Genomic DNA, 202,191 nt, shown 5'->3' on the forward strand with positions numbered 1-202,191 from the left:
ACTTCTTTTTGACGAAGAGCACGGGCGCAGACACTGGCGAGGACGAGGGCCGGATGAAACCACGAGCCAAATTCTTTGTCAAGAAGTCCCGCAATGCAGCCAACTCGGGCTCCGACATGGAATACAAACGCCCCACTGGGAGAGGCGCATCAGGAACTAGATCAATGGAACAGTCATAGGGCCTGTGCGGGGGTAATTGGTCCGCCTCTGACTCGCTGAACACATCAGCAAAGTCGGACAGTTCGGGAGGCAAAGAAACTCCTGAGGAGCCCTCCACCTGGCCGGCACAGATATGGCAGGTGTGGTCCACGCACTGCAAACTTGGGAAGGTGACCAAGTTCTGAGACCAATAGATCTGTGGATCATGCGCCCGGAGCCACGCCAGTCCCAGGACCACGGGGAAGTGCAGATCCGAAGTGATGTAGAACTGAATGGCCTCCACATGGGAACTGATAGCCATACTCACTGGTTGCGTGGCGGCCGTAATAGGCCCGGACAGGAGCACTCGACCATCAATAGTCTCCACTAGCATGGGCGGATCCACCGGACACTGAGGAACAGCCCATTTGGCCACGAAGGCCGAGTCCATAAAGTTAGTGGTAGCCCCAGAGTCAATTAAAGCATGGACCGGAATCCCCTCTGGCTTGCCAGGAAGGATCAGTCGTGCCTCCAAAATCAAATGCCGTGGAGGTTCACAGGCACCATCGGAATGGCGTCGCTCGGCGTGGTCGTGGTGGGTCGTCCGATCTATCACACCGTCTAGATCGGGCTCGGGCTGTTTCCCGACAGCAAAGCAGGGGACTTTCTCGGGGCCGGCTTGGTCACTGATGCCCGCTGACGCTTCTTTGGACAAGAAGCAGCCAAATGTCCAGGGTCCCCACAGTAAAAACACAACCCCTCCGATCGTCGTCTGTCCATTTCCGTCACCGATAGACGGGACCTGGCGGCACCCAGCTCCATTGGCTCCTCCCTCTGGACTGGGGGCTCACGCACAACAGGGGCGGCAGGGGTCTGTGGGGTGGCACGGCGACTCTTTCGCTGCTGCAGCCGGGCATCGATCCGCAGACAAAGATGGATCAGCCCATTCAGATCTGAGGGAATGTCCACGCGGGCCAGCTCATCCAACATCTCCTCTGACAAGCCATCCTGAAAGGCATCCACGAGCGCAGCCTCATTCCAGGCGGAATCCTGGCTAAGCAGCCGGAAATCGCTGATATAGGCCTGTAGAGGGCGCTGACCCTGCCTCAAAGCTTTCAGGCGTCGGGTGGCAGTCTGCGCCTTAATCGGGTCCTCGTACATGAGGCGCATATGGTCACAAAACCCCCCAAAGTTATCCAACAAAGGGCTAGGCTGTGCCAACAGAGGCGTGCCCCAACGAGCTGCATCTCCCGACAGAAGGCTCAACACGAATCCCACCTTATCTCGGTCAGTGGGGAAATCAGCTGCTCTCACGCTGATAAAAAGCTGGCATTGTCCCAGGAAGGCAGGAAACAGTTCTGGATTACCAGCAAATTTATCCGGCATAGCTATCTGACATTTCCTCCTGGGTGGGGGTGCAGCATGTACCTGAGCTTGCAGTTGAGCCACCTGAGCTGCCAGCAAAGTGAGTTGCTGGGTGAGCTGGGCATTCTCGGCAAGAAGCTGCTCCATCGTAGTAATAAGGGGTGGGTGGCTGAAAGCAAACTGTTCTGAACCAGCCCTCTTCTGGCCTTGTAATAAGGCAAACCCCTATTCAGAAAGAAGAGACTGGAGAGCGTCCAAGGCTAAAAGGCATCTGCCAAGATTTATTACGCAGTTAACAAAAACACTAGAGCTTGTCTTCTCAAGCGGAAAAGTTGCTTTCAGCAACCAGCCCCTCCCCAAACACTCCTTTTATAGAGAGCTCAGGGCGTGGTCTCCCTGTGCCTCCTCCCGAGGAGTCCCGCAGCCTTTCTTTGTTTGTTCCTGCTCGACTGCCTCCTGCGTCGGGCGTCCTTGAACAGGGCCAGCTGTGGGTCATCTTCCTCCGCACTCTCGGGCTCACGCAGCTGAGAAGAGGTCCCCGGCTGAGGGCTCTGCAAAGTCTCCAAACCATCATCAGCCGGTTCGTTTCCCTCCTCCCCCTCATCTGAGTCATCCGATACATCGGAGCCGGCTGTCGGACCCACAGGCTGGCCCTGAGTCACAACAATTCCTCCTTCTTTGGGCTCAAATTTGATTTACTAGACCAGGGGTCGGCAACCTGAAAAAGCAAAAGAGCCACTGGGAACCGGTTCCATCACACATAAAAAAAGTGGGAGCCGCGTGCGTGCATCCACGAATGCGCATGCACATAAAACATGAGCGCGCATGGATACACGCGCACGGTTCCACTTTTTTTATGTGGACGCACCTGCACGCCAGCGGCGACGGGTCTCCGTGGTGACGGGCGCTGGGTTGCGGCACCGCCTTCAGCCCGGGCGTCGCCGGAGCCACCCGCGGGACCTCCAAACTGCCGCCCGACCTCCGCCCGAACACCAGCAGGTCTCGACACGGGTGTTCGGGCAGAGCTGCGCGCGCACCTCTCCAAAGGTTTGGAGAGGTGCGCGCGCAGCTCCGCCCGAGGAGCGGTTTGGAGACCTGCTGGTGCCGGTGGACGCACCTGCACGCCAGCGGCGATGGGTCTCCGTGGTGAGGGGTGCTGGGTTGCGGCGCCGCCTTTAGCCCGGGCGTCGCCGGAGCCACCCCCGGGACCTCCAAACTGCCGCCCGACCTCCGCCCGAACACCAGCAGGTCTCGACACGGGTGTTCGGGCAGAGGTGCGCGCGCAGCTCCGCCCGAACAGCGGTTTGGAGACCTGCTGGTGCCGGTTTAGAAAGCTGCATGCCAGCGGCGACGGGTCTCCGTGGTGACGGGCGCCGGGTTGCGGCGCCGCCTTCAGCCCGGGCGTCGCCGGAGCCACCCCCGGGACCTCCAAACTGCCGCCCGACCTCCGCCCGACACCAGCAGGTCTCGACACGGGTGTTCGGGCGGAGGTGCGCGCGCAGCTCCACCCGAACAGCGGTTTGGAGACCTGCTGGTGCCGGTTTAGAAAGCTGTTGCGGGCCGCGGCAGCTTTCTAAACCGGCACCAGCAGGTCTCCAAACCGCACCTCCGCCCGAACACCAGCAGGTCTCGACACGGGTGTTCGGGCGGAGCTGCGCGCGCACCTCCGCCCGAACAGCGGTTTGGAGACCTGCTGGTGCCGGTTTAGAAAGCTGCTGTGGGCCGTGACAGCTTTCTAAACCGGCACCAGCAGGTCTCCAAACTGCACCTCCACCCGAACACCAGCAGGTCTTGACACGGGTGTTCGGGCGGAGCTGCGCGCGCACCTCTCCAAACCTTTGGAGTGGTGCGCGCGCACCTCCTCCCGTTCAGAGTGGTGCACGCGCACCTCCTCCCGTTCGAAGAGGTGCGCGCTCCGGAGCCGCGGGTTGCCGACCTGTGTACTAGACCATTGTCTAGGGCAGGGGTAGGCAACCTCGGCTCTTTTATGACTCATGGACTTCAACTCCCAGAATTCCTGAGTCAGCTGACAGGAATTCTGGGAGTTGAAGTCCATGAGTCATAAAAGAGCTGAGGTTGCCTACCCCTGGTCTAGGGCCTAGGCTGCAGCTCTTCCTCGTGTCTCTCAAAGTCATTTCTACGCTCCATTACATTGTCTTTCTCACATGACATTTACATATGGCCAGTGGCTACATAATGCTAGGTAACTTACAACATGACACAGAAAGAGAAAGTAACAATACCAATACTAATATTCAATATGTTTAAAAAGCGCAGTTGTATAACAACACAGCAAAATTATGCACTGCTAGCCCTAATGTAACTTTTACCAATGTCCAGAAGGCTGTGAAAAGACACCAAAATAAGCTGGGGGGAAAAATGAAAGCATCTATGAATATTACATAGAAATAAGAAATTTTCAGGTAGCAATACAGTCCACTCAGAAAAAAATATATCAGAAATTCATTGGTCTGGCTCTCAAGTAAGTACAGTAATTGAAGCCTTAGCTCAATTTAGCGCTTGGCAAGAGATAAGGAAGAAAGGTTTTCTCCCAACACAGTACAATTTGACAAATCTTGCCCTTTGGTCCAAGCAGATTCTGCATTACTTTTCCCAAACTATTTGCTTAAAGTAGATCATACATGTATGGCCAAGCACTCTAAAACAAAGAGCATTTTAATGGGAATATTTACTTTGTAGTTTTCTTTAGCACCCAGTATTTTCTCTATAAAGCTGCAGTGTTGAAAACAAATAATGCTGCTGGTGAAGCATAGCCTGAGCCTGTATATATTTGTTCCCTAAGGGACTTATTCTTTCCTTCTCACATAAAAAATCAAGGTAATGCTTCCCAAAGCAGAATCCTCTCCAAATTGCCTACTGGAAATTTTCTCTTTGACCCCAAAGACAGTATTGATTTATTCATCCAACGATCAGCACAGATGCGTATATAATAGATTACTGGTACAGAAACAAGTATTAGTAATAACTTGTAAATATCTTTAAGCTGCTTTGAATAGTAGCATCATTTCATTTTCTAAAAAGCTTTACAAAACTGCTTGATTTCTTGTTCACTATTGCAGTAAAGTCTTTTTTTGAAATTCCTGAATCATCAGCTAATAATAGTGGCAGATATCACAGGCTCTAAGTACATTATACAAAATAATTAAACCATGTTCTTTAATCCTTAGGATGTTTGATTTTTGTCTATCTTGGTATTGTCCCAAGAACCTGGATGTTTTGCTATATTTCTAAATATTAATTCTACTGAGAAAGCTGTAATCTGAATGCTTCAACTTCTCATGTCTTTTTGCTGCATTATTTCCAATAACTTGATTACAGCCATAAGATCAGAAAACAGTGATATAAAACGTAAGGGAGTGTGAATATACACATATGTTGATTTACAAGTAGTAAGTATAAATAAACACAAATATAAGTATAAAGATATAACAATGAATAAGGATGAAATATAGAATGTAATAATATAAGGATAAAAGTACAATAATGATAGGATAGAATAAACTAATTCAAAACATAAACAAGTAAATGAGAATCAGAATCTTCAGTTATTTGAAGCATTATTAATGGAAAAGTTAGATCCATTCTTCAGTGTCATATAAAAACATCTAGTTGCTTTTTATTAAATTTAAGCTTCAATTACAATTATTTTTAAGAGAAGAATTGTGATGCTTAACATATATTCTAAGTGGCTTAAGCACTAATAATGTCAGGAAGGTTATCAATTCTCAGAAATGCTTTGAAAATGGCTGCAGCAAAATCATTTACATAGCTCTCAAAATCTGATTGTGACTGATAGCCCAGCCATGTCTTCATTTAGTTTCTTTCAGGCAGTCGGAAGAAGTGAGGGCATGAAAACTGGTGGCCTCCTTTTCATTATGTATACAGTCTGTCCATTTATCTCTTCAGATCCAATCATTCTCATATTGAGCATGGAAATCTGAAAAAAAAATTCAACTTCATTTCAACGTGTTCAACCGTGCAGACAGGAACCCTGCTCTGTTCTTGAGAATGTATTTATTTGTTGTATATGCATAGACACTTACCAGGCCCAAATTATCAAACAGCTTCATGTTGACTGAGGACTTAAATATGGGACACCAAGAAATTGTAGTCCAAGGCATAGAGGGTCCAAGATAGGGAGAAAGCTACCCTAGATAAATATACCAACAAATGCAACATGTGCTCTTCAACTGAGAGCATCACACGTAACTTAAATTATTGCATTAATTGGAATGCTATTTTTGATGGGGTGAACTTTATGTTACATTCTTAAATTAGTTTCAGATATAGGAATATAGCCAGCCATACCAACAGGCTGAAAAATAGCTTTTATTCGTGGGCTGTTAGGCTTTTAAATGGGACATAATCTTATGCAGAATTGACTTGGGAGGCCGGTGTGTGGTGTAGTTGGTTCACATAGTGTGGTGGGATGGAGGGTTTGTTGTCACTGTGTGTTGGGGGGAGAGAGCACGGGGGGGAGGCTCAGCTAATCTCAATGTACACATGTTGTACTTTGACAATAAAGGTTTATTATTATTATTATTTATTTAGTACTATCTTCTTTAGCTAAACTGTGATAATAGATTCCCATTTTAGTTGCTTAGAAAGATTTTTTATAGTTACAAATCCTTACAAATAAAAAGAATTATAATTTTAAGAAACTATAAAAAAGAATGTGATAGAAAGTACAGAAAACATTTCATAGTATAACACTATTGGCAATTTGCAATAAATACAGAAATCACCACCACTGATTTTTGTAGACCTTTTGTACAGTGCGACTCAATTTCATCCAATATTCTTCGCATAACACAAGGGAGTAGTGCACGCTAGTTGAATAATGCTAAATTAGATCATATGAAAAACACTGGTGAGAATAAAGGGATTGTAAAAATATATAACTGCCAGTGAATTTGCATATAAATGTACCATTAAAACAATCTTAAAAATAAGCACTTACTAGCAACAACCCTTATTGCAACATACTTTTGAGCAAGCATGAATAAGTAGCACAATCAAAAGTCCTAAGGGTCTAATCTTGATGAAAAGTTGCAAGCTGATACAAATCTATTGATCTGTGGAGTCCCACTGAGTTCAGAGGGTTTCTTTTTACATAAGTGGTTTCATGAATGCAGCCTATGCTGCTCACCAAGATGAGCGCTAATGGCAGACTTGGTCAGTGCTACAGAGTTTTGGGTGTGACCAGAGAGCCACGAGTTACCCATCCCTGATGTGGTAAATTAAGTATATTTTTTTCTCATTAAAATTGGGGATGTACTTCATGATTCTGTTGTGATTCAGGATCAGCCTGTGGGTTCAGCAGTTGGGTCGGACGATTCAGAGGAGGAGGAGGGGGGTGTTGGAGAGGTTGATGAGGGTGTTGGAGAGCTTGCTGATGAGAGCCCTCAGCCAGGCCCCTCCCACCTGGTTACGACGCAGACCCAGCTGTGTGAGCCTGACTGCGTGGATGAAGATGACCCACAGCTGGCCCTGTTCAAGGATGCCCGACGCAGGAGGCAGTCAATCAGGAGTAAACAGAGGAAGGCAATGGGGCACCTCGGAAGGAGGCAGAGAGAAGCCACGCCCTGAACTGTTTAAAAAGGGAATGCGTGGGAGGGCTGGTTTGCTGAAGGCAACCGTTTGTATAGCTCCTGTTTCATGGTTCGTGTCTTGTTTTTGCTCTGTTTGCTTTTGTGTCCATAAATTTGGCAGGCTTAGTTCCAGCCTCTTGCCTTCTTGTAAAGGGGTTTTCCTTGCCTTATCTGCAGGGCCGGTAGTAGGCTGGTACAGAACAGATTCTGCAGATAGTCCTCAACTTGCGACCATTCATTCAGCAACCATTCAAAATTGCAATGGCGCTGAACAAAGGGACTTATGACTAGCACTTGAAGTTACAGCCGTTACGGCACCCCTGCGGTCATGTGATGAAAATGTGGGCACTTGGCATCTGCCCACATTTGCGACTACAAGTGTACTACAACTCCCCCATGTGCCTATCTCTCCCTACATCTCAGCTGTCCACCTGTCCCATCAACATACAGTATATAAAACTGCTGTGGTCCTGGAGGCCTCAGCATGCTCCCCACCTCACCACACCTGGAAGGCCTGCCTACTCCACCAGGCTCAGGAGGCCTCAGCTGATTATAGGATGCACCGGCATGTGCAAATTGTGCCCTTACGTCTGTGGGGGGAGTGGGGGTTTGCAGCTGTTGACAGGTGTGCCCAAGGCACAGCCTTCCTACTAGAGCCACTTTACACTGTTCTGCAAGTAGTGCATTCTTGTTGATTGTTCAAAAGACTCTTTTTAGGCTTTTTCTAGCCTTCATAATGATTACAAGACTAATGCCCACTCTCGTGGTGCTTTGGAAGCCTTCTTCTGAGGCTGATGCAATTTGGAGAAGGAGCCTTTCTAACAATTGCAAGAATGGCACTGGCTTGCAGATGCCTCAGTAGGAAGGCTGCACCTCACAATATGCTGGGTGCACCTATCAATAATTGCAGAAAAACTGCAAAGGTAAGGGGGAAAATTTGCATGCATGGTCAAGCCCTGTAACCAGCTGAGGCCCTCCAGGCCTTATGGGGTGGGGAGGAGGCCCAGGCAAGAAGCAGGTCCAGGCCTCCTGGATATGGTGGAGTGGGGAGGCACCCCAGCCATTACAGATTTCTTCTGCATCAGTGGGCCTTGTGGTCACCTGAGGCCTTCCAGCTGTAGTATGTTTCTATGTTCCAGTGGGCCCTGAAACATGTGCTTACATCCCACTCCTCTGAAGCACCCCCACACTCCCTATCTTGGACTCCATCTTCTTAACAACTCATGAGATTGATTAACAACCACAATGGGAAATGCCAGGTTGTGGTCGTGATGTAACATCACACTTACTGACCTCTTTGCTCAATGACCAGTTGTGGTCAAAAGTCAAGGACCACCTGCATTGTGTGTTTTTTTCTTTTCTTTTTCTTTCATTCAATTTTGTCTGATATTTGACAAGTCCCTGCAGTTTTCTCAGCAAAGATTTTCAGAAGTAATTTGCCATTGCTTCTTTCCTAGGATTGAGAGAAAGTGACTGGCCTAAGGTCATCCAGCTTCCTTCATGCCCAGGGTAGGACTAAAACTCATGATCTCACAGTTTCTAGCCTGATGCCTTAACCACTACATCAAACTGACTCTCCATGCCTATATTTAAAAAGATATAAAATCATTATTTTGAACAAAGACTGGAAAGTAGAAAACCACATTTTCTTGCCGTTCCTCAATTTTCTTGCCATAACATTTAATTTATTGGTATATTTTCCCCAGTATCATCCCTTTTGCACTCATGGCAATATAAAATACATTCTAAAGCTTGTTTTCAGTGGATTTTAAATTATTGTTTACACTGCCCACTGGTGCACTTTAATTCCTAAATACTAAATATTAAATTTTCTTTATAGTATTTACTATAAAGGCTAATTGTAAAAGCATTTAGAACTCTGAAAAAATTAATAATTTCTAGATATTCAAATAATAATAATAACGTAACATTCTTCTAGTAAAAGAGAAAGGAAACAAAAGGAAAAGCAGAGATACAAAAGGTCAACCTTTGATTGATAAAATGGTTTTAGAGAATTGCAAAAACAAAAAACAAAATCAATTTACAAATGGTCTTGATTGATTATAAAAAGGTGTTTGATTTACTGTTACATAGTTAGACCATCAAACGTTTGGAAACAATTGGGATAAGTAAAACCATTAGAAACTTTATAGGAAAAATAATGTAGGTACAGTGTTCTGGTCCCACTTTAGACACAAAACCAACTGGGTGATCTTGAGTCAGTCACTCTCTATCAATCCTAGGAAGGAGACAAGGGCAAACCATTTCTGAAAACTTGCCAAGAAAACTTCAGCAATCACCAGCAGTCGAAAACTGACTTGAAAATGCATACACAAAAATTGGAGGAGATAGACAAAGCTATCCGCAGAGTCACTGAGCAAAAAGCTCTTTGCCTGTTTATCTTGGGAACAAAGACAAAAAGAAGATCAGGCGGATTGTCTTTGTGTCGCTTTTAACATAATCAGCCCGTATATTGGGTTGGTGAATGCATCTGACTGCAAGGTGCTTTTGACCAGATTCTTGCAAATCTGGCTGTTCCCATCATGGAATGAAAGCCAATGGTGATGTCTGATCTTTTTGCCTGTCGTTAAGTTTGATAGTTTAAAAGATTATGAAAAGCAATATAGCCCAGCTCAGTACAACAACGTTCAATAGATCTCCCTAGCCAGTAGGGTTGAGATTTACCTGGCTAGAGAGATTTATTGAACATTGTTGTACTGAGCTGAGCTGTATTGCTTTTCATAATCTTTTAAACAATCAAAACTCATGAGCAAATTCTCAAACAGAGTTTGAGTGTGTAATTACTATAAACCTGGAAGATGGATTATGTCAGTAGATGCATATTTTACGGCCTTGGAAAGCTGCAATGAATCTTTGCTTCAATGGTTTGAGCAAAGCATCCCTTTGAAATTGTTGTGTGGAACAATACCCCTTCCCACAGACTTCTAACCATAAAGCAGTCACTGGATCCAATTCCAAGATCTTCCTAGCAATCCCACTCATTGGCTCAATGATATGAATTGCAAAACTAAATTGCTTTGCAGAGATCTAAGGCAGGTACATGAGGATACAATACCACAGCTAAAATTGTACTTGTAGCAGCCATGAAATTACTTTACCCAGCAATACCACTTTGAGAGGACATCACAGGATTGATCAAACTATTGCAGTGTATTGACTGCCAGTCTCAAATTCCAAAACAATATGTAGTGGTTGAGGTTTGTGTGTGTGTGTGTGTTTCTGTTACTATATAATAATTTTACTATGGCACTATGGAAGTTATTAGAAAAGGAAATGAAAAATTTGGAACATATAAAGATGTTTGCTATTTTTACATAATAGTGCATGATGTAATTTCATTGCTTTGCAATATCCCTAAGTGCATTTTGGTAGCAGTGAACATATTTTATACTGCACAGTAGCCCACATGAAGATGAATCATATATTGATTTTTCAGAGAGCCTATGGATAAGTAAATCATATTGTGAGAAACCCAAGCTCCTTTCAAAAAAAGGTTTTGAAATATAGAATACATTTTGAGGATTTCTAGAGGGACAGGGGAAGAAAAAGGGAAGAATGTTTTGGGAAAAAGTGGGAATTATGTTTTTTGAACATTAATCTGATCCTAATATTTACTTTTGTCTGTGTATGTATGTTTGTATGTGTGCAGGCCTGCCTTTCAGTTAATCTTGACTACAGGTGGCAGCATGCAAAGCCTCTGCAGTTTTCTTGGCAAGATTTCAGAATGATTTACCATGTCTGCTTCCTAGGGCTGAGAGAGAATGACTGGTCCAAGGTCACCCAGTTGGAATCATTCCGAAGGTGGGACTGGCTTAACCACCACCCCAAACTAGTTCCTGTTAGGTGATACATCAAATTATTCAAGGAGATAAAAATAATTTTTCATAAAATTGGTTGTTTTCTTGGTGTCTAGAATCAATATATTCTGCTCTGATACAAACCTACTGTAGTATGGTCACCAAACATAAGGAATAAAATACATCCAGCCTTATGTTCAATGCATGCAAAGTGTACAAAAGATAAGTTTGTAACAATGCAAGATAATTTCCTGTGTACAAAATATTTAATAGTCAAGACACTCACAACCCAGTATTTATGACTCCAAAATGCTGAAGACTTAATGCAAGCTATTTCAAACTTGCTGTTTTGTTTGATGGAAATAGGCCACCAAGTAGGGCATGAGGGACTAGGAATCATAGAATTGAAAGGGGACATAGAAGTCATATAGTCAAACTCTTCCGTGCTGGAGCCATTAGAATATCTTTAGCTTCAGTTTGAAGATCCATAGAGAAGGAGAACTCATGTTATGCAGTAATCTGTTGCACTGGCTGGCAGATAGTATGCAAAAAATTATTCCTGAACCCTAACCTGAACCTATTTTCTTATAGTTTTAACCTGTTGGTTCTAATCTTGTCTTCTGGGGCAAAAAAATAACTCCACACTTTCTGTGTAATACTTCTTCAGACAACTGAACACTGCCTACTCATCTGTTCCGTAGACTAAACATATCCAGATTCTTTAACCATTCCTTATTCAGCTTGATTTCCAGACTCTTCATCATCATCTTGGCAGTCTTCTTCTGAACTTGCTTCAGATTGTCACATGATCTAAATGGGATCGCACCACAACAAAGTATTTCATGTCATCTTGCTTCTATATTTCTGTTAATATACCCTAAGTTGGCATTTGCATTTTTAGCAACTGTATTACACTGTTGAGTCATGTTTAATTTGTAGTCAGCAAGGATACCCAGATACCTTTCACACCTACTACTGCCAAGACAAGTCTTCCCAGTCCTATACTCGTGCCACACATTTTTCCTACCCAGATGCAAAACTTGTTTTTCCTTGGTGAATTCTACCCACTGCTCATGCCTGACTAGATCTTTTGAATCTTCTTTTTCATTTTACTGGGATACCTCTCCAAGTTTTGTATAATCTGCAAACTTTATAAGTGTCTCCTCAACTCTTTCATCCAAGTCTTTGATAAAATATGTTGAACAACACAGAGCTGAGGACATAGACCAATGGTGTTCTGTTACTTACAGTACTTCTCTCCAAGCTGAAGGGACACCATTATTAAGCCCTATTTGGATACAGTCATTCATCAGCTGTGAACCGGGACCTAAGATATCATCAGTTTCAACCCCCTGTACACTGCAGGATTCAGTACATGATTTCTGATAATTGTCTATGCAGCTTCTATTTGAAAACCTTCAGTGAAGGGGAAGAAACCACTCCATGCAGTAACCTATTTTACTGCTTGACAGCTCTTACTGTCATGTTCTTCCAAATATTGAATCTGTATCTTCATCTTTGGAGTTTCATCCCATTAGCTTTAGTCTTGGCCTCTGGAGCAAGTGAGAATAAGTCCAATCCCTCTGCTATGTGACAGCCCTTCAGGTGTTTGAAGACAGCTATCATGTGTCCTATTGTAACGGTATGTGAGAAAATCTTGGGAGATGAGGCAAAGAGACACTGGCTAAGGCAGGGATCCCTAACCCCTGGTCCGTGGACTGGCACCGGGCTGCAGCATGCCAGCAACCAGGCCACACAAACAAGCAAAGCCCCATCCGCTGGATGCAGGCAGCACACAAAAACATGCCCCCCCGGTCCACGGAAAAATCTTTCTCCATAGAACTGGTCCCTGGTGCCCAAAAGGTTGGGGGCCTCTGGTCTAAGGAATAGTCATATATGAAATAGCATAGCCCATAGTTGGCTAGTGGGTGAAGCAAGAACTCAGAAGGGACCATACCTAGCTTCTTGGGTTGTAAAGGAAACAGTGGAGGTACGAGCTTTCAGACTTATACAATTTTGTTATTGTAGCCTTACAGTAAACTTAGAACTATCTCACCTGGTTGTATTTCCTGTCTGGTCTACTTGGGAAGGTTGACTCTCCTCAGCCTTTTCTTCTGCAAGTTAAACTTATCTAGGATTTTTTTTTACTACTCCTCATAGGACCATTTCCAGCCCCTTCTTCATCTTGGTAACCCTTCTCTTGATTTGCTCCGGTTTAACAATGCCCTTTTTAAACTGGAGCACACACAACTGAATATAATACTCCAAGTGAGGTCTGACTAAGGTAGACTAGAACTGATAAATTACTTCCCACAATCTGAACTTTATGACACTCTTGATACTCTTCTAGATGCTGCTGGCCTACTTTATAGCTGCAATACACTCTAGTCCAGGGGTCAGCAACCTGAAACAGTGAAAGAGCCACTCAGAACCAGCTCCCTCACAAAAGGAAAAACTGGGAGCCGCAAAAAAATGTGTGCGCATGCGCGTACATGCGCACATGTGCAGAACAGGGTTTGACTGAAGACTGCAGCCAAGGCGAGATATGCACCTACCCTGCATATTTGAATTGATTGGTTGAACTTTTTTAGTCCCACTTTTTTGGGGGGACTGCACGTGGCAGAAGACTGGGAGCCACAGGAGACGGCTGAAAGAGCCGCATGCGGCTCTGGAGCCGTGGGTTGCAGACCTGTGCTCTAGTCCATGAAAATGGCTTTGTCCTTATCTCACCAACAACTCTCTTCCATTTTGAGAGATACACGAGTGGAACTCTTTTGGTGAAGCCAGTTAGCAGTGGAATGCTTTCCACAGTGTTCTTATATATTTGCAATAGGAGTCACATCTTCAGTCCCCAAAGCAATGAAAGTTCCATAGTTTAGGGACCCTCCTTTTAAAGAGTAAGGGGTGCTGTTCTGCACCCTAAGGTCACTTTCTCATATGTTAAGAAATATGCACTGCACTACGTGTGCCCCTGGACTTCTCAAATAAAGTGTGAAACATTAAAATTTTGCATCAGTTCAGAACAGGAAACTACTGAGGATGTTCAGATGTAGTGCTGTGCAGGTTTTGAGGTTTTGCTTGATAAAAAATACAGGAAACCAGAAGTTGCCTTTAAGCTTTATGTTTTTATTCAGCTGAACAAAGACGGGCTCCTCTAAAAGAGAGAAGCCCTGAATGACAAGAAATCCTTGTATTTATTCTTTCTGATTACATAAGCAATCCACCCAGCAAAGCTGACACACATAAGATTTCACCCAGTAAGTCTGGCACACTGTAGATAAGAAGGGAGAAGGCAGAAGTAGCTAAAATGTTCCTTTTGGGGTGTTTCCCTAAAGACATCATATGTTCCCGAGTGGGTTAGGGTGTTTTCCTTGCTGTCCTTTCGTGACCCTGCATCCATGACCCTGCAAGTGCCCAAAGATAGCAGGGCCATCTGCACATATTCACAATTGATACTTCCTATGCTGTCTCCTAATTCCAGGTCAACATAATGCCCCCTTTCATACTTTGAGTAGTGCGCAGAAATACGATCATCAAACTGGAGAGACACAGGATAAACATCTGCAGTATGTGGGCCACATTGTTGAGGATAGGCAGAGGTGAGTAGGGGCAAGTAGTGAAAGATACAGCAGAAAAAGATAACAAGGAACACCACAAAGTGAAGACCAATAAACAGTTTCCTAAACCAGGGCTTTTCAACATTTCCACCCATTGTACCACTTTTAGGATATGGCAACATCCGAGTACCACCAGTCACTTAGCAAGGTGTCAAAAACTTAATGACACCCCCCCCCCGAAAAAAGGAAAAAAGTGATGAAGTACAGGTAGTCCTCAACTTACAACAGTTCACTTAGTGACTGTTTGAAGTTAAAATGGCACTGAAAAAAGTGCCCCCCAAGCCACAGCCGAGCAAGACACCTGCCTGCCCGCCCGGTGGCACTCTTCCTCCTGTCTGAGGTTTTCATTGTTGTGAGCATTTCTGTTGAGGATTGGCAGTGGGGGTGGGGTGGGGGGGGTGTTTGGTTTTTATTCCCCCCATCTGCTGGGTGGTTGCAGCAGGTTTTAGTCACTTCACAAGACCCTGAGACACTGTGACCGTCATAAATATGAATCAGTTGCCAAGCATCTGAATGTAAATCACAAGACCCTGGAGATGCTGCAACATTCCAGCTGATCGGTGCTTCTTCTGGGCTCAGAAGCACCAGGATTAGTGCCGAGCTCCAGCTGGAGTCTGGCGCTGATCCTGGCATTTCCACTGAGCCCTGACAGCCCCAAAGAAGCGCTGATCTTGGTGTTTCCGCTGAGCCCTGACAGCCCTGCAGCTCCAGCCATCTCTCACTCAGGCTTGTGTGGTGCTGCCACCGGTTCAGCTCATTCCCCTCCCCCCCCACTACTTTTCTAGGGTGGTCGCGTACCACCTGCCAGGTGCCAATGTACCACAGGTGGTACCCATACCACTGGTTGAAAAGCCCTGCCCTAAACCATCCCCATCCCGGGAGCCAGCCGGTAAGGAACGAGAATTTACTACTGAAGACTCCCCATACAGCATCAGTGAAAATCTCCAGATCCTCAGGACAATTCTTGATTCCTCCTTCCATGAGATGGATGGTGTGACTAATATTAACTTGATAATCAGTGAAAAAAATCTGACTGGACCAAAGTACACACCGCTCCTTTGCTACTAGTACCCAATGCTGAGGACCACTGAATTGTTTGGACTGTTGCCCCTGGTGTTGAGGATGACCTTGGGCTGGAGCATTGGTTTCACAGACTACGTTGACCTGGATGCCTGGGCATTTTGGTTGCTGCGATCCCTGTGCTTTCAGGGCTTCTTCTCCAGCTATTTTCTCTCACCAGCTCCATTTACTTATGTTGCGGATGTTGCTCCTGTCTGCCTTGGTTTCCATCTTGTACTTTACTTGAATTGTTCATTTCTTTTCTGTTGCTCTATGTTATTTTCCTCTTTATACTCTGGGTTTCTCTTTCTTCCTTCTTTCTTCTGTGGAGCTTGCTCTGCACTTGGCCTTAATTGTAACACCACGTGGTAAGCTGGAGCTAGCTAACAGCTCCCAGCAACTCAGACACCCTGTCCCCAGTGCTGCTATTGGCTGCCCCTAGGCGGCAATGGGTTGCTTTAAACCTATTGGCTGCCGCCTAGGGGCCAGGCTATAAATTGCTGCAGGCTGCAGCTCAGTTCCTCAGTTCAGATCCTGCAAGCAAATAAACGTGACCATTGCTGAACTCACTTGCCCGTCTCCATTCCTGCGCAACGAACTCACTACACAACAGGAAGGGTGGTCAACAGTAGTATTTTACAGCTCTTCTTTTTGTCACTTTTTTTTAGACTTTCAAGGAACAAGATATTGGAGCCCACATGAAGATAAATAGATACAGTAGTATGGAAGCAAAATTACAGGACAGTAATCTTCCTTCAATTGGGTTTTTCCCCCTTTACATTAGTACTGTTGGTACACAACTGCATAGCATTCACTGATTAAGAGGTAACATCCAGATATCAATTTATATGGTAACTTGCCAATCATAAGCAAGAATACAGCAAGGAATTAACGATAACTTCTGCAATAGATATTTGTCTGAGCTTAGGAAGGACAGTAGTGTTTCATACCCTAAACCACAGGTCTGCAACCCGTGGCTCCAGAGCCGCATGCGGCTCTTTCAGCCGTCTCCTGCGGCTCCCAGTCCTCTGCCATGTGCAGTCCAAAAAAAAAAAGTGGGACTAAAAAAGTTCAACCAATCAATTCAAATATGCCGGGTAGGTGCATATCTCGCCTTGGCTCCACTCTTCACACTCTTCAGTCAAACCCTGTTCTGCGCATGCGCCCATGTATGCGCATGTGCACACATTTTTTTGCGGCTCCCAGTTTTTCCTTTTGTGAGGGAACCGGTTCCGAGTGGCTCTTTCACTGTTTCAGGTTGCTGACCCCTGCCCTAAACCTTCCAAACTCACCACAAGGATACCTTATAAACAGTAGCTAAACAATTTTGCCAATAAATGAATGTCTTTGCTCCTCGACATAAATAATGTCCAGGTGGGATTAGTCAAATCGATTTCATTCCATTTCACTATTTACTATTCTGGGCTAAAACACAAAATCCAATCTCAATCTTGAAACTTCTTGTCCTACTGAAAATTATATGCAGCGCGATTGCCGGTACCACTGGATAAGCTGCAGCATGACCTACATTTACCTCAGTGCTGCGCTGTGGGAAGATGCAGAACACGAGCTTCAAATCAGTTCTGATCCTCCCGCCCTCCTCCGTCACTTTTTTTTTTAATTTTGGAAACCCCGTCTCCAGGCTCTTGCTCTTAGGTCGGGAAATATTGTTTCGGGATACGGCCGTGTACGGTCTCCCTTTGCCGGAGCTATCCAAAGGTGGGGGTGGGGTGGAAACCTCCCAAAGTGAAGCGTCGCGCAAGCCCTGGAGACGCTGAAGGAAAACAAGAGCACGTTTACCCTCCAAGAGCACGCCCCTCCCCCCTTCGGCTCCTCAGCCAATAGGGTGCAAGAGAAGGCCGCGGGAGAGCCAGTAGCATGCCGAGATCGAGCCGCCCTTGTGAAGAAGCCGCCGGTATCTTGACCGGCCCCGCTTCCCTTTGCTTTGCTGGTGTCGTTTCCAGCAGCCGATCAATCTCGAGCCGCTGCGGGCTCCTTTCCCTCCCGCCAATCCTTCCATTCCTCTTTGTTTCTCCCCTCTTCTCCTCCCCGTGATTGCAGCCTCTCCGCTGGGGGCACATGGCATGTCTGATGGCTGCTTTCTCCATGGGCGCCGTTCTGGTAAGTTAGATGCTTTGGGCGTCTCTTTCTTTCTTTCTTTCTCTCTCTCTCTCTCTCTCTTTCTTTCCCCCTCCCTTCCTTGATCAGGTGCCACATCGGAGCATCTCCAAGCTGGAACCGTACCTCTACTGATCCTAGCAGGATCTTACCTTGCCTACCTTTGCGGTAGGCGTTTTGCATACGCCCCCCCCATTCTCTCTTCCCCCCCACCCCCCACCCCCGCCAGAGTCAGCCAGGAGCTCGAAAGTTGTGGGAGGAATTGAGCAAGCAAAAAAAAGGGTGCAATTTGGGGACCCGACAGAAAGCGTGGCTTGAGTTTGAAGGCGTGGAGAACTCCTGCTGCCTATCAGCCCCTCCCCGCCCTCGTCTGGATCCTTTGATCTCGTATTTGCCCCTCTGGCTTGTCGGAGCCGGAGGCTTGTTCATCTTTTCCGAAAGGGAAGCCGGGGCTCTTAGCTGGATCTCTATTTTTAAGCCCAGCGCTTAGGAGCTCCAGAGAGGGGAGGCCGAGTTCAAAGCGCGGAGTTCCTTCATGTAGAGACCGAGGCGGGGTGGGGGGGGGGGAAGGACGCCGCTCTCCCCTCTCCTCTCCAGAAGGTACCTGGAGAGCCTGCTCGGAGGTGGGATAGCGGCGTCTTCCTGGATCTGACTCCCCTTGCCACGGGTCAGTCCTCGCTCTTGTTGGAGGGGCAGAAGAAGAGTCCTTCGCCTCTTCTCTTGCCTTATTTCCCAGCGCGCAAATTGCTGTGGTAAGCGAATGTCTTCCTTCCTTCCTTCCTTCCTTCCTTCCTTCCTTCCTTCCTTCCTTCCTTCCTTCCTTCCTTCCTTCCTTCCTTCCTTCCTTTCCTTCCTTCCTTCCTTCCTTCCTTCCTTCCTTCCTTCCTTCCTTCCTTCCTTCCTTCCTTCCTTCCTTCCTTCCTTCCTTTTTTGCCGGGTGTTTTCTGGCTGTGGCTTGTTTTGCTTTTCCAAGGTATCCTTGACACGGAAATGGCTTTCAATGTCAGGCGCGGGAAGGTGTAATGTCATTTTCACAAGGCAAATCCCCTAATGTAATTTATAGGAATGCATTTATTTGCTCGTTGGCTCGGCGGCAGATGCCCTCACTTGAAAGCCTCCAAAGTTATTCAAGGTCTAATTTATTGTAACAAAAGAGACTAGTTAAAATCAGAAAGGTTGTTTATTTTCTTCGGCGCGGGATAAGGGGTGTGTGTGTGTGTGTGTGTGTGTGGAGGGCGACATTTACAGCATCCTGTATTTGAAGTCAGCTGCCTATAGCAGGGTTTGACCGAAAGTTACCTTAGTGTTGCGCTCATTAAAAAGAAAGGGAGGGGGGGAAGAGGATGTTGTTCTGAGCATGCTCAGACTGTCACGGACGCATCCTGTGATTCGAGAACACTTCTCCTTTCCAGCTCATTATATAATGGATTTGGTGTAAAAGGAACAAGAAAGTGGATTTTCTTAAAATTAATTAATCTTAGTTGGAAGATAAACTTTTTTTTTTAAAAAAAAATCAAAGATATCTGCTGGCTAAGGAATGGATTTACAGGTCTGTTGTGTAACAGCATTTAAATCCCCCTCCCAAGGGATGAAATCTGGATTTTAAAAAGTCACAGGAAAGTGAAATAAGCATTGAATTAGGTTTTAGGGTACCTAAATTGAGATGGAGAACACATCATGTAATGCATGAAGTTAGACACACATCATTAAAAGTTAGATATACATACTATTTAAAGTCTTTTCATTATAGTTTGGAATGGTGGGCTCTTTCTACATGATCCAATTGCAGGATCCAATCTGGGTCGGTCAAGGGGATCAGAGGTTTAGTCTTCCAAACATTCAATTCGTGCCAGAGCCCGTCCTCGGGGAACTTCTCTCTACCAGAATGTGTTAGCTTTTTCTATGTATTCTCATTTCCCCAAATAATAAGCATCTTAACATGACCATGATGCCTGAATTTACTATTACTAAAAGAAATTCAGTGCCTCATGCTCAATAAAACTCTTACATGTGGTAGGTAGAGACGGAAGATTTTAAAGGGGAAATAATTTATTAAATTTATATGTTGCCTGACTCCCAGTGCTTTACAATGGTTAAAAACATTTAAGAAGAAAACAAAACAAAAAATCTCACAAAAATGGCACAAGACAAAAGAACAGTGATAGCAAATAAAAGTGGGAAAGGAAAAAGAAGAAAGGGGCATCAGTTATCCTCACCAAAGGCCTGGGTGAAGAACCACGTCTTTAAGGCTCTTTGAAATACCAGTAGGGTAGGAGTTATTCCAATTTGGTGGGGACCTCATTCCAGGAAGCAGATGCTGCTGTAGAGAAGCCTGTCTCTGCAGTCCAGGGAGATGGCATTGTTTAATGAGTAAAACCCACAGCGTGGCAAATCTGTAGGATTAAACCAGCCAGTCAAATACAATGGGAGACAGGTGGTCCCTCAAATAACCAGGCCATATGTCATGCAGGGTTTTATATGTGGCGACCAGCATCTTGAAGCACAACCAGAAGAAAATTAGAATTAATTATTTCTGAAATCTCATTTTATCATCTGAGGTTTTAAATTAAATTCCTGAATTCTTGTCCAAATTGCATGTTACTCTTTCCCTCTGCACTGCAAAAGAACTGTCTAAATAAGACAACAGAAGCAAACATCAAAACAATGCGCTTTGAGTTAAGCCCAAGTTACCTTTTTTTGGAATCTGAGGTGCTTCTGCAAGAGAATTGTACAAATGGTTAGAAACCGGTTTTCCAACTTTGTGGTCTCATAAGATCACAATACTTTTATTTCAAGCAAGGGCATAGAACACGAAGTAGAGGGTGTATGTGCAGCCATCATTTCCCCTTTTTTGGAGTGGAATGAGAGATTTTTTTGTACTGCAGGACCTGATTTTTTTTGTACTGCAGGACCTGTAGCAGCTAAAGACAGGGTGATCATTCTTTTCTCTTTGTTCTCAATGTTGCAAGATCAGCAGAAAAGACAGTGAAAGCTTATCTTCACATTTCTTTTGAGGGACTAGAGGTGGAAGTTGTGGAATGGAAGTAGTCTAAAATAATCCAATAGCTTGAAGATTTGTCTGAAGTAGACAAATTGATCCTTAGTTCCTGCAATGTGAAATCTGGGTTTATGGTCTTAAATATAACTTTATGTTGGGGCTAATACTGATATAGTCCTGAGAATACTATGGATAACTTAAGAAAGCAAATGGATCAAATAATCAGATCAGTTTACTCATTTAGGGCACAAATGACCAGGATCATATTTTGGGCACATTATGTGAAGACCTAGCTTTCTTGACAAGTCTGCAATACTGGGAAAGGTGGAAGGAAAGAAAAAAAAGATGACTAGCAGCAAGGAGGAAGGACTCAATGGGTACACCATTAGAAGATCCAAAGGACTTCCTTGGGGGATACATCGTTCTCAAGAAAATCTATGTGGTCACTAAAAACTAGACACCAACCTGATGCACGTAAACAAATACAGATGTTCTCATATCTGAAATTGGCGTAAAGTGTATATATCAATGGCACAAATATTACGCATACCAAGAATAACTACAAACCTGCAAATCATTAGTATCCGGCAGCAATGCTTGGAGTTCAAGTTATAAGTTCTCTCATAGCTCTACCAATCCCAAATTGTAGAGAACCAGGAGAGAGAGAGCCTGGAAGCAAATATTCAGAAACAGTTATGTAAACAAAGAAAACAGTCCTGAAGCACAATCAGGTTTGCAAAATTCTGTTTTTATACCCTATCTCAGGAAAATGTAGTTCTGTGGGTCTGTTTCCTGATCTGGCCCACCTCAAAGGGCCCACATTAATTCATATCAAAGCATTTCACTTGGCTTCTTAATTACTTCTCTATGTTGTAAAAGGTGACATAAATGGGAAACAATGAACAACCTGTTTCTGCCTGGTTGTCTGGAGAGGTTATTGATCTAATAGCTACTTAGACATTTTCAAATGTTCTGCCAATTGGCGGAAAAGCAAAGGACAGTTAAGTATCATTCTGCACATAACATACGTGCATGTTTGGTCAATTTTTTTGCCCCAACAGTCCCCTTGTTGGCACAGTACTAATTGAATGACTCGGGAAGGTCCGCTAAACCAGTAATGCAGAAATGGCCTTAGAGTACTTTTATCCCCAAATAGTTCATCAGTTAAAAAATATAAAACAAAACATTTCAATGGCATATAGAAGTTCTCCTCTGAAAGTATAATGTTCATGTGTATTGGACTACAACTCACACAATCCCTGAAAAATGCAGTATTAAACATAACATGGTTGCTGGCTGACATATAATATTTACTACTGTAAAGTCAACCTTTAAGAACAGCAACCACTTTTTAGCTCTGAAGATGGTTTAGTAATTTGTACCAAATGTTCAATCGATTGGTGAATTTTTTGATGTCTTGTTCTGATGCTTGATCAGTACATTGTAGCCTACCTGGTTGTTATGGTTTTTACCCAGCAGGTGATCCTTGGAAACTAAGAGCATCATTTATATAACTGGCAGGATTCACATATTGGTCTAGATGAGTTCCGGCATGGAGAATAAATAATACTTTTTAAAATGGCTCATTGGATCTGATGAAGGAAAGTTATTCTTCAGAAAACAAGTCTGCCAGTACACAAACTAAGGAAGTAGTCTGTAACCAAAGGAAGGAAAATGAAGCATTTTCCACTTGGTTTTTCTTCAAAAAACCCTTGCAATGTGTAGTAAAGTGATATTTTGTGAAATCAATGTGTGTTCAGGGCTCCAGATTTTATTTTAACATAGAATTGGCTGATCAAATTATGTTTGGAGATTTGCAAATGGGCTCCATGCAAAGTTGGCAGTCTCCCCATAGTGGGAAAGACACTCTAGTTGCATTGAGCTGGCTGAAACAGTGAGTAAATTGACACAACAAATAAAAATAGCTAATACAAAGGGAGGAGGAGGAGATAAAGATATGTTGATTTCTTATTTGGGTGTTCTGCAGGTGGAATAAAAAAAGCTATGGAAAACAAGACATCAGTTTGAATCACTTGAAAGGTGCTGCTGAGCAGTGCAGAAAATTGTGAGGAATATGGATGAATAGTTTTCAGTATTCCTGAATATTGGATGTTCATCCAATTAGTCTTGCCAACTATACTGCAAGTACTGTCTTTGCAAGTTGATGTCACACATCCTAAAAGATGTGTGCCTGACTTGCCTAATCTAAACAAATTTAGGATCTAATCCTAAACAAGGATTTTACATAAACTTTCATACACAAAGTTAAGATCCAGAATCAGAAGGAAGAGTTGAGCGAACATAAATGCTGCATGGCTCTTGAAAATGTTAAATGATCACATATTGTGACCTAAAATGAGAATAATAATTTTAGCTGACGTTACTGATAATTTTTCCATGGTTAGATGAATAATCATTGGGGCAAATATTAATTCTGTAGCTTTCCTACATTATAAGCACGTTGAGAATTAATTTTGTTTGGGTATTGGCCTTCTTTGTTAAAGTACAACCAGGACTCAAATTTATCTATAGTGTAACCTAGCCTTAGCAATAGAGTATTTGTTATAAGCTTTCCATATTGACCGTACTGTACTAATGAAATTGTTACTCGCTATTGCCTGGGATTACACTGCACCTGTGGATATTCATTCAGTTATGAGCTGGCATACAGTATTAGAACAAACATTAACAAACATTGGGTCACATATTACCATCTTCTCCCCTAGCATAGCCTCAAAGAAAAATAGAAAGCTTTTACTTATGGTATTTGGGTCAGACAATGTGCAGTTGGTTTTAGCTATGGTTAATGGAAGCATGCCCTTAATGGTAGATTATCCAAATGATAATTAGAGTTAAAATTAACTTTACTGTACAATTTAGTACAATACTAAACTGTGGCTAATATAAAGTATGAACATTCTGTGGACCTGATGGAGGTAAAAAAGGAGGGGTACACAAAACCTGAAGTATTATGAGTGTACTGGATTCTTGCTTATTTATACAAATGGAAGATCTCAGGTGTTTTATGAAAAAGAAACATGTAAGCATCCATTTACAGGCAAAGAAACCAATGTAATACATTTAAGATTGGCAAAAATGAACGCTGGAGTTGGAGTAGTCCTTTCAGTAACACAGTTTACAATTCTTGAATTTACACATTAAGTGAAATGCAGTTATGAGGCAATATATTGTGGTGCAGAGTGCTGTTTAAATGGGGGGTGGGGGAAACATGCACAAAAGTCTTCAATAGGATAAACAACAAAATAATTGTCATGTAAGTTTTAATAAAAAAAGAACGATGCATAAAGAAAGAACAAATTGAAAATTGAAAAATGAGAAAGTGGGCCGCACTTTCATTGCCTGATTTGCCTATTTCCAAACAGTCATATTTTCCTGTAAAATAACAATGTCAGCAGAACATCATAGAGTTAGCTTTTTTTCTGTAGTAGTATGAGACTTGTTCTGGGACAAATATACAATAATTGCATTTGTAGCGTGTGTGTGTGTGTGTGAGAGAGAGAGAGAGAGATTATGTTTTATTTCTTTTTTCCTCTTGTGTTCTAGAATGCCAGTAATTCTTCATCTACTATGCCTGAGCCAAAGTCAATATGTGTTTCAGTAGATGAGGTGGTCTATGGTGGTACAGAAACACAAGAGGTTCATTTGCTCAACGGCCATTTAAAGAAGATGGACAATGTTTTGACTGAAGCCCATCATTTCTCCTACCTTCCTCGAAGACCAGCTGTGAATATTGAATTTAAAGACCTCTCCTATGCTATACCAGAAGGACCCTGGTGGAACAAGAAGGGTAAGTAGGATGAATATATTCGTTCAGAACCCCGCTGGTTCTGGTTTACTACTAATTTGTGGTTGCCAGGGTAGCAATATTCCATTTTGAAGAGCAGACCTGCAACTTACGGGCCCACGTGGACTTGGAGCTCTTGCTGGAACAGTGGCTGGAAGCCATGGCCAAGAGGGGCCTGGCTAGTACACCACTTGTGGCCTTTATTAGAGCAGGAAATACTGAAGACTATCATTTATAACTTGTCCCCTAGAACTCCCCCCCCCCTTGGCCACCAGTCTCAGAAAAGGAGATACAGTCCATCATTAAAAGCTTAAAGAGCAATAAAGCCACAGGTGAGGATTTTTTACCAGCAGAATTATTCAAGAAATTTCCCAAATAGTGGGGCCCTGTATTGGCAGGTCTTTTTACACACATTTATAACTTGACATCTTGTACCTCAGTTACTGTAATTTTCTTTACATGTGACAATTGCATCGGCTGCTGATACATTTCTGAGTGCAATTCAGGATGTTGATTCTTACCTGTAAAGTTGGGCCTGTATACCTTTCTTAGATAGATTCTGCCTGACCATCTTTCTGACCAGAGAATGCCTGCCGAAGATATGGGAGTGGGCATTCCCTATGGGAGCTCCAGTCTCTTGGAACAACTTGCAATGCCTATTTGTCAAATTGAACTTTTAAAATGGCAAATTTATAGAAAACTAAGGAAGGGCTAAAGCTTCCGTCAACACAGTTTACAGTTTGTGTTTCAAAAGAAAATTGTTGTAAAAGACTATAAGCATCATCTACATGATTAAGAATTGTAACATGTGTTCTGATAAAAACTGTTCAAAGCTATCTTTGGGATTTCTGAAATGTTTGCTAAAAAGAATGGGTACTCATCCATACAGTTCTTCAACTTCAGATAGTGAAAATCAGTGCTTTCCATTTAGAACCCAATTTCAAACCTATATCATACTGATAATTTGCAATGACATTAAGGGTATGATAGCAATTAGTCAAAACTGAGTGGAACATGCTGACAGAATTATAGCGTTTAATAGGAATGATTCTGGACTACTAAAGTTATACATTCTATTTTAATTTTTATTATGTGTATTCTGCCAGGAAGGAAGAAGCCACACATGATATTTCCATTAGTCAATACATCTATTGAGTTAATTACTCTAGAGAAAAACAAATGAAGCTCTTGAGGCTAATGTCCCATATTTATTATGAAGCAATTAGATTTTCACCTGAGTCTTTGGGCTTGGCTGTATGATATCACCTGTTTGTTTTACCCTTTCGGAACATAGTGATGCACAGAATTTTAGCATGGCTTGTTTCTGATGTGTAAGTCCCTATAATTTTTCCCCACATAGTCTAGTAAAATGCTGATTCCCTTCTCCTTTAATCAAAATCCTTGATTAATTCAAAGACTCAGCATAGAGACTGAAGTCCATTTTGCACAGAAGTAATGAGCGAACAAAGAATGATTTGTGATCTAAATGGTTAGTGTTGAGGATATAATAGCTTTAGGAGAAAGCTATGTTTTATGAATCTTCAAGCTTATTCAGTAGAGGGAGTTTTATTGATGGTCCTTGTAGCAGAGAGATGCCCTTGTAGAGAGCCAAACCTAGCTCAGGTTCCAGACTGTCCACTTACCTTGGAAACCTGGAATGAGGATTCAGCAAGAAACGCACAACTCCCAACTCTTGAAACTTCATTCTTTAAATCAAAGCCTATTTCCAAGTTTCTTTGTAGAATCAGTAGATTATAGGAAGAGAAATGTTATCATTTTTGTCCTCTTCAATTCTGGTTATAAAATAGATTAAGCAGCATATGAGAGCAAGTAGCTATGATTGAAAAACCCAAAGGTCAAGACTTGGTTAATACTTGAATGGGAGACCACCAAAAATTCAGTGGAATAGGATGATGGACAGCTGAAAAAACAGATCAGAAGAATGCAGGAGCAATCTGCTTCTGGCCTGTTGCTAAGAAAACTGCATGGAAGTGCCAAGATATTAATGAAAAAAAAGTAAAACATATTTTTTTACCATGCTATAGTATTGAAGATTACTGTTTTCAAACAGATATTTTGATTATTGCCCATAGGATAGTTTAAGAATTTAACAGGTTCTGGCTGTTTCCTGTGAAATAGATGAATCCTTCCATATGACAATACATTAGGTGGCACTTTTTGCCACCATAACATCCATACATAATATTCAGAAAATTAACTCTGAGACCATTGAATATCTTAGATCAGGGGTGTCAAACTGCCGGCCTGTGGGTCGGTTTCATCATACCAAAGCGGCGCCCACCCCATTGCCAGCAATGCAAAAAGACTCCTGATACGTCGCGACACATCACGTGATGAGTTTGTCACCCGTGTCTTAGATCATTGAGGGCTGATATTGTATACTGTACTGCTTTAGCTGTTTTACCTCGAGCTGATTTGAATTCTATTTTCCATTTTCCCATACGCAACAAGAAGTACAATTTCCCTTTAACTTCTGTGCACGTAGTCTACTATATTCGTTGTGTTACTTGTACAAGAGGAGCAAAATCTGGACTGTAAAAATACTGATGACCACTAAAGGGCAGCAAAGAATTATTGGTTTTTGAATATCTCTGCTGCCATCTAGTGATCATCTTAAATTTTTACAGCCCAAATTTGTGTTTGGTCTGTAAATATTGTATTTATGCTGAATATAGATTCTTAAGATTAATTATAGCAATAATAATAAAATTCACTCCATGCCTGTGGGAAGTCAGCTCCCTATATTACACACTTTATACTCATAACAAGAAGCTATTTGGAGTATTTTGAGTAAAGGCATGCTATGGATACCAAAGAGGAGCACTCTAAGATCATCAGAAAACCTAAAACCAAAACAAAATGGAAATATATAGAGCTCTCATCTCATACTGCTACTCTGCTGCCATTTTAGCTCCTCTGTTTTTTAGTGAAGACAGAGTTACCTATATTCAGCAAGTTAATGCGTTGGAGCATCGCTTATTTCATCCATTGTCAGCTGGTCTAAACAAGATAAAGGTTGCAAAATATTGAAATAGTATTTTAATGAAATATTAAATAATTATAGAGGTTGTTTGTCAGTTTTAGCTGTAAATCAATACTGTGTTTCTGAGAAATATATCAATTTGAACTTCATGTTCTTATTTATCTTATATTTTTAGAGTTGATAATTTGGCTTTAAAGGACTATGTTGCAATTTGATGAACACTTGGGAATAATCACCTTTAAACATTGTGAGACTTGCATGCTAGTACACACATGCTACAATCATGCTATTAAATATTCTCCTAAAATAGAAAATGTGAAGGACTCTTACAACATTTCTGGTACAATCTACTGATTAATTCCTATGCAGTCCTCAATAAAAGTTAGATTTATAGTAAATACGGTAAATGCAATAACTAATTGTTGCAAATAAAGCTGTAGGATATTTGCATAAATCCCATTTTTTTCTGTATTCATTAGTGAACTGCTTGCATGCTCTTAAATGTTTTGCTTTTTCATTTTGTAGCAAATGTCTGAAACATTCTCAACTTTTTCAGGTTATTAAGAAAGGCAGCTGTTTTTTTATATGTTTATCTTTGCTATGCAAATTAATGTATTTTGTTTAGCTGCATATATCTTAGGGTTTTTTTCAACTATCAGAATTAAAGATAAAGTTGATCCAGTAATAAATTTTATTTGTTAAGTATTCTGCAAACCACTATTTAAAAACTATTAAAGTAGAATATACCCATTGCTGGCAAATGAAATAATGTGGTATAAATATCCTATTGTTTCACCTTTTAAAATTTTTTAGGTGTCATAAATTCTACTCTGACACACTCATATAATAAGTGTACATCTTGTACTGGGTTGGCAAGATTCCACCCCCTACCTTTTGAAATGCAAATGGTGAAAAATAGGATTTATTGTATATGAGTTGCTGTTTCTAATCAGAGAATTCAGGAAAAGCCTGTTCTTGTGTGGCAGGTGCATTGCAGTTGAGGTGCCGCATGAAGCAGCTCTCTCTCATTCATGCTCGGTTACTATCAGTCATTGCACTATAGTAACCTCAGCCTGTGATGCTGGATCAGTGACGAAGCGGTGGTTGATTGGTTGCATTACGTCTGTTGCTAAGATGAGTGAGGAAAGGAAGGAAGGAAGGATTGCCGGAGAAAAATGCACATTCTTCTTAACATTCAAAAGGACTGAATGTTATAGTTAGGATTTTGCTTACATTTTTGGACAGTAGGTATGCTTACATCTTAGTTAAGATTTAGCCCCTTTTCAAAAAAAAGAAGGAAATACCTGGTTAGACTGAATGAAATTCAGGATGCAGCAGCTCAGTGCAAAGACAGTGTTAAAGGCACCTTTAAAAATAATGTCTAAACTAGATGTGATCCATTTAACTGTCTTTATTCTAAACCAACAAATATAATGTAATTCTTTTTTGTTGCTGCAGCACTTGCACATTTTAGCATTGGACTTCATAGACCTAAATCTTTGAATCAATGAATAATTTAGAATATAATGTTGGGAAAGCAGAAATTAGCAAATCCCTTTTCCTAGCAAACCAAAGGCAGCAGAAGAAAACCCTTTCTCCTTTTAAAAATGATTTTTTTAATAAATAGCCTGATCTTACACTGCTTTAAATAATTTTAATTGATTGCAGTGCATTCCTGCAATACCAATAACTAGGTGATCCTTCTCATTGCCTGGTGAATTGAATCTAGTCACCTACTTTGGGAAGAAAAGAGAAATGCTTGTGTTGTGAACAAAGTACAGCCTGGAATAACTTACACAAATTCACAGATTTTGTTGCCGGTGAAGAAGGAGAGTGCAAAAGTTGGGTTGAAACTTAACATTAAGAAAACCAAGATCATGGCATCCGGCCCTCTCAATTCCTGGCAAATAGATGGGGAAGAAATGGAGGTAGTGACAGATTTTATTTTCCTGGGCTCCAAGATCACTGCAGATGGGGACTGTAGCCAAGAAATTAAAAGACGCTTGCTCCTCAGGAGGAAAGCCATGGCAAATCTAGACAGCACACTAAAAAGCAGAGACATCACCCTGTCAACAAAAGTGTGTATAGTCAAGGCTATGGTCTTCCCAGTTACAATGTTTGGCAGTGAAAGTTGGACCATAAGAAAGGCTGAGCGCCAAAGAATTGAGGCCTTTGAACTATTGTGCTGGAGAAGACTCCTGCGAGTCCCTTGGACTGCAAGGCGATCAAACCGGTCAGTCCTAGAGGAGATCAACCCTGACTGCTCTTTAGAAGGCCAGATCCTGAAGCTAAAACTCAAATACTTTGGCCACCTAATGAGAAGGAAGGACTCACTGGAGAAGAGCCTAATGCTGGGGAAGATTGAGGGCAATAGAAGAAGGGGACGACAGAGAATGAGGTGGCTGGATGGAGTCACTGAAGCAGTAGGCGTGAGCTTAAATGGACTCCAGAAGATGGTAGAGGACAGGAAGGCCTGGAGGAATGTTGTCCATAGGGTCGCGATGGGTCGGACACGACTTTGCAGCTAACAACAACAACAAATAATTCAGGGCTAAATGGCTCTGGACTTGATCATTGTGGCTCTATTAAAATAAACACAAGCAAATTATAACTATTTTTAATCTCATTATTTCACTGGATTTACTTTAAAGATGACTATTATTTTTTACTTATTTATTTTATGTGTTTATTAATTAATTAAATTTATAAATTTATACCCAAGTCACTCATGGTGACTCAAAGTGGCTTACAGAAATCAAATTCCAATGCAAAAGTCATAGTCAGCCACCTCTGACTATGTTTGTATCCACCTCTGTATCTTTATGGATGTGTCTTGAACCAGTTTTTAAATACAGTACTTTGTATTATTGAGGCTTCAAAAGAATCAGCACAGGTATTAAAATATTAAGTGTGCCTGGAAATGGCAATAACTCTCTTACCAGTCAAAGATAATATTTGGCTACTTGGATTTCTATTGTCAGTAAGGCCCAATATGCACCCCAACTTTCATTCTGATCCCTCAGAGGAGGGCAGTTCCATCTAGGACAGATCCCACCTTTTGCAATCCTGGGAGCCATCTAATCTGAAATTCTGTTCAGATTGGGATGTTTCAGTAGGAACTTGCAAGTGTTTATTCTGTCCAACTACTGTAGTCCCGAGGGAACAATTATTCTCTGGCTGTGCCCTCCCAATGACCAATCAATTTCCTTTCTAGAAGCAATCCATAAAAAGGCTGATATATTGTGTGTATGTGTACATAATATGTGTACACAGAGTTAAAATAATATATTCAAAGTTATATATGGATGGTATATGTATTATGTATTATATGGATGTATATGTATGTGTTATATATATGCATTTTATAGCTTGTATGTATATGCAGATACAACAATAAGCTTTAAGCCTAAATGGCTTGGGTCCGGGATATTTGAGGGAACACCTACTGCCGGCATCAAGTTCCCTTTGTCCTGTGCGCTCCCACTTGGAGGGCCTTCTCAGGGTGCCGCCTGTAAAAGTCTGCCAGTGGATAACACCCAGGGGGAGGGCCTTCTCAGTGGGTGCGCCTGCCCTGTGGAACCAGCTGCCCGTGGAGCTTAGGACTGCCCCCGACCTTCGGTCATTCCACCAGGACCTGAAGACCTGGCTCTTTGAGCTTTCCGGCCTAGGCTGAGAGGTTTTTGTCCCCCCCCCCTCAGGGATCAAATTTAATTATTTTAACTGTTTTTAACTCTTGTATTGTATTGATGTTTTTAAATACTTTGTAAACCGCCCTGAGTCTTACGGGAAAAGGGCGGTATATAAATTCAATAAACTTAAACTTAAACTTAAACAACATCAAAATCCCTTTTTTGCATTATCCTAAGTTCAGCTCAATAAAATCTGCTTTTGTTATAGGGATCTTTCAGTGGTGGTGGGATAAATAATGATCCACATGAGAGGGAGTAGCCAATCAAGATGGAAGGCTTTGCCTAAAAGAAAGTAAAATGCATAGGGTAACAATAGCAAAGCTTATGCTGGCATAAGCTGCGAAGCAGCAGTCCCCAACCTTTTTGGCACCAGGGACTGGTCTCGTGGAAGACAATTTTTACACAGATAGTGGGTGGAGTGCACAACATAAATCCCACAAATGTGCAGTTTCACTCACCCACTGCTCACCTCCAGTTGTGCGGCCCGGTTCCTAACAAGCCACGGACTGGTACTGATCAATGTCCCAGGGGTTGAGGACCCTTGCTGTAAAGTATTATAGTATTTTCAACTCAAAGTTAAGCACAAGGGCATTCACAATGAGCTGCGGATAAGTGATGGATGACAGTGTTCAGTGTCCAGTTTTGCACAAATGGTTGGTAACCTATATTTGCAGTAGGGCAACTTAGCAATATGGATACAGCTTTAAGATTCAAGACTCCCTTAAGTCTAAGTGTCTTACCACACTCAAAGGCTTAGATTGGGTCTATGATGCTGCGTACACATTCTTTTTTGTAGAATAGAACATATTCTTTATGTTATTAAAATATTTTAAAACTTAAGTATTTAAATATTTTAAAACAGTACTTTCCTCTGCTTATTCTCTTCAGTGTTTAGGTTTCTAACCCTTAAAAGAGAAATATATATGGATGCGACAGAGAATTTTAAAAACTGCATAGAGTATGCAGTATTTATTTTAGAGACAGATTTAAGAATCATTACCTAAGTACGTACAATTGTATGTTCCAAGTGTGGAAAATAACTGGAAGTAGCGAGGAAATTTAAAAATAAAAATATATATGTTTTTAGTATTATCATGTAATCATATCTTATATTTTATAATAATCATTTTATAATCAATTGCCTGAGTAGATGCTTTGAGTATATGGGGGAAAATATAAGCTTCAAATGGAGGGAGGGGGAGAACAGGAGTTACCATGGGGCCCAGTGTGAGTCACCGTCTAGGAATTGTTTTTAAGTACCTTCTGGTGCCTGGTACCCCTGGCAGGTGTAGAAGATGGGAGACATCTCTCCTCTAGAATTGATAAGCATGTACATATATGGTCTGAGTAAACAGGATAGTAGGGGAGGGATCTTATTAGTATAATGCAGGGGTGTCAAACCTGCGACGTCACGTGACGTCGTGCAACGTATTGGAGCTTTTTCCTCATTGCCGGCAATGGGGTGGACGCATCCGGCCCGTGGGCCGGCAGTTTGACACCCCTGGTATAATGTAAGCAAACGGGCGGAGATAATGTATTCTGTTTAGGTGCTTCTGATAGATTGTAACCTCCAAAGCCTAAGCCAATGGGGCCATGGGGGAGGGAATGGGGCGCCGCAATAGGATGTATAATAATGTGATTTTGGAATTTGGGGGTGTGGTTCAGTGCTTGGCTACATTGCATTGTTTGCCTTCCTGAATCCACCACGCTTTGCAAACCATTACTTTTTAGACTTTGTTGTGAAGTCTAATAAACTTCTTTTCTATTTGCAACTCAAACAGAGTGGATTTCAATTTGTGTCTATTTTTGTGTCTAACACAAGGTTGTCTGCATATTGTGCTGTAATTACACACACACACACACACACACACACACACACACACATATATATATATATATATATATATATATATATGTATATCAGTCTCCCTTTAATTCTTTGTTAGCAATCTAAAATTTACACAAATATGAGCTGTCACTGTTGTGACTACTGCCTGTCGATGGCCTTCGGTTAGGCTGAAACAGGAAATAAAGATTTGTCCCATGTTTGGGGCCTAGCAAGGTAGTCGGAGTTCCGGCACCTTTTTTGGATGGAACCTTGTATGGTAGGCAAGGCGGATTGTATGACATGTGTGAGTTCCGGCACCTTTTTCTTTTACAAAAAAAGCACTGTAGATAGATAGATAGATAGATAGATAGATAGATAGATAGATAGATAGATAGATAGATAGATAGATGTTAAGTATTTGTCAAGGCTTTTTGAATGCACCTTGCTAATCTCAGATAAAGGGTATGACTGACTGATGAGAACATAAGAAGTTCGAAATGATCATCTCAGCCTACCAAATTCTTTATTAGCAATTTGAATAATTTACATATATACACACACACACACACACACACACACACACACGCACACACACATATATTGGCTTGATAAAGAATAAAGGGAGACAGATATGATCATTTCAAACTTATTTGTTCTCATCAGTCAGCCGTACCCTTCTGAGATTCGAACCTGGGCCAACTGCATCTTAAGCAGTTGTTTTAACCCCTAAGCCACAGGCTCTCTCTCTCTTAGTTAGCTGAGAAGCAAGGGAGATATGTGTTAAATGTTTGTTAAGTATTTAGACTGCACTTGCTTAGGTCCCAAACACGGGACAAATCTTATTTCCTGTTTCAGCCTAACCCAAGGCCATCTACAGGCAGTAGCCACAGCAGTGGCAGCTCATATTTGTGTAAATTTTTTGGCTTGCTAACAAAGAATAACAAAGAATACCAAAAAAAAATTGCATAAGAAATTAAATATATAGAACTAAATACAGGTAGTCCTCAGCTTAGGGCTACAGTTGAGCCCAAACTTTATGTTGCTGAGAAATTTATTAAGAGAGTTTTGCCCCATTTTATGACTTTTCTTGCCATATTTGTTATGTGAATCACTGTAGTTGTCAAATCAGTAACACAATTGTTAGGTGAATCTGGCTTCTCCATTGACTTTGCTTGTCAGAAGGTTGCAAAAGGTGATCATATGACCCTGGGACTCTCCAACCGTCATACATTTGAGTCAGTTGTCAAGCATCCAAATGTAAATCACACGATTAAGGGGATGCTGCAATGGTCATAAGTGTGAAAAATGGTGATGTCACTTTTTTCAGTGCCATCGCAACATTGAACAATCACCAAGTGAACTGTTGTAAATTGAGGACTACCTGTACAGTTGTTCTATTTTAAAATTGAAATAATTTTTTTAATTGGATATTTTATCTTAATATAAGGGTTTATATGTAAATATGGTATGCTGTAAATGTGCTTCTCTCCCACGCCATGTTTATTTTCAGCACGTGTATTTCCCTGTTGTGTCTTTCTTAGATATACATTTAGGTATTTGGCAATCCATAAGTAGATACTGTACATCATACTCTGAAAAAAACAACCCATCCTTCTAGATTCTACTCAATGGAATTTAGAAAAAAAAATCCATAATGTTTGTATAAATTGTCAATCAGTCAAAATATTAAAATAATGAATCATGCAAGCATTCTCTTATGGTTTCTCCCTTTATCTGAAAAAAAGGCAGATGGGCAGATAGTGGTTTCTGAGCAAAGTATAATTCTTTTTCCTTCAAGCAGATGGCATGAAGATTGCCTCATGCAATATGTATCACTGAAACACTTGCATGCAATCTGGTATCTGCAGGGTCATCATCATTTATTGACCTATTTAAAAGACTCCCCCTGTTCTGAGCTGCAACAGTGCTATATACAGTACCTCTCTGCATTTGCCTTAATCTTTCTCACATAATCCTAGTGTCTGCTATTGAGAAGCAGGTTCTGACATGTTCAACCATCTGCAAGTCTACCGGATTTTACTTTATCCAACTTTTCAAGTAGGCTAGCACTAGAGACTTTGACAGATGCTTTCTTGACATCAAGAAACATTACAGCCACTACATTTTCTCGGCCTCCTATGTTACCTGATTATTTATCTGATGTGGAAAAAATAAGATTGACCTGATTGTTCCTTTGAATTCAAACTAACTTCTGGAAATGGCAGTGTTTGTCCTACATGCTACAGACATGGTGCTTGACAATCTGTTCTGATACTCTGTGTATCCACACCATTAGAATACCTGAAGGGCAGGTTAGGGAGAGATGGTCATGGACAAAATGGGTCTGAAAAGGATTATGAACGAAACTGTTGACAATTGCTGCTGCCAATAGTTGTTATTTTGGATATGTTTGCCACCTTGAGTTGTTCTTAAAAATAATAAAGATAGGAAACAAACAAACAAAATTATGCTATATTCAGTTAGATGTATTTTCAAACTTTTTCAGGCCATAGAATCTGTAAGTTAAAAATAGCAACAACAATGTTTTCCAGAATCCCTGATCAAGTGATTAAGCTTCAGGGATAGAAAATTGGCTGTGTTTGAGAGAATTATTTTTTTCATCCTTAGCTTCTCATGGAATTGAATAGATTTCTCATAGACCCAAGAGTTATTTCCATGGAGCACAATTTTAAAAAAACCTGGACCGATTCATTATAATATAACTCCTATGACTACATTTTATGCCTTGCTATTTGACAAGTATATCAGTAGGGCATATTAAAATAAAGACTTCACATGAGGGCAAGAGATATTTATTTATTTATTTATTTGATTTTTATCGCTGCCCATCTCAACAAGTGACTCTTTTTCAAACATAAAAACAAAACAGTACAAAATAAATATCTATGGCACTAAGTAAAAATGATAATATGGTTGTTAACACAGCCAGGAAATGGAGCTCTTAACACAGGTGGAGCTCTAGGCCTAAGCACCAGAACCAAGATTCAAAGTCCTGAGAAGTGCCAACAGTTTCAGGGTCATCCTGATATCTGAAGGGAGAATATTCCAGACAGGGCGACAGCAGAGAAAGTATGTCTCCTGATTCCTGCCAGCTGACATTCCTTGGCTGAAGGGACCCACAAATGCCAGCCTGCCTGGCTGAGTTGTACGGGTAGAAATAACTGGAAGAAAATGGCCTTTAAGGGAACCTGGCTCCAAGACATGAAGAGCTTTAAACATGATAACCAGCGCCTTGAATTGCACCTGGAAACACACTGGCAATCAAACGCAGGCCACAGAGCAGTGGTATTATATGTGTTGAATATCTGACATCTTCAACTATCCAGGCAGCTGCATTCTGCAGCAGTTGAAGCTTCCAAATGCTCTTCAAGGGCAGCCCCCTCTATAGCACATTGCAGTAATCCATATAAGAGGTCATGAGAGTGTGAGTGACTCTGAACAAAACCTTATGCTCAAGATCCAGGAATGATGCTCAACAAGTTGTTTTAAATACTGTGAGAGTCCATGGGACTAGGAACTAACAATGTGAGTAGAGTAGAGTAGAACAGAACAGAACAGAACAGAGCTGGAAGGAACCTTGGAGGTCTAGTCCAGCCCCCTGCTCAAGCAGGAGAGCTTATATCATTTGAGACAAGTGGTTGTGCAGTCTCTTCATCAACCTCCAGTGATGAAACACACCCCAACCTCTGAAAGCAAGCCATTCCACCAGTTAATTGTTCAACCTGTTAGGTTTCTCCTTCATTCCAGGTTGCTTCTCTCCTTGATTAATTTCCACTCAAGGTTTCTTGACCTGCCCTGTGGTGTTTTGGAAAATAAGTTGACCCCCTCTTCTTGTGGCAGCCCCTCAAATACTGGAATACTGCTTTCACGTCACCCCTAGTCCTTCTTTTCTCTAGACTAGCCTGCAACCATTCTTCATATCTTTTAGTCTCCGGGTTTTTTATCATCTTAGTTGCTCTTTTTCGTTACATTCTACGCAATTTAGAAGATTATTTTCAAGTTTCTATACATGGATTAAAGGGTATATCAATATAATAACAGTATAATAACAGTATAATAACATGATTTATAGCTAAAAAAAGAAATAAAGACAAGCTTGATTTCTGGTGATTTTGTTTCCATAATGTTTTCATTATATATTCAAAGAGCATAAATGCTTTGACAATTATTATTTTCAAGTTGAGGTCAATTAATTATTGTGGGTTGACTGTGCTTGGGAAGTATTAGAAGAGGCTGTTGTGGGGATAGCTTCCATCAGAATTTTTTCTCTCCCAATTTTGCCTTTTTCATTAGCACTTGGTTTCTTGAATTCATGTTGTACCCATTACCTCCTGTTATCTTTCCTATTTTTGATGTGAGCTGCTCTACAGACAATGGATATGAGTAGTGTTCCACTATTTCATTTGGAGAAGAAGAGAATTGTAATAAGGCTATTCATATCAATAGTATTCACATCAATAGTATTGAAATGACCAGACACCTACTATGCTGTTTAAGGTAGAAAAGTTTTAATAGTACTGTATTCTGAAATATCTTTAGATAATATAGCCCCATTGTTTCTCATTGCAGTATACAGTTGAATAGTTTTATTTTCTTATTTGTCAATTCTCCTATATCTGTGTCAACCTTATGAAGTAGTCCGGACAAGTAGCTCACCCAGGAGAAGTAACTCTATATTTGTTTACAGAATCTTGGAAGTCTGAAAGTAGCGTACATCTCTCCCCACCTCCCAACTCAACTTTACAGTCTAAGAAACCAAGAAAGACTCTTAAGATGTTTTCCGTGCCCTCATTCCTTCTGCCAGCTCAGCTGCCTAATGGCGCCTAATTTGTGGCTCTTGTATTTCAGGATCAATTCCATATATCATGACAGTTTATCAGGATCGGTACTTTTTTCACTCTGCCCCTGTGAAGTGAGCTTGCTTGTAATATGTAATATATAGTTGCCCAGCAGGGTGATAGTTTCAGTTAGGATTAGGTTAGTTTAGTTTCTATACAGGACCAAACTAATTACATAATTGTGCCCTGATGTCTTGCTACACGTTTCTTTTTATATCAATATATCCCGCATTTTCTTTCACTTGGGAAATGTCCAAGGAGAATTTGGGGGCATTCAAATCAGCCTAGAGAAAACAAGCAGAGCCTAGCAATTGAGTCGTAGCCAGTCTTATTACATTCCTCTAATCCAGACATGTCAAACACAAGGCCCAGGGGCCGGATGCGGCCCGCGAAGTGGTTTCATGCGGCCCGCGAAGCCATCCTGGAAACAGTGAGGGAACGGCCCCCACTGCCCTGGCCCTGAGACCCTTTTTCTGCCAGAGACCCTCAGATCTGTCCCACTCCTGCCCAGGCCCCCATAGGCACCCTTGATGCGAACCATGTAGAGCTGGCCACGCCCACCCAGTAGGCCATACACACTCTAACCACGCCCACCCAGTAGGCCACACCCACCCAGGCCACGCCCACCTGGCCCCCTGAGGGCAACCGCAATGCTGATGCGGCCCTCAATGAAATTGAGTTTGACACCCCTGCTCTAATCGATGGATGTTTACTCTAGTAGATGGTGACAAATGAAAAGAAATGGAAATAAAGGCAAAGGAGAAAAACAATCAATGGATAATGAGTTTGACAGTCAAAAACAGGACAGCTGTTTTACTTTTTTCAAATAATGTTTTTTTTTCTCTTTTGAGGAGCATTTGTTATGTTTATATTTCACATTAAGCATCTGCAATCCATATTCATGCTAAACATTTAGAAAAAAATTATCCATGAATACTTACTTCAGTATTATTTCTTTCAGTTTCCTTTTACACTGGTTGGATTTTTTTGAACCTAATACCTCCATTTGACTCTTCTATAAATTTTCTTTGAATTTTTCAAGAAATTATCTCACCTTCTGGACAGAATTGAATCAAAACTTCTGCTGTTTAAAAGTAAAAATAACTCCTTCCTGTTTGTCCAATTGAAATGGAATCTTCTTCTGCTTTAATATTTCAGTAAAAAAAGAACCCCTCTTTTCTCTTTCATAAAATTCTGATAGATAGGAAATTTTTAATGACAGTTATATCTGTATTATCAATATTCAATCTTGTATTAAAATGCTGCTGCAATATTTGAACCCTTGTTTTATTTCTGATGAACTGCACAAAAACTTGCCTTGGGGTATTTCTTGCAGTTTCTGCTTCTATATCTTCTTCCTAATCCAAATAATTGCCAAGACTTTAATAATCCTTTTTCTAATATCTTCATCAGAAACCTCTGGGATTGCTCTAGGTCTTTAAACAAAATTCCTTCTCTCTCAGTTCTAGTGGAGCCAGATTATCTAGTTCTCTTTCACCTTTCTGTCTATAACTTCTATCTTACTTGCTAAAATTCCATTTTGTCATAATGTGGAATATTAGATTTTAGATTTTATTAGATTTATATACCGCCCTTTCCCGAAGGACTCAGGGCGGTTTACAGGGCATTTTAACATCACATCAATATAAAATACAAAGTTAAAAGAGAATTAAAAGATTAAATTATCCCTGAAAATAAAACCCCAGTTAAAATTCTCAGCCTGGGTCAGAGAGCTCAAAGAGCCAAGTCTTCAAGTCCCGGCGGAATGAGCGTAGGTCAGGGGCAGTCCTGAGCTCCACGGGCAGCTGGTTCCAGAGGGCAGGCACACCCACAGAAAAGGCCCTCTCCCTGGGTGTTATCCGCCGGCAATCTTTTACCGGCGGCACCCTGAGAAGACCCTCCCTCTGCGAGCGCACTGGACGAAGGGAACTTGATGCTGGCAGCAGGTGTTCCCTCAAATATAGTAATAAAGACTTCAAGAACCAGTGTTTTCAATCGTACTCTAATTTTCTGTCTTATCACTACAATCTTATAGCAGTTGTAGCCTAGGTTAGATAATTAAATTAAACAAATTAAGAATTTATTTTATACCTAAACTAATTTTGATGTGTTTGTGGAAGTTTCCCCCCCCCCGAGACATTAATTCTTTGATTTTTAGTGTCCATGTCTTCAAAGGCTGATTCACATATAGCCTTTGCTGTATGTGTGCTTAAAAATGCCATTTTGACAAGAAGAAAAATGAGAATTTGAAATATATACTGCTCAAAAAAATAAAGGGAACACAAGATAAGACATCCTACTATTAAATACAGTACATTGTGTTGTTTAAGTGTTCCCTTTATTTTTTTGAGCAGTATATATTCACAAATAAATGCTGCAGAGGATGACAGTAATTTTTTAGTTGTCAGTTTAGCTAATAAATTGTAAATTGGCTCACAAAGGTTGAAACTGGTTAATTAGATATAGCCATATAGTTTCCACCAATTTCTTAGTTTAGCAGGTGTTGAAGATGTTGCTGTGTCTTCCAATTTGTCTTGTATGACACCCATGACTAACATTTAGCACTGAATACCTAACTGGCTGAACACAATACAAACCATTGTTGCAAAATGATGGCGCTTATCAAGGTTTGCCATCAATTTTATTTATAGTGACTGCAATTTAACTTCTGTTTTGAAATGGCTGTATACTGTATTTTCTCTTCTCAGAGACATGGTGATATATCACTTATTACCTGTGTTGGCAACTTAGCACAAGAGACAACCACAGATGTAAGAAATATTCAGGAAGCATCTGGTATTTTGTACACTGATTAATGGTAGATATGTTATATATAGCTTTTTGTCTTTGTCAGCTGTGCAAGTAAATAATCAAAATGGCATTTTTTTTCTTATTTGTTCACTATACAGAACAATAGTGATATTGCAATTTACTTTAATCTAATGCCTTCTAGCTTTGTTTGGAGTCCAGTTACCAGAATTCCCAGCCAGCAAATTAGGTAAAGGTTTTACCGGTGGTACTGATGGTAGAGAAAAGGCTTTGGTATTTTTTTTTCCAGGTTTCATATAGCCCTCATGTGAGTTTTGTCCTGTATTAATTAGTTTATTTTCTCAGACAACAGCTCTTTAGTGGAATCCTCAGCCATTTCTAAACTCTTTGATTCTTGGTAAATCCATGGCAAGCAATAAAGATCTGAAAGGATCAGATATTGCCAAATATACTTGTGATGCCAATATAAAATATAAGGGTTGACACATTCTAACGACTATTCAGTTTGTTATAGCAAAGAGTCCAGTTATTTGAAATATATGTTCACTAATAAGTACTACAGAGGATAACAGCACCTGAGCCATGGTGGTGCAGTGCTTAGAATGCAGCATTGTAGGCTAACTCTGCCCACTGCCAGGAGTTTGATCCTGACCGGCTCAAGGTTGACTCAGACTTCCAACTTTCTGAGGTCAGTAAAATGAGGACCCAGATTGTTGGGGACAATACGCTAACTCTGTAAACTGCTTAGAGAGTGCTGTAAAGCACCACGAAGTGGTATATAAGTCTAAGTGCTATTGCTATTTGTGTCTGAGTATTTTATTAGTTGAAAAAAGAGTACAAAGAGCAGTGCTGGTATTATCTATCAACTTGCCACTGCATGATAGACTTTCATAAGACCTTTCAACCATTTCCAGAGGAATAACCTATGTCATAGGGTTTTAAATCCCTCTGGCCTGCAATACTAATTAAGAAAATACAATTTGATATTTTTTTATACCCTCTCCTTTTAAAATGGAAGTGCAAATATACTTAGATGGTACATTACAAGGCATGAAGCTTAATACAGCAGCATTGTGTAAGATGCTTCATACTGTTAGACCAGTTCTGCAATGCCACCAAATGAAATAATGTATTTATAAGGACAAGTACGGACTTCTAAAATCATTTCAGTTACATTGTGAAAGTTATATTGGAAGTACATCAAGAAACTTTTCATAAAAGTAATCAAAGTGTGGAGGTTTCCCAGGCTGCGTTTGTACAGCCAAAACTTGTACTGAGGCCAAACCAAGACATGGTGCATGTAGGTGTGTACAAGAGCCTGGGAAAACCTTGGAGCAGCCACATGGGACTTCCTGGAGGTTGTAGTTGCTCCAGTCCTTTGGGGAAAGGCTCTTGGCCTGTATCCAGTGGTCGGATTCAGCCAGTTCACACCAGTTCGGCAGAACTGGTAGCTAATTTTTTGTTGCCCAGGCCCGGAATGGACTTCCAGAAGCGGCATCCACACAGAGAACCGGTTGTTCACATATTTGAATCCCACCACTGCCTGTATCCACAAGCTATCCACAAGAGCAATCCAAACATAACTTGGGTTGAACAAGTACTGTGAGAATTGTTTTCATTCTGAAATGAATACCTCTTCCCCTTCAGGTAGTTAGTCATGTAAAGAATAGCGTACGTTTTAACTCTGTAATTAAAAAGTGATTGAAAAACTAGACAGCCTTCATGAAAAAGGGCAAACACATGGGAAAAAACAGGCAGATAAAGCATTTTTCCCCCAAATCTTTGTATCAAATATCATAAAAGAAAAGAGAGATACAGAAAGGGAAGCAAAAGGCATGTTTTATTCATCTTTTTATCTCCACTTAAATCAGAGCAGCTCCATTCTGTTTTAGGAATTTTTTAAGGCATGGATGGCTATAAGTCAGGCATTGACTTATAGGGCAATACATGTATTGCCCTGTTCACCGCCCTGAGTCCTTCGGGAGAAGGGCGGTATACAAATAAAATTAATAAATAAATAAATAAAATAAATTAAGTAGAGCTCATGAGATTGCTGTAAAATGTTTGCAGTTTATCCATTATAGTGTTAATGAATAATGAAGATAGGGAAACCCAAAGAATAAATTTTGCTGAAGGTTTGTCCAGTCACTGGCTGAGAAAAGGAGCCTTAAGAAATCACGCTATCCGTACTGCAGTGATAAAATCTTGTCCAAACATTCTAACTCAGAATTCATATCTGAGTTCTGCCTATACACATATAAACTTCAAATCATCAATAGACACTAGGTATATTTTGTGGAACTGAGATCAGATTTTTTTAAAATGCAATTTGGATGGGATTCAAAGATAATCCTCCTGTTCACAAAGTGGGCAAAATAAAGGCGAACAGACTTTGGATGGCTGAGGGTTGCCTTGGATGAGGTTGTGACACCAAAGAGTGGGTTGAGGTTTTTTCTCCCTTTTACAAGTAGTCCTCGACTTATGACCACAATTGAGCCCAAAATTTCGGTTTTTAAGCAAGACATTTGTTAAGTGAACTTTTAGGACTTTTTTGCCACAGTTGTTAAGTGAATCACTACAGTTGTTAAATTAGTAACAAGGTTGTTAAGTGAATCTGGCTTCCCATTGACATTGCTTGTCAAAAAGTGACCACATGACCCTGGGACACTGCAACCGTCATACATGTGAGTCAGTTGTCAAGCATCCAAATGTAAATCACATGATCATGGGGATGCTGCAACAATTGTCAGTGTGAAAAACGGTCATAAGTTACTTTTTTCAGTGCCGTTGTAACTTTGATCAGTCACCAAACTAACTGTTGAAAGTTGAGGGCTAACTGTATTGGGGGTTTGGGAAGATATCTTGAAATCATTCTTTGTTCCTGCTTTTAGATTTGAAGTATGGATTTTGCTACAATAGAGAATTCAGTTTTAAAAAGAATTCACCAAAAATTGATCTATAAGCTGAAATTCCAAAGTAGCAATTTGTCTGTTTTTATTTTGGAAAAACAGCACTTTATAAACTTTAAACTCAACATGGGTCATTCCAGCATGCTTTCAAGACAGAGAAAGATTGGTCTCTTGAATTAGCGTTCTAGTCCTTACTAATGACAGCTTGGACATAGAGATGTCACAAAACAAATTTGGCCTTTATTTGTGCCCTGACATCAGATGTAAGTATATCAGTCACAGTGGGTTTGTTTCCTCCACTGCTTGGATGCCTGTGCAATTAGCCCTGAATTGTAAGAGATCCATAGATATAAAACTAAAATATAAGTTTTGAGTTATGGGTTGTAACAAAGCAGTAGATGTGTAGAAAATGGAAACCTAGATGTCTTGAATGAATTACAGTGGTTACTACAAAGAAATATTACTTTATGCCTTTTCAAGATCTAGATTCCTTATTGCATTCATTACATGAATCTATTCGCCAAATTAAAATGCGGCTTTTGCTGAACTTTTCAAGGAAACTTCTATATAATCATCATCCAAGTAAGTTTGCTGGTGTTGAAGTTAATATCTTTGTGGTAGTAGGAATATTTATATGCATATGTTTTGTACCTCCCAAACTATTTTGATTGCTGAAAGAAATAAAGAAAGCAGGCACTAGATCCGTCTCAGAAATTTAAAATATTAGGAAAAAAAAACATGGACAAAGACCTTTGTCACAGTGGTAAAGGAGTTTCCAAAGCCACTACAAAGATGACTGATTGCAGTTAATGACATACAGGTAATCAAATTTCCAGGATATCTGGATCAGATTCATTCATTCACATTCTACAGCCCCTCTCTCAGATAAGTGGCTCTGGGTGGCAAATAATCATAAAACCAAATTAAAACCAAGCGTAAGGATAATAAAAATATATGCCTCTGCCTCTATATCTTTATCTATATCTGCCAAGAAAAATTATAACCAATATTATTTACAGTTGCTACTGTCTGATCAATGTCATTTTATTTATCTTAACATGGCTAAGATTGCATTTCTGTTAAACTAACTAACTTTTGACCACACCAATTTTGTAATTAGTGGGTTTCACTGTGGTATTTTACTTGCTTTCTTACTCTGTTTTTTATTTGTTTGTTGGTTTTGTTGGTTTTTAAGCTGGCCAGTGGCTGCCATAAGGTCTTACCTATTTTAGAAAAACATGTTTTCTAAATTTTATCTCTCTCTCTCTCCCCACCCCCCTTCCCTTTTTACAGGTTTCAAGACTTTGTTGAAAGGAATTTCTGGAAAGTTTAGTAGTGGTGAACTGGTTGCAATTATGGGTCCTTCTGGAGCTGGGAAATCGACCCTTATGAATCTTCTGGCAGGATACAGGTCAGTAAGAGTAAGAAAACACCCGCGTGCCTTTTTTATGACCAATGTCTAAGATGTTAAGTGTATTGCCAAGATGCACCGTATGTATGTATGTATAAATTTGAAAATATAGGTAATATATGTTTATGTGATAGGCTGCATCTCTTGGTCAACTTTAAATATTAACAATGGCTTCTGTAAAAAAGAGATGGAATAGCTGGAATCAGGGTGAAAGATTGGCGGTCTCATGCCCTTCCTCCCAGAAGCCGCCAGCAACTTTACATTTTGGCTCCACCACCTGCTTTAAATAAGCAGTTTGGTCATTTCTTCTGCTATCATCTATTTTCCAAGGGCACTTGGTTTGGCATCTTGTCCACAGCTCTGATAAGTGGGACAGCCTTGACAACATGTACTGCCATTCTAGCAATTATAAGAAAAAGTTATTATCCATTTTTGGCCATGTAGCTTAATGCAGGGGTCCCCAACCTGTGGGCCCTGGGCCACTAGTGAGCTGTGAGCTGTTTGCAACTGGGCCATGGAAATGGGTGAACGCGCATGTGTGCATCCCCACTTGCACGAGCAGCAGGTGAGTGTGTGCATGTGCGCTCCGTTTACTGTGAGCAGTGCGCACACGTGCATGCCTCTTGCACAAATGGAGCTGTGCTTGCAGGCTGCTCGGGCCGAACCATCCCCTCTTCCCCCCCCCCCACCATTCTGGAAAGCCGGAAAGGTTGGGGAACTCTGACTTAATGCACTTACCTTTTCATTATGAAGATATTTTCAGCCTACCGGTAAATGTATTAGTTTTTCAGGAACTTCAGAGATGTAAATCCCACACTGTGTGCTATTAGGAGAGTTACAGTAGTTTGCATATGATAGTTGCATATGGAGAAACTTGATAAATAAATAACAATTTGTGAATGGGAGGTTTTTCTATAATAGCCCTTAAACTGTTTGTGTATCATATCAGACTCTGATAATAATTATTTCACACTTCATGCTTACTTGCATATACTAGAAAAGAACTGACTCCTGTACTGTGAAAAACCTGAATGTACAGGCTTACCTGTTTAATCTGCCCTAGAGGCATGGGAAAAAAAATAGGCTGTTTCTTCTCTTGCTTTCAGAGAGACTGGAATGAAAGGAGAAATTCTCATAAATGGGCAAAATCGTGATTTGCGTTCTTTCCGCAAAGTGTCCTGTTACATTATGCAAGATGACATGCTGCTTCCACATCTTACTGTCCAGGAAGCTATGATGGTAAGGTTATTAATAATAGCAACCACATCTATATAACATACAGGTGTTGTTTTTCCTGAATTAGCTTCTTCCTGGGTTACGCAGTAATTATTGTGCATCAAAGAACATGAAAAGAAATAAGGTGCATTCATGAAAAAGATCAATTCACAGGGAGGAAAATCTTCCATTAAATCTGCTTTGCTGAAGAACTAATGGACAGATTGTATCCTTTGTCTAGCAATTGGGTAAATTTCAAAGAAAGAAAGAAAGAAAGAAAGAAAGAAAGAAAGAAAGAAAGAAAGAAAGAAAGAAAGAAAGAAAGAAAGAAAGAAAGAAAGAAAGGGAAGGAAGGAAGGAAGGAAGGAAGGAAGGAAGGAAGGAAAGAAAGAAAGAAAGAAAGAAAGAAAGAAAGAAAGAAAGAAAGAAAGAAAGAAAGAAAGAAAGAAAGAAGCAAGCTTTGCTGGAAGAAAGGAATGTGTAAGGTAGAAACTGGTGATTTTTAAAGAAAACTATATGAAGCTATATTATAAATCACAAAATCTGCACGTTCACAGAGATTAAATACAGAAGCAGCTGGAATACTGCTATTTACTTACATATTTTAAAGCTTTTATATGCTGTCCCAAATCAGTATGTTCTAGGCAAATTACCATTATCTGTATTACTCTATTTCACTGTATTCTAGCATGCTATTTCTCCCATAGTTACAGCACTAAAGATCAGTTTATGCATCATGTTTATATTTTAAAGACAAGAGAAAGGGTGTTGCTTTCATTGCATGTGGCTATTAAATAGCCATTGTATTTTAAATATTCTGCCCTCATTGTATCTAATGCATCCATGGTGGCACAGTGGTTAGAATGCAGTATTGCAGGCTAATTCTGCTGACTGCCAGCAGTTAGATTCTCACCGGCTCAGGGTTGACTCAACCTTCCAGCCTTCCAAGGTCAGTAAAACGAAGACCCAGATAACTCTGTAAACCACTTAGAGAGGAAATAAACATAAATACACAGTCCCATAATAAAATTAAAGCTTCTATGGGGGTATGACAGTAGCCTTATAACTGGATGTCCAATTCAGCTATCAAGGAGATTGCCTCTGGCATTGCTTCATGCAGATCTTCTAGGGAACCAGAGATGAATGTCATGGGCAAAACCTGCACAATATGTTTAATAGCTTGCATTTCAGCACCACAATCACAACATCCTTGACCATAGCCGAATGAGAGTGTGTTGTCTTCTAATGTGGGATGGCATGATATTGCTAAATACTAGTAACCAGTGCACAGGAGTGGGATGCAATGTGCCAGAGATGATACACATTGTCTGGTGGAATTGACCATTGGCCATTGGACACCGTTAAGCCATACCCTGGCACAATATTCAACTGTGGAATAAACCAAAGCCAAGGCTGTTGTTCGTAGAGTGTTAGCATCAGCACCCTCGGGATGTTCCAGCCAATCTGTTCAGTAAATTGTTGTGGTGTTTCAATTTTACAGGAACTACAAAATAGATACTGCTTGACAATCAATTTAATAAAAGTTGGGGAAAAAGAAATGACATTGGACTTTTCAGCCAGCCTATTTTAATGATATTCTATTCATATGTGTATTTCCAATTCTTTGTCACCATTATGTTGGGAGTCTCAGAAATAATCAAAATTACTTGACTCTATATTGTTGATCAAGTATGTCCTTTCTAAGCAAGCATTCAATTTGAAATTAAAATGTGGTCTTTTTGAGCATTGTGTTACAGATGCTGAACTGAACAGACAAATCTTACAAAGATATGCGTATCTCAACCTCAAAAATATATCAAAACGTGCAAGTCTTGAACTATGTGGCTGGCTCTCTTGAACTGCAACAGAATAAAATCAAATATTTTGGGGGATAGTATACCTAAATGCATTCACAGCTTTGGAAAATATTATTTTTCTAAGCAGAATTATTATAATAAAAGTATAATTTTCAGATAAAATGTTTCTAAGTAGTTTCTTGAAGAAATGGTTCAGTCAAAGATGTTGTTTTTTTCTTCATGAATGCCTGCAACCTTCTCACATTACTCTAACAAATATTTATCCTAATTGAAACAATTGATAATATTTAATCTCTTAAGGATTTGTTTCCTGGCTTCTATACAATAATAGCTATGTGTTTTAAATGAGCAGCCACAGTAGTTGCAAAAGACCTATACTGTATTATAGGAACCACATAAATGCATGAGTAACCCCCTCCCACAAATAAATTGAATTAATAAGTATAATATTCTACTATTTCAGGTATCTGCCCACCTGAAACTTCAAGAAAAAGATGAAGGCAGGAGAGAAATGGTATGTGTATTATTTAATTCTGACTTTAAAATGTGGTACTTACTTTCTTTTAGAAGAAAACACAGTGTATTTTTTATATCTAAAAGTATTATTTTTATATCTAAAAGTAGTATATGTAGAAGATTTTATAGAATGTTTTCTCTCTTTTTCATCAGATTTATGAAATGTTGAAAGCAAAGAATATCCCATTTGCATATTAACTTATAAACTGGATCACTAGCAGAGTGTACAATACATGGATAACACTAGAGTAGGATCATAGTTTTCATCCAAAATGACTATTTAGTCCTGTTTCCTTACAACCTTAACAATAACTAGAAATAGCAAACTCCAAAGAGTTGGAACTATATTAAAATAAATATTAAACAATATGCTTCCTAATACCTCAGAACTGGCACATTAGAAATTTTTTTAAAAATTTACCTGTGGGTTGGGACACTGAGCTTGTCAATCAGAAGGTCGGCAGTTTGGCGGGTCGAATCCCGAGTGCTGCGTAGCAGAGTGAGCACCTGTTACTCGTCCCAGCTTCTGCCAACCTAGCAGTTCGAAAGCACGTAAAAATGCGAGTAGAAAAATAGGGACCACTACGGTGGGAAGGTAACAGTGTTCCGTGCGCCTTTGGCATCTAGTTATGCTGGCCACATGACCACGGAGACATCCTCAGACAAGCGCTGGCTCTTCGGCTTTGAAACGGAGATGAACACCAGCCCCTAGAGTTGGAAACGACTAGCACGCATGTGCGGGGGAACCTTTACCTTTACCTTTACATTTCCCTATTCTTTTTTAGCAAATCTCAAGAAGCCAGATATGTTTCAGAGATCACTATTGTGATATGAATACAATTACAGAAATTGTTACCAAAGTTTCCCTTATGTTGTTCCTCTTTACAGGTGAATGAGATCCTGACGGCTTTGGGTTTGCTATCATGTGCCAGTACTCGTACTGGAAGCCTTTCAGGAGGTCAGAGAAAACGTCTTGCAATTGCTTTGGAACTGGTGAACAACCCACCGGTTATGTTTTTTGATGAACCTACCAGGTAATTTGTGTTCTGGAGTAAAGGCTGACAATAATGACAAATATGCTTTAAAACATATGTTATTTTTAGTATCTAAAGTATTAAAAAGTGAAAAGTATCCTCTTGATGTTTTAATTTAAAATGTTAATGGAAATTGACTTTGTGCGTTTATGTCTGATATCAATTTGAATATAATCCTGAATTTAAGATGTTCTTTCCCTCCAAAGGGAGGATAAGAAAAATGTATTAAAACACAGATAAAAATTTAGTGTAACGTTCAGCTTCTTCACCTTGTCAATCTAGGATTGCCAACTCCAGATGAGACCAATGCTGGAAAGTTGCCTAAATAACTCCAATAAGTGTGCATGCAAACCAGGATCAAATAAAAAAAAATACTTTGATGCTAAAAACAAGCTCCAAATTGACATACTTAAGATAAAAAACTATATAAATTTAATTAATCATTAGTTGTTCAATTATCTGTAAAACAAGGTACTTGAGTTATAAAATTCATGGGTCCCCATCTTCATATGTTAGCATTCATTCTATCAAACTTAAATAAAACTCTCATACACAGAAATAGATACTTCCACATAGGTGTCAAAAACAAAAACAGGATGGAGACGGGACAAAGGGTAGCTGCAGCAGGAAAGGAAGGGAGAAAAGGAGAAAGAGTGAGAAAGTAAGGAGAAGAGGTAGCTGGATGGTTAAAGAAAAAAAGAAAAGAAACTAGATTTCATTTTTAAAAGGTTAGATTTACAGGGTAGCTGGTCCTCCCAAGCAACAGATAGGCTAATTTTTAGAGGCATCCATATATTTCAGAGTACACTCTGCAATTGTTTGCATCTCTATTCACTTATAGTGATTATTTGAAAAGAAATCTTGCCTTTCTATCAGGTAAATAAAGTGTCAGTATGAATTCCTGTGTTAATACATCATTTATCTCTTCACTGAGTGTAGTGTATGCGGGTTGCGAAATCCTGCATTTAACCGGAGTTGCCTACTGCTATGTGTATTGCTTTGAGTTCCGTAAGAAAAACAAAATGTATAGCATATGTCTATATCCATTGATCACCATGACTTCATGAGTTGGTCTCAAGATTTTTTTTATAACTCTAATAATACCTACTGCCTGCGTCAACTTCCCTCCGTGCTGTACGCTCCCACAGAGAGGGCCTCCTCAGGGTACCACCGGTCAGAGAATGTCGACTGGTGACCCCCAGGGGGAGAGCGTTCTCGGTGGGCGCACCAGTCCTTTGGAACCACTTACCGGCTGAAATACGGATGGCCCCCGACCTTCGCTCCTTCCGGAGTGATCTAAAAACTTATCTATTCGAACAAGCCGGCCTGGTCTGATGGGTTTGGGGTTTTAACATTGTTTTTAACTAACTTACTACATTGGGCACAATCATTTAACTTTAAATCTTGTATCCTGTATTCTTATTTTTATTGCCCTGTACACCGCCCTGAGTCCTTCGGGAGAAGGACGGTATATAAATCAAATCAAATAAATAAATAAATAAATAAATAAATAGCAGCAGCAGCAGCAACAACCAATTATTTGGTATTGAGAATACCAGGAGGTTCAGTGACATATTCTTGTCACAGGCCAATCTCCCTATTTTTAAATAGAAAAAAAATCACAGTACAACATACTGTAAAGCAAAGGGGCAGCTTCCTACATTTTCAAGAATCTCTCAGGGCCCTCAATAAATGTGTGGGGGGGAAAGGAAAATAAAAATGTTGGGTAGTTACAGTCCAAGCTTTGTTTTCCCTCTAAAGAAAGGACCAGCATAAGCAAAGATAGTAGGTAGCATCTAGTATAGTGTGAACTAGAGGTTGCTGGTAGCACTGTAATAATTACATGCTTTGCATTTGTTTATATCATCTGTAACCGCCATTGTGGATTGGCAAATCACCGGCCCAAAAAGAATTTTTGCTTTACAAAATGAATCACGTGAGTTTTCTGTTTTTTCAGTATCTCACTTGTATTCAGTATCATGAGCTCTTTGACAAAAGTGCTCTCCTGTCAAATCACTTTAATTAACTGAATGTAGGCCAGCCCTTTCAAAAGCTCCCAAAATGAGAGAGATTAATTTACTCTGGGTTCATGACACTCGAGCATTGAATGTACTGTACTGAGTTATATGAAAATGTAACACATATATTATTATGTGTGAATAATATATAAGAAGTGTACACATGAACAGCACTGGTTGTCAAGGGTACATTTTGATGCACAGAATATGGCGTTAGCAACGTTATAAATGATAGGCTAAAATGTATGTGTGTGTGGGAAATAAGTAACGATTACCAGTGGGAGTCTCTTGCTCAACTTTCGTTCAAACTCTTCATTCCAAGTTCAATTTTGGATATTAAAAAAACAAACTGTGTTTTCTTTATTTTTTTCCCATAGTGGCCTGGACAGTGCATCTTGCTTTCAAGTTGTCTCTCTGATGAAGGCTTTAGCCCAGGGTGGCCGGTCCATCATCTGCACTATCCATCAGCCCAGTGCCAAACTCTTTGAACTCTTTGATCAGGTAGAATCATAGGGCTGGAAGACATGCATATGTGCACACTGTATCAGAGCCATTTTGATCCTGGTCTTGAAAAGGCCTTTCCTCATCATTAAAAGATTCTTTGTTAGCGTCATATTAACAATCCTTCACAGAGAAAACCTGTGTATTAGTGGCACCCTCCCATAGGTAATACATCACCTGAAGAAAAGGATGAGTCAACGCAGTTGAATTACTTTGGGAATCAGTTAGAACAGAGTGTTATAAGGAAGTTATCTCCTGCTATCTGTTCCTTCAAACTGCTTACATTTTAGTAAATGCATTCATTAGGAGTGCACAAATCATTCCTAAATATTAAAGTAATTTGCTTTAATAAGGTAATTTTCCCTCTAGAATTCCACTGTAGCACTTTGATGTCATAATGTTCTGCCTTTGCAAAAAATCTAGGCAGGGCCAATCTGCCTCGCTCATTAGATCTCAGAATCATAGCAGCTGAGTGAAAGTAGCCATCTTTGATGAACATAAGTGAGGATGTTTTATTTCATAAAGGAGAGGAGATTTCAAAGGGGTGCTTTGCTTAAATATCATGAAAGAGAAGTGCTCCCTTGAAGATCTACCAGTCCTGGTGTTTAGCACAGGAATAAGACATGAGGTGTTGCTGAGTTCACACACATTTCCATTCACACAGCTTTTTAACTCTCACTCAAGCTTTCTCAGACATTTTGGACTTTTATTATATTCCACATACGATATGTAGTAGGTTTATGCAAATGTACTTAAGACATCCTTTATTTTGCTGGATGTCTAAGGAAATGTTTCTTCAAACTGCCTCTGTGAAGTGGTGCCCTGTTTTTCTTCAAACAAGCAGAATGACTGCTTTGCTTGATGGCAATAGCTGCTGTTCATTTAATCTGTTCACTGAGATAGATCAGCCTTATCATAACTCTTCATGAAGGTGGCTGAATGTAATTCTGTGAAGATAGGGCAAAACATATTTGTGAGGTGAAGCAACTCTTTGGGTAGATTGCCAATAATTTGTATGGTTTAACAATTCATATCAAAATAAAATTAGTAATCTGTGTGTAATTAGATAAAAGTATTTAACATATTGAAATTTGTCAGCCGTTAAAATAGAATAAAATAGAATTAGGAAATTGTTGAGAAATTGAAGACATTGAGATTGTGTATTTAGGAAAATTATGATGAGAGAAATGGGATTAGAGATTACCTTAGATCTGAATTAGCCCTAGTGTGCATACATGCTAACATATGTAACAAATAATTTTGTTAATTAAAATTTAGGGCTAATTTAAAGCTACACCTGAGAAAATTGTTGATATGAAAATGTTGTACAATAAGACTAGACATTAGAAAAATAGATGCTTTTTACGTATATGAGGAGAGAGTTCAATAAATTAAAATGCAAGAAATATCTTCCAGTAGTTAAACCTAGAAACACATATCATATACTGTAAAATCCTATTACTTCTTAGTAAGTTTGTTAACATCCTGCAGATTTAACTATGTCAGTGTTTCTCCTTTCACTTAGATATTTTTTAATAAGATTGCACACCATAATTCTGAAGCTAGACAGGAAGATTCTTTATAATTTCTTGTTTTTCTTTATTTCAGCTCTATGTCTTGAGCCAAGGGCAATGCATTTACCGTGGGGAAGTATTAAACCTAGTCACTTATTTGAGAGATTTGGGTTTAAATTGTCCAACATATCACAATCCAGCAGATTTTGGTGAGCAAAATGATAGAGGTTCTCACTTTCTTTCACAAGTTTTTGGGAATGATACTGAATTTCTGTGTGTGCTGCTTGTCTGTGCTTGTGTCTGTATCCAGGGGTAGGCAACCTTGGCTCTTTTATGACTCGTGGACTTCAACTCCCAGAGTTCCTGAGCCAGCATGGCTCAGCTTGGAAACCTCTTCCTTTCCCCTCAGCATGGCTGGCTCAGGAATTCTGGGAGTTGAAGTCCACAAGTCATAAAAGAGCCAAGGTTGCCTACCCCTATAGGTTACCTATACCATATATACCTGTTGTTGTTAGCTGCGAAGTCGAAGCTGTTCAATGCATGCAAAGTGTGCAAAAGGTAAGTTTGTAACAATGCAAGATAATTTCCTGTGTGTTGTTGTTAGTTGCGAAGTCGTGTCCGACCCATCGCAACCCTATGGATAACGTTCCTCCAGACCTTCCTGTCCTCTACCATCTTCTGGAGTCCATTTAAGCTCACGCCTACTGCTTCAGTGACTCCATCCAGCCACCTCATTCTCTGTCGTCCCCTTCTTCTATTGCCCTCAATCTTTCCCAGCATTAGGCTCTTCTTCAGTGCATGGTAATTATATGGTATATATTTCTTGATATCTTATACCCCCTAGTGGTAGATACAATTGCCAGATCTAGTTCATTAAAAAAAACAACCTCTTTGAAATAAAACTAAGAGCAAGTAAAATACAACAAAGCTGTATTTGCTGATTTTCCCCTCTTCTCTTTTATGATTAAAAATGCAGAAGCTCAAGACATGCTTTATTTGGGGGATAAATTCATATTCCTATTGGAAATAAACATAAATTCAAGAGGATATGGCAGTCACAATCAATTTACATTAATTGATGGTATACTTTACATATTGAAAATAGAATTTAATTAGGAAGGTGAAATATTCATGACAATGTTTTTGAAATATTTTCCTTTAGAGGTGTTCTTCTCACCTGGAGTAAAGAATAGCATACTGAAGTGTGCTTTAAAAAATAATAATTTGTAGTAATGTTGATTATTAAAGCTATCTGCAGGGATATTGAAATAAAGTTCACATTTAAATTGGTTGATTGATCAGCCATAATTTTTTTAATCATTTTAAACAATTTCAGAAATTCTGAAGTTTCTTAAACTTTGTTTCCTCTCCATAGTTACCTGTTTTTCACAAACTGTCCAATAATATGCCTGTAAATTGGCAGCTCTAACCCTAAACCTTCATGTTAATTATATCATCTGAACTATCTACATTCATTCAAGGTCAGTTTGTGACCCCTAGAAATATGTTTATGACATATTTCTCTATTTATAGCCAGGCAGGAAGTATTTTCTAATTCCTGATGTGATTCTCAGATCTTTTGTAATTGCTGTGTTTTCCTTAATTTTCAATGGCTGCCATGTATCCAAACTATTGCTTCTAATTCCAGGATACTGTTTGTGCTTAAGTGGCTGACTTAAATGTTGAAATAATAGACAGTATAGTTTTATCAGATAAGCTGGAACTCAGTTTCCTATCTTTAAAATTCCAATGGACATTAGCCTTAATTAAAATTGTGAACTGTATGTCATAAAAAATTGTGGTTACAGTATTGTTTTCAAATGCATGCCAAATGCTTTCGAGTGGCAATAGCCTTTTTGATATGGGGGGGGGGTGTCAGTCAGGGCATTATGATGCAAGTCCTGTCCCTTTTCCAATGTCACCCATGTCACAGCATCACAATGCAATCTGCCACAGGTGTGGCCCAAATAGCTGAGGTTAGTGGCAGAACTTTGCAATGCGTTAGCATGCTGATGAAAATGGCAAGTTCCGTAGTAGACGCTTCTGTACTTTGTCTTGACGGTTGGCAAACTCCACAAATTCATGCATGCCTGACAACTAGGAATAATGCTTTTGATAAGGTATTATTCTAATAAAGTATCTGGCTTTTACTCTTCTACGTAGCAGGATTAAATAGTTTTTTCTACCTGTTTAGTGATGGAGGTTGCCTCTGGTGAATATGGAGATCAGAACAGCAGGCTTGTAAGAGCCGTGCAAGAGGGAATGTGTGATGCAGATTACAAGAGAAACTCTGGAGGAGAAAATGAACTTAACCCCTTTTTGTGGCACAAACCATCAGAGGAGGTAATTCAAAGTAAAGGGGATCAAGTCAGGCACTGTAGCTCTTTGAGTTCTTTAGTTTTCAGCCCTTCCTTCGGCTGGGAGTCAGGTGACATATAAATTTATTATTATTATGGTTCATCACATAGCAAGACACATATTTAGAGTGGATTTGGTATTTTTACCCACTTATTGAATATTATTACTATTGAATTATTTCTAAATTGTAATAAAAAGTGACTCAGCAATTAGTTCTACAATTAAACAACCCCCCCATCATACAGGGCTGCATCTCAGGTAATTTTTGTCCCAAAGGTTTTATATGCCAACACGAACAGTTGAACTGGGCCCAGAAAACAGCCAGCAACAAGCATGGCTTTTTTCTTTGTAGAAATAAACTCCCCAAATTTTAGTGCCAAATTCTGGCCCCTCTGCAGTTTAAGACTATCGTCAAGGATGATCTCACAACGAATGATTTGTAATAATCTAGTTTTGTGACTACTAGGATATGTGTTACTAATTTGAGGTCTTTCTTCTCCTGATAGAAGCAAAATTGGTTTAACAGTTGATATGGTAAAAAGACTCCCATGCTACAGATGACATGTCGCTGTTCAGCATGAAAGCTAGATCCAGGAGCACCCATAGACTGCCACCCTGTTCTTAAAGTGGGAATTCCAGTCCATCCAGAATAGGTTTATGTCTGAAATTCAATCCCTGTAATTAGTAACACTGAGTTTAATTTCAGTTCTTTTTCCTGTCCATTCAAGTTTGGTGAAACACAAAGGAAGTGACAGATTAAAATTATAGCTGATGTAAACGTCTAAATTATTTTTAAGTGTAAAATTCTAACATGCCGAATCTTGATATCATGTGAAGTATTTTATTCAAAGTATTTACAGTCTTTCACTGAAACATCTTTCTCACCTGGAACAGAAGAGAAATCAAGTCTGTGACAGACTAGGAAAGAACTTCTCATGCATGGATAAATAGATCACTAGTTGTTAGTGGTAACAACTTTAATGTTGTTTAATGTTGTTGAGAAGGAGCGATATCTCAAAAAAAGAATTGTTTTAAATTCAAGTGGTTGAGTTCTGTTTAGAAAGTTAAAGATTAGTCGGCTAGGTCTTAAATCTAAATCAACAACTCTTTTTCTAAAAATTGTAAATTTGAGCCAACCTGTCATACATTATTTCAATTTAAGTTCCATTAAAATCTAGTCTGATATTAAGCAATGGATTCTAATGGCCAACGATTCACTGAACTAAATTATTTGACTGTGTGCTGAATCCAGGTCAAACATCATTGCTGCAGCCCAGAAGTGGGGGAGCTTCAGTTAAATTCAGTATGTTGGAAATGATATACATTAGTGTTCCGCCTTCTGAGAAGTCTGCTGACACAAATGTAGGTCTAGTGCAGTCTGACCTGATTTTGTGCCAGCATTGTGGATGTTTCTCTGATAAGGCTGTGCTTGGTTATTTTCCTGGCTCATCTTGGCATTTTTGCCCTTATATTTTGTTATTTCACAACATTGTCTTTCTGCTAGAATATCTTAAAAATCAGTGGATATGATTTCAACCCAAAAATAACCCAGCCAGTGTATTTTTTTAAAAAAAAAATATTTTGCCCTTCAATAGGAACCAACTGCAACAAACCAAGTTTGAATTCAATATCATGCTTACTTAAACGCTAGACAGCAAATTTGTAGAATCAAAGTTATGTTCATTGATATTGCTGTTGAAACCCGAGAAACAATACAAACCAAAGATTTCTTTTCCACTTGTGTTTTGCACCAGGATTCTTCATCCATGGAAGGCTGTCATAGCTTCTCAGCCAGCTGTCTTACTCAGTTTTGCATACTGTTCAAAAGAACTTTTCTCACCATAATGAGGGATTCGGTAAGGCTCAGAGTTTAAGTAAAAGAAAGAAAAGTGCATTGTAAACAATCAGTTTTGGCCTATGAAGCCATATTACTGATATCAAGTGCCTAAAATAAAATAAAATAAAAAAGATAGGTTCTTTTAGTGTTGCATAATTGAATCATTGCATCTCAAAAGTCAGGAGATGTAAATGGAACTATGGATATTAAGCTTTATATGGATGTATAATGTGCTTTAAATAATACTAAGAACATTATTAGCATTTAAGCCTCTGTTTCTTTCCCCGTCTCTTTTGAGCTACGACCTCTGTAACATCATCCATGCTCTAAAAGGACTTCAGTTTTGCTCCCTTCTAGTGCAACCCTATTGACCTTAATGAATGAGTACAAAATACTGGGAAATGTATGGAATTAAAATTATAAAATGAACTGTAGCAAAATCTTTGTCCAGCCCTGTATTTTCTTCCCAAGTATATTTTCTTCTTTTTTTTTAATCTTCCCATCGCTCCCTCACTTTTGACTCACATCTGATAGTTATTGCAAATCTATTCCTACTTTTTTCACCCTGGAAAATTTAGGAAGATACTTTAATTTTTTCACTAACTGAAAACATTAACTGGAAGCATTACGTACAAGAAGCCTCTTAGGCTAGACTAGTACAAAAATCACATTGTTTTAGAAAATCGTTTGCATTCTCTCTTCCATGCTATACGGAGAACATCGTCTTGTCTGTCATTCAGCATGTGTGTATGCTGTATAGAGCACGGGTAGGCAACCTCGGCTCTTTTATGACTCATGGACTTCAACTCCCAGAATTCCTGAGTCAGTCCATAAGTCATAAAAGAGCCGAGGTTGCCTACCCCTGGTATAGACATTAGCATGCTATGGGATTTGCTAACTCAAAAATATTCTTAGCTCAAAGATACTTTTCCCTCCTAACAGGTCCTGACACATCTGCGGGTAACATCCCACATTGGAATTGGACTTCTGATAGGCTTGCTGTATTTGGGGATTGGAAATGAAGCAAAGAAAGTCCTCAGCAATTCTGGCTTCCTCTTTTTTTCCATGTTGTTTCTTATGTTTGCTGCTCTCATGCCAACGGTCCTTACATGTGAGTAACCAGTGTCAGATAGCTGACTAAGCTTCTTTAGCCAGTTGCTCCCCAAATACCCTGAACTTCAATTCCCCCAAATTCCTAGTCTTTGGTTACATTGGCAGGGAATCACAACAGATGATGTAAATGTTCATATGGCACCAGTGGTGGAAGCTTGGCAATATGCTAATAATTTGATAAGCCGCCTATTAAATAGTTTCAATAATACTAGCAAAATTCCATGTAGTTGTTTTATGCGTACATGCGCATGCACGCACACACACGCACGGGCTGAGCCGCACTTTTGAGTTCATAGGAAAAAAAAGACTGTACAGGCCTTACAGTGGTGCATACATTATCATCACCATTATCATCATTTTCTGCCTTCTTATATGTGTTTCAAGGCAGTGAAGATGCCTAATACTCCTGCCATCTATTTCCCCCAAAATAATTACCCAACGAGGTGAGTTAGTCTGAAAATGACTGGCCTCATGTCCCGCAGTCAGCTTTCTGTCTGCATTTGCCGAACCCAATGTGTCTTTTTTGTGGCGTAGGTGGCAGGTGATCCCAAGAAAAGACATATAGTTCATCCACACATCCACTTTTCTCCCATCCTGACAGTTAGAACAATTAACCAGTGGAACAACCTGCCTCCAGAGGTGGTGAATGCTCCAACACTGGAGGTTTTTAAGAAGAGACTGGACAGCCATTTTCCTGAAATGGTATAAGGTTTCCTGCCTGAGCAGGGGGTTGGACTAGATGACCTCCAAGGTCCCTTCCAACTTTATTATTATTATTATTATTATTATTATTATTATTATTATTATTATTATTATTATTATTATTATTATTATTATTATTATTATTATTATTATTATTATTATTATTATCTATAAGTTGGCAGGAAAAAAATGCGTATAAATTGCAGTAGTCCCAGAGCTGAGTTTTACAGGTTTTCAGCAATGAGACTGAGCAGCATTTACAGTGTTTGCAATGTGGTGTAAGTTCAGGAGAGTGATAGGTACCTGAAACGTGCATTTGTTTAAATCTTGCTGAACCTAGGATTACCAGTTGATCATTCAAGCGCTCCTTCCTATTTCCCATATGTGTTTCCTTGTTCTTCCACTGGGGGGTATTGTCAGATAACTTCCCATTTTCATACAATCCAGCTACTCTCACTTAGCTTAGTTAATGAAAGATAGCTCTATCTACAAAACAATTTTAAAAAACCAACAGAAGAACTTGGGTTGGAGCAGATTAGAGTGTTTTAAAATACTACCACTTTCACCAACAAACATGAGAACAATGAAAGCAAGCTTGTTTACCAGCTAAAACTCTTCCCCTTCTCTGACCATTTATTCCCCTTCCCTCTGGTTAATCAGCTAGTCTGGTTTTAGCAGCCTTTCATCCTAATCCTTTTTGCTTACTATAAGGTAAGTGAATTCAGCAGCCAAAAGAGAGATCTAGTCTTCCAAGCTAATCCTTGTCTTTCATTGCTAAATCTGTGCAACTAAGAGGGAAATTGTCTTTTCACTTTAGGGTTTTAAAGTGCCAACAGCTGCTCCAAAATGGAGGCTGGGATTGCTGCAAAGGGATTGCTTATCAAACAATCCCTTTGATCAACAAACAATGTACAATCATGTATAAAGGGTTACTAAAACTTATTATTTAACAGAACATAATCTTCCAGTAGTCAATGGGTTGTGAAACTCTTAAGGTTTCTGGTTCATGTCTAGCATCAATTGTCCATCTGTATTTACTATTACTTTTGCCAAAAACAACTGTCTTTGTTTTATTATAATTTATCTTCCATTTCCCCCCTTTTTCCCATAGTAATTTGCTAAAGCCAATTTCAACACAGGAAATAAGAGCCATGTCATCAGCATACATTAATAGTGGCATTTTCTATCCATTAAATAAAAGGGAGAAAATACACTGTGACTTCATGACCATTGTAATATCATTAATGTAGAAATTAAATAAGAAGGGAGCAAGTAAACAGCCCTGTTTAACTCCTCTTTTAAATATGGCATTAATTTCTAGAATTGCTTTGGATTTTCTGTATTTCAAGTGCTATTTTTATTTTTCTGTATAGTTCCTCTTGAGATGGGAGTATTTCTTAGAGAACATCTGAATTATTGGTACAGTCTGAAGGCTTATTACTTGGCTAAAACTATGGCTGATGTCCCTTTTCAGGTAAATCTCTCTCTGTGCCTCATGTTTAATTTAGGACAGGAAGATAGATAGCAATAGTAATCAAATGAAATTTTCTTACGTGGCTTGCAAAATGCAATATGTCATTTCATCAGGAGTATGAATTAATACTGCTACAAATCATTTTATAGTACATAAATATATGCTGTATGGCAGTGATGGTGAACCTTTTAGAGATCAAGTGCCCCAAAACCGCCCCACCCCATCCCTCCGCCCCACCCCGTCCCCTGCAGGGCCACACACTGTCTCCACGGCCCGCTGCAGCAGATCACCCAGGCAGCTCAGCAGCGCCATGATGGCCACGCCCTCTGCCCATGCCCTGCAGCATCATCTGCATGTGACAGGGTGCGAGGGCAGAGTCTTGTCCCCATTGCCTGGCTGCCATGTCCTTGGCTACACTGCTTGCTTGTGCTGCGCCGAGGGGTGACTCTCCTCTAGGGGGGCTGCTGGTGAGGAGGGGGCTGTGGAGGGAAGTGGGGCTGGGGCAACGGTGCGCATGCCCACAGAGAGGGCTCTGAGTGCCCTCCCTGGCACGCATGCCATAGGTTTGCCAACAGTTGTAAATATTTTCTTTTTATTATACACTGGAAAACGAGATAACCAAATCGCATTTTAGAATTATGCCAAGAAATGAAATTTAAATAACAGATGGATGGTTTCACGAATCACTTTCCAGTAACTGCCAAATTTTGAGGAAAAGATAAACCAGCTATATTTGAGTTGCAATTAGGTTAAATCTGTAAGCTGCCTAGAGTTGCCTTATCAGGGGGATGAGCTACATCTAAATTAAATTTATATATTTATATTATATTTATATTTATTAGATTTTTATACCGCCCTTCTCCCAAAGGACTCAGGGTGGTGTACAGGGCAATAAATATCAAAATACGAAATACAAAAGTTAAAAACATTAAATAATTATGCCTGATGTAGTACATTGGTTAAAATCCATGTTAAAACCCCAGACCCCAAACCCATCAGACCAGGCCGGCTTGTTCAAATAAATAAGTTTTTAGATCACGTCGGAAGGAGCGAAGGTCGGGGGTCATCCGGAGCAAAACCGGTAAGCGGTTCCACAGGTCTGGCCAACCGCAGGAGATGATGATCGGTCCATGACAGGGGCATAACAATTGGGGAACCCCCACCCAGATCATCTAACCACCGTCCAGATAGAAAAACCAAATCGAGTGTGTGACCCCCCCCATGAGTTGGACCCTGAATAACTTGCATCAGGTCCATGGCCATCATGGAAGCCATGAACTCCTGAGCTAACTCAGATGATCCCCCCAGGGATGGTAGATTGAAGTCACCCAAAATCATAAATTTGGGGAACTCAATCACCAACCCCGAGAGGATGTCGAGAAGCTCAGGCAGGGCTGCTGCTACGCGACTAGGTGAAAAGTACACCAGCAGCAAGCCCAACTGAGCCCTAGGGCCACATCTCAGGAGGAGAGACTCACACCTGGCTATTTGGACAACGGTGGCCTCCCGCAGACATAAGGTCTCCCTCACGACTACCGCCACTCCTCCGCCCCTACCTTGAGCCCGAGGCCGGTGCAGCACCCGGAAACCTGATGGGCAAAGATCAACCAGAGGGACACCACCCTCTGGGCCCAACCAGGTCTCCATAAGTAAATAATAAAACTTTAGGCACGTGCAGAGCACTTAACGTAATATGTTTCATTCTATGTGCCTGGGCAAACAAAACACTCTCTTCAAATTATCAAAGTAGCTGTATTTTTCACAAGGCTGGTGTCTGCTCCTGAAGCTACTCCAGTGGTCTCCATCTATATGTACATGCCAACTATTTCATAAACTAGAGTTCTACTCCGGAAAAATCCCGATAGTACGTGACTCATCTGATAAGAAGTAGGAAAAGTACTATAGTGTCTGACTTCTCATGTGCATTGGTAGATACAGGAACTAATAATACCATTCATCTCATAAAGACAATGAGATAGGACACCCATCTCTCTCTCTCTTGTCTTCTTGATGTTAAATAGGGATATATTTCCTCCCTTTACTTTTGACTTAACAGAGCACCATATTCTGTTATTTGTCTACTACAGATTATGTTTCCTGTGGCTTACTGCAGCATTGTGTACTGGATGACAGCGCAGCCCTCTGATGCTCTGCGATTTCTCCTGTTTGCAGCACTGGGGACCATGACATCACTGGTGGCTCAGTCCCTGGGACTTCTGATTGGAGCAGCATCCACCTCACTTCAGGTCTCTTCTGCTTTATGTGATCTTCTGTATCTCTTTCTTTGGTGAGCCTGGCTCAACCTGATGCCCTCCAGTGGGCTTGGGATTTCCAGTTCCATTCTTCCCAGCCAGCATAGCCAAAGCTTGGGGAATTATGTATTGGTAGCTGGAATTGAACTGTACTCATTATGTTTTTGCAGTCCGTGCCATATGTCACTGAAACAGTTTTTTAGCCAGTATGATTCTCATAAAAGTTTGATCCGAAGTTTGATTTGTTAATTTAAAAAAATATTTGTTTTTGTTTTTTTAAAGGTGGCAACATTTGTTGGTCCTGTTACAGCAATCCCAGTTCTTCTCTTCTCAGGCTTCTTTGTCAGTTTTGATACCATTCCTGCTTATCTCCAGTGGATGTCCTACATGTCTTATGTCAGGTACGTTTGAAGGGCGTTTCTTGTTTTTTTCAAGCTAACTCTGCAAAGGCTCTATCTTTTTAGACCAGAGGTCGCCAACTTTTGGGGCACCATGGACCGGTTCCGTGGAGAAAGGTTTTCCACAGACCAGTGATTGCATGGTTTTGTGCCTGCATGCTTGCATCCCGTGGAGGGGAGCTTTGCTTGTTTGTGCGGACCGACTGCTGGCATGCCACGGACCGGTACCGGTCCATGGACTGGGGGTTGGGGACCCCTATTTTAGACCATTCTTTGGAATTTTATTTTCACAGAGCTAGCTATTTTCACCTTTAAGTATTATTGGTATGTGTATTTGTCTATATGCACAGGTATATGTGCTGTGCAAACCTGCATTCATGTGCTTCTAAAAAAAAAAGATGAACGTGCACGAAAGCTGTATATAATTTCACTTTCTGGAGTCCAGATATGAGTAAGCCAGTTTGATCTGCTGGATATCTGAAATTGGACCTGAGTTGTACAGTCCGAGTTCAAAGCTTGCCTTAGCACAAACCCTCTGAGCTGCTTTGGTTCAAGTTTTCAGCCTAATAATCCAATACAACTCTCCTGACCATGAGGGGTAAAAAAAAAACTCTGTTGAGAGACAACACCTTTATTTTCAGTTGGAGAGGTGTTTTTTTAAAAAAAACTAAACATTTTTTGCATTAATTCAAATGTATGTTTTTTAATATATATAGTCTTTATTTCATTTCTTATTAACCCCCTTGAGTGATCAGCAGAACCAAAATATAAAGATTAATCAAATAATAATTCTGTTGTTATATACAGTATTTCTGGCATTTCTTCGCCAGTATGGTGTAGATCTGGGCTTGCTTTAAGTTTGACCTTGCAAATGATTCCTCCCCATAGGTATGGATTTGAAGGTGTCATTCTTTCCATCTATGGTTTGGATCGAGAAGATCTTCATTGTGACAAAGATGACACTTGTCATTTTCAGAAGTCAAAGGCTATCCTCAAAGAGCTGGATGTAGAAAATGCTAAACTTTATTTGGACTTCATTGTGCTTGGAATTTTCTTCATCTCCTTACGTCTCATTGCCTATTTTGTTCTCAGATACAAAATTCGAGCAGAGAGATAAGAGGACAAATGTGACAACGTGCAGTTCTAGAATGTGGCTCTTTGGTTGTGGCCAATGAGTTTTCAAAGCTCAGTTGCAAATCATGTTGTCGTCTGACCCTTAGAAGAACTAAAATGGAAACTTGTTTCAGTTTTGAAAAATGTCACTGCTGATCCCAAGAGTTTCCTCTCCTGGAAAGTATATTTCTTCTAAGGTAGCTGTAGTTCTGGCAACTAGACTGAGAATGTCTATCTTTTATTATAAGTGGAAAAACAGAAAATGTTCTGTCAACACTTCTTGCTGCATCTTATAAGTGTTTTCCCACAAGAAATTCCACAGTAGTCTACGCATTTTTCCAGTTGTATGAAAAGGTGCTCTTTAAACCGAATGCTTAAAAATAAAGAAGGTGAGAAATCTGATATTGGTTCTCCTTAATACCCATCTTTGGAGCTTTAATCATATGAGCTGGTCTCATGAACCAAATTTTTAATATTATATTATATTACAGTGAATAATGTAGAAGAATTTGAAAATCAAGATGAATACCCAGCTTCTTTCTCCCAGCATTCTTTTTTTGTAGTGTCTGTTCAGTCTCATTTTCTTGGTGGAATTTCAAGTAGTCATTGTCTGTTTTATCTATTTTCTGTGAACGCAAAACCCGAAAGAGAGCAAATTGGAAACCAGTCTCAAAGCCTATTTGAATACTGTAGCATGTTTTTAATAATACATATTCTAAAACAGGAGTCTTCAAACTCGGCCCTTTTATGACTCATGGACTTCAACTCCCAGAATTCCTCAGCCAGCATGCCTGGCTGAGGAATTCTGGGATTGAAGTCCATGAATCATAAAAGGGCCGAGTTTGAAGACCCTTGTTCTAAAAAGAGAAAGGACTACCAGTAGTTTGGTGTTTGGTATATAATGAATGCTTAAGGACTTAGTTCAAAAGGTCATAGTCAAATGTATGTGCCCCTACCTAGCAATATACACAAACCTATTATTTTTGTTTTCACCAATTCTGAATGTCTCAAAAAGGAATTCAAATCATGCTACCTTCACATTCCAGCAAAGCTAGGTGATTTCAAACCCATTCATAGGCAGTTTTTTTTCCCCTCACTCAACCTTTTGCTAGATTCCAACCAAATTAATCTAAACCGTTTTTGTTACTAGTTTGACATCTAATTTGATAAGTGAGATGTGTAAACTGATGCCGATTATTAGAAGTGCCTACATCCTGATTTCAAATACTAGCTGTACATATAGCACTTTGTCTCAGAACATTATTTGATAAAATTAACATTATAGGGAAAAAGACTAGCACTCCAGGCCAGTCTTATCTACCTCAGTGCAATGGACAGGTTGGTTTATTAGGGAAACCAATTAAGCTCTTTTCAATCCAAAACCGATTTCAAGTTGTCTGTTCAGAAACCAGATCAAATTGCTGTTTCCAACAGAGGCTGTTGTTGAATGGATGCTAAATCACTAAAGCCAGATCTGTAGAGTTAAGCTAGAGCATCAAAGCAAAAGAAATAGAAATTGAAACAAAAACAAGGCTATAAGTTTGAAGATAAATTAGTTTTATCCATATTATAAGATTTGCCTCTTCCACAGTTCTTCTAAACTAGTACATGTTTCTGAAGTGCATAGTTTACATTGCTGAAAAACAATCGAGTAATTGGGATTGTTTTTATTGGCAAAGCCAACGTCCTTCTTTCCCTGTAACCCTGGTCTTAACTTTAGAGTAAAAAATAAAATAAAAACAGACCCTGTTCTTTAAATTAGCATGCAATTTTATCCATACCTATCAGAGGATTCAAATCTCCACCGCTAATTAGGTACTTGTAGGTCTGTATCCAGAAACCATGAAGAACGTACTTTGTAAATCAGCAGCTGATATGTAACAACATTTGTGATTAGCACAGACCATCTCCAAGAATGTGATTACATACCTTCAACAAGAGAACTTTTCTCATACCCTTTGGAGGATCATTGGCCTCAAAACCAGTCAATGGGTTGTGATGGACTACCACCAGATTTGGAAGAGTCACACAAGAAGTGCTTTCCTAGAAAGTCCTCAGGTGCTATCTGCTAATTGACAAGGCATTCACAGGCACTGAACAGCCTTTCACGGAATACTGCAGATACTGCTGTACTGCAAGTGTAGGGATAAATCATTTATGGATTATATCTCTAAATATAACATTATTTTGTTACAGGAAACATGGGCCACAGAGGATTTGGGGCTTGATAATTTTTCAGTGCAATAGATTAAGAAAAGGGGGGGGAGGCCAAGTGGTGGATCTTTTGAATAAGTGAGTAATCTAAAACCCTGTAATCAATTTGTAATGGTTGTAAGCCTTTGAGTTGGCCATCTTATTGTTAGAAACACCTTTCTCCCATCACAACTGTTACAAAACAGGTGAAAGAAAAGTGGCTTATGTTGGGAAAATTTGTGACATCCTTAATGATTTTTTTTAATTTCCAGTGTGATGTATTCATTTTGGATAACATGGAATCCTTTCCATATTCTGATACTATATTGGATCAAGTCACTAATAAATTCCTAATTCTTTTGAAAAAGAAAGAACACAATCCACATTAAGTCTCTTTAAGTTCTGTTAGTTTGTAGATTACTTAAACTTGGCCACTTTAACTTGATTGTGTTGTTTCTAAGAGATTACCAGAGAATTTGTTAACATGCCAGGATTGTCTAGAATATCAAGTTTAAAAATACTGCGGTCCTAGATATTGCAGTCCCATTCTTAAGCCAAAACTATAATTGGCATATTTTCACATCTGAATAAAATTCTGTTACAAGTTGTAAATCTACATGAATTATTTTCAGCAATGGAAACTGGATGTCATTACTGTGTGAAATTACTAAACACAAATGATTTCACACATGGCAAATGTAATATATATAAAAAAGCAAAACTTTCTTTTCTTGTTGACATCCCTAAAAATACCTTAAATATATTATGCAGTGAGAATCTAGAACAGACAAACATTATTAGGAAGTCACATACAGATATTACAACTAAGGTTTGTTCAGGACCTCCCTTGCTTTTCATTTGGAGTAGTGGGCATGTCTGTTTCACACACTTTGGGAGTGCATTGCAGGAGGGAAGGATTCAGGATTGCTCTGTCTTAGTGGCTTTTGTGTTTCAATCTGAAAACAAAAGACACTCATGGTATATAGCTACAGACAAGCAGGAATCTTGTCCCTCGCCCCCATGAATAAAACTTATTGATTGCATATATATTTGCATATATCTGAGCTTGGCTTGGAAACCCAACTAAATATGTGGGGAACACCCTGGTTGAGTTCATACAACACACTAAACTACAAAGCAGCTAATCACAATTTAGCTCAATGCATGGTGAAACTCCAGCCTGTGAAGCTAATTTATGATTCACTGTGTTTGTTATACGAATCCAGAAAATTGGATCAGTGGGGTCAACTATGATTCCAATAAACAAGCTTAAGCATGTCATGCAAATATAGCCATTTGGTTTATTGTATTTTTACGTGAAACTTGCTATTTTCAGAAATACCAGAACAAGAATATAGAGAGATCACGAAACTTTTCAGTTAATGTGCATGTTATTAGTTGCACGCTATTCATATCCTGCTTTTCTTTTAGGAAGTATATTCTACTGAGCAACTTGTCTAAGCATTGCTGAAATTTTGCTAAACCCCCTACTCCAAAAACAGCCCAACAAAAATTCTTATCTGTCATTTTAAAACAAATAATGAATTATTATTATTACTATTATTATTACTATTATTATTACTATTATTATTACTATTATTATTACTATTATTATTATTATTATTATTATTATTATTATTATTATTATTATTATTATCTGAGGCATCTTTAATGGTGAGAGAGGAATTGTCAGCCGTATGTGAGTATCAACGTGACAGTATTTTTGATACCCTTTGTTTTTAAATTATACCTTCTGTGCAATGTAGATTCTTAGTTGTGGTGAGTTGCTGCTCTAAAAACCTACTTACTTATTTAAGACATTTGTGTGTATGTGTGGTTTTCCTTTCTTTTCTTCTTTTTTAAGAAAAGCAAAAGTCAATGCAAGTAATTTCAAAACCTCAGCGTGCTAAAGAGTGCATTTACTGTATAATAACTGTTCTTCTGTCTTGGTTGTGTAATGCACACTGCATTACTTTGGATTCCAGTTGGTTTTGCTATTCTAAAGACTGCTGCTGCTTGCACGCTGTGATACATTTGCACTGTTGTAGATACATGTAAACATTGTCTTTTTTCCAGGTGGCTTGTTTATCTTTTATAGTTCTGATGATAATAACTAACTGAACGATGAGTACTTTGATTCATGTATTAGAAGATTTAGGATGTTGGGCATTCTAATTCTGTATTTTGCATAAACTTAACAAGATGCTTTGTATATTTCTGTATAGTTGATTTCCTGTAGAATATTTGTATGTGCATTATTTTCCAGGTTAGAGCTCATTTTCTGAAAATGGAGAAAGAATCCTTATGATAATGCAACAAAGGAATAATTAAATAAAAGCACTGATATTTTCAAACTGCTGTCTTTGTCCTGTTTCACTGAGCCTTCAGTTTTCAGCTTTTGAAGCTTTCCTTATCCCAGTATTACATAAGGATCCCTTTTAAACATTTCTTTTACCTCTTCTTTGTCTTTCTCTCTGTGCTTCCTGTTGCTCTCCTTAAAATTCATGAGGCATAAGCCAACGAAAACAAATTATGAGTTCTAAACAGTGGTGGGATTCAGATATGTGAACCACCGCTTCTCTGTGTGGATGTCGCTTCCGGAAGTCCATTCTGGGCCTGGGCAACAAAAAAAATTAGCTACCGGTTCTGCCAAACTGGTGCGAACTGGCTGAATCCCACCACTGGTTCTAAACAGGAAGCAGGATCATAATTAGATGATCCAATAAATATAAGTTGGCCTGTAAGCAAAAAGCAGCTTTCTCTTTATGCTGTTTTTTTAGAATATAGCCAAAGATTGTACACTAGAGGGTGCTGCATTCTTCAATAAGCAATGAAATTAAGTCTTGCTTACATTTTTCTCAAAACATTTCTCTATAGCAGTGGTAGCGAACCTAAGGCATGCGTGCCAGAGGTGGCACTCAGAGCCCTCTCTGTAGGCAAGTGCACCGTCACTCCAGCCCCGCCTCCCCTTGTGGCCCCCTCCTCACCAGCAGCTCCTCCGGAGGAGAGTTGCGGAGCAGTGCAGCCAAGGACATGGCAGCCGGGCAGCAGGGACAAGACTCCACCCTCGCGCCCCATCATGCACAGATGATACGGGGCACAGGCATGGCCACCATGGGCGATCTGCTGCGGGTCATGGAAGCGGTGGGTGGCCCTGTGGGCGGGGGCAGTTTTTAGACACTCGGTCTCTAAAAGGTTCACCATCACCACTCTATAGAGTATTCTGCTCCCATGTTTTGGTATTTTCAGGGGAGAAAAGAGAATAAAACTGTATATTTTTTATTTTTTAAAAAATATTTTTTTAAAAAAGTAAAATATATAAAAATGTATACATTTTTATTTACATTACACTGTGTTTACTTCCAGGGAAACTTCCAGGAAAGCTTTTTAAATGAAAATATTGTAGCTAAAGTGAAGATGGAGTTCAGAACAAAAAAAAAATTGAGATGCCTGAAGTTTTCCTCTCCATGACTATTTCTCTTTAACAACATTCCCTTTATCTAGCCACCACTACACCTTAACACATTGGGAATATGGAACAGGCTTCTGCTACAAAAGTCTCAAAAAGTTTTCATAGATCCTCCTAGCATTTCTGATATGGCAGAGGGTTGAGGAAAGCTTTCCCTTGTGTTGAGTTCAATTTCTGATGATTACATAGGCTAGCATGGTGTTTGTTCCAAGTTGCGATGATAGCAAATGTGTCAGTACATCGTAGCTCAAAGGATACAACTCTGTACTCAAGTCACATCTGATGCTATCGTTTGCCCACCCCATCCCATACCAATACTTGCAAAATTCCAAATTATGAAGAAACCACATATTACTTGTGTACAAGCCCAATTATGGATAAACCAACCTTTGAATTTTTAACTAAAATATAGAGAAATATGTTCCACCCACAAACAGGCCAATCCTCCAGATGTTTATGTCTTAATTTTCATAGATGGTTTATTCGTGATTATCTATTTTTCATGGTATTTTGGTTAAAAATTCCAGGGTCTGCTTATCTATGGATGGGTTTATATGCAATTACATACAGAGCATATGAGGATTAAGTCTTATAGTATATGCTCACAGATAGGTCCATCTCCAGATAAGTCAAACCCAATTTTTGGAGTGTATTTTGGCACCTAAAATTCTCCACTTATTCACAAGTATATATATATGTTCTGGGTGGCATGTGAACAATTTTGCCTGGGTTTGGAACCCAACCAGGTTATAATAACTTTGGTGAGAAAATTCTAGTGGCTACTAATACTGTAGGCCCTTTTTCTTAATCACATTACACTGTGCCAGTTTTTTTGAAGTTATTGACTATGCTTAGCAATTCCTACCTCTTCATAAAACTATAATTCCTAGGATTTCATAGAGAAAATAATAGCTCATGTCAATTTCATTAGTCTTATTCATAGTATTCTCAAACTAGACAAATTCCAGATGTGTGAATTTCATTTCCCCAAATCTACTGGCTGGGAATTCTGGGAATTGTAATCCATACAACTAAAAGTTGCCACGGTTTCTTGATATGATTCCTGCCACGCTAATGGATTCCTCTGAGTATTTCTGGAAAAGGAAAGAGGCTGGAAAAGAATGTCTTCCTATAGCTTCTCTAACATGCTACTCTGCCAAAGCTCAGAGTTTGGGCCAACTGAGTGTAATCCCCACCAAATAATGCACTAGATTTGAGGAACAAATATAATTAACTTAAAGTATTTGCAATTAATACAACACTGCTGTGTTAACTATGGACTCTGATTTGAAGTGTCAATATACATTTACTATGAGGGAAAACCAACAGGATTTGTAGAACAAAACAGTGCAAAGTAATATGAAAAATGACATAGTTTTAAAAGCTAGGAAAGTTCACGGCTTGTATTTGACAGAACAATAGACTAGAAAAAAATCACACTTGTGTTTAAGTATTCTGTTTAATTTTTAAGATAAGGTTGACATGTTCTCATAGGCCAATATTTATTTTAACAGAAGAGAGTATACAGTATGTAAGTCTACAGATTGAAAAGTAGCTTTGTTTTAATTCCTTGGGAACTCTAGAAAAAGGAGACAGATTCTGGGATCCCATTTACTTTAGTTGGAGCATCCTGGAAACAAAATACAATTAAAAACAATTAGTACTGTCCTCAAATTATAGTGCCAAATATTAACTTCAACGAGATACCTGAAATGGGAACAGTAAATTACTATTTATTCTTTGTATTTCATGTTTCTAGACTTCCCATCCAGGGAAGTAGTCATTGATGAAGTAGAATATTTACTAAACTAGTATTTAAGATGGGAAAACAGTAAGAGAAATAATTAGCAGTGGGCTAATGCCTCCTTAAGTAACACCAGCTGCCTGCAATTAGTGCAGGTTCGAGTCCCACCAGGCTCAAGGTTGACTCAGCCTTCCATCCTTCCGAGGTAGGTAAAATGAGGACCCAGATTGTTGGGGGCAATTAAGCTGACTTTGTAATAATGCCGCTTGGGGGTGGTGGTGTGAAAGCCCTAATAAGCAGGCATATACATAGAATGAAGGCTACTTCTAAGCTTGTAAGCCGCCCTGAGTCTTCGGAGAAGGGCGGGATATAAATGGAATTAAAATAAAATAAAAATAAATCATGGAAATGTTGTAAGTAATATGCTGCCTATTACAAAGAATGAATGTCTATCAAAACAAGCACAAATAGCTATGTATAAAATCTGGGCAAAGCAAGGGCACTCTCAAGGGGAGTGAAAAGCATCTCTTTAATGTGCATTGCATGTGGCAAAACAAAAAGAAACAGGGTCAAGAATAAATAGGTACCGAGTGAAGATAAACTAGTACAGAACTGAGTGACCATTACAAAATAAATTCTTTGGGACAGCTTGATCAGATAAAGAAAAGTTAATTGTCACACAGATTTTTAAAAGAATAAGTAATAGGTGGACATGCAGGGGGAGACCAAGAGAATCATGATTAAATGGAGCTGAAATTCTGAAAAAAGGTGAAAGTTTAAAAAACAAAAGTCAATGTTTAAAGTGGTTCAAGGATGTGACTGAGACAAAGTTGGTTTGTATAGTAGATGGGGTTGCTGTAAATTAGTTTTGCTATCTTTTTTTTCCTCCTTTTTAAAATTTCTCCTTTCTGCAGTTTCTTTGGCTTCTTATTTCTTCATCCTTTTTTGCACACTGTATGATGATATCTATCCCCAAAGTGAATGAGTTGGCGAATGTGTTTTGTTGCTGACTCTGCTGCTGCATCTTGTTATTGGTGTTGCTATAGAGAGATAAAGCTGAAATCTGTAGATCTTTCTATAAAGTGTGTAGGATGGGTTTATGCAGAAAAAGTGCAGTTGGTTCACATACATATTTTGGGGTTTATTTGAAAACAAAATGTTTGGCCCCAAATTCCAGAGGTAGGAAGCTTTATGGGCAACAAAAGTGAGGCTTGGGACTCTGCAACTTGTAGATCATGGGATCTTTGCTCCCTTAATTTTAGCTTAGTTAACAATTAATTTCAGCCATTCCATATGTTTTCTGCGTAACAGAGTGAGCGCCTGTTACTCGTCCCAGCTTCTGCCAACCTAGCAGTTCGAAAGCACGTAAAAATGCAAGTAGAAAAATAGGGACCGCTATGGTGGGAAGGTAACGGCGTTCCGTGCGCCTTTGGCGTCTAGTCATGCCGGCCACATGACCACGGAGACGTCCTCGGTCAAGCGCTGGCTCTTCAGCTTTGAAACGGAGATGAGCAACGGCCCCTAGAGTTGGAAACGACTAGCACACGTGTGCGGGGGAACCTTTACCTTTACCTTTACCTATATGTTTTCTCTAGATTACAGAATGATGTTTCTTCCCGAGAATTAGAATTGGTTAAAGGATGGAGAAGTATTTATATTTCCAGAGAATTAGTATTAGGTCACCAGTTTGCAAATTATGCTGATGTTGTTTGCACTTAAGTGTTTAAGGACATTAGTACTCTAAGCTACTCTGTAAGGGAGATGGGCCATTCCTAAATATGATAAATAAAAATAAATAAAGTTAGTTCAGAGATGAGTCAGACAAAAAAGACAGAAGTGATGCAGGATAGCAGGTTAAAAGACAGAGAGAGAGATACAAACTGCATCTAGACTGCATAACATGAGTGACAAATACTCATGAAACTGCTAATCCATCCGTTTCGATCAGTTTCAGCATTTTTGTCTTTTGTTGGTTGGTTAAAAGATCATTTGGTTTGGCTTAATTTTCTCCTACTTAGACTTGGTTCTCAAATCATTAGAAGTTTGGTCAGAGTTAAGTCTCTAAACTATACTTTCATTAAAAGATAAGAATAGCTGTGTGTCTCCCATTTCCTTCTCATGAGCTTTTTCAATGAATTGCATTCAATGGATTGCATTCACATGTACCCAGTGCTTTTTTTGTAAAAGAAAAAGGTGCCGGAACTCACACATGTCATACAACCCACCTTGCCTACCCTACAAGGTTCTATCCAAAAAAGGTGCCGGAACTCCGTTCTGAGCGTTCTATGAGAAAAAAAAACCTGCACGTGCACACACCCTACAAGCGTACACCAAAATCCAGAATGGGGATCAGGCTGTGGTTGTTAAATGCTTGTGGTGAATAGCTGACCATGAACAGAATCTGCAGTTGTCCTTGACACCATATACAGGTCACCATGTTCAAGTTCATCTAAGCACATACTTATTAGGTTGATCCCTGAAGATCAATAAACGCTGACAGTGGTTTGCAAAATAATATGGATTCTGCTTGCAGGAACACTTGGTTTTATTAAGAGCAAGATTTGCTGCTGTTTTAAATGGTTAATTGTATTAAATGGTTTAATGTTTGCTGCTGTAAGAGCTGGATTTATAGAATTTTTCAGAATGTACAAATGATCCCTATTAAAATTTTCAGTTTGTTTTTCTGGTTAATTAATCTCTCACTAAGTGAATTGTCAAGTGGAATTGCCCCTATCTGGAGACTTGAGAAGATCAGTAGAGATAACTGATTTTATCATTTTGATATAAGAGCAAAGCCTCAGTTTCTTATTCCACTGAACATATAGTGCTGATAGTACAATAGCTGTGTTAGGTTGGATAAACCAGATTAGATGGGTGAATTGCTTTTGTTTTTGCTGCAATTCTCTGGCTGTAAACTATTTTAGTTCTCTGTGAAAGTGAACAACCTATAAATTATGTAGATACATATCTACATATTGCCTCAGCACCATTCATGTCAATTTATATCACTTCATAACTGTGCCAAATGACATATTTAGATGAAAATTAAATAGGCAAATTCAGATTGAATGGACATTTGGCTTTAACAGACACTCCTTTCTCCCAACAATCCATTAAATCATGGGTTGATTCCATTACATTTACTATTATTACTTTTATTTCTATCAGATTATAATGTTTTCTAATTATGGGTTTTTGACTTTGAGGGGAGTTAATAGAGGTGTATGACAACCTGCCCCAGCTAACTTGACACGGGACAACTTGCCATGGGACAAGAGCTACCCTAATATCAAAGAAATGGTGGAAGGGAGTCATTAAAGAAAGAATGCAAAAGGAGGGACAAAAATGAAATGTGAATGAGAAAAATTATAATAATATTTAAATTATTTTAAATAATAAAATTGAATTGTTGAATTTTCCCATGGCAAATTGTCCTTTGGTGAGTTGGTCACAGTAAGTTGGTCATGGCAAATTGGCCATGGCAAATTGGCTGTGGTAAGGTGTCCCATTCCAGATGGTAGATATTTAGTATTAGTAATTTAAACTAGTTGCATCTATATGGTTATGAGAATCACTTTGTGAAGACTTTTCCCTAACCAGTAGCTTCAATCACTGAATCAGTACCTGTATTATCTTTTGGGAAGAAACACCAGATGACTCCAGTAATACTTGAATCATAACAGCATCCTCTATTGTTGCATTCCATAGCACTGATGTAGGGGTATCCACAGTTCACTCTGGCATCCGGTTCCACTTGGCATTGTCCTGGAACTGTTAAATACAGTCTAAATTAATCTAGTATAATAATGTATTTGGGGAAGGGTAAAACCATTAGGGTATTTGATTTGTAAAACAAAAAAATTCTCTGCTCAAATTTGAATGCGAAATATTCTGAAAAACAGATGTTAATCAAGTCTAAAATTGTCTTTAGATATGTTGATGCTCTAGACAGCGGAGCAAATGCAACCCCTTCTCTCAGATTCAAAGCGCTATAAATCAGTCAAGAAGTTTGGCCACCTGAGGATGAACATCTGTAAAAATATTGTAACAAAGAATAAGTACTAGGAATGCCAGGAAGATTCTGCCTCCTCTTCAGACGTGTTATCAAATGCTGACAAAATTAATATTGATGACAAAAGGCTGCTGCAGAAAGTGTAGAATAGGCAGCTTTTATATAAACTGAATCCATAATTCCCAGTAAACATTTTTTTAAAAGTTCCACTCACGTAATTTCAGGAAAAACCCATTAGCCAGGGTGCTGAATCCCAAGAAAAGGACCATCGCCAGTAACCAGAACTTCTTCTGTTCCATGGCAGCTTGCTTTCTTCTGTCAGGAACTTTTAATGCTCCACAAGAAATTAACTATGCAGGGTCTAGGCAAAAAATTTGCAGAAAACAATTTTTATACTAGCCTGTTTGTTCATTCTTTTTAGGTAATATTTATCTTTGGAGGGCTTTTTATGTTATAAGGACATAAAACTCCACCTTTGTTTTGATACAAAGATTTCTATGTACACCCAGATAAAGTATCAAAATGTGGTAATGATGGATTAACTATTAGTAGAAAGATTGCGTAGCAAGAGAGATCAGCCTCTTTGATATCTAGTGCAAATGAATAAATTTTTGGCTAGAGGCCAAAAATCCCACTTATTCACTCAAAATATTGCACAGCCCAGCTATTTTGTCTTGGTCCTATCTATTTTCCTTGTCAATGTCTTGAATTTAGTCTGGACTGTATTTCTGGCCTCCCCCTCCCCATGTAAGCTATCTTTCATTACATTTCTTCTTCGCCACTGTAGCAGGAAGCACACTGCAACTAACAACAAAAAGGTGCTAAACTATGCTGTGAAAAAGATTGTGGAGAAGATTTGGGAAGACTATATTAGCCTTTCACGTAGGGGGCCATAAATGAAAAAAACAGAAAGAAGAACCAGAAGGAAAAATTAGATCAAGTTTATTAGGGCCTTTATTCAGCAGAACTCAAAAGAAAAGCTTACCCTAAAGATATAAAGCTAATTATTAGTACTTATCTCTCTCTGTGTATAATTAAACTAAAGCAAGTCCAGTTTTGTTCTATCTGGCAGAATATACATTTGGGATTATCTGATGAGATAGTAATGAACGCAGTCTAAATTATATACATTTCTACTCAGTGGAAACACATATTTAAGATGGCGTAATAAGTGGAACATATGTTTGGTGTGTTTAGTACAAACAAAATGGCAGTTGATGGTTTATTATGATTAATTAATTGGCCAAAGGTGGAGCTGAAATTATTGCAGGGTTCTTCCTGGACATTATTTGAAGGGGGACACTCCCTTGGTAACCAGGACTGTAGTCTGAACTATGAAATAATATTTTTAAAAAAATTCTAGAAGAAAGCAGTAGTAAATTGCTTCTCTCACACGACCAAGAAAATGGCCTCAATCCAGACACCAGGAGGTGGGCTTTACTGGAGAGCGTCTTGTTTTTTCCCTTATGTTTTATATTTTAAATTTTACTTCTGATTTAGTCATGCTAAATAAAAAAAACCCAAATCCTAAATGAACTCATATTTGTGAATCTTTTGCGTCTCTTTCAGGCTACAATAATATTTTTGAGATATAGCACACTTCCAGCTTTTTAAACCAAATCAAATTCAGCAAGACCAAATGTTATATCCAATAGTGGTCATTCAGGAAGTGCCCAGAACTCTGTCCTTCATTTCCCAGAATAGTTTCTACAATATTTTAATATTTGTTGAAAATATCTTCTTTAGAATTTGAATTGTGTTTTCATTCTAACCATTCTAATTTGAATCATTGATTTAATTTCATTATAGGTTTTCTCTACAAGCCTATACCGCCACCAAATTTCCTGATCTATTAAGAAGCAATAAATTACATTATTCAAGATAGTGATCCAATTGTGAAAGTCCGTTTGATTTAGATTTCATTTAATCTTCTCACAAATCTGAACTCAGTTTTTGAACAATGTTATTTATTAGTACTTAAATCATGACTGATCTTTTCTTCATCTTTTGGTAAGGTGAATGAGTAAATTTCTGAAATTATTCTGATTCAAGTTAGTTCTTCAATTTATAGTTGTACTGATTACAAAGATCTTGATGCTTGAAAAAAAACAAAGGCACTTGAAAAAGGACTCCAGTCTTGGAGGGTTTGGAGTAGAAGGACTCCCAGCTCCCTTCCACCCTACGATTCCATGATTCAGATAAGAAAGAAAATTGGAAAAAAATATAGGTAGTTCCTGCTAGCTGCATCTTTAAAACAATATATGGGATGATGCCTAAATGGCAGTAAGAACCAAGAGTAGAACAACCATTAGGAATATCAAGCAAAGACAAATGCAACCAGTCATAGCAAAGCTTAACTGAAGATAGGAAACAGAAACTACAGGGTAATTTTTTACTTGTGAAAAATGACCATATCCCAATCATGGGTAATACTGTTGGGTGATGTTAGAATGCATCTTATTGTCCCAGAATCTGGGAAATTCCAGCTGATCCAAAAGGTAACAGAAGAAAAAGCATAACTGATTTAACAACACAATATAATATCAAAATAATCAAAATATCTGTATGAAAGATCTATTCTTTTAATTATAATTTTGTATTCTTATTGTTATAGTTTTACTGCTTTTAATATTGTAAGCTGCCCAGAGTTGCCTTGTGGTGAGATGGGCAGCAAATAAATTTAATAGATAAACAAGCAATAAATAAATAAATATTACAGAAACTGAGGAAGGAAAACAGAGAAATGAAAGTGTCTTGGAAAAATTGTAGTCTAAACAGAATGGCTCAAAAGTCTTCTTCCTTGTGCTTTTTTTAACCAAATAAGTAAAAATAAGCTTATTTTTAATGTGGGCACAAAACATATATGAACAATCAATTGCTGAAAATCAGGCACAGATTTTTACTTTGAGGGTTGTTATTAGAATTATTTCAGCCAATCTCCATCCTTGAAAAGTGCACAATTCTTGATGCCTTAGGTCAGGGTTCAGCAACCTGAAACAGTGAAAGAGCCACTCGAAACCGGTTCCCTCACAAAAGGAAAAACTGGGAGCTGCAAAAAAATGTGTGCACATGCGTGTACATGCGCGCATGCACAGAACAGGGTTTGACTGAAGAGTGGAGCCAAGGCGAGATATGCACCTACCCTGCATATTTGAATTGATTGGGTGAACTTTTTTAGTCCCACTTTTTTTTTTGGGACTGCACATGGCAGAGGACTGGGAGCCGCAGGAGAAGGCTGAAAGAGCCGCATGTGCCTCCGGAGCCGTGGGTTGCAGATCTGTGCCTTAGGTTAATTCCATGTACAAAGGATGTGGTGGGAAAAAAGCACATGCAATTATGGTCTGCAAGTTAAGAAAGGCTCAGTGAATTCTATTTCGTTTAATACCTTACAAGAAAAAGACCAAAGCTGACATTCCGTAGCTCTGGATGGGTCTAGCACCACTTCACCTTTCAAGTTCTTCTTGTGGTAATTATCTTCCACAATCATATATATTCTAAATATTTCATTTACAAAATGAATATTTACAATAAGTAAATACAAGTATAAGTAAGTAAATAGTTAATCAAATCTTGGAGCTTTATCTGTTCAACCTCCCAGTGAGAACAAAAAGTTGGGTTTATGGAAGGGGTCTGTGGGAAAAAGGGCCTTAGTGGAGTAAAATGACTTTACTAAACAAAAGAGGATGAAAATGTTCCTGATCAATGTATGTTCTCCTTCATTTAAGCAAACATAAACAAGAGAGAACACGAGTGGTAGATTTTTGCACATTATGTATAGAATGCGTGTCATCTTCAAATAACTTTCTTTTTATTTAGGTTTAGAGGGCTTTATTGACATATATTTTTTGAAAATGTGGAAGTTTGTTTTTACGGAATGAAAGACACTTTGGGATATACACTGCTGGAAACGAGTCTTGCAAAACTCTATTGGCCATTGCCTCTCCGGAACTGAAGTATTTTCCAACTATCCATGAGCTTGGGGGGGAAAAATCACACTAGAAAGTTTGTTGCACAGATTGCTGATCCTTGTTCTGCTTCTATTGCATCTCTTCCCATCACCTTATGCTCCAGGACAGCAAAGAACAACTAAACATCCCGTCACCCATGATATTTGCAAAGCCTGCTGTTCCAGGAACAGAGTGCTTCAGAGAATTCTGGAATGTTCGGTTCTTCATCTGGGCCATGCCCAGCTCATTGATTCTGGGGGTAGAAATTAATCCTTCTCAAGTGGTTCATAGTTTGCCAGGTCTGTTTTGGAATACCACAAATTCACTTCTGGTTTGGAGGAGTAATGTCAGGAAAACTGCCAGACGTCCTCAGGAATGTCTGGATTGGAATCGTCAGAGGGGAAGTAGATTGTTCTAGAGTTCTCTGCAAGTTTCCATTCTTAGAATGTTAACTTCGGCTTGTAAATGTTTGTTGAACTTCCAAAGGGCCACAAAAATACCATCTGGTGTCATTCCTGGATACAGCTAGATTAACATTTTGAGAGGGAACTTCAAGATGGGAGTGGGAGGTCCCTCCATTATGACTCTTACCCTCCCTTAAACCTATAAGATAGTCCAAACTCACACTATCAGGTGTTAAATCCCAAAATGGCCAAATTTGCCATTTGTCACTGATTGCAAGTACTCCAATGAGCAAAGAAGTGCTGGGGGATACTCAGGTTGCCCCCCCTATATCTATTATAACAGCTAGAGAAGTACAAGGATCAGAAGATACCATGTTTTCCCCAAAATAAGACTTACCCTGAAAATAATTGCTAGCCTGATTTGTGGGGGTGGGCCTAGTATAAGCCCTACCCCAAAAATAAGCCCCGGGAGTTGGCCAGAACCAGGGGTGGTGAACATGCAGGGGATGACAATGTTCGGCAGCAGCCACAGCCACTGGCTCCTTGGAGCAGCGCAGGTAAATCCAGTGCGGAGGCAGGTGGGAGGCAGGTGATCTGGACATGCCACGCACATTTTGCCCAGAGGGAGATGCAACCTTCGTCTCCTTGCAAATGGGGCGGTTGGAAACCAAGGTATTCACTTTGTTTCCAACCGCCCTGTTTGCAAGTAGACACAAGCTTCCAGTCTCCATCATTTCTCCATCTGGGTGAAAAGTGTTTGGGCACCCCATAGGCATCCAAACACTTTTCGGCCAGAGGGAGACTGGAACCGTCATCTGTTTGCAAATGGGGTGGTCGGAAATGGAGTGAATGTCTCGGTTTCCAACCACCCCATTTGCAAGCAGACGAAGGTTCCAGTCTCCCTCTGGGCGAAAAGGTAACTCTACCCCCTCCCCCATTTGCCTCACCTCGTGGCAGCAACATAGCATGGTGGGCCATGTGGCTTCCTGCCACGAGAGGCCATGAGTGGCCACAGAAACAGGCTAGCAGCTGTGCGGGCTCCTGATGGATGGGGCTGTTGGTGCCGCCACCGTGAGGCGAGGAAGGTGTCAGGAAAAAAATAAGACATTCTGCGAAAGTAAGACCTACTGCCTCTTTTGGAGGCAAATATATATATAAGACCAGGTCTTATTTTTGGAGAAACTCGGTAGGAATTCTGCTGACCCATAGGCCAGGATCTGAATGACTCTTCTGCTTAGCTAAGTTACATTTTTACAGTTATTTATAATTTTAAAAGCTAAATTGGGGCAGAACGAGAGGAAAATGGAGAATTAGTCGTATGTTGAAAATAACATGCAACCTGTGACGTTTTTTCAATCATGTTTTAATGTCTTTCGCATGTATGTTCCATACATATATTGCTGAAAAGACGAGATCTTAGAGTGATAGCAAAGCTTAACAATAAAGGCGTGGAGCTGAGAGGGTCAGAAATGCTTAGTCAGGCTGCAGTAAGCAAATATGTCTTTAGAATACTATAAATGTGGAAAATTACTGAAGTCATATGAAAGTATCCATACTTCTTTAATATGTCCCCATCCAAATATTTTGGCAGGAGAACTGAATTTTCTGCTAGATGATTTATTAAATAGGAGATGCCTATTGTATCTCACCTCCTGCAAGAAAAGCTACAAGACATTAGATAAAGAGCAGATAACATGTCACGCCATTGTTATGTGACGTCCATCTTTCTTTCATTTTGCGAATTCCATTCAAATTATTCTTGATTCCAGCTTCCATTTTGTTGTAATTATCTGAAGGAGAAGAGCAAACAAGAAATCAGTTAAATTGTCACATATTTATTCACTTGTTAAATTTATCTGGTGCCTATCTCATTTCGGAGTGGCTCTGGGTGGCCTATCCTGACTCTTTAAAAGAAGCATGAAGCTACTTCTGTGTGTCCCCTTCTTCCATCTGCTTAAACATTTCAAGAGAGACAAAGGGGATCCATGTTTAGTCAGCCACATCAGCTCACTCAGCCTCATGAAAACCAGGTGGCAGTAGTAGGAAATCACGCTAACAAATTCCTTAATTACACCCAGTTTCATTCTTCTTTTTGCAAATACTTTTTTTTTTGCAAGAAGGCTACAAAGGAAAAAGCAAATGTCCCACAGAAATGTATTACTCACCTGGGATAAAAACACCATTTCGCATTCCGGGGCCTGGTACGAAAACAACAGTTTTTGTTTATACATGTTTTTCTTGATATTCCAGGATATCCACAATCTCTTCTTCTGTTTGGAGCTACGTTGCAATTCTTACCTAAGAGAAGTATAGAATTCAAGTCTATAGAAATGGTTTAATTTGTATTTAGTACAACATGATGCGGAACTATAAGGTGTTTTTTTTTTAAAAGTATAGGCTGGCAGTCATACCACTAAAATATTTCTTTGGCTTCCAGGTGAAAATTCTTCATAGGCGTATTCTAGAACTTGTGCGTCCCAAGCCTAGAGCAGTCGCCTCAAACCTGATGCCACATCTGAATTGACACACCTCAAGGGCATCAGGTTGGAGAAGGAATACTTAGACTTAAATTTCAAATTAAACAATAATACAGCTAATGCCACCAAATTCTAATGTTTGGTCTTATCACTCTTAATTTTTACCAAATTAAGCACCAAAGAAATATATCTAAGCCATCTAATTGACTGATTTGACTTTTCTTCTTGGAACCTCAATGTTGAATGTAAAATAGATGTCAGCATCTGGTTTGCTTCCTCCAGGGCCTATCCAGAGTGGGTGAAGTGAAAAGTTTAGTTTTTCACTGCTATAAGAAGCTTGAAGCACAAGGACCCAGATTGTTGGGGGCAATTAAGCTGACTTTGTAATAATGCCGCTTGGGGGTGTGTGTGTGAAAGCCCTAATAAGCAGGCATATACATAGAATGAAGGCTACTGCTAAGCTTGTAAGCCGCCCTGAGTCTTCGGAGAAGGGCGGGATATAAATAGAATTTAAAAAAAAAAAAGGACCACACCCCCTCTACACATTTTTGGAGTTCGTCTTCAACATCTGCTGTGTGAGACAGCTGTCACTCAAATAAAGTCACGCTCTTCTACCTTTGAACTCCAAAGGAACTAATTCCCAAGTTGGCCTTCAGGAATGTTGAAATAACTAGTCAGCAATTAGGATGCTCAGTGGGCCAAATGCTGAGTCCTCTGAATTCCAGAAGTACCAATGTCACATGGGCAAATGTGATATAACTGCTCTGCTTTCTTATTCTTATATAAAGAATGACATTCGATCCTGTCACTACTGCATTCCAGGCTTATTTTTTCCTCTGACTAAGTAACAAAATGTTCATATAGGCATATGGCTTTGAAATGCTATGGAAAAGGAACATAATTGCAGAATGAACTGTTGGGGTCACCTTAATAGTCTAAAAGTTATAAAAACATTTAGAATTGGTGGCTGGCTTATGTGTTGGTCTAGGGCTGTGCAATGGCCCAGGGGTTAAGATACTGGTTCAAGATCTGAGCGTCATGCAATGGGGTGAGCTCCTGTCCTTGCTGTAGTTCCTACCAATCTAGCCATTTGAAAGTATGTAAACGCAAGCACATAAATAGGTACCACTTCAGTGGAGAGGTAGCAGCGCTCTGTGATGTCATGCTGGCCACGTGACCACAGAAACGTCTTCGGACAGCACTGGTTCATGGGCCCTTGAAACAGAGATGAGCACCGCCCCTTAGAGTCAGCAACGACTAGTGGGGTAAAATCTGCAAGGACTCCTTTACCTTTATGTGGTCTACGTGGTGGTCTAGGTCTAAAGGGTATTCTAGCATCTGTCAGAGAGCTGAATCCCAATATCAGAGCAATGGTCAGGAACCAGAGCCATTTGCAGTTCATTTTGAATGTCAATCTTCACCAAGAGTCAGATTTATTGAAGAATTCCAGAGCATTGGTCTCTCTGTGTGTGATCTGATTCCTGCAAAGCAAGTTGCAAAGTATTCAAACACTTTTTCTACTGCTGGAACTCCAGGGGGAGAGAAGTGGTCTAATGCCTAAGTGCTTAGTCTCAACAACACCTTAAACATCTTAGAGTTAAAAGATTCCTGCATGTGTCCTCTAAATATGCAAAGGAAACCATATGAAAATGTGCATCTAAATAGTCTTTGTGGTAATATGGAAGGTGTGGTACATGGTGTGATTGCAATGAAAGAAAAGAGAGGGAGGGAGGGAAGAGCTGAGGGAGGACATAAGAACATTATGGTGTACTGTATCTTCTGTGATTTAAAAACTAAACATAGTAATTGCAGATACGCATTTGCAAAGTAAGTTTTGATTCAAGCTCAGCTGTGTTAATAAAGTATTAATTTTGCAATGCTTCACACTTTCCTAACTGTAACTCTTGTAAGATTTCTATAAAAAAGACTCCGTTACATTATTCTCTGTGTGGTTGATGGAGGAAAGAAGAAAGACATGACCATTGGTGCAGAGATCGGAGTTAAACACTGGACCTCCTAATTCACCAAGGAGAAGAAGATGAACAAGAAGAAGAACATAGGATAACTGCATAAGCACCCAGAGCAAACCAATTTCTGAGTTATCCCCAGGAAAATTACTAGCACAAAAATAGTGAATTTATATTCTTTTGATTTAATCCAGCAAGGCCAAAGAATAAAGACAGAAAAGGCATTTTTTTCTTGGGAGTTGCGCTTTCTTAATGGCAAAAATAAAAACTGGAAATTGAATAAAGTTCATAATGATATAGTCTTTTAGGAATTCAAGACAAAAATAATATCTGAAAGGAAGAACCAGTTTGTGTTACAAATATCTGAAAAATTATGCCACATATACATTAAATATTTGAACAACAACATCAGGTCCTCACAAATGTCATAGCATATTTAAGATAGACCTATTTCTTGATATAAAACTGATCCAATTGGATTAAACTGATTCTGTCAATGCAAATCAAATGTCTTATAAAATGCTCACCTAATTCATTGTGGATTGTATATAACTTACCACTCTTGATGTGGGTGTTCAGAAATCCACACCACAGAATGAAGGTAGACATGCTCATTTATACGGTTCAGAAAGCCCTCCTTCTTCCTGTTCTAGTTCCACTAATTGGCCAAAAAAAGAGAGACATAGATTACCAAAAAGACAACCATATGTAATAGATTATTGCAGCAACATTTCTTACACCTTGTTTAACGTCTTAGATAATTATCAAACACGTTTGTGGTCACAAGAACCCATTGTTTCCCTTATTCTGTTCCTCCATGTTTGAGCCATGAGGAACAATGCCTGAAAACTGCTCTTGACTTGAAGTTTCCTCAGGTGAGGAAGAACCAGCTAAAGAAATACGTTTGCATTGCTCTCTCATATTAGCTTTGCTTGTTGTAGTTCACCTGACAAATATTTTGAGTGCTTCCTGAGAAGGACTTGAAAGCTTCATAATGAGGTCTTTATTCACCTCATCTTTTAAAACAATGCTCTCTCTGACAGCAAGCGGCAGGTTTCTGGAAATTCTGTACTTCATTCTTACATTACTGTGAAATGTTCAAACATGTTACATAAATTGCCATTTTATCATTCATCCATTGGTTTTCCGTAGCTCTGGATGTGTCTAGCACCACTTCACCTTTCAAGTTCTTCTTGTGGTAATTATCTTCCACAATCGTGTATATTCTAAGAATTTCATTTACAAAATGAAAGGATCTTACTGTGATTTGATTGCAGACTCCTCTAGGAGATTCAGGGAGCTCATTGCTCAGCCAGCCAAAGGCAAAGCCTCCTCTAACCATTCTGCTGTCCCCCTTCATCAGACAGGCCACCCAATCACTTTTGGAGATCATATTTGGCTTTCTACCAGGTTTCTCCCTTTTATATGACCCTCTAGGAATTGAAATTGAAGGGTTTTTGGGGGGGGGGGTTTGGACCATTCTCATGAGAGCAAAATCAATCCTTTATCTTTTAAACTGTAGTGTCTGAAGAGAGACCTAGCTTTTCACCATTCATTCCTATTGAAAGAGCATTATACAGTCTCCCTAACTTACCCTCCCTTCTTGGTAGAAGGTGGAAAAAAAATTGAGGTAGAACATATCCAGACTGTCAGTGCTGGAGGAATTAGCTTGAGAATTTGATTCTTTGGAAAGAATATTCACACACCAAAGATTCCAGGCAAAAAAACACCAGGAGCCTGGTGGTACCTCTTCGAATCACTTTTATTAAAAGGTTCCTGGTGGTACTTTTTCTAATATCACTTATAAAATGTTTATTATTAGTGGCAGGCTACTTCATAGAGTGGCAGGACTGATGTAGGATTTAAATTGGGTGGGATGGAGGGGAAGAGAGGAGGAGATAAGATGGTTCTGTAAATGCTGTTTACATGTGAGACAGATTGCAAGCGTGCATCAATTAAAATTCATAGCATGTTAAAAAAATCGTGTTGGGAGTTCAGATTGTGTGAACTCTTTTGATGTATATGAGTTCAACAATTTTTCACTCTGTGCTTAAAGCCATAACTTGGAGGTTTGCTATAGAACAGGGGTGTCAAACTCAATTTCATTGAGGGCCACATCAGCATTGTGGTTGCCCTCAAGGGGCCAGGTGGGTAGGGCCAGAGTGGGCGTGGCCTGCTGGGTGGGTGTGGCTAGAGTGCATATGGCCTACTGGGTGGGCATGGCCAGCTCTACATTGTTCGCATCAAGGGTGCCTATGGGGGCCTGGGCAGGAGTGGGACAGATCTGAGGGTCTCTGGCAGAAGTAGGGTCTCTGGGCCAGAGCCAAGGCAGTGGGGGCCGTTCCCTCCCTGTTTCCAGGATGGCTTCGCGGGCCACAAGAAACCACTTCACGGGCCGGATCTGGCCACCAGGCCTTGGGTTTGACATGTCTGCTATAGAACATCCTGGGAGATTAGAAGGCTCTGATATTATTTTTTTATGTGTGAGTCTTGATGTCAAACTTGTGTTTATTACCGGTAGTTTTTTGTGTGCAAATGTTGCCCATTTGTTCTATGTAGAATACAGAATGGCACTCCTGGCAGCTGATGACAGATATCATATTGAAGGAAAAGCTTGTAACAGTACTTGTAGTCTTGAATATATATATTATTGGGCTTGTGATAGTGCTGTTGTGGTGTAGATTTGGGGACAAAGGATCTGTTGCAGAATCTGGTTTCCATCTTGGCAACATGGTTGTGTTCTTTTTTTTGTTGCTTGTGAGAAACTGCTTGAGTTTGGATGGTTGTCTATACAGTATGTAAGTATGGGCCTGCTACTCAGTGTGTATTCAATACAGCTGCACAATACGTTTTCTGCAGATGGTAACTAACACTGAGAAAGAGAGGAACTTGGTAGGTGGGGAAGACGTTGCAGGTTGGGTAATTGAAGAAGTACAGGAGAAACTTCCTGCTTGCCTCTTGATTTCCAAATTGGGTGAAACTGCTGCCCCAAAGGAGAGGGAGTTCTGAAATTCATTCATTCATTCATTCATTCATTCATTCATTCATTCATTCATTCATTCATTCATTCATTCATTCAATATCTGCTGTTACTTAATATGTCAGAAGCTTTTTATCATTGACAAGGATTTATAGTAAACTTCATAAAGCATACTAGATGGTCTATTAGGACAAACAGTCATGGTCAATTTGTTTTGCATGATTTAATAGCATATTATTTAAGTGGTATATTTCTAATCATAGAAGGAGGTCACAAATGAAATTTTCAGTTACAAAAAGTTAATGTCTCGTGTATAGGCTACTACCTGGATATCAACACAAGAGGCAAATTTGTAATGCATTCATAAACATAAAAGATATTGCTTTCTTATCATCATGATTGCCTTTAGCATATGTAAAGAAGTGACAAAATCTGTAATTAAGTGTCTACAATTAAGGTGCAATAATGTATCGTGGAAACCAAAGTTACTACAGTACATGGGATAACATTGTGCTTGAATAGTTCTGTTGAAAGCACGCTCTTTGTGAAAGCTCCTTCCTGAAGCATCATTTTAACACTCTGAAAAGAAAGAAAAAGGGAAAAAAAGTCAAGCTTTTTTCAGCTTTTCTCTCTTATTTCTATTTCTATCAACCCTCCCCCCCAAAAAAGTAACAACACATATTTTACTAGAACCATAACTGCATGTTTTTGTCTCTGAAATATTTATCACACTAATTTCCTTCTTCCTCTGGTGCTGGTTTCAGAGCCTCTTTTGTCTGCATCATTCAGAATTGGCTTATATCAAATCTGTTAACATCACAACAACTTAACAAGGGTCCCTTCCAATTGGCTTTACATTACTCAGTGTTTTCCAGTGTTGTGTCAGGCACTTACATGGGAAGTCATGAATATGAATATGAATCCTGACATCATAACCCAAAGTCCATGATTTGCAGCTAGTCCTCAACTTAAGCCATTTGTTTAGCGACTCTTTGAAGTTACAGCAGCATGGGGAAAGTGACTTATGATTGGTTTTCACACTGGCAACCATTGCAGCATCCCCACAGTCACGTGGTCAAAATTTGGGCACTTAGCAATTGGCATGTATTTAGCACACGGTTATTGCATATATTTAGCACATGGTGATTACATGACCCCCGAGACAGTTGCACTGTCCCGGGCTCATGTGTTCACTATTTGCTTCCAAGGAGCAGTCAATGGAGGAAGCCACATTCACTTAAGGATCACATGATTCACTTAATAACAGTGGCCAAGGTCATAAAATGGGGAAAATTCATTTAACAACTGCCTTGCTTAGCAATGGAAATGTTGGGCTCAATTGTGGTCATAAGTCGAGGACAACCTGTACACACTAGCATATAAAGTTAAGATGCAAGTACAAAAAGTTGGGGTTCAGAACCTCCCATTGCAGTACACCTTGCATCACAATTTGCCCTAGACTAGAGGTAGGCAACCTCGGCTCTTTTATGACTCATAAAAGTCAGCATAGCTGACTCAGGAATTCTGGGAGTTGAAGTCCATGAGTCATAAAAGTTGCCTACTCCTGCCCCAGGCATACATGCCACTCATTGGTAATGGGCTGTAGCATTCAGAAGACCAAAAGCATAATCAAAAATATTGGTTTCATTGATATTTATCACTATGATCCTTAGCCCAGTATCATTTTCTCCCTTCAATCTCATCTCTAATTCCACCTTAGTGAGACATACATAAAGGTAAAAAGGTAAAGGTTCCCCCGCACATGCGTGCTAGTCGTTTCCAACTCTAGGGGCCGGTGCTCATCTCTGTTTCGAAGCCGAAGAGCCAGTGCTTGTCCAAGGACGTCTCCGTGGTCATGTGGCCGGCATGACTAGACACCAAAGGTTCATGGAATGCTGTTACCTTCCCACCGTAGTGGTCCCTATTTTTCTACTTGCATTTTTACGTGCTTTCGAACTGCTAGGTTGGCAGAAGCTGGGACGAGTAACAGGCGCTCACTCTGTTACGTGGCACTCGGGATACAACCCGCCAAACATACATCACTGCCTGCAATGCTGGAGCTGTTCTCAAAATGTAGATATAAAGCTTGAGGGTCTTAAGTGAATCTAGCTGCATTCAGAATCAGAACCATGGCTTTTTGATGAAAGCAACCAGTCCTCTGTGTCAGGGGTCTCCAAATGTAGCAACTTTAAGATTTGTGGACTTCAATTCCTAGAATTCCCCAACCAGCCAATCTTGAAGTTGACATTCACCAATCTTGAAGTTGCCAAGTTCGGAGACCCTTGGTCTATGTCTTAAGAAAATGGCTCATAGATTGCAGAGTTTGTAGCAGTTTCTGAATAAAGTGAAAATTAAACAAAATGTTTTCTCTTTCTCTCTTTTTTTTTACTTCTAGAATAATTTGAAACCTGAGGTTTTGAGAAGACAAAGTGCCTGGGAAACCCATGCAGACCCTTTTTTTTATGATGTACAATTCCCAGGCTATAATAATTGAAATTGGTGACATTGTGTCCTGTCATTTTGAGATGGGAATCTCTACCCAAACTGTAGCATAAGCCCTAAAACAGACTTAAGTTAGTATAAAAATAAATAATAATAATTTCCCCTTCCACGAAGGTAAGACAAAACACACACCCCAAAAAACTCCTGCTAGCAGATTATAAACTAGGAAACAGGGGAAAACACTGATATAAAAATTAAATGTGCATACATCATTTTAATTCTAAGGTACTGTAAGCAAATGCAATTAAATGAGGAGTTCTGCTCACAATGGAAAACTATACTGTACTATATGCCAGAAAGTATCTTAGCATGTGTCTCCTATAAAAGGTTGTTGCATTCATCAAAACTGATACTTGTTCCTTACCGTCTTCCACACTGACATGAAAAAAGCACCATGGGACACCAGGTGGTTTGCTCTCAAAGCAGCACTTTCTCTTTGCACATTCATGAGCCGGGATTCCTGGATAGCCACAGTTCTTCCGGAGTTTTACATCTGTAGGACACACCTTTTTATCTGTTAGGAAAATAAATTAACTCAAGATTAGTGGGCCATGCATGCATTTACCGTGGATTTCTCTGACTGTAATGGAGACTGATTTAAAATCTCAGTTTAATGAACCATTCAGAAGGAGAAGCCTTTATTAGTTCTGAATGTCCATTAAATCTGAAAAAATACATAATTTACATTTACATAAGTCATTTTGCAAATGATGAAAATTATATTTTGTCTCAATGTGTATTATTTGCACAATGATGTCATAACTAAAATGAGATAGAATGACAGAAATTGAGTAAAAATTTAACAAAATATATGCAAATATCACTGCCTTATCTAGACTATCCAGATACAATGGACTATCCATTATTTCAGAGAGATATCTGGAATCTGCTCATTCAAAATCCACTAAGGGCAGGAATATTAAACTTATATTTTATTATGTTCCATTATAATAATTCTCAATTCATCTGAGCAGATGGAATAAGAACTAAAAATATTGTAGCAGTTAGAAGTAATAGGTTTAATAAAACATGTATCAAATCACTGAGAAATGCAAAACAAAACCCTATATTCTTCATAACATGTGTTGCAAACTATGCTGTGTTGTTTAGGAAATCATTTCAGAACTATATTGAAGTATTTAAATATCTCACCTTAAGGAACCTCTGAATAATAACTCATCTAAGTGGGCTTGGGTTGTAATGATTGTCAAAAGCAGTTTGGGTTCTGTTATTTCCCAAAAAAGACTTTATCATATAGTTGTGTTACTTCTAAGCAATGTTCTCTTATCCAGAAATTACTAGCAGCCAAGAGAATTATTTATTTAGCAGACTTCAACCTCTAACTATGTACATGAAATAATAGGGTAAGAAGACATACTATTTTCAGACAAAATTTAGTAAGCAGTGTATAGTTATAATTAAAATTGTAATCAAAATTACAATGGCCTGACATAATAAAGAATGCCTACAGTTCAAAATGCATTACAATACTTTTTAGATGCTGACTCATATTTAAGAATTAAAACTGCCCATGGCCTAAGGCATAATATAAATTAATCTCACAGATCTCCTGCCTCATTTCTCTTTCAAAAGGTAAAATCAGGTGTGCATGTGTCAGTAGAACTCAAAATCTAATGGATAGCTTTGAAGAGTTCTCTTGATGGACCCTGATTGTAACAATTCAGTTTTAACTAAATCTGATTGTCCTGTACAGTGGTTGAGATTTGTTCCAAACGAGAAGTTTGAAAATGAAGGTGTGGGAATGTAACACCTGTCTATAACTCTTTAAAGCAGATGTGTGGCAGCCACAGCTGTATGATCCCAGAAAAGATGTGGCTACATTAAAGAGATACAAACAGGTGTTACATTAGCAGTCTTCCACTGAAACTCCTGGAGTTGAAGTAGTACTACACAGACCAAATTTTTTGCTTAGAGTTTTTGCTCATGCAGGCAGCATCTTTAATTATCACAAATTTGCTTAGATACTTTATCTAGAACATCTTTAGATCTATTTATTTTCCTGAACTTCAGCTATCTCTATTCGTGACCTCAATAATTAACAAACTATCAACTAGGGGTAGTTTGGAAAATGGATTTACATACACTGTATAATTTTGATAATATTTCAATACTCTTCAACTAACTTTCAAGCTTGCCTCTATCATTGAAGCTATATATTATTTTAGAGAATAGATTTCTATATATAAAACATGAATTTGGGGGTTTGGGCCACGAGGAGAAAAACTTTCTGTTTGTTTTGATAAAATGAAACATCTCTCCAACTCTTAGAGTAAGATATAAAGAAACCATCTGTCCAAGGTCCAGTACTTCTCTGTTTCTCTTGAGTCTGGGTCACTCTAATGTACAATTAAAAAAACTAAAGAACCTGTGATATGGTCTCACTGCTACCGCCAGCAAGATAGCTGTTTCAAAGTTCTTATGTATTCCACTAATTTGGATATCATTTAAGAGCTGGAAAAGTCTGATTTAGTATCACATAGATCAATTACATTTTGGGGGGGTTGGTTTAAAGCACCAAGGGACTCCTGGCACTGTTGAATTGAAGCAACATCCTTTATTTTCGCATTGCTGGCGAGTGATCCCGGGAGGTCCACAGTTGGTTCGTTTGTGGGGATCAACGTCACATCGGCATTTTGCTGTCAAAAGACAAAACTCATGGTTAGCCCATGTTACCATGTATGGCAAGTGATTTTTTTTTAGCTATCACCATGGAAGCCAGCATCATGTGTATCAGTGATATTGTCTCACTGCTACTGCCAGCAAGATAGCTATTTCAAAGTTCTTATCTATTCCACCAATTTGGATATCATTTTAGAACTGGAAAAGTCTGATTTATTATCACATAGATCGATTACATTTTGGGGGGGTTGGTTTAAAGCACCAAGGGACTCCTGGCACTGTTGAATTGAAGCAACATCCTTTATTTTCGCATTGCTGGCGAGTGATCCCGGGAGGTCCACAGTTGGTTCGTTTGTGGGGATCAACGTGACATCGGCATTTTGCTGTCAAAAGACAAAACTCATGGTTATCCCATGTTACCAATGTATGGCAAATGATTTTTTTAGCTATCACCGTGGAAGCCAGCATCGTGCGTATCGCAAAAAGAATGTTGGAGTACTATTTTTATAAAAATGCAGAACTTCAGAAATGCAGAAAAAGTGTCTCCCCACTTAAACTTTTAACAAGTGAGTTAATATGCTGCCCTACTGTCCACAATTCCTATTTTTAAACATTGCTGTGAAAGATTAATATAATAATTGGCTGTTTCATGGTTATTTTCTTTTAAAAGACACCTTTTAAATGGCACATTGTTCCAGTCTGTTAGTAAAATCAATCCAAGCCAAGGGATCTTGTTACTGAGCTAATCCATGTTTCCTCTTAAGCTTCAACTTTCTGGATTCAGTCATGCTGGAAAACCCTTAAACCTGCAATATTATACCAAACCACATGGCTGTTAACTTTTAATGCAGCCTTCCTAACCTACTGTCATCTGCATGTACTGAGCCTTCATGCTGTCCAACCGGCATGGTCTTTCAGACCAACCTATGAGACCAAACCTATGAGTCCAAATCAGTAGAAGATGTTGGATTATAAGAAGTTCTCTGTGGAGGAAGCAACAACTCAAAGAATCAAGTGCTGGAATCTCTCTGCCTCAGCACAAGAGAGAGATGCTGGGGTTCCTTTGTGATTTTTCCCTAATCTTCTGTTGTATAATTCCTGTAGAGAAAGAATAACTAGATACAATTGGCATTGTTCATGGGACTTTGGATTTCACTGAGAAACTATTACCTATTTCCCTATGTCTACAATTCACATTCCCAGCACTGTATTTTTCTTTATCTGCTTGTAATGCTAATAAATAAACGTGTCTTTGCTCTTTACCTAGAAAATGTAGTTTTCTTCTATATAGCTGTTTCCCAATAAGCAGAGAAGCAAGACATGGAATAATAGTTGTTACAATAAGAGCAATTTTACACTGGAATAATGTTATCACCTGCAGAAATGATAAGCTCCTTTTCACTGGATACGTTCAATGACAGGCTAGAGACTCATCAATTGGGGATGCTTTAATATGAATTCCTGGACTAAGAAAGCTGTACAGCCCTTTGTAACTTCTGTTTTAAAATGTTATACTGTAAAGCATGCATGCATAGTTTAATCCTTAATTCAGCGGTCCCCAACTTTTCTGGCTTTACAGACCAGAAGCAGCAGAGGTGGTGGGAGGAAGGGCGGGGATGGTTTCACATAGGCAAGCAAGCTCCTGTGCCTGCACAAATGAAGCTTCACACACTCGCCTTTCTCTTGCTCAGCCTGATTCCCAACAGACCGCGGAGTGGCAGTGGTCTACAGCCCAGGGGTTTGGGACTGCTGCCTAACTGATGAATGACTGTCAAACCGATAAAGCTTAGCGAGCAGAAATAAGATTGTGTAGAAGATTCAAAATATTGACAATGAGTTAAAACTGTCTAAATATTAGGTGAGTTAAATATCATATTTAGTGTCTTCCATGTACTAAAACATTGCAGTAAAATGCTAGTTTAAAGTACTTACGTGGAGGTCTTACTCCTTCGAGCAGTACGCTGCAACCTAGAATTAAAATAATTAGACATAACCAGACCCTTTTCTGATTCTCCATAGCACACAACTCTTGGAAAGTAGGGATTTGGATCAAAGAGAGTATAATATGGCATAAATGGAGCTTATTTTATACCACAATGTTTATACTTCATTCAGATAACAAATACCCTGTTTAGCTCCACCTTAAGTAATTAGAAAATGTTATTTAGATTGTTATTAGATATGTGGTAGAGCTATCCGGATAATATTTGCAAGGGAAAAATAATAAATGTCAGTCAGGTGTTTATATTAGCCAAGATGGTCATTAGCCAGCTGTCAAATATTGAACAGTTTCAGATGAAACAAATTTTAGAAAACTAAGAAGGCAAACCTTTAAAAAAAACAAAAAACCTCAATCCAGATACTTCTTTAAAAAACTTTCTACTCTCTTCTTTCTGGTACTTTCTGCTAGCTAGTACAAACTCCCCCCCCCATTGTTAGCAATATGGAAATTAATGTCTCAGATATGAGTAACATCCCATTTTGCATTTAATCAAAATACATTTTCCTTCTGAAATGCACTCACAGAATATAGGAAACATGTCTTCGAAAGTTCATTTAAATCTAAGAGGAAAGAGGGAAAATATACAGTATACCCTTAAACACTAATCCCAATGTGAGAAACAATTAAAATTCAATTAAATAAAAGCAACAAAAGCCATGGGAAAAGTCCAGTTTCTTTAAGTCTGGATAACTGAAAGAATTGGGATATGACAAGTCTCAGATGGTATGAAGTTCCCAAGAAGACTTGCTTTTATGTTTATACTAATCTGGAAGAAAACCAGTTTTGCTCATTTTAAAAGCATTCTGAAGTGGTTGACCTTTACAATACTTAGAATTCAAGCTAATTACAGGTAGTCCTCATTTAGTGACCACAATTGGGACCAGCAACTCAGTTGTTAAACAAAATGGTTGTTAAGTGAAAACATGACTGTGCTTATGATCTTAATTCAGCTTTCCTTTGCTTTAGAAATTTGGAAGTATCATAAATGTGAGGATTGGTCACAAAGTTACTTTTTTATCACTGTCATAACTGCAAACAGTCATTGTATGAAGCTAAATAAGGGATACTTGTATTGCTTTAAAGCAGGGGTCCCCAACCCACGCTCCTTGGACCGGCACCAGTCCATGACATGCCAGAAACCGGGCCGCGCAGACAAGCAAAGCCCCATCCACGGGATGCAGGCAGTACATGAAACCATGCCCCCTCCTGTACGCAGAGAAACCTCTCTCCATGGAACAAGTCTCTGGTGCCCAAAAGGTTGGGGACCTCTGCTTTAATTGCACCTAGAATTGGAAAGGTGTTCAAATGAAGTAAGTATGGTTGTATTTGCTCTGTTCCTATTTAAAAATCTAGTTCCCCTATTTTGGACCACCTATATGGCTAACATATCAAGGGTATATTTGTGTACGTGCCTTTACAGCTCTCTATCCAAGAAGTGGTAAGACTCTATCCAACAACCGAAGCTTTGAATCTGTTCATTGAGTACAAATCTTAATGTACTTTCAAATTGTTTAAATTTTGAATGTTTAGTCCAGACACAGTTGCATTACATTCAGTGAATTGGATATTATTTATCATTCAGGAATTGTGTAAAAATATGAATTTGCTGTTGATTTATTCTTCGAAAACTTTAGTAACGATGCTATAATTCTTCCTTCTGAAAAAGTGAGAAGTAAAGCAAAATACCCTCAAAATATTCAACACTAAACATTTACTACAATAATACAAAGAATATGAGCAAATCTCCATACGAATGTTATGTCTTTTGCCCTTCACTTTGCAAGCATCTTCAAACAAATCACATTTCTTTCCATTTTGTTCTTCAGAAAGAATAATTACTTTTGTTTTCATATGTCTGGAAACACCAGGGGACCGTTTTGGCATATTGGTAATGTTCATAGCAGCATCCTTTCGCCATGCATTCATCAGCAGAGATGCCAGGAGCTCCACACGACACTCGTCTCTTGGGTGCCATTCCACATAGCCTCTCAGGTACTTAAAACAAAATTACAGTAAAGAAGTTGAGTCTTGGTGTCTTTGAATATTTTCTCTTGGTAATAAAGCAGCATCATTGTACTTCTTTCAGTGATGCTCGTACTTCTGTTATAGCCAGTGCTTTTTTTGTAAAAGAAAAAGGTGCCAGAACTCACACATGTCATACAACCCGCCTTGCCTACCCTACAAGGTTCCATCCAAAAAAGGTGCCGGAACTCCGTTCTGAGCGTTCTATGAGAAAAAAAGCCCTGGTTATAGCATTGTGAGAATTCTCAGAAATAATAGCATGTATATTTTAGTTAATATAGCCACAAGCAGGGCTTTTTTGTCATAGAATGCCCAGAACGGAGTTCTGGCACCTTTTTTGGATGGAACCTTGTAGGGTAGGCAAGGCAGGTTGTATGATGTGTGTGAGTTCCGGCACCTTTTTTCTTTTTTTTCTTTTTTTACAAAAAAAGCACTGGCCACAAGTATGGCGCCATGGTTAAGGAAGAGGCTGAAAAAAGGGAGAACAAACAAATCTTACTCCCTCTTTCTGTTTCCTGTATCTTCAAGCTTCCCAAATTTTGAAAATGTTAAGGAGGATTGTTTTTCAAGCATTGTGATGATTTACACAGCACAAATTGATATAAGAGTGCTGGAACAATAGCAAAGACACCCAAATAAAATGGCATTATGAGAGAAAATGCTGATGTTAATATATATATATGCTGATATATATATATAGAAATATATATATATGCTGATATACATATATAGAAATTTCAAATCTAGAAATTGTTATAACAATGGATGTAGAAAAACAATATGATTCATCTTGGTGGAAAGATCTCCCATCTCAAGCAAAGACTTACTTCTTATTGGTATCATTATGATTATGATTATTATCACTCTGTTACTTTGCATGTTCACTGGGAGATGCACCAGAGACAAATTCCTTGTGTGTCTAATCACACTTGGCCAAATAAAGTATTCTATAAAATATTCTATTATGAATTAATTTATACATTTATTTACAATATTTCTTTGCTCCCTTTAAGACAGAAGTCTGCTATGGCAACTTTCAGAGATAAAAACATTGTACTACAGAGTCATATTCTAATAAAAAGCAAGCAATGCTGATAAGATAACAATTAAAATCATTACACTTATCGGGGATGCATGGCAAGCACTACAACAATAATTCTTCCTCAGGAACTCAGCATACTTCCAGGAAAGTCAAGACTCAGTTTGATTAGATAAGATGTTTTATTGCAAATATGAGTGATGCTAGCACAACAAAAATCCACTTCTACAGAGCCTAAAAAACTAGAACGTTTTTCTCTCTTCCCCCACCCCCCACATCTACATCTATGTCAAAGTATAACTGCTGAATTTATGTCACTCCTAGGTTGGAGCAGGCTGCTTGCAGTCCTTTTATCATGCTCACCTGTTGATGGCATCTAGTTTTTGTTTACAAAATGGGTCCTCTCTGGTCCCAAGTGGTTTGTTCTCCACCTTCCCAACTCCATCCCTCACACCTTCTAGCCACCCCGAAGTTATTCTCACCTCAGATTGATTTTCTCTCCTTTGGTTTCAGGTAAATGTGGTTCCCATGAACAAATCGTTGGATACTTACCTGTGTCCGACAGAGGATGAAAGCACCACCGGGTATTAATGTCATATGAATTGAAGCAACATCCCTTTGCTTGGCATTCCTCTGCAGTGATGCCTGGGTAACCACATTCTAGCCTTGCGCTCCCTTCCATTACACAGTGTTGAGAAGCTATTCAGAAAAATGAGTCACGTTACATGAATAAAATCATCCTTCTTTATATTTTTCATTTTTTTTAAAAAAAGGGTTAGTGTAGAGTGGACGATCTCTAAAAACATGGTATGGATAAATACTTAGCAAGAAAACTTAAGCTAAACATAAACAAAAACAAAAAACAAACCAGAGCTTTCAAGTAACAGAAGTCCTCTCCTGGATGGACTGTAAATTCTGGTTTCTGTTCAGCCAACACAGCAAACAAAAGAGATGGTTGGTTTGGTTTTTGCAGGGAAGCTCTTATATACGTGCAACTTCTTTTGAGGTATCAGCATACTTTTACCAGAAGTTGAAGTAGTAGACTTGTAAGCTGGTTTTGCTTCTTTTTTCGCTTTGTATTGTGTTAATATAAATCTTGATGCCTTATTTTATTTCAGTGCAATGATATTTATAAAATATGCTAATCATCTTACCCCTTCATGGATTACTGCCTTGTCGTGGCGAAGGGGCTTGCGTAATTCAATGAAGCTATGAGCTATGCCGTGCAGGGCCACCCAAGACGGACAGGTCATAGCAGAGAGTTCTGACAAAACGTGATCCACTGGAGAAGGAAATGGCAACCCACTCCAGTATCTTTGCCATGAAAACCCTATGGACAGTACCAAAAGGCAAAACGATATGACGCTGGAAGATGAGCCCCTCAGGTTGGAAGGCGTCCAATATGCTACTGGGGAAGAGCAGAGGGCTAGTACTAGTAGCGCCAGAAAGAATGAAGCGACTGGGCCAAAGCCGAAAGGACGCTCAGCTGTGGATATGTCTGGTGGTGAAAGGAAAGTCTGATGCTGTAAAGATTTTTTCTCCATAGGAACCTGGAATGTAAGATCCATGAATCAAGGAAAGCTGGACGTGGTCAAACAAGAGATGACAAGACTAAACATTGACATCTTAGGTATCAGCGAACTAAAATGGACAGGAATGGGTGAATTTAATTCAGATGACCATCAGGTATACTACTGCGGGCAAGAATCCCTCAGAAGAAATGGAGTAGCCTTCATAGTCAATAAAAAAAATAGGAAAAGCAATACTGGGATACAATCCTCAAAATGACAGAATGATCTCAGTTCGAATCCAAGGCAAACCATTCAATATCACAGTAGTCCAAGTCTATGCCCCAACCACCGGTGCTGAAGAGGATGAAATTGACCGGTTCTATGAAGCCCTACAGCACCTTATAGAACTAACACCCAGAAATGATGTCCTTATCATCATGGGGGATTGGAATGCTAAAGTAGGAAGCCAAAAGATAACCGGAATAACAGGCAAGTTTGGCCTTGGAGTACAAAATGAAGCAGGGCACAGGCTGATAGAATTTTGTCAAGAGAATACAATGGTCATAGCAAACACTCTTTTCCAACAACCCAAGAGACGGCTTTACACATGGACATCACCAGACGGTCAACACAGAAATCAGATTGACTATATGCTCTGCAGCCAAAGATGGAGAAGCTCTATACAGTCAGTAAAAACAAGACCAGGAGCTGACTGTGGCTCAGACCATGAGCTTCTTGTTGCAAAGTTTAGGCTTAAATTAAAGAAAGTAGGGAAAAGCACTAGGCCACTCAGGTATGAATTAAATCATATCCCTGTTGAATATACAGTAGAGGTGACAAATAGATTTAAGGAATTAGATCTGATAGACAGAGTGCCTGAAGAACTATGGACAGAGGTTCGCAACATTGTACAACAGGTAGCAACCAAAACCATCCCAAAGAAAAAGAAATGCAAGAAAGCAAAATGGCTGTCTGAGGAAGCTTTGCAAATAGCTGAGGAAAGGAGGGAAGCGAAAGGCAAGGGAGAAAAAGAAAGATATGCCCAATTAAATGCAGAATTCCAAAGAATAGCTAGAAGAGATAAGAATGCCTTCTTAAATGAACAATGCAAAGAAATAGAAGAAAACAATAGAATAGGGAGGACCAGAGATCTTTTCAAGAAAATTGGAGAGATGAAAGGAACGTTTCATGCAAAAATGGGCATGATAAAGGACCAAAATGGCAGGGACCTAACAGAGGCAGAAGAGATTAAGAAGAGGTGGCAAAATTACACAGAAGAACTATACAAGAATGAGCTTAACATCCCTGATAATCACAGTGAGGTGGTCACTGACCTTGAGCCAGACATCCTAGAATGTGAAGTGAAGTGGGCCTTAGAAAAGCTGAGCAACAACAAAGCTAGTGGAGGTGACAGTATTCCAGCTGAGCTATTCAAAATCTTAAAAGACGATGCAGTAAAAGTGCTACACTCAATTTGCCAGCAAATTTGGAAAACTCAACAGTGGCCACAGGATTGGAAAAGATCAGTTTACATTCCAATTCCAAAGAAAGGCAGTGCCAAAGAATGTTCAAACTATCGCACCATTGCACTCATTTCTCATGCTAGTAAAGTTATGCTTAAAATCCTACAAGCTAGACTCCAGCAGTATGTGGATCGAGAACTACCAGAAGTACAGGCAGGATTTCGAAGAGGCAGAGGAACCAGAGATCAAATTGCCAACATACGCTGGATCATGGAGAAAGCTAGGGAGTTCCAGAAAAACATCTACTTCTGCTTCATTGACTATGCTAAAGCCTTTGATTGTGTGGATCATAACAAACTCTGGCAAGTCCTTAAAGAGATGGGCATACCAGACCATCTTATTTGTCTCTTGAGAAATCTATATGCGGGCCAAGAAGCAACAGTGAGAACTGGACACGGAACCACTGATTGGTTCAAAATTGGGAAAGGAGTCCGGCAAGGCTGTATACTGTCGCCTTGCCTATTTAACTTATATGCAGAGCACATCATGAGAAAGGCAGGGCTAGATGAATCAAAAGTTGGAATTAAGATTGCTGGAAGAAACATCAACAACCTAAGATATGCAGATGATACCACTCTAATGGCAGAAAGTGAAGAAGAACTAAAGAGCCTCTTGTTGCGGGTGAAGAAGGAGAGTGCAAAACTTGGGTTGAAACTTAACATTAAGAAAACCAAGATCATGGCATCTGGCCCTCTCAATTCCTGGCAAATAGATGGGGAAGAAATGGAGGTAGTGACAGATTTTATTTTCCTGGGCTCCAAGATCGCTGCAGATGGGGACTGTAGCCAAGAAATTAAAAGACGCTTGCTCCTGGGGAGGAAAGCCATGGCAAATCTAGACAGCACACTAAAAAGCAGAGATATCACCCTGTCAACAAAAGTGCATATAGTCAAAGCTATGGTCTTCCCAGTTGCAATGTATGGCAGTGAAAGCTGGACCATAAGAAAGGCTGAGCGCCAAAGAATTGAAGCCTTTGAACTATGGTGCTGGAGAAGACTCCTGCGAGTCCCTTGGACTGCAAGGCGATCAAACCAGTCAGTCCTAGAGGAGATCAACCCTGACTGCTCTTTAGAAGGCCAGATCCTGAAGCTAAAACTCAAATACTTTGGCCACCTAATGAGAAGGAAGGACTCACTGGAGAAGAGCCTAATGGTAGGAAAGATTGAGGGCAAGAGAAGAACGGGACGACAGAGAATGAGGTGGCTGGATGGAGTCACTGAAGCAGTTGGCGTGAGCTTAGATGGACTCCAGAAGATGGTAGAGGACAGGAAGGCCTGGAGGAACATTGTCCATAGGGTCGCGATGGGTCGGACACGACTTCGCAACTAACAACAACAAAAATCATCTTAATGTTATATTATTTAGACACTTTAGAGAAGGGGGGGGTCCAACCCTGGCAATTTTAAGACCCATGGACTTCAACTCCCAGAATTTCCCAGCCAACCATGCGGGCTACAAGTCTTGAAGTTGCCAAGGTTAGATGTATCTGCTTTAGTATATTGAATAAAAAAAGGGATGGGGTGGGAGAGATGGGTTTTAAAGAAAATGGGGGAAAGTGGATATACATTTTATTGCTTTTCTTTCTTTGTTTAGCTCTTAAAGAACTCAAAAAATTGCCTACCATCATTTACTGGAGGATGAAAACAAGTTGGTGCTCCAGATGCCTTTAGATCAAAGCAGCATCCAATTCGTTTGCACCTTTTGCGGGTGATCCCTTGATAGCCACACTCCTTTCTTTCTTGTGGTGGAATCATTTTCCTTGCATAGGTTACTGAAGCTGTTGTTGTAAATAATATGCAGGTCACTGTATTTTCCAGATAATAAGCTTGGCTGTGGCTTAAAAAATAAAAGTTGCGTTCTGCCTGAAGGGGTACTGTAGTGTTCGCGGCGGGTTCCCGGTAAGAAGGAGGACAGCAGGCTTCAACTCAAACAGCTATTTGCTTCACAGGAATGAACAAGCAAGTGACATTTCCCCCCTTATATAGGGATGCCAGCGGGCCTCTAGCCAATCCCCGTCCTAGGATACTTCCCGCCATTTCGGGTCCTTCCAATCCATGCGGACCATGTGCGCAGCTGTCAAACTCAGCTGTCAACTATAGCCTCGTGTGGAGCTGTCATCGGAAACTGCGTGTGCGGCTGTCAGCTGTCAAAGGGAGCTGTCACGCGTTTCTTATATTGAACAGTGTTAACATTCACATACACTACAGGTACAATCTCCCTTTCTCCCAAAGGGGTTTTTTCAAAAGGCCACTTGACTTTCTTGGTTTTTTCCCCTGAAGACATTTTGCTTCTCATCCAAGAAGCTTTTTCAGTTCTGAAGAAGTGAAGAAGAACCAAAGAAGCTTCTTGGATGAAAAGTGAAACGTCTACAAAGGGGGGGGGGGAAGACTGTCCAGCTGCCTTTCGAAAAGCCCTTTAGGGACAACCATGACCTGAATGACTGAGAATCTCCATAGACAATCTCCCTTTCTGCTGCCCACTTCTCATTACCTCTTTCACCTGATGGTTTGAAGCACCAGGGGACATCAGGCACCGATGCATCAAAGCAACATCCATTTGCCGTGCACTGCTCTGCAGTAATGTTTTCTGAAGAAAATTCACATTCATCTCTTTCACTGACTTCCATTAGACATTGGCAGGCATCTGTTTGGGAGAAAGAAATTGGGCAGTTGCCTGCGATCTTTTCTTCCCTGTGAATGCATTTTTTTTTCAAATTCAACAGTCAGTGTTTCTGACTAGATACAGTATGTTAAGCAGTGCTCCTTTTCTGATATGCTCTTCCCTTAGTCGTTTCCATTTTTTCCAATGGAAGATACAAGACACAATTCTGAAGATAACAACCGATGATTTAGAGGTAGGAATCATTCTGTACTAATATTTATTAATAATACATTTGGAACAATCACAGTTATTACTTCTCTGGGTATTGTATGGTTTACTGGTTTATGGTTTATTAAATTTATATGTCGCCCTTCTCCCTGAGGACTCAGGGTGGCTCACAACAATAAAAAGTTAAAAGATATAAATACAAAAATTAAAAGAGGATTAAACAATATAAGAAATAAGAACAGTTTAGTAGAACTTTAGTTATGAGTAGTGTTTAAACCATCCCATGATCATTAATCCGCAGATAACTGCCCAGCTGCCCTGTTTAGGGTGACCCGCTCCCTCCTTAATCAGGAGGTGAGGGAGGAACCCTTGCAGGGTCGTGCCGAGGAGTTTAGTCAACATCTGTCGGACAAAATCGCTCGGATTCGGACCGGTCTGGACTCCAACTGGGCAGAGTCTGACAATCAGGACACGGGCGGTCTTGTCAATGTTATCTGGGAGGAGTTTGATTCTGTGACTCCGGAGGAAGTGGACAGGATTATGGGGAGGTTGAGCTCCACCACATGTTTATTGGACCCGTGCCCTTCCTGGCTGGTTTATGCGGCTCGGGAGGGGACACGAGGCTGGTTCCAGGCGGTTATATCTGCCTCTCTGAGTGAGGGTAGTTTCCCCGCCGTCTTGAAGGAGGCGGTGGTGAGACCTCTCCTCAAGAAGCCTGTCTTGGACCCAGCTGTGTTAAATAACTTTCGTCCGGTCTCCAACCTTCACTTCCTTGTGAAGGTTGTTGAGAGTGTGGTGGCGCATCAGCTCCCTCTGGCCCTGGATGAAGCGGATTATCTAGACCCGTACCAATCGGGTTTCAGGCCCGGGTACAGCACGGAGACGGCATTGGTCGCTCTGGTGAATGATCTCTGGAGGGCCCGGGACAGGGGATATTCCTCTGTCCTAGTCCTATTAGACCTCTCAGCGGCTTTCGATACCATCGACCATGGTATCCTGCTGTGGCATCTCAGGGGATTGGGAGTGGGAGGCACAGTTTTTCAGTGGTTCTCCTCCTATCTCCTGGGACGTTCGCAGTCGGTGTTGGCAGGGGGGCAGAGGTCGACCTCGAGGTCTCTCATTTGTGGAGTTCCTCAGGGGTCGGTCCTCTCGCCTCTCCTGTTCAACATCTACATGAAACCGCTGGGTGAGATCATTCGTGGTTTTGGAGTTGGGTATCATCAGTATGCTGATGATACCCAGCTTTTCATTTCGACCCCAAACCACCCCAGTGATGCCCTCGACGTGATGTCCCGTTGCCTGGAAGCGGTTCGGGTCTGGATGGGGAGGAACAGACTTCAACTCAACCCCGACAAGACTGAGTGGCTGTGCATACCGGCATACCGGGATATTCAGAATATTCCATCTCTTTCCATGGGGGGTGAGCTATTAACCCCCGTAGATAGGGCTCACAACTTGGGAGTCCTCCTAGATTCGCGGCTTACTTTGGAAGACCATATAGTGGCTATGACTAGGGGGGCCTTCGCCCAGGTTCGCCTGGTGCGCCAGTTGCGGCCCTATCTCGACCGGGATGCCTTATGTACGGTCACTCATGCGCTCGTGACCTCTCGTTTGGACTACTGCAACGCTCTCTACATGGGGCTTCCCTTGAGGACCACTCGGAGGCTCCAACTGGTACAGAATGCAGCTGCGAGAGTTGTGTTGGGAGTCTCCCGATACTCCCATGTTACACCTCTGCTCCGCGAGCTGCATTGGCTGCCAGTTGTCTTCTGAGTGAGATTCAAGGTTTTGGTAATGGTTTTCAAGGCCCTACATGGCATGGGTCCAGAGTACCTCGGGGATCACCTGCTGCCGGCGTCAACTTCCCTCCGCCCTGTGCGTTCCCACAGAGAGGGCCTCCTCAGGGTGCCACCGGTCAGAGAATGTTGTCTGGTGGCCCCCAGGGGGAGGGCCTTCTCTGTGGGCACCCCAGACTTATGGAATCGGTTGCCGGTTGAGCTCCGGACGGCGCCCGACCTTCGCTCCTTCCGACGCGATCTGAAGACCTATTTATTTGAACAAGCCGGCCTGGCCTGATGGGGGATGTGTTGGGGTTTTTTATTGTGGTTTTTTACATTATTATTTATTGTTTTAGCTTGGGCTTTGTATTTAATGCTCTTTTTAACATTTGTACCTTGTATTTTATATGTGCCCTGTTCACCGCCCTGAGTCCTTCGGGAGAAGGGCGGTATACAAATATAATAAACTATAAACTATAAACTATTAATAACATCCCCTTCTCTGTATGATTTTACACTTTCTTAACATACTGTATGTAGAAGGCTGATTTAACTATTCTCTTTCATATTAACTGCTGGTGCTTTGAGCAAGAATATAAATAAATAAATCCAGTCTATTAAACCTACCACACAGACATAGATCATTTAATATACTAAGAAGTAAAAAGTTCTATCCTACAGCCATAATTTCAATACATGTTGGCAGGCTCCCTACACAGATATGCAGGGTCTGAACACCTGAATACCACATTGATTCCCTTAGATTTTTAACAGAATGTATTAAATTTAGATTCAAGAAACATTTTTCTTGTTCTAGGAAATACACAAGGATTTTTTTAAATGGTCTAGAATTCTGATGGTCTGTTTTCTGGGATAGCTCATTCTAAATCTTCTCAACATTCTAATTTGCAATAGCCTCTCATTGAGAAAATGTGGCAACACCAAAAATAATATACACCCAATGAAGTATTCACACAAAGGCTGTGACTTACACAGTTGCACTAGATATCCTGACAAAAATACAATCACAACACTCAGGTGACTACACATATGTCACCATTTGCCATTTTTCTCCTCCCCTCTCCTGCCAATATCCCTGCTTGTAATTGGCTATGAGTACCACTGGGACAAATCCTTGTAGCTATTTGCCTGGCTACTTCAGTTCAGCAATCAAAAGTTTTCCAGTTCAAATACTTTGGATAGGGTTACCAGATGATGATGATGATGATGATGATGATGATGATGATGATGATGATAATAATAATAATAATAATAATAATAATAATAATAATAATAATAATAATAATAATAATAATAATAAAGTTGGAAGGGACCTTGGAGGTCATCTAGTCCAACGCCCTGCTCAGGCAGGAAACCCTATACCATTTCAGGCAAATGGCTGTCCAGTCTCTTGTTAAAAACCTCCAGTGTTGGAGCATTCACCACCTCTGGAGGCAGGTTGTTCCACTGGTTAATTGTTCTAACTGTCAGGAAGTTTCTCCTTAGTTCTAGGTTGCTTCTCTCCTTCATTAGTTTCCATCCACTGCTTCTTGTCCTGCCTTCGGGTGCTTTGGGGAATAGCTTGACTCCCTCTTCTTTGTGACAGCCCCTGAGATATTGGAACACTGCTATCATGTCACCCCTCACTCTTCTCTTCATTAAACTACACATACCCAATTCCAGCAACCGTTCCCTATATGTTTTAGCCTCCAGCCCCCTAATCATCTTTGTTGGTCTTCTCTGTACCCTTTCTAGAGTCTCGACATCTTTTTTACATCGTGGTGACCAAAACTGGATGCAGTATTCCAGGTGTGGCCTCACCAAAGCATTGTAAAGTGGTGTTAGTACTTCACTTGTTCTTGATTCTATCCCTCTGTTAATGCAGCCTAGCACTGTGTTGGCTTTTTTGGCAGCTGCAGCACACTGCTGGCTCATATTGAAGTGATTGTCTACTAGGACTCTGAGATCCCTCTCACAGTTACTACTACTGAGCAAGGTACCACCTATACTATACCTGTGCATATGATTTTTCCTGCCTAAATGTAGAACCTTACTTTTTTCACCATTGAATTTCATTTTGTTAGATAGCGCCCAGTGTTCGAGTCTGTCCAGATCCTCCTGTATTTTAAGCCTATCTTCTGGAGTATTGGCTATTCCTGCCAGCTTGGTGTCGTCTGCAAATTTGATGAGTTCCCCATCTATCCCCTCATCCAAATCGTTAATGAAGATATTGAAGAGCACTGGGCCCAGAACAGAGCCCTGAGGCACCCCACTACACACTTCCTTCCATGTAGATGCAGTTCCATTGAGGACCACAGGCTGAGTATGGCCTGTCAGCCAGCTATGAATCCATCTGGTGGTGATGCTATCTAACCCACATTTTTCTATCTTATCTAGTAGTAGGTTGTGATCTACTTTATCAAATGCCTTACTGAAGTCCAAGTAAATTATATCTACAGCATTCCTCTGGTCCACTAATTTTGTCACTTGGTCAAAGAATGTGATAAGATTTGTCTGGCATGATCTGTTTTTGACAAACCCATGTTGACTTTTAGTGATGACTTTGTTTGTATCTAGGTGTTCGCTGATTTGTTGTTTTATTATCTTTTCCAGAATCTTCCCAGGTATTGAGGTCAGGTTGATAGGTCTGTAGTTTCCAGGATCTATTTTTTTCTCTTTTTTGAAGATGGGAACTACATCAGCTCTCTTCCAGTCCTCTGGTAGTTCCCCAGTGCTCCAGGATCTTTGAAAAATATAGTTCAGTGGTTCTGAGATCACGTCTGCCAGTTCCTTGAGAACTTTGGGGTGTAATCCATCTGGTCCTGGTGATTTGAACTCGTCTAGGCTGGACAGGTGTTCACTTACCATTTTTTTGCCTATCTTAACTTGCGTTTCTATTCTGTTTTTTATGGCACTGGTTTTGGTAGGTTGGATTGTTTTTTCCCTTTGTGTAAAGACAGATGCAAAAAATGAGTTAAATAGTTCTGCTTTCTCCCTGTTGCTTGACACCTTCTTGCCACTTTCCCCCACTAATGGACCAATCATTTCCTTAACTTTTTTCTTGTTTTTTATATGTTGAAAGAAGCTTTTTTTGTTATTGTTGACTTTGGTCGCAAGCCTTAGTTCATTTTGAGCCTTAGCTTTCCTCACTTCATCTTTGCAGGCACAGGCTATTTGCTGATATTCTGCCTTAGTTATGTGCCCCTCTTTCTACTTCTTATACTTGTCCTTTTTATCTTTCAATTTATCAGAGAGTTCTTTATGCAGCCATGCTGGTTTCTTTTGAGAGCTGTTATTTTTCTTCTTTGTTGGTATTGTACTAGACTGGGCCTTTATTATCTCACTTTTCAAAATTTCCCAAGCTTCTTGAGTTGTTTTCCCCTTTAGGATTCTCATCCATGGAATTCTTCCCATGGTCTCTCTATCAAAAGGAGATACGTCCTCCATTTTGTCATCATGTCCTCTGTCCAGCAGATGTAGCCTTAAAAATCAAGTACCGTCTGGATGCTTAAGTATCTACAAGCAATCTCTTTCTCAGCAGCTTTTCTCCCAGAGACAGTGCTTCCCTAATAAGTACTAATGACAAGTTAACAAGCTCAGCTTTGTGGTCTAGGTTGACCAGTACCCTCCAGGCTGCCTTCTGCCTGAAACTGATAAGACCTTAATCACTTACTACATGATGCAGTCTTTTGCGTCCTCTCTTGCTCTGGTACATTCCTGTCATTGAAAAGCTAGTCTTTTTGATGCTGGGAAAAGTAATTTCATATAAATGTAGGTCTAAACATGTTTTTTCTGTCACTTTTTACTGAATTTTTTACTTTGAAGCCAAAAAGGTTACACACTTCATTCTTCTCCCATTTGATCTTCCCAATCTCCCATGTCCTTCTTATCTGTTCAGATACCTGGTAATGCACCTAGTACTCCAATGCTTTTGGATGGTTCCATAATACCTGCACATATTTCACAAGAGAGCCAGACATAGACCCCAAAGAGAGAATGGTGTCCTGGAGAACAATCATATATATGTCCACTCAAAATATCTACTAATGAGATCAATGGACTTTAGAATTCCCACATTATTTAACTGGAGCAAATACAGTACATGTTTAGGTTATGAACTATATCACATAAAATCATATACCGTAGGTAAAGATAAAGATTTCCCCTTTCCAGCTGTTTTCGACTCTAGGGGTTGGTGCTCATCTCATCTGTTTTTTTAGCCAAGAGAGAACAACATTATGCAGACATTTCCATGGTCTTGTGGCCAGCATGAGTATATGCCAAGGCACACAGAATACTTTTACCTTCCCACCAAATTGGTACCTATTTATATACTTGCATTTGCACGATTTTGAACTGCTAGGTTGACAGGAGCTGGAGCAAGTAATGGAAGCTCACTCCATCATGCAGCACTCAGGTTTCAAACCTGAATGCTTTCCAGCTAACAAGTTCAGTGTCTTTAACTGCTGAGCCATCACACACCCCTCTAAAGTCATATATATTCATATAATTATAATGTATTCATATAAAGTATATATATATATATATATATATATATATATATATATATATATATATATATATATATATATATAGTCATATATATAGTATTCATATGCATGCACTATAATTAGCAAATAAAATGAGTTTTTTTATCCATTTTTGCTTGATTATTAACCAATTAATAACTAACCCATGACTTTATCATCAATTTACCTTGCTTAAGTTATTAATAAATATTATATACTTACATGGTGGGTGACTACTCTTTTGGGGGCCTACAAATCCTAAACACAAAGCAGTAGCTAGTACTAAGCAGGTCTTAAACTCCATTCCTTTATCCAGCCTGTCCTCTTCAGTGTTCCTTAAATATACAAATACAAATACACATGAACATAATTCATAATTTATATATAATTTATATACCGCCCCTCGGGAGAGGGGCGGTATATAAATCCAAATAAAATAATTAAGTTACTATCATATAAATATTAAATCAGCTTTTCTCCTTCAAAAATGTTGCGGCAAAGTTCTGCTTCTTCTGAAGATTAATTCTAAATACTTACTTGTGGTTGTGATTCTGTAACAACTACCTAACTGTACAAACCAGAAAATACTTCTCTTCTTAAATAATGTGTTTTTAATCACATGGTAAAATAACTTGCACTAGATTTTTCACAACAGGAAAATTTTTGCAGCCAAAAGTTTCACTTCTCCTGCCAGCGTTCTTTGCCCTTTCCCTACTCTGGTGAGTGTGATAGTGACAGTATTCCCATTGAACGCTCTGGGCTGTTCTGAGATTTCAAAACAATTTTGATGAGCATTAGAGAGTTTAGGATTGTATTTTATTCACATTAAAGTTGCATTTTTTAAGCTGCTTTCAGGGCAAGATCTTGTATTTTATAGACCACAACCTGACCCTTAAAAGGAAATTGGAACCATTCAATTTTGTCTACCTTGTTCTTGAATTGGTTCATTATGAATTGAATATATTTCCATTTTATTCCACCCTAATCAATTTTATTTGATGATCTGACTAGTGCAGCATAAAATGAAACTATTGTTTCTGTAGCAAGTGATTTATGAAATTGTATCACTACAGATTTCCATCTTGAGGGTTAATACCTGTGGGAAAATCTTTATATTTCCATATCCAAATATATGCTCACTGCACCTGCCCCCACCCTTTCCAAACAAATTCATCTGACCCCAGTGTATCCCACAGTTTAAAAACATATTTAAAGGCTTAATTATTTTAACGATCATTTGATTTTCCATGGCACTTACAAAACAGAAAACAAAGAATAAGACAAAGAAACACATGAAGATTTTAATCTTACTTGAACTTTTGAGAAGCTAGAAATATCTGACTTGACTGTAGTGCCTGCAGATATGGATCCTGGAGTAATACTGCATTTCCTGTTTACTTGGGGCCCAAGTATTAATTTGGCATAATGCCCCTTAGTCTGTGGAATCATATTTTAATGACTGTGAAGTTACATCATGCATTAACGGAGCCTGCAGTGCTCTATTTTTGAAAGAGCATAGAACAAAGGGCTTGTTCATACATGATAGTTTAGGCCTTGGGAAACAGGCTGCACTTTCCTAATTATTTGTAAGATGTTCACCTAGTTCACTGTCTTAGCACTGGATCTTCTGAGCTCTTACTGCAACATATTGGCAGTATGTTGGATGTTTTCCATATTTGGATAGATAAACCATAACCCCTGGCATTATTCTGACATCAAGGATGTGCCCTGGAATTCAGACAGATTTGCTTGGAAATCTTTATCTTCAGCATGCACTGTTTGGGGACCACCCTCATTTTTAAGCCTTCCTGAAAGTAATGCAAACTGCATTGTACATCTACACTTTTTAATAAGAAATGTTGATAAAACAAGATAAATGGCAAGGTAACATTTCCCTATTTTTTCCGCATAGCTGATTACGATACAGACTGCAAGAAAACTCATTCTATGGTTCTATACTCTATAGTATGAACAGAATGCATTTTTCATCAGTAATAACTCCCCTCTTTTTATCAAATTCTTTGATTGGTAATGATCACAGACAACAGAGGTAAATGGGGAGATGTCAACACTGCATGAATACATTGTGAAAATTTATATATAGTATCCTCTGAAGCCTTTAAAATACAAAATGTCAAATAAATTGTATCTTCGGTAACTAGTTCTACAAATGAGGAATAAGCTTTTCAGCTAGAGAGAAATTGGTCCTGTACAAGGCTGATTCTTGTGGTATCACTATACCCAGATCTGACACAGCTAGAATAGAGAGCGTTTTCATATATGAAGTTAAAACCTGCTTTTAAATATTTCTTCTGCTACTTATAGAGGTTGATGAAGAGTGTCCAGAGGAAGGTGACAAAGAAAGTACAGAGATCATTTAATTAATGTCCGTTTTAATTACGATTAAGAGGGAGTATGTTAATCATCTAATCATCCTCAGGTACCTGAAGGGCTGTCATTGTAACAAAACCATTATCTTTTTCTCCAGGCGGTTAAATCCAAAGCAACAAATATAAAAAAGGCATTAATTTTGATTCAGTGTTAGTTGGATTTGATGTCCAGATTGCATGCTGGCTGGGGAATTCTGGGAGTTGAATTCCTTGCATCTTAAAATTGCCAAGGTTGAGAAACACTGGTTTAAAGTAATAGTCATCAATCAAGGATGCTATAGCCATAGATTTCCTTCATTACCTGAAGGCTAGGCAAGAAGATTTTTGAAGTAACAATTCTGATTTGATTATGCTATCAAGCCCCTAATATCTTACGTAGTCTATACTGTATAAACAAGTTCACTTTGTTATGGGAACCGTCTGCTTCAAATCCACACCTGTTCTGGTGTCCTTGAAAAGGTTTCAGGCTCTCACAGTCTTCAGCAGAATCATAGAAGTTCCATTTCTCCATCTAACCCACTTGAAAGTAACATCTCCCCCCTTAAACTCTAAAGGCAAGTTGAAACATAGAGGCGTGTAGCTGCTAAAGTTTCACCATTGACTATTAGGCTATTATATTCAGAGTCAATTGAGTTGAAGTCTCATATGTGAATGTCCACATATTTTTTCAGATATATTTTGTTTTAGAAAGATATGGCTGAATCAGTTGTCCTTAGAAGAATTCATGATTTTTTCTTCTTCTTTATGTTTCTGGAAAACAGAGAGAGGCCCTCTAATTTTGTCCCTATCTGAACTTTTGCCATCTTCAATTCCTCTTACAAATGTGTATTAGATGTACGTATGTGGAATGGAATCTAGATATATTTTAGGAGGACAGAAGCACTACATGCATACCCTAGACCAGGGGTCTTCAAACTCGGCCCTTTTATGACTCATGGACTTCAATTCCCAGAATTCCTCAGCCAGCGTGCCTGGCTGAGGAATTCTGGGAGTTGAAGTCCATGAGTCATAAAAGGGCCGAGTTTGAAGACCTCTGCCCTAGACAATTATACTCATCTAATGGATATTCATCAGGGACACAGCACTTGATATTAATGGTGGGCACTGCTATTTAGGTGGTCTCACAAATCCCTTCAAGCATTTGTTGAAGGTGTAAAAAATGAACTATTAGAGGAATACCTATTCTATAGGTTCACAAATGGAATTCAAATGATGTACTACATAGTTAAATATTGGTTAGGTAGGAATTCTGACACTATTAAATAGAAGTAACCATTGGAAAGAATTTTAATACCTTTAAATATTTAATATATTAAATTCCCTTGGGAGTAGTTTGAATTCTGTAGCCTTTTTCAATTGGCGGAATCATGGTTATCCTGGAGGGCTTAGTTGTACTGTACCTGCAGAATCCCCAACTGGTTAATCTTCCAGATGCATGAACCTGGTTTTTTTTCCAATTCTGTGGAATTCAAACTCCCAAAATTCTGGAGATTGTCCAGAATTCCCCAGCCTGCAACACCACTGTTGAGAATTTTGAGAGTTTTAACTTCACACAGTTGGAAAAAGCCTGGGGTTAAGTAGGAACATTTTAAAGGTATAACTGCACTAATAATCTGGGTCCTGACAATAGGCCTCCTGAATATGAGACTGAAATAGAGCAGAATTATTGAATTAACATCTCTTTGAATTGCTGGAGAAACAAAACAATCACAAAGATTCAGGCAGGATTAAATAAAGGGAGCTTTCCCCCCCCACACACACACACAAACACACACCCCACCACAAACTTGGATGGGATGTATCCAAATAAATACTTTGCATTGCCTGGGGCTGTACTTGTTATCCATTAGGTGGCAGTGACAGAATTTGTTGATTTCCAGGGAGAAAAAGGGAGAGACATACTTAAGATGAAGTTAAACACATCACATAGTTTGCTTTGCTTTATTTTTTAGAGAGTGCAAATATTGTTGGGCACCAGGATTCAGAAAAGTAGCATTTCACAATCATAATTAGTTAATTCTTCCCCTTAGATCAGGGGAAGTGGATTTGATTAGTTTATTCAGCTGTATTTTTTCTGCAGGATTTCATAAGGTATGAAGAAATAATGAAAAGCACAGTCATGAAAGAAGTTAGATGAACAGCTCTTCATGCAGAAATGTACGGTACTTCCTATTAAGAGTGTCGGTTTGGTGGAAAACATTTTATAAGGCACACGCTACAATAAAAACAAAAATGGATAATGCTGAATGGAATGAAAAACAGTAAAACTACAATTTAGTAGATTCATCATAACACTTCTCACCACAAATTGTGAAAAAAATCTGACTTTAAATAGGCTGATGCAATTTGCAGTACATGTTACTTGCCTCATAAGAGACCGTCTCCAGTAATTCACCATCTGTCTTGTGATGTTATTGAAGTGTCTTCCTTTGCTGTTGCTTATTGTAAAATTGTCATTATAATAATATTGCCTTACCCATTTGGTTTTTCTAATTAATACAGGGATATGGTGTTTTCCCGCTCAAATTTTTTAAGGATGTTGGGTCGGTGGGATATTAGATAGGATTGTACAGTGAGGAAAATTTAACTTCTCCATCAGTGTTTTATCACATTTCCAAACTGATAGTGGAAGTGTTATTTTGTTTTTAAAAAGAAATACAGGACAAACTGCCATTTTAGAAACAACATAAATGCATTAAATATATTTTTGAATAAACTTTTGAGTTAATAACATGTTTTTATGTATATAAAGAGCAGCAATTGAAACAGATCCTGAAAAACAAGATTGGGGAAAACTCGTCATATATGAAACAATGCCTAGTTTCTGTCCACACAGTACTAGAAACAAAGGCCTATTTTAAAGAGTGGGAAGAGATAATATGAGAGCACAACACTTTTTTTTTACTGCTTCTTCTATTGTGCGATGCATAAAAGCCGCAGTCCTAATGGGGAAATATAATAGGTAATAAAGGAGGTACCACTTCCATTGAAGTTTGGCAAAGAACAAAAGGGGAGCAGCTTGCCTCCCAGAGTGGTTGGGTGCTCCATCCCCATCGTTGGAGGTTTTCAAGAAAAGGTTGGACATCTATTTGTCTTTGATGATATAAGGATTCCTGCCTTGGGGAGGGGGTTGGATTAGAAGACACACACAACCCAAGTCCCTTCCAGCCCTATGATTCTATGTAAATTTTAAAAAGTGAAATTCCTCCATTCCCTATATTCTCTTCTTTGCCATTCCTAGCTAATGCTAGGACTACCATTAGGCAGAGTAAGTTAAGTGGTTCCGATAGCAGGTGCTGTGACATTCCTGTTGGAGTATAAAATGGATTTATACATGGTCATTACTAGACTATTGAAAATGGAAAAGAAGGATGACTGATATATATATATACATATATATACATATACATATACATATACATATACATATACATATACATATACATATACATATACATATACATATACATATACATATACATATACATATACATATACATATACATATACATATACATATACATATACATATACATATACATATACATATACATATACATATACATATACATATACATATACATATACATATATGGTATTCTCCGGGTCAAAAGGTCACTGAATAACATGCAGAATTCATGGCACCTCAAACTGACACACAGAATATATAAAACCATTTAGGCTGCAATTTATCAAGATCCAGAAATTGTTCATTTTCACACTCATGCAGTCACAGTGATGAAACTGAAAGAAACTCACAGCCCAGTAATGACTTTGAGGGAAAGATACAAACCGTCTACTGAAGCTGGCTTGAAACACCACGGGACATTATGTACATTTGAATCAAAACAGCATTTTTTAGCTTTGCACTGATGTTCAGTGATGCCGGGAGGGGAGCAATTTTCTCTTGCCGTTGCTGGAACATTGCATTGCTCCATAGCTATTTGAAAGATAGCACAATATTACCAGCTCTTTTATTTTATCTGATGTCATTGTCATTACAAATAACAAATACATAATTATTTAACATTGTGGCAATAACTCCATTAATTATAATTAGCTGCAATACAAAAAAAAACCCTAAAAGAATTGTTGTCTGGTGAAATATTTTCTACATATTCCAATATTTCTTCTCCAATTCGATTTTGATTTTCCAAATTCTCATTACATCCTTTTGAGCTTTCTACTGAGCAATTTTGCCTATGCTTTCACTATTCATATATGTTAATCTCTCACTATTTGATCTTTCACATTACACATACCATAGAAACATAATGAAAACGTGTACACTTACAAGAATAGGCATTGCTGAACCCTATGGTTAGGCAAATAGCCAAAAGCCAGATCATTTTAATTTCTGTTGAAGTTTCTATGCTCTCTCTCTCTCCCAAAAAGGTGGTTCTGTTGGTGAAAACTGCTAAGGAGAATGACCCAAAAGTGCTTTTTTTTTCCCCAAACAGCGACTAGCCTTTCTTGCTTTTTTCTTGAAGATCTTTCACTTCTCATCCAAGAATCTGCTTCAGTTCTAACTGGTGGAGAATGGAGAGGATTCCTACTCTTTGCATCAGCTGGTCGTTAACATTTCAAGAGTCATTGAAATCACCTGAGAGTTAATCTATATCCTCAAAGTCACCTGAATGAGTGCAAACAGGTGTGGAACTGTCTTGGGATTGCTGAGAGGACTGCATTGTAAACAGGGTATAAGTGATGCTGAATCCCGCTCCCTTCATTGTGAGAGGGCTGTTCAATTTGAACGCAGTTTTATATATATCTGCCAACCTAGCAGTTCGAAAGCACGTAAAAATGCAAGTAGAAAAATAGGGACCACTGCAGTGGGAAGGTAACAGCGTTCCGTGCGACTTTGTCGTCTAGTCATGCCGGCCACATGACCACGAAGACATCCTCGGACAAGCGCTGGCTCTTCGGCTTTGAAACGGAGATGAGCACCGGCCCCTAGAGTCGGAAACGACTAGCACACATGTGTGGGTATATATATATATATATATATATATATATATATATATATATATGTGTGTGTGTGTGTGTGTGTGTGTGTGTGTGTGTGTGTGTGTGTAAATTACTAACAAAGAATTAAGGGAGACTTTGTTAGTAATTTACACAAATATATGAGCTGTCCGGTGTGACTACTGCCTGTTCGATGGCCTTCAAGATAGGCTGAAAACAGGAAATAAAGATTTGCCCCATATTTGGGGCCTAGCAAGGTAATCTAAATAGTTAATATTTGACACACACACACACACACACACACACACACACACACACACACACACACATATATATATATATATATATATATATATATATATATATATATATATATATATATATATATATATATATATATATATATATATCTCCAGCCATGCAGAAAGGAAGAATCAAGTGGGGAGTTAACTTTGAATTGTCAAGAGATCTAGGACTGATACCCACACCCACCACGCCCCAAACTCTACGGAACCTTATCTGTTTGTTCCCAAGGGAAGGCCAGCTGTCTGGAGACGATTCCTATATTATAGGTAGAATTTCAGTAGTCAAATTGCAGCTCTTCAGGTCAACTGTTGACCTGTTGCTTGGGCCTGACATATAACAACAGAATCGTCTGAGTGTGCTGTTCCTCTCCCTCACTGTATTTTCATATGAATGACAGAGGGACCTGTCTGAGGTGTTTGCTCAAATTTCTCGGAAAGTACCGGTACTCGAACTATGCTTCTCTAATCATTGCTTTGGTAGGAACATTTCCTCCTGTCCTTCAAGACTATTTCCTGTGCCCTTTATATGGTATTCTACCTTATAAGGGCACAGATATGCTACATCCACCACATTTCCATGGTCAGCTAAGCTGAAGGGTCTTAATTACTTTGGCATTCTCTTTGAAGATAAAAACATTTGACCTTTTCCAATTTTCTAGCACTGTGGGTGTTCATTGCGATTCCGCAAGGAATAGAGAAAAGGACTTTATAATGACATCTGCAAGCTCATTTAAAATCCAGAGATCTAATTGGGCTGACCCTGGAGACATGTACACCAAATACTTTATTGCAGAGTCCCTCTTAGTTCTCCACAGAATTTCTTGTCTTTTATTTTTGCTTTTATTTTCTTTTACAGTTCTTTTATAGTTTTGAGAAGTTGACTGGTCCCAATTTAGTATATTGTCCAATTCAAAGTATTCATTTTGAGTTTTAAAAAACTTCACAGCCCAGGACCTGATGATCTGTTTTGAATGATCAGCTAGATCCATTATGTTCCTAACCATGCATATGCTTTCAATGGAGTGTCCTTCTGATGCCTACAGTAGAGTAGTTACCAGAGACAAAGTTATTTCTCTATTGCCAGGGCAGTGGAAGATCACTTCCTGACACTTATGACCTTATGTTCTTAATAGCAAACATTTGTCACCATCTTTTACGTCTTTTAAGATACACTTTTTTTTGTCTCTTCAAGTCATGCAGACCCCAGTGTGATCATACCATGAGAAAGGACTAACTGCAACATTCTGTGTTTTCAAATCACATTGAAACTGTTCCAGGAAAAGAAAAAGACCTTGTGTGTGACACCTGTGTAAGTTATGTTCGGGTCTACAGTTGCCGTTTTGGCTGTGAATTCTCAAGCCACCTCCAGTTCAGTGCCCCAGGACTGTAGATTGAAGTCACACAGACCCAACAGTCTAGGACAGTGGTTCTTAACCTGTGGTCCATGGATTCCTGGGGAGTTGTGGTGTTGTCATGGGGGAGGTCTGCAAATGCTTGAAGAAATGTTATGATTTAAATCTTAAGTCTTGGGGGTATGTGGTCATAGTCCATAGCTACAAAAGGTATTTAAAGGGTTCCTTGGTGAAGAAAAGGTTGAGAACTACTGGTCTAGGAGATTCTACTATCAACTCCACAACAGAGTAAGACAGCTCAAGTAAGAAGGCTGGTATAGCAGCATCAAATCCAACTGTTTCCTAGGGCCCGATTTCAATCATGATACTTTTTTTTTGCTAATATATTGCACAGTGTCCCTAAAAATCACTAGATCACCTTCTCAGAACACAGTCCCACCCTCCCTGGTACAGGAGTGTAATTGATGTCAGACTCAAATCCCAGGTAGGCATACTTCAAAGATGGAAACATCCCCTTCTGGATCCAACCTGGTTATACATGCCAGATTAGTTGCCTCATCCACTATCAAAAGGTAAAGGGACGCGGTGGCTCAGTGAGTTAGAACGCTGAGCTTGTCGATCAGAAGGTCGGCAGTTTGGCGGGTCGAATCCCGAGTGCCGCTTAACAGAGTGAGCGCCTTTTACTCGTCCCAGCTTCTGCCAACCTAGCAGTTCGAAAGTACGTAAAAATGCATGTAGAAAAATAGGGACCACTACGGTGGGAAGGTAACAGTGTTCCATGCACCTTTGGCATCTAGTCATGCCGGCCACATGACAACGGAGAAGTCCTCGGACAAGCGCTGGCTCTTCGGCTTTGAAACAGAGAGGAGCACTGGCCCCTAGAGTCAGAAACGACTAGCACACATGTGCAGGGGAACCTTTACCTTTACCTTTTACCACTATCAAATCATGGATGGGGGCAGCCCTTTTATACACCAAACTAGCATTTAGAAACAACAACCAGAATCAGGGCTATTGAGGATCTAGTCAATATTGAGGACCAGAAGGTGAGATCATCCCAGAGATTGATATTTCCTTTCCCAGGAGAGTCTTACTTCAGATTCCCTATTGTAGGACAGAATAAACTTTCTCTTTATAAGCTGTTTTTAAAGGATTATTTGCTTTTTTCCACAAAAAATTTATTTTGCAGCTTTCTCTACTTTCCCTTGAATGTAGATCTTAATTAATTAAATGTATTCCACTGATTTGAACTCAACTTGACTCTGGTGCTTCCTAGCAGGGACCACACAATCTGTGTTCTCTGACCAATTATGGGCTACCCTGATACCCACTGAGGCACTGTCTTGACATGGTTGTGGAGCTTGTGTGCTCTGAGGAAGATGAGAGCTATACCAGAGGTTCAACCATACTGGACACATCTCATCAGAGGAGTCAGACAAAGAGTGTCTTTCCCATAAAAATTATGGTGAAACATAAATTACTGAAACCCATATTGGCTTGGACATGGCCCGGGTCAACAAGACCCATGCTAGTTGTTGGAGTTCCTGGGCATTTGATGAAAAACAGGCTATCAGACTCAGGACTGTTGGCTGAACAACCAAGGCCAGCAGTTGCAGAACTACTGGAGGGAAAGGTGTTTACTTGTCACAAATATGCAGTGACAGAAAACATAGAAATAATGATCTGTTATTACAGATCAAGTCCAAGAAGAAGAGAATATTTGAAATGAATGCATCAAGTCTGGAAAAACAACATCTAGAATTAGAAATAACAGAACAGAGGCTAGCAGATCAATGATTTATAATACAAAATAAAGTATTCATAGAAGCAGCATTGGAAGACCTACAAAAGTCTAAACAGGGCAAAGAAATCAAAGCCTTGCCATAAGTACCTCAGACTGTAGAAGCAAACCAGAGGGAGCTGGCAGTAGTGGAAGCCAGCACAGGTATAGAATTGTTTGCATTAGAAACCAGGCACTGTCTCCTCTGCTTCACAAAAAACAAAGCTCTATCACTAAAGAAGTAGAAAAATTGAAAGAAAGAATAACTAAACATCTAGAACAGTACAAGAACAACAGAATAAGGTTGCTTAAATTGAAGCTTGTTCCAAAGCGACAGCTAGCCCAAGCATTAAAAGATGCCAATACTGTAATATCAAATCTAAGCACCAGCTTGCAGCATGAAACAAACCAAATAATTTATAGTACAGCTGCAGTTACAACTGAATATCTAGGATACACATCTAAAATGGAAGATTAGGCTGGAAAATAAGATCAGCAAGCTGAGATCAAATGAAAGCAAGCTAGAACATATGAAATGAAAAAAGTTGTTGAACAAGAAGACCAAAAAATATCTAATCAAAAAATACTACTTAGAAATGAGGAAAATTAAGAAAGCACTGGAAATAATAAAATTTCAAATAAGAGCTATAGCCAAGAGGATCGGCAGATACAGAGTTTGAATTGCAAGTTATAGGTGGAATCTCCAATTTCAGTCTAATCAGAAACGTTTCTAGCAATCCATCAATGGAGAAACTGCAGTGAATAACAGTTCAACATCTAGTGGAAAACAAACTTTCTCCACTTGAGCTGAAAGGAAAGTGCCTAAATATCAGAGAAACAAAAGATCAACAACTAATTGACAAGATGATTGTGAAAAACTGCAAGAAAAGGGAGATCAACTTGTATATAGCATGGAGTGATTACAAGAATTCAACTCTCTGCCACATGATTGAATAATCAAGTGCCTACAAATAACAGTAAGAAATATCAGACATTTTGTGAAAAAATCAATGGTACAATGGAAGACACAGACTGATTACAAAGATTTATTTATTTATTTATTTTATTAGTTGAATTTATATACCACCCCATTCCCGAAGGACTCAGGGCGGTTCACAGGGCAAGTCAAAAAACAATACAAAAGAGAGAATAAAATAAAATTAAATTAATACAAGCCCACAATTAAGATAAATTTAAAATTTAAAATTTAAAATTTAAAATTTAAAATTTAAAATTTAAAATTTAAAATTTAAAATTTAAAATTTAAAATTATTTAAAATTATTTAAAATTATTTAAAATTATTTAAAATTATTTAAAATTATTTAAAATTATTTAAAATTTAAAATTTAAAATTATTTAAAATTTAAAATTATTTAAAATTATTTAAAATTATTTAAAATTATTTAAAATTATTTAAAATTTAAAATTTAAAATTTAAAATTTAAAATTTAAAATTTAAAATTTAAAATTTAAAATTTAAAATTTAAAATTTAAAATTTAAAATTTAAAATTTAAAATTTAAAATTTAAAATAATTTAAAATTTAAAATAATTTAAAATTTAAAATAATTTTAAATTTTAAATTATTTTAAATTTTAAATTTTAAATTTTAAATTTTAAATTTTAAATTTTAAATTTTAAATTTTAAATTTTAAATTTTAAATTTTAAATTTTAAATTTTAAATGTTAAATAATTTTAAATTTTAAATAATTTTAAATTTTAAATTTTAAATTTTAAATTTTAAATTTTAAATTTTAAATTTTAAATTTTAAATTTTAAATTTTAAATTTATTAATATAATTTAAAATCCCTCAGTCCAGGCCAGACAATTCAAACAACCAGGTTTTTAAGTCCCAGCAAAACGAGTGAAGGTCGGGGGCAGTCCGAAGCAGCAGTTTGTTCCAAAGGGCGGGCACACTCACAGAGAACACCCTACCCCTGGGGATCACCCACCGGCAGTCTCTAACTGGTGGAACCCTAAGGAGGCCCTCCCTGTGGGCGCGCACAGGACGATGGGAAGCTGATGCTGGCAGCAGGTGCTCCCTAAGGTATTGCAACAAAGTAGCAATAATGGTGCATTGGAAGATCTGCAAGAAATACCATTTGCCTGCAAGCAAGTCCTGGTGGGACTATAAAATACAAAAAGTAATAAAAAATGAAGAAGCTAAAGTGCTATGGGACTTTAGAATTCAAACAGACAGGCATCTGACACTTAACAACCCAGACTTAACAACTGTTGATAAGAAAGACAAAAAAGTCTGGATAGTGGACATGGCAATACCTGGAGAAGTACAAGAGAAGAGAAAGAAGATAACAAAATATGAAGTCCTGCAAATAGAAATAGAATGTCTGTGGCAAAAGAAAGCAAAATAGTACCCGTAGTCATAGATACCTTAGGTGCAATCCCAAAACAACTGGAGCATCACTTGAATACCATTGTCATTGACAAATTCACCATTAGTCAATTTCAAAAGGCAGCTTATATCTTGCTACAGTATTTTTAAACACCATCAAACATCCACATCTATCTACCCCAGGGCCTTGGGAAGGACTCAATAGGTAGATAAAAATGGCAAATCAAGTCTGGACATCTGTCCAACTGTGCAACAAACAACCGATCTGAACACTGTGGTTGGCTACCAGGGACCACATAATCTGTGTTCTCTAATTAAGGTTGGTTGCACAGTCACCCAGATGTTTGATTGGGTTTGGCATTTTTATCTACTTAGCAAGTCCTTCTAAAGGACCTTCGATAGGCAGATGTTGATGGTGTTAAACCAGCCCTAGGGACGGACACAATAGGTGGATAAAAATGCCAAACTCAGTTGAAACATCTGAGTAAGTACGCAACCAACCGTAATTAGAATACAGATTTTGTGTGTGTCTGTCCCTGCTAGCAAGCACCAAAGTCAAGCTGTGTTCAACTCAGTAAATAAGTGACCTGATATATTTAAATAAGTTCAACATTCAGCTAGTGTCTAACAGTTTTTTCTATCAGAATTCCCTATATAAAACATAGTCTCCTCTCCCCTTTTATATGTATTCCTCCCATGCTTGGTGTAGGACCTTAGCTCACTCTTTAAATATGTCTTTTTGTTCTGGTTATTTGGCCGATCTTATAGAATCTTCTGGTTTCATTTTAAAGCAATCAGATTATGGATAGGATTTTTTTTTAAAAAAAGGAACCAATGGTTTACAAATAAGCCATCTCAAGACTGCACAAAGTCATCCAAAGAAGGCAAAAATTCTCCAATATAAAAGTATATTGTGTAGTTATAGCAAAAAAGAAAAATTGCAGCACCTTTGTACAAAAGTACAAAAAAGCTGAAAATTAATTGTAGAGCATTTTGATGAACGCATGATGATGATGATGATGATGCTAACCGTCTCCCTTCCACTCTTCTCTCTATGGATAAAAATCAAGATTGCATTAGGAGTGCATTTTGGGATACTGAACAAAGTCCTAAGGAAAATAAGTGATTTCATAAGCCCTAAGGTTTGTATATAGGCCAGGTTTCATCCCACATAAATTGGCCATAAACAATGTGACTGATGCTGGAATGTAATTTGCCCCCTGTTGCCTATAAAATTTAGTTCATAGTGTGCTTTTTTGGGCAGTAGAAGTGGCAGAATTTACTTGGGCTGTTAATTTCCTAGAGGCTTGAAATACTCTGCCCAAGTACTTAAAATATTTCACTTACTCTAATTCATGGGAATCAGTTGACCACTTGTGCCTTTGTCTTTTGTTGAAAAAATTTAAAGTTAAGATTTGTCATAATTGATAACAACGTTCTTCATTACAGAAGGATGCTGTGATTGTTAATGCCGTTTACTGTAAAACGCATGTGGCAAGTTCATGTGGAGATAATACTCATGAACACATCCACATAGGTCTGCATAATCAGCATCTCCAAAATTTGTGGAAAGATATTGACTCAGAATCAGAGGATCCATACATAGACAAACCATGGGAAAGGTGCTAGGCTAACGGTGATGCAGCTTTCATGTACATCAAATGTTCTTCCTAAATTGTCATTACATTGTAAACGTCTTTCAATGGCTTTATTAAAACAGTGGCTGTTTGTCCATCTATTATTCACTGATAAGAGTCTAACAGCTGTTTTGTAAGTCAGGGATCACAGTTCCCATGGGCATGTCAATCATAATACCCACATTTGGTCTTTACATTGTTTTATTACGCCTCCATAGAATTTTTGATTTTGTTTTATTTACAATAAAGCTTGTTCATTCCTTTACTACACCTACTGTATAAGCAAAGATTGCTGAGAAAGAGTGATAACATCAGTCTGATGACTAGATCACTCTTAAGCTGTTTGTCATTCTGTAGATAAGGGAAATATTACATTGGGAGGTGCCCGCATGAAGCCTGCTACTCTCTTAGGAATATGTGCTCATGTTCCTGAAATAATTGGCTCTAATTGGCAATGCAAAACCAAGCAGGAAATGATTAAGCATAGCTCTTCAAATCTAATCTTTCTCCTGTTTTATCCCTGGATAAATAGAAGCATATTGGGGTGCGGCAGGACTATCCTATTTGCCAAATGTCAACAAAGTTCAAATGACACTCAGCCTTCTGGCATAAATCTTGCATTTTATCAAAGTCTCCCCCTCCTACTCCTAGAAACACAGACTTAGGTTTGGTTTCTTCCCACCCACACAATAAACACTAGATTTCAACAATTGCTCCCACAATTGCCAACTTAATAGAGTATAAAATCAGCTGCAGGTGAAGCAAAATCCCTTTCTCTTGTGCCATTCACATATTTGCAACAGAGAGAAATAGGAACATCTGCAGGGAGGAAGGAATTAAGATGGCAAATGCAGCCACATCATTGAAGTCCATTTCTTTTTATATTTTTATTTTATTTTAATTCCATTTTTATCCCGCCCTTCTCCGAAGACTCAGGGCGGCTTACAAGCTTAGCAGTAGCCTTCATTCTATGTATATGCCTGCTTATTAGGGCTTTCATACACCCCCCAAGCGGCATTATTACAAAGTCAGCTTAATTGCCCCCAACAATCTGGGTCCTCATTTTACCTACCTCGGAAGGATGGAAGGCTGAGTCAACCTTGAGCCTGGTGGGATGCGAACCTGCACTAATTGCAGGCAGCTGGTGTTACTTAAGGAGGCATTAGCCCACTGCTCCACCAAGGATGTATTGATGGATACCAAAAAGGATCCAGGTCTGAGCACACAGTAGCGGCTGCCACCTTGACTATTTTATTCACAACTGGGGTAAAATGTTGCAACTGAGCAAAAGGAAACATACAGGTGAAACTCGAAAAATTAGAATATCGTGCAAAAGTTCATTTATTTTAGTAATGCAACTTAAAAGGGGAAACTAATATATGAGATAGACTCATTACATGCAAAGCAAGATAGTTCAACCCGTGATTTGTCATAATTGTGATGATTATGGCGTACAGCTCATGAAAAGCCCAAATCCACAATCTCAGAAAATTAGAATATTACATGCAATCAATAAAACAAGGAGTGTACATAGAACAATATCGGACGTCTGAAAAGTATAAGCATGCATATGTACTCAGTACTTGGTTTGGGCCCCTTCTGCAGCAATTACTGCCTCAATGCGGCGTGGCATGGAAGCTATTCAGCCTGTGGCACTGCTGAGGTGTTATGGAAGACCAGGATGCTTCAATAGCGGCCTTCAGCTCTTCTGCATTGTTCGGTCTCATGTCTCTCATCTTTCTCTTGGCAATGCCCCATAGATTCTCTATGGGGTTCAGGTCAGGCGAGTTTGCTGGCCAATCAAGCACAGTAATCCCACGGTCATTGAACCAGGTTTTGGTGCTTTTGGCAGTGTGGGCAGGTGCCAAGTCCTGCTGGAAAATGAAGTCAGCATCCCCATAAAGCTCATCTGCGGAAGGAAGCATGAAGTGCTCCAAAATCTCCTGGTAGATGGCTGTGTTGACCCTGGACTTAATGAAGCACAGTGGACCAACACCAGTAGATGACACGGCTACCCAAATCAACACAGACTGTGGAAACTTCACACTGGACTTCAAGCAACTTGCAGTGTGTGCCTCTCCATTCTTCCTCCAGACTCTGGGTCCTTGGTTTCCAAATGAGATGCAAAAGTTGCTCTCATCAGAAAAGAGGACTTTGGACCACTGAGGTCTGTTTTTCTTTAGCCCAGGTAAGACGCTTCTGACGTTGTTTGTTGTTCAGGAGCGGCTTGACAAGAGGAATATGACATTTGAAGCTCATGTCCAGGATCCCTCTGTGTGTGGTGGCTCTTGATGCAGTGACTCTAGCCTCAGTCCACTCCTTGTGAAAGTCCCCAACACTTTTGAATGGCCTTTTCCTGACAATCCTCTCCAGGCTGCCATCATCCCTGCTGCTTGTGCACCTTTTTCTTCCACACTTTTCCCTTCCACATAACTTTCTATTAATGTGCTTTGATACAGCACTTTGGGAACATCCAACTTCTTTTGCAATTACCTTTTGAGGCTTTCCCTCCTTATGGAGGGTGTCAATGATGGTTTTCTGCACAACTGTCAGGTCAGCAGTCTTCCCCATGATTGTGATTCCTACTGAACCAGACTGAGAGACCATTTAAAGCAGACATGTCAAACACAAGGCCCAGGGCCGGATCCGGCCCGCAAAGTGGTTTCATGGAAACAGTGAGGGAACGGCCCCCATTGCCTTGGCCCTGGCCCAGAGACCCTCCTTCTGCCAGAGACCCTCAGATCTGTCCCACTCCTGCCCAGGCCCCCATAGGCACCCTTGATGTGAACGATGTAGAGCTGGCCATGCCCACCCAGTAGGCCATACACACTTTAGCCACGCCCACCCAGTAGGCCACACCCACCCCGGCCCCCTGAGGGCAACCGCAATGCTGGTGCGGCCCTCAATGAAATTGAGTTTGACACCCCTGATTTAAAGGCTCAGGAACCCTTTGCAGGTGTTACGGCTTAGTTAGCTGATTAGAGTGGGACACTTTGAGCCTAGAATATTGCACCTTTTCACAATATTCTAATTTTCTGAGATTGTGGATTTGGGGTTTTCATGAGCTGTAAGCCATAATCATCACAATTATGACAAATCACGGCTTGAACTATCTTGCTTTGCATGTAATGAGTCTATCTCATATATTAGTTTCCCCTTTTAAGTTGCATTACTGAAATAAATGAACTTTTGCATGATATTCTAATTTTTCGAGTTTCACCTGTAACTGCCTGCCTGCTCCCACTGGATACAATAAGCTTAAGCCAGGGAAAGAAACTATCAGAGAATAAACCTCCATTTGTTCATGTATCCAATCCAGAAATGAGGTGATGCGACTGTAGACTCCAGGTTTGTTTTCCTCCGCACAGCCCACCCCAAAGCTGGTTGTTCCTGCCAACTTCCAAGTATTCATGTCTTTGCATGCCAGTGGCCCCCCACTGTCTCCCTGAAAAGACATAACAGCAAAACATAAAGTGGTGTGGCCATGTCTGAAAACTATTGCTGATCACTATCGGAGCACATATAATCTTGAGGACATTTGCTACCTTTTAACTACACCATATGTTAAGGACTACCACCTTAGAAATCAGCAGAGCAATTAGTAAAGCAAGCAAGTGTACGATTTTATTCAAGCCGCTTAGCAACTGCAAATGAAGAGGAAGACTGCCTCTACGATGAGTCCACAGCATCACTTGTCTGAGAGACTGACGAGGATAAAGTGAAAAGAGAAACTTCCTTTTGCCATTATCATACAGCTGGGTGTTTTTCAACCTTGGCCTCTCGAAGATGTGTGGATTTCAGTTCCCAGAATTCCCCAGCCAGTTTTGGCTATAGCCATGATCAGGCTGGTCATGGTTATTCTCTTCTGCTTCCCTCAATTTGGCCTTTTCTGTAAAAGGGTGGGAAGCAACTCCCAGAATCCCAAGCCACCTTATCCAGGCTTTACACATCTAAAGAACAATATTTCTGTAAGAAGCAGGAGCAGATCCTTGCCAAAAACTGAAACTGGGATCTTCTGTATTCTACAGCTAAGCTTTGGATACTTACCGTCTTTGCTTTTCTTATGTTCCCCTAAACAAGACATTGGGTGGGGGATCCTTAATTTACAATATTCCTAGTGGTGTTTCCTCACATCTCCTACATCATTTCTATTTGCATGCATTTATAATTTGACCACAGGCCGATGTGATACATAAACTTTTTCCTATGGCTGACATGAAGAAAAATTGTCATGAAATGCCATGTAGAAATTCTGTAGAGGTTTTCTTTAAAAGTAGTGTGTTTGCATATGTCTTAATGACAAAGTTTCCATAGGGGATATAAGCAATAAAATTTAGACATGTACCAATAAGAAATGTTCTTACCTGACAGGTATCTATGCCTCCTTTTAAATAACCTGCACAGAGCATTGATGAAGCCACAATTCCTCCATAAACCTCTCCATGATTGCATACTTTGTTAGAAATTAAAGGGACACCAGCATATCTCATTGTTTCTGAAGTATTTCCTGATATTCCAAGACAATAATTAGTTTTTCATTTCTGTGTTAAGATGGCTTTTTTAAAAAAGCTACAAGTGTGATAAAGTATACAGTATATCCTAAGAAGATTTCCCATAATTTAATATATTTTATTAGTCTTATATTCATAAATAAAGTAAATATGTTTATTCATAAGCTATGTATATGTATTGCTGTCTTATAGGTTATTGGGCCACATGTATCAACTGTTTTTATTTATTTGTTTGTTTGTTTAGAAGGAATTTTAATATCCAAAAAAGAACTAATTCAAAACGATTTATAGGCTAATGCGGTGATTCTCAACCTTGGCCACTTTAAAATGGGTGGATTTCAACTCCCAGAATTCCCCAGCCAACCATCATGGCTAGACAATTCTGGGAGTTGAAGTCCTCCTATCTTAAAGTGGCCAAGGTTGAGAAACACTGAGTTAATGCACTGAAATTTTTGACATTTAACTTGACATTCAACAAGCAAAACATTAAATTATCAATCTCTATTAAAGTAATCCCTACTACCTTCCAGTGTATGTAAATTAGGACCAGGAATGAAGTAGAGATGGAGCAGGCTTTCCAAATCTGACTTATTTTATATTCGGTCAGCTATAGTCATTACGGTATAGTTTTTGCAATTGAAAACCAAAAAAAAGATTAAATTTTCATGTTGTGTATATTTTTTCATAATATGCACTTTTTTGTACACAGCATTTTCTACTATGCACAATTTGTGCCTTGTCCTAATATAATGCAATTTTGAGCTAGTTCAGTTGGCCTAGACACCAGCAAATTATGAGTTCTAGTCCTGCCATAGGCATGAGCCAGTCACTCATCCTTAATCCCATTCACTTGTTGTGGGGAAAAGAGAATGGGAAAGGCGTATTGATATAAAATGGTAGGATGAAAATAAAATAATAATAATAAAGAATTTAAATTTTTTTAAAAATGTGGGTAATTTTTAAGCAGAAATTGCAATACAAAATTCAGAGGAGTGCAAATTCAAAAATTAATTGTATTCAGATCAACCTATAGACCACAGGTGTCAAACTCACTGCACCATGTGACGTGTCGCAATGTATCGTGACTTTTTTTGCATTGCCGGAGGTGGGGTGGGCATGGCCTCCGTATGATGCAACTGGCCTGCGGGCCAGCAGTTTGACACCCCTGCTGTAGACTAATCAAATTGCCATACATTGCAAAAGTAATGTGTGGTATTTATACTTTAGGAAGTAGACATTTTGGTATTGTCAGATGTTTGGAACATCTCCTACAGTCTTTTCCCTTAGATAAAGCAGGCTAAGGCTGATAGGAGATGATCTTTGTATTTCTAAAAAGGAATCAATTATTTATTTATTTGTTTGTTTGTTTGTTGGTACATAAAGCAATAATTAGCAGCTCATAGTAATTCTATTTGTATTTTGTGTTTATAGCTACTTTTTCTGTTTTAGAAATAAAGGGAATGTTTATTGAGAAGTTATATTTATAGAAGGATATTTATGGGAACATCTTGAGTTAATTTTTCACATGTGACAAAGTTTGGTTGAGAAAAAGACAGTTTCAAACACTTAAAGGAATACCTCCTTCTTCTGTTGCTCCCCATCCTGATATCCAACACATTTTTCCTTCTTGGAAATGTTCTCCAAAATTAGGAAGGCAAATTGGCTCTATAAGACCTGTTTAAGCAAACAACATTCTCTGTGAGATCAAATCCCTCATCTTTCGTCTGAAGATTCAGAACTTTTAAAAATTTAAATACGGTTTTTCAAATACTTCTTGTGTAGAACTACAGCTTTGGGAGATTATAGAGGGTTGAGGGAAAAGTGACAAGACACTTCCTATTCCTGAACTGAACATCCAGTTCTTAAACTATTTGAATTAAAAATCCAATTCTGAATCTACACAAATCTATGAACCCCTAAAATAATAATAATAAAAATATAGTTAATATCATTAAGCAACAACATCTGCCTAGCCCAGGGGTAGGCAACCTTGGCTCTTTTATGACTCCTGGACTTCAACTCCCAGAATTCCTGAGCCAGCATAGAAATTCTGGGAGTTGAAGTCCACGAGTCATAAAAGAGCCAAGATTGCCTACCCTAGGCCTAGCCCAAGTCCTGAGGAAGCACTTGATAGGTAGTATAAAAATGTCAAATCCAGTCTAAACATCTGGCTGACTGTGCCATAATATCATACAACAACGATAGAACAGCATAACTTAATAAAATAAAGACCATTTCACTCAAAATGATGAAAGAAGAAAATTTGATATGACACTATTAATAGGGGAAAATGAGTCTGCATACTTTGCATAAGTTCTAAAATCTGGATTTTATTTTGAAGATATAACAAATTCTCATTTACCAAAAAGTTATCAGAAAAGTTAAAAAACAAAAGGCATGCTTCTTGTTCTTCTTCACTTCTCTTCAACTACTCTTAAATTTGTACAGATTACGAAACAGCCTCTCTCTGCAAATGGCATTTTGGTAGTCTCTCCCACAAGACAGCGATTCTGAGATAAGAATCGTAGCCCACGCCTTTCCTTCCTTCCTCTCCATCATAATTGCTTCTGTATAATGAGCATCAGGTCTGACATCATCAGAAACCTGCACAGAAGCCTTCTGGAAATGGTTACTGTTCCTTTCCATCACAAATGCACAGTATTTAAGAGAAACAAAAAGCACAAGAAGAATATTCCAACATTCTACAGGTCTCACCTTCTCATGGTCATGTTATAATATTCTTCCTATAAGCGAATAGACACTGTAGCAAATAATACATGTGATAAATCTGGGCCACCCTTCTCAATATGAACTTTAAATACAAAACAAGAGAAAAAAGAAAATCAAGAGAGTCAAAATTACCATTTAGTGCAAGTGGAGTAGCCAGCTTAATCAACGCTATATCATTCTTCATTGTTTTAGGCTTATACTTTTTATGGTATATAATTTTGTCCACTAAGTATGGATTAACTGGGCTTTCTTCCAGGATTACTAAACCCACGTGAACACTCCATGCTCCTGGTAGGTACAAACTGTTTCAGCAAAAACATTGCAAATAAAAAAGGAAGTAATATCTGTCAACATTTAAAATTGGCTATGTGTAGCGTTTACAACTTTACATTCCATAAGTTTTGATGTACAAGATTTCATTTCCAAAAATATAAAATCATATGAATATCATATATCTTATATCACATCACTGTGACATTCACTTTATCACCATGGCATTTGCTTAACCAACCCCACAAAAAGTTATGAAAATTAGGGTCTGGTCATGTGATACCTCAACTTACAACTGCACGACTTATGACCATAATTCCAAATTCAATTACAGATGTAACCTGAGGACTACCTGTATAAATTTCTATACGTGGTGCCCACAAGAGTCCTATATTTCCCACCATCACCACCTTTTCACAGCAACATAAATGGCTTGGGTCCGGGATATCTGATGGAACACCTGCTGCCAGCATGAAGTTCCCTTCGTCCAGTGCACTCCCACAGGGAGGGTCTTCTCAGGGTGCCGGCGGTAAAAGATTGCCGGTGGATAACACCCAGGGGGAGGGCCTTCTCAGTGGGTGCGCCTGCCCTCTGGAACCAGCTGCCTGTGGAGCTTAGGACTGCCCCCGACCTTCGTTCATTTCGCCGGGACCTGAAGACCTGGCTCTTCGAGCTTTCCGGCCCAGGCTGAGAATTTTAATTGGGGTTTTTATTTTTTTAGGGATTGATTTAATCTTTTTAAATAGTTTTTAACTTTTGTATCGATCTTTGTTTTAAATACCTTGTAAACCGCCCTGAGTCCTTCGGGAAAGGGCGGTATATAAATCCAATAAAAAAAAACATTCAGGGACATTTAGGCAAATAATTCCATCCTTCAGATCCAGTTCAGATCAGTTCCAGAATCCAAATTAAAACATCAAAACCATGCTTGAAGATATCATCTCAAAGGTGCTTTTTCAAGTGGAAAGTGGACTTCCTTTGTTTTATCTTGAAAACATTTCATTTCTCATCCAAGAAGCTTCTTCAGTTCTGATTGAAGAAGTTAGAACTGAAGAAGCTTCTTGGATGAGAAGCAAAACGTCTTCAGGGTAAAACAAAGAAAGTCCAGTTGCCTCTTGAAAAAGCGCCTTTGGGAAAACTATGACCTGGATGACTGAGAATCTCCATAGAGATTGTGCTGGAAGATAGCCATTGAAATATAACTCAGAGTGATTCTGTAAGAAAGATAGAGAGTAAATATAAGGTTTCTATTGGCACTGTTGAAGAAGTTTATAGCATGAGCACAAAACCAAATTGATGTCTAATGTGTAACATGAGCTTATAATTGCGTCATTTTGTTAAGTGAAGATGACTTTGTATGATATCTAATCACTTTTCAAAAGTTTCTTATAGCCCACATCCAGCCACTCAGGCCCAACCAGGATAAGATGTCAACAATCAGTTGCCTCTCTATATCACACCACCATCTTGGAAAATAAGCAAGGAAAGATGACTCCCATGTCACTGCTGTAATGAAAAGTACCGATAACTAAAATATACAGATGATAAATGTTAATGCTTTAATGCAGTTGTGAAGCAGTATGTGAAGCAACATAATAAGGTTAAAAAAACAACAGCAAGACCACCTTTTCAGAAGAAGGGAAACATGTATATAGGCTAAATCCATGAAGACCAGAAAGATAAAACTCAGATAATATCCAGTGTAAGAGTTCATATGGATGCATTTTGGAACAAGGAAATTGGAACAGAAAACTGGAGATAACATCACAAAACATTTAGAAGATAGTATTCTAGATGGGCTGCTTACTCATAAACACAGTGAGCTGCTGTAACAATCCATCGTGGGGTGATGACTGACCCCCCACACAAATGATATCCTTGAAACTGAAGGCTTGCTTGCCATGGCCATTGCTGAAGCAGGGACACATTTCCACCGACAATACGTGGGGAGTACCAGGTTCTGGTACCACATGCTGGCAGAATGAAAAAATAAAATCATTGGAATATACCTGTCACTATAAAATGCCTGTTTTTAAAACTTATCTAATAGAAAAGATTTAATTTTTCTAACTCGGAAAATATCCTTATTTTGTCCTTATCATTTTAAGAGAAACACAGTCATACCAAACATGTTAATAACTGAGGCATCACCACCAGAAAGTTCTGCTCCAAAAGATTCGCAGAGATTAATTAAAACTGATAATCTTGTTTCGTATAGCTGCCCTTCCTTAAAATTGAACTTGCACACAATGATTTATATTTGAACATTTGCATTCTTCCTTAGTTTATGGGAGGAAATTGAGTTAACATTACTATACCAAATTTTATACCAAACATTACTATTCCCAAATCACTTACCCAAACATTTTAAGACAATTACATTGCCTGAAATACATTCTTCTCTGAAACAGAAAAAAGTAAAGTCTATTACTTGTTCTTTCCCTGGCAGCTTTAGCCATAAAAATGCCATTTGTTCAGTCTATAAATTTAAACCAGCCTTCCTAAATTCATCACTTCCAAATGTGTCCCAGATAGCTTTCATTATGTTGGCTGAAAATTCTAAGACTTTCTTTCTTTCTTTTTTCTTTCTTTCTTTCTTTCTTTCTTTCTTTCTTTCTTTCTTTCTTTCTTTCTTTCTTTCTTTCTTTCTTTCTTTCTTTCTCTCTGTCTCTCTCTCTTTCTTTCTTTCTGTCTCTCTGTCTCTGTCTCTGTCTCTCTCTCTCTTTCTCTCTTTCTCTCTTTCTCTCTTTCTCTCTTTCTCTCTTTCTTTCTTTTGACATTTCTTAACTGCCCATCTCCCTTGGAGATACATTCAAAATACATTTGAAAGGGACTAGATTGGCAACGATTGGTTTAAACAAGAAAGATTATTGGCTCAATCAGGTATTTTGTCAGCATAGTCTTCACCAAGTATGAGTTCATCCCTGGAAGTCTGAATTTCCATAAATATTTCCACATAGATATATGGAAAGAGATACTTAATTTAATATATGAAGACTTCCTTCCCATATTAAAGCCCTTAACAGGGTAAAATGGAATCTCCCAGAAGCAAATTCCTTAGTGTTCTGGTCCCAAGGATGTCCAGATCGTGAATCAACTATACACATGATTTTGGACATGAGAGAGATCATGTTATTTATACAAAGCCTTTACTTGGACACGTGTTACAATTAATTCTAGATAATGCAGATAATATAGATTTAGATTCTGCAGTTCTATGGAAGCTCGTGGAGCCCATTTACATGTCTTTCTGAAGCTAAATATCTGAAACATACCGTACATTGGTAGCATTCTGTGGTGATGTCAGCTGATCAGCTGATAACCAATGATTTGCAGTAACAAAATATTTCTGGAATTCATTCTCAATGGCAGCCACTGGGAAGCCAGATGCACTTACAAAACTGCAGAAGGTAAGAATTAACCAATATGTTCCAGTACAATTTTCATGCTTAACTCTTATATTTAAGACTTCTTATATTATCTGGTTTTCAAATCTGGGGTAGATTATAATAATACAATAAATCTAATTCAGGGTAGCAAATCTACAACCTTCTCAGAATGCTGGAGTTCCATGCTTGTCAGCATTCCCAGCATCTTCTCAATATGTTAGACCACCACCACCATCCCATCATTCCTTTTGCATTAGAAAGACTACTTCACAGTGGGCCCTGTTCTATACAGTTGTAAACATTGCAAACAGAAGACCTGCATCTCCAGTGCCTTTCTGTTGTTTTTTTAAAAAAAAAATTCTGTCAGATTTAACATAATCGTCAGCAGTACCAAGCCTGTCACATTTTGGCAGTTTTCCTAACATTTTGAAAGTCTTCTGAAACTGTGTAGTTTAATAAGCTATTATTAATTGCAGTCAATAATTTAAAAAGAAGCACTAAATGCAAAAAGCTAATTCAACAAAAATTTCACTGTATATTTGAGTCAAAATGTAATATACTTTGGGTCATTTTGTTTCCATTGTCACTTGACAAAATTGCTCAGCAATACCTTGAAAATCCTAAGTATTTACATGAAACATTCCCATAGTTGTCTTTCCAGCCATCAGAACACACAGTCCGCCAGGTTCCAAAACTGAACACCTGCAGCACAGCTCTTTTGCCGCTCAATCTAACTAGGAGGACACACACACACAAAAAGTCAGCTGGTGTTTAATAATAATTATTGTAAGGACAGGACAGTTGCAGCAGCCAAGTGCCTCTTGCTTTTCTCTCTTTGCACTATTTGCGTAAGACCTCCAGTAGACTAGTTCAGAAAGTAAATCAGTAATAATATATTCAAAACAATGAAATTAACCCTGTAATTGACTCCAATTTTATCTCTCCCCCCCACTTTTAAAAATTTCTTCAACAATTAATTTGGGATAGAGCTGACATACAGTATGCTCAAATGCAAAATGGGGAGTCAAAAAACTATGGTGGCCTGAGCGTGCAATGGAAGTGCTTTACAGCCCTCTCTAAGCAGTTTACAGACTCAGCATGTTGCTCCCAAATATCTGGGTCCTCATTTTACTGATCTTGGAAGATGGAAGGCTGAGTCAACTGTGAGTCAGTGAGGATCGAACTGCCAAACTGCAGTCAGACGGCAGTCAGCACAAGTAGCCTGCATTCTAACCTCTGTGCCACCTTTTATGTAAAATAAGAGGGGAATCCTTTGACTGTACATTTGCATCAACCATCTTGACTTTTTTTAACCTATCCCAGCAGACATCCCTGATTCCATGTGCTGAAGGCTATGCTGATAATGTTGGATTTTATTGCCCTTGATTCCCCATAATTAAAAAATGCCTATATTTAAAAGCAGAACTTGTAATTTTTTGGGTCAAATTTGGGTTGTTTCAAGGCAGTCTTACTCATATATGGTTATCTATGTAATACATATGAACCCAGATATAAAGGGACATTTTTATAGTATTTCAGGATAGGTATAATGCTACAATGTACAAATATAATATAATCATAATAGTAAAGTTGGAAGGGACCTTGGAGATCATCTAGTCCAACCCCATGCTCAGGCAGGAAACCCTATACCATTTCAGACAAATGGCTGTCCAGTCTCTTAAAAACTTCCAGTGTTGGAGCATTTACAGCTTCTGGTGGCAGGTTGTTCCACTGGTTAGTTGTTCTAACTGTCAGGAAGTTTCTCCTTAGTTCTAGGTTGCTTCTCTCCTTGACTAGTTTCCATCCATTGCTTCTTGTCCTGCTTTCAGGTGCTTTGGAGAATAGCTTGGCTCCCGCTTCTTTGTGGCAGCCCCTGAGATATTGGAACACTGCTATCATGTCACCCCTCACCCTTCTCTTCATTAAACTACACATACCCAATTCCAGCAACCGTTCCCTATATGTTTTAGCCTCCAGCCCCCTAATCATCTTTGTTGCTCTTCTCTGTACCCTTTCTAGAGTCTCAACATCTTTTTTACATTGCTGTGACCAAAACTGGATGAAGTATTCCAAGTGTGGCCTTACCAAGGCATTGTAAAGTGATATTAATACTTCACGTGATCTTGATTCTATCCCTCTGTTAATGAAGCCTAGCACTGTGTTGGCTTTTTTGGCAGCTGCAGCACACTGCTGGCTCATATTTAAATGATTGTTCACTAGGACTCCGAGATCCCACTCACAGTTACTACTATTGAGCAAGGTACCCCCTATACTATACCTGTAGATTTGGTTTTTCTTGCCTAAATGTAGAACCTTACTTTTTTCACCACTGAATTTCATTTTGTTAGATAGCGCCCAGTGTTCAAGTCTGTCCAGATCCTCCTGTATCTTAAGCCTGTCTTCTGGAGTGTTGGCTATTCCTGCCAGCTTGGTGCATAACTTTGTTATGTGATTTTTTTAAAAGATGTTTTTGCAATCAATGCTGATTCTGGAATAAATGAATCCTTTTAGCATGTGTCACCCCTTTGTGGCAAGCTGGATTAAGGAAACAGGCTCCACAACTAATATTGGAACACTGTTTTATTAATAACAGAATCCTGAAAGTCTAACAACTTTATTCCTCCCTCCCTCCCTCTTATATTCAAGAGAGTAAAGACAGAGCTGGACTGAGCTCTTTATAATGTTTTCTTCTGTCTTGGACTTAAATCACTTTGCTTTCACATAGTTTCTGCAAGGTCATCTCTATAGCTCTTTTCACCATTGTATAAAATGGTAGCTCTTCTGCACATGTTCAGTTAAACTGGTAGCACCTGATGAGTGCACAATTAAAAAAATTATTCACACTGGCAGGGATTTTAAATTCTCAAAATTAAAAAAGGACTCCATTGAGAAGGGAAAATTGTATGTATTTCATTATTTTCTCCACAAAAGGATCCCCTGAGGCTAATATTTTTCTCCCTTTAGTAGTGTGGTATATTACCTACAGCACAGGGCTAGATACGGAAATTGCCAAGGTAACATTGGATTAGTCATTCTTTTTCACTTCAAAACGTAAGCCTTGAGAGGAAGTAGCACATACTGTAATATCCACAATAAAAAAATGAATGTTACCACATCTGTACTCATCTTCTCCATCTTTGCAATTGAAGACGCCATCACACCTTGCTGCTTGATCAATGCATTTAAAGGAAGATCTGCACTGAAACCTCCCATTGCAGTTGAAATAAACTGGAGGGGAAAGGATATTTTATGAAATCAACACAACTTCAGATTTGTTCAAAAATTTCCACACAAATGAAAGAGAAGAAATGAAAAAGGGAACATTGAAGAATCATCTGTGGTTACAAATATTATTATGCTGTTCATTCAAAATACCGTCTACAATGAAACAGCAACACTTTGATATATGATTGGCCCTCCCAAGTTGGAACAGGAATTATGTCGGCAACCTTCCTCTCTTTCTTTATACCTTGGAAAGAAGGAAATGTTATAACTGTTTTGTGATGGAAGTTAAAATAGAACCCATTCCTTTCTCTGACTTTCTCCATCCAGATTCTCCTTTCTTCTCATTGGATTTTTTTCTCCATTCCCTCATACGGCAACAAAAACCAGCTATACAATGTGAAATGGGTAACACTCATTCACTGTCGATACAAAATGCCTGTCCATTGTTCCCCATATGTTTTATAACCCAATCCTCCTATACTGAAAGCTTTGTGTGAAGCATAAAGCTTGTTTAATTATTTTCTCCTGGTTTTTCTTAGTTTATGGTGGCTTTTAAAATGAGACACTACTTCCATAATAAAATAGATCTGCTGAGACTGGGGAAAATCCAGTGCCACTTCAACTTTACTGATGCTTAGCTGAATAGAGGTGCTGTTATGTATGGTCAGAAGGGACGCGGTGGCTCAGTGGGTTAGGACGCTGAGCTTGTCGATCGGAAGGTCGGCAGTTTGGCGGGTCGAATCCCGAGTGCCGCGTAACAGAGTGAGCGCCTGTTACTCGTCCCAGCTTCTGCCAACCTAGCAGTTCGAAAGCACGTAAAAATGCAAGTAGAAAAATAGGGACCACTACGGTGGGAAGGTAACAGCGTTCCGTGCGCCCTTGGCGTATAGTCATGCTGGCCACATGACCACGGAGACGTCCTCAGACAAGCGCTGGCTCTTCGGCTTTGAAACGGAGATGAGCACCGGCCCCTAGAGTCGGAAACGACTAGCACGCATGTGCGGGGGAACCTTTACCTTTACCTTTACCTTTATGTATGGTCAATGCGACTGCATGCCCCAGGAAAGATGATCTATGGATGTTGACTTTTGCTTAGCAATAAAAATCCTTGAAAGTTTGGCAAACTTTCAAATGCTTGACCTTGTGAAAGAAAGCTAGCAGGTATCTGAAACACTCAGGAAAAAAAATGGGAGCACAACAAAATTGAAATGATATAATTGGTCTCAAGAAGGATTGACTGTGTGGAATAACCTGTTTCCTGGGAATCATGAGGAGTGAAATCCAACATCTCTGGAGGGCACTAAGTTGGGGGAAGACTAAACCTATTAATGACCATCTTAATTTACAAAGCTCATAAGAGTTTTTTTATGATCATTATTTCAACAGCAATAATTCAAGATGCAATTTTTAGTATCCAATTAATATTATCCTTGGCAGGAGGTTCATGAAAAATGCAAACTCTTTGATAGTTAACTGAAAACCTAATAAATAAATTATTTGTACTCACCACTCAAGGCAATGGCAGTTGCTATGATTAAAGTGAGAAATAAGGCAAGGATAAAGGGAAGCAACCTTAGTGGGATTAAAAAATGGCACCGAGGCACTGCAATCTCTTCTGGGAATCAAACAGAAAAGTGAGAAATAAAAATGTCTAAAAATGCATACAATCATGAGATTTTGTATCAAAACAACATTTTAAAAGACCCCAGATTGTTAATATGAATTTACATACAAAGGCGTGAACAACAACAACAACAACAACAACAAGAAATCAATAAGCAATATAAAAAGGAAGAGTACAGGGCTTAAAGAAGATTTGGAGAGGCAACAACCTATGCTGTGTTATATCAAAGAATTCTATGCTTCTTACCATTTTCACGTTCACTATGATCTACTTTTGCTTGCTGTATACAGAACATCCTTTTGCAGCAGAAACAAATATTCGAATCTGGCAGTTCATCTTCTGCAGCGGAGGCAATTTCAGTGGTATCAAGACTGGAATCTGTTCTTGGGGCCTAGATCAGGATAGGTACATATGTCTTGGGAGTCCCATAATCAACTGTGGCACAGTACGTCTGTCTTATGTGGCAGGATTATTGGAAGGACGCATATGAAAACTCAGCCTAAGCATTAAGTATACATATATGATAGGCCAAATCTCATCCCTGGAATAGATTAGATCAGATTCCCAAACTATATAAGCCAGGGAGGACATGACTACAAATGATTACCGGTTGTGTCCATTCCAAACATCCATATGACAGACCCAGAGCACAAGGCTTCAGCCACTCATCATTTTATTTTTTAAGAATGCCTCTGGGACCTACGTGGGCCTAGAGATATTGATGGATATATAGGTTATACTTGATGTTGGTATTTATCCTACAGCATGTCGATTTTCCATTTGCTTTTTAATCTAACAAATCTAAGAAAAATAGCATAGGTAGGATAGGGAGCCTGGTGATTGTCAAGCAAGAATCCAGGAAATAAGTCCTCAACCAATGCTTTTGTTGTTGTTTTAGTGGCGCTCTTTAACAAACTCAGAATCTATTACTTTTACCAAAGAGTAAATAGAGAATCAGTTTGGTGTGGTGATTAAGGTAACAAGCTGGAAACTTGGGGATGTGAGTTGTAGTCCTTCCTTAGACACAAAGCCAGCTGGGTGATCTTGAGCCAATCATTTTCTCTCAGCCCTAGGAAGAGCAAATGGCAAATCGCTGCTGAAATCTTGTCAAGAAAATTGCAGGACTTATCCAGGAAGTCACCAGGAGTCAAATGCTGACTTGAAGCCCTCTCCCATCAAAAATGGAAATCATATTAATTAAGAGGTAAAGCCTCTTTCCAGTAATTGGATTTTAATCTGGATCAAAATAATTCTCACTTCTCTAATTGCGACAAGGTGGACACCACGGCTACTTATTTGCTTATTTATTTAACTTATTAGTTACATGTTAATTTTTCTTGCTGTCACAACTGTTGCACCCTTAGTGGTAGTGTATACCAAGGAAAAACATCCACCAAGTACCCCAAAAACAAACAAAAAAAACTCTGTACCCAACAATAAAATCATCAGCCCAAAAAGCAGAACAGAATATAATGTTTTTCCACTGCAGTGTCTAATTAATTAAAACATAAAAAGAATAATTCTACTCAACTTGCTTCCAGAAGGCTAACAGTGTTACTACCTAAAGCATAAGTGGGGACCAGGACAGAAAAAATCTGTTTCTCACATCTGTCCCCTTAATTTTATAGACCTGGGGGAATTACAAGTAATCATATCCTGTGGTGATTGAATCAGAGAAAACTGAAGTAGGCAGTGTTGGAAATACTATGGTACAAGATCTCAAGTCACCTCTATAAGATAGACAAGGCTAAGAAAGGAGATAAAAAAAATACTGCTATTGTAAAATGAAAAGTAATACAATCTTACAAGTCTAAATGTGCTTTCCCCTTTCCTCATGCCATTTTCACATGAACTATAGAGGGGTCTGTCAAAGCTACTTTTTACGTCAGACATGTCAAACTCGCGATGTCACATGACGTCGCAAGACGTATCGGGACTATTTTGCCATTGCCGGCAATGGGGTGGGCAAGGCTTCCAGATGACGTGTCCAGCCCACGGGCTGGCAGTTTGACACCCCTGCTCTATGTCCTCTACACCATATAAGACTTTATAATTCAAAACAAAAATTTCCTACTGCACCTGGAAGCCTATTGGTAGCCCATAGTAGATGTGTAATAAATTCATGTTTTGAATATGAACCAACAGAATTTTATACCTGTTGCAGTTTTTAAGTGCTGTTTAAAATCAGCCCCATTTAGAACTTATTTCAGTAGTCCAACTGGGTAGAAGGAACAGCATGTGTTAATCTTGTGAGAGCCTTTCATTCCAAATAGGATTGAAGTTTTGTAAATTAAGGATCACATACATGACCATGGTTGTACTTTAACCAGGCACCTTGTCCACTGAGTAACTAACCACAAGTCAGTTATTTATTTGTTCAGATCTTGTTTATATTGCTTCCCATGATGGAGCAAAACACCATAGAGCAGGGGTGTCAAACTCAATTTCATTGAGGGCCGCATCAACATTGCGGTTGCCCTCAAGGGGCCGGGTGGGTATGGCCAGGGTGGGCGTGGCCTACTGGGTGGGCGTGGCTAGAGTGCGTATGGCCTACTGGGTGGGCATGGCCAGCTCTACATCGTTCGCATCAAGGGTGCCTATGGGGGCCTGGGCAGGAGTGGGACAGATCTGAGGGTCTCTGGCAGAAGGAGGGTCTCTGGGCCAGGGCCAAGGCAGTGGGGGCGGTTCCCTCACTGTTTCCAGGATGGCTTCACAGGCCACATGAAACCACTTCGCGGGCCGGATCCGGCCCCCGGGCCTTGTGTTTGACATGTCTGCCATAGAGTGTAGCCTCAAACCTTGGGTCCTATTGTAATCCCTTAAAATATTTATTGTGAGAATGGTTTATTAGAATGTAGAAGATGCATGAGTTAGTAGACAGCTGATATATATATATATATATATATATATATATATATATATATATATATATATATATATATATATATATAGTAAAAGCTTATATTATCCCATATAACCTACATCACCAGCCTAAAGCTTGAAACTGCAGATTAGAAATGAGTGTAGGCATGCCAAGGGCTTGCATGAACAATGCTGTTTTTCTTTGAATGAAGTGCAAACGTTATTTTATTTTAGAACTGTTTTAATTTAGAACTCAAATTTTCATCATTCATGGCCTTTGACTAGAGGATTTATAACTTGAAAGGATGGGAGTATTCCTGAAGCCTGTCTTTAATAAACTGCAATTGTTCATTTGACTTCCTAGTGACTAAAATAATTGTGTGCAAGTATTTAAAATATGACCTATTTAAATAAATACCATTTTTTTCAAAGTGCTTTTTAAACTAAAAATATTTCAGTTTGATATTGTCTATAGAAACTATAATAGAAATAATGGAAATGTCTTTGCTGATGCAAAGGTACCTCTGAAATAGAAAGACAAGGGATTTATTATTCCTTTTTCCCTGTAACTTCTCTTCCTCCTGAAGGTTGGTGCCTTCAAATCTGGTCCATATTTTTGGACCGGATTTGGAGGAAGTAAGAATGAGGGTGATGGAATAACTGTTGAAAATTAGCACTATTACTTTGATGAATGCCTTCTGTTTTCAGATAGAATTAACTGTATGTCTCCCTATAAGTTTATTTTCTCTGGAAACATAATAATGAAGGAAAAAGATATTCTGTTCATAGCACAATTATACAGGTAGTCCTCAACTTACAACAGTTTATTTAGTGACGCTTCAAAGTTACAACGTCACTGGAAAAAGTGACTTATGACTGTTTTTCACACTTAAGACCACTGCAGCATCCTCAGGGTCACATGATCAAAATTCAGATGCTTGGCAACTGACTCATATTTATGACGGTTGCGGTGTCCCAGGGTCATGCGATCACCTTTTGGGAGTTTCTGATGAACAAAATCAATGGGGAAGCCAGATTTGTTACTAAATTAACAACTGCAGTGATTCACTTAGCAACTGTGGCACGGCAGGTTGTAAAATGGGGCAAAATTCACTTAACAAATGTCTCGCTTAGCAACATAAATTTTGGGCTCAATTGAGGTTGTAAGTCAAGGACTACCTGTAATTCTGCACAAAAGAATGTTAAACAAAACAAGTGCCTAGCACTAACATATTTCCATTACTCTGAACTACTTCTTACATTTTAGCATGTACGTGAAATTTTCTCAGGGAGATTTCTTCTATTGTGCATAGAGTTGATGCACCAGCCTTGTGTACATGTATCCACCTCTGCACGTGAGGGGGCCATGTAACACACATGACAATTAGTGTTGTGCTAGAGGTGAACCTGCTCCTAAATAACTTCATACTCTATCCACAGTCCTCACTGAATTGAAAACAACTTGGCCCAGTGCTAGAATCTATTCAACTTGTGCTTGAAGAAATCCAGCAGAGAACTGAATGCACAGCTGGATTAACAGGCGACTATTTTCCTGCAACAGTCTGGTACTGCTGAAATGAATGAATGTGCTCTTATACCCTTCTCATTCAGTGCATTTGGAATTCAAACAGTTGTCTACAATCAGAAATAACAAAGTACACAATCTATTGTACATTAGAATGCTATTTTCTACACCATCATGTGAGTTCAAAAAGACTTGCCCTTATCTGGCTCCCGTCTACTTCTGGCTCCCGTCTACTTCTCTCTAGGGGGACTTTGTTCTGAGAACTGGCAATAGTCAAAGAAACCAGTTTCCAAAACGTGGCACGTAATGGAAAACAGAAGAAAAACATTTAACCCTCTTTCTCCTTCCCTGGGTTTCACTTACCTGTTCCAATGAACTCATCCTGAAAAGCCTGAATGTTCCCTCTTTTCATTCTAAATGTTATCTAGCCAAAAGCCCCATGGTATTCTTTCCAAATATGTTCACCTACTCCTCAGGAATTAGTAATGGACTCATTGCAGCAGATGATCCTATGACTGCTATTAATGTAACCCAACCAGACCAAAGATATCAAGTGGCCTAGCATGGCTTTGTTCCAAAGGCCAAGAAGGTAAAAAGGCACCAGTCCTATTAATTAATTGTAATCAAGGGAAGGAAACATTTGTGGTAGATGCAAATATGTTCAAGAATCTTGGAAACTGCAGCTTTTACTTTTCAGGCAAAACAGTTCAAACTGATGATTTGGTTGGTCAGATTGTCTCTAATAGAAATTCTGCTGAGAGGATAGTTAATGACACCTAATACATTATTTGTTGGTCACTTCTCAAACAACAGAGCTTCTCAAATGGCAGAGTGGAGATGTGGTTTCAGAGATATGAAAAGGTAGCAGCGGTCAGTAAAACAACAACTGCCTATCTTAAACCTATAACCACACCCAGGATCTTTCATGATCTTTTGCAATGCATGTAAATCCTGAGTCTGGGCAGGAAATTAAAGAATTATGAAGTGTGCATGAAAAGCTTCACACCAATTAAAATATTTACATAAAAGAACAATGGGAATACTGCTCGAGAGTCTTTTTGTGTTTTTCTGCCTCATATTACACACAAACTCCCTCCCCACCTTTGACACAATGGGTCTTGCAGAGAAGGACATGTATTATTTACCTCAGTAGGTGCCTGCAGAAATGTGCAATGACTAGACTGGGTAATAAGGAGCGCCAAAGTTTCTGTTTGCACTACATCAACAAAAGTTGCAGAACCAAACTGATCAAACTTTTCTATTTTATAGGATGATTATTATATTAGCCCACAAGTATGAAAGACATTAATAAAGAGATTCTGGCAACTGAAGACATAGTTTGTTTATTTATATCTGTCTATTTGTCTGTCTAATTAAAACATTTAATTAATTTAATCTTTCAGCCCACTCTGGGTGGCTCCCAATCAAAGATCAAAATACAAAATCACACTAAAACTATAAAACACATTAAATCATTAAAAATAACAATAAATCTGGCACCAAATCAAACTTAATGTGCAGTCATCCAATCTTATCCCAGCACTTTGGGGGAAAGTCAGGACCTCAACATTTTACAGAGAACTAGGAGGGTGGAGGCCTACTGACTTTCAGGAGGCAGAGTGTTCCATAGAACAGGGGCACATTGCAGTAATCCAAACAGGAAGTGACCAAGGAATGAGTGACTGTGAGTAAGGCCTCCTGGTTCAGGAAAGAGCACAACTGAATTCTCATACAGTATACTGATTAGAAGTTACGACCCATAACACATCAGCAGGGATGAAATAGCGTTTTTCCTGAAATATGTAAGTGGAATTTTGAACCAGTATTTTCAGAAGAACTTTTGCTCAGCAATAGAATGCAAGCAGGAGGTCCTATTTCCTTTTTTAAATCCTGGAAAGCAGTTTGCCATATCAGGGAATATTAAACTTTTCCAACCCAGGTTTATGGATATGTCTTGGCCAACAACTTCCATTAGTGGCAGCCAGCAAAAATAGTGGTTGGAGATTATGGGGAATCTACTGTACTCCAGAACATCTGGAGATTCTACATGCAGATTCTGATCCACCATAAATCAACTTCCTGAGTTTAATTACAAATGGTGATTGAACATTGAATAGACAGTGTGAAAGAATGGGGAGAGAACAAAAAAAATCAATCGAAATAAGATTATGACTCAAGGAACACAACACTTATCTACTTTGGAAAGAGGACATGTTTTGAATGAAGTTATATTTTTCCTGAAAGGTTCTTGGACTTAATTCTACTTTTATTAAGAAGCCTTGTCATTAGCTTTGATGAATATACCAATTGTCCATTTTCCAAGAATTGTCAAAAGGATGTTTATCTCGGTACACTCCTTCTATCTGGGATGGTTGTCCTCTTCCACCGAGTGCGCAGCTTCGGGAGAGATGCACATGGAGCAGTGAGGGAGGAAGGGGACACCTGCCTAGCCAGCCAGATCAGCCGAATCAACCCTGGCAATCAATGGGGTGACAGATGTCGCAGCCAGATCACCCTCACGTGTGTGTGTGTGTGTGTGTATCAATATATATTATTGCATTGCATTGCATTGCATTGCATTGCATTGCATTGCATTGCATTGCATTATATATTATTTTTCTATTCTACCTCCAGTCATTTAGAAGCTCCTGGAGAAAAGCTTTAGGATCACAGATAGGAGGAAGATTATGTGAGAACTGGCCTATAAGGATTTTATGGCATTATCCTTCAATGTGTCATTTCAGAAGAAAGCTCTGTTGATTTTAGTAAGACTCGTTATGAACTACCTATTTGTAAGACTGCAGTCACACATTCTTTGTTTTATGTAAGCTGATTTTTTGCAGGATTTCCTTGTTCTTTGGGTTTTTATTTTATTTTAATATAAGATAGGTATTTTGTCCTTATTTTTTAAAGAAGACAGTATAATCATAAAAAATCAAAATAAACTGTCTACTTCTCATTATATTGCTTAATAGAAACAGACAATATATAATTCCTGCTGGTTTAAACCTGCTTTTGAATAAATGAATAAGGCTCCACAATGCTTTGGATTTGATTCCAAAAAGGTGCTTCAGAATATTCAGGGATAAGAGTGTAGTATCTATCAGCAGCTCTTTAAAGCAATCTGTGCTCTGCAAGAGCCACATGGCTCCAGGAAAAGGGGCAGGTATTTTAAATACTTGCAGACAGACAATGTGCTGCATTTGTGTTCCTGAACATCTTTGGGGAATTGAACCTGGATTATCATACAGTTCAATAAATAAAATTACAAATCAGGAAGTACTGACATGTAGTAATATGGAATGTAGCTAATTCATTGGTAATTCTTGCTAAAAGAGCACCAGTTGGGTGCAGAGACCAAATGCACTACCAACCACATCCTGTAATTTTGTCTTAGGCACAAGAGAGTGACTTTGGGCCAGTCATTCTCTCTCAGCCCTAGGAAGGAGGCAATGAATGGCAAGCCATTGCAAAATCTTGCCAAGGAATGTGCAGATATTAATCCAGGCTGTCTCCAGGACCCAAGACTAACTCAATATAAGTCATACTGAATTTGCTGATATATATATATATATATATATATATATATATATATATATATATATATACATACACTGTATGTATATATATATATATACACTGTATATATATATATATATATATATATATATATATATATATATATATATATATATATATATATATATATATATATATATATATAAACAGTATATATATATATATATATATACACTGTATGTATATATATATATATATATATATATATACACACTGTATGTATATATATATATATACACTGTATATATATATATATATATATATATACTGTATATATATATATATATATATATATATATATATATATATATATATATATACACACACACACACACACACACACACACACATGTATATAAAATTCTGTTTTCTTTTCCCCTCTCTTTGCAGTCTGTCTACTGTAATAATTGTAAGAACCACAGCATTCTGTAAAAAACAGGATATCAGCTTCTGTCAAAAAGACTGAAGGAGGTTTTGAGGGTTTGATTTTATCTTAGCAGACTCTGCCCCTCTACTCTTTCTCTATACACACATTCACAGAAGGAAAGGAAGAGATGGCGGCAGCTGAGACACAGCTCTATTCAAAGGTCTTAAACAAGAGAAAAAGCAGAAGTACCAATTCCTTAATGGAGCCTCTCTTGGCTACTGGTTTCTCTGTACATACAGCGTAAGTACAGTCATTGTCACAGTGCCACAGAAATCCACCCTTTTATGTTTAGAGGAGCTCATGAAAAGAGCTTATAAGAAGAACATCTCACCCTCACCTTGGTTGTGTATGGGTTTCTGGTTTACCCAATTCCTGCTAATTTTAATGTTTTATTGTCTCTTAATGTTTTAATGTTTATATATTTTTGTTTTTAAGGTGTTGTAAGCCACTCAGAGTTACTCAGTTGTGATATGGGCAGTATATTGTTGTTTTAACCATTCGGTCATGTCCAACTCTTGGAAATTTTGTCTGCAAGTGCTCTCCATGCTACCCTGTCAACCACCGCTTCTTTCAGTTGTTGGATGTTCATCTTTGAATCAGCTTTGATGGTATCAAGCCAGTGAGTTCTTTGCTTGCCCCTTCTGCTTGGTCCATTAATTGTTCCTTGGCATCACTGATTTATCCAATGAACCTGCACACATGATGTGGTCATAATAAATCAGATGTAGTCTGGTGATTTTGGCTTCTAGTGATGTGTCCGTTTTTATTTGATTCAGCACCTCTCTGTTGGTTGCTCTGGCTCTCCATGGTATACAAAATAATTTATGCCAGCATTACAGTTTAAAGTTGATACGTAAATGTAGTAAATTTGGCAGTATTGTAAAATTCAATCAGAGTATAATCATCTAAAGTAAATCTGGACCAAAGCAAAGCAAATAAAATATTAAAACTGGAGATTGTTTGGGATTTACTAAAGTTAAATTCTTAAAGGAGACAAGAATACTTAAAACTCTGCGGTAGTAAGCAAATGTTTTGTTGACTGTGTCATTCTGTGAGGATTCTTAAGAACTGCAAGTAAAGACTAGACAGCCCGTTGTTTGGGAAGCTCTGAATTTCCCACAGCCACGAGCAACTAAGTTAAATGGCCTACTGTACAATGTCCCTTCTATCTTTCTGATTTTAGAATTCTAGAGGTGCTTTCACCAATTTCCTTTTGTTTTTTGATAGCCAATTTCTATCATTTAAATCCCAAAGTGCTAGCTTTTACATTGCTAAGTAGCATATTAAACATTTCAAAGAATGCAATATATGAATAATTTTTATTCACTGCTTTCAAATGAGTTTACTCCAATGTATTACTTCTTACAATGCAGATAACATTTGAGAAATAATTTCAATACCAGGCTTCTTTTAAAGGTTTAGGAGCAGGCTTGGGAAAAAACATTTACATTTTTTGTTCACTTAAAAAAAATGCAAGGGCCTCGTGGACTCATATCTTTTCTGAGCGGGGCCACAAAAAACATTTCCTGATTATTTCCCCTGGCAGACAGATATTATTTTAGTTAAAGTGTAAATTAGTTTAGTTAGCTTGTACTTAACTACAACTTAATTAGCTTGAAATATTTGTTTGTCCATTGGCTATGTCAATTGTTTCTTTAAAAATCAACATGTGTTTAATTGTTGGGTTTCTATTGTTATTTTTGTATAGGTTATAACAGCTTGCTTATTAATTCAGTTGCTGCTAGCCTTTGGGAGTAGAAGGGCAGGATACACAGCGATCCTAAATAAATACAATTCAAGAGGGCTGCAGTGTTTGATGCAGGCCACAACCTTTATATTAGAATAGAATAGAGCTGGAAGGGACCTGGGAGGTCTTTTAGTCCAGCCCCCCGTTTAAGCAGGAGAACCTATAAAATCTCAGACAAGTGACTGTCTAGCCTCTTCTTAAAAATCTCCAGTGATGGACCACCCACAATTTCTAGAGGCAAGCTGTTCCACTTGTTAATTTTCCTCACTGTCAGGAAGTTTCCCCTTAATTCTAGGTTGCTTCTCTCTTTGGTCAGTTTCCAACCATTGTTTCTTGTCCTGCCCTCTGGTGCTTTGACGAATAACATGACCCCCTCATCTTTGTGGCAGCCCTTCAAATACTGGAATACTGCTATCGTGTCTTCCCTATTTCTTCTTTTCTTTAAACTAGCCAAAATCAAGTCCTGCGGCTGTTCTTTGTATGTTTTAGTCTCCAGGCCTTTGATCATCTTAGTTGCTCTGCTCTGAATTTTTTCCTAACTCTCAACATCTTTTTTGTGATATGGTAACCAAAATTGACTGCAGTGTTCCAGGTGTGGTCTTACTACGGTTTTATAAAGCGGTACTAATACTTCACGTGATCTTGATTCTATGCCTCTGCTTATACAACCCAGGATTGTATTAGCTTTTTTGGTGGCTGCTGTACACTGCTGGCTCATGGTCAAGTGATCGTCCACTAGGACTCCAAGGTCCCTCTCACAGTCACTGTTTTTTAAGACAGGTCTCACCCAGTCTGTATTTGTACCTTTGATTTTTCCTGCCTAAATGTAAAATTTTGCTTTTCTCCACACTGAAACTCATTTTGTTGGACAGGGCTCATTGTTCAAGTTTGTCAAGATCTTTTTGGATCCTGGTCTTCCGGTGGCGGCGCGGCGCCGGAGACAGCCTTTTCGGGCTGCCCGCGGCTCAGCTGTGTTGTTTTCACCCGAAACAGCGCCGATCAGCTGTTCGGGTGAATTTGAAGCCCCCTCCTCGGGAGAAGAGGAGGGGGAGAGGCCCCAGGTAGGGGTTGAGTTCTCCGGGGCCGCCTGAGCTTAAAGCTTGGGCGGCTGAAGGATTGAACTCCCCCGTAGCCTGGGTTGCTCCCAGCTGTTCAGCGTCTCCGCTCCGTGATTTCTGGAGCGGAGCCAGGCGTTTGCGACCACCCCTGCCAGAAGGAAAGACCATGGAATAAAAGGAGCAGGCAGAGCGGTACAGGAGGATAAGGTGAAGAGGACTTTTATTTTGGCTCTCTAGCTTAATGGACTTTATAAACTTAAAGTGAAAGTGCGTCACAAGTGAAAGTAAAAAGATGGCGGCTAAACCTCCCCCAAAAACTCTTTGGAGTGCTGGAACTTCTCCGGTGCAACAGACATCATTGCAAGCTTTGCTTCCTCCCGCTGCACTGACATCGAAGGACTTACAAGATGCTCTTGAAAAACATGCCCAGGTAATTTTGGAATCAATGGGTGACAGATTGGCAAAGATGGAGGAGAAATTGGAGGAGAGGATGGAGGAGAAGTTCAGTGCGATGAGGGTAGACATTTTGTCTACAGTGCGTAGTGTGGCTGAATGTGTGCAAGATCTGGATGAAAAAGTGGAGGACTTGACTCAAAAGAATGCCATATTAGAAGCAAAGGTATTGGAGAATGAAGATTTAAGAGACAAAATGGACAGAGAACTGTGTCTAGTTCAATATTACCAGATGCAATATGCTGTTAGAATCAGAGGTTTAAAAGAAAATGTTAAGGAAGATCTAAAGCAGCTGATTTCTGAAGCTCTGGAAGCAGTATTGGGTCAGCCAGCATCTGAAATAAAGGGGGGCATGGATAAAGTGTTCCGTGTTAACTCATGGATTGCTAGACAGAGAAAGTTACCTAGAGATGTGGTGGTATATTTTGCAAAGAGGGAAACTAGAGATGAAGTTATTCAAGCTGCCTATGATACTAAAGTTGTGATTGCTGACCAAGAAGTTTTGGTTTTAAAAGAAATTCCTCCAAAGATTTTAAGGAGAAGAAAAGATTATGCATTTCTTGTGCAAGAGCTCAAACAACGTGATATAAGGTTCAGATGGGAGATTCCAGTTGGATTGGTGGCGATGCATGAAGGCAAAAGGTACCGTCTGGTCACTGTTATAACAATGTTTTAAAAGCAACCCCACTATCACTTCTGGAAGCTGCAAAGGGATCTGGAGAAGGAAAACTTCAAGAGGCTGAAGCTGGACAGACAGAGGAGAATGGTGCTGGAGGAGATCAAGCTACAACTTTTTTGGATGATCCTGGAGAGCAGAGGGTGACGCGTGCTGCTTTAAAACGAGCAAAAAAAATAAAAGAACAAGATCAGCAGAAGTCTATGGAACTTCCAAAACGTACTTACAGCCAAGCAGTGGGAGGAGCACGGCCTAAAGGAGAGCCTATTAAAGATGTGCTCCAACAGCTTTGGGATGACATGCATGGCGACTAAATTCTTAACTTGGAACGTTAATGGACTAAATTCACCACAGAAGAGGAAGAAAGTTTTTCAATATTTAAAACAATTCAAGATAGATGTTATATGTTTGCAAGAAACGCATATTAGGGCTATGGACCAAAAGTATTTATTGAACTTAAGGTTGGGCACGCAATTTGTTGCTTCTGCAATGAATAAGAAAAATGGAGTGGTTGTCTATGTTAAAACTGCCTTAACAGCGGACTTAATTGAAGCAGATAAGCATGGAAGATACGTTATGATAGAGTTGCTGTTAGAAGGTAAAAAGACGCTTTTAGTTGGATTATATGCTCCTAATCAACAACAAGCTGATTTTTTTAGTTTACTTCACACAAAGCTTACTCAGTTGGATTATAAATCGTTTATTTTTATGGGGGACTGGAATGGTGTTTTGGATGTACAGATGGATAAGGCTGGTTCTTTTAAACACGTTCCAAGTCATGCTAGACTGCCTAAATCCTTTTTTGAAATGAAGGATGACTTGGAACTGCGAGATATTTGGCGTGAAATACATTTGCATGAAAAGGATTATACTTTTTTTTCTGACAGACATCAATCTTTCTCCAGGATCGATTTTATTTTGCTGACTAATGACTTTTTTTCAAGGATTAAAAAGGTGAAGATATGTGCAAGAACTATTTCTGATCACAGCCCAGTCTGGCTAGAGATTAATAAGGAGAATAGAGATAGGCGCTCGTGGCGCGTAAATGAGAATTTGTTTAGAAATCAGAGAAATGTGGAAGAATGTAAACAGCGGATGAAGGATTTTTTTGAAATTAATATGAACAAAGACACTTCTATGGACATGGTTTGGGATGCTAGCAAGGCCTATATGAGAGGGGTGTTGATATATATGAACAATAAACATAGACGTATTTTGGAAGCCAGGAGGAAAGAATTGGAGAATGAAATTAAGGAAAAAGAAAAGGCTTTGATTTTGAATCCAGCGGATGTGAAGACTAAGGAGGTTATTAAGCTATTAAAAGGACAATTTGATAAATTAATGGCTGACCAAGTGGCAACCAATTTGCGGTTTGCCAGGCACAACACCTTTTGCAATGCTAATAAACCAGGTAGATGGTTAGCTTATAGACTGAGGAAAAAGCAAAGGGCTTCTAATATAGATAAAATTGAGCATAAGGGAAGGGTTGTGTTTCAACAGGATCTTATTAAGGAGGCCTTTCTGGACTTTTATTCTAAATTATATGCTAAGGAGAAGATTAATGAAAAAGATATTGATGTATATTTGGAGAATGCTAGCATCCCGGTTCTTACGCAAGAACAAAAAGAGGGGATTAATCAAATGATAACAGAAGAAGAAATTCTTATAGCAATTAAGGAATTGAAGGTGGACAAAGCGCCAGGCACGGATGGTTTGACTGCGGCTTATTACAAAAATTTACAATTAGAGATGATAAAACCGTTAAAGGAACTGTTCCAGACAATTCAGAGGGGGGGAAAGGTGCCTCCGTCTTGGAGAACTGCTTTTATTTCTTTGATTCCGAAGGAAGACCAAGATGCTACTCAAGTTAAAAATTATAGACCGATATCGCTTTTAAATACAGATTACAAGATATTTGCTAAGGTGTTGGCTAATAGATTGATGAGGGTTCTGCAACAGACGATTCATGGGGACCAAACGGGGTTTATTAGTGGTAGGCAAATGAAAAATAATGTGAGGCATATAGTTGATGTGTTAGAGTTTTTGCAAAGGAATAACCAGATCCCTGTGGCGCTAATTTTTTTAGATGCTGAAAAAGCTTTTGATCAATTGAATTGGCAATTTTTGATGAAAGTCTTGGATAAAATGAATTTTGGGGATAATTTTTTGCAACCAATTAGGGCATTATATCAAAAACAAACTGCCCGAATAATAGTTAATAATAGCCTGACAGAAGCATGCAATATTGAGAAGGGCACAAGGCAAGGGTGTCCGTTATCGCCCTTGTTATTTGTACTAACATTGGAGATATTGTTGGTTAAAATACGGAATTCGGAAAAAATTAAGGGTATACAAATTAGAGATCAGGATTATAGATTGAGAGCGTTCGCAGACGATCTGGTTGTTACAGTGACCCAGCCGGAGAACTCTGTTGTGGACCTGATGGAGATAATAATACAATATGGGAAGGTTTCTGGATTTAAAGTTAATACACAAAAAACTAAAATTCTGGCCAAAAATATGTGGAGAAAATGGATTGAGTATATCCAGAACAAATATGGGACTAAGAAGTTTCATGTAGCATTTGAATAAGTCTTCCTTTTTTTTCTCCTCTTTTTTTCTCTTTTCCTTTTTTTTATATATCTTATATTAATAGTGTTTGTAATTACCCTATATGAGCTAGAGAGAGATGGATTTCAGAGTTTATGGTTGTTAGCATATGAATGTCTACGATTGGTTTTTTTTTGTTTTTTATACCTTGTACTTAGCTCTGGGAAGTCGGGGGGAGGGGGGGAGGGGTAGGGAGGGAGGGATAGGGGAGGGCTAGGGGGGATTGTTAAAGATAAAATGTATGATAAAACTTTTCAATAAAAAAAAAAGATCTTTTTGGATCCTGAGTTTGTCTTCTGGGGTGTTGGCTACTCCTACCAGTTTGGTGTCATCTGCAATTTGATGAGTTCCCCTTCAATTCCCTCATCTAAGTCATTTATGAAGATATTGAAGAGCACTGGGCCTAAGACAGAATCTTGTGTTACCCTATTGATTACTTCTCTCCATGTGGATGTAGTGCCATTGGTTTCAAAGCCGAAAAGCCAGTGCTTGTCCAAGGACATCTCCATGGTCATGTGGCTGGCATGACTAGACGCCAAAGGTGCACGGAATGCTGTTACCTTCCCACGGTAGTGGTCCCTATTTTTCTACTTGCATTTTTACGTGCTTTCGAACTGCTAGGTTGGCAGAAGCTGGGATGAGTAACAGGTGCTCACTCTGTTACGCGGCACTCAGGATTCGACCCGCCAAACTGCCAACTTTCTGATTGACAAGCTCAGCGTCCTAACCCACTGAGCCACCACATCCCTTTGCTAATGTTTACGTTATATTAAATTCCAGTATGACGTGGTCACTTTCGCCCAAAGTTCCGGTAACTTCAACTCCCTTTATCACTTCTTCTCTATTAGTAAGAATTAAGTCTAGTATGGCTTTATGTGTAGTTCCCTCCTCCACCTTTGGATGACAAAGTTGTTTGCTAAGTTGGTTAGGAATCTGTTTGATCTCCCACTCGCTGCAGTTTGTCTCCCAGTTGATATCTGGATAGTTAATGTCGCCCATTACTATTGTAGTATGTTTCCTACATACATTTGTTAACTAGTTGGCAAAGAGTTTATCTATTTCTTCTGATTGGTTGGGTGGTCTGTAATATACACCTATGGTAATGTCACTTTTTTTCTCTTTTATATTGACCCATATGCATTCTGGAGAGAGTTTATCTTTGATCATGCCCATTTCTGTACATATATAGTTTTCTCTTACATATAATGCAACTCCCCCTCCTCTTTTTGTAGACCTGTTTCTTTTGAACTATTTTTATCCATCCATCATTCCATTCCATTCATGGGTTTCGTCTTACCAGGTTTCTATAATACCAGCTATGTCATACCCTCCCTCATGTACTATTGCTTCTAGTTTGCCCTGTTTGTTCCCCAAGCTTTGAGCATTTGTATATAAACATTTAAGATTTTTATGCCTGTCCATGGGTGTGTTTCCTTTATCTCCTGATTGTTTGAGTTTTTCTTTTTTCTTTTCATCTCTGCCCACCTCATTGTTTGATTTGTTTTCTTGGGATTTATGATTGGTTTGGGGTGCTAGAGATTCTGAAGATTTGTCATTCTCCCCCCTCAATTTTAGTTTAAAGACCTCCTGATGAGCTGGGTCAGTCTTTTCCCAAGTACATTTTTCCCTGTTTTTGTGAGGCAAGGCCCATTCCTTGCCAAGAGTCCTTCGCAAAGGAAATGCAGTCCACGATCCAGGAAACCAAAGTTTTCTTGACAACACCAACCCTTGAAGGTGGGGAGATAGCTCCAACTTCAGAGAAATGAACTCAGCTGCATGAAAACTTCTAAAGCAGGTTCATTCTGATGTCAAACAAGGGTTAAAAGGGCACATCAAATGATATGATAAGAACACTGATGGATCCGACTTCCGTTCCAGTTTCTCAGCAGAGCAGTTGGAGAATTCGAAATGTCAGATCCTCCGGATGAAATTTATTTTTGTTGGGGACCCTAAGGGGCCAGAATCCACCCTGAAGGGGTGGAATGAAGGAAGGAAATCCCAGAGACATAGGAGAGAAGGCGGTCTCTCCGAACAGTCCAGGAGAAGCCTCCCAGAAACCATCGGAAGAAAAGGCTGGCTAACGTCGTGTCCACTCATAGCTGAAGCAACGGAAGTCATAAGCGATTAAACTAAGTGAAATAATAAACAGCATCCTTGAATCTGGGCAAGAATACTGATTTTTTCTATCCTACCTACTTTCCTGAAGAAGAAAATCCCCAAAATAAGAGATCTCCGAAGAAGGAAAGGGGGAGGGGGACTTCGCTCCCTCCCTTTCAGTTGGGCGGCGACATTTACCCTTTAGAGAAAGAAAACAACTAGAAAGACATGAAAAATGAGCAATTGCTGACACCTGCTGGTGGATAAGTATTTTTTCTTTTCTTTTTTTCCCTTTGAACTTTTAAGCTTTCAGAAAATGCACCTGTTTTAAACAAAGATAACACAGCTGAAGCAATGAATACTTTACAAAAGGAAACATGTGATGAGCGACAACAATTTCAAAGGACAATGACTTTAAACTATATAGAAATCTGGAATAAAATAAAATAAAATAAAATCAAACTTTGAGAGTATGAATCAACTCATTTTCAACTTAATTTCACTTCAAGAAATTCCTCAGGAAAATACAGTAGAGATGACTGAACAAGATTCTGAAGACAGAGACTCAAAGAAGGAACCTTATAAAATGCTCATTTCAAAAAAGGAAGTATATGATAAGCAGCAAAAATTTCAAAGGACAATGACCTTAAATTACAAGGAAATGCAGAAGAATTTTGAGAGCATGAATCAACTTATTCTCAAGTTAATTTCACTTCAAGAACTCTCTCAGGAAAATATAGTAGAGATGATTAAATATAATTTTGAGGATAGAGACTTGAAGATGGAATCATATAAAATAAAAAATTATGATTTAATTCAACTGGGAAATATTTTAATACGTCTAAACAACTTTGAAGATAAGGAAAAGAATGAGAAAAAATTCCCTTTAGGGAAACAAATGATGATGAAACATCAGGAAAAAGATGGAACATATCAGAAAGAATACTTTAAAAAGAAACATTTGTTTGAATATGGATAAGAAAAGGGAAAATTTTGAAATATACTACTCTTAGAGGGAAATGTTTTCTTCTTTTTCTTCCTCCAAATCAATATAATTGTGTTTTGTTTGTTTGTTTTTTGTTTTGTTTTTTCTATTCTTCTGAGTTGAATTGATTTAAACAAAAGCAAATGTTTTAGCTGCTTAAATGTGATGATAAGAAAAATATAAAAAATGTGTTTTGAACGAGATTTAAAGGATTAGATGATTAGAACTATTGAATGGAATGTTCAAAGTTTAAATAGACTAAATACATTCTTAGCTATGGTTAAAAAGAACGAGAAATTGAGGGAATAAATATATATTAAATTAGGAGAAATACATATTTTCATATGTTATCTTTTGTAGTCTAGTACTTAAATCCACTAATGTCAATGTAGTTGAATGTTGAACTGATTATTTGTAAAAACATTTAGAATTTGGAGGGAGAAATAAGCTACTCTTCTTTCTTTTTTTGTTGTTTCTTTTTCTTTTTCTTTTTTTTTATTTATTGATTGGGAAATATAAAAATATGAGAGGGTATGGAAAAAAACAGAATGAAATCCACCAAGGTAAATATAGTTAAGTGTTAAAAAGGGGAAAAATAAGCTGAAATAAACATGGTGACAGGATTTATGATAACACAACTAAAATGATCTATAGGATTATTGAAACTATATATTGAACTGTTGCTAAGCAAATAAAACTGTCTTAATGTAATGTTTTGCAAAGAAAGATATATTGGGGAAAGGGGAAATCAAATAATTAACATATGGAATATAGATTATAGAAATTAATTGTTAAGGACTGTCTTATAAATGTTACCCAGACAACATTCTGTTTTATAATGATTTATGTTATGTTAAAAAAATTCTAATAAAATATTTACAAAAAAAAAGAATAGTGATGGATCCATTGCATCCTTCTCTCGCCCAGTCACACCTACAAATGAGCTGCTAATCTACATCAGCTAAGGAGTGAGTCTAAACTAATAATAGCTTATTTATCCTAAAAAGTAAAAGGTAATGGAATACCTGCAGATTTTAATCCTCTAGTCATTGCCAACTATAGGGGGCAGTCCTCATCTCTGTTCAAGGCCATTGAGCAGCCATGTCAGAAGACATTTCTGTGGTCATGTGGCCAGCATGATGTCATGGAGCACTGTTATCTGCCCACTGTAGTGGTATCTATTTATCTACTCATACTTGCATGTTTTCGAGCTGCAAGGTTGGTAGGAGCTGGCGCAAGGACGGGAGCTCAACCTGTTGCATGGTGCTTGGGTCTCAAATCTCGGCTGCCAGGTTTCAAGCAGAGAAGCCCAGCATTATAACCAGTGAGCCACCACGCCGCCCTATTTATCATAAAGGCTAGAGCTTTTAATTAATTAATTAATTAATTAATTAATCTATTTATTTATTTATTTTAAAAAAACTTGCCAGGAAGGAGAAAATCAATCTTTTTTTAAAGTAAATGCCTAATTTCATGCTACTGCAGAATTTTGGCAGGTACAGGTAAACCCTTGATTTACAACCAAAACTGAGTTCAAAATTTCTGTTACTGAGACAGATGTTAAGTGAATTATGCCCCATTTTACAACCTTTCTTACCACAGTTGTTAAGTGAATCACTACAATTATTAAGTTAGTAACACCACTGTTAAGTGAATCTTAAAAGTGATTAAGACTGTTTCTTCCGCATTGACTTTGCTTGTCAGAAGGTTGCAAAAGGTGATCATGTGACCCCAGGGCCCTGCAACTGTTATAAGCAGGGCTTTTTTTCTCATAGAACGCTCAGAATGGAGTTCCGGTACCTTTTTAGGATGGAACCTTGTAGGGTAGGCAAGGTGGATTGTATGACTTGTGTGAGTTCCGGCACCTTTTTCTTTTACAAAAAAAGCACTGGTCATAAGTATGAGTCAGTTGCCAAGCATCTGAATTCTGATCATGTGACCATGGAGATGCTGCAACAGTTGTTTGTTTTTTCAGTGCTGTTGCAACTTTGAAGGATCACTAAATGAATAAGTCAACGACTACATGTATTAAGTTTTATCTAAGGCTAAATGTCAGACTTTTGTAAAACCAAAGGTAGGATGGCTTTATTTCTTAATAAGAGGTAATCTAATTCTCCAATTAACAGGGCATAGGTTTCTAAAATCGAAGTATTTTGTAATTCTTGCTTCTCTCTAATTACAAGAAGAAACGTTCAGATGGTGGGTACTATCATATGTAAAAAAAAAAATCTTTAAACCTAGAGGACCTGAACTGGAGAATTACTGCTGATTCATAGACAATTGTCTGCACATTAACTTTGTTATAGCTAACAAAACTGTTTTCATCCTTATACCATTTCAGCTGAAAACCAGAAAAAGCTAATGGCTTACTGAAACGCTTGCAAGTACAAGAATATTTTTAGCACCAGGGCTTGAACTTAGTGATTTTTTAAATATTTTTTATACTGCCTTCCTTATTTTTATAAATAATCCAAGCAGTAAGCAATCTTCCTAATCTTCCTCCTTCTATTTTCCCTACAACAATAACCCTATGAGTTGGGCTGAGAGTATGGGATTGGCCCAAGGTCCCCAAGTCAACTTTTATGCCTAACTAGGAAGGGATTAGAACTCTTGATCTCCTGATTTCTAGCCTGGTGCCTACTAACTGGACCAATAGCTATACATATGGCAAAGCCAAAACCTTAGCCAAACTGTTTAAACATCATCTATCACTTACTTTGCTCAAAATGAATATATTGTTCTTTCCTTAGATTAAAGGCATTGGCAGCTACTGGACAAAAGACAGCAGAAGCAGCAATGCAATGGTAAGTTTTGATGTGGTTTTAATTACTGAATGGGAATTGTCCAGAATTTGATATAAAATGGATAAGTATTTAAATGTTTTAAATAAAGTAGTATGGCATGTTGCTGCTCAGAAATTAATGTTAAATGTTTTTTTCTCTTATTCAATAACTCTACTGTGAAGAGCCCTGATTTTCATTTATGTTATCTAGATCAGTGTTTCTCAATTTTGGTCACTTTAAGATCTGTGGACTTCAACTCCCAGAATTCCATAGCCAGTATTACATAGCTGGCTGGGGAATTCTGGGACTTGAAGTCTACAAGTCTTAAGTGACCAAGGTTGAGAAACACTGATCTAGGGAATAGAGCTGCACACACTTCAAAAATGATTTGGAAGAAGTGCTTTGGATATGGATATTTATTAAAGTTGCCTCAGAGAAATAAAGCTAATAGAGGTTATCAGTGTGTGTTAGTGTCATGATTATATGCAAGAGATACAGTATTTTCTCAACACCAGGCCTACCTATCTTGAAGCCTATCTAATCAAGGTGTGAAATCCCCTAACAATCTCTTTACTCTGTTGGTCCTTGAGAGTTGTCTTCTGATCCTTGGCCCAAGCTTGAGGCAGTCTTCAGTCATTCTTAGTTGTTCCTATATTGTTTCCTCTCCAAAACTGACAGCAACCACTAACAATTTCATAATGACATGTTTCACTGCCCATGCTGTTGGGATGGCTCAGTTGAGCGATCCAAAAGGGGTGGATTGACTCAGTCTCTATTGGCCACTCAAGGTGGTGTGGACATAATTTTTCTTTCCACTTCCTTGGCAATCTTCTCTGCTGTCATTTTTCTTCTCCCCATTAAAAAAAGGTGGGGAAGTACATGGATTTTAAAGAACAGTACTTACTTGAAAATAGAAAAAGTGTAACCCTTTCAAAAGAAGCCAACCTGACATATCTAATATGATATTTCAAAACTGCAGTTTTTTGCAAGTCACTTTCTATGGTTTTGAATGGATGTTCTTTCAAAATCTGGCATTTTGGCAATCCTTCCAGTAGCTGTTTGGTGGGCTTCCTAAATTAAGATGTAATTTCATCTCCCCCAGCTTTGCTCTGCAGGATAAAGCAGGAAAGAAGGATCATGCCACCTGTCTAAATTCATCATCTCCCCAAATCTTCTCCTGTCCCACTCCTGCATTATCATTGGGATTGGAGACTGTGTCCCATTAGCTTGGAGTCTCTCAAAAATAATGGAGAGCAGCCCCACCAGAACGTTAAACAAAAGGCAGCACACACCCAAAATCAGGACGCAGCCATTCGGAACACACACAAAAGAAATGGGATAGGAATCTGCAAAGGAAAAAGCAAACATTATGCTAGCACTATTTTCTAGTGACTCATGGATGGGTGGACAACAATTTAACTTGGCAGTGGGGAAAGATTGCTTTGTCATCAAAACTACCAGAAACTGACATGATCAGAGTCTTTAAAAATGTGATTATTAAATGTGTAAAAGTTGTAACATTTACAGTTCTGGGAACAAATATTTATTTATTATTTATTTCATAATATTTATATGGCTGCTCAAATCACAGACACATGACTCTAGGTGGCATAGAACCAAAATATGCTTACTTAAGAAAATTTATCCCAAAGATTTCATTGCAGGCTTAGCTGTTGCTAAACCACAACTCAGCATTTCTTATGTTTTGGGCAAGGCTTCTAGAGATACTTGGTGGTGCACCTCAGGAGTAACAGATTGTCTACTCCTGACTGAGAAGTGAACCTTCAGTATAAACCTTAAGCTGCTTTGGACTGCTAAAGCTAAAATTAAACATAAGTATTTAATTTAGTACTTAAAGGAGCTAATTAACAATATTTTTCTTTTTTTATTATTTCAAAGTTATTATTAATGTCACATGCATTAAAATACTTGAAGAATAATGGAGATGCATATAAACCTTTCTGATCTCTCCTTATGGTAAACATTCTAAAATTATTGTATAACGATGTTCAACTGAATGCGGTTTCAAACAGGGGTGCAGATTGTAACTGCATTCAGTTAATAGGAATCTTCTGTTTCTGAACCTTTTTTTAAGTGAAGAGAGAGGAGGAGTGCTGATGGGTCTTTCTCTCCACCATATTTCATTTTTTTTGAGTGCATGAAATAGGCTATTGGTCCCTGTTCATTCCTCTCATTCAGAAAACATTCTTCACAGTTTCAAAGAAAGATATTTAATCTTAAGAAGGATGAACCTAGTGTGGTTTTAAACTAGAATAATTTCAGTGGATTTTTTGTAACAAGAATTGTACCTTTAACATCTCTATTCTGGAGATGTATTTAGTTTTGGTATCATAGTTTGAAGGAACATTGACCAATTGGCACAAGTAAAGACAACTCTTACTAATTCTTACTCGGTAAGAGACCTGGGAACCAAGTCCTATGAGGAAAATGAAGGAGATGGGCATGTCTGCTTTATGAGGAGAAGACTAAGATGTGACAGCAAATATCTAAATGGTTGCCATACAGGAGAGAGTTGGCTTTTGTCTATTGCTCCATAAGGCATGAACAGAACCAATGACATATTTAAATCAGGTACTAGTAGGATTTTCATTACAATAAAAAACACCTTTGAAAAAATACCTTTGGGACGCCATGACCCAGGTAATTGAGAATCTCCATAAATATGATAATAAATTATCTACTAGTGAAAATGTCTTACAAAGTGGTTTGTAAGTGGTTTCAGTGGAGATTATCAGATAATCATCTGTCTGAAAAGCTTTAGCACAACTTTCCCTGAATAAAAAATAGTATTAGATTAGTACTTTTCCCGCTCTACATTTCTATGGGCAATTTCTGACAAACTGAGAGATTAACTAGGCTTTATGCAACATGTGAAGAGCCATACTTTAAATAGGTGGGACCAACTTGTATTCTGAAAGAATTAGCCAGTTTTTAAGGATGGGACTGGGTGCTTTAAAGTTCTACAAGGCTTAAAACAGCTTTAAAGTATTCTAAAATGCAAGAGAGAGTTGCCTAATTTTTGGCCTTATCCATTCTGGAGAGCTCTGAAGATCTCAAAAGGGAAGTCAGTAGATCTTATCCAGTCCTAGATCATTCTTCTTTGCATTCTTTATGTTCATATGGTGGCTTAGCTGAAAAATGCTCAAACAACTGATCCATTCTCCTTTTTAATTGTAGGTTGCATTCACATTGCAATGATCCTTCGTTAGAAGATCCCATCCCTCAGGAATATGCTCTCTATTTGTGTCCAGCAGGCCCCTTGAATGACATTCTGATGGAGTTTTGGAGAGAAAGCAGATGCCAATGTGGAAAAAACAAAGCCCATGAAAATTTCCCACACATTACACTTTCTGACTTCTTCACTGTAAGTTATTTTTGTGTGTGAGGTGAACAATGGCTTAAATAACATTCTGGTATCTCTTAATTGTTGTGAACTCCCTTGCTGTAAAAAGGTAAAGGTAAAGGTTCCCCTGCACATGCATGCTAGTTGTTTCCAACTCTAGGGGCCGGTGCTCATCTCTGTTTCAAAGCCGAAGAGCCAGCACTTGTCTGAGGACATCTCCGTGGTCATGTGGCCGGCATGACTAGACGCCAAAGGCGCACAGAACGCTGTTACCTTCCCACCATAGTGGTCCCTATTTTTCTACTTGCGTTTTTACATGCTTTCGAACTGCTAGGTTGGCAGAAGCTGGGACGAGTAACAGGTGCTCACTCTGTTACGCGGCACTCAGGATTCGAACCGCCAAACTGCCGACCTTCTGATCGACAAGCTCAGCGTCCTAACCCACTGAGCCAGCTAAAGATTAAGCTCAGAGGTAATTTCACTCTGCATCTATGCTAATTGGGGATTTGTGTCACACTTACTATTCTTACACCAATGATGCTTTTCCATAACTGAGCTCCTTAACTTCATTCTCATTTGTGGTACAGGACAAAATACTGTGAAGTTTATTTTGCAGTGTTAGCCCTGGAGATGTTGGGCAGGTGATTTAATAGGCAAGCATTTTTGCCTCCTTAACATTTTCTGCTGAGTGACTTCCCCCAGTCCCTGTGAGACTAAGCACCATTGCCATTATTTCCCTGTGCTTTTTCACCTGAGTGAAGAAGAAATGCTGCAAGACAAACAGAGAATAGTGGGATGGAATAGATTGGAGTGGACTGCTGACTGGAAACTGGTTTTTGTACAGCCTTGGTGTCCAATTTGTTCATGAGAAGAAGCAAATATTGCCAGCAAGAAAATGGTCAGGAGACTTGTGGGCAACATGAAAAGTTTCTTGGATTTCAGAAGAAAAGCCAGTGGCTGGATGGAAATGACCTATACTTATTTCAATTGTTATTGATCATATCCTTGTCATCTTTATTTTAAAGGTTTTAGTTTTCTACATTGTACTACATTCAAGGGTTAAGAGAGCTCTTTAGTCTGTAACTGTAATGCAAGAGTTTTTTTTTTCTTCTCCCAGTGTGAAGACCAAAAAGTTGATGGCTTATATGAAGCTCTAGAAAAAGCCGGTAGCCAATTTTCCAGCAGTTTTCCTGTGATGATTTCCCTATCACTACATTCTTCCAGCACCTACATTGGCTTCTTTCTTAATGAGGGCCCTGCAAATGTCATCAAGTCATTTGCTGCTGCTTTTGCTGCAAAGGCTACAGTCTTAGCAGGTAACCACAAGCCAGAAATCACAAGCTGCCTCTCCTCTCACAAACCTTTACATTTCCATTCTACACGAAAAGACCCTTCTGTGTAGCTTTGTGAGTATTGGAACATGGTCTAATGCTTGCCTGTATGTATTCAGCTTCTAAGAATACAAACCAAGGGAGCTTTTTTTTCTCAGGGGCTGGTCATATGATTTCCCTGTGCATCAGTTCAATGCTGCAACACTTGGTGGAATACAAGTCTAGGAATAATACAGTAATACCTGATATAGCCTTGTAGATATATATTGTTATGTTTTCTTCATAGATTGTTGTGTGAAGCCTTCCAAAAAGCAACTCCACCTCACTTTAGCCCACAAATTTTATCCTCACCATCAAAAGACATTGGAACAACTGGCCAAGTCAATCAACCCTAAGCAAAGTTGCCAATGGGTGGCAGCTCTCTATTCTAGAGATATGCGCTTTGTCCATTATCAGGTAGGTGTATTACCTGGAATCCATCCACTTCAGGCTTGCTCTGTTTCTAAGTTCACCCATTTTTGTAGATTTTTGTAGATTTTTAGAATGGCACTCAAAAATATATATGAATTTTCATACATACTGTATAGTATACTCATATATGTGTGAATATCTGCTCTGAACCTGTTATAAAACCATTCAGAGCAATCTGCTTGAACGCCATTTTCTATTTTTCAGTAATATAGTGATCTTGTACACTTTTGTCCCCAAATCAATATAATTCATGCATAGTTTTGATGAAAATACTGCATCATACAGTACAATTTTGAAAATTTTGAACTTACACTAGAACTGAGTTTTAGTTCGGGAAATGCAAACTTGGTAAGTTTTCACTAAAATGTAAACCAAAGTAATTTTTCCATCGCATTCACATGCCCTGTTTGTTAATTCTCTTAAAATTAAAATCTGTCTGTGGATGCTTGAGCAGTGCTTAAAAGTTTGTAAAACCTTTCAAATTTTCAATATTTCTGCATAAATATGAACTAAAACACAATCTGTTCTCCACACGTTTGAAAAACAGATAAAAACAATCCATTAAATAAAGTCAAAAATATATATATGTTAATTTATTTTTTGAGGAATTCCTTTCTGAATTAAAATTTGAATCTTATACATAAAAATAAATATGATGCAAATGCATAGAGATCTGAAAAGGCTTTGATATAACAATAATAACTATGCATTACTGAGAAACTCTTTTGGCTGTCATTGATGATAATTGTGTTCCACGATAACAAGTCACACAATTAGACCATCACTTTCTTAGCAAGGTATTACATCAAAGTCCAAGAGCAACACTTTATCCACTCTATGTTTTCTCCTACTACTGCTATAATGTAGCTGATTTTCCAGCAATCAAATCCCACCTCCTTCTTGTTAAATAAATTCTATTGAAATCAGTGGTACTTAGTTCTGAAGTTTTTTTTGTGTTTTTTTTAATCCCATTTATATCCCGCCCTTCTCCGAAGACTCAGGGCAGCTTACAATCTAAGGCACAAATCAATGTGCTTAGAATTTTGGAAATATTTTTAATCAAGCGAAGGACTTGCTTAGTGATGTAGGAGTATGGCTACAGTTGTATGTCAACAGTACGAATGAATGGAGCAAATAAAATATATGCAAATGTAACTTTTCTTGGATTTGACAAAATATTTTTACTGGCTTCTATTAAGGTTTTGAGGGCCTTATTCCAGTATAAGCCTCAAAATATTGATGAATTGATGCTGAATTCAGGGGATCTTATGTATGTTGATCGGTCACAGCAACATGAAGCATGTGAGGGCTGGACAATTGGTATATCTCACCGAACTGGATGTCGGGGATTTTTTCCTGAAAATTATACAGAAAAAGCCAATGAGTCAGATACCTGGGTCAAACACAGGTTAGTATTAGTTGGTTGAAAATTTATTAACTCATCTTTTAGAGACAGAACCTCACTTGCAGCACCACAAGACAGATAGATCAGCCTGTTGATTAGCTCACAGGCTGAAAACTTCATCATTCTGATTTAAGAGCTTTGTATGTGTGTGTGTGTGTGTGTGTATGTGTGTGTGTGTGTGTGTGTGAGAGAGAGAGAGAGAGAGAGAGAGAGAGAGAGAGAGAGACCTTTACCAGTGCTATCCATACCTAAATGCAGATCAGCAGAAAAATATGTAACAGCCAAAAGATATACCTCATCCCGCTTCAAGAAATATGAATAACCAGGCCAATGAACCGAATTGGGTCTCAACATTGTATCTGTTATTTTAGCATTGCAGACTCATGAAGTCAAAATGAAAGTAAACATATTGTCATGGCCATTAAATTGAGGGACAATCTTACAACTGTTTCTGTGTCTTTGACAGTTAAGGATGTTCCTTTAATGGTTTTTGCTTAAAATAACTTGGGAGCATTTTTGGTTGTAGATGCTAGAAAGCATCAACAATTTTATAGACATGCTCTGAAGGGGAAATATACCATTTATTCTGCATAAAATGCAGATTTAATTATATCAAAAATAATACTAAAGAAATGGAGTTCTGCCTTTGAACTTTCTGTCATTTGTCACTAAACAGTTTGGTTTCACTGTCATTAACAGATTGAGCCCATAATTCTCCTCCTTCTTATCCCCTATTGCCAACACCAAGATATGTTGAGATACAATTGCCATTGTCACAGACCATTGACTAAATTGGGTGAGTTTATGACAATTGTAACTATCTGGAAAGTCTTAGATTTCCTACTTCCCACTTTAATCACAGGAGAGAGGCTTGATGTCTGTATAGGCTCAGATGTCTTGATAAGAATGCTGTGTTCCTTTTATGAGGGAAATTACTCTTCTGAGATGTGTTGTGTTACCTTCGGTCCAAAGATATGTGTCATTTCAAATTTTCTCATTGTTTTCTGTTTTGTTCTTTGCTATTTATGTTTCAGAGAATATATTTTCTCTGCAGATGCAGGCCAACTTCCTAAGAACCAAAGCAAAACTTGCTTTAAAACAAAGATTCCAAGTCCAGTGCCAAGGAATGTAGCCAAAATGCTTGCTCATCAGGTAACTGGAATTCAGAGATCTTGATCTGTGGAATATGTGTGAGAATGAAGAGGAAGACCAGTTTAGGTACAAAACATTTAGATACAGGAAACGTTTATCCAGTTTTCAAATCTTGGTTCAGGATTTCTAGATGAAAGAGCAACATTATCAAAATTGCCAAAGGGCAAGGACTTCTATTTTCTGAAGTCAATCAACTTTATGAAAAGATTTCATTTCATGTAAATAAATCTATAGCATGTACATAAGTAAATTCTTCCTGCATTTTTTTTGAGAAAGTATCTTAATTGACTAAGTTTAATGATGAAAGTGTAATCTAATATATTTGGGGGACAGCATTTTAGAAAAGATAGTCTAGATCTACTATTTAACAGTTTAATTACAGTGAACAAATATTTAAATATTCTATAACAATGTAACATAACAAATAAATCTTCAACGTATCCACAGAAGATCTGCAGCAAATGATAATTTTGTCAGAATGACCAACCAAATGTTGCAATGCCATGAGGCTTACTTCATCACTTGCTCTCCTTTGTAGCCTGCTGTAGATACCCCTGTGCAGAGGCTACTTATAAGCTTCTCAGATCCAACATTTTTTCTTGAGAGAGAAAGCTATTATTGATAGACTTTACTCAAGTAAATGTTTTTGTTTCATGAAACATGCTACATTATCACAATGTTCTGAGTGTCACAAGTTATAAATATAAAACTGATAGTACAATAAATATAAAACTGATAGTACAATTGAATGCAGTATTCTTCAAACTTGGTAACTTTAAGTTGTGTGAATTTCAACTCAACAAATTCCCCAACCAGCAAAGTTGCAAAGGTTGAAAAAGGCTGATCAAATTTCATCAATCTAGTTGCTATATGAATTCGCTTTTGTTCATTTGAACGAACTGATCTTTCAATAGTTTCAATAAGCAGAATTGTAACATAATTTCTTTCAGTTGTTACCACAAACCACAACCCAGAGAGAGCTATTGGTGATTTGCCATGGAGAAAGAGTAGATCAGGTGTTTGGGAAATCTTGGGTACAACAGTGTTTTGGACCAGATGGTAAGTAAATGTTTAGAGATCTGATAAGGCAGGTGTGGTCTAAAGCTGTGGATTACGTTAACAGAAATGAACAACAGAACAATGACTCATCTATTTTGTATTATATTGAAAGAAGATACATGAACTTCTCATCAGCTCCCAAATTTCCTGGGGGTTTAAAATCATTTACATGTAAATTAACAAAACATCCACTCAACAGGAGGTTTTCATCATAGTTTATGTTTGGAGAAAGGATTGGGATTATAATTCTGAAGAAAAACTAATCAGTTGTCTTACATGCCAGAGTAGCATATTAAAATCAACTGGCTAATTAACAAAATTAAATTAAATAAGGTTAATGTCATCTTGTTTCAGGAAAATATTATCGACGAGACCTCAATTTCCCCTCCAGTTTACCAAATCAACATGATTATATTAAACGTTATAAATATGATCCTCCTTTATCATGCTGTGGCACATTTCAATCTAGACTGACTGGTAAGCTTTTTAGTATATTAATCAGCAGCTAAGGGGGGGGAAATGAGGAGTTTCAAAAATCTCAAAAAATATTATTTGACTTTTCTTGATATAACACCCATACACATTTGCATAGACATTTATTTTTTAAACACATACATCATAATTGTAAGCCTCTTTAAACTGGATGCACCTGAAATTAAATGTTAGAGAAAAGTCTTGGTCATAAAAGTCAGTATATTTTGGGGAAAACATATTTTAATTCTATATTTAGCTAGCTGTGGAAGAGTAATGCCTGAACAGCCTTCGGAGCGTCCTTAGAAACAATGGAAAGGAATCATGATTTTATATCATATTCATATTGCATAGATATAAGTATGAATTAATGCTCATCTTTTACATTTTACAACATTTTAATGAACTACTTATTAAAACCAATGACGATTCTAATAGCTTCTTTTGATTTTGAAAGGGGTTGTGGGAGGGGAGTGTTTATATATAGGGATAGAATCCACCAAGAGACCACATTAAAACTGTACAGAACTCAATTAAATGTTCCCAGTTTGGTTGTTTGAAACAATTTCAACTGACATGCCTGAAAATGTATTAATTTGCACCCGCCCCTTTTTTGTGTGGAGAAAATTAATATTTTCTCTCTCCTACTAATAGGAGAAGCCTTGCTAGAAAAAGAAGTGATTGTTGGCTGTGTATACTCTTCTCCAGCATTACACTGTATTCAAACTGCTCATCATATATTAGAAGGTAAGGCTTCCCAATACAAGCAGTTGTTGTATTGAGTAGCCCAGGTTTGCTGCTCTACCAATGTTCTGTTCCTGTTATACTACGAGATAACTTCCTTTTCTCCTACCTAGCAAAATTTAAGTACCACCATCCCAGCCATCTCCAAAGGTACATTAATGTTGGGATTCAAAAAGATTGGAATTCAAGGAAATTATTCCCCTGCTTTGGACAAGAAATTGACATTACTCTTTCAGCAATATGGCTGCTAATAAAAGCAGCTTATAAAAGAGCATTGTTGATCCTTTACTTAGACATTCCTTTTCTTAATCATTGTAACTAAAGCTCTGCCTTTAAACTAAGCCTTCTCCTTACCCTTTCCCAATTTTCCTGGGGGTAGAAGTATAACCTTTTTTTAACTAGTCATTTCTAATTTTCTTTGCCCTTCCGAATAAATGAGAATTTTCAAAACCATCTTGCTTTATCTTCAGTTGCTTCAGAGAAAATCTGTTTTGGATCAAGTCTACACCTTTTAAGTAGTCATATTCATCCATGATTTTCTTTCCTCCTTAGATTTTATCTGTTTACTTTGTGTGTTTTTTAAATTTGAATTTATAAGCTAAATAAACTGGATATTTATTGAATGAAGGAATGAGATCTGAAGATCGGTCTTGTTCTGTACCAGCCTGCTACCGGCCCTGCAAAGGGCTAATCCACATGAAGCCCCATTTCCATCTGTCCTGTTTGCCATCGTTCACTCCCTAGAGACTAAAATGGACAATGTGAAATTTGAGCGGGCCACGAACAAGGAGTATATATCAGAGGTGGTGACCCTTTGAGAGCTGTATGCAACGAAATTTCATTTTGATGTATGCCGATTGGTGTACATTCAAAGTGACAATAAAGTTATCATTATTACTATTATTATTATTAAAAGGCAGGGACAACCCCTTTTACAAAACGGCAAGAGGCTGGAACTAAGCCTGCCAAATTTATTAACATAAAACAGCAAACAGAGCAAAGAGAGCAAACACGAACCATGAAACAGGAGCTATTCAAACGGTTGCCTTCAGCAAACCAGCCCTCCCACACATTCCCCTTTTAAACAGTTCAGGGCGTGGCTTCTCTCTGCCTCCTTCCGAGGTGCCCCATTGCCTTCCTCTGTTTACTCCTGATTGACTGCCTCCTGCGTCGGGCATCCTTGAACAGGGCCAGCTGTGGGTCATCTTCATCCACGCTGTCAGGCTCACACAGCTGGGTCTGCGTCGTGACCAGATGGGAGGGGCCTGGCTGAGGGCTCTGTGGAGCCTAAATATTATTCTCAGCAAGCTCTCCAACACCCCCCTCCTCCTCCTCTGAATCGTCCGACCCAACTGCCGAACCCACAGGCTGACCCTGAATCACAACAGGTCTTCATTTTATTTTATTTTTATGTTTTCCAATTACAGGGCTCCGGATAGAACAGAAAGCTAAAATTCGGATAGAACCTGGACTGTTTGAATGGACTGAGTGGGAGACAAGCAGAACTGCTCCCTCTTTTATGACAGAAAAAGAACTGAGCGAGCTTGGCTACAGCATAGATCCCACATACAAGTAGGTGCTCCCATTCAGAATATGTTTCTTAAATTATTATTATTATTTATTGGATTTATATACCACCCTTCTCCTGAAGGACTCGGGGCAGTGTACAGGGCAATTAAAACACAATATACAATATACACTATACAAAGTTAAAATAAATTAAGTTAAATTAGCCCTAATAAGTAAAACACATTCTAAAAGTTTAAAAATTAAAAAATAAAATAAAATCCCAATCCCTCAGTCCAGGCCGGCAAGCTCAAATAACCAAGTTTTCAGGTCGCGGTGAAAGGAGCGAAGGTCGGGAGCCATCCGGAGCTCAACAGGGAGTTGGTTCCAGAGGGCAGGCGCGCCCACAGAGAATGCTCTCCCCCTGGGGGCCGCCAGTCAGCATTCCCTGACTGACGGGACCCTGAGGAGGCCCTCTCTGTGGGAGATGCCAATTATGTGTCAATGTAATGGGGAGTATTAAATTGGGAAATTACTCACCCAAAGTTCTGGAAGTCTTGTCAAATAAAACTAATCAGGGTGGGGTCTCTTTACTTGTGGTGCGTTGCCCAATTCAAATAGCTAAATATTACATTTAACTTTAAATGCAATCTCCGGAGCACTGTGATGGCCTGCTAAACTTCTGATCAGCTGACACTCATGGCCAGTAACTGGGAGACGCCTTAATGGGTTTTCCTGGATTTGTGCCCTGACCAGTCATAGTTCCAACACTGATTAGAAGCTGAATGCAGTCTAGTTTTGCTGATTATGTGTTTAAGTGCAGAAGCTGATGACCGAATTATCCCTAGTTTCTATGCAACTGAGGATTAGAGGTGAACTGTTAAGAAGACAGTTGGCCTTATATCTTGGTTATAGGTTTCTTGAAAGCATTGCACTGGTTATAGCTAGAAACAGGTGCCATAAGAAAAACACATTTGATCTGAACTCTTGAAATTGTAGATTCTGAAGCTTATATATGGTGCTCCTATGTGTACCGTTCCTATTCTAATAGCCAATGCCATGCCTTCCTCATGAAGCAGCAGTGCCAACAGTTTGTGTAAGCAAGCAATTGCTTTGTGCAAGGGAATGAATGCCGTTATTCATAAATCAAAGTTCAATTTGAAAGTGGCAAGTGCCAATAATTCTCACAGGGGAATACAAGGCTATTACGCTATTTTAGGTAGTCTCTGAGAGGATTTTAAAAAGAAACAATTAAGAAGCAACTCTGGGAGTAAAACCAAGAACCACATTGAGCAATACAACAAGGTTTTTTAAGTTAAAAGCCAAACAACTAAATTCTATTTTTATGGCACTTTCAGATAATTAATAACTCATTGTCGTATACGTTGATATGGACATAGCACAGCTAGAAATTATTTGCTTTCTACAACTAATCGTACTGTTTCCTTATTTTCCACAGCAACTTAGTTCTGTGGTTTAGTACAATTTTTTAACATTTGCAAACCCACAAACAGAACAGGAAGCAATGTTAGCCGTTGACTTATTGCAGCAAAGTACATTTCAGATTTTGAAAATATCTATTATATTGAAGTTGAAATTGTGAAAATTGCTTACAGAAATGAGAGAAGTGGCTTGGGGTTTTGTTGGTTTAAGCATGTACTGCACAGGGAAAGACAACTTCTGCAATGAATTAGGTTTTAGCAGCATCATTTTGTTTTTATTTTGGCTAAAATCTTATTTAAACAATGATACTACCCGAAATGTTTTCTACAATAATCTTTCTATCTTCTGAAACTATATAAGGGGTGTGAAATAGACAGGATGTAATTGAAAATGCTGCTATCTTCTCTTGAAATTTGTTGTTAGCATTGAAAATTCAGTGCCAAATTTATAATGACAATTGGATATTTATTTCCAAAGCATTTGCAGATTTTAGTGAATAAATATTTCTCATGATTGCAACCAACTGCAACCAATTATTTCTTTAAAACATCTACATATTAAATCACATAACAATCACATAATCAACCCCTATATATATCTGTAAACATGCATATACAATTTTTAAGAATTACAATAATGTTTGGTAGAGCGAAACTTTATGTTGGTTGTTCACATGCTGATTGTGCTTTTGCTCAATAGCTATTTGACAAGGAAGATCAAGGAAAAGGAATACGTTTTCTTGTTGTTCATCAGAGGAACATAGAGATAGAGGAAAATGCTTTTGTAACTTTCCTGAAGGCAAGAACTATACATGCTGTAAGGGCTGCCTGATCGTTGCAAGGGAAATAGGTTGAAGAGGATAAAGGCAACAGTGTTTACCTTCTAGCTCAGACATGTCAAACACAAGGCCCGGGGCCCAGATCCGGCCCATGAAGTGGTTTCATGTGGCCTGCGAAGCCATCCTGGAAACAGTGAGGGAACGGCCCCCACTGCCTTGGCCCTAGCCCAGAGACCCTCCTTCTGCCAGAGACCCTCAGATCTGTCCCACTCCTGCCCAGGCCCCCATAGGCACCCTTGATGCGAACAATGTAGAGCTGGCCACCCCCACCCAGTAGGCCATATGCACTCTAGCCACGCCCATCCAGTAGGCCATGCCCACCCTGGCCATACCCACCCGGCCCCCTGAGGGCAACCTCAATGCTGATGTGGCCCTCAATGAAATTGAGTTTGACACCCCTGTTCTAGCTTATCAAGGAAGACTGAGAATTTTTGGATTAGATAGGAAGCAGTTCTATAATAGACAACAACACCAATTCAGAAAGATAGAGGAAAGTCAAGTGGAGGGGATGGAGAAATGGAGGAATATGCCAGAAAGATACAAGGCTATCAGGAAGAGCTGTTACACTTTGGAAGTTCAGAATAATTTTAAAGATTTCACTGCTGAGGAAGTTTGTGGATGCATGGATGAAGAGCAGCTGCCATAAAACTCAGGGCCTGAGAAATATAAGCTTGCAAAGGAAAGGATTTTTGCCCTCAACCTGAAATAGGGAGTAATGGATGGTAACAATCAGAGACTCCCAACTCAGAAGGACTGAAGTCATAATCTGTTGGCTGGATAATCCATCAAAAGGAAATTGCTGCCTTCCTGGAATAGATATTTGGAGTGTACCAGAAGATTCCCAAAGCTCATCAAATATTCCTTTCTACTGATCCATGTGGAAAGAAAACAATATCCTTGATATTGCAAGGAACTGTGAAGCTCTGGGCAAAAGAGTGACAGGAGATATAGTTGCTTTTTTCACTCCTGATAGAGCAGAAAAGAAAACATCAGAAAATAGAATAGAATAGAATAGAATAGAATAGAATAGAATAGAATAGAATAGAATAGAATAGAATAGAATAGAATAGAATAGAATAGAATAGAATAGAATAGAATAGAATAGAATAGAATAGAATCAGAGTTGGAAGGGACCTTGAGGTCTTCTAGTCCAGCCCCACCCCCTCAAGCAGGAGAACCTATACCATCTCAGACAAGTGACTGTCTAGTCTCTTTTTAAAAAATTTCAGTGATGAACTACCCATGATTTCTGGGGGGCAAGCTATTCCACTGGTCAATTGTCCTCACTGTCAGTAAGATTCCCTCTGTTCTGAACCAGCCAACTACCGGCCTTGTAATAAGGCAAACCCCTGTTCAAGCAGTAGAGACTGGAGAGCGTCCAAGGCTGAAAAGCGTCTGCCAAGATTTATTAGTCAATTAACAGAACAAGAAACAAAAACACTGGAACTTGAATCCTCAAGCAGAAGGGTTGCTTTCAGCAACCAGCCCCTCCCCAAACACTCCTTTTATTTAGAGTTCAGGGCATGGTCTCCCTGTGCCTCCTCCCGAGGAGTCCCACAGCCTTTCTTTGTTTGTTCCTGCTCGACTGCCTCCTGCGTCGGGCGTCCTTGAACAGGGCCAGCTGTGGGTCATCATCCTCCGCACTATCGGGCTCACGCAGCTGAGAAAGGGCCCCGGCTGAGGGCTCTGCCAAGCCTGCAAGCCATCATCAGCCGGTTCGTCTCCCATACACTCCTCCTCCCCCTCATCTGAGTCATCCGATACATCTGAGCCGGCTGCCGGGCCCACCGGCTGGCCCTGAGTCACAACACCCTTTAATTCCAGGTTGCTTCTCTCTTTGGTCAGTTTCCAACCATTGTTTCTTGTCCTGTCCTCTGGTGCTTTGGTGAATAACATGACCCCCTCATCTTTGTGGCAGCCCTTCAAATACTGGAATACAGCTATCATGTTTCCCCTATTTCTTCTTTTCTTTAAACTAGCCAAACCCAAGTCCTGCAGTTGTTCTTTGTATGTTTTAGTGTCCAGGCCTTTGATCATCTTAGTTGCTCTTCTCTGAATTTTTTCCAAACTCTCAACATCTTTTTTGTGATATGGTAACCAAAACTGGCTGCAGTATTCCAGGTGTGGTCTTACTATGGTTTTATAAAGTGGTACTAATACTTTGTGTGATCTTGATTCTATGCCTCTGTTTATACAACCCAGAATTGTATTAGCTTTTTTGGCTGCTGCTGCACACCTCTAGCTCATGGTTAAGTGATCGTCCACTAGGACTCCAAGGTCCCTCTCACAGTTACTGTTTTTAAGCCAGGTCTCGCCCAGTCTGTACCTGTACCTTTGGTTTTTCCTGCCTAAATGTAAAACTTTGCTTTTCTCCTCAGTAAAACTTTCTCCACATTGAAACTCATTTTGATGGATAGGGCCCATTGTTCAAGTTTGTCAAGATCTTTCTGGATCCTGAGTTTGTCTTCTAGGATGTTGGCTACGCCTGCCAGTTTGGGGTCATCTGCAATTCTGATGACTTCCCCTTCAATTCCCTCATCTAAGTCATTTATGAAGATATTGAAGAGTACTGGGCCTAAGACAGAACCTTGTGGTACCCACTGCTTACTTCTCTCCATGTGGATGTAGTGCCATTGAGGACTACTCATTGAACAGAGTTTGTCAGCCAGCTACAGATCCATCTGGTGGTGATGTTGTCTATTCCACCTTTTTCTAGCTTACCAAGGAGTAGGTTGTGGTCTACTTTATCAAATGCCTTACTGTAAGTATACTACATCCACAGCATTTCTCTGGTCTATTAGTTTAGAACTGACTGAATGAATTGGCAAATGATACCAATTAGAGTGTTTTAGATCCTTTGATCCTAGAACACATTTCTGACATGGCAGTTACTGGCAAGAGGTGAGGTACAAAAGGGATGGATTACAGTTCACAAGAAGAAGAAGAATGTATTTGGAAGATGCTTTGCAAAGTGATCCAGAGGACTTTCAACTTAATTCTTGGAGGTGGGAGAAGAAAGTTCTGAAAGTAGTGTGACAGCAAATACTTGTAATGGAACTGGGAGGCATATGCAAAGTGTGGAGGCACCCAATAATAAGAATGTATATAGGATAATAAGGAAGAAGTCATGTTATATCAGGAATAAATGGAAGTCTTAATGCAGGAAGGTAAATTTGGTAGATATTGCTAAAATCTTTAAAGGATAAAAAGTAAGGAATGGAGTGTGTAACTAATCAAAAGAAATAATCAGAGAAAAGAGGAGAAGGAGTAGCCTTATATTTGAAGGAAGTACACTTTTTTGAGATTCAGGAATATGAGCACAAAGGTCTATAGGTAAAGGTAAAGGTTCACCCGCACATGCGTGCTAGTCATTTCCAACTCTAGGGGCCGGTGCTCATGTCTGTTTCAAAGCCAAAGAGACAGCAGTTGTCCAAGGACGTCTCCATGGTCATGTGGCCAGCATGACTAGACGCCAAAGGCGCACGGAACGCTGTTACCTTCCCACCGTAGTGGTCCCTATTTTTCTACTTGCATTTTTACATGTTTTCAAACTGCTAGGTTGGCAGAAGCTGGGATGAATAACAGGTGCTCACTCTGCTACGCAGCACTTGGGATTCGACCCGCCAAACTGCCGACCTTCTGATCGACAAGCTCAGCATCCTAACCCACTGAGCCACCGCGTCCCTCTACAAAGGTCTAGTTGGAGCATTTGAGTAAGAATACTGTATAAGGAAGGAAGAAATATATTTTTGTGGAATATAAACAATACATTGCCAAAACAGGCAGAAGACCTGGAGAATATCCTTCTATACCAGATAATAGAGCTTTCAAGAAAGAAAGAAAAAACAGTAATAATGAGAGACTTCAACTACATAAGCATTTCCAAGAAAATCAGGTAGACCAAACCTGCAAGATCCCAGCAATTCTTTAGTGCTCTTCTTACTTTATTTTCCAAAAGGCTAAAGGAGAGTCAAGAGTAATGGGTCTCACTGATCTATTAACCAACAGGGAAGAACTACTTGAAGAGGTTATAGCAGTGAGAACTTGGGGAGGAAATGATGACATCATTATGAAGTTGAATATATTACAAAAAAAAGAAAGAAATTGGATCATAATTTTCCATGCAACTTAGATTTCAGGAGAGCCAATCCAATTTCAACCTTTGCAGCTTATAGCAGTGCAGCAGTCCAATCATCCAATCAATGAGAATCCTTCATTTACAGACATATGGAAATGTATGTACTGCTTCCTCCACTGAAGCCCATTTATACGAGATCTCCATATGTACAACAAGAAGGACACAAAATCTAAAACTGAAGCTCAGACTCAGTCACATATTGCCCTTAAAAGATTCAGATATAGCACCAGAGTCCTTCTAGAAGTTTGCCATCAAATTTGCCATCAAATTAGCCATTTTTATTATATCATAATGAAAAGGATACAATATAAATTATACCAAATCTTCTGGTTGAAGCAAGATGGTTTTACAAGCCATAATGAGAGCTCAATAATGAAACAGCAACAGTATTCAAATGATCCAAATGTAACAGTTGCTACAGGCAAAAACATGCATTATTTTACAGGTGGGCTGCAAAGATTTAATCTAAAATGGGTGAGTGACGATTCAAAAATATTCAAAGCCACATTGCATAAGAGAATAGCACTAGGATTCAGAGAGAGATTAGAATTTATTAAAAAAAATGTTCTAAGTGTGTAAAGCAGACATGTCAAACACAAGGCCCGGGGGCCGGATCCGGCCCGCAAAGTGGTTTCATGTGGCCCGCGAAGCCATCCTGGAAACAGTGAGGGAACGGCCCCCACTGCCTTGGCCCTGGCCCAGAGACCCTCCTTCTGCCAGAGACCCTCAGATCTGTCCCACTCCTGCCCAGGCCCCCATAGGCACCCTTGATGAGAACGATGTAGAGCTGGCCACGCCCACCCAGTAGGCCATAGGCACTCTAGCCATGCCCACCCAGTAGGCCACGCCCACCCTGGCCACACCCACCCGGCCCCTTGAGGGCAACTGCAATGTTGATGTGGCCCTCAATGAAATTGAGTTTGACACCCCTGGTGTAAAGAGACAAACATCTGTACTACACTGAAATGGCAGACATTTTGCTAGTTTTCAGAAGTGAACCCTATTGGATCTCAGTAGCACAATCAGACAGTCTCTCTATCAACAGCTGTAAAAGAACTGGCGGCCAAGGACTCCGATTATCCATTCCTGCTGTAAGTCAAATTTTAACCAAGTGGATTGTTTTGTTAACAGATGCCACTTCCCTTCTTCTTCTTTGGTGCCGTCTGAACGCTATGAAGACTATATTAGCAGATGCTCTGCAAGTGTAAAACAGATTACTGATACTTGTGCAACAGAAGGTAAACCTTTATCCTTTGGTCAGTGATGAAAATGCAAACAAAATTTTGCTGTAGAAAATTCCCCTGTCTGACTGCATGTGGCTCGGTTTTGGGCACCACTGAAATTTAGTGGCAAATCAAAGGTAGCAGGGTGTTTTCCTTCTAGTTTGTGCCAGGAAACAGAAGAAAATGAAAACAATACTGGTATGATATGCTTAACATATCTAAGACTATGAGGAAAGAAAACAAACAGGAAAGAAAGGAGTTAAAATACTCGTATGGTATCGTGGTTTGGTATGCTGGTCTGACAGCCGCGGACAGAAAAGTATTACAGAAGGTAGTGAGCACAGCACAAGACATTGTGGGCTGTCCCCTGACACCACTGGATGACATCGCCAGGGCTCGTTGCCTTGGAAGAGTGAGGAAGATTCTCAGGGATGACTCACACCCTGCACGGTATCTCTTTACTCTCCTACCATCCGGTAGGAGATATAGGAGTATAGCCAGCCGTACCAACAGGCTGAAAAATAGCTTTTGTCTGTGGGCTGTTAGGCTTTTAAATGGGATATAATCTCTGTGAACATATGCAGAATTGACTTGGGAGGCCGGTGTGTGGTGTAGTTGGTTCACATGGTGTGGTAGGATGGAGGGTTTGTTGTCACAGGGGAGGGAGCACGGGGGTGGGGAGGCTCAGCTAATCTCAATGTACACATGTTGTACTTTGACAATCAAAGTTTTTTTAAAAAAAATCCACCAACCTTTCACAAGCCCCGTTAAGCCACTGCCTGGAGACAGTTAGGATGGCTGGAGTATTTTTAAAGTCCAGAATAAGATAACATTCAAAAGTAGCTCAGGCAGACATCACCCGATTCACTGGAGTATAAGAATAAAAGTAATTTAGCCTTCCTGTTTCACGTCTCATCCAAGAAGCTTCTTCAGCTCCGAAGCAAAACAACTTCAAGGAAAAACAAAGTCAGTCCAGTTGCCTCTTGAAAAAAGCACCTTTGGGGAGTTGATGTCCTAGTCTGGTCTGCTGAGTGGGGCTGATACTGCACTACTTAATCCCCCAGCCTTTGAAAAAATAAATTTGACCCACAGCTGTCAAAAAGCTGAAAATGTATTAAAAATAGGACTTCAAAAACAGGGGGAACAGGCCTAGAAAATATTCTCAATATTCTTCTACACCACAGATTGGGGGAAACAGGTCTAGAAAAAATCATATCCAGTACCTTAGTATGACACTTCAAGAAATCCAATTTCTGTCTACAGGCACCCTTCTGATCATTGGTCATCGCTCATCTGTGGATTCCATCATTCGGCCATTACTGGGTCTGCCTGCCAGAGAAAGCAGTGAATTTGCTAAGTTTGTTCAAAGGGTAAGACACTGCCATTTTATTTAGTTTTGCCTTTTCCTGGTTCTTTATAATTTAGGAATTTAACATTGTCAATCAATTCTTTTTATATCTATTATTCAGACTTTACCAACTAGGCACCCTTCAGAGGTTTTGAACTACTACAGTTTGCATCATTCCTAGTCTAATACCTGTGGAGTCTAGAGATATATTATATTATATTATATTATATTATATTATATTATATTATATTATATTATATTATATTATATTATATTATATTATATTATATTATATTATATTATATTATATTATATTATATTATATTATATTATATTACCTATATTATATTATATTATATTATATTATATTATATTATATTATATTATATTATATTATATTATATTATATTATTATATTATATTATATTATATTATATTATATTATATTATATTATATTATATTATATTATATTATATTATATTATATTATATTATATTATATTATATTATATTACTTATATTATATTATATTATATTATATTATATTATATTATATTATATTATATTATATTATATTATATTATATTATATTATATTATATTATATTATATTATATTATATTATATTATATTATATTATTATTATAAATTTTTTATTTTATTTTATTTCTATCCCTAAATTATTTTTACAAATAACTCAAGGTGGGGGACATATCCAACACACTGTCCTTCTCCTATTTTTTCCACCACGACAGACCTGTCAGGTGGATTGGACTGAGAGAGAATGACTAGCCCAAGGTCAGCCAGCTGGCTTTCGTGGCTAAGGCAGAATTTGAATTCATGATCTCTTGTCTTAATCAGGGCTAAGAAAACTTCAATGTATTTTTCAAAATATGAACAGCTACTTTGCACTAAATTGAGGTACCTACCTAACCTGCAATAAATTTCAAGGATTTCAGGTAGAACTTTTCTCATGTTTTCTTTTAGGAAATGTCAGGCATCACACTTGGCAATTTTTGAAGTAAAGCAAAGTTATTTATTAAAATGATAGAAATAAAATAAACTGGCTAGTAGCTCCTTTAATACATGAAAATAAACAAAGGCAGGACAAGAAGCAATGGATGGAAACTAATCAAGGAAACTAATCAAAGAGACAAACAACTTAGAACTAAGGAGAAATTTCCTGACAGTTAGAACAATTAATGAGTGGAACAACCTGCCTCCAGAAGTTGTAAATGCTCCAACACTGGAAGTTTTTAAGAAGAGATTGGACAACCATTTGTCTGAAAGGGTATAGGGTTTCCTGCCTGAGCAGGGGGTTGGACTAGATGACCTCCAAGGTCCCTTCCAACTCTGTTATTCTATTCTATTCTGTTCTGTTCTGTTCTGTTCTGTTCTGTTCAAACCAAGCAGACCAGTATATAAGGTCAGACTGCCTTATATTGACGACATAGATCATCTGTTTTTCAGATTTATTCACTTGTTTGCTTGTTTTCATCCTGCCTTTGTTATTTTTTATAAATAACTCAAGGTGGAAAACATACTTAATATTTCTTCCTCCTCCACCTATTTTCCCCACAACAACAACCCTGTAAGGTGAACTGGGCTGAGAGAGAGTGACTGGCCCAAAGATACCCAGATGTTGCTTTTTCACATTAATGATCCTTATGTAGACCTCAAAAAATGTCTTGTTCTTCATCTTCTTACCTGTTGGGCAGGAAACAAGGTTATAGTTTGTCTTTTCCCTTCAGGGATCCTTAACAAGTCTCAGGTAACTAGTCCTAGACTCACATAGACAGATACTGAAAACTACTTGTATGATCACGTTGGCATAAATAGGACATCTTTTTGTTTCTCTCCAAATTATTGTATTTCTTCTCATGAACCTCATGATTTTTCCATTTTGTTAGGTACCATCTCTAGCCATGTGTTTCTGCAGAGAGATGAAAGAGGAGAAAAGATGGCAGATGGTTAATCCACCAGTGGAAATGTTAACTCATGGAGCCAATATTGCATTTGACTGGAAACACATTACTGTGGACAGTTAAACGATAATCTAATTTATATCTGCAGTCTCATAGCCCAAAAGACCGCACTGCAGTCTGTTTTCTTGGGCTAACAGCCAAATCTGTTCAGAACTCGGGAGCTGGCTTTAATAGAAAGAAAAGGGCTAACTAAGATTTTTGTTTGGAACTTCATGTAAGCCATGTTGACAGGGGTTTTTCCCTCTTCTTTTTTAAATAATTCCATGACAAGTGCAAAATGTACTTCTTAACTATATTTGAAGTTTAAATTTAAAATTTTAAGTATAGTTAACTTAAAATAAACGAAGAATGATGCATATGTTATTTTTAATTGGCTACTCATTAGTTTCCACTAGATAATTTCAGTAATTGTAAGATGCCAGAATTGTTCTGTAATTTGCAGTACAATTGAAGCAAAAAGGATTGTTTACTGTTTTGCTGTTCTAAAATCCATTATGCTGATAAAAAGTAAGCTGACATATCAGTATAATATTTGTTGGAGATTTCCTGAGATAGGAATTCATATGACACCTAAAATAATTTAATTTACATGCCATAACTAAAAACAAGAAAATCCCTGCATACAGTCTTATAGACAAAAGCTTAGGGCAGAAAAGAAATAACTGAAAATTCAGGCAGTACGTAATTGTGAAAGTTAAGTCATATTTATTATACAGTCCATCTGGATTGAAAACCTGAAGGAGGGGCCAAATGTAGTTGGACTTTCCGCAAAGCTTAAAAGAAGTAGGATTGCGCCCTCTTGTGGAATGATCGCTGTAGGTGACAACTGCTGGAGAAATGAGTGGAAATGCACTTCAAATAATACGTGTTTTTGATGAATGTACACAATTCTCTTATCTATTATTTATACTATTCAGACATTTTTTTGTATCTTGACACATTTGAAACCGTTTTCTAGATGGTCAGGGAATAAATATGCATAACCTTGGCAACAGTAGTATTCTCAAATCTTAATCTAAAATGTTTCTCATTTGTTTTCATTTTCTTAAGATACCAACGATGTACATAGTAAACAATTGTTCTTCTTTTGTACGTAGAATAATTGCTCTTATTTTGTACGTTTACTACTGTTGTGTGGATTTATCAATTAATTTTCTGAAATAATTTGTAAAAAACAAACTGTAGCTGAATGGATTTTGGCCACCACGGTTGCATGGTGGAAGAAAAAGGAAGGACTCAGACTGGCCAATAGTCAAATTTGCAATGAAAGCTTGTAGTTACATCCTTGACTCAGGGGTCATCTTCACATCCTTCTTACTATAGCACAAAGTTGCCCAGCTTTTTACCCACAGCTGAAGCAGTTTAAAGTTGTCTAACTGTTCCAGTTTTAAATAGTTTTTCCCCTCTTCTGGTAATGTACTTTCTGCTATTGACATAGTCTACAACACAGGTCTGCAACCTGCGGCTCCAGAGCCGCATGCGGCTCTTTCAGCCTCTCCTGCGGCTCCCAGTCCTCTGCCATGTGCAGTCCAAAAAAAAAAAGTGGGACTAAAAAAGTTCAACCAATCAATTCAAATATGCAGGGTAGGTGCATATCTCGCCTTGGCTCCACTCTTCAGTCAAACCCTGTTCTGCGCATGCGCGCATGTACGCACATGCGTGCACATTTTTTGCGGCTCCCAGTTTTTCCTTTTGTGAGGGAACCGGTTCCGAGTGGCTCTTTCACTGTTTCAGGTTGCTGACCCCTGGTCTATAATGATCCCTTGATGATGAGGTTCATTTATTTAATTCAATTTAGTCATCACCTGATTCTGCACAGCTCATAATATATTACTATGAAAATAATATACAATTATCTGACTATAAAAAAAAATCTAATACCTCAGAAACTGAGAACTGCCCAGCAACTACTGACTTCAAACTGATGTGAAAAATCTCTGGAGAGACCACTAATCCTAGGTGAATCGTCTCAGTGTGACAGGATTCTGTTCTCTCTGGGTCATTCCACAAATCAAGGTTACCTTTTTTGTGTATGTGTGCTTTTGCAAATCAAAGTTTCATTGACTCTGTTTTCTTTTTCTTTTCTTTTTTCTTTTGCTATTTGTTTGCTTGCCACCCAGAATTACCTTATAGAGGAGATGGGTGATATAAAAATTTAATAAAAAAATACGTACTCTATGCTGCAGCAATCAAAAATAACTCTCAGTGGCTCCCATAGGAAAAAAAATACAAAACAATGCATTCCAAAAGTAAAGCACAACACTACACTAGAAATAAAAATGAGATAGTAACATTAGGAAAGGCTTTCTGAAACAGCTTCATCTTTAAAAGTTTGCAGAAAACTAGCAATGACAGTACTGAGGTGAATAAGCAGTCTCTTTGCCTCGAGCCCCTCCCCCCTCAAAACTCCTGAAAGGGTTGGATTTACAGCAGTTTCTCTCTCCTAGATCTAATTGCTTGGTTGGGTACCAAGCCATGAAGGGTTTTATAGGTCAAAATCAGCAGCTTCAATTGCCAATCAATGTACAATACACAAAACCCAGTTCTTGCGGTGGTGGTGGTGGTGGGGAGAAGAGTGACACCGATTTGCCAATACTCTTGAATCATTAAGACAACTCATTGTAGAAGAAGCAAAACCAGGGGAACACATATATTATTTTCCTTAACTTGTCCCATGTTAAATTTGTAAGAGCAGTAGCAGTTGCCAGCCTTGATAATAAGGTAAATAGAATGAGGCGATGGTAACAATTCATAAATTTCTCTTCCATGGACAATTGGAGGAATCTGTATAAAAGGACTGTGAAGAAAAGCTTTAGGAAACAATCCCTTCTAGGCTGAAGCTTTTGTAAATTGCTTTGATGTACTAACATCCAAGACATCTATAGAAAGTACAATCCACTTATTGTTTTGGACCAAAACTTTTAAGATAAACCACCTTGGGTGAGAAGTCCTTGGTGCAATAAGACCCAATATTTCCATCAGCACCATGTTCCTCCACCATTTAGAGGGCCAAGACCAAATAATATGAAGAACATGTTGAAAGAAAAATCTTCCATCGAGGTCCAGTCCAAGCCGGGAATAAACAAAATGGAGAGTGCTTTAAAAAGAAGGTTGTAATTTATTGAACAGCAGAACCACAAGATATGAGGCTCTGGAGCAGCTGACCACATGTTGCTGGGAGTGATGGTTTTTTATACCTTCTTGGGCTTTTGTATTTGGAGTTGTTCTTCCTATTACCTGAGCTTTTGAGCATGTCCTTTTGGTATTTTGATGGTGGTGGGTTAATCCTATAGTGTCCTAAGGGCCATGTCTTTAGAGTTTGGGTGGGATATGTAGATTTTAGGGGTCTTTGTCCTCATCAGCTTCTAGCTTCCTGGGGGGAGGGTGCTGTCCTCCTACAAATGGTTGCATGGATATGTCTAGTCTAGTGAAAGATGGGGTGACATGATAGCAGTATTCCAATATTTGATTGGCTGCCACAGAGAAGAGGGGGTCAACCTATTCTCCAAAGCACCTTAAGGCAGAACAAGAAGCAATGGATGGAAATTCATCAAGGAGAGAAGCAACCTAGAACTAAGAACTTTCCTAACAGTGAGAACAATTAACCAGTAGCACAACTTCCCTACAAAAGTTGTAGGTGCTGCAACACTGGAGGCTTTTAAGAAGAGACTCGTATATCCACTCCCAAGATTTTTTTTTTTAAATAAATGTAATCGTTGCTTAAAAGACTTGCCTAGAAATGCAGGTAAGTTTGAAATTTATTTTCACGTTTATTTTCCCAGTGTTTTAAAATTAGAATAACTGTACAACAGTCTTGGGTGACATCTAGTGGAATTGGTTAAACACAAGATCTGCTGGTTTAAAGAAGAAAATTCATTTGGAATCATACAAAATTCAAGAGGTGTTTTTCATAGTAGAGATAAAAAGGTGAGTCTAGAGCAGGGGTAGGCAACCTCGGCTCTTTTATGACTCATGGACTTCAACTCCCAGAATTCCTGAGCCAGCTTGGCTGGCTCAGGAATTCTGGGAGTTGAAGTCCATGAGTCATAAAAGAGCCGAGGTTGCCTACCCCTGCTCTAGAGGCTTCTCATGCTAACTTACCTGATGTATAATCAACCAGGAAACTTATATTTCCTTCTAACGCACAGATTTTTTTTTCCTATTTGTTGAGATATATTCAGTGGATGCATCTGATATTTGTTTCTGAAAATCAATATTTAGCTTTCTTCTCACAAGATATTAATATTGCTCTAAATATGAAATTCAATCATCTGTACAGAATTTAAACAATACCCATACTGGATAGCATAATTGGTAGGGAAAACATTCAAAAGTCTAATAAATCAAGTCATTTGTTACTCTTAAATACCACTGAAGTTAATAGATAGGCTGGCTATAACTAAAATATATTTTGATTTTTTGGATGTTTTCTCTTTAATCAGCTACAAAATTGGCTATTATAAATCACATTATCAATATCTAACTGAAAAATGTTTACATGCTGTACAGATATAATTTTAGAAGTTATATTTTCATACTTAACATATAGCTGATTCCAATAAATAAAAAGGTAAAGGTTCCCCCGCACATGTGTGCTAGTCATTTCCGACTCTAGGGGCCGATGCTCATCTCCGTTTCAAAGCTGAAGAGCCAGCGTTTGTCCGAGGACGTCTCCGTGGTAAAACATTTCAACCCCCAGCTACAAAAGTGCTACTTCAAATGTTCTGATTATGAAAATCAGAATCATGAATTTAAACACTATGGGAATTGTGTTTACTCAGCAGCCATATACTGTGTATTTATTTTATATTGTTTGAATTGTTACAGTTGTTTTGTTTTGTGTTTTTTTTATTGAAAAGTTTTACAATACATTTTATTTTTAACAAAACAAAACCCCTCCCAACCCCCTCCCCTCTCCCCAACCCTCCCCAACACCTCCCTCCCTTCCCCCTCCCCCCTCCCCAACTTCCCAGAGCTAAATACAGGGTATAAAAATACAAACAATCATAATCTACCTTATGCAAACAACAGTAAACTATTAAATCTATCGCACTTTAACTCTTATAAAATAACTACAAGCAATATAAATATCACATTAATACTTATTCAAATGCTAGATGAAACTTTTTAGTCCCATATTTATTCTGGATATAATCAATCCATATTTTCCACTCCACAATATATCTCTGTTGCAAATGGTCTTTCAAGTACGCTGAGATCTTTGCCATTTCCGCCAGGTTGGAAACTTTTAAAGTCCATTCTTCTATAGTCGGCAGTTCTTCCTTCTTCCAATATTGCCCTACTAAAAGTCTTGCTGCCGTAATTAAATTCAACATCAACTTAGTGTCCACAACAGTAGTATCAGTAATAATGCCCAGTAAAAACAATTGCGGACAAAACTTTATCCTTTTCTTAAATATCTTTTGCATGTTCCACCAAATTTTTAACCATTTTAAAAGCTTTAACCTTTTTACAGGTCCACCATATATGAAAATACGTTGCATCTTCACCACCACACCTCCAACATTTAGGCAGTTGTTTTGTGTTTTTATGATGTAGGCTGTCCAGAGTCACTTTTTGCAATGGGTATGTTACTTATTTTGGATTGAGGGTTGCATGTAAGTCCTGTGGAATATGGTGGGAACATTTATGTGACTGGAGTGACTGGAGTAAAACAGAATGTTGATATAGCCAAGAAGGTACCTTGGTTTTTATTTCCTTCCAGTCTATGTACTGTCTTCCAACCTTTTTAAACCATTGGTTGAAGTTGGCTGTGGTTAATTTTAATTCCTTTAGAATCACAACTGACCAAAGAGTATGGCTTGGAATTGTACAAAATCCCTTGGAGGGATATGCAGAAAACTGAACAGAATTCATTTGCAATTTTATTGGACCAGAAGGAAAAGGACAGAAAGTGAAAAGAAAAAAAAGAAATATTATGTAGGAGAAGAAATAAGTCAATATAATTTAGTCAATATAAATTTTATTGTTTCTTTAAACTATACATAGCAAACTTATTTAAACTCAGAAAAGATAGCATTTAATTTTTATGGTGAGGGGGTTGGGGAGGAAGAAAAGAGGCAGGAATGAGTAAAGATGGAGGTGGAAATCTTACCTCAGACGGAAAAGAAACAAGTCTGCTGCTTCCAACATTAAGCAAGCAAACCAGCTAATAAACTAAAGAAATAAAAGTCATATACTCAGCAAAATTAGCCAATGATTTCAGGGAGAGAATTCAATAAGTATTCAAATTCTCAATTAATGAACTTCAATGTGACTGAATTAAAACTATTTTTTTCCATGTTTTTGTAATTTGTGTCCGTTATTCTTGGGGTTCAGATTCTCTTGTATCTTCTTCCTTTTCTTCAGCTATGGTTGTGGAGGGGGGAAAAAACAGATTAACATTAAAAAATAGCAACACTGTTATTTGTGAATTCTCATTTTTCTAAGTAGTAGTTCAAACCAAAGAATCCGAAAACAGTTCCTTGAGTGGCTTAAACTAAAACCAAATATAGACAATATTACAAGACGGGAAAGGAAGAACGGAGCAAAACAGATTTTAAAATGCTAAGAACATGTTAGAGAAATCAGGTGTGTGATGATTTAAGTACAGATTGTGAGGAAAGAGAATGGTGTTCAATTGGATATTGGTAAAGTTTTTTTTTTAAAAAAAGTTTTGTATATCCATTATTAGTAAAGATTTGGCTTTGCAATTTTGTACAATGCTATATTCCAACACGATGATTTAGGAACAGAGAGCCGAATTCTTACATCCACATTCAAAAACAATACAGTTTTGAATGTCTACATGAACAGGTTCCTCAAAGGGGAGAGGGGGAGAGAGGAGATGGGAAGGAGAAGCCAAAAGCCAAGATGGCAGGCACGGCCATGTGATCTTGCCCTTGCCCAAACTGCAGATTCTTCACCTTCCTCCTTTTTTTTGTAAACAGCAAAAAGCTTCCCAACATGGTGCTTCTTAATTCAAGTACATTGGCGTAGAACTATTTTGCAAAATCACAGCACTTTCTCTAAACAGTTGCCAGACATTCTAAGACGTTAGCGTTGTCTTGTGTACTGTTTTTTGTGTACCACGTCTTAAGATCTTTTAACCAAAAAGCAGGAGATAAATTGTGTAAATACTTAACACTCAGCTGACATCCTTTCTGAGCAACCAGCTTCCTTATGCACTGCATGTTCCCTCTCCCTTTGCCCTCACCTTGATCTCCTTGGTCATCTTTAGCTGCTTCCTCTTCTTCCTCCATATCTTTCGGTGAAGAGGCTGCTTCAGCGGCCTCCCCTGCTTCTGCAGCCACCTCGGCACTTTCTGGGGGTACTTCAGCAGCATTCTCCTCGCCAGCTGAAATTTTAAAAAAAGGTGCAGAGAAGGGAAGGAAAAATTAGAAAAGCAAGTAACATCTGCCTTACTTAATTTCCGTGCTATTTCTTTTTCATTAATAATGTACGACCTGAAGTTCTCCTCCTAAACAGATGACAACAGTCTTTTTTTTCCCCTTTGTAAGACAAATACAGCAATAGGAATTCCTAACACAGAGGAAGAAAAAGCATTGATTAAAACAACGTAAAAGTGTTAAGGAAAAAAAGGACAGTCCTTGCTTTGTTCTTCTCCTAATGCCATCCCAATTTGTAAAGAGAAGTCCACGCTGAAGGGGGAGATTTTCCAAAGATGTCATTTCAAAGACGAAACATTCTAAAATGCAGGCATTGCCACAAGATCCGTGAGTATAAATTGACATACATCAATCCAGCAATATACAGCAGGGCTTCTTGTAATTCTCTTAACACTCAAATAGTTCCATAAAGAGTCGGTTTGACATCTTGATCCCCAACCAGGGTCTTATATGTCATAGTTATATAGTTTGCTGATTGACTATTTGCTTTGGTAGTTGACTACCAGTATACCTGCTTCAAGAGAGGTATAATAAGCATAACCAAGTGTCTCCTATCAGCAACTCTGCTTTCACATTCTACACCAGACATGTCAAACACAAGGCCCGGGGGCCGGATCTGGCCCGCAAAGTGGTTTCATGTGGCCCGCGAAGCCATCCTGGAAACAGTGAGGGAACGGCCTCCACTGCCTTGGCCCTGGCCCAGAGACCCTCCTTCTGCCAGAGACCCTCACATCTGTCCCACTCCTGCCCAGGCCCCCATAGGCACCCTTGATGCGAACGATGTAGAGCTGGCCACGCCCACCCAGTAGGCCATATGCACTCTAGCCACGCCCACTCAGTAGGCCACACCCACCCGGCCCCCAGAGGACAACCGCAATGCTGATGCAGCCCTCAATGAAATTGACTTTGACACCACGGTTTTACACCAATGGCAGCTTCCAGATCAAGCCTAAAGCTGACTCCACATAGATCACATTACAATTATGTACAGCATAAAATAAGGTAAGCAGGCTCTGAACAACTGGAGCTAAACACAGTGGCGTAGCGTGGGTTGTCAGCACCCGGGGCAAGGCAAGTAATTTGCGCCCCCTAACCCGTGGATTTTAGCACTCGAGTCTCTTCCACTAGATTAGTTAAAGAAACCCTTACCCCCTAAGCACATGTATTGTTTGTTATGAAAATACTGATGTAATTAAAGTAAAATGCATCTAATGCGCCCCCCCAGATGTTGCGCCCGGTGCGGCCGGCCCCCCCTGCACCCCCCAGGCTACGCCACTGGCTAAACAGTAGCTGTCTAGAAAAAGATACTATCAAAAACTGGTAATAACTACTTCTTAAAGATAATAAAGATTTCTGGTAATACAAACAATGACAGTGTCGACTCTGGATTCTCCCTACCGATATAGCTTTCTGAGTGTGCTCAAGACTTTGATCTATTAAGTTGGCACCCCTGAAATGAATTCATGGATGCACGAAAGGTTGCTCGAAAGTCAAAATACAAACCTGCAACTCCAGGTTCCTCAACTGCCGGAGCTTCTGCAGCTGCCGGAGCTGGTTCTGGAGGCGGCGGTTCTTCAGGTACCCAAAGGGTTAGGTTAGTAATTTTTGTTGCTTTCCATTTTGGACTCATTGATACCAAAGGTTCTTCTTCCTCCTCTTCTTCTGTTTTCTCCTAAAGAAGGATTAATATTCAGAACAATAATAGAAATGAAAAAGGAAATGGCCAGTCTATTTGTGATAAAAGCTTTTCTTAAGAGTTTATGAAGACCCATGCACCACAGGCTTCACGTGTCATGGTTCCAATAAATGAGACAGTTCAAACAAAATGCAAACACTGTTTATCTAAAAAGTCTTAATAATGAAATGAAACATCGGCACTCATGGAGGCATGCCAGAATCTGAAATCTCCTCCCCTCAAAACCCATCATAACACACACACAATCCCCGCCCTTATCTACACATCATAAATCACATTATCCAATTAGTTTTACATATGAGGTTTCACTTCCCATTCTGTACGGGGACTTTTCTCATCTTCTCACAACATCTGGGTAGATTTCCTCTCCCCCCCCACCCCAAATGAAGCAATTAAAGTAACAGGCTGTCTCTTATATTGTCAGTGCAAAAACATCTCAATGTTTGCAGCACTGACATCACGCATCTTAGCAATTCCCAACAATGCACAGAGCCAGATATTTCTCCAAGCCTAAATTACTAAACCATGTTCCTGGTGGGTGCTCTTTAAAAATAGTCTATATTTAAACATTGGAGCTATTTTCTGGGAGAGTATTGCCTTACATTTATGACCTTCTATTTAGTAACAAATTTTGCTTTGACTAATTGGTTTGAAATATTTGTGTTACTCTGCAACACTATGTTAAATCTAATTAATCAGATGCCGTTTTTAATTTGTGCATTGCTTTTGTGATTTCAATATCCTTAAAATGATGCTGAAAGAATCCACTCTCCATTTTGGAAATATTTACCAAGAAAATACTAGGTGCTTTATCATCAACAACAAAAACCTAATAACTGAATACTGGCATTTTGTTATACTTTTGATGGTTCAAGAATATTTCCCCCTAAAACAACTAGATACATGGAGAATTAAATTAAATTAAATTAAATTAAATTAAATTAAATTAAATTAAATTAAATTACATTACATTAAATTAAATTACATTAAATTAAATTACATTAAATTAAATTACATTAAATTAAATTGCACAACTGACAAGCATGTGTTGTGATGCAAACGCTATCCCTTAAATATATAAGTGCTGCTAGATATATTTGCCATGCAGCATTTCATAAAATTTCGTTTAAGAAACCTATTGGCCATCCCATCTGCCATTGGTTTGTCTTTCTATGCAAGAAAGTCCCATTTCTATTGCACTGCCCCTATAATTCACTTTAATCCATCGCTGTGTTTCACTCAAACATCTGGAAACTCTAGGAAATAAAAGCATTTTCTCTACCAACATAAATTGCAAAAAATAGTCTCTATAAATAAAAATGAACCATCATATTCAAACAAAAGAAAGCAAACAAGCAAAAAATTGCTAAAATAATTATTTAGGATGTGTGGGGAATATAATGCCAATTAATACACCAAAGGAATGTTTACCCTACATTTCTTTCTAACTTAAGTGACATGCAAGCAAAACATGCAAAATCATTCTATTTCAAAGCCAAAAGACACCTCATTTGAAAAGATTTCAGTGGCTAATTGTTTCTCATAATTCTGAGTAGAAGGTATTTGTTTGTTACTCCTTCTTTTTCCTTGGTTTGTACAGTACTGTATGAGCTAAGCAAATTACAAAAAGGATCAAATGAAATGTTATTTTTATTATACAAAAGTTTAAAAGTTCAAGGAGGAAAGTTTAAAAGTTCTGGGGAAAGGCAGATTTATTAAAACAACACAGGGTATTTGTCGGATAACTGCTACACAACATTCACAAAGGATAAGATGCATGATAATCATGTATGTCTGAAAACTAGGTATGCTTGCTTTACATTTATTTGATTGATTGATTGATTGATTGAAGGCTTCCATCCTTCCAAGGCCAATAAAATGAGGACCAGATTGTTGGGAGCACTATGCTGACTCTGTAAACTGCTTAGAGAGGGCTGTAAAGCACTGTGGATTGGTATATAAGTGTAAGTGCTATTTCTATTTCTATATTCAATAAGGATAGATTGCCTTTTTGCATACAGAATATAAAATGGCAATCTATTTTCAATAACTGCACAAAACTATAAAATTGTTACTTTTGATTTGGGCAAACTATTGATGCATCAAGTGACAACAAGAAAGTTCTTCAAGTCTTGCCTTAATTAATTATGATTTAATTATAATTAATGCAACAACTAGATGATTCAACTGACCTTGCAAAGTTAGGGAAAAGTGAATATTGTACAGAATCCTCTTCCGCCCTATTTGGCGAAGGTCAGTGTGGATTCAAGGCAAGTATTGCTCCAAAAGATGAATGGGGAAGGGGAGGAAAATCAAAATCACTTTCCTTCTAGAAAAAATAAGCCAGATAGTTGAAGTAATTTTAGCATTGCTAGCTATCAAAAGTGTTGGTTTTATAAAACTACACTTAAATTAAAATATACACTTTGTTGTAACAGTTATTTTATTATTTAACTGTTAGACAGAATTAAATATAGTAAAAATAAAAGTATAATTCTGGGTTTCCTGGTTGTTAGTATGATTTAACCCAATAGCACTTACCTCCTGACAATAATCACCATGCTGCTCACATCCAATATCAAATATATACTTCCCAGCACCTAATGGCTGTATAAACAAAGGAACTTATATTAGTAATATTTCAACAGTTTTATATTCTAAAATATTTTCACAGTTATGCTGTACCATCCACGGCATCTATCAGCAATTCCCTTCAGGATTGTATAAGAATAAACAGTTTAGTTTCGCGGGGGGGGGGGGGGACACTTCAGAAAGGACTACACTCAGAAATAAGTGAGAAAACATTTCAACCTTACAAGATCTATTGTTCCTGACTTGAACATTGTTACTGTTCTTCATGAAAACCTTCTTTCATTTTCTTTTAACTTCATTTCTACATTTTTCTACGTGTCTGCCCACACTCCATGCCTCTGCTAAACTGAAGTCCCCCAAACTTTATACAATAATAAATGTGCTTTTTCTAAAGATGGTCAAGATTCTTTATTGCTTTCGTTGTAGCCATTATGAATTTCTTATGAAAATAAAACATATTCTTGCTAATCAAAATATCTCTAGGGCTCCTTCAAAATAGTGGTTGAAAAATACTTGTTCATCTAAATCAGGGCTTTTCAACTTTTTCACCCATTGTACCACTTTTAGGATATGGCAACATCCGAGTACCGCCTAGCAAGGTGTCAAAAACTTGATGACCAAAAAAAAAAGGAAAAAAGTGAAGTACAGGTAGTCCTCGACTTACAACAGTTCACTTAATGACTGTTTGAAGTTAGAATGGCACTGAAAAAAGTGCCCCCCAAGCCACAGCCGAGCAAGACACCTGCCTGCCCGCCCAGCTGCGTTCTTCCTCCTGTCTGAGGTTTTAATTGTTGTGAGCATTTCTGTTGAGGATTGGCAGCAGGGGTGGGGTGGGGGGGGTGTTTGGTTTTTATTTCCCCCCCCCTCTGCTGGGTGGTTGCAGCAGGTTTTGGTCACTTCACATGACCCTGGGACACTGTGACCATCATAAATATGAATCAGTTGCCAAGCACCTGAATGTAAATCACAAGACCCTGGAGATGCTGCAACATTCCAGCTGATCGGCGCTTCTTCTGGGCTCAGCAGAACCGCCAGGATCAGCGCCGAGCTCCAGCTGGAGCCTGGCACTGATCCTGGCACTTCCGCTAAGCCCTGACAGTCCTGCAGCTCCAGCCATCTCTCGCTCAGGCTTGTGCTCATTCCCCTCCCCCGTTACCACTTTTTTAGGATGGCCACGTACCACCTGCTAGGTGCCAATGTACCACAGGTGGTACCCGTACCACTGGCTGAAAAGCCCTGATCTAAATGACTGTGCAAATACTGGAGTTTTCTGTACAAAATGAGTTTCTGTATACCAGAATTATCATAACTAAAATGGGATTAGATACAAAAGAAGCTGAAAGTCTTTTATTTTCTATGCCTAATGCACATTTTTCAGAAAGCAATATAATTTCTTACATACATACATTTTTATTCACAAACTTTCCCTGGAACCTGTGGTTTAGGTGAACAAGTTCAGCAGCTCCTTCTTGTTGCCCATTCGCCCAAGTGCCAACATATTTAGAACCAGTTAATGCATAGAAATAAGTACCTTGCCCATGTCTATTGGAGAGGGGGGGAAAAGTTGCTTTGTATTAAGACAGAAGAAATTCTTATCATTTAACCCTGCATACAATCTTGCTCACATTGTCAAGGAATGGATTGATTTAAATCAAGGCAAATTAAATAATCAAGTGTTAAGAAAAATCTGATTTAAATCATTGATTAAATTACCTGCACTGAAATGTCTGTGTGTTATATAGATAGAGACAGTGCTTTTTTTGTAAAAGAAAAAGGTGCCGGAACTCACACGTCATACAACCTGCCTTGCCTACCCTACAAGGTTCCATCCAAAAAAGGTGCCGGAACTCCGTTCTGAGCGTTCTATGAGGAAAAAAGCCCTGGATAGAGATATATCTTCAATAAGAATGCAAACCACTGGGTTGCTGCAACAGGTAATGTATATTTATTTTCAGCTAAAAAGAGTCCTCCTTTGTTTACTGTATTTATATTGCTGTCTAATAACACTGCTCTCTGGATGGCTAATGGAGTAAAATAGTATAAACTATAATCATAAACAAGTCTAATCATTTCCAACACCAGGATATCCAAGATATAGTAAAAGAAAAGAAGATAGCTAATAATAAATGTTTCTGTTAGAATTAAGACTTGTTGTTAAATGAGATTTCTATGTTGCTCAGGGAAAAAAAACCAATGAATATATCAATGGTCCCTCTATTAAATTACATAATTAGGGCTGTAGAAATTGCACAACCCACATTAGTTGGAAAATCATTGACAACATTTTCATCTACTGTAGTCTATTAGTCTCACAATAAATAAAATCATCATACAGCCACAATCTCAAAATATGATAGAAACTGTAGTTTAACATCTCTGGAGGACACTTATAAGAAGTAAAACATAAATCTGAAATCAGGCGAAGCAAACCTATAATTATTGAACCACTCTCCAGTGTATGTGTCTCCATTTATGTAAGAATAAACTCCATTTCCATGTCTTTGATCCTCCACCCAGTCTCCTGCAATAAATAGGCTTTATAAACCATAGTGTTTGGTCTTTATATTTACATTACTTTAAAGAAAAGTATACAGTATTTATGCAGTAATAAAAACAATCCAAATTTTGTTATCATGATTGAGAGAGCAAGGTCACACTGAACTAAAAGAATCCTATAGAAATGACAGAAGAAAGTAATGACAATAACACAAATAAATACATTAGATAAGTCAGATAAAAGACAACTTAGCCTGTAGTAGGAATCTGGGCAAGGTTGATGTCACACAACCAGATGAGCAAATTCTACCTCAGTGTAAAGTTCTAGGTCAGGGGTAGGCAACCTGGCTCTTTTGTGACTCATGGACTTCAACTCCCAGAATTCCTGAGTCAGCTGACTCAGGAATTCTGGGAGTTGAAGTCCATGAGTCATGAAAGAGCCGAGGTTGCCTACCCCTGTTCTAGGTTCTACATACAATAGAACTCTAGTTCCTCTATATACAATTATATCAGTTAGAAAGCTATGTAATGTAATATCTAAAAAAAAGTTGCAATACTTTTTCTATGCTAAATTGACTTCATGGGGAAATCTAACATTAAAAATTGGGGAAAAGATGGTAATGTGGAAAAATTGGATGAAAGTGCAGATACTGACTTTGGATCAATTCATCCAGATCAGGGGTGTCAAAGTCACAACTTCACGTGAGATGTTAAGACGTATCGTGATTTTTTTTTCCATTGCCGGCAAATATACTTAGGCATATATACTTAGGTATATTTCCTTTTAACAACATGATTAGATAATAACATCTTCAATAATCTTCTGTCAGTGGTGTGGTACTATTTGAATGAAGAAAATATAAATACCTTCATATTTTGATCCATCTGGATAAATAAAGATCCCATTGCCATGTTTTTTATTTTCAAGGTATTCACCAATGTACCTTGCACCATTTTTAAATCTGTATGTACCCTGAAACATATATATTACAGAGATGCTTTATTGCAATGGTTATACTTGGAAAATGGCCTAATACAAAAGAAGTGAGACATACAGTAGAATATTATACAATAGACTGCTCCAGTGATGCAATTGTATTCCCTCTCTTTTTTTGGGAGGGGGTGGGGGTTGGTTGCATTCTATGCTTATTGAGCATGCTCAAATCTTACTTGATTTTGGGATTTTTCTGTCTATAGGGTCTTGGACAACCATTTGTCTGAAATGCTATACAATTTACTTCTTGAATAGGGGGTTGGACTACAAGACCCCCAAGATGCTTTCCAACTTTGTTATTCTGTTATCTACAGGGAAGCCAAAAAAACCCAAGATAACAGTCATGACAGCATGATATGTGCTTTATATATGCATCAATATCTCATTCACGAAAGGGAGGAGCTTCAGTCATAAGACTACCCACTATCAAGGCCTTTGGGCTACCCCTAGCTCTGCAATTAAGGGACTCCCCTTAATTTAGTAAGGAAATAAATAAACAAGCAAACTGTGAGTTTCCCTGAAGCCATTGATCCTTATCTCTTGTTTTAATTTGGCTAAGAAGATACAGTTGATTTTTTTCATTAGTATATATAATGAACAAGTTATTTCTAACTAAATCTTACCTTTCCATTTCTTTTACCATTTGCATATTCTCCCTCATAGGTATCTCCATTGGGTAATCTGGCTTTCCCATGTCCATGCCGTTCACCAGCCTCATTGCGTCCACCTTCATATTCCTAGTTAAGTAACAATAACGACCATACTGTATGACATGTCTATGCTGCTCTTCAGATGCTCAGTCATGAAAACCTTGCCTCATATTATCAGTATTAAGAACTACCTTGTAGATAGAAGGGGCAGAGTGATACTGATTTGAGCAGTCACCCAATGAGCTTCATTACCAAATGGGGTATCTCCTTGATTTTGCATCTCCTTGATCACAGTCCAATATTCTAGCTACTATGGGATCACCAGAGTCATTACTTAGCTACACTTGATACTATACTAAACATTAATATGCTTAGAGAATTAAAACGTTTCAAAGCTGTATTTATATAAACATCAGAATACGTGAAGTTGCTTTATCATGAGTCAGACCACTGGTTCAGTACTACATTGTTATTAGACTATGATGTTCAGTACCCTATTATTCCCTTGAAACAATATTGGTATTTTTAAGATCTTGCAAGATCACACTTGCTTTTGCTGCCCAAAGCACTTATTATTCTTCTGGAAATTTCCAGGGTTTCAAACAGAGATTGTTCCTATTACTAGAAACTGAACCCAAGACCTTCAAGCATGCAGTTAATGTGTTCTGCAAGCAGAATTCAGCTCCTTCCAGTTTAAAAGCAATGTGAAGTATACATATTGGCCTCCGTATTTGAATCTTCAAAAAATAAGAAAAAATAGTCAACTTTCTGCTTTTATTTTAATTGCACCTTTTAAAGAATACGTTTTGTAGAATCTTCTGTGTTTTACTATAATATTTTGGCAACTTGTTGCCACCCCAGTTTTTGAATTTTAATTATTTCTGCGCTGGTTTATAATAAGCTTAATTCATGATTTATGATGATATTTGTCTTTTCCAAATATTCCTATCGTTATAAAAATATGCACAAATTTAGTTGCAAAAGAGTCATCGTGAAAAATATCAACTGAAAAAGATGTCCAGCCAGGCGGGCTTTACTCAGAAAAGCAGCTCCCATGGGACAGCCTCGCTTTTACAACTTCTGACCCATTCCTACTCCTCTACCCCGTTGTCATTTATAGCCAGCCCCTTCTCTTTGTCTCTCCCCCATCCCCGTAGCCCCCACTGACCCCTAAATCATTCTCTGCCTCCTCTTCGATCTCTTCCGAGCCAAGATCCGACATGCTGCACCCAGCTGTAACACCATGGAGACGGCGTTCCCTGTGGACACCGCCCCCTTCCCGGCGTCTAGGAGGCGGAACTTCTGGATTAAGGTCGCCAGGGCGACCGGGTCCTGGGCGGTGACGTCTTTTTTCCCTCCCTCCCTCTTCTGTGTCAGTTGTGCTGTTAGACAGCAGGAAGAAGTTTGTCGGTGCAAATTACAGCTAAGCGTTGTCAATTCCTTTAGCGCGGTTTGTTCCTTCTCACGGGTGGGAGCATCCCATTGCAGTTCCTTTGCAATTCAGTCAGGAGGAAGCGAGGAGTCTTCGATACCACGCCGCTAAGAGCAATAGCTATGTACAGCTGAGATTTCAACGCAATCCCTAAAGTTTTTACTCAGCCCTATTGCTCCCTGGGTAAACAGGTCTTAAATGTCTTGCTTTATTTATTTATTCTTCGGAATCGTTTAAACAACTAAGTGCAGACCCACACGCTTACAAGCTTATTGTCCCATAATTGACTCTTTCAGCTGAATTAAGACTTTAAGAATTCCAATAAAAGCATTTCATGCATATTTTCTAATTGTAGTCCTTGTAGCAGCAATTAAGGTAAGAATCATCATAGTGGCAGGTTCCTCTGCGTAGGGTAGTAGACTAGTTAAAAGACATTTTTTGAAAACCAGGCATCTGGTATGTGTGCTGAAAGATTATTTTTGATCTGTTTTGCCCCTTCATGTCTTGAAGTTATTGGACTTATTTTTTAAGATGCAGTTTAAAAAATCGAGTAAAACATCTTAGAGTTATTCCTGTAGAGGAAGCACAATAAGCATATCTTTTGTAACTGTTGTTATTTATCAAAATGAACATTTATGGTTATGGTTTTCCTGTTTCGCAAAACAAAAGAATGCACAAACT

At 38.8% G+C, this 202,191-nt stretch overlaps 5 protein-coding genes across 6 annotated transcripts; 2 read left to right on the forward strand and 3 right to left on the reverse strand.

Annotated features, from left to right (window-relative positions):
• Positions 1–17,564: 17,564 nt before the first annotated feature.
• ABCG1 (ATP binding cassette subfamily G member 1) lies at positions 17,565–65,575 on the forward strand. Of its 2 annotated transcripts, none has more exons than XM_081327743.1 (15): positions 17,565–17,730; positions 24,290–24,533; positions 44,882–44,999; positions 46,106–46,238; positions 48,495–48,545; positions 49,436–49,581; positions 51,977–52,100; positions 53,709–53,823; positions 55,809–55,957; positions 57,727–57,828; positions 58,752–58,920; positions 60,998–61,098; positions 63,186–63,344; positions 63,633–63,751; positions 64,637–65,575. In XM_081327743.1, the coding sequence occupies exons 1-15, from the start codon at positions 17,689–17,691 to the stop codon at positions 64,863–64,865; spliced, it is 2,001 nt and encodes a 666-aa protein (XP_081183869.1). In that variant the 5' UTR covers positions 17,565–17,688; the 3' UTR covers positions 64,866–65,575. The 2 variants fall into 2 exon arrangements, with proteins under 2 accessions (XP_081183869.1, XP_081183870.1); XM_081327744.1 differs by lacking the exon at positions 17,565–17,730 and adding an exon at positions 18,237–18,479.
• A 22,841-nt stretch (positions 65,576–88,416) lies between these two features.
• On the reverse strand, positions 88,417–111,789 carry LOC308667364 (uncharacterized protein). The gene is made up of 10 exons (XM_081326557.1): positions 111,741–111,789; positions 110,652–110,764; positions 103,784–103,936; positions 102,915–103,070; positions 98,812–98,958; positions 97,038–97,193; positions 93,433–93,579; positions 93,067–93,213; positions 90,921–91,070; positions 88,417–88,633 (listed from the first exon to the last, which is right to left on the reverse strand). Exons 2-10 carry the CDS (start codon positions 110,731–110,733, stop codon positions 88,626–88,628), a joined length of 1,146 nt encoding a protein of 381 aa, XP_081182683.1. The 5' UTR covers positions 110,734–110,764; positions 111,741–111,789; the 3' UTR covers positions 88,417–88,625.
• A 3,089-nt stretch (positions 111,790–114,878) lies between these two features.
• On the reverse strand, positions 114,879–145,730 carry TMPRSS3 (transmembrane serine protease 3; the record flags this gene model as incomplete). Its single annotated transcript, XM_081326363.1, has 13 exons — positions 114,879–115,034; positions 128,434–128,658; positions 129,578–129,720; positions 131,303–131,398; positions 132,587–132,756; positions 134,532–134,697; positions 135,083–135,126; positions 136,000–136,125; positions 136,724–136,847; positions 139,225–139,341; positions 140,846–140,953; positions 141,209–141,353; positions 145,713–145,730. 13 exons carry the CDS (start codon positions 145,728–145,730, stop codon positions 114,879–114,881), a joined length of 1,638 nt encoding a protein of 545 aa, XP_081182489.1.
• Positions 145,731–149,482: 3,752 nt separating this feature from the next.
• Positions 149,483–184,657, forward strand: UBASH3A (ubiquitin associated and SH3 domain containing A; the record flags this gene model as incomplete). The annotated part of the gene is made up of 14 exons (XM_081326585.1): positions 149,483–149,595; positions 161,732–161,785; positions 164,963–165,149; positions 166,246–166,444; positions 166,746–166,915; positions 168,130–168,338; positions 169,370–169,487; positions 170,438–170,546; positions 170,901–171,023; positions 171,672–171,764; positions 173,189–173,333; positions 180,818–180,924; positions 182,173–182,279; positions 184,167–184,657. 14 exons carry the CDS (start codon positions 149,483–149,485, stop codon positions 184,302–184,304), a joined length of 1,872 nt encoding a protein of 623 aa, XP_081182711.1. The 3' UTR covers positions 184,305–184,657.
• A 5,906-nt stretch (positions 184,658–190,563) lies between these two features.
• On the reverse strand, positions 190,564–201,300 carry RSPH1 (radial spoke head component 1; the record flags this gene model as incomplete). The annotated part of the gene is made up of 9 exons (XM_081326495.1): positions 190,564–190,610; positions 191,458–191,598; positions 193,154–193,322; positions 195,888–195,953; positions 197,345–197,480; positions 198,369–198,459; positions 199,302–199,407; positions 200,052–200,165; positions 201,247–201,300. 9 exons carry the CDS (start codon positions 201,298–201,300, stop codon positions 190,564–190,566), a joined length of 924 nt encoding a protein of 307 aa, XP_081182621.1.
• Between the last annotated feature and the right edge of the window lie 891 nt (positions 201,301–202,191).

Source organism: Vipera berus (assembly GCF_964194415.1).
Source record: "Vipera berus genome assembly, chromosome: 4".
NCBI lineage: Eukaryota > Metazoa > Chordata > Lepidosauria > Squamata > Viperidae > Vipera > Vipera berus.

Excerpts from the sequence above, each read along its gene's own strand:
- ABCG1 (XM_081327743.1), top strand. The coding sequence starts at position 17,689 with ATGGCATGTCTGATGGCTGCTTTCTCCATGGGCGCCGTTCTG. Across the intron at positions 45,000-46,105 it reads AATCTTCTGGCAGGATACAG|AGAGACTGGAATGAAAGGAG; the intron begins GTCAGTAAGAGT and ends TCTTGCTTTCAG. Across the intron at positions 61,099-63,185 it reads TGGCTGATGTCCCTTTTCAG|ATTATGTTTCCTGTGGCTTA; the intron begins GTAAATCTCTCT and ends TGTCTACTACAG.
- LOC308667364 (XM_081326557.1), bottom strand. The coding sequence starts at position 110,733 with ATGGAGTTTAAGACCTGCTTAGTACTAGCTACTGCTTTGTGTTTAGGA. Across the intron at positions 98,959-102,914 it reads TCATCCTCCAGTAAATGATG|CTTCTCAACACTGTGTAATG; the intron begins GTAGGCAATTTT and ends TTTTCTGAATAG. Across the intron at positions 93,580-97,037 it reads CCAGACATATGAAAACAAAA|CAAAATGCCGATGTCACGTT; the intron begins GTAATTATTCTT and ends GTCTTTTGACAG.